At 36.9% G+C, this 288358-nt stretch overlaps 4 protein-coding genes across 5 annotated transcripts; 2 read left to right on the forward strand and 2 right to left on the reverse strand.

Moving 5' to 3' along the window:
- Positions 1-35137: 35137 nt before the first annotated feature.
- On the reverse strand, positions 35138-60813 carry C4H12orf50 (chromosome 4 C12orf50 homolog). Its single transcript, XM_068972116.1, has 11 exons — positions 60802-60813; positions 60341-60461; positions 48934-49092; positions 47676-47753; positions 47481-47594; positions 45190-45300; positions 43932-44039; positions 40788-40892; positions 40329-40532; positions 38786-38878; positions 35138-35163 (listed from the first exon to the last, which is right to left on the reverse strand). Exons 1-11 carry the CDS (start codon positions 60811-60813, stop codon positions 35138-35140), a joined length of 1131 nt encoding a protein of 376 aa, XP_068828217.1.
- A 6067-nt stretch (positions 60814-66880) lies between these two features.
- On the forward strand, positions 66881-79657 carry RLIG1 (RNA 5'-phosphate and 3'-OH ligase 1). Of its 2 annotated transcripts, XM_068969710.1 has the most exons (8): positions 66881-67101; positions 68138-68255; positions 71243-71338; positions 71965-72081; positions 73527-73724; positions 74713-74882; positions 76182-76276; positions 79352-79657. In XM_068969710.1, the coding sequence occupies exons 1-8, from the start codon at positions 67012-67014 to the stop codon at positions 79527-79529; spliced, it is 1062 nt and encodes a 353-aa protein (XP_068825811.1). In that variant the 5' UTR covers positions 66881-67011; the 3' UTR covers positions 79530-79657. The 2 variants fall into 2 exon arrangements, with proteins under 2 accessions (XP_068825811.1, XP_068825812.1); XM_068969711.1 differs by lacking the exon at positions 79352-79657 and having other exon boundaries at positions 76182-77955.
- CEP290 (centrosomal protein 290) lies at positions 76894-167113 on the reverse strand. The gene is made up of 53 exons (XM_068969709.1): positions 167012-167113; positions 166791-166868; positions 164581-164650; positions 164243-164289; positions 161519-161662; positions 156245-156298; positions 155629-155649; positions 155351-155503; positions 154782-154964; positions 153947-154036; positions 153092-153214; positions 151712-151835; positions 145827-145999; positions 144953-145115; positions 143090-143190; positions 142930-143017; positions 141749-141861; positions 140146-140230; positions 139441-139583; positions 137505-137669; positions 136753-136902; positions 134721-134836; positions 133411-133513; positions 133090-133320; positions 128828-129001; positions 125754-125865; positions 121205-121410; positions 120138-120289; positions 117980-118091; positions 116898-117353; positions 115970-116134; positions 114878-114985; positions 114027-114161; positions 111892-112158; positions 111215-111322; positions 110380-110579; positions 107171-107384; positions 105747-105884; positions 103971-104192; positions 103507-103629; positions 102728-102873; positions 102255-102410; positions 96429-96552; positions 92103-92237; positions 89661-89747; positions 88820-88984; positions 88185-88307; positions 86800-86972; positions 83381-83522; positions 82078-82151; positions 81411-81505; positions 78232-78311; positions 76894-77331 (listed from the first exon to the last, which is right to left on the reverse strand). Exons 1-53 carry the CDS (start codon positions 167111-167113, stop codon positions 77101-77103), a joined length of 7443 nt encoding a protein of 2480 aa, XP_068825810.1. The 3' UTR covers positions 76894-77100.
- A 1094-nt stretch (positions 167114-168207) lies between these two features.
- TMTC3 (transmembrane O-mannosyltransferase targeting cadherins 3) lies at positions 168208-213598 on the forward strand. Its single transcript, XM_068970341.1, has 14 exons — positions 168208-168313; positions 178567-178783; positions 181767-181985; positions 183281-183380; positions 183586-183701; positions 184154-184326; positions 190604-190856; positions 195957-196105; positions 198058-198178; positions 199698-199809; positions 207203-207306; positions 208515-208684; positions 210513-210739; positions 212490-213598. Exons 2-14 carry the CDS (start codon positions 178586-178588, stop codon positions 213302-213304), a joined length of 2757 nt encoding a protein of 918 aa, XP_068826442.1. The 5' UTR covers positions 168208-168313; positions 178567-178585; the 3' UTR covers positions 213305-213598.
- Positions 213599-288358: the final 74760 nt, after the last annotated feature.

Below are 288358 nucleotides of genomic sequence, written 5' to 3' on the forward strand. Positions count from 1 at the left end.
TAGTTGGCAAAGTAATGTCTCTGCTTTTGAATATACTATCTAGATTGGTCATAACTTTCCTTCCAAGGAGTAAGTGTCTTTTCATTTCATGGCTCCAATCACCATCTGCAGTGATTTTGGAGCCCCCAAAAATAAAGTCTGACACTGTTTCTACTGTTTCCCCATCTATTTCCCATGAAGTGATGGGACCAGATGCCATGATCTTCGTTTTCTGAATGTTGATCTTTAAGCCAACTTTTTCGCTCTCCTCTTTCACTTTCATCAAGAAGCTCTTTAGCTCCTCTTCACTTTCTGCCATAAGGGTGGTGTCATCTGCATATCTGTTAAGTATGTTTAATGGAGGTTTTCTGCTGTTGCCACAGAAGTATAGTGAGAAAAAGGCATCATAATGACTATAGTCAAATCTGTCGAAAATATTTTAATTTCTTCAAAATTTATTTAAAATGTGAGCCATGCTCTGTTAGGTCCAGAAAATGCAAGCGATGATAAATAAGACAAGCATGGTCATTACCCTCGCAGAATTTAGAACCCAGAGAAGTATTTGGAGAATAGGCAAGATAGCATGGAATGTGTCATGAGGAAGGAAGCATAGAGTACTACAGGAATAGTCAGAAGCCACAACATAGTGGACATTTGTATTTCTGAAGACCCTTGCTTTATCCTCTTTTCCTAAGCTCCTGTGAGTTTCTCGGGTGGGTCAGTGGTAAAGAATCCACCTACCAGATCAGGAGATGAAAGAGACACAGTTTCCATCCTTGGGTCAGGGAGATTCCCTGGAGGTAGAAATAGCAACCCACTTCAGTATTCTAGACTGGGAAATCCTATGGACAGAGAAGCCTGGCAGGCTACAGTCCAGGGGGTTGCAAAAAAGTCACATACGACTTAAGTGAATAAACACTAACAAAGCTCCTGTCTTTCCTCTTGGAGAATTACTTTTCCAGAATGGTAAATTCACCTGCCTGACATTCTACAGAAATAATATGTGCAAGTTCTTTGTTTTCACAGCCCAATTAATTCAGGGCATGAATGTATTAGCTTAAGGCAGTAATCATTTGCTTTTTTCCCCAGAGTTCACTCCTTGAGTATTAAAAATATAGAATAGATTATTGGAATTTGTCACCCATCCCTACTGAAGTAGCCAAAGCAAATGGTTCCTGTTATAAGATAGTTGCTGAACTTCCTGCTTCTATAGTTTCCAACAATTTCCCCCTACTTATCAGTTCTAAGAGCCTTAATAGTCATCCTAGAAATTCTGTTGTGCTTCTAGTAGCTGAACTTAGTTACTGTTGTTTGTAATCAAGCAACCCTAATCTGTACTTCATGTGTCATGGAAGACTCCTATTGGAAGTGTCAACTAGGTTGATATCTTTTTGTTGTGAGTCTGTAAATGCAGTTTATTAAGGGAGCAGTTTGTCTAAGGTTAGTTTGGGAGGAAGATAGGTAGCGAAATATGAAACTGTAACTTTGAGAGCTTAAGCAAAAAGAAGGGATTCAAAGAGAAACAAGGCGGTACATAGAATAAAGCTGTGCAGTATATACAGTAAGGAAAAACTGTAGGAAGAATACAATTGTTACGGCGTGGTCTTGAGATAAGAAACTGAGAAAATGCAAAGAAATTTAGAGAGTGCCAGAGTTCAACCAAAGAGAAGCAGCATATTCCAGAACAGGCAGAAGTAAATATGCAAAATAAAAGGGAAGGGTAAACGCTGTCATTGGCTCTAGCCATCCATGGTAAGAAGAGTTTTCTAATCCATTTGTAAAGGATCTGTGATTAATTAAGAGCACTCTTGTCAGTCAACTGACACAAGTAGCATATGTACATAGACATATCTTAGCTATGGTTAATTTATAATAAATGAACATTGATTAATATTTAAATAAATGTGCAAATAGTTAATTCATAGGTTCTTTGGCTGTCTTCTCAAGAAATGTATTCTCATGTTTCAGAGATAACAGTGGTATTAGGGCTTAATATATCTTAAATTTGGATCCAAAAGGCCATGGTTTGGTTCAGTATCAATTCAGTTCAGTTGCTCAGTCATGTCTGACTCTTTGTGACACCATGGACTAATGCCAGGCTTCCCTGTCCATCACTAACTCCTGAGCATGCTCAAACTCATGTCCATTGAGTCGGTGATGCCATCCAACCATCTCATCCTCTGCCATCCCCTTCTCCTCCTGCCTTCAATCTTTCCTAGCATCAGGGTCTTTTCCAATGAGTCAGTTCTTCGCATCAGGTGGCCTATGTATTGGCGCTTCAGCTTCAGCATCAGTCCTTCCAGTGAATATTCAGAACTGATTTCCTTTAGGATTATCTGGGTTGATCTCCTTGCAGTCCAAGGGACTCTCAAGAGTCTTCTCCAACACCACATCAAAAGCATCAATACATTAGCACTCAGCTTTCTTTATGATCCAACTCTCACAAATAATTATGTTTGACTGATTCCTCCAAGTCATTTGTCACAGTGACATTTGCAATACAACTAACATAAATGATCTAACAATAGTTCCACTCCTTGTCTCTCCAGTAAATTCTATAAAGTCAAGTCAAAGCTACCTGGCATTTATATTATAATAAATAGAACCATAATTGTTCATCTGAGGAATTAAAATTTCCCTGGCACTGAATTGTAGGAGCAATTTGTATTAAGCACTCTTATATAAGAGCAACGGCGTATGTCTTCAAACATAATTTTGTTATTAAAAAACCCTAGGAACAGAACCTTTTCCTTGGGGATACTTTTATGTCATATTTGAGTGAGGGGCTTTTTGGTGGTATTTTGTAATGTAAAGTCCTTTTGTATGTTCTTGTTTCTCTCATTCAAATCCCTAACCATTTACTGAGAATGTAATTGGTGTAAAGGCATTATGCCAGGTGTTAAATGACAGTAGTTCTTTAATGTGAATCATCAACTTGGTGAAAGCTAACTGCTTTTCAAAATCATCTTGGAAGCCTTTAGAAATACAGATTTCCAGGTTCCTGTGTAGTCACTGTGATTCAGAGGGTCTAAGATAGGCGGGGAATATCTTTTTTTTTTCAATTTCCAAAGTTATTTTATTGAAAAGTCAGTTTTAAAATAGTGCTAGAAGTAAATCAAAGATGTGGATGGTCACTTTTAAGCCACTCACAATCTAGCTGTGAAAATAAACCACATACTTTCATAATCAGATTATGAGAAAATTGTGGGAAATGATATAAGAGAACTACAACTGAATCCTCAAGCTTGCAGTCATTCATATTATATAGTTTATTAATTTCCTGAAACAATGTTCTATGACAAAGGTTCTTGATCTGGGGTCCATGAAATTCTAAGAGGTTCATGAATAGAAGGAACTTGATAGATTAAGGTGGAAGAAATAATTATATCTTTATTTTCATTAGCTTCTAAGTGACATTTGTAATTTTCTGCATCACTAATGTATTAGCAAATCACTAGTTTTACCATTTTTTTTAACATTTACACTAGTAAATATCTGAAAGAGATCTTAAGCTACTGTTTACTCTTACTACTTCAAAGTTACAGTAACTATTATTATATAATGTGCCACTAAAACCCACAAATATTACGGTCCCTAATAGTTTGGTGTTCTACCAACTACATGCCAAGATAGATGTTTTGTGTTGCAGTTATTCCAATTTGTTGAAAAATGGTAAGAACTTCTAACCTCTGCTCTCTGATCAAAAATCCATGATAGGAAGGATGTTACCAATTATTTAATCCATCTTCTTCATTTTATAATTGAAAAATAAAATGTAGTGAATTCTATAGTTCACTAATATTCTCCTCACAAAGAGTCAGACACAACTGAGCCACTGAACTAAACTGAATGAGAAGTAAAATTCATTTTTTACAACTGACCTCAAATCAAGGGTAGAATATGGTTAAAGGAAAATGGTCCTTCCTCTCGGTGATTCTTCTGGAGAGGGCTAGTATCCACTTCAGTGAAGAGGAGTGCTAGAATTTTCTGGGAAAAATCTACTTTATTCCTTAAATAAGAAAGCTTCCCCAGTCGCGCCTTATCTCCCCTGGGTTCAGTGAACCATGGGCGCAACAAGACAGCTTCTCTGGCTGAAGGTTTTATATGTTTACAAAGTATCATCCAGGGCTGTGTTCTCATCTGGGGACTAGGGAAGGATCTGCTTCCCCACTTTCATGGTTTTTGACAATCTTAAGATCCTTGTCGTTGTAAAATTAAGATCTTCAGTTTTTACTGACCTTTGCCAGGGGCCATCCTCTATTCTCAGAAGCTACTAGCAGTTCTTTGCCATGCGGATTTCCCCAACATGGCTTGAGTAGTGGAGGCATCTTAAGATCTGGTCACCACACGTGAGTTTTTAAAACCTCATTGGGGTTGGAAAGAAGTAAATAAATTTGAGTTATATTAGATTATTTTGAATAAGAAATTGCATTGTGTACATCAATTACAATTAAGCCACTCATGAACCTGCTTTATATTCATTAAATATAAAAGCAAATATCTGAACCTTCTCTTTTGGAGGGATAATTTATTCGATCCAAGTGCTGGGGTTATAGAATAGTTATCTTCACTAACATGCAATAATTATAAACTAGGTGTTTGCTCTAAGTTGAGAAATAGACTGGGGACGGAAATGCCCCCCTAAGGACAGTGAGTTTGAAGACTTTCTTTAATTACCAAGAAAGGATGCCCAAGAAGGACATCCTTTTCCAGGAACACTAACAGCAGGCATTAGTCACAATCTTGGCACAGGAGCAGATGCTAGAGTCCTGGAACTTCACTTGCAAGTGGTTAAAACCAAGCACATCATTTCGATGTGTCAGAGTTATTTGACATTTCAGGAACGAGATTACCAATTAGTTTAAGTAATCTAGCCAAAACCTTAGGAAAATTTTCCAAATTATTTCCACCTTGCAGCCTTGCCATATGTGTCTCCAAATTCTACTTCTCCTATATACATCCCAAGTGTGTTATTATTCAGAAAGATAAAAAGCCTGTTCAATTCACTGAAATCCCACAAGCTCTAGCAGTATCCTAGGCAGTTAACAGGACTAAATTAGGAATCTTTCATTTATCTTCCATGCTGAAAGTTCAAATTCTTGTGTGTTGATCTAATAAATTACAAAGTGTTCTTCAATGTTATACAGATCAAGTATTATTTTTAACTGATTTCTCATATCACTGTTAGCATATAGGAATAAAATAATTATTTCATTGGTATTGGCACTGATAGATGATACCAATTTGAATTTTAAATGCCTTCTTGATCACCAAGATGTTATATCAGACATGCAAACTGAATCTGCCCACAATGAGCATCCCTGCAGGTAAGTTCAAGCTGCAAACAGAATGTTGCCCATGGATGTGCTGGATTCTACAGAGCAGCTGCAGAATAGCCTTGTGCTCACTTCTCTTAATAGAGTTTTATTTTCTCCAGCTTGCTGCTCCTTCAGGCAAGACACATCGGCAAGGAAAGCAAGCAATGCTTTTAGTCTACAAGTATAAATTAGACTTTAGTGAAAGAAGAGATAACAAATAGGTAAATGACAAAATTACCACAACAATTCTTTACAGTAGTAATTATAACACTAATAGGGACAAATAATATTATAACTATATAATACATGCTTGTGCATGCTCCACTGCTGCTGCTGCTGCTGAGTCACTTCAGTCGTGTCTGACTCTGTGCGACCCCATAGATGGCAGCCCACCGGGCTCCCCCATCCCTGGGATTCTCCAGGCAAGAACACTGGAGTGGGTTGCCATTTCCTTCTCCAATGCAAGAAAGTGAAAAGTCAAAGTGAAGTCGCTCAGTCGTGTCCCATTCTTAGCGACCCCATGGACTGTAGCCTATCAGGCTCCTCCGTCCGTGAGATTTTCCAGGCAAGAGTACTGGAGTGGGGTGCCATTGCCTTCTCCATGTGCATGCTCAGTTGTGTCCAACTCTTTGCAACCCCATGGAGTGTAGCCCACCAGGCTCCTCTGTCCATGGGATTTTTCAGACAAGAATACTGGAATGGGTTGCAATTTCCTCCAGGGAATCTTCTTGGTCCAGGGATCGAACCCACATCTCCTGTGTCTCCTTCATTGGGAGGCAGATTGTATACTGCATGAGATTATAATAATGCTAGCTAATAATAACTAATATTTTGATGATATATATGGATAAGTCAAGATGTTGAAGTACTTAACCACCCTCAGCCTATTCCTTGTCCCCATTTTAGAAAAGAAACTGAACTTTGGACCTATTTGTATGTTTTAATCCAAGATATATCACTCATAAGTGCCAAAAGCAAGACTCACATTCAGCTGTATATTCCTTGAAGTTTTTGAAGTCCTTAAAGATATACAGTATGGCCACTGTCACTCCAAAGATGTGAAACATGAAGCACACAGCAATCTGAATAAACTGAAGGTTAAAATAAAAGAGAATTTTACAGCACACCACGTTTCTTCTTTATTATTTGTAGCAAGGAACACTTACCAGTAAACCATTACCTCCTAACTCACTGAAGTTTAAGGCTGTAGTGCTCTACTTATGACTTTCTTTCCTTTTCTTCTTAACTTGAATTCTGGACACATAATTATGCAATTATAAATAGAGCCTGTGGAAAATGAAGAAGTTGAGCCATTTGTGGACCACACGAACTGACACACCAGATGACAGCCAACCGCATGGCATTTAGTTAGTAAAACAAACAGATACGACTTTGAGGCGTCCACACATGGAGGAGAATTGCACGCATATTCTCACCATGCCCTTCTTACTCGAAGGCACTCAGCTTATTCCAGGTGTTTTCTGTATTGAGTTCTGCCCAGGGTGTTGCAGAGGGTGTGAGGGACAGGGTAAACAGTTTAGAGAAGCAGCATGATGTTCGGCAAGCGGAGACAACTTGCCTGTGAAATGACTGCCTCTCTTTCGACTTGCTTTTTCTCATTTTCTTCCATTCCCTACCTATTGAGAACATGTCTAACTAACCAATAATAGTTTCCAGTTGAGAGTGCAGTCCATTCCTGGGGCGTTATCTCCAACTCCCTCCTCAAAGTGGTTCTTCTTTTTTCCCTTTCTCTTCTTCACTCCCAGATGGTCTAGCTAATGGTTCACAGCACAGCTGAGAAATGTATTTCTTAGTACCCATCAGTGTTTCTATACGCTCAGTGAACGCGGAACACAACTTTGTGGGGAAAGGAATTATGCCACATATTAAGTCACCATGTCTCAGCTCCTAACCTCCCTTCTCTTACTCTTTTTGATGGGACTCTGCAAACCACTTTTCTTGTTCACAGGCTGCTGCCCGTTAAGCTTTGACAGTAAGAGAAGCTAGACGTCTCCTAGGTTGGAGGAGGAGAAGGATCTTCTTTTTCTTCTTCTCCTTCTCTTTCCTGTTCCTCTTGGTGTCGGTGGGCTTCCTGACTGCCACGGTGACTTTAAGTGTCATATCAGCAAGGCTGCTTCATCCTGGCTGTGGCAGTTTCTTCCCTTAGAGTGACAGAGGAAGACTGGGAAGCCAGACACTCAAGAAAAGGAAACACGATATTTCCGTGTGTTCCCTATATGCTTCCAGGATTTCTGTCTGCATTAGTTTGCTGAGATCACCAAGACAGCAACACATTTTCACCCCGAGAGAGGTAGTTCCTTTCCACAACAGCAGGCGAATCCAGTTTTCAGTCTCCCCAGCGACGGCAGAGCCAACTCTACCTCACTGGCACCCCTTCCTCAGAAGTCTGGCTTGCAGCCCTGCAGGGTCTCTCCTGTGGGATCAGAGATGGCCCACCTCTCTTCAGAGAATGTGGCATGCTGGATCCTGGCTTGGAGAAAGATGGCTGAATGACAAAGTATCAGACTCTGTCTAAAGAACTTCAAAATTTTGTGAGGTGTGCTAACAGAATAAATAGAGATAGAGATGACTTTAAAGCTGAAGAACTCATTTTTCAAATGCTCTTAGTGCAACAAGTTTTACTTTATTTTGCTATGCTAAGTCACTTCAGTCGTGTCCAACTCTGTGAGACCCCATAGATGGCAGCCCACCAGGCTCCCCCATCCCTGGGATTCTCCAGGCAAGAACACTGGAGTGGGTTGCCATTTCCTTCTCCAATACTTTATTTTTAGAGCTTGTTAATATCACTGCCCTCACTCATTTTCACTGCTCTGTTTGCCCCAAGAGCTTTCCTATCTCTGAAGGCCAATATTGTAAGCATGTAGAGGGTAGGCGCCTTCTGTTTGTATACTCAGTACATTGATAGTGCTCAATGTATCTGAAATGACAGCAACAAAGGAATTGCTTGGCTTCTGCTGTAGTCCCCGATTTGTGAACAGCAGGTTGCTGGCAAGGTTCTACCTACAATGTATGGAGATAGGGTTATCCCAAAGGAATGGAACGATAACTTAATAACAACCTTAATCCAAAGTGTCAGTAGAGGAGAAACTGTAAGTAGCAACAAGAAATAGCAAATTGTGGGCTTCTCAAGGGCAAAGGGAAAAGAGAGCCAAAGAAAATTTTAAAAATCCAAAGAGACTCAGGATAGTTATATTGATTGCTCCAGTAAAGCTTTCTTAAAACAGCAATCTCTGGGGCCTGCCTATTGGCATCATTAATATCATCGGTTCAGAATAGATGCTGTGAAACCCTATGAAACCTCCAAAGAGTGAAGAGAAACTGAACGGGTGAATAATACACTGAAAGCACAGTAGTGCTAGGCTTATAAGGCTGTTTATTCGGCAGCAATTTCAGCCAGAGCAAGCTGATCGCTTTCCTAATGCCTTAAACAGCAGGTATCCACAGCCCCAAGGTAAGAAGTATTAAGCATTAACCAACTTGCACACTTGAAACATTGCAGAGGTGGAGCTGGAAGACTTCTCAGGATGCTTTTTCTCCCAATTTTTCTCTTTTTTCTTTTTTTGCCTTCATATCTTAGAAACTTCTAGGAATAACATTCCAGTTCAATATCTTCTGTTGCAGAGTTCATCATCCTTCCTGTACAAAGATAAACATTTTTAATATGATTCATGGCCTAAGTTTCAGTCAAACTCATGTGTTTTGGAATTGTTTATACTCAAAACACTTCTGTTCCTTTTTTTTAAATAAAAACATATAAGGTGGAAATTAAAGATCAAGACAAAATGGGCTTCAGTCCTCTTACTTTCTTCTTATGAATAATAAATTTTAAGGGCTATTGGCATTAGTTCTGTAGATTTTTCCAGAGGAAAATGTGTTGAACTCAAGAATAATAGAGTCAAAATCTTGGTATTAGAAGAGAACCAAAAAGTCATCTAGATAAAGAAGCAGCAAACTTTTCCTGTGAAAGGCCAGATGCTGAATAGTGTAGGCTTCACGGGCCATAGAGTCTCTATAAGAATGATCAGGCCTGCCACTGTAGCATGAAAGCAGTGTTTACAGTACAGAAACAAATATGCATTACTATGTTCTAACAAATTGTTATCTACAAATACTGGAGGCCGTGGGCTGGATTTTGCCCATGGGTCAAAGTTTGTGATCTTCTAGACTATTGAGCCGTGAGATGGAAAAATAAAATAGAAACTCCTTTCAGTAGGAAGAAAACAAAGAACTCCTAAATATTTGATCTCTATTGATTATTCATCCTTTTACTGTTTTAAGGTATAATATTCCAACAGTTAAGGACATTTAATCTTAGATGTACTGCTTGACATATTTACTTAAAATATGCATATGTGTATATGAGTATATATATATATATCCATACATATATACATTATATATATATATATATATATCCCTGTAGAATCATACAGATCATGATATAGAACATTTCAACAGCCTCAGAAGTTTCTCTTATCTCCCTTCTGAATTAATTACCCACAGAAGTGACCCCCATTCTTACTTTATCAGTGTAAATTAATGCTGCCTATTCTTGAATGTCATATAAAGCAAGTCAGTTTATAATTTGTTGTATGAGGTTTCTGTTGCTCAGTATTGTGAGGACTTATTATTTCATAAAATCCTTGCTCTAAAATGTGAAATTTCAAACATGTTTATTACAGCATTATTTATATCAGTAAATATTCAAGGATAGAGCAATGGTTATATAAGTGTGGTAGATCTTTTTGTGCCCACTGTATTTATTTATAACTTAAATTATATTGGAACTGACTTGAGCCTCCATCTAACATATTGGCAAAAGGTTTCTTATCACAGTCTTGGAACACCTCCTCTTCCCATCGTCTCATATGCCTTCCCCATCATCCAGGAGACATAAGGGCTCATGCAGTACAAAAGAGGGGTAGGCCAGCCACCCTTTCCCTGGCTGGGGAGAGACCTACTGTCTATCAGTCTGCAGGCGCCATCACTGCAGTTGACACTCTCAACCTAACAGGTGTGTGTGCAGAAGGTTTTACCCCAGCCCTGCTGGCCCATGCTGCTGTGAGGTCTCTCCCCTGGTCTATCCAGGTCTTTCTTGCTAAGCTCCTTAACCCTGATCATTGGAAGAAAGCTGATGTACCAGCAACTCCACTCTCTCCAGTTTGGCCACAAGTGACTCTCATTTAAGGTCCCAAGGTTTGTAATGCTAAGTTTTTAAGGCATTCAGTATTTGCTTCCTCAGAATCCTAACCTAGAGGAGAGTTAGGACTCTGAGAGGCAGTTGATTGTAGTAGTGAAGAACATGAACTCTGGATCCAAACAGTTCAGATTGAATTTGCAGCCCTTTTATTTCCTAGCTGTGTGAACTTTGGTAAAATACTTAACTAATCTGTGCCTGTTTTCCTGTCCAAATAGTAATGATAACATTATTCACCTTACAGTTCGATGTGCATCCATGTGCTTAGTCAGTTAGCCGTGTCCAACTCTTTGTAACCCAGACTGTAGCCTGCCAGGCTCCTCTGTCCACAGGATTCGCTAGGGTTGATGTAGGATTAAATTAATTAATGCACATAAACTACTTGGAATGATAGAATAATGTCTAACACACAGTAAGCTACACTAGAGCAATAAAAATTAACTCTGAAATGCAAAGTCTTCCTGACTTGCCTCTTCTGTGAAATAATCAAGGTATTATTATTCTAGGCCCCATAGTAATAAAACTCAATTTCCCAGGTAGGTTTAGTCAAAGATTCCAAACTGAGCTGATACAGAAATAAAAAAACTAAATGCAAAACTGAGTCTGTTGTATGATCTTTAGCTTGAAAGTTGTATACATATACATAGAAAACATACCAGAAGGAAGCATATCTAGATGTTAGTAGTCATCTTGAAACTGTGAGATTACAGATAACTTTAATTCTCTTCTTTACATATTTTTATAATTTCCAATACAAAAAAAAAGTTTTTATTTTATTGATAGAGCTGTCTTCATATGTAGGTTATATAAAATAATATATAAATCATTGTATATGAATGCTAGAACTTTGTATAGTAGAGCATTAATCATGAGGCAACTTGCATATCTAAACCCTGGTTTGCTGGTGTCTGAAAGAAAAATAATATCCTTACTTCAGTTGTTTATAGAAATGAAAGGAGAAGTCACATTAGGAACCCTTTTATAATGTAATGCGCTATATAAATATAAGAAATTTCATTGATTGTACCATTAGATTCTAAAAGGCAGATAAGTTAGTATTTTCAGAAACTCAAAATGCTCACTTATATTCAGGCCATTAGGGGAAAAGTGAACAAAACTTCCAGCTAAGAAAGTGATTTAAGAGCTTATATTAAACCATTGTTGCTTCACTTCCTTTGTGAATGATCACAGGAGACTGTTGGCTGGCTTGTACCTGTTCGTATGAGAGAAAATCCACATGAATACACCAAGAGTGCTAAGAAGATTCCAGTACTACAAAAACTGATTGAAAATCTGATGTGAGCCAGGCATTTTGATAGTTATAAGGGTTATAAAAATGAATAAAACAGATCAGTATCTTAAAAAACTTCACAGTACAGAAAACTTGGAGGCAATCCCATGTATTTTTACTCCACTTTAATCTAACATTGTATCCACTTTTAATCTATGTAGAATGCATCTTGATTATCGTAGATCCAATATCTGTTTAAATAGCTGAGAAGTGTAAGCTGTCCTCCGTCCCCTGCCATCTTAGACAAAGAGAGGCACAGCAACAGAGCAACGGTCATATTCTGCTGACACAACCCAGCAGCTGCAACAAAAGAGAGAATGTGTTCCCAGTCTCACCGACATCCAGCTCGGTCTTTACAAACTGGGTGGTTAGTGGTGGTAAGACCAAAGAACAACCTCTCTTTTCATACTCAAGCCACTAAGAGACAGTGGCATTGTTTCTATTCTCTGTGGAACAATTAAAAACTAGCAAGTAGCAGGCACAAATTCTGAACAGAGATATTATACTGTTTAAAAACTTTGCTCGTTCCTATGTTCTCCCATTATTATGACATTTACAAATTATATATCTTCAGATGGAATGATCAGAACCTACAGTGCCTCACTCTAGGAACCCAGTGACCATTTTCCCACGTTGGTGAAAGAAAAGAGATGTCACAAGACAAAAATCCAAAATGTTTTTTAGAAGTCCACAAGCAGGATGTTCCAAGGGCCCCTTGGGATCCAGAGGAGGTCAAATTCCTATTATATGTTATAGCTCCATGTAGCTCTCTTCAGGACAACCACAAAAATATGATTCATTTATGTGGTTATTTGGTTTATGTCTTTCACATCTCCTCAACATTAAGCTTCATAAGAAGAGGGGCCTGTGCTTGTTGGTTATTTTGGCTTGCCATTTAATCTCTAGTGTCTAGCATAAAGCTTGGCATGTATTTATTTGGAGCCCGGTGATATCTGGTAAATAAATAGGGAAAAAAACATTATTGAAAACTTTCCATATACCAAACAGTGCTGAACAGCCCATATATAGCTGTCCTTTGAGATAGGCACCCTGATATTCTCCATACACAGGTAATGAAGGGGTGTTGAGACAGAGGCTTAGAAAAGTGGGATCATTTAGCCAAGGGCACATAACTGGAAATGCGCACAGCCAGGGAAGTCCAACAGTTAGCCTGGCTTATTCTGGACTCACATTTTACCCATTCTGTTCTTTGTTCTTATTTCCCTTTTAATCTTACTGAATGAATACCCTGTTTTCTACTGTAATAGTACATTAGAGAAAGAAATAATGCTAAAATTATATAAGCAGCTTTCACATTAAGAAGTGATTTCAAGCCGTAGGTTGCTCCTGAGCTAACTATTCTACCTGAACCTTTAATGGACTAAAGTGAGATTTTCAGCTATAAGGGGAGTCTATAATATGTGAAATTTCCTAAAATAATCTGACCACAAATTAGTCAATATAATAACTTTCTGAACTTTTGTTCCACTTTGGGAACAAAGTAAAACAGCAGTATGTAAAATCACTTGAAATTAGAATTTATAAAGATTAAGTATTTTCAGATGATAACTAAATTATATAAACATTTTAAAGCAGTTATCCTATAGCTGACTCACTCTGATGGGAAATCTAGTCCATTATAACCACAAATTTTAATCTTGTGTAAAATATCTTCTTATTACTGTCCCACTACCATTAACATGGTTTCCCTTCTCCATCATTATTATAATCAGTATAAACTGGTTCCAGGTTTCCAGTCTGGCACATACGGGGATTAGAAGTTACCACTCACTCCCGTCAAGAAGAACTGAACAAAGGGAAATTATTAACAACTATTCTTAGATCTGGCAGAAAAGTGAAGTCATAAGGCAAAACCACTGCCCCCAAAATTGGAAAGAGAAACAAACAGATATAGAGAATCATGACGTACCAGAATGAAACTCAGCAGCACAAACCTCCTTAGAAATCAGTGCTGGGATGGGAAAAACTGAACTGCAAATGATGAATTGCTCAAGGCTTGGTGTGGACAACTCAGAGAGTTAAAGCCTCCAGAGGGAGTTTTACCTCCAGGAGTCCTACTAAGTCCTCACAGTGAATATCAGAGAAAATGTTACTGGCTGGGAAGAAGAAAAGTAAACAAATACACCCAAGTATTCTGCTTTGTTTTTACTATTATTATTGGAGTATAATTGCTTCACAATATTGTGTTACTTTCTGTCGTACAAAGAAGTGAATCAGAGGGATATATATATATATATATATATATATGTGTGTGTATATATATATCCCTCTTGGGGCTCCTTCCCACCTCCCTCCCCAACATCCCACCCCTCTAGGTCATCACAGGGCACCGAGTTCTGTTTCTTGTGCTTCATAGCAGGCTCCCATCAGTTGTATGTGTTACATATGGTCACGTATATACGTCAGTCCTGATCTTCCTATTCCTCCCACCCTCTCCTTCCCCCTGTGCCCACACGTCTGTTCTCTATGTCTGCATCTCTATTCCTGCCCTGGAAATAGGTTCACAAAGCCTTTACTACAACCTAACATGCTGGGGTTTTATCAGAGCCTAACCAATCTGGAGAGAGAAAAATAGTCAACTCAAACTGCTTTTAGAAACTCCATCTCATCCAAGTGGAGATGAGACTAAAACTCATCTAGTCCAAAAAACTGAAACTCCTAGTCCAAGGACACAGGCTCACAAAAAGATCGAGACCTAATCAAGGGACCCCAGAAGGCTTACCCTTCCCCCATAGCTTCCTCTACATTAAAAAGGCTTTTTTCTCCTGCAGCTCCTCTTATGCTGTCTGCCATATCCATTTTTCAACAAAATTTACAAGATACACTAAGAGGCAGAAAATGTAATTTGAAAAGGCTGAACAAGCTTGAAAACTAGAGTCAGCTATAACAGGAATTATCAGACCAGGGATTTTAAAACTATGATGAGTATGCGAAAGGCTTTAATGGAAAAAGTAGACAACATTCAAGAAACAGATGGATAATGTAAGCAGAGATATGGAAATTGTAAGAAAGAATCAAAAAGAAATGCTGGAGATAAAAAACACTGTAACAGAAATAAAGCTCTTGATGGACTTGTTAGTAGACTTGAAATGACTGATAAAAGAATCTCTCCATGACAGAAAAAGATAAATGTTGCATGATCTCATTTATATGTGAGGTCTTTCTTTTAAAAAAATGAGCTTGTGGATATAGAAAACAAATTTGTGGATGCCTCAGGAGGGGTAAAGGAGATCATTTTGTCATTTCTATTTACAAAATAAATGTATTGAGAGGATTACAGCATGGTGACTATAGTTAATAATACTGTATTGATTATTTGAAAGTAGCTTGGATGTTGAAAGGGGAGTGGGTCTTGAAAGTTCATCACCAGAAAAAAACACTTGTAAATCTGTATGGTGATAGATGTTAACTGGACCTAACTGGATTTTAACTGAATGATCATTTTGTAATGCGAGTCATTATGTTGTACACCCAAAATTATGGGCTTCCTAGGTGGCTCAGTGGTAATCCTCCTGTCAATGCAGGTAACCCAGGAGACACAGGTTTGATCCCTGGGTCAGGAAGATCCCCTGGAGGAGTAAATGGCACTTTAGTATTCTTGCCTGAAAAATTCCATGGACAGAGGAGTCTGGCAGCTACAGTCCATGGGGTTACAAAGAATCAGACATGACTGAGCAACAGAGCACACACACATACACACCTAAAATTAATATAGAATGCTATGTCAATTATGCTTCTTAAAAGAATAAAAGAATCTCCACATTTAAGGATATGACAATGGAAACTTCCAAAACTGAAAAGAAAATGGAAAAAAGAGTGAAACAAAAAAACAGAACTGAATATCCTAGAAATGTAGGACAACTAAAAATGCGTAAAATGTGTATATTAGAATACCAAAAAGGAAGGAAAGGAAAGAAAGGAGGGAGGGAGGAAAAAGGAAGGGAAGCAGTCTTTGAAGCAGTAACTAAGAATTTTCCCCCAGTTAATGTCAGATGCCAAACCACTGATCCAGGAAGCTCAGAAAACATCAATCAGAGTAAATGCAAAAAAAAGAAAAAGAAAAGAAAAGAAATTATATTCCTACTCATGTCATATTCAAACTTTAGAAAATTAAAAATAAAGAAAAATCTTAAAAGAGATCAGAGGAGAAAAACACCTTACCTATAGAGGAGCAAAGATGAGGATTATAGCTAACTTTGCCAAAGCCTTTGACTGTGTGGATCACAATAAACTGTGGAAAATTCTGAAAGACATGGGAATACCAGACCACCTGACCTGCCTCTTGAGAAATCTGTATGCAGGTCAGGAAGTAACAGTTAGAACTGGACATGGAACAACAGACTGGTTCCAAATAGGAAAAGGAGTACGTCAAGGCTGTCTATTGTCACCCTGCTTATTTAACTTCTATGCAGAGTACATCATGAGAAACGCTGGACTGGAAGAAACACAAGCTGGAATCAAGATTGCCGGGAGAAATATCAATAACCTCAGATATGCAGATGACACCATCCTTATGGCAGAAAGTGAAGAGGAGCTAAAAAACCTCTTGATGAAAGTGAAAGAGGAGAGCGAAAAAGTTGGCTTAAAGCTCAACATTCAGAAAACGAAGATCATGGCATCCGGTCCCATCACTTCATGGGAAATAGATGGGGAAACAGTAGAAACAGTGTCAGACTTTATTTTTTGGGGCTCCAAAATCACTGCAGATGGTGACTGTAGCCATGAAATTAAAAGATGCTTACTCCTTGGAAGAAAAGGACCAACCTAGATAGTATATTCAAAAGCAGAGACATTACTTTGCTGACTAAGGTCTGTCTAGTCAAGGCTATGGTTTTTCCTGTGGTCATGTATGGATGTGAGAGTTGGACTGTGAAGAAGGCTGAGCACCGAAGAATTGATGCGTTTGAACTGTGGTGTTTGAGAAGACTCTTGAGTCCCTTGGACTGCAAGGAGATCCAACCAGTCCAGTCTGAAGGAGATCAACCCTGGGATTTCTTTGGAGGGAATGATGTTGAAGCTGAAGCTCCAGTACTTTGGCCACCTCATGTGAAGAGTTTACTCATTGGAAAAGACTCTGATGCTGGGAGGGATTGGGGACAGGAGGAGAAGGGGACGACAGAGGATGAGATGGCTGGATGGCATCACGGACTCGATGGACATGAGTCTGAGTGAACTCCGGGAGATGGTGATGCACAGGGAGGCCTGGCATGCTGCGATTCATGGGGTCACAAAGAGTTGGACACGACTGAGTGACTGAACTGAACTGAACTGAACTGAACTCTCCTCTGAAACCATTCAAGGAAGAAGAGAATGGGTGGAATGTTTAAAGTGTTGAGAAAAAAAAAAATCACCAACCTAGAATTCTGTATCCCCAAAAAAATTATCCTTCACAAATGAAGGAGAAATAAAGACTTTCTCAGACAAAGAAAAATTGAGAGAATTTGTTACCAGTAGACCTCCCTTATGGGCTCCCCTTGTGATTCAGATGGTAAAGAATCTGCCTGCAATGCAGGAGATCTGGGTTCAATCCCTGGGTCAGGAAGATTCCCTGGAAAAGGGAATGGCTATCCACTCCAGTATGCTTGCCTGGAGAATTCCATAGACAGAAGAGCCTGACAGAGTACAATCCATAGGATCACAAAGAGTTGGACACGATGGAATGACCTTCACTTACACACGCACACATAGGCCTGCCTTTTAAATGTTAAAAGAAATTCTTCAGAGAGAAGGAAAGTAATTTAGATCAGAAACTTATGTCTACATAAAGAAAGGAAAAGCAGAGGAGAATGATTAAATGAAAGTAAAATACAAACGTTCATTTTACTCATTCTTAATTTAAAATCAGTTTTTTTCTTAATAATAACAACAAATATATTGTGTATGCTGATGTATATACGTGTGTGTTTATGTAAGCTTATCCATAAGTAAAATGAATGACAGCAATGAAAACTGGGACAGAAAGAAGGAATTAGGATTATTTTGTTTTTATAAGGTACTTGTACTATCCATAAAGTAGCATAGTATTATTTGAAAGTAAATTTAGATTCATTGCAAATGTATATTGCAAACTCTAGGGCAACCACTAAAGATCTCATTTTATATATTTATATAATATTAGCGTGCTAAGAAAGGAAAGAACTTAACCAAACTTGGAAGCAACCAAAATGTCCTTTAGTTGGTGAGCAGATAAATAAACTGTTGTACATCCAGACAATGGAATATTATTCAACACAAAAAGGAAATGAACTCTATCCATCCATGAAAAGACAGGGAGGAACTTTAAATGCATATTATTAAATAAGGACCGTGCTCTACTCACCGTTAGCCCAATGGAGACTTTTCCATCACTCATTCCATATTCATATATGGAATGAATAGATTCCATAAATGCTTCCTTAAAGCATTCTATTTTTAATTTAGGTAAGAATGTTACTAAGCAGAGTCCATGTACCAATTTTATGACCCAGACTACAATGCTGTAAAAGTAAATCATGCTTAAATTAATAAATCTTTTCTCTCTGTAAAAAAAAAAGAAACCAACCTGAAAAGACTACATACTGTATGATTCCAACTATATGACACTCTGAAACATCAGAAAACTGTAGGGACAGTAAAAGGATCAAAGTTTTGAAGGAAGGGATGAACAGGCAGAGCACAGCAGTTTTTTTAGAGCAATGAAACGATTCCATATGACATTGCAGTAGTGGATACGTTTGTCAAAACTCAGGATGTACAATGCCAAGACTGAATCCTAATGTAAACTTTGGGTGATAGCAATGTTTCACTACAGGTCTGTCTGCTACAACAAATGAACCATGCTAGAGTGAGATATGTGTGGGTGGGTAGGAGTGGGCAGGGAATATATGGGAACTCTGTACCTTCTGTCAAATTTGTACTGAATCTGAAACTATCCTAAACATAAAATTTATCAATTAAAAAATTATTATAAACCTCATCCTTCAAAAGTTGGGATCTCCCTAGCTTTTTACGGGATGCAGACTAGTAAACTAATCTGTAACACTGAATTATCACTGTTAACAGTAACACTGTTCGCTATTGTATTAACAGTTGGAATATAGGCAGGAGAAAGACAGTCATGAAGTTCCCTGTTGCAAAAAGATTATTCAATATTAGCTACAGAGGTAGTTGAGAAAGAGAGCTATCAATGAAGGTGACAGAAAGGAACTGGAAGTAAAATAAGAGTCACCAAGAAAAAAAGTAATGCAAGTATTCTATAGAAACATGGAAAAAAAGATATCATGAAAGATGAGACTGAAGTGGCAGCATGGTGACTCTGGAAACAGCAACATAAATACTCCATGCATCCTACTCACTCTTTGATGATGGTGAATTTTGATGTGTGCCATTTGAGTTCTCTAATCCTTTCATCATATGTGTAAAACAAGAATAATGATAGATGTTCTACTTTCCTGGATTTATGAGCTTTACAACAGAAAAAAGGCTAATTCCTTTGACATAGTATTTATCGAGCAGCACTTAAGTTGTTTATGCTGATATCTGTCTCACTGAACCTGAGTTTCTCGGGAGCAGGGATTATATGTCCTCTTCACCTCTCTAATCATGCCATACAGCATGGTGTCTGCTGTATAGTGAGCTTAACACATACTCACTGGATACAAGAAGACAGAAGGAAGTGTGGGAGAGAGTGAGCACAGCAAAAAACAAGGAAAGCCACCAGGAACAGAGAGAACAAGGGGCATAGCAAGAAGGGAGGAAGGGAAGTAGGAACTGAGGAAGGATGGGATGGAGGAAGGAAGCCTGGCCTTAATGACCCAAGAAAGAAGGAGAAACAAAATGTATCAGTACCTAAAGCCCTAGTCAAAGTCCTAAGGGGCGTGTGATTGAAAGGCGCAAAGGTATGTATTTCATCTCACAGATGAATGAAGTAAGGATAGAACAAGAACTTCAAGTGAATGCAAATAATGAGTTATAGTTACATAACTTCATACTCATGTGTGCCTGATTGGCATTAATAGTTTTTTAGTCCATTTGTCCCTTCAGGGCTTGGGGGCAGCAAATTATAATGCATTTGCCCTTTATCCTATAAGAAAGGTATAAACCATTTATATATTTCCCTATTCCACAGAAAAAATGAGGCAGGAATTTTGACACATAACAAAGCCTTTCTGTGAGCATCATATTGTTAAATATTGTTGTCAAGAAATATATCCTGATTGAATGTCTTTTTAGATTTTGATAGCAGTTTGTGCTTGCTTGCTAGGTTGCTTCAGTCATGTCTGACTCTTTGCAACCCCATGGACTGTAGCCTGCCAGGCTCCTCTGTCCATGGATTTCTCAGGCAAGAATACTGGAGTGGGTTGTTATATCCTTCTCCAGGGTATCTTCCTGACCCAGGGATCAAACCTGCAGCTCCTGCATTGCAGGCGGATTCTTTACCGGTGAGCCAACAGGAACACTGGCCAACAGCAGTTTCACAGAAGGTAAGACAATCCCTGGAGAAACAGATACTCTCTCTGTGTCTCTGTCTCTGTGTTTCTTACACAGACACATACACACACACATACACCTTTTCAATTTGTTTATCAAAATAACTGAATTTCTCCAATAAATAATCACCCTCTCTCAAATTTAAATCTAGTATCAGCACCTACTCTATTTTCTAACACAAATAGATATACCACCTATTTTATGCAAGGCTGTGTGTTCCTTTCTAAATAAATAAATGTTTTTTTCTCATCCTTTTCAGCAAACACTAAAGTTTTATTAGTTTTCCTGTGACTGCGGTTTCTTCTTTGGGCACTATTCTTTTTGTGTTTTATTTCTTACATCCTCCTCTATTCCCCAGTGGAAGGAAGATTACCATCCCTGACTCAACCACTCATGACCTGCTGGGCCCAATAGCTACAGCTGATTTAAGTAGGGCCTCGGGCAGCAGCGTCACCTTTCTTAGGAGGCATATATACTAAAGTCTGCAGCCTGGCCCTTGAGAGAAATGCCAAATCTGAACTGGGACAAGCCGAGCTTCTGTCTTCCCTATCCTAATGCAATTCATTACTGCTAGCATGGTTTCAGCAAGGGCATCCAGAGAAAAATATGCCCCAGAGTGTCCTCCACTCCATCTGTCTTTATGCTTTTATTTTCAGATACCATAGAAGCCCTCCAGCTACATTATAGCTTCTCTGGATCCCTATAACCTGAAATAAACTATTTTTTTCTTTATCCAAGATGTCTTCGATGAAAAGGTTATGCTTTGTTTGTTTTCATTTCTGAAGACTCCTGCTGCTAGTATCAGTGAGTTAGAAATAAATGTTTCCAAACTGTCTTATTGTGATCGCTTCCTCCATTCATTTTCTGTTAGTGTGATACTGCTGACCTCTAGTGTACAGAACACCAATGTTTTCTTTAGCTTGATTTTTGTTTAGTATTTTTAAAACTCAGGTTTGGCTCTTCTATTAGTGGGAAGTGTGTGTGTGTGTGTGTGTGTGTGTGTGTGTGTGTGTGTGTGTGTGTTAGTTGCTTCAGTCATGTCAGACTCTTCGCAACCCCATGGACTATATTCCTCCAGGGTCCTCAGACTGTAGGATTCTCCAGGCAAGAATACTGGAGTGGGTTGCCAGGCCCTCCTCCAGTAGATCTTCCTGACCCCGGGATTGAATCTGGTTCTTCTGAATTGCAAGTGGATTCTTTACCATCTGAGCTACCAAGGAAGTCTATTAGTGGAAACATAAAAATTCTAAGTTCACTAATAAGTAAATAATTGCCTTCATAAGTACTGAATCTGAGAATTAAGGCTTGGGAAATTTTTAAAATAGGAATTATTAGAAGAGATGTGAACATTTTCAATTGTCATCATAGACATTCTCTTTGAAGCATCTCAAACTGAACATAACTTAAAACCAAACTTCTTCAGCCTCTAGCCTTCCAATTTATTCACACCAAAAATCTTGGCGTTAACCTGACCTCCTTTCTTTCTCTCGCCTTACAAGTCCATGATAAACCCAGTGAGCGCATCACAGTCCAGCACTTTCCACCCTCTCCACCACCTCCCTGTCCCGAGCCACAGGCTCCCTCACTGGTGTTATAACTGGTCTCTCGGAACCTGCGGCTCTCATCCTACATGGAGTCTGTTAGCTTTAGCAGCCACCGTGCTCCTTTAGGAATGGAAGGCAGCTTGTGGCATTCCACTGCCCAAAACCTCCAGATGGCCTCCTGGGCTCTCAGAGAAGAGACTAAAGTCTGGAGATAACCGCAAACCCCCATCTGACCTGTCTCCACAACCCACCTCTCTAACCCCATCATTCACAACACTCGCTCTTTCTCTTTCCAGTCCATCCAGTTGGTTTCTTGGCTATTTCACAAACAAAGGCACTAACCAAGAAGACCTGAAAATTCTCTTCAGCTTGACTAAAATTTCGACAAGGTTCTTCCTGCCTCTAAGCCACTGACATCCCTTTTCCTAAAGGTTTTTTGCACTTTGCAAGTCATCTAAATGAAACCATGAACTCTCCAGGACCAATTTGTAACAATCAAGAAGAAAGCGTTTACAAAACTGAATATAGAAGTTGAGACTATACATCCTAGAATCAGAAAGACTTAGGTACAAAATGGAGTGCTACACTTTTTGGCTGTTGACTTGAACAAGTTACTAAGAAATTTGGAATCACAGCATTCTCATTTTATAAGGTGGAAAGGTAAAATTAGTACATATTTGAAAGACTATTATGAGAATTAAATTTGATAATGCATGTAATTCACTTAGCATATGCCTACTATGAAGTAAGCAATCTATAAAATTTTGCTATTACTGTTGGTGTGATTGCTTTTTTTATTTTCAGTCACAACCAACACATAAAGCTTCAGTAAAATATAGATAGCTATGCTAGAGGTAAAATTTATTATTAATTATAATATTATGGATTTTATTATAATATAATATTCAACTTTAGAAAATACTGTCTTAATTATTACATGTTCTAATCTGTTTTTCTCCTTAAATAATTATTTTATTTCATTTTCTGATAGACTGTAATCTTGTTTAAAACAGAGATTGAGTCTACTTCCATTGATTCAGCAAGTTCTTATTTATTGCCTACTATGTGTGAGCCATCATTTGAGGCTCAGAGAAAACAATAATAAACTAAACAGTCCTTACCTTCATGATGATTTTATTCTTAAGGATAAAAACTGGAAATAAACAAACAAATATATGATACACAATATATGTAGTTAATGGGATATCACAAACCTCTTGAATTGGAACTGGTTCAGAACTGGATTAAATTTTATTATTTTAAATTATTTTATTATAACAAAGAGAACATGCAGAGATGTGCTGAAGTGAGTTCTTTCCAGCTCAGGAAAGTCTGTTCAGTTCAGTCACTCAGTCATGTCCGACTCTTTGTGACCCCATGAATTGCAGCACGCCAGGCCTCCCTGTCCATCACCAACTCCCAGAGTTTACTCAGACTCATGTCCATTGAGTCTGTGATGACATCCAACCATCTCATCCTCTGTCGTCCCCTTCTCCTCCCACCTTCAATCTTTCCCAGCATTAGAGTCTTTTCCAATGACTCAACTCTTTCATGAAGTGGCCAAAGTACTGGAGTTTCAGCTTCAACATCAGTTCTCAGGAGAGTCAGTCGTGTGAATTTCTTCCTAATTCTGTATTTGATGACTTTGATTTGGTAGCTTGAAATCAACCATGGTGAGAGCTTTTACACCACAAAAAGAGACCAACTGCAGCTATTTTTGCTAAGGATCAACTGTCAAACATTTATCACCACACCACTGGACAAAAGCTGACCAAGTGTGGGATCTGAATTTTATGCACTTCTGGAAATAAATAACCCTTAGTATACCACATTAATATATTAACATATATTACTATAATGCTGCTGCTACTGCTACTAAGTCGCTTCAGTCACGTCCAACTTTGTGCGACCCCATAGACGGCAGCCCACCAGGCTCCCCTGTACCTGGGATTCTCCAGGCAAGAACACTGGAGTGAGTTTCCATTTCCTTCTCCAATGCATGAAAGTGAAAAGTGAAAGTGAAGTCGTTCAGTCGTGTCTGACCCTTAGCAACACCATGGACTGCAGCCTACCAGGTTCCTTCGTCCATGGGATTTTCCAGGCAAGAATACTGGAGTAGGGTGCCATTGCCTTCTCTGATATTACTATAATAGCATGTTAATATATTGTTTCAGAGAGTCAGATTTACAAATTATACAACACAATGCTAGTCTGAAGATGATTCAAAAGTATATATACTTACATCAATAGAAATATTTTTTCCCAATAATAAATAACCATTCTTGATTGTTCAGGCCCATGCAAGAAGCATAATGTAGATAAACCATAAAATCAACCAACTAACAAATGTTCTGTCTAAAATTTTAAATAACCTTTTTAATAAAACAATTTTATTTTGAACAAGAATTCATGTAGTATGATTAAAGCAATTTCATATCCTTCAAAGATAACCCATATGGAGGGAAAAAAGAAGATTTTGTATGTCAGGAGGAGGCAAATGAAATCATTTCCCTGTGGAAAATATCGAGAAAATCACTTAATTGACTCTGGTGGCCCTACTGGTAAAAAACCTGCCTGCAAATGCAGGAGACTTAAGGGACATGGATTTGATCCCTGGGTCAGGAAGATCCCTTGGAGGAGGTGTGGCAATCTACTCCAGGATTCTTGCCCGGAAAATCCCATGGACAAGGAGCCTGGCAGGCTACAGTCCACAGGGTTGCACAAAGTCTGAAGCAACTTAGTACAGCACAGCACATGCAGTTACGGTGCCCTAGGCTAGAAACTTTCTAGCACTGCATGCCCGGAGGGTATAAATTATTAAATCATAATTATAAAAAGGAAAATAAAAAAGAATATTTTAAAATTCTTCTACAACTTATGACTTATTTAATTTTAATGGTATAATGTACAAACTTATTTCCTTCTTATTTTGTTTTATATATATGTGTATATATATATATATATATATAAATTGGACATTAATTTGTTTCTGAATAAAAAATATAAAAAAGGGAAACATTTGTTCATCTTTTAGTCACCAGGAGACTTCAGGAAAGGAGCTAGTGAGTCTGAGAATTATCAATCTGTTCTCAAAAACAACTTCAAACTGTATTTCTGCCTATTCTCCAGTAGAAATACACAGATTTTATTATATTTGGTCACTGTTCAGTTCAGTTCAGTCACTCAGTCGTGTCCGACTCTTTGTGACCCCATGAATTGCAGCATGCCAGGCCTTCCTGTCCATCACCAACTCCCAGAGTTCACTCAAACTCCTGTCCATCAAGTCGGTGATGCCATCCAGCCATCTCATCTCTGTCATCCCCTTCTTCTGCCCTCAATCCCTCCCAGCATCAGAGTCTTTTCCAATGAGTCAACTCTTCGCATGAGGTGGCCAAAGTACTGGAGTTTCAGCTTTAGCATCATTCCTTCCAAAGAAATCCCAGGGCTGATCTCTTTCAGAATGGACTGGTTGGATTTCCTTGCAGTCCAAGGGACTCTCAGGAGTCTTCTCCAACACCACAGTTCAAAAGCATCAGTTCTTCGGTGCTCAGCCTTCTTCACAGTCGAACTCTCACATCCATACATGACCACAGGAAAAACTATAGCCTTGACTAGATGGACCTTTGTTGGCAAAGTAATGTCTCTGCTTTTGAATATGCTATCTAGGTTGGTCATAACTTCCTTCAGAGGAGTAAGCATCTTTTCATTTCATGGCTGCAGTCACCATCTGCAGTGATTTTGTAGCCCAAAAAATAAAGTCAGCCACTGTTTCCACTGTTTCCCAATGTATTTCCCATGAAGTGATGGGACTGGATGCCATGATCTTCGTTTTCTGAATATTGAGCTTTAAGCCAACTTTTTCATTCTCCTCTTTCACTTTCATCAAGAGGCTTTTTAGCTCCTCTTCACTTTCTGCCATAAGGGTGGTGTCATCTGCATATCTGAGGTTATTGATATTTCCTCCGGCAATCTTGATTCCAGCTTGTGCTTCTTCCAGCCCAATGTTTCTCATGATGTGTTCTGCATAGAAGTTAAATAAGCAGGGTGACAATATACAGCCTTGATGTATTCCTTTTCCTATTTGGAACCAGTCTGTTTTTCCATGTACAGTTCTAACTGTTGCTTCCTGACCTGCATATAGGTTTCTCAAGAGGCAAGTCAGGTGGTCTGGTATTCCCATCTCTTTCAGAAATGATCAATGTTCAATATGAGGCAAAGAAGACATCAGGTTAAGTTCTGAAAGTATGGTCACATTATTTCTATTACATTGATCAACAAATAGTGATAACCTGTCAGATAACTTCCAATAATAATAAATGAGTATCCTTTGTTGAAAGCCTTCTCTGCCTGCATGATAAGCTGGTTCAGTTGCGTTTACCTCTTCGTGACTCTATGGACTGTAACCCACCAGGCTCCTTTGACTGTGAGATTCTCCAGGCAAGAATACTGGAGTAGATTGCCATACCCTCCTCCAGGGGATCTTCCTGACTCAAGGATCGAACCTGCATCTTATGTCTCCTGCTTTAGCAGGTGGGTTCTTCACCACTAGCACCACTTGGGAAGCCCTGAAAATCTCCTCTATCCCAGACACAACTCGTGGCATTTCATGTGTGATCTCTAATGCCCAAAACAACCCTATCAGGAAGGTGTTATTACTACAAGTGAGGGAATTTATGCACAAAGAGACTAAATATTTTCTCCCAGGTCAAACAACTAGCAAAAGGCAAAGCCAGGAGCCTAAAAATGTCCCCTGGTTCCAAAGCCCATGTGAATTTATTGAACTCCTTGGCAATTACCTACTCTCCTTGATAATCACCCTTAATTTGTTCTATTGCAGTCTTTCCCTGGGGGGAAGAACATAAATATCAAGTTGGCAATAGGAGCAATTATCTCCACAAACACTGCCTTCCAAAGCAAACCCAAAGCAGACTGAATTGAAATGAAAATTCTCCCAGCCTTATTGTGGATGATCGGTTTTGATTAGCTTTCAAAAGGTACAAATTGTTCTTTTGAGTTTTTCAGGAGGAAAGTAGAAGTTGTGGTTTTTATTTTTTCAGGCAGTTTAGTCTCCAGTTTGTGACATAATAATTATAAGTAAAAAAATTGATTTTCAGGCCAAATGGCAGCCTCTAGTAAAAGGGTACAGAAAGTATTTTCAAAAGAAAGCCTGTCTATAGAAAACTGTCTTTAAAGATAGAATAGATTTATACTAAGATTAGAATGGAAAACAAGCTATTTGGATCCCTCAAGTAAATCTAAGAGAATTTAGATTAAAATGTATAATAGTTTAGTTATAAGGTAAGAAGTTATCTACATCAAGGAAATGAAGAGTTTTAAATGAGAAGTAAAACATAGCCTCTTAGGTGATAAATGCAAGAGTACTGATGCCTAGTTTTTCTAAACGTGCCCTTGTTTATTTGGAAAGTATACCTAGCGTGTTCTTGCCGCTTTAAGAGTTGAACACGCTTGCCTGTTCCTCTTCCTGCCTTCCTTCCTTTACCCAAATATTGGCAAGCATAGCAATAAATAGAAGCTTAACAAACTTTTCATTCAGTGGTACATTCTAAATATTCTAAGATTCATGTATTCATTCAACAAGTAGTTTTTGCAGAGTTTAAATTTTGCCTGTGACATTGTATTTGAGTCATTTGAAATTTATTTTCTGTGTAAGATTAGGGATCCATTGTCTTTTTTTTTTTTTCTTTAGGGATACTCAATCTCCCAAAACATTTATTTAATAACCTCTTCTTCTTCAACTGATCTATAGAACCGTTTTTGCCATATATCAGATTGACATAGATATGTAGGTTGGTTTTCTAGGTTCTATCTTTAATTTTGCCTCAAATTTCATAATAATGTCAACACTATGCTGTTCCAGGTATAAAATAGAGTTTTATAATATTAGAAAGCTTTAGAGAAAATCTAAATATATGACAGGCAAAGCCCCAAACCTTATTTTTCTTAGTTGGTAGTATCTTGGTTATTCTTAAGGCTTTGGAATTTCATATTAATTTCAGAATAAGCCTGTGAAGTTTCATGAAAAAACCTGTTAGAATTTTGGTTCAGATGATATCATGACTAGATCAAATTTGTAGACAATTGACATTTTTTAATATATTGTGTTTGTTTATCCATGATCCCAGTCTAGAATGTTATTTATTTTCTTAGGTGTTATTAATAACTTTCATTAATGTTTTATAGATTTATGCACAAAAGTTTTGCCCATTCATGAATCAACTATTTAAACTAATCTCTTTCTCTTTTCTATATACACACCCCCCCCCCCCATTGGTTATGTTTCTCTAGAAAATCCTAATCAAAATTTTGGTACTAAGAGTGGCTATATGGGAACATAAGGATGAGTTTTCTGGATTGTTCTTTTGTTTTCTGCCCTTGGATCTCTAATCTGATTAGTTTTGAAGACACTGATTATTCTGTTTCTAGCAATAAAGCATTGCTAGCTCATGGTGTCATGTAGCAATAGAATATGCAAAAATATCACCACTGGATAGTCATTATCAAATACCTAGGTAGGGCAAGGATCCATGTGACTATGTATATGATACTTTCAAACATTTTTGTCAACCTAACAAATATGAGATTGGCTGATTGCTCCTAATGTCACTGAACAAAAGAAAAAAAAAAATGAGCTCAGGGATTTTGATATTTCAGCTCAGTTCAGTAGCTCAGTCGTGTCCAACTCTTTGTGACCCCATGAATTGCAGCACGCCAGACCTCCCTGTTGATCACCAACTCCCGAAGTTCACTCAAACTCACGTCCATCGAGCCGGTGTTGCGATCCAGCCATCTCATCCTCTGTCGTCCCCTTCTCCTCCTGCCTCCTAGGAACACGGAGTAGTCATATTAAGGGTTAAATCACAACCCACTGCATTTGTGCACTGACACAGCATGCCCTGAGAGGAATTCAGGATGGAGAAAACAGGATGAGACATGCTGAGCTTTGGAATAAACAGGGCACTGGATAGTTAAACATCTCAGGAAGAACTTCAATAATCCCAGATTTGTGCATCTTCCCATACACAGGAAAGCTCTAAAATCATTGTGAGATACCTGTTCTATGTGATCAGCAGTAATCTTTTACTAAGATTTGATATATATATGCTTGATTACATTTTTCCTAGCCAAAAAGTTCATATAAGTATATATTGGCTTCTCCACTACTTCTTCAGAGCCGGTTACTCAGAAGTACTGAGACGGTATCTCCCCAGCGATAATCCACAAATAAGACCCTGAATAAAGCAAACTCACAACTGTCATGTGCATTTTTCTTTACACTTACAAATGCAAATGTGTCATGCATTTATGTAAATTTTTAATCTCAGTTCAGTTTAGTCACTCAGTTGTGTCTGACTCTTTGCGACCCCATGAATTGCAGCACGCCAGGCCTCCCTGTCCATCACCAACTCCCGGAGTTCACTCAGACCACGTCCATCGAGTCGGTGATACCATCCAGCCATCTCATCCTCTGTCGACCCCTTCTGCTCTTGCCCCCAATCTCTCCCAGTATCAGAGTCTTTTCCAATGAGTCAACTCTTCACATGAGGTGGCCAAAGTACTGGAGTTTCAGCTTTAGTATCATTCTTTCCAAAGAACACCCAGGACTGATCTCCTTCAGAATGGACTGGTTGGGTCTCCTTGCAGTCCTAGGGACTCTCAAGAGTCTTTTCCAACACCACAGTTCAAAAGCATTAATTCTTCGGTGCTCAGCTTTCTTCACAGTCCAACTCTCACATCCATACATGACCACAGGAAAAACCATAGCCTTGACTAGACGGACCTTAGTTGGCAAAATAATGTCTTTGCTTTTCAATATGCTGTGTAGGTTGGTCATAACTTTCCTTCCAAGGAGTAAGCATCTTTTAATTTCATGGCTGCAGTCACCATCTGCAGTGATTTTGAAACCCCCCAAAATAAAGTCTGACACTGTTTCCACTGTTTCCCCATCTATTGCCCATGAAGTGATGGGACTGGATGCCATGATCTTCGTTTTCTAAATGTTGAGCTTTAAGCCAACTTTTTCACTCTCCTCTTTCACTTTCATCAAGAGGCTTTTTAGTTCCTCTTCACTTTCTGCCATAAGGGTGGTGTCATCTGCATATCTGAGGTGATTGATATTTCCTCCGGCAATCTTGATTCCAGCTTGTGCTTCTTCCAGCCCAGCGTTTCTCATGATGTACTCTGCATAGAAGTTAAATAAGCAGGGTGACAATATACAGCCTTGATGTACTCCTTTTCCTATTTGGAACCAGTCTGTTGTTCCATGTCCACTTGTAACTGTTGCTTCCTGACCTGCATACAGATTTCTCAAGAGGCAGGTCAGGTGGTTTGGTATTCCCATCTCTTTCAGAATTTTCCACAGTTTATTGTGATCCACACTGTCAAAGGCTTTGAAAGTCAATAAAGCAGAAATAGATGTTTTTCTGGAACTCTCTTGCTTTTTCCATGGTCCAGCAGATGTTGGCAATTTGATCTCTGGTTCCTCTGCCTTTTCTAAAACCAGCTTGAACATCAGGGAGTTCATGGTTCACGTATTGCTGAAGTCTGGCTTGGAGAATTTTGAGCATTACTTTACTAGCATGTGAGATGAGTACAATTGTGCAATAGTTTGAGCATTCTTTGGCATTGCCTTTCTTTGGGATTAGAATGAAAACTGACCTTTTCCAGTCCTGTGGCCACTGCTGAGTTTTCCAAATTTGCTGGCATATTGAGTGCAGCACTTTCACAGCATCATCTTTCAGGATTTGAAACAGCTCAACTGGAATTCCATCACCTCCACTAGCTTTGTTGGTACTGATGCTTTCTAAGGCCCACTTGACTTCACATTCCAAGATGTCTGGCTCTAGATTAGTGATCACATCTTCATGATTATCTGAGTCGTGAAGATCTTTTTTGTACAGTTCCTCCATGTATTCTTGCCACCTCTTCTTAATATCTTCTGCTTCTGTTAGGTCCATACCATTTCTGTCCTTTATCGAGCCCATCTTTGCATGAAATGTTCCCTTGGTATCTCTAATTTTCTTGAAGAGATCTCTAGTCTTTCCCAATCTGTTGTTTTCCTCTATTTCTTTGCATTGATCACTGAAGAAGCCTGTCTTATCTCTTCTTGCTATTCTTTGGAACTCTGCATTCAGATGCTTATATCTTTCCTTTTCTCCTTTGCTTTTCACCTCTCTTCTTTTCACAACTATTTGTAAGGCCTCCTCAGACAGCCATTTTGCTTTTTTGCATTTCTTTTCCATGGGGATGGTCTTGATCCCTGTCTCCTGGACAATGTCATGAACATCATTCCATAGTTCATCAGGCACTCTATCTATCAGATCTAGGCCCTTAAATCTATTTCTCACTTCCACTGTATAATCAGAAGGGATTTGATTTAGGTCATACCTGAATGGTCTAGTGGCTTTCCCTATTTTCTTCAATTTGAGTCTGAATTTGGTAATAAGGAGTTCATGATCTGAGCCACAGTCAGCTCCTGGTCTTGTTTTTGTTGACTGTATAGAGCTTCTCCATCTTTGGCTGCAAAGAATATAATCAATCTGATTTTGGTGTTGACCATCTGGTGATGTCCAGGTGTAGAGCCTTCTCTTGTGTTGTGGGAAGAGGGTGTTTGCTATGACCAGTGCATTTTCTTGGCAAAACTATCAGTTTTTGCCCTGCTTCATTCTGCATACCAAGGCCAAATGTGCCTGTTACTCCAGGTGTTTCTTGACTTCCTACTTTTGCATTCCAGTCCCCTATAATGAAAAGGACATCTTTTTTGGGTGTTAGTTCTAAAAGGTCTTGTAGGTCTTCATAAAACCATTCAGCTTCAGTTTCTTCAGCATTACTGGTTGGGGCATAGACTTGGATAACTGTGATATTGAATGGTTTGCCTTGGAGACGAACAGAGATCATTCTGTCATTTTTGAGATTGCATCCAAGTACTGCATTTCAGACTCTTTTGTTGACCATGATGGCTACTCCATTTCTTCTGAGGGATTCCTGCCCTCAGTAATAGATAAAATGGTCATCTGAGTTAAATTCACTCATTCCAGTCCATTTTAGTTTGCTGATTCTTAGAATGTCGACGTTCACCCTTGCCATCTCTTGTTTGACCACTTCCAATTTGCCTTGATTCATGGACCTGACATTCCAGGTTCCTATGCAATATTCCTTTTTACAGCATTGGCTCTTGCTTCTATTACTAGTCACATCCACAGCTGGGTTTTGTTTTTGCTTTGGCTCCATCCCTTCTTTCTTTCTGGAGTTAATTCTCTACTGATCTCCAGTAGCCTATTGGGCACATACTGACCTGGGGAGTTCCTCTTTTGGTATCCTATCATTTTGCCTTTTCATACTGTTCATGGGGTTCTCAAGGCAAGAATACTGAAGTGGCTTGCCATTCCCTTCTCCAGTGGACCACATTCTGTCAGACCTCTCCATCATGACCCACCCATCTTGTGTTGCCCCGTAGGCATGGCTTGGTTTCATTGAGTTAGACAAGGCTGTGGTCCTAGTGTGATTAGATTGACTAGTTTTCTGTGAGTATGGTTTCAGGGTGTCTGCCCTCTGAGGCCCTCTTGCAACACCTACCATCTTACTTAGGTTTCTCTTACCTTGGGCGTGGGGTATCTTTTCACGGCTGCTCCAGCAAAGCACAGCCGCTGCTCCTTACCTTGGACGAGGGGTATCTCCTTATCGCCACCATTCCTGACTTTCAACATGGGATAGCTCCTCTAGGCCCTCCTGTGCCTGCTCAGCCACCGCTCCTTGGGTGGCTCCTCCCAGCTGCCGCTCCTGGCCTTGGGCTCAGGGTGGCTCTTCAGGGTCACCACCCCTGGCCTCTCGTGCAAGGTGGCTTATCCCGGCCTCCCCCGACCTCGGACGTGGGGTGTCTCCTCCCTGCCGTCACTGGCCTCGGACTCTAGCTCCTCTCGGCCGCCGCCCCTGACCTCGGACGCGGGGTCGCTCCTCCCGGCCGTTCCTGCGCCGTTGCAGCCTGGCACTCTGGGCCGCTGTCCCTAACTTCGGATGTGGGGTAGCTCTCCACCGTGCCGGCCTGCTGCAGCCGCCTGCGCTTAGTGCGCCAGCCCGCCGCCACCGCCTGCGCTTAGTAGCCCCAGCAAACTAATATACTACATTTCCAATAAATGCTATTTTAATTATTATTGCATTTTGAAATGAATAGAATCATTGAACACCAGTAAATTCATCAAAGCTCTTTTATGTGCCAAAAAAGCAACTGCCCAACCAGGGGCATTATGGAATTTAAGCTTAAAAGCTCTACTTGTACACTTAAGAGTCTGTAAGCATTTCTTCCTCCATCGATTAATAGACAGCATTTCAACTCAGCTCTTTTCTTATCTCCCTCTCAAGTCTCTCTTACCAGGATGTTTTGCTGGCCCAGTTTTTATATCTATGTGTAAAACAAAAAAAGACTACATCCTCAAGTTTTTGAAAATGTGGAGACATAGCTCCATTAAAAGAAAGAAACTAGCACTTATTACTCCACAAGTTGGAATCACAGCATCAGTTCAGTTCAGTCACTCAGTCATGTCCAACTCTTTGCGACTCCATGAACCGCAGCACACCAGGCCTACTTGTCCATCACCAACTCCTGGAGTCCACCCAAACCCATGTCCATTGAGTCGGTGATGCCGTCCAACCATCTCATCCTCTGTCGTCCCCTTCTCCTCCTGCCCTCAATCTTTCCCAGCATCAGGGTCTTTTCAAGTGAGTCAGCTCTTCACATCAGGTGGACAAAGTCCTGGGGTTTTAGCTTCAACATTAGTCCTTCCAATGAACACCCAGGACTGATCTCCTTTAAGACGGACTGGTTGGATCTCCTTGCAATCCAAGGGACTCGCAAGAGTCTTCTCCAACACCACAGTTCAAAAGCATCAATTCTTCAGCTTTTTTATAGTCCAACTCTCACATCCGTACATGACCACTGGAAAAACCATAGCCTTGACTAGACTGACCTTTGTTGGCAAAGTAATGTCTTTGCTTTTTAATATGCTATCTAGGTTGGTCATAACATTCCTTCCAAGAAGTAAGTGCCTTTTAATTTCATGGCTGCAATCACCATCTGCAGTGATTTTAGAAAATGTTTTAAAAATAAAATATTTCTAAGAGTCCTGATTGCCTCTCTTCTCCAATAAATGTTGAACAAGAGGCTACCAGTAACCATAAGACACAAGCAAATACAAATACAGGGGGTTCCAAAGTCTTAGTGAAGTTCTGAACTTTCATTAACATGGGAGTACAAATGTTACAAATTTGCCAACATATCATTTGAAAGGTTAATTATTTATATTGCTCTCATATTTGTTTTTAAGTTTGAAGAATAAGTTTTTAATTTCAAGTTTTTGTTTCAGTCACTCTGCAGATGAAATTTTTTAAATAAAAAAATTTTGTTATTCAAGATTCACAATTATAAACGAGCACAAACAAAATGGAAATAAGTTTTCAAATGATGTCTCTCTCTTACATTCATAAGCATTTATACTTCTGGAGTTTCTGAAACCTTAAAAGCTCACTCAGACTTTTGGGATACCCTGTTATTAATTCACTTTTTTTCTTTTGTGAGTCCTTTTCTCCAGTATGATCATATAATTTTTGTTTTCATGGTTGGAAAATACTTGTTTTTCAGTTCTGAACGTAGCACATTCCAGCAGGTAGATTTTGTAGTTGCCAAATAAAAGACGTGGTTCAGCAACGGCCCTGAATGATAAGCCAGACTTTGTCTCTTTCTATAACACATCAAAGTGTATATCTATTAGAATTCCTCTCATACTCATCACCACACTGTAACCCTGGGACTTCACTGAATTTGTTTACATTTTATCTGTAACTATCACAGAGGGCCCAGTTAAAATCTAGGTAAAGAAAGAAAATGTGAGGTTTCTTCCTTAAAGAATATTGCAAAACAGAGATCAAAGGCACAATCTTACTCCTCAATCTGTGCAATCTAACTTAGTTTACAATTAAAGAGTGATCTTAATTGTCAAACTTTTAAATTTTATTAAATGTTTGTGGCAATGCATCGAATGAATCCCAGACCTATACAAATACACAGGCAGCTGTTTGTAATTTGCATTTTTATCAGTTTTGAAAGAGCACAATGTACTTCCTGCATCTTATTTTCAGAATTTGCATTTTATCATCTTTGGCTATCCAGTATATAGTATGGAGTACTTGAGTATCTCATTCTTTGAATTTTCATTTTTGATTGTAAATCAGATGATTCCTGGCACTTTTCTCTTTTCTCATTTTTCTCTTCTCTCAACCTCCAGGTTTACTTGCTCCCATTTCTTCTTGGCTCTAATAATAAAACACAAAACATATTTCAGTTATTTTCTTTTTCACCATTCTTCAGGGTACAAACATTTTGCGTTTCTTTTGTTAATTATGTCCCATATATCTTAGGACAAAACAAAAACTAAGCTTGTTTTAATTCATAAATTTTCAGAACACCATTCAAATTAATTCTGCTTCTTTCTAAAGCTTGCTATGATTTGAATTTAGATGAAGGGGAGGATAGAAAGGAATAGAAATACTACTATACAGAAGGCTGCACCATGGGGCACCCAGAATGAAGAGAATGAATGTTCCCTTCTGTGCAGACAGGCACCTCCAGTCAACCAGCTATATCCCTATCGGAAAGGACATGTGGCCTCAAGGGAAGGCTGACAATGACATCTCTAATTGCCTTCAGCTCCTTTCCTCAGTTCTCACAGACGCATTTCCCTCTCCTCTTGCATTATCCTCAGAGCATCCACAAACATTTTCCCAAAGGGCTCCTCTCACCCATTCACACTTCTCTGGCCTTGGCGCTCAGATATTCCTCAGAGGAACAGACTAGTGGCAGCTTGTATTTTCTGCCTCCTCTCTCCACAATCCATCTGTCCACTGGGAAATACTGCAATCTCTCCACTGTGCCCTAGCAGGAAGTGCAGGCGAGAAATCACAAGCTAACCTTTCTCTCCCTATTCCGGGGAAAACAACAACAACTGGAAAGGGGAGGTGTTTAGGGGTTACACATTACCCAGCCGAACCTTAGGCAAATAAGAAAACTAATTTTATTTTGTTAGAAGCCTTTTTAATTTCTTGACTCTAAATTCCCATTCAGCCTGATGTCGAAAATTTATCTAGTCCTGTGCCTATACACTTAGTCCAAATTCAATGGTTCCATAGTTATTTCACATGTATCTTTCAATCACATTCAAATTTGAAGTTCTTTCCCAGCATTGGTTTTGTTTTTGTTTTTCCCTCCCTTACCTTCCTGCTGTTTATCCTAATTTCTAGGGTTGGGACTGGGCTTCCCAGGTTATGCTAATGGTAAAGAATCTACCCAGTCAGTGCAGGAAACATAAGAGATTTGGGTTCGATCCCTGGGTGGGAAGACACCCGAGAGGAGGGCATGGCAATCCACTCCAGTATTCTTGCCTGGAGAATCCCATGGACAGAGGAGCCTGATCGGTTACAGTCCACGGGGTCAAAAAGAGACATGACTGAAGTGGCTTAGCACACATGCATGCAGGGTTGGGACTTGGGACAATGGCTGCTGCTGTGTGACCATTAGGAAAAGAATGGCATCTCAACAATCTTGGGTTTCAACAAGGTCTGGGTCCTATGCTGGGGAACAGTGCCCAGATAACATAGTCTAAGGTTTCTCAAACTTTAATGTGTACCCTAATCACCTGGGGAATCTTGTTAAAATGTAGCCGTACTGATTCAGTAAGTCTGAGATAGAGATTCCATATTTCTAACAAGCTCCCAAGTGATGTCATTGCTGGTGGCCCTCAGACCATCCTTCAAGTAACAAGGGTTTGATTAGTGAGTGATGGCCTGGTTTCTAATCAACTCCCTGGAAATCTGTTGTGATTCCATCTGAGTCCTCCCTTGGAAGAGAACCCAACCACAAAGGCATCTTTCTGATGCTATCCCTTCAGTCCCAGCCAGGAGACTCTGTGTACATCGACGAGTCCTGTCTCCCAGAAACTCACTCTCACTTGAAACTCACAGGAATATGTAATGCCCTCCCAAGCAACCCTGGAGCTTGGCAATCTCAAGAGGCTCTGTCTCCAACCCTCTAGCATTAGACAGATTTATCCTCCCTGCAACCACATCACCAGAGGGCATTGAGAAATTCTGTCCAAAGTTTTTCCCCCTATGTTGCATCTGAGAAGTACACTGCAGGTCCTCTCTGTGCTCTGATTCTTAACAATTCAAGGGAAATTCTGTCATTGACTTTTCTACCACTGGGCCCTGGTGGAGCTGGAGGTGGTGGAAGATGAGGAGAGACCAGTACGGAGTAAGTTGGCTCCACAAAGTTTCTGTTCTCTTGCGGTCTGTTTCGCATACCTTCCCCTCCATGCTCTCCAAAATTGAAAGAATTAAAGCAGTTTTGTTAGCTTGCATTCCCCTGTCACATACAGGGATGGTACGTGTTTCATATTCTGAAGTGACCCCTCTTCCCTCCAAAACCTTTGGTGATTCATGTTTAACTATGTATGTGGAGGCTATTGGAATACAGGAGCTGTCCCTGGGACAGGGGTGGAAACATCCCACCCACAAGGAAATCATGGGAGAAAAAGACATGGCTCAACAATTGGTAGTTTTATTTAGGATTTTCACTGACTTTTCACTTCTTTGCTCGCAAAATTAAGTGCAGCCCACATGAACTTAAGATGAAATATAAACATATAGCACTGCAGTAGCATTCTGTTATAGTAACATATGATGAAGAGATGGGAAAAAAAGAAAAGTGATTGACTCCAGTATAAATATATATGAAAGTGTTAGTTGCTCAGTCATGTCCAACTCTTTGTGACCCCATGGACTGCAGTCTGCCAGCCTCCTCCGTCCATGGAATTTTCCAGGCAAGAATACTGGAGTGGGTAGCCATTCCCTTCTTCAGGGGATCTTCCCAACCCAGGGATAGAACCCGGGTCTCCTGCATCACAGGCAGATTTTTTTTTTACTGTCTGAGCCACTAGGGAAGACCTATAAATATATATACAGGTCTTCATACTGCATCACAGTTGCAGTGAAGAGTTTATAGGGAAATACTGTTTTAGAAGTATTTATTTTGGGAAGTATACAGTTTCTAGTCTGGATGTATTCTGATTTTTCTGGGAATTTCTTGTATAATATTTTATGAATTTCAGATGATTCTGAAAGTTCTAGGCTACTGATTTAGGTAGGAACTCTCTACCTAGGAGTTTTTCTGAAAGTCTCATGTTTCTAAGAAGTAACTGAAACCAGCTTATCCTGTGTGATCTTCCAAAGCTACTGAGCCAGCCTCAGAATAAGCTGGGATAAGACACCAAGCGTTTTAGTAAAAGGACCACATCTGGAACCTGAGGTTGGAGCTGCTATAAACCTTTACCCTCAGGAGGTACCCAGAATCCCTACACCCTCCCAGGGCAAAGAGCACAAAATAGAGACCAGAGTCACTTTGAACCTCCCAGGCTGGAAACTACAACTTAGGTGCCCTGTCAGCCTGCATTAGCCATTATGTACTCACTAGCCAGGATATAGCAGGGCTTTAATATTTTGTGTCAAAATATGGTCTTATATATTGCTTTGTAATTCAACAAAGAATGCATCTTAACATTATATAATTGCTGAAACTACTACGCTTCTGGCTAAGGAGAGAAATATATCAAAAGGTTTCTGATAAAATAAAAATAAGCAAAGAAAAACCCAATTAAAAAAAGGTAAAATTAAACCAACACAGCATTGTAAAGCAATTATCCTCCAATTAAATACATAAATAAAAGGCAAAAAAAAAATTGCTAGTAGATGAGATCTCTTCTAAACTCCAAGTAATTATATTCATATATATCATGAAAATTTTCTAAGATATGTTCCTTGAGCTTAAAACTTGTCATTCATTTTAGAGTTATATGATACATTAAAACCACTAGTAAATATTTACCTGTATATATCTTTTCATTTTTTGAATATGTTTTTGAAAAAGGAATTCTTTTTCGCCACACTGAACCATTATATGACGTTGACATATATTTACCTGAGATAATAAGGAAACAGGAATTAAATATTTTATAATGTTAAAATCATATTCCAGGCATATTTCAAAGTTATTATTCTCAGAGGTGAAGCCATTTCAAGGGTAAGGAATCAGGGATACAAGTGAGCTTATTAAGACCATTTAAGTTATCAATGACCATGGTTATACATCTCTTAATTGGCTGTTCAGTTCCTCAAATAAGAATTGCTCCCATGAGGCTAAGCTAAAGTATGATATATGTATGTGATCAAAATATTTCATTGTCTGGCTTTACTGTGATTTTACATATAATTCTGCGAATATTTGCGGGACTAAAGAAAGGAAGGAGAGAAGGAAAGAAGGAAAGGAAGGTCTGAGGCCCCTTAAATACAAATCTAAACAATTGCATCTAACTGTCTGGTAGTCACTGTATTCTTCACAAAAATGCCCACTCACAGTAAAATAATAAAAAAATGGTAATAGAAGTAAAAGGCTTTATTCTTGCCTGGGAAATCCCATGGACAGAGGAGCTTGGCAGCCTACAGTCCATGGGGTCGCAAAAAGAGTTGGACATGACTTAGTGACTAAACAACAATAACAGTAGTAAATATAAATAATCATGCATATAAATTCATACATGATTCTATTCTAAAACAAAGAGAAGAAAAAATAATTTAAAAGCTAGCTTCTACGTAAATTGTAAAAGGAGGACCAAAGAGAGACACAGAGTTTTTCACTTGTGCTTCAAGAAGTATACAGCAATCAGAACCCCACTGACTAGAGGCAAAAATAGGCACATACAAACAAAATTACAGGGAGTTGAGTGACCTTTTGTTAAACTGAGAAAACCAAAACCCAGGTTTAAAAGAACTAAATTCATCTGAGACAAGGGATTAAAAAAGAAATCTGGTTCCCTCCTCCCTCAAGGCCTTGTACTTCCTGACACATACACTATGACTTGGCCTATTACATGATGGAATGATTTAAAAGCAATCTCGACATGGGTGGGAGAGATGAGCGGTTGTCAAAAATACTGCAGTTAACCCCCAAACTAACCTTTTCAGAAAGTAATCATGAAGGCCTAAAGGAAAACCAAAGCACTAGCCAGAAAGTGATAATAGAACAATGCAGTTGGTGGAATAAGCAAATGTCAACCATTCAAAACCAATCCTCAAGAGTGAAATAAAGCCATCCAGGGGGAACAACGTGCAGTGCTCTGAGACAAAACTCTAGAGAGGGTCAGTGACAAGCCATCTGCACCTAACACGTCCTCTCCAATATCCTTTAAATCATGTGTACTCCCGCACATGGACAAAAATCCTCTCACTAGTTTTCTAAGATGTTATGGTGGTGATGGCCTGGAAAGAGAAGGGGGTGGGGAGCAGCTAAGATTAGTTGGACCATCAGGACATCTCACAGGGATGCAAATCACAGACATGAATCAAGAGCCTATGTAAGTGTGGAATCTCACCTGAACAGAGGTTGAATTTGGGTTCCTTGTTAACATCAGCTTTATTGTAGGACCCATGTGTAGGCCTGCCATGGGGAGGTGCATTCAATGAGACAGTTCTGACAGCACCTCTCTGAACATGGATATAGGATGCATTCTCAGAATTTTTGTTTTTATTATTCCGATGGTAACTCATTTTATTTTTGGGATTTGAAGGCTGCACTGCTATAACAAAGGAAAGGGGAAAGGGAACAAGGGATAATGCAAGCTGGTTTCACACCTGTAATTAATGCACTGCACTTTAAATGTTTAATAGCACGATGGAAGATAATGTAAGCTAAAAGAACTAGATTTATAGGAAATGACATCTCAAATAACATGGTGCATGATAGTGACTTGTTTGTTGGCTAGAAAATATTATTTAATCTATTTTCAATTTCAAATTATAATTAAGGAATACCAAATATAGAGACACATTACCTCTCCACATCCCTGGGCCAGGAAAGTTCTTTGGTTCATCATAAATCCATTTTCTTTTTTTCACACCTTTAAAATGAGGCTTCATTACTGGGTGGACATCATTCACTTAAAGAAGATATAAGTTTTTACAGTTTTTAAGGAGATGCTTTCATCTGAAAATTACTGTGGGTCCTAATTACATATCTGTGCATTCACATGTCAAGCAAGGGGGGAAAAATGTACCACCCTAATATTTTACTTTCTAGAACAAACGGTGATTTATTTTTAAGTACCAAAAATATTCCATCTTGATTTTTCTCATCAAATTGATTGATGAGAAAACTTTCAATAAGTAACATTCCTTTGGAGGAAAAATGCTTTTCATCCAAAGAAATATGTGGATTCTTTTAAAAGAACATAAAATTACAATCCAAATATAATTATATACCTGATTATGTTATTTTTAGTAGTTTTAGAATTGTCATTGTGAACATAAATCTTTCTTTACTTTTTAAGCCAAAACTACTACTTCTTAAGAAGTTGGATTAGTGTAAAATACTTTTAGTGAATATTACCTTATTGTTCTAAGTTGGGGTCATGGATAGTTTGGTGAAACAAGACTCAATAATCAAAATTTGTTAGTGGTAATATTACTAAATTATTCACTTCTTGTTTGCTTGTTTTAACATGGAAAATTTTATATGCAGGCTCAATTTTCCAAGAATTTCTAAGGTACATTTCTCCAGAGTAAAAATGAACATCAAAATCACTATGTAGATTACATTAGCTCTCTATAGTGGGCTGATAAATCTCTCTTTGCCCTAGCTCCCATCTTCAGCCTAAGCAGGAAGCCTTCAGTAAAGCCCTGATTCGCTGCCTCCTCTCCAAACATCATGCTCCATTCCTTACTCGCATGCTCCCCTTCCTAGAATTTGGAAACTATATTTTTCACAAGTGTCACTGAACTAATCTCCTCTGAGGTAAACCATCATGGTTCTCTTTGTTGCCCAGCTGGGGTTGAAGAATATTACAGGGGTTCAATAAATGAAATAGGAAGGAAGGAGGGAGGGAAAGAAGATTCATGAGTCTTGATTGTATCAGGAGAAGAGGCTTAGAGTACTAAATGGCAAGGAGAAGCGAAATCAAGAAAAATAATCTGAAAGATAATTTAAAAAATCTGTCAATGAATCCCACCACAGGTTAAATTTAACATGTCATACTAACGAATCTTCTAAGAACGTAGTATTATATTATCAATTTTAATATCTAAATTAAACCAATGGGAAAGTATTTAATTTACTAGGACCCACATCACAATTCATTGTCAGAGTTAGTAGAAGACTATTGTGTCTTTAATTCTTAATCCTGAATAATTTTCAAACCATCCTTTTTTCTTTCTTTTTAAAAATTTTGTTTCAAATAAGCAAAACAAATCCATGATAAGACAAATATATCTAAGGCCAAAAAGTGATAGAGCTAATGTCTCACTTGAAGAGAGGTCCTCTCTGCACTTCATACTGATATTCTCAGTAGCATTTAATACATGCGTTGTAGGTACTAGTCGGGTAGTTAGGGAATGCTTTAGATGAGGGCTGTCCTTGTTATCTTTTAAAGCAAATTAAGAAAATAAAATGTCAGTATTAATTTAAAAAAAAAAGTATTTCTGTTGGTATGTCACTTTGCAAGCATTATATGATGGGCATATACATGCTCATCTATGCTCTTTAAAAAATATATAAGCATATTAATTTTTAGAACCCACCACTGAAATTCCCTAGTTAGCAAACTGAGTCCTCCAAATCTGTCAGTATCAAAACATTAAAAATTTGAAATACAGCCATTATCTTCAATAGGTAAATATGTATTTGTGGCAATATTTTTAACACCTCCATACAAAAAATTTTTTTTTAAAAAGGGGTTATCAATTTTATATAAAAGGTGCCAATTTAAAAAAATTACTGATTTCATTTATTTATTTGGCTGGCCTGGTCTTAGTAGTGGCACATGGGATCTTTGATGCAGCATAAAGGGATTGAACCCAAGGCCCCTGCATTGGGAGCACAGAGTCTTAGCCACTGGACCATTCGGGAAGTTCCAAGTATGCCAATTTAAACCCAGGATAAAGAAATATCTGTAAAACACTTCACTTGTTCTAAGCTTTGGAGCAGAACAATCCAATAGAGTTTTCTACAATGATGGAAACATTCTAAATCTGTGCCATCTGAAATGATAGCCACTGGTCACATGTGAATATTGAGCACATGCAATATGGCTAGTGCAACTGAAAAACTGAATTTTAAAATTGTATTTAATTTTGATTAACTTCAGTGTAAACAGCCACATGAGAATGATGGCTACCGTTATTTGTGTAGTTAGAGGTGTGTTTTTTGATGGACTGAACAAAAGAGAGGAGAAGAGATTTACATATCATTTTCCATAGGAAGAGTTTGATCACATGTGTCTTTTCCTGTCTTTGAGAATATTTATTTAATGATGGAGAAGACAGTAGATAAAATTGGTTAACACTTATATGGAGAATACATGAAGTCCTCTAATTACAGGACAGCTATCCTGTCTGTGGCTTAGAGAGCTGCCCAGCCAAGGTCCCAGCTGGGGGATTCTTAGTAAGGTAGAGGCAGCATAAACCTATAGAAAATGTACAATATTAACATATCTCTGGATTATTCTCAGGATACAGTTAGTAATAATCCAAAAGTGGGAAGTCAGCATGAGATTAGTGCTCTTCTCAGTATATATATCTTCACAAAAGCTTTCTAAGAAAATTCAATCATACTGAATATTAGAAGCTGGGGGAAAAAAACAAAAAACAAAAAAAACAAAGAGGGCTGGATCTTACCATTGAAGAGAACCAATAATTTTAGAGCTAGCAAGACTCTCAGAAATTGTGTAGCCCAACAGGCCAGTTTCTCCTATAAGGAAACTAAAGGTAAGAATGATAAAGCTCCACAGGCAAACAATTAGTGATAGAGCCAGGACTAGATACTGAGGGACCCTAACTCCTATCCAGTATATTTGGGTGTGTATTTTTATTTATTACCTTGCCTCTTGTCTTGGTTTCTACAACGATATAATACAATCAAATTTTACATTTTGAACTTATCTATACAAATCACAAATGGATCAAAATATAGACTGGCTCATTACCTTTAGCATTTGAACATTGTGATTTGGTGCTTTCTTTCTCTTCGGTTAAAGCTTCATTTTCATCTACTCCAAGAAATATGATTCTCTGTGGAACGTAGCAGTCACCTCCTAGGACAATAACTTACTGTCAGTGGCAACAATGGCAGACAATTGTACAAAGCTATCTTTCAATACAGCATACTCCTCCTCTAAAACACTATTTAAATACTTCTCAGTGATACTATTGCCATCTCTATACATATCATATATGTTTTGATTAATATATATGTATATGAATATTTAATATGTACACTTATAGGTAATTGTAAGAAAATTCACAGTCAACACAATTTTCCATCTAACAATCTTTACCACACTTTAGAGATACTCAATAAATATAATTGCTTTCCATATAATATCCTCAGGTATATGAAAGCAGTTTTCATGTTCCCTAAAGATCTATTTTCCAGGATAAATATCCACAGGTGCTTTAAAATGTACTTAAATACTTAATTTCAGATCTTCACCATACAAGTTTCTTTTTCTTAACATAACTTGTTAAGTTTTAACATACTTGTTTTCAAGTAACGTTGTTTAAAAATAATTCTCAAGTATGGACTACCCCGTACAGAAGTCAGTGGAACTAGTACAATAATAGATGACATACAGCATCTTTCTATATATGTCAGATAGTCTACTGAATATTTTTAATGACTTATTGCATTTAATTATTTTTCTATGGTACTCCTAATAATGCAGTGTAAGTTTACCTTAGCTATCTGGTAGCTGACACAAGTTACTTAATCATTTTGAAACTTTGTGGCCAACAAAAGCATTCATTTTTCCCTCACAATCTGTATCATATCAAGTCTTTCCCAACTTGAAGAAAACTTACCAGTTATGTCTTGGACTTCACTGCAAGAGGTTATGTTTATCACAGTTTGCCTTTACCTTGCTACACTTGACTCACTGTCCCAGCATATTAGCTTCCGGTCACCTGTGCATTTTATAAACAACGTCTCTATACATGTAATTGTTCAACTGTTTAAACATAAAGCCATTTGTTCCACAAATATTTACAAAGTGTACTGCATGTGCCAGGAATTCTACTGCAGAGCAACTGATTATACACAATTCCTGGCCTCAAGGAGCTTATCCAAAGTCAGTGATAAAATGTCAAAGAGACATTGATGAAACAAGTTGCTTATGAGAGAAAAAACTCAGAATTATGTCTTATATGGTGATATACTCAGAATCAATCAGTAATACATGAACTAACCTCCATTTTCAAATGCAGCAATGTCAGTCCTTGGTTTCTTGTCCAATGATGCTTTTATTTCACCTTGCCTTTCAAATCGGCTGAATTTTGTTGGAACTGTCAGACCATCCCCTAGAAATTAGAAAAAAAAAAAATCATTCAAGAAACCATTAGGTGCTTATCTAAGTTTCTGATAGAATCTATGATGATAGTAAAGAATCTAAAAGTTAATGGAAGTATTGTTTGTCCAGTGATTTGATGAACAACAAATTTATAATTATATACATTTTAAGCCAATTTATAATTATCAGGAAAGCAGAAGGGAAGTTTATTTTCTTGTGTGGATAATACAACAAGTGGCAGTTAAAAAATGTGAGCAATCTAATGCTATAGTGTATATATATATTTAATTTAGTTGTTGTGCTTGACATATAATGAATTTTATAATATTTCTTTTGTTTTTATCTACTCACCATGAATAAACTGAGTAAAATGTATTAGGATCTACTCCCTGGTGGCTCAGACGGTAAAGCATCTGTCTACAATGCGAAAGACCTGGGTTCATTCCCTGGGTTGGGAAGATTCCCTGGAGAAGGAAATGGCAACCCACTCCAGTACTCTTGCCTTGAAAATCCCATGGACGGAGGAGCTTGGTGCAGGCTACTGTCCATGGGGTAGCAAAGAGTCAGGCACAACTGAGCAACTTCACTCACTTTCACTGATTGAAAAATGCTAATTATACTGATAATTAAAGTCTCTCCATTTTCTTTATATATTTTTAGATAATTTTCTCTTAAAATAAAATATTAAAAGGAGAATAAAGGAGCTATGGTAATCTGATATAACTTGTGATTCTGAACTGGATTCTAAATCAGGGAGACTTCATTTTAGTATAAAGAACATTGATGGCACACTTGGTGAAACTTTTTTTTAGGTTTGTAAATAATATTATATCACTAGTAATCTTCTGATATTGGTATTTATACCACATTTGTGTGAGAGTTATGCAAGCCTGCAACTTACTCTCAAACAATTTGAAAAAAATAACAACAATGTGTATACTGAGAGAGAGAGAGAAAGGGAATGAAAAAATCAAATGTGTAAAGTGCTAACATTTGGGGAAATCTGGGTAAAGAGGGTTCATGAATTAACTGGAATTATTTAAAAATAAAAAGCTTTTTAAAACCATAATATAAAGTGAAAATGCATATAACTGTCTTTATATCTGACATTTTTAATACTCATTGCTAACATGTTTGTCCTTGTTTTGTTTTTCTTGTCTGTGTCATTTCCTTCTCCAGGGGATCTTCACTACCCAGGGATCAAACTCATGTCTCTTGTGTACCCTGTGTTGGCAGGCAGGTTCTTACCACTGGCACCACCTGGGAAGCCCTTGTCCGTGTAATTCGGACAATCTGTCCTTCACTAGCTGGCTCCCACCTATCAGCTTGGGTTTTTTTGACTGTTCTACTGTTTGACAGTATGTTGCTGCCACCTACTGCCATATATGTTTAAATGGAAATGCTTTGCCACACATACTTGCAACACAGACATTCTACTCTTTATCTTATATTCATCTTGATCCTGGGAATCTTTTCCAACTATCTTTTTGGTATCTAAGAGGAGGAAACAATTTTGATTTTGCTTAAAGCTTTTTTTTAAGCTCATCTCAGAGCCAGGAAAATTACTTAAACCCATGACATCCATGGATTTTTCTCTGAGTTCATTTTATATCCAGAAAATAATGTTCTTTTTATCTTGCCTTCAAAAGCAAAACATTCACCAACAGAAAAGTCAGATTCACCAGAACATAAGACCCATAAAAGGCACAGCCTTATAATTATTCACCTGTGTTGCCCTTGAAATCGGCTGGTACACAGGAAGCACTCATTCAATGAACAAATATACGCTTGTCCTGCCACTAACATTATTCCGTGATCTCCCTTTTGTCCTTCGAGGGCTAAGTTGTCCATTCTACTTATAAAAAAAAAAATCTACACTTGTTTTATAGGGAGATTTATTTTCATAGACAAATGAAGTGGTAAAACCGAGTTATTTCCAGAATTTCTGCATGGGGTATGTAGTGCCACCATGGTTTATGTGGTCTATTCATTCTTTGGTTCCTCTGGGAAAATATGATTACATTAATAGCAGCTTTTCATATTAAATTTAGGTTATGCAATAAAATCATTTCCTTCTCACTCTCAATTCTGATGTATTATTTATCATTTGACTCCAGTACATACTTAATAATTCACAGCCTATCACGCCAAGTATTCATCACCTTGAAAAGCTTCCTTTTCATTCCTTACCTTCTTGCAATTCACTGCCACTTTCCAAAGACTTTTCTATCTCTTTTTCCACTATAGAGGCTAGGCTTTTAGATGATGAAATATCTGAAGGAGTATGAACTCTGTAGTATTCACCTAATCTCCCACAAGAAAATGAATGGTTAGTGTACTCCTCACATCAAATATGAGAAAATATACAAATGTTTGATTTCTTACCAGATTTATAACACATCTCCTTTATTGCTCTTTTTTCTTCAATTTCTTCAGGAGTCTTTGTCCATAAACTAGAAGCATCTATAGGATATATTTTTTTTAAATTAAATTGTCCCAAAGCCAAATAATCTGAAAATTTACAAACCAGAATGAAAAATCCCACACATTGTCCTCATAAATGGATTAGTGTTTTAAAAACATTTAAAGTCAATAGTTAGTGTACTAACAAATGTTTCTTATTGCTATATTTTGTTTTAGAAAGAATCAGTCAAGAGAAAAATGACTATACATTATGTATCTTGAGATGAGAGGCTGGACATATAGGTTCACATTTGAGATCATGTTTGTCTGGAGAAGGAGGATGTTGGCATGGGAGACAGAGAGCTAAACAGCAGAAAGTGCCACACCTCCTTTTTCCTATTCTTCCTCAAAGTTAGTTTTAAAATTAAAGGATGATGAGTGGGTTGTAATATCTTCCTGAGGTTTCAGGGGTTTCTGACTCTAGATAAGAGGTGGAATTCCCTATTAACTATCTTTCTGTAGTAAGATGGCTACAGAAAAAAATGTAACGTTTCAGCCTTTTCAATGTGCCCACATTCTGAGTCTCCATACAAGGACAAATTCCAAGGCAGAGACAGACTTAGAGTTTGTTTTTCTGGATATTTATCTTGTTTGTATATACTTATTGGCACTGCAGGGCTGTGGATATGGGAGGAATAAGATGGACTACAATGTAAGACCTGGATTCTAGTCTTCTTTATGCTGGCAAGGATTACTGGGATAATGCAGATGATAATGCTTTACACATTACAAACTACTCTATTGATCTCTATAGCTTCAAGGATTAAATGTGACAGATAGATTGACACTTATGTATGTCAATGTTGTTACATATAAATAGATAATGTTGTTATATATAAATTTATATGATTATATAAATCATATTACCAGTGTTAAGTTATACACAAATAAAACATGTTATTAGTATACCTACAAGCAACTGTGCATATTTAAACATGAGATCTGTCTCCTAGACATCATACAACAAAAAACTTTCAATCCAAACAATCATAAACATATGTGTAGATGTTGAACAAATTAGAACATAATGAATTTAATATATTTAATAAAATTAAAGCTATTTTCTCACCAAAATCTGACTTATATATTAGTTATAAACTTCTAAAAGTTAAACAAGTATGCAGAAAATATCATGAGGTTTCCGAATGTGCGCTATAAATATGAGAAAAGGTTTACTCACCATTTTGTTCACCTTCTTCCTCCTCCTCTTCCTCAAAGTTAGTTTTTAAAACTAAGGGATTGTGAATGGGTCGTGATATATTCTCCTGAGGTTTTAGAGGTTCCTGACTTTGGGTTGGGGGTGGAATTCCTTCCTGAGTTTCTTTCTGTACTGTGATATCTATATAGAAAAGGCAACATTTTAGTCTTCAAGATATACCTTTTGGCACATGTTCAATGATTAACTATTGTCCTCTTGATTAACTGCATATTTTGTTAAAAGACGTTTCATTTCTAGAAAGATTTTTAAACTAACATAAAAATCAGCATTTTGCTGGTAAGATATGGAAAATGTGCTTATTCATAGACTTTAGATAGTAATTATAACCCCAATTTGGTATATATCATATTTTGGTATAAACACAAAGTGATCACAAGTATTACTGTATTCTTCAATTACATCTATGGGATAAGCATAACTTAGTTAATCACATTATGACAATTTAACAAAGGTAAACTCATACAAGACATAACTTATAATGTCAGAGTATACACGTTTAAGAGAGGAAAAAAATTCAGAGGTTCTAGTTTTCTGTGGTTGGGGGTTGATGACTTGGAAGTGAGAATAATACCTTCAGATTTCTCTATTGGCTCCACACTGGTCAGATTGAACAAAGCTCTAGGTCATACTTAAATGTTCTGTAACCTTCAAAACTAACCAGCAAATAACAGAAAAAGCTAGTGAACACATGTATCTTCGATCATTACTCATTCAAGTCCCTTTATTTTTTAAGCCAATAGTTATCAAATGTGGCTAAATATCAGAATCAACTGAAGAAATTATTCAAATCATCTTTTCTGTTTCTGTTTTCCAAACTTCTGATTCTGAAGGTCGAGATTAAAGCCTGGAAATCTGATGCTATTTTTCAAATGTCTCAGATAATTGCAAAATCAGTCAAGTTTGGAAACCACGCCCAAATCAAGGATCATCTATCTGGGGTCCAGGGTCATGGGAAGCCTTTTAGCGGGTTTGCCATCCAGGGGATCTTCTTGACCCAGGGATCGAACCCAGGTCTCCCACACTGCAGGCAAATTCTTACCATCTGAGCCACCAGGGAAGCCCTGAAAACAACCAATTGTATTCCAAATTCTTAATTTCCACATCTATTTCACCTAAAATTTCCTGAGAACAGGCCTCAGTCCATAATAGCCTTTTCTCTATTTTACAAAATAAAGGTGGACAGGAAAGCCTGGCATGATGCAGTGCATGGGGTCACAAAGAGTTGGACATGACTTAGCAACTGAACAACAACCCTTTACTCATGCCAAAATTTTCTATATAGCACATTGCCCCAAAGAGAAATCCTCTTTTACTGATTAATCAAACCACCAAGAACCCATAAGGCTTTTTCCATTACCTTGATTTATACAGATTCCTAGAAAATCATGTTGTAATAAGCAGAATAATGGCCTCCCAAAGATGTCCAAGTTTTAATTGCTGAAACCTGTGTATACACTAGGTTATACAGGAAGGAGGAATTAAGACAGCTAATCAGCTGACTTCAATATTAGCAAATTATCCTTGATTATTCAGGTGGTCCTTTGGAAGCAGAGGAGAGTTGCAGAGGAACAGGTGTGACAGTGGAAGCTAGGTCAGAGGAACGCAGTGTCAGAAGGACTTGACTACCCATTGCTGATTCTGAACTTGGAGGAAGGGGGACATGAACCAAGAAATAATGAACACCTCTAGAAACTGGAAAAGGTAAGTAAACAGGTTCTCCCTCAGAATCTCCAGAAGGAATGCAGCCCTGGAGACACCTTAATTTTAATTCAGAGAGATTTCATCGAATTCCTGAACTATAAGCTAATAAAATTGAGTTGTTGAAGCCACTTGGTTAGGGGTAATTTGTTACAGCAGTAACAGGAAACAAATACACATGGTATTAGAAAAAGTGCTACTGGGGTTTATATTGGAATGGTCTAATTCACATGCATGATAGAGTATGTCGGTAGTTAAGAATTTTTATTGAAAATTTTTGCTTCCTCCACTTCTAGACTTTTGTTAAAGAATATGTCATTCTTGAAAAAAAGTCTCCTGGCATCAGTGAAAAGAGAGCACTAGTAAGAAATTCTGAAGGAAAAAGATGGTTTTAAACAGAACTTTTCAGCTATTCTAAATACCTATTCCCAAGACTTGTCATTAGCTGCAAAGAAAAGCTTCACTGAACACTCAAAACAGTAAATGTTAGTCCCATTTTTTAAAAGCTTTCTTGAGATTCACATACTATACAGTTCACACATTGAAACATTTTTTTAGCATATTCATAGAGGTGTGCAAATATCGCCATGATCAATTTTAGGATATTTGATCCCCTCAAAAAAGAAACCCATACCTATTAGCAGTTACTGTTCATGTCTGCCCGATGTCACCAGTCGTACAAGCACTAGTATACTTTCTGTTTCTATGGATTTGCCTATTCTGGATATTTCATATAAATGAAATCATACAGTATGTAGTCTTTTGTACATGACTTCTTCAACTTACCATAGTGTTGTGCTTTTAAAATGTTTATTTGTTTGGCCACACTGGCTCTTTATTGCTGCATGAGGGATCTTTAGTTGCAGCATATGGGATCTAGTTCCCTGACCATGGATTAAACCTGGGTCCCCTGGATTGAGAGCACTGAGTCTTAGCCACTGGACCACCAGGGAAGTCCTATCACAGTGTTTTTTAATAGTCAAATATATTTCACTGTGTGCATATACCACAATTTTTCCATTCATTAAATGATGGACACTTGGTTTGTTTCCACTTTTTTAGTTGTTTTAAATAATGTTAGTATGAATATTTACTGTTGTACAAGTTTCATGAGGACATATGTTTTCACATTTCTTGGATATATACTTAGAAGTGAGTAAGTAGGACATATGGTGATTCTGGGGGCTTCCTAGGTGGCTCTAGCAGTAAAGAACCCACCTGCCAATTCAGGTGACATAAGAGACATGGGTTCGATCCCTGGGTTGGGAAGATCCTCTGGAGAAGGGCATGGAAACCCACTCCAGTATTCTTGCCTGGAGAATCTCATGAACAGAGGAACGTGGTGGGCTACAATACTTAGCATCAGGAAGAGCTGTAATGACTGAAGAAACCTGAATATGCACACACAGTGATTCTGTTTACTCTTTTGAGGAAATGCCAAACTGTTTTCCAAAATTGCATCATCTACATTCCTATCTTGGAGAAGGAAATGGCAATCCACCCATTACTCTTGCCTGGAAAATCCCATGGATGGAGGAACCTGGTAGGCTACAGTCCATTGGGTCACAAAGAATCAAACACAACTGAGCAACTGAACTGAATAAGCTCATGCAAAGATGCTCATTGTAACTAACCATTAGATCAATGCTTCTTGATGAAGCTCTTTAGTTCTTCTTCCCTTTCTGACATAAGGGTGATGTCACTGGCGTATCTTAAATTATTGATATTTCTCCTGGCAATCTTGATCCCAGCTTGTGCTTCATCTAGCCTGGCATTTTGTATGATATACTCTGCATATAAGTTAAATAAGCAAGGTGACAATATACAGCTTTGAGGTACTCCTTTACCAATTTGGAACCAGTCTGTTGTCCCATGTCCAGTTCTAACTGTTGCTTCTTGACCTGCATACAGATTTCTCAGAAGGCAGGTAAGGGGTTCTGGCATTCCCACCTCTTGAAGAATTTTCCAGTTTGTTGTGATCCACACAGTCATAGGCTTTAGTGTAGTCAATGAAGTAGAAGTAGGTGTTTTTCTGGAATTTTCTTGCTTTTTCTATGATTCAACAGATGTTGGCAATTTGATCTCTAGTTCCTCTGCCTTTTCTAAATACAGCTTGAACATCTGGAAGTTCTTGGTTCACATACTGTTGAAGCCTGACTTGGAAATTTTGAATATTACTTTGCTAGCATGTGAGATGAGTGCAATTGTGCAGTAGTATGAACATCCTTTGGCATTGCCTTTGTGATTGGAATGAAAATTGACCTTTTACAGTCCTGTGGCAACTGCTGAGTTTTCCAAATTTGCTGGCATATTGAGTGCAGCACTTTAACAGAATCATCTTTTAGGATTTGAAATAGCTCAACTGGAATTCAACCACCTCCACTAGCTTTGTTTGTAGTGATGCTTCCTAAGGCCCACTTGACTTTGCATTCCAGGATGTCTGGCTCTTGGTGAGTGATCATACCATTGTGGTGATCCAGGTTTAAGATCTTTTTCGTATTGTTCTTCATGTAGTTTTACCACCTCTTCTTAACATCTTCTGCTTCTGTTAAATCCATACAATTTCTGTCCTTTATTGTGCCCAACTTTGCATGAAATGTTCACTTGGTGTCTCTAATTTTCTTGAAGAGATCTCTAGTCTTTCCAAGTCTATTGTTTTCTTTATTTCTTTGCATTGATCACTGAGGAAGGCTTTCTTATCTCTCCTCACTATTCTTTGGAACTCTGCATTCAGAGGTATGTATCTTTTAGCCATTTTTATATCTTTGAGAAATGTATATTCAGATTCTTTCCCCATTTTGTAATGGAATTGTCTTTATACTACTGAGCTGCAAGAGTTCTTCATATATTCTGGATATAAAATGCTTATATAAAAGATGCAAATATTTTCTCTCGTTCTGTGGGTTGCATTTTTACTTTCTTGATTATATTCTTTGAAACACAAAAGTTTCTAATTTGATGAAATCCAACTAATTTCTTTACTGCTTGTTTTACTTTTGGTGTCATAACTAAGAATTGTTTGAGTAGTCTATAGTTTCTTATAAGAATTTTATAATTTTAGCTCATATTTAGGTCTTTGTGGTCTATTTTGATTTAATGTTCACAAGAGCAAGGTCTGTACTTACCAAAGGCTAAAAATAACATAAATAGATGATAAATACTAAAGTATTATTCAATAATAGTGGGATATGTAAATAAATTTTCTATATGTGATGGTTGTGTGTAGTGTGGTTAGGTATACATGTGCTTAGCTGCATCCAACTCTTTGCGGCCCCATGGACTATCACCCATCAGACTCCTCTGTCCATGGGATTTTCCAGCAAAAATAATGGAGCAGCTTGCCATTTCCTACTCCAGGGGGATCAAACCTGCATCTCTGCACTGGTAGGTGGGACTAGCACCACTTCAGAAGTCCATGGTTATATCTAAGAGTGTTGTTAAACATAGGAGATCTATGTCAATGCATTTAGAGATAAAGTGTCATGATATTTGTAACTAACATTCAAATGCTTCAAAAACAAGGATAGAAATATATGTTTGTACATTTTTTGTGTATATGTAAGTAAAATGGAGAAGAGAAAATAAATTGATAAATTGGTGAATCCCAGTGAAGAGTACACGGTTAGGTGTTCATTGAACTATTCTGCAACATTTTTGTCGGTTGAACATTTTTGAAATAAAAAGCTGGAGCTAGAAAAGTACACTAAAGGCTCAGCTCTAACACTCATGAATTTAACTGTTGGCTTAAGTGGTGATAGGAAATAGGAAAAGGAGTACATCAAGGCTGTATATCATCACCCTGCTTATTTAACTTCTACGCAGAATGCATCATGAGAAATGCTGGGCTGGAGGAAGCACAAGCTGGAATCAAGATTGCCAGGAGAAATATCAATAACCTCAGATATGCAGATGACACCACCCTTATGGCAGAAAGTGAAGAACAACTAAAGAGCCTCTTGATGAAAGTGAAAGAGGAGAGTGAAAAAGTTGGCTTAAAGCTCAACATTCAGAAAACGAAGATCATGGCATCTGGTCCCATCACTTCATGGCAAATAGATGGAGAAACAGTGGTAACAGTGTCAGACTTTATTTTTTGGGGCTCCAAAATCACTGCAGATGGTGATTGCAGCCATGAAATTAAAAGAGGCTTACTCCTTGGAGTGAAAGTTTTGGCCAACCTAGACAGCATATTAAAAAGCAGAGACATTACTTTGTCAACAAAGGTCTGTCTAGTCAAGGCTATGGTTTTTCCAGTGGTCATGTATGGATGTGAGTTGGACTATAAAGAAAGCTGAGTGCAGAAGAATTGATGCTTTTGAACTGTGGTGTTGGAGAAGACTCTTGAGAGTCCCTTGGATTCCAAGGAGATCCAACCAGTCCATCCTAAATGGGATCAGTCCTGGGTGTTCATTGGAAGGACTGATGTTGAAGGTGAAACTCCAATATTTTGGCCACCTGATGTGAAGAGCTGACTCATTTGAAAAGACCCTGATGCTGGGAAAGATTGAAAGATTGAAGGCAGGGGATGACAGAGGATGAGATGGTTGGATGGCATCACTGACTCAATGGACATGAGTTTGGGTAGACTCCGGGAGTTGGTGATGGACAGGGAGGCCTGGCCTGCTGCAGTTCATGGGGTCGCAAAGAGTTGGACAGGACTGAGCGACTGAACTGAACTAAGTTGTGATAGGAATGGTTTGGGGGGATGGGTTGGGTTGTTCTTTTTTTTTTTTTTAGTTACTGCTGTTGTTTCAAGCTCCCCAGATAATTCTAAAGGGGAGCCAGGTTTGAGAAATATGATTCTGGGTCTTCCTGGATTCAGATGGTTAAAGGGAACGAGCCCCACCTATGTGTGGCCAGAAGTAAACAGAAAAAGAGAAAGAAAGAAGAAAACTTATTTAATGGAAATACACATAAATCAGAAATGTTAGAAGTATTCTACTGTTTAATGTAAATCAAAGGGGAAAGGGCATCTTTTATTACATGTAAACCATCTTAATAGCGTTGAAAGAAAGACTGTGGGGTAGGGTGGAAGAGCATTTGCCGCTTAGAAGGAGGAAGCCAGATTAGGTGGTCTCGTGGGTGGATCCACTCAAATTACCAAAAGGACTGGTTATACTTGAAATGCCAAGGCTGGGGTTGTTAGGCAGTTTTAGAGTCAGAATTGTGTTTGAAGTCAGGTACCTCTAGTTATGAGATATATTATGTCACCTAAGATATTTAACCTGTCTAGACTTCATTTTCCTCATCTGTACAGTAAGAATACTACTTTTCAGATTTTTGTGAGGATTAAATAAAATTAGTCATGCAGAGCACTCAGCATAGGGGTGCCACACAGAAAACTCATATTATTTGAAAACTGTGGATATGAGATTTTCTCATTTCTCATAATCCTACTTCATTTAAAAAAAGAAATCGATTACATTTTTAGTTTATAAAGTCTTAAAAAGAAAGTCTGTGGACATCTCAGACATGACTAACAAATGTTAGGCCTGGGAACTAATACTTGAGTATGAAGCACGCGTGTGCTCAGTCGTGTCTGACACTTCGTGACCCCATGGACTGTAGCCTGCCAGGCTCCTCTGTCCATGGAATTTCCCAGGCAAGAATACTGGAGTGGGTTGCCATTTCCTCTCCAGGGGATCTTCCCGACCCAGGGATCAAATCCAGTCTCCTGCATCTCCTGCATTGGCAGATGGGTTCTTTACCAGCTGAGCCAGCAGGGAGTACCTACTCTTACTTCCAGAAGTACCGTGCTCATCGATGAGAGCAGACAGTGTCCAGTTAGGAGGAGGAGTCTCCCATCCAAGCCCAAATTGTTACAGAGGTAACCATCATTTGGTTTAAGACACTTGCTCAACCCCTCTCCCCTTTCCCCAAAGAAGAAAGAACTGATGTGAACAGTTTTTCCTCTTATAACTATTAACAGTTGTCTTACTATGTGTCTTATCCACACACACACACAAAACTAGTCTGTGTTTTACTGACTCAAATATTCAAGTCAAGGTGTTTGTTAAATTATTTTAAAAAACATGAGACAATGGTTTTTTAAGACATAATGAAAAGGTCATGTACACATATTCATTTAGGCAAGACCTTGTAAAGTGAGCCGACCCAAGCTCCATTTAATGTGGTCAAATAGTCAGTTGTCCAAGGCATCTCCAAGACAGTGACTCAGAATAAACAAAAATCAAATTTTCCTTTCAGGTATTCATTTTAGAATAACATGGCAAATAATCAAGGAGATGAGCATTTGCTTCAATGTTTGAGCTACTCTGTTTTGAATAAATTGTCCCTTAGCAAAATTTAAGGAGTTTCTTAAGAGGAACACTTTGGGTACACTAACATCTACTGCATACCATGGGAGAAAGAACAAGAACCGACCAAGCTCACAAAGAAAATGCAAAATGTACTCAGAAATGCCTAGCAAATTCTTATAATTAGAGCAAATATTAACTGAGCTATGTTTTTCTTAGCACTATCATTTGGTGTTAATAGCTATTTGCTTCTAAACTTAGAGATGATAACCAGAGGGATTAGGCCACCTTTGAAAATGTCTGGTTTAGCAACATTTAAGTGAAATCTTTTGCAAGAGAGTCCAAGACCTTTTTTTAAATTTGTTAGCAGATTAAAGTTTAAATTGTAAAAAGACTAACTGGCAGTTTTACACGTCCAGACAAAAAAATGTCAGACTCCTGATAATTGAACTTAGTCCTTAAAGATAACAGACAATGGCAAATTAACTAGTGGGAAATTGCTTTCGGCAAACACCTCATTCTGGAAGAGCACAGCTGGTAACTTAGATAGCATTGCTGCGGCTGCAACTTACCTACTTAATATGGACCACATGCTGCTGCTGCTGCTGCTGCTAAGTCACTTCAGTCGTGTCCGACTCTGTGCAGCCCCATAGACGGCAGCCCAGCAGGCTCCCCCGTCCCTGAGATTCTCCAGGCAAGAACACTGGAGTGGGTTGCCATTTCCTTCTCCAATGCATGAAAGTGAAAAGTGAAAGTGAAGTCACTTAGTCGAGTCCGACTCAGAGACCCCATGGACTGCAGCCCACCAGGCTCCTCAGTCCATGGGATTTTCCAGGCAAGAGTACTGGAATGGGGTGCCATTGCCTTCTCTGATGGACATAGTTTATGCATTTAAATACCTAGATTTTATCTTATTTTAACTGGACACAAACTCACACATGAATTACACAGTGCCATGTATTTTGCTACCAAAAAATCTCTGTCATAATCCTACCCTGAATTTGTTAACCACATGTACCCACTGAAACATAAAGGTAGATTTTAATAAAGTTATAACTTCGTAACTTAATTTTTATCTAAGGTGAGATGATTTATTTTCCTGGTTTCGGTTAATATGAACCTGGGTAGGTAGATGTTCCTGGAAATATTTTAGGAAATATTAGGTCTATAAAAGATCACATTATAACTTTTGAGGTATTGAAATATTCTTAGAATGAATAGATGATGCAGTAATTCAATACATAATTCAAGTGAGCTTAGTAGTTTTCTGTGGTGGTGGTGGTGGTGGTGGTATAGTCACTAAGTTGTGTCTGACCTTTGCAACCCCATGGACTGTAGCCTGCCAGGCTTCTGTCCATGGGATTCTCCAGGCAAGAATACTGCCATTTCCTCCTCCAGGGTAGTAGTTTCCTACAGCCTGGAAATTGAATCCTCTTTCCTAAAGCACAAAAATGTGCCTGGGCAGAAAACAAATAGTTACCTTACTTAACCTGAATAAATATTTTTCAGGACTTCCTGGAATAGAATTGGCCACTATGTGAAAGGTAATACTCTGTTTCTATGTTTGGTGGTTGGGATTTATCAGTAAACAAAGATTCCTGTTCTTACAGAATTTTCATTCTATAGGGAGGAGTCAGACAAACAATAGATGTAGTGAAGAAATATATCTGAGAAAATGATAGGGAAGTGGCAAAGAGAAAGCAGAGCTTATCTCCTCTCATGATGGGAATAGAACAGCTAGGAGAAGCATCTGGTCCTTCCAAAACCAGTGCATGGATCTGGTTTGACCCTATCAAGAGAGGGGAAAGCTTATTCCAAGAGTCAGGAGCAGTTTTGACATGTGTTGAAGAAATTGAGACTTCCAGAAGAGCCAGAATCTATTTTTGACTCCCAGATTCTATGCCTAATATGTGAGAATAATGAAATGTATCCATAGAGAACTTAGCTGAGGACATGTCTTACAGTGGGGAGCTCACTATTTGTTCCAGAGACATTCTACCTTTCCTTTGCCCTCAGAGATGCAGTCTTTCTTCTAGTACTGAAATAATTAGTTTGAAAGACAGCAACTTTACCCATAGACCACTAGGAAGTAGGCTAGCACACTATATGGAGAGAATTTAATACAATGTTCTTAATGAAATAAAATCACACTAGATGTTAACCAATGGGACCAAGTTAACCACTTAGTAGGTGTAATAACTTTCATCCCAGTCGGTTACCTTCAGTAGTCATCTATACATCTATCAGGTCAGTTTACTCAGTCATGTCCGACTCTGTGACCCCATGGACTGCAGTACACCAGGCTTCCCTGTCCATCACCAACTCCTGGAGCTTCCTCAAGCTCATGTCCATTAAGTCATTGATACCATCCAACCATCTCATCCTCTGTCATCCCCTTCTTCTCCTACCTTCTACCCATATGTCCTATCCATCTATCCAAGCATCCAATTTTACTGAGCATCTGGGTCCCGACATTGTGCTAAGCATTGGTAGGGAAACTAGCTATGAGCCCCATCCTTGTGATGTTTACAGTCTAGTGAAGAAAAACATTGATCCAGGTATTACATGTATGATGAATGCTCTGAGAGCAGCATTTTCCAGAAGACTATAACAAAGAGACATGGTTTTCAATCATTCATTTGCCAAGGATTATCTGAAGCCAAATTTTCAAATACAAAAGACTGATATTCTGTAAACTCATTTCTAGAATAATTCCATTATAAGAAATACGGTGCCCATAGCAGGAGAGTGAAGCGGCTATGGCATCTGTGAAACCTGACTCTCCCAACTTTTCAAAGTTCTTGCCATTTACTGTTATAGGACATGGTGTCTTCTGTACCCCTTTCCCATAACTTAGTTTAAGAATCACCACAAAGTAGAGTCTCAGTAGCGTTTAGTTGGTTTGAAGGGTGCCACTTATTTAGCAACAATGGGATTGCATTTTCCCCACAAATGAAGTCTTAGGAAGAACCACACATCCAGCTGCTCTTCTAGAAGCAGAAGCGTGCAAACCAGAGCATGCCCTTGCTCTCCCCATGTGTGAGAGGTTTCTGCACATTTACAGGGAGCAGTGGTGAGGCCAGAATCTCCTAGCTTTGCTCCAGTCATGTGATGAGTTGCTGAGATAGCTCCCCACTATCCAGTGAGGGCAGAAGTCATCTCACTTTTCACATGACTAAAATCCACTTTAGAAACATGGTCAGAGAAAATTTAACTAACTCTGGACATTCCATTTGGTTAGTTACTTGATGGCTCATTCTCGTAATTCTTAATATAACCACCCTAAATCATCCACTGGTGATTACACTGTATTACTCACCTTCCCATACTTTATTTAATGTGTCATTCTATGCTGCTATTCCAAAATCAGATTATAATATGGTATAACCATGTTATGCAAAGAATATACTCACTGCTACTTGGTGGCAAAAATAATCCATTGATATTTCGAGGTTTGCTGTGATAAAAGATACAACTGATCTTCACACAACCAAGAGGTTGAGTTTCCCAGAAGCATGAAATACTGCAGTTTTGCTAGATAAAGGAGGTGAGGCAAATGTAATGATGAGATGCCATAATCACAGTAAATACAATGTGCTGCAACACAACATTACAACAACTACTGTAATTGCTGATTGACGATTGTGTGTGTTTCTAGGCTTCATTTCTAAGCTCTGTTATTTAAAGATGCAATGGGTACTCCTCAAACACATTTGCCCATTTAAGAATTTAAGTTGAGCAAAGTGTAAAATGCCTAAAATTAAGTCATTGGAGCAAAGAACAATTTCTTTTCTATTGTGTTGTAAGAGTACAGAGTTCAATATTATCAGAAGGAGATGCTTATAACAAACATGATAATGTTGAATAATACTACCTGCATTTCCATGTGTCTAAATCTGCAAAGTGGATCTAAACATTTTCCCTCTCTCCATAATGAGCACACTGTATCACTGCCAAGGGCCTCTTCACAGTGTCGGAATCGGCACTGGGAACCCTAAAAGAAAAAAGTAAACAGTGTAGAAAACTCAATATATGAATGTCAGTATTTAACAATAGATTACTTATCAATTAAATAAAGTATGAGATCAAATTAAAATTAAAAAACACTACAAATCCAAGACCATCAAGTCTAAATTTTAGCAAAGTATCTAATTTTAGTGAGACTGATAAAATAATCTAATGATTAAATAGTACATTCCATAAGTCACGATAAAATTCTCATATTCTTGCCTGGAAGATCCCATGGATGGTGGAACCTGGTAGGCTACAGTCCATGGGGTTGCAAAGAGTCAGACACGACTGAGCAACTTCACAAGGATAAATATATTAAAAGGTCAGTGACACTCTTGATCACAATCTAATGACAGAGGGATCTAATTTTCCTTATGAAAGCCAGAATTATTTTTAAGAATCATCATCCATATTCTAATTGCAGAGATTATCTCTATTAATTATAACTTTTATTAGATAATTATTTTCTTACTCAGATTAGGGACATACTGTTCAGTGTGCTTATAGAGGGAAAGTGAACAGAGTTTAAACTTTTTTATTGTGGAATTTTAAATATTTAGCACATTGTGCTAAGTTATACACACATATATATTTATACATTTACATTGTTATATCTCAACAAAAGCAAATGTGGATTATTGGAATGGGCTGCTATTTTTTCTTATCTTTTATCTTTTACACATAGATCAACAGCTGGGAAAACTGCAGGTCATTGTCTTTTTCAGCAGAGGGGTGGGTGACATAGAATAAAAGTAAACATATCCTATTAAGCTCATCCCTTTTTTGACAGGTTTCAGGTTTGTTCCTTATTTTTTTTTTTCCCCACCTTCTTACTGTCTGTCTTCACTCTCTCCTTTTTAAGGTGGGTCTGTAGATCTCATAGACCTGGATAGCAGGCAGAAACCAGATAAACCAGTATTTGAATGCCTGACTCTATTTTGCCCATAGTCACAAAATCAATCCATTACTCACTCTCTGTGCCTCAGTTTCCTCATCTGTAAAAATGGAGTAAAATGCCCTTCTCACATACTGTTGTAAAAATTATGGGAGATAAGGTAATGTGATTGCTATTATTATTTTTTTCTTTTAATTATTTATTGATAACTTAGAATTTGAGGATATAGCAGTGAAACAGACAAAACTCTCTGCCCACACAGAACATAAATTCTATTATTTATCATCATCCCAGGGTTTAATCTTAAGGTAACAGGTAATGGAAGTGGATCTAATTCCTACAGTCTAAGAGGCTGACTCTATTCAGTTGTCCTAGCAGAGATGAAATGCTTCAAACCATACACAGCATGTCTTTCACTGGGTTCATTCTGACATGAACATGAAGCTCCAAACATTGCATTTCTACATTTATTTGGCTTCATTGAGATCCACTAATCCAAATCACTTAGACATTTTTTCCCATTTTAACTTTATAAACTTGAATTCTTATTTGGCCAATTCGTATTATTTTTTGCCTTTTCCATGATATTAATTATTTACTATTACTTTGACAGAGGAAAATTCAATAAATTCATTAATAAATTCCATTATAAGGAATCAATTAGATTTATTAAACTGAGTTTGATAGTGAAGCTGAATTTAACTATTTGAATATGTATGACTGGAATCACATTAACCAAAATATCATATGCTTTAATATTAGTAATTTGATGTTTCAAGGAGCCATAATATAGGCAAAAGTGCCACATGAGGATTAAAAAGCCATAGGCTTGTAACTGGCATATAGAAGGATAGTTTCAGATAATTTTAAATATTACCAGATTTCCTCAGAGAAACTCAACATATCAAAAATACATGATAAGGTTTTACTTCATATTTTAAGTATGTACAATATTTTGTGGGAAAATAGTAAATTTTGACTGAGCAATGCAAATAAACTGTTGCCATATTTTCCTTCATTCTACTAAAAAGCTTAAGCATGTGGAATACGTACCATAAGTTGTACAATATTTACCTTTATGCATGTGGAATTAAAAAAGAAATAGCAGTCATTCCCAACTTCTGCCATTTTCAACTCTCTTGCTGCTAATCCAATGTTTTTTAATATAAGAATTGCAGGAATGCAAATATAAGAACTATCAGTGTGTAAGGGGAAAAAGAATTTCTTTTCCACAGTCTTTCAGGCTATCAGTAGTATTCCTTTAAAACTGACCTCCTGTTGACAGTATATTACACAATAGATAATTCTTAAAGAAATTTAAATTAGAAGATACCTTCTCTAGCTTTGCAGAAATGTTGAAAGTGGTTGCTAGTAAGCACACAAACTCAAACTTCCAGAATTTTCCTCATTGTTACCTAATTCATTATTTGCTCATCATAAATGACCTCACATCTAACTGTAGGCTAGTTTACCTTAGTGAATACTGTACAGTATTTCTGTTACTCAATTAAGTTATTGACTGGAAAAAGCTAATACAAATAAAACAGTATATTTTATCTTTCAATGTTCTGATTAAATATGGAAAATAAACTAGCTCATACTTTCATAATTAAGAAGTATTAAATATTTTACAAGTTAATTATTTTCTAGACTCATTTCTATATATGATTTGAAAACAAAACTAAAATTTTTATATAAGTAAATATGCGATATTTATTTTAAGATGAAAACAAAATTATGTACTCACCACTATCCACTGATTTGGGAAAAAAAGCATTCAGATTGGGATATTTAATAGTACCTGAAAATAAGTTGGACTACTTATTCATCTTATAGCTATAGTCCATCCATTCTTCATCCATCATTAAAAGGGAAATAGCTTCTTCCTATAGCAGTAAGTTTCCAGATGCTTGCAAATTTTGAGAATTTGTTGAAAGCAAAGTGAAGTACTCCGATTCCCAGAATGAGACATTTCAATCAGCAGTTATTCAGATCTTTCTTCATCTTAATATCTTTACTAAAAACTAGAACCTAGAAGAAATTAATAAAAACATTCATAGTAGGTAATTTAGGAGATGCCATAGAGATGAGAAATTACAACAGATCAACATGTATTTTTATTTTTATTTATTTATTTTTTTTCAACATGTATTTTTAAATACCTTTGTACTTTTAATCAGAAATTTATAAGATCAAGACATATATTCACTTTGGTTAAGTGAAACAGACTAAGTTGGTATGAACTTGAGTACACTGCTTTAGAATAAAAATCTAGAAAATATGCTAAAATTTATAAAAGAATTATAATTGTAAATAAGGGAAACTAATAAAGTCAAAAATAAAAAGAAGAGCCATGCAGCACTGAAAGTAAATGAAGTAGAAAATAAAGACAACTTAAATCCTTGAAAGTATTAGCAATGATATATAGAAAAACCTAATATCTCAACTTTTGTTTTGCCCTACCTTCTAATTCTAGAATAACAATGCACCCATCTCAAGCACATAGCTTACTGGGAGAAACACCCCTAAGAAATAGCTTTAAGTGGTCTTTGCCTCCAGATAAACTTTCTCTCCACATAGGAACTTACAGCTAGCTGCATTGCACTATTATCAAATACTGTTACCAAACACTATTATTGCATGATTACATTAACATCACGATTAAAGCCGTTGTGAAAATCCATGTTTTACATAGGAGAAAGGCTGAAAAAATGTTTTATCTCTTGAAATTAGTTTTGAACAACTATGTTCCATTAGAAACAGCAAAAACACAAACCCACAAGGGGATTTTTTTTTTTTTTTTTTTGGTCATTGTGAATAGATCTGTGAATTTTGGTAGTCTTTAGCATGCCTGGAGCCCTAATTTCGTCTTCTTTTTTTCCAACTCTCTTTTCCTTTCCTTTCTTTCTTTCTATCCTCGTTTCCCCACCTTTTCCTTATTCTCTTCATTTCTTTCCTGTTGTGAAATTCCTTCTAGTTTTTCAGGGAAAGCTATGACCATACCTAGGATGACTTTTCTCTCTGTAATGAGTAAAGCAGAGTTATGAGAAATTTGCCTGCACAGCTCAGGGTAGGCCTGCAAATTTTGTTTTTTGAGTGTGTTGGCCAAGATATACTCTGCACTGTATATTTCATTTTGGTTCATGTCAGAACACTAACACATTAGAGAAAAAAGTCTTTCTTCCAGTTTGTGTAATCCTGTAACACCACTTTTAAGTACTGGGGCTGGTAGTCAGTCCTTGCTGGCTCTTCAGACTTATGAGAATCAAAGGGGCGGGCTGCTCATTGTCAGAGTGGGAGTCCAGACTGCGAGTGTGAACTGGGCTAGTGGCTCCCCCTAGTGTTGGACTACCTCGTTTCTGCTGGAGGCTTTACTCCAGGCACTGATGAAATCAAAGCATTAGAAATAGAGTGCTTCTTAAAACATGGTTTAGCTTTGCTGCTACTTACAAACAGCAAGTGGAATATTTTGGAAGGTGATCTTCAGAAACGATAGAAGGTTGGACCTAAAAGATTCTCTGGCAGTTTGGGAAATGACAGTTGCAAGTTTTAAGTTATTTCATTTGTCGTCCCTTGAGTCCCATGAAACAAGCTCTTAGTTTAGGACTCCTGTGGAGGAACAAAAAGTCACTGGTTTTTGACTATGCAATGTTATGGCCTTTCTGGTCTCAAGATCTCCCATTAGGTGTTTTCAGCCACTGCACCCCCGCCCGCCCCCCACCCCCACCCCGCCCATCCCCGAGGCCCTTTTATATTTTATTTATTTTTCCTATGAGAAAGCCAAAGATAGTAAAAGAAAAAGTAAATACTTTTGTATGGCAGATCTCTTCTTCCCTCCCTCCCCTCTGAATCCAGCAATCAAAAAACAGTGACTTTTTTTGAGGGATATTTTATTCTTTGGGAATTCCCTTATACATAGATACTTCCAAGTGAAATATAGTAGTTTAATTTTCTGAGGGCTAAATCAGGAAAATGCTGGGCACTTTGATGCCTGCAGATAAAACAATTATAGAAATGAGACTTGGGCTTTGTCAAAGCACCTAAAAGATGGCATTAATCAAAAGTCCCTATTCCGGACTACTTGCTTCAGTGAGAAAGGCTACTATTACTAAAAGTTTATTTATTTTTTCAGCCGTTGATTGTTATTACTTACCCTCCGAAATTCTTTTGAGGAGTAAGTCAGAGCTGTTTTTAGCTCTGCAGTTGATTGCTGACAAGTACTCAAGCCATTCGGACTCTGTTGGAGCTCATACTTAACTAAGGTAAGTGAGACCCCTATGAAAAAATTGAGACTGAAATCTGGTTGTTCCTGTGGTTTGGAACTGCTCTAATGCTAAACGTTGCACTCACTCGGGGAGGGGGGGGGGGGCGGGGAACACACCAGAACCAATTTCGACCATATTATGCCTTACAATGAGTTTGAGTAAACTCTGGGAGTCGGTGATGGACAGGGAAGCCTGAGGTGCTGCAGTCCGTGGGGTCGCAGGGTCAGACACGACTGAGCGAGTGAACTAAACTGAACTGATGCCTTACAATGAGGCGTAATCCAAATGGTAATTTTCTTTCTTTTTTTGGCACCAGGTATTTTAATTGTAGCGTTTTCTAACATTTTTTCCTGGGAAATTACTTTTCATTTCGTTCTGAGATGTCTCCGGATATTTCTAAGCTTTTTCAGTGCTTTCCCCAGGAACACATTAAAGAGAACACGCAAATCTGTTTCATCAAAATGATGTTAAATAGCCACATGAAATAATTCATTACTTATCGATTGATAACATTTAATTTTCAAAAATATCATCGGCTACTAATACACACACACCAGAAACGGATGAAACCAGAAACGGATGAAACCAGAAACGGATCTTTGTATTTTCACAGTCATCAGAACCCTGAGGGACGCTCTCGAGAGCGCACACGAAGGTACCTCAGCTTGGGAACACGAAGTTACCTCGGGTTCCGCACTACAACTCCCAGAAGGCTCCGCGGCCAGGAGCCCGTTTCCGGGCGGGCGTCCCCGTCATACGCTCGGAACCGGGGAAATGGGGAGCGCGGCTACCTGGCCAGCTCGCGGCGTGTTCGCGACTTGAGTACACGGCTGACCCCTCTGAACGCTCTCCTGGTCAGGACCCGGCGCTGCTCGGAAGGGCCTTCTCCACTAGCACCGCTTGAGGACCCAACATGAGGCGCTTGGGGTCGGTGCAGCGGAAAATGCCGTGTGTGTTTGTGACGGAGGTGAAAGAGGAGCCTTCCACCAAAAGGGAGCATCAGGTACCGAGGAGCTCGGGGCCCGCTGGGCGGCCGCGGGTGGGCTCCTCCCCGCGGCGCAGGCTGCATTTGAACCCGCGAGCGCTTCCAGGTGCGGTAGAGCCGCCCTGCAGCGCGGAGGTCTCTCTGCAGGGTTCGCCCCGGCGGCCTAGGGTGCAGGTCTTCCTTTAGATAAAAGTGTCATAGACTGTAAAGAAAACGGTGGCATAGTCTTTCTCAGAAGTAAAAATCACGAAGTTCGTTGGAACTTTTTTTTCCCCTCCATTCTTGATGCTCTTTTGGCTTCCTGAGAATAAGCAAATCGTAAATTAAAAACGCAGTTTATTACTGATAAAACTGAAAGGGTGCCCATTTTTTTCCTTAGTACTTAACATACTTAACATTATATTATGCATTTTATGACTGTTGTCTCCTTCCTTAAACGTTCCACCGAAGGCAGGTGCCATTTGACCTCTATCCTAGTGTTGAGGACAGTGCTTACCCCTTAGGAGGCTTTTAGCAAATGATTATCAAGTAAGTGAACACACGTAACACCTGAGCTAGGCATACAGCTCTGCATAGAATATGATTCCTGGTGTCAAGCTCATTATGGTGGATAAAGAAACATGTGAATACAGTTGGCCTGTGAACAATGCCAGGATTCGGGGTCCGATCCCCTGAAATCCGAGTATAACTTGTGGTTGGCCCTCATATTCAAGTTTCCTCCGTAACAAGGCTTCTGCATTCAGGATTCAACCAACTGTGTGTAGTACTGCAGTATTTACTATGGAAAAAAAATTTTGCGTGTGTGGTCCCGTGCAGTTCAAACCCGTGTTGGTCGAGTCAACTGTATTTAACAAATCTGGGTAGACAAACATGTATTGCTGTGATAGCATAGAGGAGGAGGAGGTGATTTGTAAGAAGTTTACAGGAGAAATATTTTGAAGGATAAACTGGTGATCATACCTTGGAACTAGGGAAATTAAAAACTTCCAGGTGAGAGCATGTAGAAGGCATAGAGGCTGTTTATCTTAAACCAGTTTTCTTTTTCTCTTTTAAGCCATTTAAAGTTTTGGCAACTGAAACTGTAAGTCACAAGGCATTAGATGCAGATATATACAATGCAATTCCAACAGAAAAAGTGGATGGAACATGTTGTTATGTTACTAACTACAAAGGTAAAATAAAACTGTGCTACAAATATTTATTTTTCTTAATCACTTAAACTGTATATATCTGAAGTGCTCTTCATAAACCCTTGGAAAAAAGTCACAATTGATATATTATACTTACTCTACCATTGTATCTTTCTCTTGGGGGAAGAAAGGAAGATAACTTAGTATTTAATTAATACTGATTAAGGGCCAGACAGTATGATAAATGCTTTATGTGTTATCTTTATCTATCTGCACAATAAGCCTCTCCTGTTTCACTGAAACAGAAACCAAAGCTCAGAGAACATAATTTGTTCAAGACCATTTAATTAATGAAGGCTCAACTGGTAATAGGACCTAGGTTTATGTGACCCTAAAGCTTGTTCTTATTCTGCTGATCCCAGTGCTAATTCAGTTGTTTTATTACTGTTGTCAGTGTCTCTAATTTGTTTCATTTTAATGTACTTTAAAAGAGAAACTCAAATCGAAATTGTCAACTATGTTATGGAAAAAAATGCATTGAAAAGAGAGAAATAATCTGTGTGATTTCTTTTTTCTAGATATTGAAATTACTTCTCACTTCCAGCAAGAGAAATAAAAGTTAAATGCATATTGGATACGTTCTTCATAATAGGAAATCTCTTGTGAAGTGCATCTTTTTTCATTTTGTCGTGATGAAATTCACATACCGTTAACCATGTTGGTCCTTTTTAAGCGTACAGTTCAGTGTGGTGTGCACAGTTCTCATTGTTGCGCTGCTGTCACCACCACCCATCTCCAAAACTCTCTTCATCTTGCAAAACTAAGACTTTACACCTTTTAAATAACTCAGCCTCCCACCTTGTTTCACACACTGCTTTGTTTCTAGGATTTTGACTAGGTAACTCATGAAAGTGGAGTCTTACAGTATTTGTCATTTGGTGACTGGCTTATTTCACTTAGCATATTGTCCTTAAGATTCATTCGTGTTGTGGTGCATGTCAGAATTGCCTTCCTTTATAAAAGGATGAACACCACACATTGGTGTATACCACATAATTGTGTGTGTATACCGTTTATCCATCAGTGTGTACTAGGTGAACCGTGCTGTGAACATGGTACACAAATCTTAGAATCCCTCCTTTCGGTTTTTAGGGTATATATCCCAAAGTGGAATTGCTGGATCCTGTAGTAATTCTTTTTCATTTTTTTGAGGCACTGTTATACTGTTTTCTGTAGCAAGTGCACTGTTGTATTCCTACCAGGAGTATAGAAGAGTTCCAGCTTTTCCATACCCTCACCAACACTTGTTATTTTCTATTTTTTTGATAGTAGCCATCTTAATGGGTATACAGTACATTTTTTATGTTTATTTTTAAAAAGAACAAAAGGTTCATTCAACAGAAATGACAGTGTAGTTTTAATATGGTTCTTCATATTATTTATTGGTATAGCTAATAAGTAATGTAGAATGCCTTACCCAAACTGTAATCAATAATTTTTCAAATAGCTGATTTATATATTTGAAGAAATAAAGTTTTCTTTAGGGTTTTATATTTATATTGTGGGCTTCCCAGGCAGCACTAGTGGTAAAGAACCCTCCTATGTAGGAGACATAAGCGAAGTGGGTTCCATCCCTGGGTCAGGAAGATTTCCCTGGAGGAGGGCCAGGCAATCCACTCCAGTATTCTTGCCTGAAGAGTCCCATGGACAGGGAAGCCTGGGAGGCTACAGTCCATAGGGTTACAAAGAGTGAGACATGACTAAAGTGACTTACTTAGCACACAGGCACATACTTATACTAAGAAACTTAAGTATGCGTCACATTGTGTAATTACTATCAATATAATGGTGGCAGTTAAAGAAAATTGGGTTGCTAAAGAAAACTTCGAGAACCCAGAGTGACAGTGCTTATAAATCCACAGTTAATTACAGGTACAGGATAGGCAATACAGTAAGGGCATTAAAAGGATGTACATCACAACCAAAGACTCTGTCACAGTGAAGGGTCTGATGTTGCTGCTGCTAAGTCATGTCAGTTGTGTCTGACTCTGCGATCCCATAGATGGCAGCCCACCAGACTCCTGTCCCTGGGATTCTCTAGGCAAGAACACTGGAGTGGGTTGCCATTTCCTTCTCCAGTGCATGAAAGTGAAAAGTGAAAGTAAAGTCACTCAGTCGTGTCTGACTCTTTGCGAAATGGTGTCTGACTCTTCAAGACCCCATGGACTGTAGCCTCCCAGGCTCCTGCGTCCATGGGATTTCCCAGGCTAAAGTACTGGAGTGGGTTGCCATTGCCTTCTCTGAAGGGTCTGATGAGACCTGGTGAAAGCATCTATGGTCCTCCACTGATGCCTCCCCTACCTTCCTGACAAATCTAGGAAAGACAAACTTTTAAAATTAGGGACCACCACTGATGTAGGCAGGGAACACTTCAGAAACAGGGAATCTGAAATGCAGTCTCAGCTGGGGACTTTTATATTTTGCTGGTCATGAAGGCATCTTCCTGCTAAGTAACCAGCAGCAGCCCCCCAGGAGGCTCACTGAGACCAAGTGCAACTCCTTAGTCTCACTGTTGTCGAGGAAAAATGCTAGTATGTACCCTGGAACTTCTCAGAACCCTGACTGCAAACCATCACTATTCATCAGTGTTCCATGTCTTGACCCCAGGGGTCAGAGCCATGTAAAACACTAGCTTCACTCCACGTTTTTGGAGGTTAACCCTCATAGCATAATTTAACATAGTTACATTTTAGAGAAGGTGTGAATACAATTTCTGGTTATGTTTCTGTTAGCAGAGAGAGCTTCCGTTTCTCACGATTACTAGTTTCTCACATGTCTGTGGGATGATGTCCTTACTGAAATGGTCAAATTTGTTTTGTTATCCTGCATATTTCTCTTTGTCTTTCGGGTTGTTTCCCTTAGAGGAAATGACCCTGCATTTATTGAAAAAGGTTATATTGAAATGTCTTTCAAGCTAAATTTTATTGTTTGCCTCTTAAACTTTTTTTTTTTTCTCTATTATTTTTTAGGTCAGCCATACCTCTGGGCTCGGCTAGATAGGAAACCTAACAAATTAGCTGAGAAAAGATTTAAAAATTTTCTACATTCAAAACAAAACTCAAAAGGTTCGTGGGTCCTTTTTTTTTTTTTTAAAGCTATTCATGATTTAAGTTGAAATTTTTGTCTTATTTCTTGCTGTGGTGGTCTATACATTATATCCTTTACAGTTTAAGCACTTTGGGAAAAGAAAAAAATTACAAGTGAGTATCTTTTTATGTAAAAGCATATTCTTGAAAAAGATTTTAAAATATTTCCTAACATTTCTGTGACTCTTCATTGTAGTTTATTAAAACATACACGTTACTATGAATGACACATTTGGTTATTAATAGTTTTACATTAACTTTCTCTAAGTATAAGTAGATATATACATGTATCATTATATATCCACTCATATATAATCTTTATACATTTGTATTCATAGTGCATTAAAAATTCACCATGAATATACATACTGTAACACTGGCTGCTTTATAGACTGTTAACCTACTGTTAAAGATGGTGGGTTCAAAATTGGAAATTTGAAGTGTTAGTACCTTCACCCTGAGAATTGTGGTGGTGGTAATGAATGGAAACTAATTAATATGGTACCTGATTTGATGGGGCTCATTAGTGGTTCCCACTTTGAATTTGTTCAGTGTTTTATATTGCTTAAAGTATCACCACACATAAGATTATTTAATTCTTTTAGAATTTTTTTGGAATGTTGAGGAGGACTTCAAACCTGTTCCAGAGTGCTGGATACCAGCGAAGGAAATAGAACAGCTAAATGGGAATCCAGTGCCTGATGAAAATGGACACATTCCTGGTATTACTAGATCTCTTCTAAGATAGTTTTCTGTTTACTAGTAAAAAGAATGAGATACATGCAATTGGAAATTAGAATATAATTTTAATATGGTGGTTCATGGTATTTATACCAAAGATGTTTCATATCAAGACTGTCCTTTCAGTTTTAGAATATTTTCTCAGATGGACAGTTTACTACCTATAGTCTATAAAAATTAATAAAGCATTGAGTTTGGGAATAGCCTTGAAGTATTGTCAGGATAGATGGTATGATCGATTAAATCATATAAGCCTTTACTTTTTAGACTGAGGGTAACAATATGCATATGTTTTTAAGTACCTATAATGTGCGAAAGTATTCTTAGATTTTAGTAATATAAAAATGAATATCAGAACCCTTATCCTTGATGATCTTGTAGACAGTAGGAAAACAAGTCTACCAATAATAGTATGATTCGAGAACTAGAAGGAAATAATGCACAAGGTACAGCTGGAGAAAAGAAGAAGAATTCCTAGTTCAATCTTGGTGGCTAGTAGAGTCATCTAAGAAGAATGGACATTTATCCTGAAGCTGAAGAACCAGGAAGTTAGTTGGCAAGGGAAGAGAGGTTAGCTTAGGCAAGCTTCCACAAAGGGCAGAGGTCATGGCATCTTTTGGAAATTTTAAATAACACCTCAGTGTGGCTGGAATGTTTATAACTTGGGTTATAAAAGCAGAGGCTGGAGATGTGTAATGGGGTCACATCTTACACAGCTTTTGATTCTATCTGAAGAACTTTGTGAAGTTTCTCCTAAAGATGACTATTAAGCAGCAATACAACAGAACTAAATATAAATTCCTGAAATAGAACTGTGATAAAAGTAGGGTAGGGAGTTGGAGATAGTAGACTAGTGAAGAGGTTATTATGAATACCAAAGGTGTGATGGTCATAATAGTGTTTATGCCATAGTTTGGGGTTTTTTTTTTGGTAAGGAATTCTCCACAACAAAGAAGCCTAATCTGGCAACAGAAGTTAGGAAGGGAATAGCATTTGATAAATGTAGAATCAATACATTGTTCAATAAATACTGGAACAATACAATAAATTGCAGAACAATTGCATCTGTCTGTTGTCCCTGAAACTGGAAAGGAGGTAGAGAGAAACTGAAAAAAGGTTTTAGTGCTGTGTCTTAGAATGGCGCTCAGTTCTTATTGAAAATATGAATTTTCTTTTAAAAGAATTCTGGGTACTCTGTACTAAATAATCAAACAGGTTAATTCCTTTGCAGAATCAAGAGACCTTATGATTAGAAAAAGGATGATTTACAAAGTAGTAGAACTGTTAACATCTCCACTGATGTTGAATGATAACCTTATGTGACAGAACATCCAGAAAATTGGCGACAAAAATTAAAATTACCTTAGTCATAATCCAGAGAAAAACAATGCAAAAAGAAAACCTCACTTGTTTCTTTAAATGATAGGTTGGGTACCAGTGGAGAAAAACAACAAACAGTACTGCTGGCATTTGTCTGTAGTCAATTACGAGTTTGAGATCGCCCTGGTCCTGAGGCATCATCCTGATGATCCTGGCCTTTTGGAAATTTGTGCAGTGCCGCTCTCAGATCTTCTAGAACAAACACTGGAGCTCATAGGAACCAATATTAATGGAAATCCTTATGGTGAGTAAACCCTTTTTCTTGTTTAGTTACAGTAGTCATTTATAAAGAAAACTTCCTAGGTTCCACTGAAAGAAATACACACTACAGGAGTGACTAATAAACTTGGAATTTTTTTTTTTTAGATTCCCTTTTTAAGTGAAATCATATAGTGTTTGTCTGTTATTTCACTTAGCATAATATCCTTTAGGTTTATACATGTTGTTATTACTGACAAGATTTCATTCTTTTTTTATGCCTAATGTTCCATTTTCTGTATGTGTACCCTATATCTTTATCCATTCATGGTGAGGTAATTAGTTTAATTATAACAGCTAAGAGTAAAATAAATAAAAGAATTAGCAATGAATATCATAAGCAGCATCAGAATATATGCCATGATTTGAGTACAAGTCCTCAGGGCACTATGGAGTATTGTTGACAGGCAGATGAAGATAGAGCCAAGGTCATTAAAGCTGTAATAACAAAATCCAATATAGCGATCAGAAGCAGATTGATTGGCAGGTGAAAAGAAGCTAAGACAGTGACTGTGCAAGTTAGCAGATACAGCGGGGCCATTTGGCAAACACTGAATGATTGTGGCCACTGGTGTACAGCAGTGGTTGGTGGACTTTTCTGTAAAAGGCTGCATAGTAAATATTTAGTTTTGGGGGGCCATATCTCTGAAAGACCATAGACAGTACTTAAATGAATGGGTTGGCTGTGTTCCATTGAAACAATTTACAAAAACAGGCATTTGGCTGGATTTGGTCTGAAGGTTAAAGTTTGCCAACTCCTGGTATAGAGCACTTGAAGGTAGAATTTAGACTTAGTGGGATAAAGTGCCAACTTGTGAGTGAAGGCAGTTGTAATATATTTCTCTTCAAGGAATCAGACTTTTTGGTAAATTTATCCCTCAGTGTTTTAAGAAGGTTTTTTTACTTGGAGGGAGAAATTTTCCGATTCTTTTTGAAACGTCTGAATGGCTAATGGCAAATTTTTATGATTTTAGGGTTAGGAAGCAAAAAGCATCCATTACATCTTCTTATACCACATGGAGCATTTCAAATAAGAAATCTACCTACCTTGAAGCACAGTGATCTGTTGTCCTGGTTCGATGGTTGCAGAGAGGGTAAAATTGAAGGAATAGTATGGCATTGCAATGATGGTTGTTTAATCAAGGTAATGGCAGAAAATAATTTGTAAGGTTATGTCATTTTATGTTCCTGAAACAAAGTAGAAGTGGCACTGCAGTACTCTACAAATTGCAGTAATTCTGATACGCAATAATGTCTTCATCAAATTGCAGCAATTCTGATATGCAGTAATGTCTTCATCTCGCGTGCCACCATCTTTATACGATAACATTGTTTCCCAGTATGCATTCTGTGGGGCTTTGGTTCTTCTAGATGTGCTTCAGAATGAAAGTGATGAAAATGTCTGGAAGACCCTACATACTACATATTCCTTCTTGGAAATTCATGTTGAACATATGTATTCTCTGAATCATCTGTACTATAATGACCTCATGTGAAAGCATTTCTCAAACTTGCTTGATTATAGAATTTGTTGAGGTGACAGTTAATATGTACAGAATGAATTACTTTACACTTTTTGCCCTTTCTGTGTCCTGAACTTGTCTATTTAATTTCATATAGGTTCACATTGTAATGTTCAAAACTGGAACTAATCCAGTTTGGACCAATCCAGACTCCAAATAATTAACTGAAGCCAAAAACTTAGAAATAATTTTTAACACCTCTGTCCATCACTTCATACATCTAATTATCAGTTCTGAAAGATTCTCATCTGTTGTATCTGTGTACTTCTCACCAACCAACTGGCTGCTAATTTTAATTTAAACCAAGATTCATGCTTGAATTATTTTATCACCATCCCAAGCATTATCTTTCAGTCTTATCCCTGTCCTGTCTTCACAAATGAATGAGAATATTGTTCACTTGCGTAGTGACATTTAAGATTTTTCATGATCTAGCACCTGCTAAAATTTCTAGAACTCTCCACTTCCATCTCTCAAACATACACACATTGTGTATGTTCTTAACTAAATGCAACCAGAGCAAAAAGCACTATTCTATCACATATTATTCCCTTTGGTTAGAATGACTTCTACCCATATTTTTCAATTGGCTACCTTCTGTATTTAGCAACAGACTCTATTATTCATTACCATTTTTATGGAGCCCCTGATTATGTTCCTGGAATGTTTCCAGGTGCTGAAAGTACAGAGTTAACAAAACAGTGTCTGCCTTCATGAAGCTTACATTCTAATGGGGAAGACAGACAATAAGCAAGTAAATATGTACCATGTCAGGAGGAAAACATCTATTAAAAAAAAAAGGGTTAGATGAAGTGCAGCCTTAAATAACTCCCAGTGGCTGGGAAACAGTAGGCACTCAGAAGATGTGTAAGTGAGTAAAGATAATATAGGCTAAAGCTAACTTTTTTCTTTCTTTTCAGGTCCATCGCCACCATCTTGGTTTATGTTGGCCGATCCCAGATACTTATATGAATTCAAAACCAGTTATTATCAACATGAATCTGAACAAATATGAGTATGCCTTTGATGCTAAGTGTTTGTTTAATCATTTTTCAAAAATAGACAATCAGAAATTTGGTAGGCTCAAAGATATAATACTTAATGTATAAACTGGAAGTGCAATTAAAAACTAGCTTCATTGTTGTTCTGTTTCAATGTTGAATACTCTGCCATGTTTATAAGGTAAAAATATCTCAGATTCAGTTTATTATTCAGTGTCTTAATATAGCAACATCTCTTTTAGCATTTAAAGCAATCAATTTTCCAGCTGCAAATATCTATTCAAATTTTTATTTAGAAACAGCAAATGAATGTTAACCTCTGGAATTAAAAATATAATAATAAGCTCTCCACCTTGTACAAAGGTTGGATTCAGTCCATTGTACATGGGTAGTTTAAAAGACAAACCAACAATTTTGGACTATTACTTTAAAAATTAAATAGTTTAAACTGAATTTAAAATTGCTAGACATTTAACAAAACATATGGCTCAACTTAATAACATATATATAGACATAATTTCAGAATCTTAACACATATATAAATATGTAAGTATATATAAAATCCCAGTTTTAGAAACTTGGTACAACATTATAAATGTATAAAAATTTACCATAGCTCATTGCCTATTTGACAGACATACTAACAGTCTTCAAAAATATACTTTCCTAAGATGTTGAAATTTTTATATAATTTTATTTACTAAAAATTCCAATTTAAGTAAAGCTATGAGGTATTGAAAAGGAAATCATGTAGGTCAGACTTGCTTGATTTCCAGATGGAATTTTAACTTACAAAGTTAGTAAATAGTTAAATAAAACTATAGTTAGAGATGGCCTTTTAGTATATGGGGAAATTAACAGGATTTTCCTCCTCATCTTCAAACTGTTCAGAAGCAGCAAGAGGACTAGTTAATTCAACTCCAAATTGTTCAGAAAGTTTTTTTAACTTCTCTTCTAAGAGAATACTTTTTTTCACTTCTTCTTTGTAGTTATACTTCAGATCTTCTATTTCTTCAAAAAATGATGGATCAAAATTTTCCAGTTCTTTTTTCAGCTTTTTTATTTCCTCCTAATAAGAATATATTATCTTGTAAAGGTATACACAGGAGAAAAATACATTCTTTAGGTCTGAACTAAAGAGAATGATTTACAAACATGAAAGCCAAAGAAACTTGAATAGTCAAATACAAGGCAGAAGTCAAATTATTCTCTAAATTATGTCCTATTCTGGCACTACAATTTATCAATTATTAAATCAGAGGGGATTTAATCTTTCCCCAAAAGAATATTATGTTCTCAGTGTGAGGCAGTCAAAAAACTTGGTTATTCACAACACTGAAGTTATTCTGGTTACAATTCTTTGGTTTAGGCATCATTTGTATTTTCTTTACAAGTATCTAATTTTAATGAATAGTGGTCACCTGTTATAAATATATTTATGATCACGGAAACTGTATGGCTTCTGCCTGGCCAAAAGTTAGCATCTAATAAAGAAACAATTTGAGCTTTAATGACTAGGTAGAATAGCCAGAGAGCACTAGTTAATTTTCATATTTATGTTCCTTCATTCTGTTTATAGAGTCTTAAAGAGATAAAGCATATCAAATATCTTTATGTGAACCATTTCTGAAAATAATTGAAAAAGACACTAATCCCAATGTGACCCAAAACTTAGGAAAATATTAAAATAATGAGCTATATTTGTGACAATAAAAAATAATTAACTCTCTAAAGAATCCCATTTGTTCTGTCTTAATTTTTGGGGAGTTCTCTATAGTATTTTTAATACAGTCAGATGAATATAAAAACCTTAATATCAAGGTTTAAATGTAAGTATAAAATGTGATTCCAGGAATATTTAGGATACATAGTTAAAACTCAGAGATGGTGATCATGAAAACAGTTTTCAACAGCTGTTTTCACAAAACATTTATAATATATTTATAATTAGATATAATTAAATACTTACCTTCAAATGCTGCTTTTCCATGTCTGAGGTTCTGAGCTGTGTCTCTAGATCTTTGACCTTTTCCTTTAGTTGATCAGGATCTGCCCCCACAAAGTGAAAATTAGACTAAGCTTTTTCCCACTCTGAGTTCAAGATAATGGACTTATTTTAGAAGAGAAAGAAGAAACTTATGCAACTAGAGCCTGGAAAATGTGGCCTTTTATAGCTGAAACAGTTCAGGCTGTGAATTCTGTATGCTAACCTCTATATCAATTCCATAGCAAACAAAGAAAAGAGACATATGCTAGGTGTTAGAAGTATAGAGTCAGGTTAATTTTTACATGGAAGAAATCATTATTTGCAGAGGAAAATTCTAGAACCAAGAAAATTTTTTAGGTCTAAATGTACAACGATAGAATAAGTATATGATTAGGGAAGGGGCTATAGCCATAAGGTGGCCAAGTGCTCCGGTTACCAGCAGCTCTGGCTGTTCCCTGTGCATCAGGATGTATTTACTGTGTAGTTACTATGTGAAGAATGTGCTAGGCAGGATACACAAAGATGAATACATCCTGACGTTTTGGTAGGAAAACAGAAAGCAAAAGGGCATTAGTTTAATTTATTGATTTCCTCCAGAGTTAAACATATCTCTAATTTTATAGGGAATCGATCTGCAGTAGGAATTTTTCTTTAATTAACCATCTTTGCTAGAAACATTTTCTTTAAACTGCATATAATGTGTCATATACCCATCAAAAGGTAAACTTTTTTAAAATGCTAAAGTTTGAGAAAATAATGGTCAGCAAACACATTTTCATTAATGGGACAGGAAGCATATTCTATTAAGGTGACCTTGGAATGCTCCTCTAATTTAAGTAGGAGACAAGTATTTTCCTCATACTTTTCAAAGCTTTCCTCACCTTTGCATAAAGTGCTCATGATTTTGTTTACAGAGTTGATTCTTGATCACTGAAATGCTGTGCGAGTTGTCTTAATCAGTGGGATGCTATATATTACACACACTGGTAATGAAATAGTGCAGTAAAATTGATTATGTATGTGTGTGTGCTCAGTTGTGTCTAACTTTTTGTCACCCACGGACTGTAGCTCACCAGGCTCTTCTGTCCATAGAATTTTGCAGGCAAGAAGACTGGAGTGGATTGCCATTTTCTACACCCTGGGACCTTCGCGACTCAGGGATCAAACCCACATCTCTTGTGTCTCCAGCATTGGCAGGTGGATTCCTGACACTGTGCCACCTGGGAAGCCCAGTTATGATGTATAAGCATTTTCCAAAAGTTAGCTTAATAAGCACTTAAATAGTGCTTTAAAATTTCCAAAACCATTTGATTTTTGAGCCTTAACAATCTTTTACTGATATCCTCATTTTTAAATAGGAGATAAAGAATATGAGGGTTCAGAAATCCCCTCTTGGGATGCTGGAGTTTAGAGAGAACTTGCCAAATGTCAGCAGCATTAACAGCTCTTTAGTACTGTGTCTGGTGTAGTATACCAAACTGGCTGCTGTTGTCAGACGAGGTTTATGCATGTACGTCTAGTCACCAAAAGTATAGTGGTCAATAGCAGAGAATGGCAAGGAACTTTGGAGTTTCATAGCTTTAGGCTTCAATCTGCCTCAGCTGCTTCCTAGCTGTTGTAGCCTTGCGGACAGGTTAACCTCTTTGAATGGAGGTAAAATGGAGACAGAAGTACTCAAAATTCAGGGTCATAAGAATTATAAAATGCTTGTAAAGAATTTAGCATAGTGTTTGATACAACTCATACGTGATAGTCTTGTTGCTATTTTGTATAAAAGCTGCTTGGTAGGATACTGAAAAGCTATGTGAAATAGTAAAAAACTGCTCAGATATAAGTTACTATAATCCTTTGGAACAGAATTTGGCATTTCCATCAAGCTGTCTGGTACAATATGCAAACAAACAATAGATTCTGCTTATAGTTAAGTTCTATAACATGAAAAATCAATTAGTGAATTTTGAACCACTGTCCTTAGGGAAAATATACACATATATCTCACATAGATTTTATATCTGAAATCCTGGAAACAACTCATCTTAGAACAACTTGTTCTATTTTGTTTTACAAGAGAGAAAACAAGGTTCAGAAGTGTCAAGAGACCCCTGAGTCTGCCCCAATAACAGGTATCAGAACTGAGCTTTAAATCCAGTCCAGCTGGTCCCAGAACCAGCGGTTCCTGCCCTGCGCTGCACTCCCCCGTACTGCCTCCATCCTCTGGTCATCCCTGTACGACAGCTGAAACAAACGCAGAGCGTCACCTTGTTGAATCTCATCTGGAAAACTGTGCATCATAAAACTTAAATTTCTCACTCCTCTGTTTATGTCTGCAGAAGTACCACACAGAACTGATGTTAGATTACAAGTAAATTGTAGTAAGTGAACGTGCAAATACAGAATCTGCAAATAATGAGGATCAGCTGTTCACTATATGTGTACCCATGTATATACATTACGTGTGTGTGTGTGTTAGTTGCTCAGTCATGTCCGACTCTTTGCAACCCCATGAACTGTAGCCCGCCAGGCTCTTCTGTCCATGGAATTCTCCAGACAAGAATACTGGAGTGGGTTGCCATTCCCTTCTCCAGGGGATCTTCCCAACCTAGGGACTGAACCAAGGTCTTCTGAATTGCAGGGGGATTCTTTACCTGTGAGCTACCAATTGCTTATTAATACATTACCTAAGCACACTGGAATAGTGAAATGATTAGTAACCACTTCTGAATGCAAATAGAGGCTAGGTTAGACTTTACTTTGTAAAAGGAAAAAAGAAAGGATATAGGCAATGTTTGCTTATATACATGGTTTTTAAATTAATAACAAGATGAAAATAACATTTAGAAGAATATGTTAAATGGGCTTCAAAGGGCCTATACTGAGAAACTGGAAGCAAGAGACTTAGTATTCATTACTTAGCATTATATGATGATAAATCTGTAACATCCAGAAGCGACACAAGGAGAAAGGTTTGAATACTTGCTACTCAGTATTACAAATAAAGGGCTCAATGGGAATACTGCTGTGTGGAGGAAAGAGACAGCTCTAAAAACTTACATCAAGGATTTGATTTTTTAGGAAGACAGTTAAATCTGTAAACAAGGCATATCCTAATTCAAAAACTTGGGTTAGCTAACATGCTATGAGTATGTTAAAAAATACATTACCAGATATGGTACTTTCAAGTCCATTTTGGTCTTTGTTAATTTCTATCCGATGGATTAATTCTTCTTTTTCTTTTTCCAGCTGACTGTTAGCTAATCTAGAACACAATGATAATGTGTTAAAAAAAAAAAAAAAAAAAAGACACTGCACCACAAAATAGGTCTGAGCATTTCTTTAACTGTGTGATACACAGTGCTTAGAACTTGCTAATGTTTATAAAGGTAAACATTTGTCCATCTCCTTCAATTACTGCAGTGCTCCCATTCTCAAACAGAAATCACAGATTAAAAATCCACATTTTTCTTAAAATTTTATGTCATTTTCAAGAGTAGTTTTGGAGGGAGAAGCCTCACAGGAGTGTGCTACACAGAGCCTTGGAAGTAAAGAATTTTTTTTCTCATTCCATTAATACTTGCCTTTGGAAGCTAAGGTTTAATATATTCTATGCTATTAAGAAAGTTTAAATTACAGACGACACCTATATTAGGACCTGGTTTATCCTTTTTATACCATCTATTATATAAAAGAGCGACTGGCATTAGAAGGGTGAAAGAAGGCTGATAAACGAATTAGGCAGCAAGGGTGAAAAATCTTAACTCTAGATACAGCAAACCTGGTTGTATTAAAAAATGATTTTTGAAAAAGTAGTCATACAAACAAATAATATACCTAAGAACTCGAAGCTCCCGTTGAAGGCCTTGCTCTGTCTCATCACCTTCAGGAACATGTTTGAGAATCTCAATCTTTGTGCACAATGAAAAGTTAGAAGACAAAGTTTGACATGGACATATGGGGTTTTATAAAGATCCATAGTTTCAATAAAGCATAATTTTAGAATGTGAGCTTTCAAAAGTACATATGATTACACATCTATGGTGAATCTATCCACTATTCACTCAACAATTATTTACTGAAGAACTACTGACTGCATGCCAGGCACTGTCCTAGGCACACTGGATACAGCAGTGGAAAAAACAGGCAAAATCCCTTCCTGCATGTTCCTGTGGTTCTCTCAGTGTCAGTGGGGGAAGACAATGAGCATGTGATGTGATGTAATCGGTTTACATTTCAAGATGGAGGAGCCTCTGAAGAAAAATAAGAGAGTAAGAGGACAGAAAGTGAATGGAACGCAGTGCGGGGATTGGGAGGGTCTGAGGAGCCTGCATTTAAGGAGAGACGTGCAAGTGGGGAGTGAGGTATGGGAATATTTGGACACAGTATTCTAAACAAGGGAAACAAAAGCAGGGCCCTGAATAAACCAAGTGAGTTTGGTCTGTTCCAAGGACTGAAAGGAGTTACTGTGGCTAGAATACTGAATACCAGAGAAAGTAAAGATGAGGCTAGAGAGGAAACCAGATGCCAGATCATGTAGGTCCTTGCCGGCTATGAAAGGACTTCAGGATTTTATGCTAGGGTATGGGAGCCACTGGAAGATTCTAAGGGTGGACTGCTATGATGTGCTTTATACTTTAAAAGGACTACTTGGTAAATACATGGAAAGTATGTCAGGGATAGGGCTTCCCAGGGCTTCCCTGTTATCTCAGTTGGTAAAGAATCCGCCTGCAATGCAGGAGACCCTGGTTGAATTCCTGGGTTGGGAAGAGCTGCTGGAAAAGGGATAGGCTACCCACTCCAGTATCCTGGCCTGGAGAATTCAATGGACTGGTGGGACTGCAAAGTGTCGGACACGACTGAGCGACTTTCACTTAGGGCTTCCCAGGTGGCGCTAGTGGTAAAGAATCTGCCTACAATGTAGGAGACGAGATGCAGGTCCGATCCTTGGGCTGGGAAGATCCCCTGAACTAGGAAATGGCAACCCACTCTGGTATTCTTGCCTGGGAAATCCCATAGACAGAGGAGCCTGGAGTGCTACAGTCCATGGGACCATAAAGAGTTGGACACAAGTGAGCAACTAACACACACACACATACACATACACACACACAGAAGGTGAAACAAGGACATTACTTGCCTGTTGCTCAAGGTCTGCCGTATATTTCTTAACTCTCTGTTCCCTCTCTGTTGCTTGTCTTACAAGCTGTTTAAGATCAGTAAGGCTTTTAGTTTTTTTGGCAATATCAGTTTCTAATTCTTTCAACTTGGTTTCATACATTCTAAAAGTATAAAGGGAAAAATGGTATAGACATGGAAAATAATTTCTCTTACTGATTTAAAAGCCACTGAAAATTTCTGCATTAAAAATAAAGAATATCTTATACTGGTTCTTCTGGTCAAATCTTCTTCTACATATTTATTTAGCATTATATGACAGCAAGGGAGAAGTACCCCTTAATTAACAGGCCAGTTAAATTGAGGATTTAGGTGTTTCCAAAGATTATAAACAAGGATGGAGCCTGATAAATCTGACCACGTAAAAGATTAACACCTTTTTCAGTCACAAAACTAAGAAATAGAAATTAAATTCATAAGAATATAAAATTGTATATTACTGGATATTCTTAGGAATATACTTAAAGATAACTAAAGCATTTCTCTCTCTCACTCACACACAAACACACTTGAGTTAATCCAGTTAGAACAAAACCAGTACAACACTCCTGGGAGAGGGAACAGAATGTGTAAAAGTAGGGATAAGAAAAATGGCATATCTGAATAGATTTGTTACCTTTCAGGAAATGATCAATAGTTCAAAAAAAAAAAAAAAGACCCCAAAAGAAATTTCTAAAACATTGAGCCAAAACGGTTTCCACAAGCATATTCCATCTTAGAAGAGACAACGTTCATAACATTCAGATTTCTCCAGAGAAAAGAAAAAGAAGAAGCACTTTGGCAAAATCAGGTTAAGGACAGGACAAGGAAGAAAAATTATTATTTCAATATTACATCAAAGAGTATTTGATAAACCTTAGGAACTTAGAAGGCAACACTGTTAACCTAACAAAAACTGTCAAAAAAAGTGCTGAAATACCTGAAATGCACTCCTGCACTCCATTTAATTCCTAGCTCTAATGCCAGCCAGTCAGAGAGGCCTTCTCTGACCACCTGTCTAAAACAGCTCCTGCATCACCCTGGACTGTCTCAGCAGTTGGTATTATAAAGCCAGACACAGAATAGATGTCATTAGTTTATTGAGTAAATAATAGAACAACTATAAAGATTTCAGTATAAGCATAATGTGTCATGGATACCAAAAGATAAATCACTTTACTGACCTGGGTGTCTAATCCCAGCTGCAGATCTGAGCCATTTTTAAGGTGGATTTAGGGATATATGAGGCTACAGACCAGAATTAGCCTTCTGTCAAGTTATGTTTTTTTGAAAGGTGTTTATTGGAGGCCTACTCTATGCTCAGTTACCTACACAGTTTTCAGATTAAAAACACAGAAATGATCTAAAAGGTCTCTCATTACCCTGCTCAAATTTATAAATCCTTTTCACATTCGTAATTTGTGTGTGTGTGTGTACCTTCACAGAGCCTTTTTTAGAAAAGAAAGGACGGGATTTATCATTTCCACAGATTAAAAAAAAAAACAACTTTAACTCACAGAAGAACTGTAATTTACTTGAGGTCAGAGTGAGAAATGTGTGTGTCAGTTGCTCAGTCATGTCCAACTCTGTGATCCCATGGACTGTAGCCCACCAGGCTCCCTGCCAATGCAGGAGACACAGGTTTGAACTTGGGATCAGGAAAATCCCCTGGAGAAGGAAGCAGCTATCCACTCCAGTATTCCACCTGGGCAATTCTTGCCTGGTGGGCTACAGTCTATGGAGTCACAAAAGAATCAGACACAACTCAGTGATTACACAACAAGCCCCAGAAGCTACCTGGCTTTCTGAAGAAACCTAGTTAAAGTAGGCCTTTTAGAAATATACCTAACATAAAGCAGAGTCCAGCATGTAGCAGGTACTGAGAAAATACCTGCTAGATAAATACATCTTGAAGCGACTTAGAATTCTTTTGGTCCCTACATGATTATAGCAGGAAATAAAGGACCAACCAAGAAGCCAATTGATAGGCCTGCTGGTTGAGAGCCTCTGCTGGAGTCTAAGCAGACAAAAGGAGAGACTCCTTCTCCCCTTTATACCATCACATACAGTATTTCAGTCAGCCCTTACATTAGCCCTCTGACAGAATCAAGAAACAGCTGTGGGGTGGGAGGAAGAGCACATTCTGAGTACTCTCATTAGGATGTTAGAAAGGGACCCTTCTTCAGGACTGTCTGGCCACCTGGACCCTCTAATCTACCTGTAAAACCTTCCTTCTGGGAGTTGTCTGACAGGGGCAAGTGCAGTGCAGCAGGCCCCCTCTGAGACCTGCTGTAGCCTCACAGTGCTAAGATTTCCATCCCAGCTGTAGTGACGGTGACCACAAACCCACATCCAGTCCATTCTAAACAGCAGCTAGACATCCAAGGGGGTACTTAGATGCACAGACAGAAGGAACTCTAAGAATATGGTAAGATAAAGACGACTCTGCCTTCTGAAATGGGGTCAGCAGATGTAAAGAACACAACTTCCTTCCGGATGATGTTACAAGGGAAGGACGTGGGCAGGATCTCATTGGTCTCCACTTCTATGCATACTCCTTGAAGTAGCTGCTTAAGGTTGAAATGAGAATGACACCAAAGCCTTTTAGCGACTCATCAGTCACAATGAACCACCCCTGGTGGTAGTGACAATGAACATACGAATATTTGCTAGTGAATTCCTGTTGCCCTCATTCCCAGAATTAAGAAGCAATGAAGCTAAAACTTGATCCCGGCTACGTGGCTGCTACATTATGTGTGTATGTGTGCTCGGCCATGTCCGACTCTCCTGCCACCCCCTGGATTACAGCCTGCCAGTGAATTATAGCCTGAACCTCTTTCATAGCCACAAAGTTTATTTGATAGGCAGGAATCACACATACCTGTAGAAAAGGCTCAAGGGGTGGGAGAACATCAAGTGCCAGAAAGTAGAGGCTGAAAGACACTAAAACTGTCTGCTGAATTCATCTGTTGAAGGTATTTGAAGACCAAGCTGCCCAGGACATAACTCCAAAACTGCAGCACAGCCTACTCTGGTATGCCACAGCTTGTGACAAGACGGCTCCATTGTGCCTGGCTTATACTTGCGGTAGAAAACGAACGCAGCACGGAGAAAAGCAGGACTAGTTGGGCACCGTCAGTCTGGGCTCATGGTTGACAGCAGCTTCAGGAAACTTGTTGGGCTCCAACACCCTCAGCCCAGCCCCAGCTCTGATCTGATCCATGCCCTGACACCCCAATTAGTTAAATCTCTTAAGGAAGAAAGAGTAAGGATCATGTTAAACCACCCAGTGGTTCTTCATGAAAGAACTAAGTGAATTAGAATAATGTCATATTCTTTAAAGACAATAATGGCAGAATTAGAACTGATAAAACTGGCAAATGTTAAGCTGCTTGTTCCTACCTTGTAACAACAATTGATTTCCAGCTCTTGCTGTCCGCACCTTCAAGCTGTGGACCTCTACTCTCTGCCAGCTGTAATCTCTTACCACTCTCTTCTAGTTGAACTGTCATCCTCTCATTTAATATCTCCAAATTATTCTTAGCTATCCGTAATTTCTCTGCAGCTTCAGTTTCCTATCATTAAAAGCTAATTAGTATGTTATGCCAAAAGGTAATACTGTTCTCATGAATGTAATATATTCAAAATTATCACTACAAACTAAAAAGAAAAATAACCTGAAGTTCTAAATGCTGATTAAAAGTCCAAAAAAAATCCAGTATTTTTTAAACTCTAAAACTGCAATATGGTCATCATAATTACAACAGTGCATGTAAATGAGGTTATAAAAATACATTTAAAATATTTTACTCCATAGTTACTTTGTCATATTTGTTATAATAGTTACCGAAAATGGAATAGTTTATGTCTTTAGATTTTTTAAAAAGATGTTTTGACTCTTTAATACCTGAGACATAACTATAAGTATAAACTGTGTGTAAGTACCACAGATTATTTCCATTATTAAACATCTACATTCAAAGAGCAGTATCACTCTGGCCTCAAAATGTGTTCAGATTCCATTGTAACTAGTTAAAAAATATTAATTGCAATTAATTCACTGGATCATCCATATAAATAATGACACATTTGTCTGGGGCAAGGAATATATTCTGTGTCTTAAACAGAAAGGAATCCTACTGTTTAACAAAATAGTTTCATATACTGTCTTGTACATCAAGTGTAATTCTAAGACATGTGCATAAATATTAATTCATTTAAACCCTGTAGCAGCTCTGTGAAATAGATACACTTAATAGTCCCAGTTTTACAGATGAGGAAACTGAGAGAAGGAGAAGGAATAGTAGATTGCCCTCATTCCCAGAATTAAGAAGTAATGAAGCTAAAGCTTGATCCTGGCTGTGTGGCTTCTACATTATGTGTGCACGTGTGCTCGGCCATGTCCGACTCTTCTGCCACCCCCGGACTACAGCCTGCCAGGCCCTCTGGCCGTGGGATTTCCCAGGGAATAATACTGGGGTGGGTTGCCACTTCCTCCTGCAGGGGATCTTCCCAACCTAGGGATCGAACCCTGTCTCCTGCATTGGCCGGTGAGTTCTTTATCCCTGTACCACCTGGGAAACCCAGCTGCTACATTATACTGCCTGTTAATTTATTATTTTTTTATTTTCAATGTTCCTCACTATGAAAGGATGGTGGGCATAAAGCACAATTCCTAAGTCTCTTAATATCTATTCTGAATAGACACTCATCAACTATTTCATTCAGTTTTCCCAAAATGTATTAATTAATGTAAAAATAAGTGTAGTCAATAATGAAAGTCATACTTTTTTAAGTTCTTTACGAAGTCTGTCATTTTCAGCAACAATTTTCTCTGTGCCTTTGGCTTTGGATTCATAGTGCATGCTCAACTGACGTCCAAGATGAACTTTGAGTTTTTCTAATTCAGCCTAGAAATTTAAAAAACTCTACATTATCAAAATGAGGAAATAAATGATGGTCCCATAAACTCTTAGTTCAACATAGTTTTATAGCTGGTATTTGATACAATTAGAATTAAATTCTTCCCTTTAATACTGGTCATCTAGAGCAGAGGTTTCTAATCTTGGCTTAGAATGAGCTGAGGACTTAAAAAACAAAACAACAATACCAATGGTGGGACCAATCCCCAAATAACTGATCAATCTCAAAATTAGAGTCTTAAGCAACTGTATTTTTGAAAGTAGACACAGTTGATTATTTTATGTTGCCAGAGTGAGAACCAATGGTCTGGAAATAGTAAGATGACCACATGATGCTACTGTAACACTTTAATCATTGTCTCCAATATTTTTTTCCACATGTGTAAAATATCTATTCATCCATTAAAGCCACTTTATATACTATATTTAAAACTGTCCTTAAAAATTAATACAAATTGTATCAGTATAACATTCTGTACAAATGGCATTAAGAATATTACCTTCAACTTTTCATTTTCCATCTCAATATTAGCCATTTTTTCACTGGTCAATATTCCTGATGCTTTTTTCAGCTGTTCATTTTCCCTTTGGACTTTTTCGACTACTTTTTTCATTAAACCAATGGTTTTTTCTAGTTCTGGGATTGTCTTTCCACTTCTACCAGACTAGGAAAAAAATGTTAACTTTTTATTTCATCAAATATTTTAGAAAGTACAGTATAAAGTACCAAGAATACAAGAGGTTTATTATTAAACTCATTGTTGATTCCTAACATTTGAAGCCAAAGTTTGTATTACTTCAACTCATTATAATAACTTTATGAAAGAGGAATTACAATCTTCACTTTACATACAAGAAAATCAACACTCAGAGAATTTGATATTCCTAAAGTCATGCAGCTAATAAGTAACAGCTTAAACCCAACATTAGTATATTAGCATTATAACTAAGAAGCTGCCATGAATATCATAAAAAGTAGTTACAAAATGTTAGAATCAGACCAAGAAGCAGTTAGTAATTACCTCAATGAATAGAAGGAAGATTCCTGGAAGTTAAATGTTTTCAAGATGTGGAGGGAGATGCAAAGAAAAAAGAGATGGTATAGAGTCCAAGTGGAATAAAAAGCATGTAAGATGTGACAGATGATGAAATTTATTAACTTCAAACAAAGAGAAAGCTTAGTGATGTTTTACACTGTACATGCAGCAGAATATAACTGAAACTAGAAGCACTAGTAAAGGCATATCAATACTGCTATGACATATCCAACCTTTCATTCTCACTTTCAGCATATCCCTTCTGAAGCTAAAACAAACATATGGCATACTCTCACATACTCACCCCTCTAACGTGGCCAAGTTTCCGCTCTACTTCTGCTTTTTCTTTCTTCAGAAATTCACACATTTCCTTCAAGTCTCTTACCTGATTCTAGAATATTAAAGAAAACATGTAACAGTTTAACACAGCTGTAGTCACTGATAAGGAAAGGCAAATCACCAGAACTACCAGCCTCTTCCAACGTATAGCTTAAGTAAACAAGTGGATCTTCCTAGTAATGAGAAGATTTTGAACTGTGACTTATGTTGAAGTAAAGTGTACTAATACAAGAGATTTTATATATGGATTTAAATATATATTTCCTACATTATTGCTTCAGTTCAGTTCAGTCGCTCAGTCATGACCAACTCTGTGACCCGATGGACTGGCAGTACACCAGGCCTCCCTGTCCATCATTACTGCCTTAGTATACAATAATAAATTTGAGTTCAGAACTCCTGATTTTAACTGTCCCATAAATTACATATGTAGAACCATATCCACATGGTACAAAAAAAATAAACAATTGCTCTGACACTGGTTCTAACAGTGTAAAAACCAGAATAAGAAGTAGGACATAGATTAATTATACTATTACCAGTGGAATTAACATGTTGCTAATATTCTAAGTTAAAAAAACAGAAATGAAACAGTCGAGAAAAAGACTCCAACAAATAGGATAAGATTTCGAAAACCAAAAATAAATTTATAACAAATATCAAAACAAAATTTCTAACAGAGATAATCATCCTAAACATTTTTAAAGGAAAAGGAGTGTGTCAAGGCTGTATATTGTCACCCTGCTTATTTAACTTATATGCAGAGCACATCATGAGAAACGCTGGACTGGAAAAAACACAAGCTGGAATCAAGATTGCCGGGAGAAATATCAATAATCTCAGATATGCAGATGACACCACCCTTATGGCAGAAAGTGAAGAGGAGCTAAAAAGCCTCTTGATGAAAGTGAAAGAGGAGAGTGAAAAAGTTGGCCTAAAGCTCAACATTCAGAAAACGAAGATCATGGCATCTGGTCCCATCACTTCATGGGAAACAGATGGGGAAACAGTGTCAGACTTTTTTTTTTTTTGGCTCCAAAATCACTGCAGATGGTGACTGCAGCCATGAAATTAAAAGACGCTTACTCCTTGGAAGGAAAGTTATGACCAAACTATTCAAAAGCAGAGACATTACTTTGCCGACTAAGATCCGTCTAGTCAAGGCTATGGTTTTTCCTGTGGTCATGTATGGATGTGAGAGTTGGACTGTGAAGAAGGCTGAGCACCAAAGAATTGATGCTTTTGAACTGTGGTGTTGGAGAAGACTCTTGAGAGTCCCTTGGACTGCAAGGAGATCCAACCAGTTCATTCTGAAGGAGATCAGCCCTGGGATTTCTTTGGAAGGAATGATGCTAAAGCTGAAATTCCAGTACTTGGGCCACCTCATAAGAAGAGTTGACTCACTGGAAAAAACTGATGCTGGGAGGGATTGGGGGCAGGAAAAGAAGGGGACGATTGAGGATGAGATGGCTGGATGGCATCACGGACTTGATGCACGTGAGTCTGAGTGAACTCCGGGAGATGGTGACGAACAGGGAGGCCTGGCGTGCTGCGATTCATGGGGTCGCAAAGAGTCGGACACCACTAAACGACTGAACTGAACTAAATTGAACGATATTTTAAGAGCTACCCTAATATTTTACTACTTTTCCAAATATTTTGAAATGTGGTACTGTTAATTAAACACACCAACTATCTTCTTGCCACACACACAGCATTTGAACTTGCCACTTCTGTTGTCTGGAATTCTTTTTCTAGTATCTTATGACCTACTTCCTTACCTGTCCCCTAGTTCTCTGCTAAAACATCATTTTATTAATAAGGCCTCCCCTTACTACTCTATTTTAAAGAGCAATCCCATATACTGTTGACTGCTGAACAATGTGGAGGTATAACTTATAGTCGTCCTCTATATCTGCAATTTCTCTGCATTCGTGGATTCAACCAACCATGGATCAGGTAAAACAGCAGTATTTACTATTGAAAAATATCCCCATATAAATGGACTCTCGTAGGTCAAGGGTCAACTATACCCCTATCCAACACCACACACGCACACACACACGAACCGTGCTTTTTCTTCTTAGCATTTAACATCAGCTGACATACAATATACTGATTTGCTTACCTATTATGAGCCTTCCTGCTGGAATATAAGCTCTACAAGTGCAAGAATTTTTCTGATGGCTGTTTCCCAGCACATGTATCTTTGTACCTGATACAAAGAAGGCCCTCAACAAATAACTGTTACATGAGTGAATGTAGAAAGTATAAACGCTACCATATTTTATGAATATGAGTTTCTGGCTTCTTCATAAGCTAACATAGTAAACATAACAATTAAGTAGGGAGAAAAAGGTTTTCAGGCATTAGACTTTCTAACTATAATAAAGAATATTAAATTTACCTTTAATCTTGGCAAATCTTTATTTGCTTGTTCAAGCTGAAATTTGAGTTCAATATTTTCGGATGACAACTTCAAGTTTTCCCTCTGGAGCTCCTGTTCTCTTTGATAATGATCATCTGAATCTATTCCTGAAGTCTTCAGGAAAATGAAGTTAGGAGTATTTTTAAGGTATATCAAATAGAAGCTGCATAAGACACGCTGGGTAAGAAAACACTATGCTAAAAGGGAACAGTGTTCCTCAAAAGAATGAGAAAACTGGAGAGCTCTAGATAAAACAACCATAAACAAACTCACAAAAGGTAATCAGTCTCTTGAAATTAATACAGAAAACAAAGTCAATATGATTTAATGATGTCCACACATATAATTAGTGGTTCTTTCAGTCCAAAATAAAATGTTATTGTTATCTGACTGTTATAGATTGCATTGTGCCCCAACCCCCATCAAACCCCCAAATTCGTATGTTTAAGTTCTAATTCCCAGTACCTCAAATGGCCTTATTTGGAGATAGGGCCTTTTCAGGCTATAAGATAATTAAGATAAAACAGGGTCACTAGGGTGGGCCTTAATCCAATGTCTGATGTACTTACACAAAAACAAAATTTGACACACAGATATATACAGAAAGGAGTAACTATAGAGACAAGGAGAAGCTAGCCATCTATGAGCCAGAAGAAAGGCCTGAAAGGATCCTTTCCCCAAAGCCTAAAGAAGAAATCAACTCTGCTGATACCTTGATTTTGGACTTCTGGTTTTCAGAACTGTGAGAATAAATTTCTGTTGCTTAAGCCATCAACTCCGCGGTGTTCTGTTATGGTTGCCATAGCAGACGAATACACAAGCCTACAAAAAGTGCCTCAATTCCTTCCTCCTTTAGAAAGCTATTCCTCATTCCTGGAGCTAAAATAATCACTCCCTCCTCTGAAATCCAGTAACACTTTATTTGCACTTGTTTTGGCATGAGTCTACCTTGGGGAGTTATTATCCATGTTCATATTTATTTCTCATCTAAACTGTACATTATTTGAAAGAGAAATCTGTGCTTATTTACTTTTTACTACAAAGTAGTAAAGATACCACTTATAAGATTGTTAAAGAGCATTATATGAGATAATGTTGTGAAAGCACTCAGAACAGTTTTAGTTTTTTCTCTCCCATTCTATTCTCTTGGCTTGATTAACTATCAAGTCAATAATTCCAGAGACATTATTATGATCATCATCATATTATATACTGATAATTATACATCATTATTAAAGTACAATATTCTGTAACTACATTTATTATACCTGGCTCTGTAACATCATTTGAATTAGCAGTAGGTTAAATACATTCTGACACTTTCGCTCTTTGGTTAAAAAAAAAAAGTAAAAACAAGAGTAAGTTTTCTTACATAAAACAGAGTTAAAGTAAAGAAATTAGAGATTAGGATGTAGAAAAGTAAAGGGATCCTGAGCTGAGAGCATATAACACAACACTGGCAGAAACACTGCATGTATCCACCTGATTTCTAACTGTCTGAGAGAATGTGTGCACATACGAACATACATAGCGGCAAGGAAAGAAGACAGACATGTTTCGTGGTCAGTAAACTATAGCAATGTGTTCCTACACTGTCAGATAATCCAAGTCTACATTCTGGTTCTACTACTATTAAGGTTAGAGTGAAGAAAGTGAAGTCGCTCAGTCGTGTCTGACTCTGTGCCACCCCATGAACCGCAGCCTACCAGGCTCCTCTGTCCACGGGATTTTCTGGGCAAGAGTACTGGAGTGGGTTGCCCCTGCCTTCTCCAACTGTAACCATTAAGGTTAACACTAAGCAAAACCAACCCCTTGTAAGGCCTTCTGTTTCTGCACCTTACAAGTGAAGGCACTGATACTTTGGCAAGCTGTAGTTTCCTATGCCTGAGCTCTTCCGTCTCCCTTACTTCATCTCTTCAGTCTACAAGAGCAATTTAATAAATGATAATCAGTACCCCTCACTGATAGTTAATAAAAGACTAATTCTATCTGATCACAGGAAAGACTAATTCTATCTGATCTTACATGGAGATATTTTTTTCAACAGTTCTCCTCACTAAAATACAGATGCAATTATTCAAGAAAGTGAATGTGGATCATTTTTTTCTTCCTATTCTCAGAAAACAAAAGTGCTAGCTGAGATTGTTTAAATTTTTGGAAAAAAAATTCTAGTAAAACTCATCTACAAAAGTAAAATAAATAAAAATTCTTGTATAATCAATTTCAGGGAGACTTACAAATTGTTCTGTAGAAGGAGAATCTTATTAAAAGGTATACACTGCTAAAAGTCAAGTTCTTAGGGGATAAGAGTTAGAGATAATACACAGATAATACTCAAATTCTCAATTACTTATTATCAAGTGAAAAAAAAGAAGCATTATGTGCCTGAAAAAGGAAATGAAATAAGAATTAAGTCATTTTTGCCCATTTTCTCTCAATTTAAATGTCTAACTTAATGAGGACTTAGGTGACTAGAATATCCAAGGTGGAAAGGAATGAACAAATGAATGAATGCTATTTGATTTCAACTCAGAACGAACTTCTCACTCTGGACTGCCATATAAATTGACCAGAAGTAGAGCATATGTAGAAAGTTCATTAACTGTAGAATCAGACCTCCAGATAAATCCTAGTTCTGCATCTTCTTGATCACAAGAGATGTTTCTCCAAGGTTCCCAAGTAAAACAGAAATAGTTCTCTGCAGAGTATTGTGAGAACTATACCTAGGCAATACATATAAACTCCCTTTTGTCATTATATAAAAAAGTATCTGTTATAATACAAGGCAAAAAGATCATCAAAGGAACTTGCTATGTATATTAGAATGTTACAGAGCATCATAACAGATTTTTATCAATATTTTCCCTGTAGTGAAATTTGACTTGCAGTGAGATTTTACAACATGCTGCATTAGGAATTTCTAAGGCAAAACAAACACTTCTAAAGGGCCTTATTTTTGTTATTCTGTTATCTAATCTAATACTTTTTAGTGAATACCAGTAGTAAAACAGAGAATACTAAAATGAATTAAAGAAATGCACGACCACTAAGTTTTAGTAGGAACTAGTCAAATACTGGGGTTTAAGAAGTTTATTAACAGTTAATATTTTTTACAAATCTGACACAATTTGTTTCCATTTGTACCGTACGTATATGCTACTTGCTATAAGGAAACTCAGCCAACAGAGAAATAAAGGACTGCCATGTACTCAAACTTGGGCCACTTCACTTCTTGGCTGGACTGGCGCACTGGTTTCAGAGTGTGCCTCTGAACCCTCCTCAGCACACTGATTCAGGGCAGCCACCCCTGTGGCCCAGCCACGGTCCTCTCCAGAAGATTCTGCTGGATCCACGTGCTTGCCGTGACTCACTTCTTCAGTTATGTGTCCCTTTTCTTTCTGATCTTGCTTAGCTTTCTCTTCCCTATTTTTATCTTCCTGCTCATCATTTTCACAGCAGTCTTGATTAATCTGCTGAACTTCAGGATTTGGATCATTTTCAAAATTGGGGTTAAAATCGGTCAAGGTACCTTCAGTTGACCTAAATGGACTTGATGTATTGTTTGTTCTTGACTCAGATTTATTTAACTCCATAGGACCTACAGTATCTTCTGCTTTGTGTTTTTCTTCATTACTGTAATACTGTAGATTATGTCTAGGTACCTGATGATGTAAGTTGGCACTAACACCTATTTCTTTCTTATTTTTAATTCTCAGTACTGTTACGCGATTGTTTTGGTTCCTGTGTAAACTGTTCTTTTTGTGAAAAATATTATGCCTGTATTTATTAACACTGGTAGCAAGAGGAGAAAGCGTAGTTGTGTCACATAACAGATTCTGCTTGAAGCAGACAGAAGAAAAGAAACAGGAAAAGAAAAGGAAAAAAATAATAAAAATAATAAAAATATACACACAAGTGTTTTAAAATAAGACACAACAAATAATTCTACATTAATCAGACTATAAAGACACACTAGAAATGTATCACACACATAAATGGATACAACGTTATAACGTATCTTCCTAATTTATCTAACTATGTGTTCTTGTTACAACAGAACTCATAACTACATTTAAAATCTACTGAAATCATTTGTAATGAAGCTTTATGCAAAGCATAAGAACCACAAATTTATATTATGTAAAAGGAATTAAAGAAAACATATATCTTTACCAAGTAAAAACAAAAGCTGGATTTATTATATTAATATTAATGAGAAGGATCTACTATTTCTAGCTAGATAAAGGCAGAAATTATTTCACTTTTAAACTTTAGAATTAAAACAATGAAAAGATATGCACTTACTGAAGGCCGAGAATATGCATCCTTTGAAAACTGCTTTTCTAAAGCATGAAGCTTTTCTTGGAGGTATTTATTTTGCAAACGTAAGTCTTCTATAACAGAATCTCGAGGAAGAGCTTGATGAGTCCTATGAACAATAATCAGACTCTTTATTATTCAAACTGCCAACTCTTTACTGTTTTATTACATTAGAATACAGAAAAATATATTTTTAACACTGTATTTTAAATTCTACAAAACTTCAAAACTGTACAGAAATTAAATTAGGATATGACTATTCTATAAAATGATCCTCTACAGAGGATTTCATGGCTAGCCTCCTTTAAAGTAAGAGTTAAAAAGCGTATTTTGATTTAAAGAAATGCATTAACATTTGTAAAGAACATACATCTATTTTGGGATTGTGTAAGATAACTGAATAAAAATACCTACTATTTTTAAAACATTACATAATAGTTTCATAATATTCATGTGCTTTTCAAAAAGTTCAAGGATTTTAATAGGTTCTTAGTGGGGCCAGATAACCTGTTTTTTTCAGTTTACACTCATCTGCATGATGTACAAGGCCCTCCACTATCTGGCACAATCCCATCTGTTCAGCACAGTTGTCCAGGAGTTTTCCCTTACTGAGGAATATACATCCACTCTTACCCACACAAGAAAGATCACTTCTCCCCCTATGTCTCTGCTAGGGTTCTCTTTTCTCAGAATGTCCTTTCTCCCTTTAATAGCTACATGTGATTCATAAAATTCACAAATTCACATTTGAACTGAGAGAGAAGACAAGTTGAAGTTCTCTTTTATAAAGTCTTCTCAATTATTTCAGCCTACATAGAGTCATACTGTTCATACTAGAAAAGAAGCTATTAAATATCTAGAAGTATTAGAAGGTTTCAACAGTAAAATATTTTGATCCTTCTGAAAACTGCAAAAAAGAATAAAAGACTTGGTTTTATTCTGAATATATGCTTAGACTAAGAAAAACAAGGAAGCTAGGTCCAGACAGTGGCTATAAACAGGTGTCAAAAGGAAGAGAAAATTTTCAATCACTTTTTTCTTCACCACCAAGGAAAATTCTGAAGAATTTAAGAAACAGTCATTTAGAAGGGAAGGAAATGGAATGTAGGTAGCTCATGGAGACTTTGAAAAGTAAATATTGTACAGACTGGGATAAAGTTCTGGAATTTGAAATATCAGCACACAGGTGATAAATTTACCTCTTTCTTTCCTCTATTATTTCCTAGCCTCAATAAAACACAGCTTGAAACATGAAGATGAGCATCAGCAAGGCTTCAAGTTCTAGCTTGAGCAGGAGCAAGGGCACTTAAGAACACTTAATACTCTTAGGCACTGCAAAAATCCCTCCTTATTTTTCTCTCCTATCGCAACCCTCAGGCAATCCCAAGGGAGTGGTGGCAAAGGCTGCAAAGGAAATTCAAAGGAGCCGAAATTTTTAGGGAGACGAATCTTCCCCAATTGGTAGAGCTGTGATTAGTAAATGGGGAAGGCAAAGTAGGGACCCCACCACCACATGTCCCCTTTTTTGCTCTCTTGCTGCTGGCTTAGATGCAGACAAGAGCACAACAGCTGAAGTGCACAGTATAACCGGGCAACTAAAGCCTCAGAATGTGCCTTAAAGTACCAAAAAGGGGGGCTTCCCTGGTGGCTCAGCATTAAAGAATCTGCCTGTGATGCAAGAGACACAAGTTCAATCCCTGGGTCAGGAAGATCCCCTGGAAGAAGAAATGGCAACCCATTCCAGTATTCTTGCCTAGGAAATCCCATGGAAAGAGGATCCTGTTGAGCTACAGTTCATGAGGTTGCAAAGAACTGGACACAACTTTGTGACGAAACAATAACAAGCAAAAAGAGGAGCCTGAAAGAAACCAAATGTATCAGTGAGATGACAGAAGAAAAGAGCTCTAGAAAGGAATCTTATAAAGTAGTTAATGAAGTACTGAGCTCACCCCTGAGCATGCATAAATGCATCTGATCCTAATCTGAACATTAAAGAATCTGAGAACTGACCTAACAGAAGACAGCCAACATACCAGACTGTCAATAGGGAAGTGCTCAGGCAGAACAAAGCAAAAGAGCACTGTAAAAGTTTTGAAAATGGTACTGGAACCACAGCCCACAGAAAGCAGGTTAAAAAATGGGGCTGAGCCTATCTAGACCTGCTAAAACAAAAATACTGCCTTTTCCACAGAATTCAATCAAGATCCAGAGTCGCAGAATATAACATTCAGAAGCTCAATAATATAATCTGTATTATGTGATGTAAAAAGAACCAGAAACATCTCTACTCACATGCGAAAAGAATAACCAGAACTCAAGCTTAAGATAAAACACAATTATTTTCAGTTCAGTTTAGTCACTCAGCCGTGTCTGACTCTTTGAGATCCCATTGACTGCAGCATGTAAGTCTTCCCTGTCCATCACCAACTCCTAAAGCTTTCTCAAACTCGTCCATCGAGTTGGTGACGTCATCCAACAATCTCATCCTCTGTTGTCCTCTTCTCCTCCCGCCTTCAATCTTTCTCAGCATCAGGGTCTTTTCTGATGAGTCAGTTCTTCGCATCAGGTGGCCAAAGAATTGGAGTTTCAGCTTCAACATCATTCCTTCCAATGAATATTCAGGACTGATTTCCTTTAGGATGGACTGGTTGGATCTCCTTGCAGTCCAAGGGACTCTCAAGAGTCTTCTCCAACACCACAGTTCAAAACCATCAATTCTTCAGCGCTCGGTTTTCTTATTGGTCCAACTCTCACATCCATACATGACTACTGGAAAAAACAAAGCTTTGACTACATAGACCTTTGTGGGCAAAGTAATGTCTCAGCTTTTTAATATGCTATCTAGGTTGGCCATAGCTTTTCTTCCAAGGAGTAAGCGTCTTTTCATTTCATGGCTGCAGTGACCATATGCAGTGATTTTGGAGCCCCCCAGAATAAAGCCTCTCCCTGTTTCCATTGTTTCCTCACCTATTTACCATGACGTTATGGGACTGGATGCCATGATCTTAGTTTTCTGAATGTTGAGTTTTCAGTCAACTTTTTTCACTCTCTTTCACTTTCATCAAGAGGCTCTTTAGTTTTTCTTCACTTTCTGCCATAGGGTGGTGTCATCTGCATATCTGAGGTTATTGATATTTATCCTGGCAATCTTGATTCCAGCTTGTGCTTCATTCAGCCTGGCATTTCACGATATACTCTGCATATAAGTTAAATAAGCAGAATGACAATATCAACCTTGATGTATCCCTTTCCCTATTTGGAACCAGTCTGTTGTTCCATGCCCAGGTCTAACTGTGGCTTCTTGATCTACAAACACATTTCTCAGGAGGCAGGTAAGGAGGTTTGGTATTCCCATCATTTTAAGAATTTTCCACAGTTTGTTGTGATCTATGCAGTCAAAGACTTTGGCATAGTTAATAAATCAGAAGTAGATGTTTTCTGGAATCTCTGGCTTTATCTATGATCCAACAGATGTTAGCAATTTGATCTCTGGTTCCTCTGCTTTTTCTGAATCCAGCTTGAACATCTGGAAGTTCATGGTTCATGTGCTGTTGAAGCCTCACTTGCAGAATTTTGAGCATTACTTTGCTAGCATGTGAGATGAGTGCAATTGTGCAGGAGTTTCAACATTCTTTGGCATTGCCTTTCTTTGGGATTGGAATGAAAACTGACCTTTTCCAGTCCTGTGGCCACTGCTGAGTTTCTCAAATTTGCTGGCATATTGAGTGCAGCACTTTAATAGCATCATATTTTACGATATGAAATAGCTCAACTTGAATTCCATCACCTCCACTAGCTTTGTTTGTAGTGATGCTTCCTAAGGCCCACTTGACTTTGCATTCCAGGATGTCTGGCTCTAGGTGAGTGATCACACCATCATGGTTACCTGGGTCATGAAGATCTTTTCTGTATAGTTCTTCTGTGTATTATTGACACCTCTTCTTAATATCTTCTGCTTCTGTTAGGTTCATACCATATCTGTCCTTTATTGTGCCCATCTTTGCAAGAAATGTTCCCTTGGTATCTCTAATTTTCTTGAAGAGATCTCTAGTCTTTCCCATTCTGTTGTTTTCCTCTATTTCTTTGCACTGATCACTGAGGAAGGCTTTCTTATCCTTCCATGCTATTGTTTGGAACTCTGCATTCAAATGGGTATATCTTTACTTTTCTCCTTTGCCTTTCGTTTCTCTTCTTTTCTCAGCTATTTGTAAGGCCTTCTCAGACAACCATTTTGCCTTTTTGCATTTTTCTTGGGGACATTCTTGATCACTGCCTCCTGAACAATGTCATAAACCTCCGTCCATAGTTCTTCAGGCACTCTGTCTATCAGATCTATTCCCTTGAATCTATTTATCACTTCCACTGTATAATCATAAGGGATTTGATTTAGGTCATACCTGAATGGTCTAGTGGTTTTCCCTACTTTCTAAAATTTAAGTCTGAATTTGGAAATAAGGAGGTCATGATCTGAGCCACAGTCAGCTCCCGGTCTTGTTTTTGCTGACTGTATAGAGCTTCTTCATCTTTGGCTGCAAAGAATATAATCAATCTGATTTCAATACTGACCATCTAGTGATGTCCATGTGTAAAGTCTTCTCTAGTGTTGTTGGAAGAGGGTGTTTGCTATGACCAGTGTGTTCCCTTGGCCAAACTCTGTTAGCCTTTGTCCTGCTTCATTCTGTACTCCAAGGCAAAACTTGCCTGTCACTCCAGGTGTCTCTTGACTTCCTACTTTTGCATTCCAGTCCCCTACATTGAAAAGGACATCTTTTTTGGGTGTTAGTTCTAGAAGGTCTTGTAGGTATTCATAGAAACGATCAACTTCAACTTCTTCAACATTACTGGTTAGGGCACACACTTGGATTACTGTGATATTGAATGGTTTGCCTTGGAAATGAACAGAGATCATTCTGTCGTTTTTGAGACTGCAGCCAAGTATTGCATTTTGGACTCTTGTTGACTATGATGGCTACTCTATTTCTTCTAAGGGATTCTTGCCCGCAGTAGTAGATATAATGGTCATCTGAGTTAAATTCACCCATTCCAGTCCATTTTAGTTCACTGATTCCTAGAATGTCGATGTTGACCTTTTGTATCTCCTGCTTGACCACTTCTAATTTACCTTGATTCGTGGACCTAACATTCCAGGTTCCTATGCAATAGTGTTTCTTACATCATCAGACTTTTACTTCCATCACCAGTCACATCCACAACTGGGTGCTGTTTTCCGCTTTGGCTCTGTCTCTTCATTCTTTCTGCTGTTATTTCTCTACTCTTCTCCAGCAGCATATGGGCACCTATCAATCTGGGCAGTTCCTCTTTCAGTGTCCTGTCGTTTTGCCTTTCATACTGTGCATAGGGTTCTCAAGGCAAGAATACTGAAGTGGTTTGCCACTGCCTTCTCCAGTGGAGCATGTTTTGTCAGAGCTCTCCACCTTGACCTGTCTGTCTTGAGTGGTGCTACATGGCATGGCTCATAGTTTCATTGCGTTAAACAAGTTTGTGGTCCATGTAATCAGTTTGATTAGTTTTCTGTGATTGTGGTTTTCATTCTGTCTGCCCTCTGAGGGATAAGGATAAGGGGCTTCTTAAAGCTTCCTGATGCGAGAGACTGACTGTGGGGGAAACTGGGTCTAGTTCTGATGTGTGGGGCCATGCTTAGTAATTTCTGACTAAGAGTTACTGCTGTCTCTTCAAGTAGACTAGTAAATTCCTAAAGGAATTGTCTTGAACTTCTCTATGTTACCCAGTGCCACTTATGGTATATGTATGGTTTATTATATGCTTCTGCATTTTAATGTATTAGCTTACCTCATATATGATATGTCATTTTCTAAGTCAAGATTTCTCTTTTTTAATTCTTCTAACTCTTTTTCTGACTCCAACACTCGCACTGCCATAACCTGATCAACAGTCAGGCCAGTTGTTTTTAGTTTCCTTTGCAGGGTAAGTTTCTCTTTATCAGCTCTGTGGGATTTAATACAGAATCATGAAAATGTACCATTCACTGGCTTGTTCAATTTATTAAATTGTAGCTTCCTTATTATAAGATGTATGTTTGTACAAAAACGAGATCATTCTCTATTTGCTATGAGCTAAATTAACAAAATTCCACTTAGAAATTGTTAAAATATATTTAACACATATTTTTAAAAAAATAAAAAGTGAAATATAGATAATAAATGATAAAGCTGGAGAATTTCTCATTTTAGCAAGTACACAAAAACTATATAACTTTCAGGTAAATGAAAAAGTATACATAATTAGTTTTACATCAAACTCACTTGGCAAAAAGATCCTTCAAAGTAGTCAATTGCTTTGTTAGGATATAGACTTCCCCCTCTTTCTCTTTTAACTTGTTTCGAATTCCCTCTATTTTGGTTTGCCATTTTTTACCTTCTTCCCACCGAATTACTTCTTCTCTGGCACTCTGTAAGTAATAACAAATTATTTACAAGTTTAATTACATGGATTTTAGCCAATTTGAGTTCTTCTTTGGATTATTTCTATCAATAAGTTTTTTACTACAAAACAGTTTACTAGTTAACTTGTAAGAAAATTTCAAGCTATTTTTCACACTACAGAATCAATTTATGAGTGGGTTGGTTTATTGATTGTTACTGCAAACACTGAATATATCCAAGTCCCTCTGTTTACTCTGAAATAATAATCCACTCCACTGAAAGATTAAATAGGACACATCTGGGTCAAGAATGAAGGATAAAAATGCCCAGATTTCTTTCCCAAAGGTCTGTATAAACCAATCTATATAAACAATTACACTGGGAAAAGTGATAAATACAGCTGAATATATATGGTATAAAGGGATTTTGGATGTACTGTAATGTCAGAAAGAAGAGTAATTTCTGAGGAAGACGTACTGATGTCTCTTCAAGTAGACTAGTAAATTCCTAAAGGACAGACACTTGTCTTGAATGCCTCTATGTTACCTAGTACCACTTATGGTATATGTATCAGGTCTACAGATCAACAAATTACCTAGTCTTCAACTACACATTTAACTATCACTACCTTAAACATATCAGTACATCTCTTCACATACCTTTTCTTTCATAGGTTTCATTTCTGCTTCATCCACTTTTCTTTCCAGTTGGCTTTCTAGCTTTTTAATTTTCTTTTGGAGTTCTTCAATTAAACTTTGTTTGTTATCTATCAAAGGTTTGCCCTAAAAAACAAGATGTAGTTTTACATTAAACAAGCATAAAAGTATCAAACAAAATACACAATAAATATTCCAACTGTAGAAACTTTGAGACTACAGCTAACCATACTTTCTAAATGACACTGTTGATACTTAAGCATAACATGGTAACTACTTCTATATTTTAATAAGATATGCTACTTTAAAACTACAAATACAATAGAGGTCACTGAAGGAATTAGCGGCTACATTAATCAAAGTGATTTGAAAGCTAGTTTCAGCAAATATTATAGAAAAAATGAAAAAGTGGAAATAAACTACTACCTGTTTATTATAAATCAAAACATTATCACAAATAAGACTACCTGTAATCCACTGGTTAATCTTTTAATTTGCCTCTTCAGTTCATTATTCTCTTGATCAACTCCATCTTTCTCTCTAAGTACTTTACCATAGGCTTTTTGTTTATTTTGAAGTTCATTGGTTAAGTCATTTAAATTATCAGTTAGTGAGTTTTCTCTGTTTTTACTTGTTTTAAGAGCTTCTTTAAGTTTTAAAATATTTTCACTTAAATCTTCAATTTGTGACTAATACAAGACAAAGAAAGGTGTAAATCGTGAATCTTCAGCAAATATCAATAATAAAAGCAATAATAATAAAGTACACCACTAATACTTACTAATAAGAAAGTTTCAATCTAAATTCTTAAGTACACACATGCAAAAAAACCCACCACAAACTATATAAATTCTTCTATCCTCATTTCAAATGAACTAAGTCTACCTTCAGGGAAAAAACAAAACATAAAAAAACAGTCTAAAGCAATTCATCTTCAGCAAACACCTAGAACCAAAATTTCATCAACTAAGCAAATGTTTCATTTTGGCTGATTTAATTTATTAGAAAAACAAGTAAATATCACTGTATAAAGCATTTAAAAAAAATACTGTGAAGCCTAAGAACAGCATAAAACAAAAATCTTTTAGTAGTTTGTATTCTATTTTGTAAAGACAAGACATAAAAGGGCAGCTCACAATACTAGACAGTATACATAAGCCACTAGAAAGGAGTTCCAAGCTGTCCTAGATGGCAACATAGATGGGATTATTCGTCCTTAATATATGTTTTGTTGAATAAATTATTACAGGCCCAAAGGGATTATCAATAGCCCTAATAGGAAATTAGTAGTAGTATAGCAGTTACACAAAATACAAACTCCCTTGGAAAAGTCAAAAATTGTTTCAAGAAAAATGACTGGAAGTTTTTGAGGAATTCAGAGCAGAAATTTCGACAAAGAGAAAGGGACTGATCATCACAGGGCTATACCTATTTACATATTTATGACTTATTGGATTTTTATTATCAAATATGCTAATAATCTCAATAGGTCCAATAGGAGATTTAAAAAATCTGAGTAAAATCCAGTCCTTCCATGGTTTAATGGTGATAAAGGGTATATATAAAAACCAAAAGTAAATAAAAATTACAAACAAAATAAAACATATAAAAACTATATGTTTTTATGTTTTAAAAAAACTATATATTTTATGTTTTACAAAATAAAACATAAAATTTTTCATTTTATTTAAACTGTATGAAACTCTATGTAAAGAAATTTAAAAATCACAATTAAATGTACACATTTTAGAGAAAAAACATTTTCATACAGTAACAAACCTAATAACTAGGTAAGAAAATAATACACTGTCAAAAATTAATAAATAATTTAAAAAAGAAAAGGCGTTAATGTTGGACAGCCCTATAGATTAAATGTGGACCACATAATTTCCATAAACTATTTCAGGGGCTAAAAGAGGAAAGTCAATTAAGTCATATTATGAACTTAGCAAAAACTAATCTCACTTATCAATACAGAATTTAAAAAGCCTAAGAAAAATGTTTCTTAAATTTAATTCTATTGAGGACTGTCTTATAAAGGACTACTCTATACTAACCTTCAAGACAATATTCAGTGAATATGGTAAAGATATTTAGTGTTCAAAATGTGCACATCTATGCACTAATTATTTATTAGAATAAATTTCTTATTCATTATCAAAATTATTATATATCTAAGTGAATTTTCTTCCAACAGGAATTAGTGGGAATTCTGTTATATGAATGCACACGTTCATGTTCACCTTTAGCTCTTTAGTATGTCGATCCACAATTTGTTGAACATTGAGATTTGCCTCTTTCTGAGAAGTCACGGAAATAATACGTTCTTCAGCTGCTGCTGTCATTTCTGCCCGAAGTTCCAAAAGTGCCCGACTAAGTGCCTAAAAATTCCAAAACATACATAATTTTTAAAAAATGACACTTTATATGAGAAACGTGTAATATAAAATATACATAAGATTCATTACTTTGAACTATTCTCTTATAATACCATGTGTTTAATCAGTGTTCATAAACAATCCAGCTGTTTCAAACGGATTTCCATTAGTAAGTTCTTCCCAAATTGAGTGTAAGAATCCAAAATCTTAATAATGATAATTGTGAAAATCTAGCATTAAATCAAACAATCTGCATTACCCAACCCAGGCATGTTCTGTTCTCAAAATTCTAAGCTGAAATATTTATTTAAATGACTCACTTAATATATGCTTCCATGTGAAATTAACTGAATTTAAGAAGACAAAGTTACAAGATTAGAAAAGACTTAAAATTTGCCAATAAATTTCATGAGCTAACACAGAAAAACAGTAGCATCTTCTAAAACAGTTAATTATATACAAAATCTGAGATAAGTGGAAAACAAACTAATCAACCTGTTAATCCACTGACCAACCCCTTTTCACAGCACTGTCTCTGAGATCTCCTTCTTTAATTTTCCTCCTCTTATCCTATCTCCCTCTTAATCCCCAGAACTGTTTAAAATTTTTCAATTATTTAAATTGTTTAAAATGGCCTCAGTAACAGAGCATCTTAACAGAAAAGGAGAGAAAATATTTTCAAGAAGATTTTTCTTTATTGAGATGGCTAGATGACATCACTGACTCGATGGACGTGAATCTGAGTGAACTCTGGGAGATGGTGATGGACAGGGAGGCCTGGAGTGCTGCGATTCATGGGGTCACAAAGAGTCGGACACGACTGAGCGACTGAACTGAACTGAACCCACAAATCAGACTGATAACATAGAAAGATAAGCTAGACAATGCATAGATGTGTTAGTTGCTCAGTCGTGTCCAACTCTTTATGACCCTATGGACTGCAGCCCACCAGGCTCCTCTGTCCATGAAATCCTCCATGGAGTGAGTAGCCATTTCCTTCTTCAGGGATCTTCCCAATCCAGTGATCGAACCCAGGTCTCCTGCATTGGAGACATATTCTTTACTGTCTAAGCCACCAGGAGAGCCCAAGTTGGACTATATTTGAACTTAAAAACACCACCAATTTATAGGGCTTTCTAAAAGAGTTATCTTCAAAGACCCAACCTTGCTTAACAGCTTAAGATAACGCTTATACTTTTTATTACAACAGAGAGATGCATGCTATCATCTTTTACAAATCTTCACTAACAGCATTCTACCACATGTTTTAACTTTCTATTGTTACTTACTTTTTGTTGTTTCTCTTTCAAGGCTAATTGGCTCTTTAGCCTTTCTACTAGATTTCTCATTGTAGTTGTTGGAGCTCTTGAATTTGCTTCTTTTTGAGTCTGAAGTTCAGATTTTAAACTTTGTGACTCCTTTTGTGATTGCACCAGAAGACACCTCAAATTCTCTACTTCTGCTTTTATTTTTTTCACTTCATCTGCATGATTTTCTTGGAGCCTAATATACAGCAAACATATGTATTTAGTAGAGTGGTTGCAGCAATTCGGAGAAGGCAATGGCACCCCACTCCAGTACTCTTGCCTGGAAAATCCCATGGATGGAGGAGCCTGGTGGGCTGCAGTCCATGGGGTCGCTAAGAGTCGGACACAACTGAGCGACTTCACTTTCACTTTTCACTTTCATGCACTGGAGAAGGCAATGGCAACCCACTTCAGTGTTCTTGCCTGGGGAATCCCAGGGACGGCGGAGCCAGGTGGGCTGCCATCTACGGGGTCGCACAGAGTTGGACACGACTAAAGTGACTTAGCAGTAGCAGTAGCAGTTGCTGCACTTAACAGTTTGATTGATACAACTTTTACAAAGAACAAATGTTTGGTCCTCAGTATCCTTAAAAATCTAAGTCTCGATCCAAATCCTGAAAGAGGAACAATTCTTTACTCTACTTAACTACTATTTAACTTAACATAAAATAGACTTTCTTCCAGTTTCTGCCTACTATGTTTTTCCAACAACTGCATCAGTAATTTATGGCTCTAGATGGAATAATATAGAGAATGAACAAAATAACACTTTAAATATTACGGTTCCTGCAAGACGCAACTGCTTCCTTTATATAAGGGTTTCTCCACCATGGCCATGACTGAAGCAACTTAGCAGCAGCAGCAGCAACCATGGCACTATTGACATTTTTGCTGGATAATTCTTCATTGGGGGTGGGGGTTACTGTCTATGCATTTTAAAACATTTAGCGGTATTCCTTGCTTCTACCCACAAGATGCCAGTAGTACCTCCTAGTCATTCATCAAAAATGTCTACATCAAATGTCCCTGAGGGGAGAGGAGAGCAAAATCACTTCTGCTTGAAAATCACTGCCCTATAGTGACATTTACAAAGACAAAACATAAAACTTTCACAGAAACCATCCATGTGTGCTCTTAATTTGTATATGGTTTTAAAGTCACCAGTACTGTTTCTATAACTCTGTAGCTGTATATGGAAATAGATATTATAGTAGAAACTAAAGACTTTTTACAACTGAAGTGACTAAATGCATGCATGCATGCACAAAGACTTAGTAAATTCAATTAATCCTACTGCTCATTCAATATTAGTCTTATAAATGGAATTATATCATTACATCCAGTTCACTGTATTTACATAGGTACTACATTAATAAGGCCATCAATATCGAGATTCAAATTATTAAACTTTGTTCAGTGACAGAAAGGTATGTTAAACTATCAGCAGGTACAGTATTAAATAATCTGAGACTTGTTTCTTCTAGCAAATCTTAGGCACTTTAAATAATCATCAAACTGTAAAAATATAAGGTTTCACTAAAGAAATCACACAGAACTATAATTTCCTAAGACGCATTAAAATATGCATACCATTGTGCACATAGAGAATAAAAGTGTTAACTTTAGGCTAAAATGACAGAAGTACAAAACAATAACTTCAAGTGTTTCAGGTGGCGAAATAGTAAATATACAAGGAGATATCAAAAGTTGATTATTTTCAACATCCAAGAATCAGATTCAGAAATGAGAGAAATGTTATGCTCTAAAATATGACAGAAACTTAATATATCAAAAATAGCATCTCATGTTAACAGAAAGAGGAAATACAGATTGAAAATATACCACATGCTACTTTAATTCTCTTTTCTCTTAGAGAATAATTCATTTAAAGTGGCAGCTTCTTAATAAAGCAAAAATAGTGTTAGCTTTTTCAGAAGCATCTTGGATAAATGAATAAAGAATCAAAGGTTCTAATAAGGACCTCAGAGATGGAATAGAATTATAAGTCAAGTAGTTTACTTTCTCATTTTTTTTTTTTTTTGAGATAAGAAACTGAGCACCAGAGATAGTTCTACAGTGATTACAAAATACCTAAATATAAGCCTGTTTTATTTAATGATTGATTTATGGCTGTTCTGGGTCCTTGCTGCTACATGCGGGCTTTCGGTGAGTGCCGGGGGCTACTCGCTAGTTGCTGTGTGTGGGCATCTCATTGAGGTGGTTTTTCTTGTGGTGGAACATAGGCTCAAGAGCACGCAAGGTTCAGCAGTTGCAGCACTTGGGCTCAACAGTTGAGGCTTGCAGCCTCCAGTGCACAGGCTCAGCAGGTGGGGAGCATGGGCGCTGCTGCCTTGCTGCATGTGCAGTATTCCCGGACCAGGGATTGAATCCTGGTCCCCTGCACTGGCAGCTGGATTCTTTACCACTGGATCACCAGGGAACTCCTGTACCTATTTTAGTTTCGAAATTTATACTCTGATAAATGATTGAACAATGTTTAGAATTTCTAATATAGAGAATGCTTTGAGCCCTCCACTGTTGATGTGGTTAATAAAAAAGATTAATATTTCATTCAACAAATATTTGAGCCTTAAATGTATGCCAAAAACTGTTGCTGCTGCTGCTGCTGCTGCTGCTAAGTCGCTTCAGTCGTGTCCGACTCTGTCCGACTCTATGGAGAGCAGCCCACCAGGCTCCTCTGTCCACGGGATTCTCTAGGCAAGAATACTAGAGTGGGGCCACAAACTATTACAGGTATATAAATAAAAGTTTTGTATTTATGTTACTTTACAATTTTCAAACTACTTCCATATATAGCATCATTTGGCCTTCATATAACCACCTTGAAAGAGCCAGAGTAAGTATTGTCATTTTCCTTTACAGATAATAAAAAGGAAAATTTCAAAGGTTAAAGATGAGATTCTACACAAGAATCTTTTGAGTCAGACTGACTAGATTCAAATCATGGCTTTCTCATCTTCTCCTAGGCATGTTACTAACGCGTTCTGTAGCTTAGCTTCCTATCTGCAAAATGGAGTGACTATCCCATATCATCAGTGGTACTGAGGATAAAATGAGATAATATAGGCAATATTTTTAGACCAGTGCATGATATAACAAATGCTTACATTTATATTTATTATATCATTATTCCCATTTTCCTATATTTACAATATATTTCTAAGACTTACCGTAATTTCATATTTTCAAATTCTTTGATTTTTAATTCAGTGATTTCTTTTTGTCTCTCTAAATCTTGAGATACTTGTTTTAGTTTGATTACAAGTGAGGAGAGAGAGTCATCTTGTTCTGCTACTGTCTGTTCCATTTCAGCCAAACGAATAAAATGCTTGTTGGTAGGAACTGGAGTGGGAGACTGTTTTATTAAATCCTATGAAATATCATTATATTAGCCATGAGCAGGTACAATGCAATGCCATACTTATCTCATAATTTTAACTTGGTTTCTTAAATGATCAAAACAATTTCAAATCTAAAATGTAATGAAGGCAATGAAGGCTTAGAGAAGACAGGAAATAGAGATCTTATTCTTTGTATTCCCAGCATCTGGCAAAGTACCTACATGTAGGGAAGGATCAATAAATAAATGTTGATTGAATTAATGAGTTAAAGTTTGAGGAAGGTAAGGTTTGCATGTTAGGAGAAGAAAGACAGGTCATTTTGCACATACAGAATACAATGACCAAGAGGCAAGAATTATCAGAACATAGAAAGCAGTTAGATACAGGTAAATTAATAATGTATAGATTTGAAAAGACAGACAGAGGTCAGAGGAAGAAATATACACATGATTTTCTAGGCAGCAGTAAGCTATAACAAATCTAGGTCTAGGGAAAAAAATGATCAGAGCTGTGTTTTCAGATTATTCTGGCAAAAAAAAAAAAAGTAGGATGGCTTCCAATCCCCTCTCCCCGAAAACAGAGCTAAATTTTCAACTGTATGGTCTGAAAAATCAATAAAGAATAGAACAAAGTTCCTAGACTCTTACCCAAACTGTAATCTTACCCAAGCTGTTTCTTTGAATTTACTGAGTGAATTATCAGCCTGCAGTTCTAATTTACGATGAAGAATATGAAGTTCTTCTTCATGTTTCTTAACAATTTCTCTTTGTTCCTGTTTTGTAACAAATGAAAACTATAGCTTACATTGTGACTCATATAAATTTACATTCTAAAAGTCTTAAATATTTTATCTTTAATATACTAAAATCCTTATGAGAGGGAAGGAACAACATGTGCATACACTTCCCTAGCACATGTTCAAATTGACAAGCCTAGCCTTAGAGTATAACTTATTCGTAATATTAGAATACTATGGATTTATTATCTTTTAACTTGTTTCTAGCAATTTTTAAATTTTAGATTTTTTTTACCCCTTAAAGTTCTGGCAAATTTCATTTTCACTGATACCAGTGTGATGGATTTCATTCTAACTTACTGCCTCAATCTTTACCTATTAACTTGAAATCAGTTTCACCATGAACGCCATTACTGGTTTACTCAGTCAATAACACAAACTGCCAGTTTTACTGACAGATCTGTAATCCAATCACGTGAAAGTAACAATACCTGAATAGAATCATTTGAAAACAAGAAATGAAACACCACTTAAGGGCAGAATAGTATTTGGCATTTGTCTAAAAAACACCATAATAAATAAGACAGCATAACATAATCAAATACCTCTCTGGCTTTTTCTAGCAGATGTTGATACTTCTTCAACACTTCTTCCTTTTGATTTAACCTTGCTTGCATATTTGCAATGGTCTGGTGAGCAAGTTTCAACGTGTGATGAGATTTTGGTTCCACCTCTTTTCTGCTGAACTCAGCTATAAGCTTTTCTTGTTCTGCAGTGGCAGGCAATCGAAGCCTCAGTTCATTGATCACTTTGTCTCTTGACAGAATATTCTCCTCTGCTAACCGTAAAGCAGATTCTTTTTCTCTTAGTTTCTGTAATGATAAATCATTAAAAAAAATACTTTTTTTTTCTTTTAAATGCTTCATCTGAATTTTAGTCAGACTGGTGGTGGTGGTTTAGTGACTAACTCGCGTCCAATTTTTGCTACCCCATGGACTGTAGCCTGCTGGGCTCCTCTGTCCATGAGATTCTCCAGGCAGGAATACTGGAGTGGGTTGCCATCTCCTTCCTTCTCCAGGGGATCTTCCCAATGCTGGAATCGAACCCGGGTCTCCTGCACTGCAGGTAGATTCTTTACCAACTGAGCTACAAGGGAAGCGCACTAATAGCCAAATGCTACTTTCAGTTCAGTTCAGTCACTCAGTCATGTCCAACTCTGCGACCCAATGGACTGCAGCACACCAGATCTCCCTGTCCAACTCTCAGAATTTACTCAAACTCATGTCCATTGAGTCGGTGATGCCATCCAACTATCTTATCCTCTGTCATCCCCTTCTCCTCCTGCCTTCAATCTTTCCCAGCATCAAATGAGTCAGCTGTTCGCATCAGGTGGCCAAAGTGTTGGAGTTTCAGCTTCAACATCAGTTCTTCCAAAGAACACCAGGACTGATCTCCTTTAGGATGGACTGGATGGACTCCTTGCAGTCCAAGGGACTCTCAAGAGTCTTAATAAGGTTAAACTGTATTTCTATGTGACAGCAGTTATCTACATGCATATTTTATTTATAAGATTATTATATATGTTAGAAACTTCATTGTTAATGATGAAAATGAAATTTAGTTACAATACTTTATTTAGATCTTATAGTTTTAGAAATAGAAATGTGGGTGGTGATAGATCTATAAAGAAAATGTAATGAATCATTTCTTTTATTTTGATTCATTGACTCATTAGAGCATCAGAAGAGTAACCCATAGAAGTCAACAAAGTATAAAAGCTGGAATTTTAGTGGTCTGAGTCAATGGATCTCCATTATAAAATGTGCAGCTTCTCAAAACAAAACAGAAAATAGTATATATTCCTCAACAGAATTAAGCAAATACTCAAAAATCAAATAGCTCAGTGGCAATTCACATAAATGACAAATTTACAATATAGAAGACAATTTAAGTTTCTTTGGTTGATTTAAAAATGCATAATTTAAAAAATTATTTTAAATGTATTTATAGTAATATGATTTTCATTTTAGTTGACATCTAAATATATTCAGTTTATACTATTTTCTGTATAATTTAATAAAGAGAGATCTGACCATCTATTAACCAAATTTAAGACCTAGATTAAACTAAGAAACAACTCCTAGTTTACCTTCAAGCCCTTTAACCACCCACGAAAAGAAGTAAACTAAAAATTGATCCAGAGTTTAGAACATATGCTTCAAAATAAAATATAAAAATAAACAAGGATGAAAACAATTCTTGATCATTGAAGGGAGGGAAACACATTGCTCATAAAGCTACAGTCAAATGCTCTTTTGGTTTCCTTTCATGCTAGCAACTGATGAGTGTGCCCAAAAGTGATAAGTAATGACTAAAAGAAGAGTGATTTCAAATTAGCCATACCTACTGTTCTTTATTGGCAAAGAATGACTAAAGAAAAGTAGAGTAGAATAAGCAACAAATTCATCATTTTATGCTTCATCCTCATTTAAAAATATTACTTATAAAATTCCAGAAGTATACCCAATAATATACTTATCAAAATGCAAGGAGAAGAGGGCAACAGAGGATAAGATGGTTGGATGACATCACCAATGAAATGGACATGAACTTGAGCAAACTCTAGGAGATGGTGAGGGGCCAGGAAGCCTGGCATGCTACAGTCCATGGGGTCACAAAGAGTCAGACGGGGTCAGACTTGCCAACTGAACAACAACAATATGCAAATTCTTCTAATTACCTCTTCCAGTGATCTGCAAGTTGCTTGGGTTTCTAGGATTATTCTGATATTTTCCTTAATTTTTCTTAGAGCAATCTCAAGTTGATTTGGAATGGGCAAACTAGGGTCTGGCATTGATCCTGTAGCCTCTTCAAACTATTGAGAAATAGATTTTTTTTTTAAGAAGAGCAGTTGCAAAATTGGAAATAACAATATTAATTTTTACAACTATATGACAAGACATGGTTAAATTTCACTTATAGTTGACACATAAAAAGATATCATCAATTAAAATTCCAACTCAGCCATAAAAAAGAAGAAAATTGGGTCATTTGTAGTCATGTGGATGACCCCTACAGTCTGTCATACAATGAAGTAAGCCAGAAAGAGAAAAACAAATATCGTATATTAACATATATACATGGAAGCTAGAAAAATGGTACTGATGAACCTATTTGCATGTCAGGAATAGAGACACAGAGGTAGAGGATGAACCTGTAGACACAGCAGGGGAAGGAGTGGGTGGAACTAACTGAAAGAGGATAAATACTACCGCATGTAAAATAGATAGATACTGGTAAACTACTGTATGGCACAGGGAGCTGACCTCAGTACTCTGTGACAACCTAGAGGGGTAGGATGTGGCGACTGGGAGGGAGGCTTAGGAGGGAGGGGATGTATGTATACAGATAGCTGACTCAGACTGTCGTGTACCAGAGACTAATGCAACACTGTAAAGCAATTATCCTCCAATTAAAAAAAAAAAAAACAGAAAAATAAAAATAAAATTCCATCCAACCTTAGAAAATATTTCTATTGGTTAGCATTATAGGTCCTGCTATAGAGTAGCAAATAGGATTAATCATTTATACCTTTTGTGCTTCACTTAGTATTTCATTTTGCTGACGGTCAAAAACATCTAGTTGACGTTCCAGCTCAACTTCTCTCTGATCCCAGGCCATTTGTCTTTCTTCATGAAACTAAAGAAGGATAGTTGGGTCATACACACACAGAGACACTCACCAGGCCTATGAGAAGAACTTTTACATACATTTTTCTCCTTTAATCCTCACAACAACCATTTGAGGTCACTGTTATTATTTTCATTTTAAGGAAAAAGGAAGAAAATTCAGAGATTAAGTAATTTTTGCCTAAGATCATAAGGACAGGCAGGTGTGGAGTCAGGATTTCAACCCATCCATGTACCCATCCATTTATCCATCCATCCATTCATCCAAAGCATGTTTAATGACACAGTCTATGTGGCAAGTACTATTTGAGACAATGAGAACACAGCAATAAACAAAACCAAGTCCCCTTCACCACAGGATTTATATACTACTGAGGGGGAGATAGTAAACAAATAAGTATGTCATATGTCCGAGGGCGATGAGTGCTGTGGAGTAAAATGAAACTAGGTAATCCGTATTTAAGGAATCTTGATGATAAAATTTACTGTTGTATGTTGGGTAACTAGTGAAGGTCTCATTGATAAGGTAATACATTAGAGGTAAGATCAGAAGCGAGTGAAAGCATAAGTAATACTGGTATCTTAGGTAAGAACAATTTAAGCAGAAGGAACAACAAAATTTCTAAGGCAAGTAAGCATCTGCTTAGTGAACTGCATCCGTCTCCAAAGCTTCTGTTCTTTATTCTATACCAAGCTGCCTTATTCCTTCAGTGACAGCAGTAGAAACTTGTAAAGGTGAATTCAAATAACCAATAGTGAAACAAAAATTAACTTAACAAATAAACTTGTTTATAAATTCTTCCTTTTAAGACAAGTAATGCAACTAAATAAATGAATAATGTATTTTTAGAATAGTTTAAAAAATATGAAACAATATTTTATAAGAATAATAATAGAAGCTATACTTGATTAGGAAAATAAGGCAGTCATCAATGCAATGTTGTTATATTAAAAATCTTAGCAACAAAACACCAAAATAAATATAAAATGAAACCTTATTCTGCTGCACAATTTCTTCCTCCAGACTACGGATTGTGTTCTCATATTCAGAAATTATATTATTCAAATATTTTATTTCTTCTTTATCTTTGACTAATTCTCGATTGAGTTTAAGCTCTTGAAGACGGAGTTCTTCTATTTTTGTGTGCCAACTGATTACCTAAATATTTATAAATTACATATACAAATGTTAATAGTATATTAATAAATAATGAATTTCTCTACTGATTTTAATGATTTCAATTCAAATTAATGGACATTCTAAAACAAAATAAGATATAAAATTATTCTTGGTTGTACCAAGAAGAAAAGTTTATTTAGAATTTCTATAGACTTTTTTAATATGTAGACTCTTAACATAAAACATTTTTCAAAAGATGCTAAAATGGATATCACTAACAATCACATTTATTTATTCATTTACTTTCATGTATTTGTTGGGTCCTTAGTGTTTGTGTGTAATTGCAACATTGGTTTTACTTTCATAAATAAAAATCCCAAATGTTTCTAGCCTAGAGAATAAAATTTAATTTCAAAATAATTATTTTTCATTAATTCCTTCCAAATAAGAGTAAAAAAAAAATTACATTAAAAAGTAAATGTAGGCCTACTACTTGTTTAATCACTATAATGTTTAAGAATAATTACAGTTAGTATTTAAGTAATATATACTTTCCTAGAGTGTTTAAAATTCTTTGATACTACAATCTAAGCATTTCTACTGAAACTATGGCTTAGAGGAGTCTCATTTTATTTATAAACAGATATTCCAATAGCTCAAACTCCTAATTTATAAAATCTAAATTAATAAATTATATCTGGAATTTTGCTCATATATTAAGCATTTTCCACATAGGCACATATTAACTCAAAATTATTATGTAACTCTTCTGAAAATACTGAACTTAAAATCAGTGTTTTACCTTTTGGGCTCCCCTGGCATCCTTTAAAGTGCTTATTAAATCTTCCAGTCCCTTTAACTTTAATTCCATCTCCAGTGTTTTGTTCTTCAGACTTCTATGTTCTTGTTGAGAATTTTTCATTTCTTCCATTATCCTAAGTTTGTCATTTTGTAACTGAATCATTGTTTTAGAGAACTTTTCCTGTTGTGCCAAAGGTAAAGCTCCACTGAACTGTCGTCGTAGAGACTGAATTGTTTGGCGCAGATGTTTTGCTCTGTTTCTACCCTCCAAACGGGCATAAAAGAGAGCTTGTTCTTTTTCATCAAGTTTCTGCTCTAAGCGCAAATTATGGGCCTCCATCTTCTGCAGTTTAGATGTAACTGACTCCAACTTACCAAAAACAGTAGCCTCACTAGCTTGAAGAGAGACTATGTGTTGGTGCAGCTTGGCAATTAGTGCCTTTTCATCAGACTGTGCCTAATATAAAAAATAAATATTTGTAGTAAGTTTCAAGTTTTCCCAGTGAAACTTATTATGGACTTAAAAATCAGAATTTACTAATTTAAAACATATGCTACATGAGATCCTACAAAAATCTAACCTTGCTTTAACATAAATTGCAAAAGTCTGCAGAAGAAAAAGAACTAGAATGAAACTTATTTAAAATCTAAATCTGGCACCTAACAACATACCAGTTGGAATATTACTAAATTTTTTTTTAAACTTCCATATGTAAATAACAATACTGATAATAATACTAATGTAGACAACGGGTAGTTTTTTAATCCTAAAAAAACTATAATGTGAGAATATGTGGAAACATATACATAAATATAAGAAACAATACTGTTATGAAAGACAGTTTCTCCCCATTGTCTGAACTGTGATCTGCAGTTGGCACAATGCATCTGTAAGCATATAAATGCTTTCCTGTGTTATCAATGGCATTTCAAATTAAAGTTTTTCTAATCAAGTTACAATTAACGAAAACAGGAGCCTCTATTTGATATATCCTGATTAAGACTACAAAAATGATCCCAAATATCTAATGTAAATTTTGGAAAAGAAAAGCCTCTGTGTGTAAGAGTTAATACTGCACATACCTGGTAGTCTAACAGCTGTGTTCTGATGGACTCTGCTTCCCTCTCCCTGGACTGCTGCTGTGCATTCAAAATTTCAACTTGCCTTTTGGCAATATCAGAAATCTCTTTTAGTCTAGGAAGTAATAAGATACTTCAGACATGATTAGGTACATACGCTAAGTAAATACTAGATTTTCCAATTTCTAGACCCTAAGCTGTTAGCTTGCAGCATCTCTTCTTTTTACGAAATACTAAAGTTTCCTGAAGTATTTCATGAAACATAATTCATGAGAGGTTAACAGGTTTCAACCGCTCCATTCCCAACATTCTTCTCCCTTGAAAATTCACATACACAGTATCATATCAAATGCTCTGAGAAGTTCTAAAGTAAAAAAGGATCTCAATCTGTACATATACATTTTCTAAACATAAATGGCCAACAAACTCCTCTCACAAATTTTTTCATGAGACATTTGTTACCATGGTTTGGTATAGCTGGAATAAGGTATTAGGTAGGCTTACCTGACAAACTGTACAGTTAAGATTACAGAAATTTAAATTTTCAAGGTCAATCAATGAATGCTTTGATTGGCTTTATTTTAATTTATAAGTTAGCAGAAATGTAAAAAAGATTATACATTGATTACAATTACCAAAAATGGAGGGGAGCTTGATGATAATTATTAAATGTCCTATATGACTACTGTGATAAGATTAAATAGGTAAAGTAAAATGCATTTTACTTTGGACTGGAGTAATTTTAGTTCAGTGTAACTGATAAATCTGTTTTCCTCATATTGATTAGAAATTCTCATTGCCAGTTATATGAGTCTTAATCAATTAAAATATAACAAAATGATTAATTATAACTTAGTTTACTAAAAAAGGTGAGGTCCATGACATAAGAAGAATAAAGGAGTCCTTCATAGTGAAAGGGCTGGAAATGAGTGATATTACCAAAACGAGGTTCCAAAACAATGGCTATAACTTTATGGGTAAGCTGTAACTCTTTTTACTAATTATTTGAGCTTGATGAATCAACTCAAGGATCCTCATACTACTCTAAAGCAGTTAAGACATGATCACAAACAAATGAACACAAGCATCTACCTGGTGTACAGTACTTCCTCCTACATATATTTTGAATTCTAAGAGAATAAACTGTTTCTTTATGTAAAATGAAAACAACAAATGTTATTTGGATTATTAAGTGGATTGGGATGATTCAATAAATATTTAATACATAGCACAGTACACAGTGTGTAGCTTCCCAGATGCTCGTCCACCTACCAGTGTAGGAGATGCAGGTTAGAGCCCTGGGTTGGGAAGATTCCCTGGAGAAGGAAATGGCAACCCACTCCAGTATTCTTGACTGGAGAATTCCATGGACAGAGGAGCCTGTAGGCTATAGCTCATGGGGTCACAAAGAGTCAGACATGACTTAGCGAATGGGCCCACACACAGTACACAGTAGATACCCAAGATATGCAAACTGAATCAAAATCTGAATTGTTCTTTATATTTTTACAGCAACCATATTATAAGTAGATATACTATTACTCTCTTACAAAGTTAAGCTTAAATAAATGCCACAACCCTTCCTTCCAAAAAAATACTAGTATGTGAAAAAAAATAGATCTCATAGGGTCCTGATGCCAAGTTCTGTGTTTTCTGTAATACTGGACTCTGATAAATGTAAATCTTGAGAAGTTATTTCCTCTCCAATATTCTTATTTATGTCAGTAAAATATCAATCTTGTTAATATTACTTAGTGAAAGTGAAGTTGTTTGGTCATGTCTGACTCTTTGCGGCCCCATGGACTGTAGCCTACCAGGTTCCACCATCCATGGGATTTTCCAGGCAAGAATACTGGAGTGTGTTGCCATTTCCTTCTCCAGATCTTCCCGACCCAGGGATTGAACCCGGGTCTCCCGTATTGTAGGCAGACGCTTTACCATCTGAGCCACCAGGAAAGTCAATATTACTTAACAGAGCTCTATATAAAAAGAAACCAGCATCAACTGCTACTAAGGATATTACCCTTGATCACTGTAATGAGGTTTCATAATACAAAGTACAGTGAAGACAGCTAACCAAGTGACTAACATGGACACAGCTAACCAAGTGACTAACATGGACACAGCTAACCAAATGACTAAAACCTGCACATGCACTTACTTTGATACTTCAACTTTTAGTTCCATTTCACTCTTCTCTAATTCTAGAATGTGTTGCCTGTCAGCATCACTTACTGTCTTGCTCACACTATCAGCTAATTCATCTCTTAACATCTGTTCCACTTTCTGTGCCTCCAAATTGATTCTGGTAAGCTGGGAAAATAACAAAAGACATTCAGAAACATTAGCTTTTGGTGAAGTTTTCCTTTTAATATACCTTTAAAGCATCCTGCAGTCCTCTTTATTTTAGTTCAGATACACTAATTTGGGTGTCAAGTATTAAGAATAGATTGAAGATGATAAGAAGAGAAAAAGCCAGGAACAAATTAGGAAAACTCTAGTTATATGTCAACCCACCAAGTCATTTATATTGGTCAACTCACAATCTAGTAAGATATGAATCTATGATACTCTTAATTTACTTAAAATGCTTGTTATATTTTACTTCAATTATATCATCTATAAATAAATACAGTTAATATTAATAAAATCTTAATATATTATTTAATAACTTGGTTAAAACAAAATAACATGAATGACCTGAGAAATTTACTAATTCTCAAGGAAGACTGCTACTTCATCGTAAATTGTTGAATATTTGCAGACTATATTATTGCCAACCAATTTAATAATTTTGACCATATCAAAAAAGTCTAAAACTTTCTATCAGAATGAAGTCCCTGAGAGGAGAGATTACTGTCTTTCTTATTTTGTGCTATAACTCCAGTTTCCACACAGCATCTGGCATGTTACAGGCACTCAGGAATAATAAGTGTTAAATGAATGGATGACAATGGAAGGAAATTCCATCAAGCAAATAACATCGTTTTGCACATTAAATCTAAATTTTGTAATGCTGGTAAGAAATAAGAACTCAATCACAGAAATACATGGTTTCTTTTTAAACATTTCAGATATAAAGCTACATTATTTATCCATTACATGAAACACAAGCACTGTATTAATATGCTACTTCAGAGTTACAAACAAACCTCTTCCAATAATACAATGGCTACCATGAATAATTATTTACTATCTAACTGCATGATAAAAATAATAATATCAAACCTCAGCAAATTTGGTTTCCAATTCAAAATTGCGTTCTTCCATTTGCTGTAGTGAAGTCTTCACATGTTCGTACATTTTTTGAGAATGTTCAGCCCGCTGCCTTTCATTCAATTCCTTCATCTCCAGCATAGTGATTTTTTTTGAAATAGAAACAATCTCACTGTTGGTTACAGATTTCTTTGCCTTATCCATGTTAGATTCATTTCCTAAATACAACAATATGTTGGTAAATCTCATGCTCTTCTTATCAAAATGTTATCCCCAACATTTTAGACATCATATAAGGAAGCAATATGGTTCTGTGGAAAATACATGAGCCTTTTGAATTATGACAGACCCGGGCACTAGTCGTAGTTCTGTTACGTCTTGTCTGTATGCTGCCCACCCCATTTAATCTCTCTGGAACTTCCACGTTTCATCAATCAAATAATCATAAAAATTATTCTTCATAGGATGAAAGGCGTGGTTTCCTTTATTAAGCTTGGCAGATAACTGCATTTTTTTCTTTTTGTTTTTAAATTGAAGGTATGTGGCGACAGGCCTGAGCCGAGTAAGTCTACTGGTGCCATTTTCCAGTACCATTTGCTCTCTTTGTGTTTCTGTGTCACAATGGTAATTCTCACAACATCTCACCCTTTTCCATTACTAGTATATTGGTTATGTGATCTGTGATCAGTGATCTTTGATGCTACTACTATGACAAACTGAAGGTTCAGATGATAGCTAGCATTTTTTAGAACTAAAGTATTTTAGCATTAAGTGTGGAGGAGCTGGAAGGCTTTGAGCAAATACTGAAAATGTATTTGCTCCACTCTTAATGAAGGTTGGAAGCTGGAATGAGCATAACAAAGGGTTATGAGCGTTCACTGAGTGCCTGAGGCTGGGAACGGATAACAAGGGTTATACGCCCAGCCTTGAGGCATTCAAAGGCTTCCTTCTGACCACCTGTTTCTGAGAGCAAGGACTGTTGTTTCCTGATAAGACTCCCTTTAGAGTTTCGTCAAAGCTATTCTATGGCTTGGGTGGTGGGTTGTGTGTTTTATGCTTAAATTGCTTTGATGTTTATCTGAAATGGCTACGTGCAAGTCTGTCTTATGCTCTATTCCCTGAAAATTATAAAACTACACAATTGGATAATAAACTTTGTCAGTGCACTAGAGGCTGTCCCTGAGTGTCCTTTTCAGAGTGCGGTTCTCCAAGCCTTACAATTAAGGTACGCACGTTATTTGTTTACATATAATACGACTGCACACCTAATACATTATAGTATAATGTAAACATAACTTTTATAGGCACTGGGAAACCAAAAACTTTCTGTGACTCATTTACTGCAATATTTGTTTTGTTGTGCTGGTCTAGACCTGAACTTGCAGTATGTCCAAGGTATGCCTGTATAGAAGTAACAACGTAAAAGACGTAGTGTGGGAGGTGTCACAAGTAGGAAGTCAAAAAAGGGCAAATAAATACATTTTGTTAACTGAGAAATACAAGGTATAAGAAGAAATACAGTGAAGTAACATTACTCTGTGAATGCAAGTTCAATGACTTTGAAGTCTTAAAGAGTAAAAAAGTAAAACCTGAAGCCATGATTTAATGATTTCACCAAATATCTTCTTTAACCCTGAATATTATTTGGCCCTTGTATATATCTAATGTTTTTGAACTGTGGTGTTGGAGAAGACTCTTCTAAAGGAGATCAGTCCTGGGTGTTCACTGGAAGGACTGATGCTAAAGCTGAAATTCCAATACTTTGGCCACCTCATACGAAGAGTTGACTCATTGGAAAAGACTCTGATGCTGGGAGGGATTGGGGGCAGGAGGAGAAGGGGATGACAGAGGATGAGATGGATGGATGGCATCACTGACTCCATGCACATAAGTTTGAGTAAACTCCAGAGCTGTTGATGGACAGGGAGGCCTGGCGTGCTGCGATTCATGGGGTCGCAAAGAGTCAGACATGACTGAGCGACTGAACTGAACTGAATGGGCTTCCCAGTTGGCGCTAGTGGCAAAGACACTTTTTGCCAATGCAGAAGATGAAAGAGATGTGGGTTTGATCCCTGGGTTAGGAAGATCCCTTGGTGGAGGAAATGACAACCTACTCCAGTATTCTTGCCTGGAGAATCCCATTATTTTACAATCTTTAAATACTTATTTATTTGTTTGGCTGTACCAGGTCTCAGTTGCCACACACAGGTCTTCAATCTTTGTTGCAGAATGTGTGGTCTTTTAGTTGTGGCATAAGAACTCTTAGTTGTAGCACATGGGATCTAGTTCCCTGACCAGGGATTGAACCCGGACTCCTTGTGGTAGGAGTGCAGAATCTTGATCACTGGACCATCCTCAAACTATGTATTTTATTTAATTTTATTAGTTATTATACCCTCATCTCATATATGCAGTTGTATAGCCACTATACAATAGTGGCAATAGTTTGTGGTTAAATGAAAAGAAAAAAACTACCCCAATTTAGAATGAAAAGGTATCATGTAGGAATGTCATTAGTCATTTTTTAAGAAGAGAAAATGAGTATTTCTGTTACGCATAATAGACGTGCTCCAGGAAAAAGACAAAATTTGGTAGAGTTTTATTTTTTAGAGTGTCAATTAATCATTATGTTCAGGGAAGTCAATTATTTTAAGGAACTGTGCAGTGATTCATTTTGTCTTTTACAATAATGCCCTTCTCCTATCTTTCTAGCTTTACAAGCTTGAGTTCTATAACTGAGTTTGCTCAAAAGTACATAAATTTTTTTGAAACCAGGCAAGTTGTTTTGGTGTCTACATTAGTTTTAAGAAGTACTTCATTTTGTCCTGTATGTTTCTTTAAAATAGTATATGATTTTAGAATAGTTGCTCAGGCAGTGATCAAATAAATTATAGTAACATTACTGAAAAGCTAAATGTGTTAGGAAAACATTATGGAACCATTTAGGCAACTAACCACCATGAAGGACAGAAAAAAAGTTGCAGTAAATATAAATATACAAAGAACATAAAACCCCTTTCCATTTTCTTTTGTGTTAAACTCTGATAGTGAAAAGAGACACTCCTGTATTTGGAGTGTCCTAGGGAGAGTAACAGCCAACTCCAATCAATTCCTGCAGGAAAAAAAGTAATAAAGTGACACTTATAAACAAAGAGATAAGGAAAGGCAACAGGAAATAAAAGCTTTTAAAACTTCAGTGATATAAAGCCATGTATCAGAGAAATTAAAGTATTTGAAATAAGGAATTTCTATAAGGAATTCAGCACTTATTAAAGAGACACAGGAAGGATGAACAAAGAGCTTACTTAAACTGTATATAATATTCTTTTCTCTATCTTAGTTAAAATTGCATCTTGTTTCATTTAAGAGTTAGACGAAAGTCAATTCACTTTTAATCTCTTGATGGTGATGGTGAAGTCGCTCAGTCGTGTCTGACTCTTTGTGACCCCGTGGACTGTAGCCTACCAGGCTCCTCCGTCCATGGGATTCTCCAGGCAAGAATACTGGAGTGGGTTGCCATTTCCTTCTCCAGGGGATCTTCCCGATCCAGGGATCGAACCCAGGTCTCCCGCATTGGAGGCAGACGCTTTAACCTCTGAGCACAAATTAAAAATCACATTTCTAAAAGTAGCTTATTTTAGACTTCCCAATGTCAAGCCTCTAAACTATGTCTGTTAACAATTTAACAGTAACAGAAACCTTGAAAAACATTAGAGCTCCAAGGTATAGAAAACAAAAGAAACACCTTACCCAAAGGAGCAAATTTATTTGGAAAGCATAAAGCATAATGCTAGTAAGATAAAATAACTTAAATCTCATGAACTAGGAAAACCATTTGAAAAATGAATACGGAAAATCTTAGCAGAAGCCACATAGAATTTAATATCCTCTGAGACAATAATATCTGTTAGATACACATGAAAATGTTGACGGCAGCAATAAAAAAGCAATAGCAAAACTTAGAAAAGCGGGTGATTTAATCCCTCAAACACAGTACTTTATGGCATGAATATTTATAAGTATATAATGAATATTTTGTATCTACTAAATAAATATAGCATACAATGTTTATTATAATTTTAAGTATACAAAATATATAAACATGTATAAGGTAATACAAAATTGATATAGTAGTGAAACTATGAGCAATGTGCTCAAGGTCATCCTTTAATTTAAAAATATCAAATGATATATTGCTACTATAACTTTACACACAGTGAAAAAGCTCATTATACTATCATTAAAATACAGATATTTCAAAATTATCATCTGCATTAATTCTTAAATGATTCAATATACCTAATGTTAACTCACAAATTTTAGCACATATGATTTCCTTAGAAAAAAATCCAATTTAATAACTAAAAACCAAATCTTGGTAGAGATTAGTACAACATAGTATTCATCAACTGCCTGCTAAATTAAACAGTTAGGCAGAGAGTTCATTTTTTATGAAACAACTTCCTTTTTATCTATCTGGTATAGAAAGAGAAGTTTAAATGAAAAAAATATTCACTATTAGATCTTAATTATTTTATATTATCAGAGTCATAATACTTACCTAATTTAGTTTCTTGTTCCCAGGCTTGTTCAATAGTGTGAAGCTTTTCTTTGGTAATCTCCAGTTCTTTACTGATAGATTCCATTTGTTCTTTCAAGGATACATTTTCACACTAAATAAAATAGCAACATCATTGAGAAAGGACCTTGTAATTCAGACTAATACCACTAAAGTGACATTGTCTTAACTTCACATAATAATCTCCTAAAGCTCACCATCTATTTTTTTTAACAAAAGTTTCCTTGTATGTAATACAAATATAGACATACACATGTATATATGTTATATAAACAAACACACATATAAAATATTATTTTAAAATAATCATCAAAATCTTGTATATCCAGTATATGAAATGATATGCTTGTATGTCTTGTATATCCTAAACTTCTGAGTACTAGCTTATGCCATGTTCACTTTTGGCCAACATGGATACTCAACAGTTTCATAACCTTCCCTTTAAGGAAGGGAAGGGCATCGTCAGAGTCCTGTTTAGAATGACCATTCTGGTGGCAGCAAGTAGGATGTAACATGGAAGTATGGACATGGAACAACAGACAGGTTCCATACTGGGAAAGGAGTATGTCAAGGCTGTATATTGTCACCCTGCTTATTTAACTTATATGCAGAGCATGTCATGATAAATGACTGGATGAAGCACAAGCTGGAATCAAGATTGCTGGGAGAAATATCAATAACCTCAGACATGCAGATGACACCACCCTTATGGCAGAAAGCAAAGAGGAACTAAAGAGCCTCTTGATGAAAGTGAAAGAGGAGAGTGAAAAACTTGGCTTAAAACTCAACATTCAGAAAACTAAGATCATGGCATCTGGTCCCATCAGTTCATGGCAAATAGATGGGGAAACAATGGAAATGTGAGAGACTTTATTTTTTGGGGCTCCAAAATCACTGTAGATGGTGATTGCAGCCATGAAATTAAAAGATGCTTGCTCCTTGGAAGAAAAGTTATGATCAACATAGACAGCGTATTAAAAAGCAGAGACATTACTTTGCCAACAAAAGTCTGTACCAACCTAGATGGCATATTAAAAAGCAGAGACATTACTTTGTCAACAAGTCTGTCTAGTCAAAGCTTTGGTTTCTCCAGTAGTCATCTATGGATGTGAGAGCTGGACTATAAAGAAAGCTGAGTGCTGAAGAATTGATGCTTTTGAACTGTGGTGTTGGAGGATAATCTTGAGAGTCCCTTGGACTGCAAGGAGATCCAACCAGTCCATCCTAAAGGAAATTGGTCCTGAATATTCATTGGAAGGACTGATGCTGAAGCTGAAACTCCAATACTTTGGTCATCTGACACGAAGAACTGACTCATTGGAAAATACCTTGATGCTGGGAATGACTCAAGGTGGGAGGAGAAGGGGATGACAGAGGATGAGATGGTTGGATGGCATCACCAACTCGATGGACATGAGTTTGAGTAAGGTCCGGGAGTTCATGATACAGGGAAGTCTGACATACTGCAGTCCATGGGGTTGCAAAGAGTTGGAGACGACTGAGTGACTGAACTGAACTGAACTGAATCGTTATCACAATAATAATGGTAAAGAATAAAACTAAGACATTCCCAGTAGAGAGGTACATATGTTCAGAATTATAACTGAGATACAGGAAGTAAAGAAGAGAAAGGGATATAATACAAATAGAAAAAATTTTAAGGTTTGAGTAGAAATAAAAAATGTTATCTGGGAAAATAAACTTTAAAAGTTAAAAATTATTCCTCTGATATGTTATCTGCAGGAGATTTCGTATCTATAACTTTTTAATGTTAGAGAAGAGAGGACAACAGACATAAAAGATGGGGAAAGGTGAGATTATTATCACACCTAAATATGCAGAATTTTCTACAAAATTAATAAAATCATCTCTCTTCAACAAAAATAATAATAAAAAGTAAACTGATCATGATTGTTTCTAGTTAATACTAATAAATAATGACTCAGATAATTGTGTCATTATAAAAGACTGAAAGCAGGAGAAAAAATAAAAGATTGAGGGCAGGAGGAGAAGAGGACAACAAAGGTCAAGGTCACCCATCACTGACTCAAGGGACATGAGTTTGAGCAATCTCTGGGAGATGGGGAAGGGCAGGAAAGGCTGGCATGCTGCAGTCCATGGGGTCGCAAAGAGTTCGGCATGACTGAACAACTGAACAACAAAAACAGATAATTGTGTAGGAGCCACTGAAAGCTATTCAGAATATTTTCTTGAATATGTCCCCCTAAGCAAGTGAGAGCTTTCAACCCAAAAGATTTAGATCTCATTCTACTTCAATGAGACTATCATAAAAGAAAATGAACCAAAAGACATAGTTTCTTATTTTTGATGAAGAAGAGAAACAAAAACAGGAGCTTGTTTTGCTTAATGTACAACATAGGAAGATCAAGTGGCTAGAAGAGAATTATAAAGGGTCTTGGGTCCTATTCATGAAAGTGTTAGTCACTCAGTCCTGTCCAACTCTATTCGACCCCATGGACTGTAGTCCACCAGGCTCCTCTATCCATGGAATTCTCCAAGAATCCTGGGAGTGGGTAGCCATTCCCTTCTCTAGGAGATCTTCTCAACCCAGGGATCAAACCCAGATGTCTTGCAATGCAGGCAGACTTTTTACCACCTGAACCACCAGGGTTATTTCATAGACTCCTTGAATTAAACCAAGATATTCCAGGCCACTTTGCTCTTTCCGGACAGTAAGAAAGGCTACGGATCTGCAGAGGTCATCCATGGTCCAGGAAGAGTGATTTATGTCTCATCTACTCTCTGCTACATTCATCCCCCGAAACTATGGGCTATGAGGGAATCAGAGATCAGGATAAGAGAAAGTGGTGGATGCTTAATAACGCTTTCTCTTTTGATTACATTATCCTATATGTTCCATGTTCTTTTTTCAAGTGCCCGGTTTAAGGGGTCTCATTCAGCTAAATTATGCAAATAAGCTAAGGAAGATGACCTGGAAGAAGCTGTCCAGAAATTATTCTGTACCTAGAAATATCACCCCCCTCACAGACAAAAAGAGGCTAATATCACAAGGTTTAAGGATCACATCAACTTACCTCTAGGTGTTCCAAGTTATTTGTTCTTTGAACAAGCATATTATCTTTTTGCAGGATGTCTCTGTACTTAGCAGTCAGTTCATTGTATTGTCTATTGGCCAATTCTAGTTCCGACAGAGACACACTATTATCTACAACTTTTTGTAGTGCTGCAATCTTGAAAATGGCCATTTCCTATGTAAATAAAGATACATTGAATTGAAGTGTTGTATTTTTTTTCTGGTAAAGCACTAGCCCCTTTTGAGATAATACAGCTAAAAGCAAAACAGATTTCAGAATCTTTAAAAAATTTAGATGTATCCTGTATAAAAACATACTGCAATAATGATTAATTACTTTCATATAAGAAATGATATTTGGACATTGAAAATCTGAGTTATAATCTTAAATTATAACTCCTGTCATAATTAAATGAAATTCAGTTAATTTGAGAAAAGTGTATATACAGCAGCAAGAAAGCATATCACTTAGAATATATCTTTGGATGGCTTTTTAAAATTATGTAAGATTTTAAAAAACTTGTCTTTTGAAAACTGAAAGGCAAAATTTGCATCCCTGCAGGTAATATTTACAGTTTAGCTATTTCTGCTTTTCTCTTTTTTTAAAAAATTTTTGGCTGTGCTGGGTCTTTGTTGCTGCACAGGACTTTTCTTTAGTGTGTCAAGCAGGCACTACTCTCTAGTTGTGCGCTCCTCACTATGGCGGCTTCTCTCGTTGAAGAGCACGGGCGCCAAGACCTGCGGGCTTCAGTAGTTGTGGCTCCCAGGCTCCAGATCACAGGCTCCATAGCTGTGGCACACAGGTTTAGCTGCTCCACAGTATGTGGGATCTTCCCAGATCAGGGATCAAAACCATGCCTCCTGCACTGTCAGGCAGATTCTCTATCTCTGAGCTACCAGGGAAGTTGCTATTTCTGATTATTTATAATTAAACAAACTCGCTATAAAAGTAAAGAAAATCTTTTGTTCACAGAAAAGAAACATATAGGGAAAAAAAACTTCTTTGAATCATAGCTATCTAGAATAAATAATATCAAAGTCTAAATTACTTGCTTTATCTTCAACTCTTTAGTTACAGAGCTATAAAAGTCACTACTTAAAGACATTGTATTAACACCAAAAAGAAATGTCTGAACACAAAACCAAATTTATGACAAGAGAAAGATAAAGAATTTATGAGTTTCCTGGTGGTCCAATGTTAGGACTTAGCACTTTCACTGTGGTGGCCTGGGTTCAATTCCTGGTCAGGGAACTAAGATCTGGCAAGATAACTGGCAGAGCCAAAAAGTAAAAAAAAAAAAAATTAAAACCAAAACAAAACAAAAATTATTTATGGTTATAATTCATTCTGAATTAGAATAATGAGGGGAAAATATTTGTAATAGTTCTTCAGATTTAGTTTTGAAAACTTCTCTACAGAAATAAGTATCCCCTATTCTACCTTCAGTTCAGTTCAGTTGCTCAGTCGTGTCCGACTCTTTGCAACCCCATAAATCGCAGAACGCCAGACCTCCCTGTCCATCACCAACTCCCGGAGTTCACTCAGACTCACGTCCATCGAGTCAGTGATGCCATCCAGCCATCTCATCCTCGGTCGTCCCCTTCTCCTCCTGCCCCCAATCCCTCCCAGCATCCAAGTCTTTTCTAATGAGTCAACTCTTTGCATGAGGTGGCCAAAGTACTGGAGTTTCAGCTTTACCATCATTCCTTCCAAAGAAATCCCAGGGTTCTGTTTCACTTTTGCTGTGTGGTGAGGAAGATCATGTTTCCCATCTTTAAAAACAAATCTCCCCCTTTTCTTTTTGGCTTTCAAAGTGTTGCAAAAACAAACAAAAATTTAGGCTGAAGAGGAAGAAAATTCCAGTACTTTCTTCCTTCTATCTCAAATACTAGCCATAGTTGTAATACTCCAAGAAAAACATTCTACAAACTATAACACAAAAATAAGAACATTTCATATTGTAGATAGGTTTATTTGCATGACAATTTCACTCACTATTATGTTTAAAAGGAGATGGCAAGGAACTCAAACAACATTTTAATTTTACTTTGAATTCTTTGGTTTACATTGTTGTTGTTTAGTCACTAAGTCGTGTCCAAGTCTTTTGCTACTCCATGGACTAGAGCCCACCAGGCTCCTCTGTCTGTGAGATTTCCCATTAAGAATATTGGGGTGGGATGCCATTTCTTTCTCCAGGGGCTCTTCCCGACCCAGGGCTTGAACCCATGTTTTTTGCACTACAGGTGGATTCTTTACTACTGAGCAACCAGGGAAGATGTACATGCTCCTATATAAATTCCGACATGTCAAATGAATATCTGCATACTTAAATAAGCTATAAGATCAGATGTAAAGCAACATGCAGAATAATACATATGGCATGCCACTTTTTGTGTCTTTGCTAACACTTGCAAAAGGAAACAGAAAGATTTTTCGTTACCTAAAGGGAGAAGGCAATGGCAACCCACTCCAGTACTCTTGGCTGGAAAAATCCCATGGACGGAGGAGCCTGGTAGGCTGCAGTCCACGGAGTCACTAGGAGTCGGACATGACTGAGCGATTTTACTTTCACTTTTCACTTTCATGCACTGGAGAAGGAAATGGCACCCCAATCCCGTGTTCTTGCCTGGAGAATCCCAGAGACGGGGGAGCCTGGTAGGCTGCTGTCTACGGGGTCGCACAGAGTCAGACACAACTGAAGCGACTTAGCAGCAGCAGCAAAGAGGGTGAAGGGCTTCCCAGGTGGCTCAGTGGTAGAGAACCCACGTGCCAATGCAGGAAACACAGGTTCAATCCCTGGGTTGGGAAGATTTCCTTGGAGTAGAAAATGGCAACTCATTCCAGTATTCTTGCCTGGGAAATCCCATGCAAGATTTCAGAGGAGCCTGGCAGGCTACAGTCCATGGGGTCACAAAAGAGTTGGAGACGACTTAGCCACTAAACAACAACAAAAGAGGCGAATGGGTGGAATATAATGAAGCAAAAGGTACAAGGACAGCAGTAAGATTTCTCTGATGACATCTTTTGTGTAAATACTTTATGTATTCAAATTTAATTTTTTAAAAGTTATCCCTGAAGTTGAAAACAAATGTAAAATAAATGAGCCTAAACACAGCAAATGTATATCATAACCCACAAAGGAGAATTACTTCACATCACTATAGAATATGCTATTTTGATGACACATCCTTAGTGAGAGATATTATAAAGACAATAAGAACTGTAAAGAAACTTTAAACTACGTCTGACAGCAGGAACCATACTTCAAGATAACCAAAGAGGTTCGGCTTATGATGAAAAGCTGTTTATTTTATAAAAGAATATCTGCTAATAAATGAAAAGCACATAATAAACTAGAAAAATCATGATTTTTGCAACTCCTGATGAAATAATTGGGTCAGGCAACAATTACCAATGAATGGTAAACCCATTAGAGAACTGATAAAGAACTGATTATTTGCATGGTATCAACACATTACCAAAGAGTTAATTAACTAAAGCACTTAAAAACAGAGATATATGGCTGTCTCCCCCTTAACACAGTTATCAACCATGAAAATGGGACTACCAGACATTCCACCTCTTGAATGATACCATATAAAGTGTTACTTACAAAGTACAAAGTAGTCTTGCCAAAAATGTTTCCTTGAATATAACCACAGCTTCAAAGATAACTTTTAGTAAGTATAATGGTTAGAGGAACAAATAAAATTATGACAGAATATAATTAAACATTCAATATTTTTCAGAGAGGGGGAGAAGAAAAGGGGGAGAGTCTGTATTAAAAAGATTTAGGATATGAAACATCCCAGGACAATGCAGAGTCCTTGACTGGACCCACGGACAGCTAAGAAAATGCGGATGTGGTCTGGACATTCGACAATATATAAAGGACTGTTGTCAATTTTGTTAAGGATGATAAAGTTACTGTGGTCATGTAAACAGAAAAAGACTTTTTTCAAAGAGATGCATACTAAAATACTAAGAGGAGAAATGTCTGCAATTAAAATACTCTTACAAAAAACAGATGGAGCTATTATGGTCAAATGTTAAAAACTGTTTCCTATTAATCCAGGTGATAGTTATTGATCATACTATGGCAACCCACTCCAGCGTTCTTGCCTGGAGAATCCCAGGGACCGGGGAGCCTGGTGGGCTGCCGTCTATGGGGTCACACAGAGTTGGACACGACTGAAGCAACTTAGCAGCAGCAGCATCCATCTTGTCTGAAAACTTTCAGAGTTGGAAAAAATCAGACATACCTTAAAACGTTGCAAACGTCCAATTTTTTCACCAACTTCAGCCTCCATTGACATCAATTCATTCTTCTGTTTCCCATTTTCTTTTCTAAGCTGTCTCTCCATTTCTACCAAAGTTGTATATTGCCTGATGAGTGACTTTTCATTCACCTGTAAGACTGTGATCTTTCTACTATTTTCTGCAAGTGTTTTTTTCATTTCATCTGAATCCATCTGAAGAGCACTCAGCAAATTCTGCACAAAGTCACAATTATATTACTTGTTGAATCTAGCTATCTTAGTCTGAATAATATTGCATATTGACTTTAAAAGTGCTTTACTTACATTATATTCTTTCACTTTTATAGCATCTTGTTGGATTTGATCCTCAAGTCTTTTCTTTTCCTCTTTCATTGTTTCAGATTCTGTTTTCCAGTTCTCCTTTTCACTTAAAAGGATTTAAAAAAAAAAGCAATACAGTAAATCTATAGGAAGAGATAACTTTAGATAATGGAAATTTAGTTACCATAAAACAAGAGAAATTATAACTAATCCACACATGATAACACAAGTTAAAATCCCACTTGAAAGGGTTAATCCTGGAAGTTATTATTATTATTTAATAAATTGAAAGTAAAGAAATTATTTTATCAAATTATTTAAACTACAAATTACTACTCTATAACTATTACAATATAATGATAATGGATCTTGTAAACATTTTATTAAAAACAGAAGATAATTAAGAAAATAATCAATATTCCAAACTTACTTTGGAAATCAAGTCTCGGTATTCTGACCCTATTCTTAAATTGAGTGTTAAATAATTGTGAAATATTTAGAATCCATGCAAAGTGAGCAATCATTAGACTTAAAGAAGGTGCATAAGATATTGTTGCCTACCCAGACCTCCAATCTGGTTGGCATAAACCACTTAAGGTGTCAGCACTGAATGGTTCAAACCTGGACATATGACTTGGACAGCTCATTTACTATCCTGGTTAATGAGATCTAAGTCTGCTGGAGTCCTCTAGAAAAAAATTTATAAATAAAAACAAAGAATTGTGTGAAAAGAAAACACCCCTCTTCTTCAATGGACATGGTTCCATCTTCCTTGAACTCCTAACTCCTGCACCATCATAGGAGATAACATGACATACACTAGAAGATTCCCAAACATGACCTACCCTATAATTAGCTTTGGCTTTCTTGTTGGATTAAATCATAATCATTCTTAGTGTTTAAACAACCTTTGATCAGATATTCTAATTATTACTAAAGCTGTTCATTAGTACAGATGAGATGGCAGAGATAAGAAGAAACAGGCTAGTTCTCTACGAAAACACATGAATAATGATGCTGGTGATGAAAAAGAATTACTGACTGCTGACACGAACTGTTCATATGTGCCATAATATTCACAAAATACTCAGATCTGGGCATTTTCACATAATTATGTCACATAATTAAGTTATTAATAATTCTATGAAAAAGTATTACTATCACAGAATTTTTATCACAAGGAACTAAAACACAAAGCAAAGGTGAAGAGGCAGGAGGAAAAAGGAAAAGAAAATATCTAAATATATTTTGTTACTTAACTTTATTAAGAATATGCTACATTTATATTTATAAAGTTTTGCTAACACCTATACCTTAGGTATTCTTTATATAATAAGCTTTGTTGATGACGAATTACTGCAAATTTTCTGTTATAGTCTTCAAGAGAATCTTCTAAATTCTTTAACTTATTTTCTTTATATTCTAGTTCCTAAAAATTGGTTTAGAAATGAGAATGAAAAAAGCATCAGGATATATTTCAAATCTGAAAGTATAAATTCATATTTTGACAAGATTATAGAAAAATATATAAAAGATAATTCACAACAAATCCGTAAGCAGCCCAGATCATTCCTATGATTATTTTGAACATCTTATGGCATATGGAATGAGATAATATATGTAAAAGAGAAGTGCTATGAAACAGGTAAGATTATTTGTATCACCATATATTTGTAATAGTTACAGTAACCATACAAATGATCAGATGCAGTGGTTACAAACTTGCCTCTAGCTACTCAGCCCCACATACCCTTTAGTGAACATACACATTCATACCCTCACTCAAATTGTCCTCTCCAATTATTAAATTTTGAAGATGAAGAAACTTGAGACTCAGAAAGATCAAGTAACTTTAACATTAAAAAACTCATTAGTACTAGGCCTGGTAACCATTTTCTGAGATGTACACCAAGCTTGGTGCCAGATGCCTTACCTATTTGCAGATCTAACACTTGCAGTCAGGTCTGGCTGACTCCAGAGACCTTGCTACTTCCAGCACGCTATGCTACCTTAGGATTGGGAGTTCAAGTATTGTTTTGCCACTTTAAACAGGTTTTCAGATTTTCAATCTGTGTTTGATAATCTACGACAATGCTTTCTATGTGTTTTTTTTTATGTGTGTGTTTTTACACAAAGATGAAAAAATAATGAATCATCACAAGTAACATGACAAGGCTATACTGTTATCGACAACACTACTTATTGACAGTGTTCCTGAAGTAAAGAAGAATAAATTCAGGAAGAGTGTTAAAATCAGAAATTTAAGAATAATGACACAACATGAATTATGAAGTAATGATCCAATAAACAGTTCAATTCTAATACTCAAGGATTACTACTGCTGCTGCTACTGCTAAGTCGCTTCAGTCGTGTCCAACTCTGTGCGACCCCATAGACGGCAGCCCACCAGGCTCCCCCGTCCCTGGGATTCTCCAGGCAAGAACACTGGAGTGGGTTGCCATTTCTTTCTCCAATGAGTGAAAGTAAAAAGTGAAAGGGAAGTCGCTCAGTCGTGTCTGACTCTTAGCGACCTCATGGACTGCAGCCTACCAGGCTCCTCCATCCATGGGATTTTCCAGGCAAGAGTACTGGAGTAGGGTGCCATTGCCTTCTCCGACTCAAGGATTAAGTAATGTAACTTACAAATACAAGCATTTGATAAGCATAACTCAAGTATATTCACAAGTGGATTACTTAGGAAAGGGAAACAGCAGTGCTTACAATGAAAAACTTATTTTCATTGATTCTGAACACATTTTTGTAATTATATTTGCAAAGTAAGAGATTTTATGGTTATTCACACACACTTCAAATGGAAAAATGAAAAGTGACTCTCATTAGGCCATTCTATGACTATAACATAGACAGCAAAGCTGACAAACCAATACAGGGCAAGCAGTATCCTCTCTGATCTGCTAACGGAGTAACTAACCTTACAGGGCAAAGGGAAAAAAGAAATAAAAGACAATTTTAAGACAATTTTTCTTAAAAGTTTTTCTTGTAGTTAACACACAAAAAAGGAACAATACTAATCATTACACAAAAAGCTGTGTCAGATTTTATTCATCTGAATTGCTTTTCCAAGCAGGAATAGATAAAAGAGCTCACTTTACTTATACATTACTACCTTATAGTAGCTGCATGTTATTCTATCTGTCAATCATATATTTCATACGAATGGCATGCCTGCTTTTCATTCAGATGAATAGAACGAACTGCTTTTATTCATAACATTCCATCTAACATCAACATTCAATAAAAATACATCTCACTGTTAACAGTCTAAGAACTCAAAGAAACAGCGGATGATGTTATTTTGCTATTCACATATAAAGTTTTCAGTACCTGTAAGATATGTATTAAATATTCATTCTGAGAATTGATAATATTGGCACTAGATGGTGCTATCCCATCAGGTAAGTCTATTCCTTTAAACACAACATTTGATCCTTCTGTTTGTCGTAAAAGACGGGTTTCTTTTTCAAGATGATCTATCTGGAAACAAACAATTCAGAAATGAGAGTCTCATCTCTTATACAAAAAGAAAGACAAATTAAAAAGCAGTAACTTACATTTCCTAAAGAGTAACTTTAACAAGTAGATATATGAATGCTCTGCCAGGTATTAATTAAATTATAATGTAATTTCTGCTTAGAGATGCCTAAGAATACATTTAAAATCTCTGTATCCTTTTATATTTTCCTAGTGGCTCAAACGGTAAAGAATCTGCCTTCAATGCAGGAGACCGGGGTTTGATCCCTGAGTCAGGGAACATCCCCTGGAGAAGGAAATGGAAACCCATTCCAGTACTCTTGCCTGGAAAATCCCATTAACAGAAAGAGCCTGGCAGGCTACAGTCCACAGGGTTGCAAAGAGTCAGACACGACTGAGCAACTAACACACAAACATTTTTACGTTATAAGGTACTCATTTTTCCACTAATTCTATTTTAAAAATCCAAACAGAAGCTTTTCTAATATAGAAAGAATTAATTCAAGGGGCATTTTCTCATAAAATAGTCATTAAAAAAATAAATGTTTCACATTAAACCTTTGTTCATAAGTTTAGCATTTTCTTTTATTTAAAAAAATTCTCACCTTTAAATGTGCTTTTGTCAACTGCTGAGAATAATTTATAGCCTCTTTCCGAGATTCTCTGAGCTCCTGTCTTAATTCTTCATTTCTTCCAGTAAGTTGATCAACTTGGGCTTTTAAATGCAGATTAGCATCAAATATTCCTTCTGGATTCTTTGATTCTATAGCCTAATATATTTAAATTATATTGAAGAAATGTAAAGAAAAACACTAAAATCACAGTATAATAATCGATGTTTAAATAACACTTACATTTAATCATTATACTACTCCCATGTGTAATAATGTATACCAACTCTATCTCTTACAAATTTATAAAATACCAGTTAACCTACATCAGTATTACCAAGCATACTGATCACCTCATTCTAACAATTAACAAATATTGAACTAACCCAAGTAGACTGGTAGACCAGAAAAACAACTAAACAGGAACAAGATGACTAGGGTTCAAATATAAACCAATCTCTTGCTAGCTGGACAACTGACTTAAAATTCCTTAAATATTAGCTTCTTTATCTCTAAAGAAGGGAAAGTAATGTCAGCTCTGTCTGCTTCACAAAGCTTTCATACAGTCAAAATGAGATAATTTATATGTAAATACTTTGAAACCATGAAGCATCTTAAAGCAAAATATAAGCAATGGAATGAAATAGCTACTACATTCAATCAGATAAAATTTTCACTGCTTCCTTTCCATACAGTTGAAGCATACAAGATAACAAAAGCAAAATATGATAAAAGTCTTATCCAAGAGTTCTGGATAAAAAAAAAAAATATGTCAAATATTGAAGTCATCAACCTACTTCGAATACTATGTCTCAGATCAAACTCTGCTCTACAAGGGGAACTCTATTTAGTGACCAAATAAACAGCCCAGTAAAATTCAAACTTTTTCTATTTTAATTGACAGCCTTTAGCATTCCTGATACTACTGCTTCCATAGACTTCATCTGCTTCTCTTCTGGGTCATTATTTTTCTTTTTTTCTGATTGATATGCCCCATTCAATGACATAACAGTATCTCGTCTAAGAGATCATCAGAATAGCACTTTAGATCAGATAATTGTTATGCACCTAAGTTTACTTTTTATTACTATAGGATATTTTTCAGGGTCCCTAATCACTAATTTAATCTCATTTTCCGAAAGTCCTTATAGACAACATGATGCTATTTATCAACAAAATAACTAACTAGACTACTTTGTCATCTGTCAGAGTACCTCCTTCTGCCTATTTCTTCCTGCTATCCCTTTTGAATTAGTATAAATTATTAACTTCATGTAGACTGTTCTGATCTCCTTAGGGTAAAGGCTTAGTCTTAGAAATCTACTGCCTTGAGTTAAATCCCAGATCACACTCTCTATGAGATTACATATGATTTTACTCATCTTGCTGCCTTTGTCTCAGCATAACCCTTAACAAAAAGTGGAGATGACAGACAAAGTATCAGTGAACCTGAAGATAATAGCAACTATCCAACTTGGAGAAAAAAGATAAAATTTTAGGAAAAAACTATGAACAGAGCCTCAGGGATTTGTGGGACAATGTCAAAAAGTCTAACGTGTATCACTGGAGTCCTAGAGACAAAGGGGCAGAAAAAATAAATGAAGAAATTAATGGCAGAAAATTTCTCAATTGTGGTGAATAACATAAGTGAACAAGCTCAGGAAACCCCAAACAAGGTGCACGCACACACACACACACACACACACACACACACACACACACACACACACACACACACACACCCTTGGCACATTACAGTCACAATGTGAATACAAAATAAAAAGAGAAAGTTTTGAACTAGTTTGAGAACTATACATGACTCAAATGACAGTAATGTTTCATTAGAAGCTGTGGAGACCAATGAAAGTGGAACAACATTTTTAAAGAGATGAAACAACAAAATAAAACTATTAATATAAAAATAACTTACATTAACTAGTCTTTCAAGACTGGGAATAATTAGAGATGTTTCCCCTCCTTTAATATCAGGATCTTTCTGCATTTCCTTAATAGCTTGCAATATTTCTTTCATACCTTCTTCAAGTTGTTTATTTTCTTCAACTAATTCTTTTACTAAAAATGACATATTTATTGAATGAATGAGATTTATAACTTATAATTTATACTAGGTATAAATTTACAATTATACTATGCTATAAAGATGACAAGTATTTCACATATAGCAAAAATAACCCATTTATAAAATGTGAATACAAATAAATGTACAAAAAATTCAAGTATAAATCCAATGGGTAAATAGTTAAATAAAACTGGACACCTATTTAAATAATACACATATACATATATAGCTCATGGATGAAATAAATAAATCATAAGCATACTTTGCTTTCACTTTATATTAAAACTTTTACATTTATTTCTAACTTCACTTTCATTAGAGGACAAAAGAGAAAAAATAGACTCATTTATCATTACAATAAATTCAGATTAATAACATTCTCTGAAAAAGAAATAAAGCAAGGCAAACCAAATAAATCAAAGATTGACATTGATACATTATAGACATTGTTAAGGCTAAAACAGACTAGAGAACAGAATGTATTAGTCCTTTACACCCATAATTTTCAGTACAGGTAAAGTAAGTAAAGAAAAATAAGAGAGAACAGTGACTTACATTTATTTTGAAATTTCACTATTACTGTTCTACTTCTTTCTAAATCTCTTTCCTTTTCAATTAGTTCTCTTGAAAGAAATTCATTCTAAACAAAACAAAGAGAAAAAAAATTTTTTTAAAATATTACAACAGTTTACAGTTTTGAAGTTTAAAGAAAAGCTTGATCAACTTAGGTTTAAAATACCTAAAACAAGCTACAGAAACAGCAACAGTCATAAAAATAAAATTTAAAAGGTGAAACAGGTAATGATCATCCCTCCCACCTTCTCCCTCCCTGCAACACCATGGCAAAAGGGAAACAGATAATGAAAGTTTTTGTCTTTAGCACCACAATCATCTCTTTTAATGATCTGCCTTTACACTACCTGTTCTGCCTGGCTTCTACGACGTTCAAGCTCTATTTCTGCATTTCTATTCTGTGCTTCTTTGATCAATAAATCCTGTGCTATGACTTCATTCTAAAGAAACAAGTTATAAATTAGGCAAGTTAATGAGTTCACCTCAAACGTACTGCATTTTTAGATTTTCAAAAGATAGAATGTGTATAAATTAGTGTTAATGTGCAAACAGAAAAATTATTACAACTGCTACTTATAGAATTTTGTTAGAAAGTCATAAAAATGAATTTTTAAAAAAATCCTAGGAATGTTATTTGGAGGATAGCTCACCTGAGATCTAAGAAATACTAGTTCTGTCCGTAGCTGTTCTATAAGATTTTCAAGTGGATCTATCTGAGGTAATTTTGATTGTGCAGTAATTGGCACAGGGTCCGGAACATTAACTTCAAGTTTATCTTTCCAGATCTCTGTCTGTAAGGGTATTTCACTTTTTCCTATATTTTCTTTCAAATTGGTATCAGCAAAGTTGACTGGGGTATGAACCTGTTCATCTTCTGATGTTGCTACTTGTGATTTATCCATGCCAGCACTATTATCATGAATTTGTTGACAAAATATTGCTGATTTTTGCCTAAGTGATAACTTCTGCATTAAATCTGAAGCTGTTGATAAGGCTTGTAAAGATGAATCACTTTTTTGTGTGAAATTAGTCTTTTCAAGTGCCTGATGGCTCCTTGTCATTTTCTTCATAGACTCATCAGAAAGAGAGCATAAATATTCGTTTATTTCTTCATGACTCTCTCTACTAAAGGTATTGATTAATGACTCTAGATTTCTTAAAGATTGTAGACAGGGTGCTTTAAAAATCTCCCTTATTGTAATAGTTTCTGGAGGTGAAATATCATCTTTCACTTGTACAGATGAAGAATGTGTAGTTAAAGAGACAAAAGGATTCACTTCACTTTCTACACTCTGGTGAATTTCAGATAACATTCTCGATAATGATCCCATGGTCATATTCTCTTCTGGCTCATTCTGACATAACTGTGGAATATTGAATGATGGTCTCCTGTGTGGCAGCTCTACTTTATCTGAACTCCTAATCTGTATTCAGAGTAAACAACGTTTCATTAATCTTGGGATCTATCTGAGACTTTTTAACAAGTATAAAAAGAAGCAATTTCCAAAATGAGATAACAGGGGAAGAAATGAAAGCCTGATAATAATATTCATTCTTTTCACCATAGTAATATTTTACTATTTACCTTTGACTGTCCTTCACTCATATTTTTAAGGCTCATGAAATCAGATTTTCTTTCTCCCATTCTATTCTCTTGAGAAAAGTATTCAGTTAGGTTCAGGTCCTCAGCAATTAATCCTACAAATAAATTAACAAATGAGAAACAAAAATAACTCTTTTATTATTCCAATATTTTAGTGCTCTTTTTTTTTTGGCTATGCCTCACAGCACATGGGATCTTAGTTTCCAGACCAGGGATCAAACCTGCACCACTTGCAGTGGAAACACAGACTCTTAACCACTGGTAAGCCCCCAATACTTTAATTCTTAAAAACTAAATCACGTTTTAACTCAAACAAAAGGTAAAATAATTATTTCCAAGATCCTGGATCCACATGTAGCCTCTTCTACAACTGCCTGCTTTATGCCACTTTTAATAAGATATTAATGAGAAACAATACAAATTCTATCTTCTCTATCATTCTTTTTGACATATTAATAAGTGCCAAAATAGTTAACAGATATATATTTAAAGAATCATGAATGATTACTAAATTGCTTAATATATATTAATAAATTACAAAGTTTTGCCCTTCAAGAAATGTTTGATGTACTATTGAGAGCATAATGCTAAAAAAAAAAATCTATACTATTCATAGATACTTGTGAGCTTGGGCCAAGTTAGAAAAAAAATTCTGTCTCTATGGTCTTCTTACAAAAAAGCAATAGCTATTAAAGAACTAATCCAACTGTTCTCTTTATATCATGTAAGATAAATCAAAACAAAAAAAGATGTTAGTTTTTATTCAATAAAACATTACTTTCATTTAGCAAAGAATAATGTACAAATAAAGCTTTAAGTGCATAGCTTTTAAGGAAGGAAAAAATATTAACATAATATATTAACAAATTACTAATCACAACATATTGTGATTGACTAGAAATTAGTAAGATTATACTATAAAGTTTTCTAAAGTCCATGATTCTGAAGTTTGTATTTTGTTCACTTATTATTCTTTTCAACTGTTTCAGATTTAGGACTGAACTCAATGACACGCATACACTCTCATCAGGCCATTATTTTCATTTATTAAACTTGTAGCAAAACCACAGGAATATAACAATATTTCCAACTTACAGGAAATTCTATAGCCACACAATTCATTTTCCAGTAATTCTTTAAAGGTTTGGAGTAACAGAGTATACCTGAAGTGACAGTTCTTTTTCCTTTTTCTTGAGCCATTTGACGAATTTTTTTCTTCAGATCAAGTCGTTCTTCCTCTAGACTTTCAATCTACAAGGTATAAACTATTAGTATTTCTCTTTGCTTCAACCAGGAAAATAACCAGTTGACTATTGCACTTGCCTCTTTCAAAAGAATCTGGTTTTCAGCTCTGTATTGCTGCTGTTTTAAACTTTTGCTATTTCTAAATTCAGTTAAATCGATCATTGTCATTGGTTCAAGGCCTAAAATAAAAAGCAATATGATTAAAATCATATTAATATTCAAATGAGCTACAAAAACACTGCATATAACAACTGGTTATCATCAAACAACTGGTTATAATCTATTTAGCCAGCATCACTGAAGAACGGGGTACTTTTTGTGTAAGAATTCTTCAGGTATTTGAACTGTATAAGCTACAATTTTATCACAATTTTTAATGGAAATCCTGACAAAAACATATTATGATCTGTCTTCTCCATGTTGGACTATCATAGTGGTACTATCATGTATTAAGAACAGAAGCTTTGGAATAAAACAGTTGGGTTCAATTCCCACTTTTAATTATTAACTAGTTGTAGGGATAATATTGTATATATGTATGTATGTATGTATATATGTATTTCTTCTTGGCTTACTGTCAGGGGGTATAATAAAATTAACCCAAATGAAGAATTTATAGCAGTGCTTAGCACAGAGTAGTCATTATTAATATCAATTATATTATCAAGACTAGACTGACGTTCTCAGTGTGCCTCTTTCCTATTTTCCTATTACTAAGATGCCACCATGCTCTGAAAACCAGATATCAAGATTGTCTCAATAATTATGAAGCAACACTTGGGGCCTTTAAAATACAGAAAGTCTGATGTTTGTGACTACTATCTATATAGTTCAGTCATCTTTACAAACATCCCGATTGAAGTTGGCCATAATCTGATAGGTCAAATTGATTAGACTAAGTCTACTTTGAGGTCCTGGCATGACTCTGGGTCCTACTTAGAAACTTTTACAAATAAATAGTATGTATAAAATATTTACTTTTTTTCCCTCTGGAGAATAGTTTTTACAGGTGATCACTTTGACCCTAGAAGAGCATTAATTGGTATCTACCAAGTATAATTAAGGAGAAAGCAATGGCACCCTACTCTAGTATTCTTGCCTGGAAAATCCCATGGATGGAGGAGCCTGGTAGGCTGCAGACCATGGGGTCACTAAGAGTCAGTCACAACTGAGCAACTTCACTTTCATGCATTGGAGAAGGGAATGGCAACCCACTCCAGTGTTCTTGCCTGGAGAATCCCAGGGATGGCGGAGCCTGGTGGGCTGCCGTCTATGGGGTCGCACAGAGTCGGACACGACTAAAGCGACTTAGTAGCAAGTATAATTAAATCATTATTTACAACATTATTTTCATTTTCAAGTAGAAATTTACTGTCATAACATTCAAACTAGTGAACTATTCACTAGTGAACTATTTACTGATATCAACATACAAACTTTCAAGCTATATTTACTACTTCTTATAATCAGTAATAACCTTAAATACTCAACCTAAGTAAAACTTAATCTAAACTATAAAATTCAAGTATTTATCAAGTAAAGTCTTAAAAAGGATTAAACTATTTCTAAATGTTTCCGACATTCATCTGAAATTAGAGCACTTTGCAAACTAACAAATTACTTTTGTTGAAAATAAAGGTAACCTGTAATATATGGTATTAAGTTAGTAGACTTGCATTTTTTAAACAAGCAATTATTATTGAGGAGATCTTGGACTGAATATACCAACGCTCCAAATCTGGCCAACTATCATCCTAATTCCATCAAGTCCATAATCCCACTTCAACTGGAACAGTTCCACTTTTACTAATTTTAAATATTTTTATAGGAAAAATTATTTGGGGAAAAAAGAGTATCCAATTATTAAAAATAAAAATAAACAACAAAAAATGACTTGACAATTAGGGTTGAGCAAACTCCCTATCTTAAAAGATGCCTTACCCATGCGCTCTCTAAGTGCCTCATTTTCATCAAGAAAATCATTGATCTTCAACTCAAGCTTATTGATTTCCTTTGTCAATACTTCAATCTCTCGATCTCTTATTTTAATTTGGTTTTTACAATTCTTTATTTCAATAACAGCATCTTCTAAACCATAAACTCCCTGAAAAATACCAAATGTGATTTAAATATAACATTGTTTATTTGAATAAATTCTCAAGTTCATAAATTTGTTTTCTTATTAAGTTGAGGGGAAGTGCACAAATAACTAAAATTTACATCTTTAAACTGTGTTTTTTTAATGCTACTTTTAAAAAACAAATCCAGGAGTAATAACAACAGGAAATGGAACAATTGACCTTTCCGAGTACAGCATCCTAATGGTAAAGCAACTCAGAATATTACATATTAAACACTTAACAACATATGGAAAAAGAACAGTAAGGGAGAATCAGCAACACCATTAGAATAAGCAGGTTATCGGTTGTGTGATATAGCAGTAACCAGATTTAAAAATATAAAAAGTACAAAGTAAAGCTGTGTTGGCACAGAATGTAGCAAACCCACCCCAATTACAACTTTTATACAATCAGTAGTGTCACATGGTGGTACAATGGCATAGATTACAAAGAATCGAATCCAGGTGCCTCAGCAAAGCTGATTACCTGGACAAAAGCCTTTAGCCAAATGGTTTGAAAACAACTTTCCTGCCAAAAAGTTAATGCTACACAGAAGGTTGAAAACTTCAGTGTAACTCAGTTAGCATAACCTTTATCATAAGATACTTCTGGAATGTTTTTAAATGCACACAGCGAATGGCACAGAACAGTCTCACTTGAAGTGGCTCCATGATTGACAAGATAAAAATACATACGGATTCATAATCTTTTAATCGCTTCAAAGTCTCAACCAGCTCTTTATCCTTTTCCCTAGCATCAGCCTCAGCCAGTTCAGCTGTTCTCTCAGCCTCTTTAGTTCTCTCTTCTAAAATTTGAACCTTAGACTGAATTTTCATATAATGAGTCCGCTGTGAAAGTGTTGAAGCTCCTACAGGGTAAAAATTAAAATCATCAATGAACTGAAGTGATTACTTACTCCTATAAATGACTGATTCCAATATGGGAAGCAGGAAGAGTGGTATGTTATTTAAAAAAGACCATTTAATATTACAAATTTATATTTATAAAATAAACTACCACACAACTGCACTCATCTCACACCCTAGTAAAGTAATGCTCAAAATTCTCCAAGCCAGGCTTCAGCAGTATGTGAACCTTGAACTTCCAGATGTTCAAGCTGTATTTAGAAAAGGCAGAGGAACCAGATATCAAATTGCCAACATCTAATGGATTATCGAAAAAGCAAGAAAATTCCATAAAACATCTATTTCTGCTTTATTGACTATGCCAAAACCTTTGACTGTGTGGATCACAATAAACTGAGGAAAACTCTGAAAGAGATGGGAACACCAGACCACTTGACCTGCCTCTTGAGAAACCTGTATGCAGGTCAGGAAGCAACAGTTAGAACTAGACATGGAACAACAGATTGGTTCCAAATAGGAAAAGGAGTATGTCAAGGCTGTATATTGTCATCCTGCTTATTTAACTTATATGCAGAGTACATCATGAGAAACACTGGGCTGGAAGAGGCACAAGCTGGAAACAAGCTTGCTGGGAGATATCACCTCAGATATGCATATGACACCACCCTTATGGCAGAAAGTGAAGAGGAGCTAAAAAGCCTCTTGATGAAAGTGAAAGAGGAGAGTGAAAAAGTCGGCTTAAAGCTCAACATTCAAAAAACGAAGATCATGGCATCTGGTCCCATCACTTCATGGCAAATAATTGGGGAAACAGTGGAAACAGTGGCTGACTACTGTTCTGGCCTCCAAAATCACTGTAGATGGTGATGGCAGCCATGGAATTAAAAGACACTTACTCTTTGGAAAGAAAGTTATGGCCAACCTAGACAGCGTATTAAAAAGCAGAGACATTACTTTGCCAACAAAGGTCCGTCTAGTCAAGGCTATGATTTTTCCAGTGGTCATGTATGGATGTGGGAGTTGGACTATAAGGAAAGCTGAGCACCAAAGAATTGATGCTTTTGAACTGTGGTGTTGGAGAAGACTCTTGAGAGTCCCTTAGACTGCAAGGAGTTCCAACCAGTCCATCCTAAGGGAGATCAATCCTGGGTGTTCATTGGTAGGACTGATATTGAAGCTGAAACTCCAATACTTTGGTCACCTGATGTGAAGAGCTGACTCATCTGAAAAGACCGCAAGGCTGGGAAAGATTGAGCGCAGGAGGAGAAGGGGATGACAGAGGATGAGACAGTTGGATGGCATCACCGACTCAATGGACGTGGGTTTAGGTGGACTCCGGCAGTTGCTGACGGACAGGGAGGCCTGTCATGGTGCAGTTCATGGGGTCGCAAAGAGTCGGACACAACTGAGTGACTGAACTGAACTGAATTCAGTTTTATTAATAAAACTAAAAAGGATTCTAAGAAAATCTTCTTAGCTGAAAGGGTATGGATTATAAAAGATTGGAAAGCACTGCTTTACAAGGAATGATCATTGTGGCCCATTGTGTCCACTGTAATAGAATTACGGTCTTTTAGTTGGACACATGGCCACTTCAAATAAAGACTAAATTTCCACTTATATTTCAGTAGCCAAGGGTGGCCATGTGACTAAAGGGTATAAACAGAAAGACCATGTGCACATTTTCAGGAAATGTTTTTTAAAGGAGAGAAGTGAAACTTTCTTTTCTCCTTCCTTCTGCCTGTCAGCTGGAATATGTACATTAGGGCTCCAGCCAGACTCACACAGTCTTCTTATAACATGAGATGGAAACCACATGTTGAGATAGGCACAGCAACAAGATAACAGGGACTTGATATCTGGTATTTGTACAACTAGCACACCAACCCTATACAAGTTGTCTCAACTTTGATTATATTATGGAAAAGTGCATTTCCATCCTGTTTAAAGCACTGTTACATCTGAAATTTTTTTTCTATCACTTGCAATTAAACCTAACTGTAACTAGTTGCTAAAAATTCCTACTTGTACATCTTACCAAATTGTTGCTAAGACCAAAATAAGCATTCCCATCATTTTAAAATTTACTGCCAATAATCACTCTTATATAGTAAACATCTACCGAATTATATGGTTTATACTTATATAAGGCATTGGTCTAGTGTGGGAAATCACACGTGTTTGTAAGAAGTGAGCCCTGCTCTCTGGAGAATGTAGAAGAGGCTGCTGTCCCCAAAATCTATTCTCCCTTTCTTCTGCATTGTTGTTCAGTTGCTAAGTAGTGTCTGACTCTTTGTGACCCCATGGACTGCAGCACGCCAGGCTCCTCCATCCTTTACTACCTCTTGGAGTTTGCTCAAATTCATGTCCATTGAGTTGGTGATGCTATCTAATCATCTCATCCTCTGCCACCCATTTCTCCTTTGGCCTTCAATCTTTCCCAGCATCAAGGTCTTTCCCAATGACTTGGCTCTTTGATTAGGTGACCAAAATACTGGAGCTTCAGCCTCAGCCATCAGTCCTTCCCTTGAATATTCAGGGTTGATTTCCTTCAGTACTGACTGGTTTGATCTCCTTGCAGTCTGTAAGGACTTCTGCTGCATGACCCTTCCACAGTAAATTACTGCCTATCCTTCAGTACATGCTCTTTGCTTCTTGCCTCCTCTTGTTCTCTCTCGCTGTTTGGGACTGGATGTGAGGGTAAGGTCCTGTTTTACATGAGGAAAATGAAGGCAGTACCCTAGACCACCTAATTCTAGATCAGTACACAAGTGAGAAATAAACTTCCATCATGATTTTTGCCACCATTTTTCAGATGCTCCTGAGAGCTAAAACTAATCCAAATCAATGAAGGGGGAACACCGTTGACAAATACATGTTAAAGTCAAGACAAAGAGACTATGTAGTATATACCCCTCTGTAGGCTTTAGGGGTCATATGACTACAGACCAACATAGTGTCATTAAATAAGACCTCTTCCTTATTTGACAGCAGAGATCAACTGTCAGCTTTCCTCCTCTTGACCAGAATATGCAAACCCCACAATACCTATCATCCTTTTAAAGTAATTTAAGCTACTGGCAAAATATAACTCTCATACATACATAATACAGACACACATATAAATAAGTATATCCAGTGGACCTTGATGGTGCTCAATGATCACAGTACATTTCCCGAGTCTGTTCATTCTTCAGATGACCAGTTCATACCTTCTCTTTACTTCTTTCACCTCAAACTTCTAATACATCTGCCTCTCTCCTCAGTTTCATCTGAGAACTCTGCTTGTTTACTGAGAAAATAGAAGTTTTTACTGTCAGGACATCTACCCAACCACATTCAACTCCATGTATACACTCTAGCTTTCTTCCTGCTACTATGGGTAACGCTCTGTGTTCCTAAGCTTGCTACTCTAGTGAACACTAGGTCCCATCCCATTGCCTCCTCAAGGCTATTAGTCCAGAAGTCCTTCTCTCATTCCCCTGCTTCATCAGTTCATGAATTGCTTCTTCTTTAATGGATCTTTCCTATTAACTTAGAAACATGATTATTTCATCCATTTAAAAAACACTTTTTACCCTTCTTCCCCCAAGATACCACTCTATTTCTCTCTTTTCCTTTGCAGAAATAGCCCTCAGAAGTCTTTTATTTGCCCTATTTCATCTCTGTATTTTCTCTTGACCTAAAAACCACCACTGATAAATCCAGTGGTCAATTTTCAGCGCTCCTCTTGACTTAGCAGCAGCAATGAACACAGCGCTGAACACAGCTGCCTATGCTCTTCCTTAATGACATTCCTCATGAGTTTCGGAGCTCCTTACACTGCTGGTTTTCCTCCCATCTCCCTGGTCTTTTCTCTTCAGTCTCTTTGGTTGTGCCTTGTCATCTCCCCAGGCTCTAAGGTAGAAGCATCCCAGAGCTTGGTCTTAAGATTTTTCTTCTTAACCAACAATCTCTATCTTCCCTCTTGATCATCTCAGCCAGCTTCATGACTTCCACTACCGTTTTTATGCATACAGTTCCCAAATTGGTATGTTTAGCCTAGACTATCCCCCTGAAGCTGAGACTTTTATATACAAGTACCTACTTAATGGGCTTCCCTGGTGGCTCGGTCAGTAAAGAAACTGCCTGCAATGCAGGAGACCGCCTGCACGAGAACTGGGTTCGATCTCTGGGTCAGGAAGATCCCCTGGAGGAGGAAATGGCAACCCACTCTAGTATTCTTGCCTGGGAAATCCCACAGATAGAGGAGACTGAGGGCAACAGTCCATGGAGTCACCAATGTCAGACATGACTTAGTGACTACACCACCACCACCACCACCACCTACTTAACACTTTCACTCAGATGTCTAATAAGCATCTCTCACTTAACAAGTCTTATTTAAAGTATCCGATCATCTCTAAACCTTCTCTTTCCACAGTCCTCCCCAGCATTCAGACCAAAAACCTTGATAACTTTCTTACCTCTTACATCTTATCTGTCAGCAAATTTCATTTCCATCACCTTCAAAATGCATCCAGAACTGACTATATATAACTTCACTGCTACCTCCATGCTTTTGGCTACCATCACCTTTCCCCAGGTTGCTGCAATAGATTTACTGCAAGCAGGCTTCCCTGCTTCTGTCCTTACCACTCCTCAAGTCTATGGCAAACACAGTCCAAGTCAAACTACATCACTCCTTTCTTCAGAAACTTACCTTGATATCCATTCTCACTTAAAAGAAAAGCCAAAGTCCTTGCAATGAATTGTAAGGAAGGCCCCATGTGATACAGCCTTACCTCTCTGATTGCATACCAATGACTGCCCACCTGCTCACTCTACTCCAGGCAAAATGGCTTCTTTGCTGTCCCTCAAACATGCACCATGCACTCCTGCTTCAGTGCCCTGAGCTTATTTGCCCCCCCTCAGGAACGTATGTATGGTTCCCTCCCTCAGTTCCTTTAAGTCTTTGTTTAAATATCTCCTCAGTGAGGCTTTTGCTTCACTATCTAAATTACCACCACACCTTCACCAACACCACCAACACTGTTACTTCACTTACACAAAAACACACACACAGACTCACTCATTATTTCCCATGTCTTATTTTTTTATCTTGGCCATCATAATAAATGGACTTACTATGTCATAGAATTATGAACAGTTTGCATTCATGTGCTCTAGTATAACTATAGCATGTAGTGTTACGGAAATACAGGATCAATGATGTTGTAAGGACTTACATTCAAAAGATTTGATGAGTTACGTAAGCCTGCATGACCCAGGGTAGGGAGAAAATGACATTACCAAGTTGGATAAGATTAATTCAAATGTTGACAAGTCAATTACTTTTGAAAAATCTCTGCAACATTGTTACACTTATCAAAAGTTTATTTTCTTTCATTCTCTGTTGATTACAAAAAGGAGGATAAATACTATCACCATTTTTCATTTCTTTCATACACCCAATCTGACAAGAGGTTAATGTAATTTTCATCAGAGAAAATCTATAGAAAATACTGCCACCATTTACAAGTTTAAACACTAGCATCACATGTAAAGTAGTTAATAATATCAGGTAAAATTTTTTAAAAATATGATAAAATTCAAATAGAGAAAAATCAACAATATATCTATTGCTATAACATAATTCCATTATAATAAAAATAAAACTTTTTAAAAGTTAATGATATCTAAAATAACTACATACTTATAAAACATTGAATTACCTTTATTTCTTTGGAGCTCATTTTTCATATCTTCAATTATAAACGTATTTTTTTCCATTTCTTTTGTATATTGTTCAACTTGCTCACTGAGCATTTTAATTTGACTATCTCGCTCTTGTATACCCTATAAAATATTTTGAATATCACATATTTTTACTTTCTGAATATTAATACACAATTTAGAAGTAAGAGGGCTTCCCTTGTGGCTCAGCTGGTAAAGAATCCACCTGCAATGTGGGAAACCTGGGTTCGATTCCTGGGTTGGGAAGATCCCCTGGAGAAGGGAAAGGCTACTCGCTCCAGTATTCTAGCCTGGAGAATTCCATGGATGGTATAGTCCATGGAGTTGCAAAGAGTCAGACACAACTGAGCAACTTTCACTAGAAGTAAGAAAAAGGTAGGTCTTGTTTTATTCAACAGAATTTTAAAATATATTTTTTTATAAGTCAAAACTCTTTTACTATTTTGTATACCTCAACTACACTAATCACTGTAGGTATACTGCTGTCTCTCTAGTACTTAAAGATAATACAAGGGCTAGCACTCTGGCAAACAGAAATTCTAGAACTCTCTAACGTTTGTGACTTATGACTTCTTTTGTGATATTTTCCCTCATATCCAACTATCTTTTTATCATTTTATGTTTCCGTTTTGCCTTGTGCTTTTTTCCCTTACCAACTTCACTTTCACCCTTATAGTACACTTCATATGAAAATCTTGTCCTTTGCAACTGTCCTTATTCTCCAAATACTTCCAAAATTTCCTTTCTTCTTTTACACTATGACTAGAGAAAACAGTTTATGCAAGTGTAACTTCTTTCCTTTTTGTCCTTTCCTTCTTTTATTTTTGGTCATGCCACACAGCTTGCAAGATCTTAGTTCCCAGACCAGGGATCGAACTCATGTCCCCTGAAGTGGACGCATTGAGTCCTAACCACTGGACTACCAGGCATATATGAATACATTGGTACTAAATATAAAAATTTAATGCAGTACAAATTATAGCCATATTTTAGTTTATTTTGCATTGTATAGCATATTTCAGCACTAAAACCCAGTATATAATAAAGTTTAGTAAGAGTATTAGGGTATTTAAATTTCTAAAAGTTTCCAATAGTTCCTTATAAATAATTCCCAAACAATAAATGTATTATCTGCATCAACAGAGAAAAATACACAAAATAATTCTATTCCTAACTCTAAACCTAATTATAATTTTTGCTTAGGAGTGGATGGTATAAGAAACTTCTAAAGACTTTATTATCTACCCAAAGGTGCCAGTGACTAGATTAGGCACAGGAGATAAATGAAAGACAGTTCAGAGTTTCACTTCCAACTTCAATAAAACTCAATGACAAATCAAATTTTGAGAGAGTTTTACCTGTTGTAGAGCCATAACATTACTTTTATCAGCATCAAGCTGGGCATTTTTCAGTTTGTCCCGCAGACTATGTAACATTTGCTGATACTCAATAATTTCATCATCTTTAGAAGACAAAATTAACTAGAAATAAACAAAATATGGTTTGTTACATAACAGCAAAATTAATAAACCATTTCTCATTTATGATCAATACTTCAATATATACCATTAGCAGATCAAGAAAATACAGGCAAAAAAATCTTGGAAGTGAGAAAATAGCAACAATTGGAATACCATTGTCCCTTTTGTGCATACAGCCTGAAGTTCAAATAAGAAGTGATTCAAAGATATACACTGTGCTTTTTTCTTTTTAAGGAATTCAATCTTTTCATTTAAACAACGTCAAGTTTTCAAAACCCAAACCTCAAACAAGAAGATATAACTACTTCCCTGCAATTACAAAGTGTATACAACTAATCTTTAAAAAGAAAACATTAAAATGACATGAAGAAGCATAAATACCCTGAATGAATGAAAGAGGCATATCTACAAAGAAAAATTACAGTCATACAGTCATTAAAAAGAACAAAGCAATACTATATGTATTATGTAAACTAAAACTTAAAAGATACTAAGTAAAAACAAAGTGAAGAATACATTTACTAACGTCTCTCCCCAAAAATTAAATGATTAAAAACAACTCTAGAGGTCTACACATGACAGTTCTTAAGACTTTTCTATCTAAGATATTTTATACACCTTTGGAAATGCCTAATAAAAATGCCACTAACCAGTACAAAGCCTTTAAAGAAAATTAAGACTAAAAATTGAAATCCAAAATTAAAAGCTATTACAGCAATTGAAAAAAAGTACCTTCCACTCTTCTACTTTTGCATTGACAGCTGCCATGATTGGATCATCTTCTTCATTTTTTGCTTTCAGAAGATCTGTAAGCTCCTGCACCTAAAAGGCAACAATTATTTCATAAACGTTCTAAAACAGTATAACACAAATATATTAATTACAACTGAACATTTATACATGCATTATACACAGTGATAAGCATACACATGCACATATATACATATATACTTAAAGGCATATTCATTCTTGGAGCAGTAGCTAGGGTGACATTAAATGGTTTGTGCATCTTTACAGTTGTAAAAAATTACTTTTTGCTCCAGGAGTTGGTGATGGACAGGGAGGCCCAGTGTGCTGCATTCATGGGGTCGCAAAGAGTCAGACACGACTGAGCGACTGAACTAAACTGACTGAATTATATTTTTAAGCATTACTCTATTTTTTAACAAGTTTAATCTTGTGTAAGTAGTGAACAATATACTGGTTTCTATGACATGCAGAGTACATTTATTCTAAGGTGTAAAATTAAACTTTATGATTCACAGGACCTCAAAGAGTCTTTAGTAGAAAATTCCCCAAATTAATAGCTTTGCAGGACTGCTGTCTATATACTTATTCAGATATCACCCATACATGGCAAGAAGTATAAGGTATGTGTAAGGAAACTAGAAAACCATATAGAGGCAAATATATCAGCATGGTAACATATTACAGTGTAAGATGGTATATTAGACCATAAGACAAAATCTCATATCCTAGAAAGTTAAAGTACTTTCCAATTTCAAATAAACAGTAATGAGGCAATATGAAGTCTGTCCAAATAAGTTAATCTAACAAGAATCCTTACTTGAAGCCGGTAATGATCATTTTCTTTTTTTAACTGGTCCATCATACTATCTGTCTGATGCACAACAGCTTTCATCCTATTATATTCATCAGTCATCTTCTCCATTTCCTGGACAGACTCCTCTAAATTTTTTCTCATTTCTTGATTCTGAAGTTCAATTTTCTCATTAGCTTCTGTTAAAGTCTAGGAAAGATAAAGGCATTATAGTTAAAAACAATGTAATAAAACAAATTAAAATTAAAATTAAATGGAATCATAAGTGTTTGCTGGAGAAAATGGAACTTTATAGATACTTAGTATCAACTAAATCAAATTTACCAACTAAATCAAGTATCAAGAAAACTGTAACTAAGAATCTTAGTTCTTAAGAAATGCACAAGATAGACATATAACAAGAATTAATTTGCAAGATTTGGAACTCCAAAGATGCAATTTATTTCATGTTTTACAAATACACATTTGCAGATTTACACTAAATATATTTAAATGTAGGTCTAAATACTAGATTTACATTATAATGAAAGTTTTATAAAAAATTATGGCTTTGAACTGACTTCCATTCATTTTACCTGAATTTCATCCAGATATTGGACAAGTTCATAGTTTTTTTTAGACAACTGTGATCGGTAGTCACTGTCTTCTCCTCTTCTTGATAAAAGTGTTTCTTTTTGTGAATCTATTTGTTTTTGATAGTCAATAATATCCTGACGAAGCTGTTCATTCTGAAGGTAGATCAAACACAATATTCTATTTAAAAAAACTATCCAAAGAAACAAAATTTCACCCTCTAAATAATCTCAAAACAGACCTTTAAAATCCCAAGGTTTCACAACACTTAAAGCCTCACCTTTTTCTTTAGACGTTTGTTCTCCAGAAAAGGACAAGAAGAAGGTAATTAGAAATGAGAAAGATAATATATAATTAAGTATAATAATAAGAAATTAAAGGAAAAAAAAGAAATTTTAGGAGAATAAGATATTATTTTGGATAATCAAAGAAAGCAAGAATATTAATTACCAACCAAAGCAAAAAAACATTTTCATTATATTAAAAAATAAAATTTACTATAAACAATGTACATTATTTGGCTCAGAAGAACCAAATAATTAACAGAATTTGTAAGATTTCATAAGAAACAAAAGTTTTAAAAGAACGCCAGATAAAATAAGAGGAAGTAAGGCAGAAATCCACTCACATACTGAGTTAGCAAATTAGCAGAGAACAGCTTAAAAAAGAAAGTAAGATTTACCCACAGAGATCTAACCAATGAATGCAGTACTTAAGGACCTTACCTTTCTATTTATTTTCTATTTCCCTAAGAAAAAGTCACATCATAAAAATCACAGTTCAAAAACATCAATTACTTAGACAATTCCAGTTCTGGTTACAGAATTAATTTATGGAAGCTTTTTTAATAAGTATCTTTGTTGAACCACCACAACTACTGAATTTTTTTTACCAACCTCTCTCCTTAATTTGCTGTTTTCATTTTCTGCCTCCTCATTTCGAAGAGCCAACTAAAATAGCAAAAAACAAATAAAAAAGATAAAATTCAGCAGTAATTCAATGTAATGCCAGGTTTTCAGTTTCTCATCAATAAAGCAGAGAATGTTTAATTACTGAGGACTTCATGTTGACCCAAGACATGAACAGTTAGCCAAAATTTTGAAAACTACGGCTAGGAAGGATTAAGCAGGTTGAGTTTAAAAAACAAAAAACTCTAACCAAAGGATACAGAAAACAAAACCATTACTCTTATTCCTCAGCCTAAAACCTATTAATGAGCAGTCTTCTATCCAAGGTCTCTATCGTTTGCAGTTCTATCATCAGAGCTAAGAGACTTCGCTCTCAGGGAGCATTAAATTACTTAGAAATACAAAGCAGTACAACATAATGCTTAAAAAGAACCATGGATGCTTGGATTTTGGCTGGGGAAACTAAAAAGATATCACTGGGTCAACAGAGGAAATCTGATTATGGACTATCTATTAGAAAACAGCACTGAACTGATACTACATTTCCTGAGTAGGCTAATTATGTAAGTAGTTATATTGAAAAATACCTCTCCTTTCAGTGGAAATATACTGAAATATTTAAGAATAAAATATCATAATATGTGTAATATTTAAATAAGAAGTACCACGCTATCTCATATTAACTCTAATGGCTCACCAAAAAAGAAAGGAGAAGAAAGGGAAGCAAGAGGAGGAGGGGAAGGGAGGGAAGTAAGTCTGTGTGCAAAGACACTGACAGATAAAGCATGTGTAACACGGTGTTATCTGGTGAGCCTATATAAAGAGTATGTGAGTGTTTACTGCTTTTCCTAAAATCTTCATGAAGGTAAAGTTTTCAAAATAAAAAGTTTAAAGAAAGTTCATAATAAAATGCAATGTGCTATACAAATTTGGGGGCTTCCCTGGTGAAAAACCTGCCTGCAGTACAGGAGCCATAGGAGACAGGGGTTCAATCCCTGGGTTGGGAAGATCCTTTGGAGGAGAGCATGGCAACCCACTCCAGTATTCTTGCCTGGAGAATCCCATGAACAGAGGAGCCCAAAGGGCTACAGTCCCTACGGTCGCAAAGAGTTGGACACAACTGAAGTGATGCACGCTTACAAATTTTACAAGTTTACCATTATCATTAGTATCATCTGGGAATTAAGAAACAGTCCTATCCTGTTTTGAACTGGGAAATTTAACAAGAAAACACGTCAAGAACTTTACACTACTAATGCTCATTTTCCTTGGTTTTTGAAACATCATACTCCTGATACTTTTCTTGGGCTGTTCCTTGAAGCACTCTTTCTATTTCATTAGACATTTCTATGCCACTAGACATTTCTATGCCTCAGAATTCAGCCTTCCAATCACTTCTATTGCTTCAATATCTATGACCCACAAACTCTTATCATCTACCCAGTGTCTCTCATGATTTCCTATCCACAGATATCCTTTTGGAATATGCATGTTCCACAACAAGAAAAGCCGCTGCAATGAGAGGCCCACAGAATGCTACTAAAGAGTAGACCATACTCACTGCAGCTAGAGAAAGCCCACGCAGTAATGAAGATCCAGTGTAGCCAAAAATAAATTAATTTTAAACCTGTTTTTAAAAAATTCAAACTCAAAAAAAAAAAAGACTGACTTATATATACCTTTCCATAGTATCCCACAGCATTCTTATATCCGAATGTATCCCCAGAGTATCCTACTATCTTATATTATCTTTGTAATTGACAGTGAATATGGCTAAGAAACAGAAGAGTATGCCCACTGTATCCTTAGTATTTCGCATGCTATAAACACTCAGTAAAACTGAATGACTGGCGAGGGGCAAAAACAAATTGCCAAAGCAACTCATATCCATATTCTATTTCAAGGAACCTAGTGGCTGGACAGGTATATTAACTATGTATTCAAGTTGTCCCTGAATATTCATTAGAAAAACTGATGCTGAAGCCCTAGTACTTTGGCCACATGATGCAAAGAGCTGACTCACTGGAAAAGACCCTGATCCTGTGAAAGATTTGAGGGCAGAGAAGGGGGAAACAGAGGCTGAGATAATTGGATGGCATCATTGACTCAATGGACATGAGCTTGAGCAAACTCTGAGAGATAGTGAACGACAGAAAAGCCTGATATGCTGCATTCCTTGGTGTTGCAAAGAGTCAGACACGACTTAGCGACTGAACAAGTTGTCTGTGTGTGTGTCTAAGAGTAAAGATAGTAGTCTAGGATATGAATCGACAAGATAGTTTTGATTAGCTAACAGTGAGTGGTATCAGTGATGGGAAGTTGATGAATACACAGGCTAGACAAAGAACAACAGCCTAGAAAAAGACACACACAGAAATCTCCCTAAGCAATTCTATTACTGTACAGCATAAGTAGGATCCTGCATGATAAGATATCTATAGTTATGTTTCACTGAGTCAACTAAACAGATAATTCGCTAAGAGCTTATTCTTCACTTTTGTTGTTGTTATTTAGTCACTAAGTCATGTCCAACTCTTCAGTGACCTCACGGACTGTAGTGCATGACGGTCCACTGTCCATGGGATTTTCTAGGCAAGAATATTGGAATAGGTTGCCATTTCCTTCTTGAGTTCAGTTCAGTTGCTCAGTCTTGTCCAGCTCTTTGCAATCCCATGGACTGCAGCACGCCAGGCCTCCCTGTCCATCACCAACTCCTGGAGTTTACTCAAACTCATGTCCATTGAGTTGGTGATGCCATCAAACCATCTCATCCTGTCGTCCCCTTCTCCTCCTGCCCCAATCCCTCCCAGCATCAGAGTCTTTTCCAATGAGTCAGCTGTTTCGCATCAGGTGGCCAAAGTATTGGAGTTTCAGCTTCAACATCAGTCCTTCCAATGTACACCCAGGACTAATCTCCTTTAAGATGGACTGGTTGGATCTCCTTGCTTGTCCAAGGGACTCTCAAGACTCTTCTCCAACACCACAATTCAAAAGCATCAATTCTCCAGTGCTTAGCTTTCCTTATAGTCCAACTCTCACATCCATACATGACCACTGGAAAAACCATAGCCTTGACTAGATGGACCTTCACTGGCAAAGTATTGTCTCTGTTGTTTAATACACTGTCTAAGTTGGTCATAACTTTCTTTCCAAGGAGTAAGCGTCTTTTCATTTCATGGCTGCAATCACTATCTGCAGTGATTCTAGAGCCCAGAAAAATAAAGTCTGACACTGTTTCCACTGTTTCCCCATCTATTTGCCATGAAGTGATGGGACCAGATGCCATGATCTTAGTTTTCTGAACGAGCTTTAAGTCAACTTTTTCACTCTCCTCTTTCATGTTCATCAAGAGGCTTTTTAGTTCCTCTTCACTTTCCGCCATAAGGGTGGTGTCATCCTCATCTGAGGTTATTGATATTTCTCCTGGCAATCTTGATTCCAGCTTGTGCTTCTTCCAGCCCAGCGTTTCTCATGATGTATTCTGCATATAAGTTAAATAAGCAGGGTGACAACAGACAGCCTTAACAAACTCCTTTTCCTATTTGGAACCAGTCTGTTGTTCCATGTCCAGTTCTAACTGTTGCTTTTTGACCTGCATACAGATTTCTCAAGAGACAGGTCAGGTGGTCTGGTATTCCCATCTCTTTCAGAATTTTCCACAGCTTATTGTGATCCACACAGTCCAAGGTTTTGGCATAGTCAATAAAGCAGAAATAGATGTTTTTCTGGAACTCTCTTGCTCTTTTGATGATCCAGAGGATGTTGACAATTTGTTCTCTGGTTCCTCTGTCTTTTCTAAACCAGCTTGAACATCTGGAAGTTCACAGTTCACCTATTGCTGAAGCCTGGCTTGGAGAATTTTGAGCATTACTTTACTAGTGTGTGAGATGAGTGCAACTGTGCGGTAGTTTGAGCATTCTTTGGCATTGCCTTTCTTTGGGATTGGAATGGAAACTGATCTTTTTCTGTGGCCACTGCTGACTTTTCCAAATTTGCTGACATATTGAGGATCCTCCAAACCCACATGTTCTGCGATGGCAGGTGGATTGTTTACCACTAAGCCACTATTCGTCACCTTTAGGTGGCATCAATCTACACTTTTTTCACTGCAAAAACTATACAGATATAAATAGTTTACTTTTACATTACTTCCAAACTACCTAATAAAACAGATACATCAAGAATGGGAATTCAGGACTTCCCTGGAGACCCAGAGGTTAAGACTGCATGCTTCCAATGCAGGGGTCGTGTGTTTGATCCCTGGTAGGGGAACCAAAATCCCACATGTCCCGTGGCACAGCCAAAAAAAAAAAAGAATAGGAATGTTTTTCCTTATATATCAGTCTATGATGAATTCTTTTTAAATATCAACATTACCTCATAATCAATGTCATACTTGTATTTATGACAATCTATTTCCAAGAGAACAATGGACAAAATAAGATTATCAGGACATGATACAACATTGACCTTATAAAGGACACAAAAAGCTTCTGGGCATCAGGGATGGGACAACTAATACATATATACACCAAATTTTTTACTAAGTCAGTGACAGTGGAGGCATAAAAAGGAAACATACTATTTTCTAAAAGGAAATATAAATTTATCTGCAAAAATGTAATTTTTTTCTCAAACTAAACGTAAGTGAACATTGAATTGTTTTATAAGTAACAAGTATAACATAAGAGGTAATAATAAACCATGCTTGTATAAAAGATGACACATTATGATTTAATATATGAACTGATTTACAAAATGGTGACATCAGCACTCTTTAAGAACCTCTATATTACATAAAATGAGGTATGACTGAAAATAAAAAATTTGATTATTATTGAATATATCATTAAAGATTAATTTCCAAGTCTACCACTAATATAAATACAAATTTCTTTTTTCCCAAATTATGACAAATAAGAAAATCAGTTGATTTTGAATGCCTAATTTTTTCCTATCAGTATTCCAGGCCAAATCATCAACTTTATGTAAAGAATTCTTAACATCTGCAGAAAAAGATACCTCCATACATAAAAAATTAATGTCTAGGTCATATTCATTCACTAGAAATACCTGATCCATTTAAAGACATGATGACAACAACAGCTATGATATAAAACCTTAGAAATACATATAGATCAATTTCTACAAATACATAAAACATAAAACTTGCTATCATTACTAAAAATAATAAAAAGTATAAACAAGTAGTGTTTTTTGGTAACTTGAACAGTTAAGAGTCAATGGAAAAATGTGCCTCACTTGTTCATTAACTTTCTTTTCTTTCTCCAACTCTTTTTCCATGTCCTCCAATTCTCTATCTTTTTGTTCCAATTGCTTTTCAAGCTGGCGAATTTCATCACGTAAAAATCGAGTGTCACGTCCACCTGCAGAGTGCTGTGCCATCTGAGCAAGAAACCAAAAGTATAAATTAATTCCATTACATTTGGAGATTCAAATGAATCAACAGCAAACAAATAATTATTTTGACTTTTAAATTTTATTATAATCAGCACCAAGTGTTTAAAATCAAGCTGCTGAAGAACCATTTTTATTGAGCTTATTTAGGCTTTAGTTCACAGACAACCCTTTAAGCTCTTCCTAAGCCACCCAGAGCTACAAAGAATTGAGTGTCAATCACTTAGATCCTGTTATAGCCGAGCCACAAGCATCAGGGTAAACTACAAAGGCATATAATGGTCTATGCAATGAACTATTTAGGCTTTCCCTGAGTATCAGAGCTCTGAAACAACACCAGAATCCACCTGAGCCTCCACGCTAGTCACTGACCCATGGAGCTTTTAAGCAGCCCTTCCCCTCATATCACTGACTCATATTTACACCAGTGCTAAGAGAACTTCCTAGGATAATGGAAATGTTCTCTGCACTGCCACTATATACATGTTTCTACTGAGCACTTGGAATGCAACTAGTGCAGCTAAAGAAATGAATCCTTAATTTAAGTTGTAATTAATTAACACAGTAATTAATTTAAATGCTAACAGCCACACATGGCTAGTGCTATCATATTAGACATCCAGACTTTGATTACCTTTAAAATCTTGCAGCAGACTAAATACATTTTCTTCATATTCCAGTTCCTTTGGGTCATGGTCGAAAACCAAAAATCCTCTGGTCCTCTAATCTGTCTCTAAGTCATCTCCCTGCCATTCAGTTCTGTTATTCTTCTATGTTAACCAAATTTTTCATACTCTTTACCTCCCTCAAAAAGCTTCCCATTATGCTCTCAAAGAAAATCTTCTTCCAAGATAAACTAGTATTTTATTTCCCCAGCCTTTCCACTGACTTATCCTTTCTACCTCCTTGCTTTAGCTATAGTTTGGCTCTTATCTTTTAGTACACTACTTTTTTTGGAACTTTTTCAGATTGGAAATGCTTATTCTTTCACATCTCATATACCTAGGGGTTAAGAAAAGGTGTTGATTTACGCCAAACTATAATTTCTAGGCTATCATTCCTCCGCCATCCTGTAAAAACTCCTCCTGCTGCTTTGATTCTCACATGATAGCCAGCTTTCTTATCACTACCTATTCATGGTAGTAGCAAACTACCAACTTCTCAGTCATTCCTTCACAAAATTCACTGAGAAATTTTGGCACATGGCTCACAGTCTTCCATCAAAAGTCCCCAAGCAATTGCTACACATATGTAACTCTCATTCTGGACTTTCTTTTTTAAAACTCTCTTCTTGTCTGCATTATAGTCTCACACTCCCATCCCCACACCAGGACCTTGTCCAAGCAGAAACATTCTTCAATTATTCACAAAACATCTGCCCTTTTACCTCACAAGACCCTTTAATGCCTGACTCCTCTTCTCCTTAATCTCCCCCTAACATGCCAATTTTGATTTCCTTGCCTATTTAGCTTTTTATTACCGCTTCAACCAATATCTCCACCTGCCCTATTCTATTCTGTAGCAGTTGCCCTGCTAAACACTAGCACAGACTTGATCTGACTCCGTTAACTCACTTGTGCTTGTGCTTAGTTGCGTCTGACTCTTCCTGACCCTTTGGACTATAGCCCACCAGCCTCCTCAGTTCATGGGATTTTCCTGGCAAGAATACCAGAGTGGGCTGTAGCCCACTTTTTCTGGCCGGGAAAATACCACGAACTGAGGATCAAACCCGCATCTCCTACATCTCTTGCATTGCAGGCAGATTCCTTACCCACTGAGCCACTGGGGAAGCTCTCATAATTCAATTAACAAGTACTTATTGAGAATGACTGGTAATTCCCTAGAAGCTGGATATACAATAAGTAAAAAATAAAACCATCTGAATCCATAGAGATAATATGTGAAAGAACCAAGATCTGAACATTCCAGATCCTGAAATCTCCAGTTCTTTCTCCATATATTTTAGGTTTTATCCAACTTCCTTAAAGTTTGACTACACATCTCCCACTCTTAGCAGATGACCTCTTCATCCTCTCAAATTCCAGGCACTAAACCTACCAACATGAAAATCTTCTGTAAACATCCATTCTTCCTTCCTTCCAAGTACAAAGGAAAAAGGGCCCTTCCTCCTTATAAAGACTAATCCATTTGTATCACATTCTTTCCAATAATCTCCATAATTTCAATGTATTCATTTATGTTCACATTTTGGCTCTTGGCTTTTTCAAAAAGCTTCTCTTCTCCTATATCTTTCTGTCACTCAAATTTCCTCAAATTCCAACATGCCTCACTACACCTCAGTAATAGTAATCTCTCTGTATATTTCTCTAGACTGTAAGCTCCATGAGGTTACTCAACATTTTTATTTTGTTCACAATTGGATGTGCAATCCTTAATAGAATTTAAGGTACATAAACAGGCATGTAAAATATATACTGAACAAATAATAATAAACACAGTATTATTTCAGTGATTTTCCAGCCAAATATAATGAAAAAATCTGAGAATAATAATTGAAAATGATAATATTTATGATAATTATACCCTAAGGAATACAAAAGAACATACCTCTAATTCATTTTCCAGTTTCATTACTTTAGTTTTTAATTGATTTTCTATTAAAAAAGATAAATGTTTGAATTGGTTAGATCTCAAAACAAACTTTTAAATAAATTTCAACAAAATAATAAAATTAATTTTTAAAGTCTATCATATTTAAAATAAGGTAACACAAGAGAAAGTAACTATTTCATACATTTTCCATGAAACAGGAGTTCTAAAAAAACCTTTCAAAATAACTATACACATTTTATAGACTCTATATTAAAGTTGATTCTCTATTGCTTAGTGAATAAATGGAAGCCACTCTTTTAACACCACAGTAATCCTTTCTCCAAGGCACTTACCAAATTTTGCTTGTTCTTCACCAGCTTTTTCAACTTCTTCCAAAGCTAGCTCTACTTCTTGAGCTTTCATCTAAACATTAAAAAAAGTTATTTCAGTATGCCTTTACATCAGAATATAAGCACTAAAAATAAGAATTTAGTTTTATTTACTGTCCTACTACTTAGGGCCTGCAGCGCCTGGCACAAGGAGACATTCTGCAAATATCTGCTGAATGAACAGGTGAATTTCTTACTTAAGGCTATAATTTCTAGATTCCTAGAAGTTTGAGACATCTTTGATTCCTCTTTTTCCTTCAAGTCTGAAACCAAGCTTTGCAACTTTCCCTTTGTAATGTTTTCAGCTATCTCTTTTTTCTGTTTTAATTTTCATTACTCTAGCCCATAATTTTATGCCTAACTTCTTACATAATGTTATGTCTAAACTGCTTCAATTCTCTTTAATGTGTTGTTTAATATAACTAATTTAACCTTCTGAAGGCAACTGTATAGCTCAAAAAACCTTTAACGGCTTCTAACTGTTGAGCGTAAGACATGCCTTTAGGGCCCTGGACAGCTTATTCCAAACTATATCCAACATCTGTTTCTTCTGCAACCTGCTGTAAACTTTCTGCACTTGTCTCCTCAAATGTAAAGAATATGCATATTTCCTATCCCCAGTTTTTATTTACGGTAACTTTCAGCTCTAGAGGGCTTCCCTTGTGGCTCAGCTGGTAAAGAATCCACCTGCAATGCAGGAGACCTGGGTTCAATCCCTGGGTTGGGAAGATTCCCTGGAGAAGGGAAAGGCGACCCACTCCAGTATTCTGGCCTGGAGAATCCCATGAACTGTATAGTCCATGGGGTTGCAAAGATTCAGACAGGACCGAGTGACTTTCACCTTCACTTTTCACTTTCAGCTCTAGAGGGCTTCCCAGATGGCACTAACCTGCCTGCCAATGTAGGAGGCATGAAAGATATGAGTTGGGAAGATCCCTTGGAGGAGATCAGGGCAACCCACTCCAGTATTCTTGCCTGGAGAATCCCATGCACAGAGGAGCCTCGCAGGCTACAGTCCATAGGATTACAAAAGGAGCCTGGCAGACTACAGTCCTCAGGGTTACAAAGAGTCGGACATGACTTAAGTGACTTAGCACATATGCATACCAGCGCCAGAAGCTCGTTAACACTTTACCACTGCCTCCACTTACCTAAAACTACTCAACAGTCTTTGACCTTTATAAGGTATGAAAGTGAGTGATCATCGATCAGTCGTGTCTGACTCTTTGCGACTCCATGGACTATATAGCCCACGGGATTCTCCACGCCAGAATACTGGAGTGGGTAGCCGTTCCCTTTTCCAGGGGATCTTCCCAACCCAGGGATTGAACCCAGGTCTTCTGCATTACAGGCAGATTCTTTACCTGCTGAGCCACAGCAAAGCTCTTAAAACGTATCATTTCAGTTCAGTGGGTCAGTTGTGTCCGACTCTTTGCAACCCCATGAATCACAGCATGCCAGGCCTCCCTGTCCATCACCAACTCCCAGAGTTTACCCAAATTCATGTCCATTGAGTCGGTGATGCCATCCAGCCATCTCATCTCCTGTCGTCCCATTCTCCTCCTGCCCCCAATTCCTCCCAGCATGTAAAAGGTATTCTCACATCTAAATCTCTTCCTCTCCTAACAAATCCCTGCAGTGGTTGGCTACTCTAACAAATTATAACATAATTAACATAAAACAGGCTTCCCTGATAGCTCAGTTGATAAAGAATCTGCCTGCAATGCAGGAAACCCTGGTTCGATTCCTGGGTTGGGAAGATCCACTGGAAAAGGGATAGGCTACCCACTCCAGTATTCTAGGGCTTCCCTTGTGGCTCAGCCGGTAAAGAACTGCCTACCATGAGGGAGACCTGGGTTCAATCCCTGGGTTGGGAAGATTCCCTGGAGAAGGGAAAGGCTACTCATTCTAGTATTCTGGCCTGGAGAATTCCATAGACTATATAGTCCATGGGGTCACAAAGAGTCAGACACAACTGAGCAACTTTCACTCACTAATGTAAGACATCCCTATGCTTTTTAAAACATAACTGTTCTGTTTCCCCTACACATTCTTTTAGGAACTTTAGCTGTCATTTAGATTTTACAAACTGCTTTAGAGATTAACTTATCTAAGAAGAGATTCTTAAGCTTTCTCTAATAGTCAAAGCTACTATTAAAGTACTGCATACAAACCTTCATTAATGATTGAGTAATTCTAAAAAGGTGTATCATATTTTCTTGACTTTCACTTTTTAGCTCATTTACCTCCACCTAAGTAAGAGAAAAGCAACAATTTCATATTTTATAATCCTTAAACAAAATATAAGAATTCTTTCAGTTGTTACCATTCCGTGATTTCAGGGACAATTTAATCATAGTTGTATATATGTATCTATGCTTTATCAATTAAGTACCTTGGATAAGGAAATTAATAAATTATCTGCCAATTCTTCTTGACGAGGCAGCTCATCTGGGTCAACCTTTCTTATTTCTTTCCAGTTTATATTAGGTGGCATCTTGAATTCTTTCACTGTGCTTTACCTTCTGTAACAAAACAAGTGGGTATTAGCATTTACGGTAAGTAGTATTACTGTCTTTACAGTAATTTAAAGTTGTTACAGATCACATTGTTACAACTCTCTACGGAGTTTGCAAAAAGTTATTGCTTCTCAATTGTGTAACAGATGTCGATTAAATAGCCTGTATGAAAAGTACAGCAGTTGCAAAAAATCATCAGATATTTTATAGGTCAAATAATTACGAAAGCTTCCATGCTTAAACTAATCTCAGTCAGAACTAAGATTCCGAGTCCCGCTCCTCCACGACTCCTTACCACCTCGAACACCTAATGGTGCCAAGCGCGGGGGTGCTTGAAAGGCTGAAATTGAGCCCGGATTCGGAGAAACAAAAACTAGGATTTAAGAAAAAAAAAAAAAAGTGAGGAAATACACGACTGAAATGAGTGCAGTTGGGCCTGGGAAATCAGGGCTGCAGCGAAAGGCAAGCAAACCGATTGCGGACAGGAGGCTAAGGAACGGGGAAACTGAGCTGTTGTCTACCTGGGCCCCGAAGGTTAAAGAACCTGTGTGGGAAGAGACGGTTTGCGCTCACCAGGATCCACCTACCTACACCAAACCTGGCAACCAGCGGCGGCCGCTCAGCTACCGTACCCACTCAGCCCGGCCCAGCCGCCAAACCTGACCGCTCTCCAGCGCCCTTCCTATCGGACACTGGATCCCGCCAACTGGTCCGGAGCGAGCAATAGCGACAGCGGCTGCTAGGCGACACCATTCCCCCACCCCGCCGAGGCCGCAACAAGAGCCCGGATGCTAGCGATGCCTACATTTCACGACCGTGGGTGATGCTTTACGTTCAGATTCCCGCGCGAGTCCCCTGCACTGTGTGTTATGGACGAAGTGAAGGCGTGAGGTGAGGACTCCAAATCCCAAAATGCAGTTCTGCCTGGAGGCCGGGACTTTTAGGACGATGAAGTCTCTGAGAAGTGGAGGTAGGCCGTTCCCGGCGTGCAGTGCGGGAGGCTGCGGCGGTACCGGGGTGCGGGGGGACCGCCCGGAGGCGGGAGGCGCTGCGGCCGAGGCGTGTCTGCGCTGGTGACCTGAAAGAGGCCGAACATGACTGTGCCTTCGGTGGCGTCGCTCGCCGGACCGCTCTTCCCGAGGTTTCTCTAAGTCAACCCCGGGTGGAACTGCTCCCAGGTGAGGTCGGGCTATTGGTTAGTGGCGGGGAGGAGTTAACGGGAGCGGTCCCGGGTGAGAGAAGCTCCTGCCTTTGGGGCCGAGGGGCCCGGCCAGAGTCTGAAGAGGTGGGAAGACGCCGCCCTCTCCTTGGGCGTTCGCTGGCGACGCCCTGGGTGGTGCCCTCTGTAAAAAGGCAGAAATCTTAGCTTCTTCGATTTCATAGTCTGTCTCTGTACAGTGGAGTGGGGGCCGCGAGCTTGGCAGGGGGCGAGTGAGAATTTGGGAAGAGGACACTGCATCCTCCGACCTCGGCCGCCTTACCTGTAGCCCCATTATCTTCGCGGGTTGACGGACTAGAAGATTGAGCGAAGGTTCCAGAGAGGAGAGGTTAGAACTTGCCCAGGCCACTGCTAGGAGGTAGAAAGGGAAGGCTGCTCTGTACTCACCAGCCCTGTTGCTGTCACTTGCTTGGTGACCAAGGGTGGTTTTCCCTGACAACTGCCTTCTTAAACGCTTGCAGCTTTTCTTTGTACAAGTTTTGCCCATCGGGCTGCTCTCAGCCATTCTGGAATGTAGTACACCGCTAGGAAAACTTTCTTAAGCTGTAGACTTGAAAGCTAAATGTATTTTCAACTGTTTGGACCAGTGCATCCATCTTTTTAAAATTTGAAGCACTTTCTTTCATTTGCTAACTATAATTGATACCGAAGTTTACTTTTGAAAATAATTTCTTTCCAAACCGTTCAGTAGAAAATAAAAAACATAATTTTGTGATCCATTTAGAGACATTCATCGGATTTGTAGAATAGTGATCATTTTGTCTGGTCCTTTACTGGAAGATGGTATGCCAAACACTGTTCATTAACCCTTTTTTGACTATACCGTATGTCCCCATAAATTATCTTATAAATGAAAGTTTGTACCTGTTGACTGATCTGTTCTTTGTTTCTGTCAGTTTGCTTTTTTTAGATCCCACATATAAAGGAGATCACAGTTGTTTTTCTTTCTCTCTCTGACGTTTCACTTAGCATAATGCCATCATGTTCCATCCATGTTGTCATGAGGTCAGAAATGGAAAGATTTCTTTTTGCGTGTGTCTGAGTCATATTGCCTTGTGTGTCCATACTATTCATACATGTTCTTTATCTTTTCATCCATGCATTTATGCTTAGGTTGTTTGCATGGGTTGGCTATTATAAGTAACGCTGAATGAATATCTCTTCAAAAGAGTGATTTAGTTTTCTTCAAATATATGCCCAGAAGTGGAACTGCTGGATAGTATGGTAGTTCTGTTTTTAAGTTTTTGAGAAACCTGTATCATTGTTTTCTATGATGGTTTCATCAGTTCGCACTCCCACCAGCCATACACAAGTGTTCCCTTTTCTCTACATTTTTGCCACCAATACTTATCTCTTGTCTTTTTGATGATACTCATTCTTACCAGGTGTGAAGTAATTGATAACTCTGATTGTAGTTTTGATTTGCATTTCCCTGACTTTGCGTGATTATGAGCACTTTTTCATATACCTGTTGGCCATTATATGTCTTTGTCTGTTTACATATCTATTTTTGCAAATATATTCTCCCATTCCATGGATTTCCTTTGTTATCTGAAAATGTTTTAATTTGACATAGGACCATTTATTTGTTTTTGTTTTGTTTTTGTTGTGCTTTGGTTCCAAATCCAAAAAGTCATTTCCAGGACAAATGTCAAGGAGCTTATCCCCTATTTCTACTGGAAGGATTACGGTTGTTGGTTGTATGTTGAATTCTTTAATCCATTTTGAGTTGATTTTTGTGAGTCAAGTAAAACAGGGGTTAGTTTCGTTCTTTTGCTTGTGGTTCTATTTTCTCAAAACCATTTATTAAAGAGACTATTCCTTCCCCATTGTATATTCTTGATTCTTTTGTTTATTTCTGGCTTCCTGAGTCTGTTCTATTAATCTGTGTCTTTGTTTTTATGCTAGTTGCAAACTGTTTTGATTACCATAGCTTATTCACTATTTCATTTAATCTTCATAATAACTCAGTGAAATAGTTGCTTATATTGTTCTCATTTTCCAACTAAGTTACTAAGTTAAGAAACCAAAGCTTGGAGAGTTTAAGAACTCTGCTCAGACTTGAATAGTATGATTGCACACAAATCTTTCTGGTTAAAGGATATGTTTGTAACTGATACATGGCTTTCTCTTGCATGCTGGAGACCAATACTTGTAATGTGCTTATTTCTCTGTCTTGCTGTCTATATTAAAATATGTATTCTGATTACATAACCTTGTTTACTCAAGAATTTGAATTAAATATTCTTCATGTTCAGTGTTTTCAATTCATAATTTAGCAGGGGGAGGCAGAGAGGAAAGCTAGTGTTTCTGGAGCACGTATGTCATTTACTGTGCTTAAAACTATATACTTGCTTTTATAGTAGTAATCTTTATTTTTGCTGCAGCACCTTATTTTTGTTCTTGTTTTTTCATTCATTACGACTGTTATTTTCTATTTATTATTTTTGTTCTGTCTGTTTTAGTCTTTTCTGCCTTTACCTTTCCTCACTTTCTTATTCACATTTAAGGTACCTGGCCTAATAGTAAGTTTTATTCTCATTTTTCAAAACTGAATGAGTACAGGTTCAGAGAACCTAAGTAATTTTGTAATAATTAATGAAACTAAAGTTGCAACCCACATCTCAATTGCAGTACTGATTAAATGCAAAATCTCGCTTTAGTTTTATAACTTTGTTATTGTTTTTTAGTCTCTTAAGTAATGTCTGACTCTTTGTGACCCCATGAACTACAGCATGCCTGGCTTCTCTGTCCTTCACTATTTCCCAGAGTTTACGCAGACTCATGTCCATTGAGTTGATGATGCCATCCAACCATCCTATCTGTCACTTCCTTCTCCTCCCGCCCTCAGTCTTTCCCAGCATCAGGGTCTTTTCCAGCAAGTCAGCTCTTCATATCAGGTGGCCAAAGTATTGGAGCTTCACCTTTAGCATCAATCTTGCCGTGAATAATCAGGGTTGGTTTCCTTTAGGATTGACTGATTTGATCTTCTTGCTCTCGAAGGGACTCTCAAAGAGTCTTCTTCAGCACCACAGTTAGAAAGCATCAAATCTTCGATCCTCAGCCTTCTTTATGGTCCACCTTTCACATCTGTACATGACTACTGGAAAGATCATAGCTTTGACTCTTCGGACCTTTCTAGGCAAAGTGATGTCTCTACTTTTTAATACACTTTACTCATTCTAACAGTATTTTAGGGCTTATTCACTCTGCTAGACACTGGGGATGCAGTAGGAAATGAGTTAACTAAGGTCTAGGCTCTAATGCACTGTAGTATGTTTGTACCTAACTGTGAACAAAGAAATTTAACTCAGGTTCTAGTTCAGTCACTCCCTATGTATAATTTTGAGGAAAACCCTAAAACCCACTATTTTTCTTCTTATAGTTTTCTAAATCACTCAATTTTCACCAAGAGAAGGAAATTATCTGACAGTTTAATAAATGGTTTTACTATAGGAGCACTTGCCTAAATCTGCCTTCTTTCATCTCTTTGGTTTTATGAGCAGTTTTATCTTCCCAGAATCACTTCACAAGAAAGACTTGCCTTTTATAATTGCTACTTCTGTTCTTTGTACCAACCAACCTACATTCTAGATGTAATTTCCATCCCTTTTATGCTGCCTTATCAAGAAAAGGAATAGTAACTTACTGTTCCAGTTTCTAACATAAAGCATGGTGTTGAAAAATTTAGTCTCTACTGTGTACAGAAAATGTTTTGTTTTGCCTTGCATTCATGGAGAGGACTCAGTGTGCAGCAAGCAAACACTTGTCTTCTCTCAACATGAAGAGACTGGAAAGATTAGTAGGAGTCAGTGTGAATACAGACCATGCAAGCCAAAGGTTTACTTTTGAAGAAGATATAATCATGAAATTACTGAGCTGAGAAGATGTTCCTCTCCAGACTAAATTCTCCCAGATTTCATATAATATAAATATGTCATAAAATAGTCCTGTAGATTTCTTTTTTCCATGATTGTGTTGTCGGGGTATGGAAGAGTGAGCACTCAGTACAATTTTAAAGGAATTACATTGTCTTCTATGTTCATACTGTGCTTATGAGGGGTCTGTTGCATTTGTATACTTTAGATATAGTGACACCGCATTTGGTAAGCCAATCAGTCTTTCCATCCACTCACACTGTGTATCCGTGTGAATATGCTTTTGTGCCTAGGAAAAGAACTGGAAGTTCCTTTTGGTCTGTTTGTGCTGCCAACAGAATACCGTAGATTCGGCGGTTTATAAGCAATAGGAATTTCTCACAATTCTGAAGACTGAGAAGTCCAGAATCAAGGCATAGCAGATTCAGTATCTAGTGAGAATCTGTTTGATAGCAGGCATCTTTTCATAGTGTCCTCACATGGCAGAAGGGGCACTGGATCTCTCAAATCCATTAGTAGGATTAATGCCCTTATAATAATATGAAGCTCCACCCTCATAACCTGGCCACCTTCCCAAGGCCCCCTCCTCCAAATAACATCAGGCATTAGGATTTAACATGAATTTGTGGGTGGGGGAGATACACATCCAGTCTGTAGCACTCCTACAACTAACATGCAACAGGGATGTGTTAAATTGTTACAGTAAAGTGAATCTTGCTGCCCTCTCTCTATGTCCTTATGTAGCCCTCCCACTTTGCCCTAACCTCTTTTCTTGCAGATGGCTCCAGAACTGAACTCAGGACATATATGAGAAATAGCTCTCCTCCCTTGGTCTCATAATATGCTTCCTTAGAGAATCTTCAAAAATTCTGTTGTCTTGACCCTTTATAACCTCTCCCACATTGTTTCTGGGTTTACCTTGCTTGATTGATAGTAAAAAAAAAATGCAGTATGCAAGAACTTGAAAAGTGCATGTGCTTTGGGACCCTACCATCTGGCTTTCCTGACAGTACCATTTAAAGTTCAGGTTAACCTATTGAAGAATATGACCACAAGAGGTAGAAAGGACTAAATGCTCTTAGCTACATTTAAAGCTTGATTTACCTAATATAAAGCTGCATTTGTAATTTTAGTGTTTTCATTTTTATTCAGGGACTTCAGATGCCTGACCTAACAAGCAAAACTTTCTCAAAATTTAAACAACTTCTATAAAGCCAGAAAACTATACTTAAAACTATGGCAACTCCCTTGGTCTTATAAAAATTTCAATATTTGTAAACTTGGCTATAAATTCTTATACTTTTCAACTAAAAGTCTTAAATCCAGAAATTGCATGGTCAGTAATTTAATATTATGGAAAGGGAGGCGACCTGAGAGGTTTCTGACCCATACACAAGACTTGATTTTCACTACCTGATGGTGAATGTCTTGAGTTGTTTTGTTTTTCTGAATTAGAGACGCACATGATTTTAAAGTAAAATCATTCTTCACTCTGTGTTTAAACTCATCAGGTGTTCTGTAAATTATTTCTTGAGACTGTCATTCAATAGCCTGCTGACCGATTCTATTGTTGCCTGGGTATTACTGGTTGAATGGCTGTAGTTTGGGTATTTCCTTTGTCACTCTCTTGTGCTTGATTTCCTGTCTCCTGATTTCCCTGTCTTTGTGTTTCTTACTTCCTCATGTTATTGGAGTAAGTCTTCTGTTAGTTTCCTGAGAGGAGAATTGTTGGAGGTACATTTTTGAGATCTTGAATGTTTTACAGTATTTTTATTCTGCTTTCCTACTTGGGAAATTAGACTTTATTAAAATAAAATTTCCATTGTTTACCCATCATCGCCATGAAGTGATGGGAGCAGATGCCATGATCTTAGTTTTCTGTACGTTGAGTTATAAGCTGACTTTTTCACTCTCCTCTTTCACTTTTATCAAGAGGCTCTTTAGTTCTTCGGTTTCTGCCCTAAGTGTGGTATCATCTGCATATCTGCTACTGCTGCTAAGTCGCTACAGTCGTGTCCGACTCTGCAACCCCACAGACAGCAGCCTACCAGGCTCCCCTGTCCCTGGGATTCTCCAGGCAAGAACACTGGAGTGGGTTGCCATTTCCTTCTCCAGTGCATGCAAGTGAAAAGTTTAAGTGAAGTCGTTCAGTCGTGTCCGACTCCTAGTGACCCAATGGACTGCAGCCTTGCAGGCTCCTCCGTCCATGGGATTTGCCAGGCAAGAGTACTGGATATCTGAAGTTACTGTTATTTCTCCCGGCAATCTTGATTCCAGCTTGTGCTTCTTCCAGCCCAGCGTTTCTCATGATGTACTCTGCATATAAGTTAAATAAGCAGGGTGACAATATACAGCCTTAATGTACTCCTTTCCTGATTTGGAACCAGTCTGTTGTTCCATGTCCAGTTCTAACTGTTGCTTCGTGACCTGCATACAGATTTCTCAAGAGGCAGGTCAGGTGGTCTGGTATTCCCATCTCTTGAAGAATTTTTCACAGTTGTGGTCCATACAGTCAAAGGCTTTGGCATAGTCAATAAGCAGAAGTAGATGTTTTTCTGGATCTCTCTTGCTTATTTGATGATCCAGAGGATGTTGGCAATTTGATCTCTGGTTCCTCTGCCTTTTCTAAATACAGCTTGAACATCTGGAAGTTCAAGGTTCACATACTGCTGAAGCCTGGCTTGGAGAATTTTGAGCATTACTTTACTAGTGTGTGAGATGAGTGCAATTGTGCGGTAGTTTGAGCATTCTTTGGCATTGCCTTTCTTTGGGATTGGAATGAAAACTGACCTTTTCCAGTCTTGTGGCCACTGCTGAGTTTTCCAAATTTGCTGACATATTGCGTTTAAAGTTTAATGTTTTCTAAATTTTTCTTAATTCTAAAATAATTTAATACCTTCTCATAGGCTCTTGTGTATGCCTTTTTATACCAATCTTACACCTGATTTGATGTCTCTTGTTGTTCTTCTCTGATCTGACCAGAACTCCTACAGATTTATCTCAGGTTCCAGATCTTTTGGCTCTGTGAATGATACATTAATTTCCTGTTCCTACTGTAACACATGCCACAAATGTGGTAGCTTAAAATAACAGATTTATTATTTTACAGTTCTGGAAGTCGGAAATCCTCAACAAGCTGTAGTCCTTTGAGGAACTCTAATGAATAATGTGTTTGTTTGCCTGTTCCAGCTTCTGCCATTGTACTTGTGGCCCCCAGCTAACCATCATATCACTCTGACCTCTGCTTTTTTTTTTTTTTGACTCTCCTGTGTCCCTCATTCATTTGTGAGGTTTCTTTTCATTGAATTGGCCCACCTAAATGGTCCAGGATAATATCCTCATCTCAAAATCCTAAATTTAGTTGCACCTGTGAAGTCTATTTTGGTATAAGTTAACATATTCACAGGTTAAGATGGTTTACATATGTGGAGAAGGTTCTCTCCACAAGTGATAAACTCAAGTTATGCTAATGACACTACTCAAACTAGAAAAGTAAATCATCAGCATCCTTATTTTTATAATAGGGTTGTTTCTTCAGTAACCTCCAGTTCATATAGTTCTTTCTCCTCTATAAGCATTGTTTTACTGGATTCTTTTTAAAGCATTGACTTAAATTATACATTGTCATGTATGAATGAAGGCCAGTCTGTAGATTGAAGGCTTTTGTTACATTGGGAAAAAGAAAAACAGTGGTTTATATCTGGATCATAAACTGCTTCTATACCCCAGGGGCCAAGCAGATAACGTAAATCCATCGAATAACTCAACCTCAGTGAAAGATAATGGAACTGTAGTAAACTGGCTAGTATACAGTGAGCTTAAAGGCATTCAGACAGACATTTCAGACTTGATCAATCTGAGCAAGGCTTCAGGCTACAATTTTGGACTCTAGATTTAAGTAATAGTTCATCTTCAGATTCATAAGGTACTGAAATTTATCTACATTTTATCAAGATTTTATCTAAGATTTATATACATTTTAGAAAACTCATGATCATTGTCTTTTTAAGTATGTATTTGTTTTCCCACAAGGATTCATTTAGATCCTGCTGGGACATATCATACCAGGTTTTCTTTAGTTATCTTCGTTTCCCAGGTAACTGACCTGTGACAGCTGAAGAAGTTAGCTATCTAGTTAGCTAAAGAATGTGAACATGAAGGTGAAGTCTCTCAGTCCTGTCTGACTCTTTGTGACCCCATGGAGTGTAGCTTACCAGGCTCCTCCCTCCATGGGATTCTCCAGGCAAGAGTACTGGAGTGGTTTGCCATTCCCGCATTCCAGGCAGAGTCTTTAACCTCTGAGCCACCAGGGAAGGTTCAGTTCAGTTCAGTCACTCAGTCGTGCCCGACTCTTTACAACCCCATGAATCGCAGCACGCCAGGCCTCCCTGTCCATCACCAACTCCCGGAGTTCACTCAGATTCACGTCCGTTGAGTCACTGATGCCATCCAGCCATCTCATCCTCTGTCGTCCCCTTCTCCTCCTGCCCCCAATCCCTCCCAGCATCAGGGTCTTTTCCAATGAGTCAACTCTTCGCATGAGATGGCCAAAGTACTAGAGTTTCAGCTTTAGCATCATTCCTTCCAAAAAAATCCCAGGGCTGATCTTCTTCAGAATGGACTGGTTGGATCTCCTTGCAGTCCAAGGGACTCTCAAGAGTCTTCTCCAACACCACAGTTCAAAAGCATCAATTCTTCGGTGCTCAGCCTTCTTCACAGTCCAACTCTCACATCCATACATGACCCCAGGAAAAGCCATAGCCTTGACTAGACGGACCTTAGTCGGCAAAGTAATGTCTCTGCTTATTGATGTGATAAAGAACTGTAATAGAGGTATGAAAACACACATGAAAGAGAGTGAGTGAGTGAGTGAAGTTTCTCAGTCCTGTCTGACTCTTTGCAGCTCCATGGATTGTAGCCTACCAGGCTCCTCTATCCATGGAATTTTCCAGCCGAGAGTACTGGAGTGGGCTGCCATTTCCTTCTACCTCTGGAATATGGAGAGGTGGTCTACTAATGCTTATTCAGTTCAGTTCAGTCGCTCAGTCGTGTCCGACTCTTTGCGACCCCATGAATCGCAGCACGCCAGGCCTCCCTGTCCATCACCAACTCCCAGAGTTCACTCAGATTCACGTTCATCGAGTCAGTGATGCCATCCAGCCATCTCATCCTCTGTCGTCCCCTTCTCCTCCTGCCCCCAATCCCTCCCAGCATCAAAGTCTTTTCCAATGAGTCAACTCTTCGCATGAGGTGGCCAAAGTACTGGAGTTTCAGCTTTAGCATCATTCCTTCCAAAGAAATCCCAGGGCTGATCTCCTTCAGAATGGACAAGTTGGATCTCCTTGCAGTCCAAGGGACTCTCAAGACTCTTCTCCAACACCACAATTCAAAAGCATCAATTCTTCAGCACTCAGCTTTCTTTACAGTCCAACTCTCACATCCATACATGACCCCAGGAAAAACCATAGACTTGACTAGACGGACCTTAGTTGGCAAAGTAATGTCTCTGCTTTTGAATATGCTATCTAGGTTGGTCATAACTTTTCTTCCAATGAGTAAGCATCTTTTAATTTCATGACTGCAGTCACCATCTGCAGTGATTTTGGAGCCCAAGAAAATAAAAGTCTGACACTGTTTCCACTGTTTCCCCATCTATTTCCCATGAAGTGATGGGACCAGATGCCATGATCTTCGTTTTCTGAATGTTGAGCTTTAAGCCAACTTTTTGACTCTCCTCTTTCACTTTCATCAAGAGGCTTTTTAGTTCCTCTTAAGTTTCTGCCATAAGGGTGGTGTCATCTGCATATCTGAGGTGATTGATATTTCTCCCAGCAATCTTGATTCCAGCTTGTGCTTCTTCCAGCCCAGCGTTTCTCATGATGTGCTCTGCATATAAGTTAAATAAGCAGGGTGACAATATACAGCCTTGACGTACTCCTTAGGTGGATGGTTTTTGAACTGAGTTTTAAAGAATTAATTCTCTGTGAGAATTCACATTCTGTCTTTATTTTACTTATTATCCTTCTATTAAAACTGTACTTATTTCAAAAAAAAAAAATGTTGTTTATTTCATTTTGGGCTTCCCTTGTGCCTCAGAGGACTTCCCTGGTGGCTCAGATGGTAAAGCATGTGTCTACAATGCAGGAGACCTGGGTTCGATCCCTGAGTTGGGAAGATCCCCTGGAGAAGGAAATGGCAATCCACTCCAGTACTCTTGCCTGGAAAATCCCATGGATGGGGGAGACTGGTAGGCTACACTCCATCAGATCGCAGAGAGTCACACACGACTGAGCAACTTCACTATTTCATTGTATCTTCATGTTCTTTTCCCCAGATCCTGTCCACAGGTGCTTATGGAAAAGATGGCTGATATTAACCTCAAAGAAGTAACCTTAATAGTTGGTGTGGTTGCTGTTTGCTATTGGAACAGCCTGTTCTGTGGTTTTGTTTTTGACGATGTTTCAGCAATACTGGATAATAAAGACCTGCATCCATCTACACCTTTAAAAACTTTATTTCAGAATGATTTCTGGGGGACCCCTATGTCTGAAGTAAGTATGAATTACTTATATGTATCTCAGATTTTAAAATGTTTCAGTACTTTAGTTTTTCCTCAGAAATTCCATATAAGACATGAATATTTGTAATACATTAGATAGGAAGTGGAAAACGTGATTGTCTTTTTTAAAGGAGTACCTGATACTTTCCTTGATTGTGTACCTTGGCTTAAATGTTTTAAAATTAATACATGTGTGTAAAAAACAAATATATTAGGAGGACAGTAAGGGCTGCTGCTGCTGCTCAGTCCCTTCAGGCGTGTCCGACTCTGTGTGACCCCATAGACGGCAGCCCATCAGGCTCTACCTTCCCTGGGATTCTCCAGGCAAGAACACTGGAGTGGGTTGCCATTTCCTTCTCCAGTGAATGAAAGTGAAAAGTGAAAGTGAAGTTGCTCAGTCATGTCCAATTCTTCGGGACCCCATGGACTGCAGCCCACCAGGCTCCTCTGTGCATGGGATTTTCCAGGCAAGAGTACTGGAGTGGGTTGCCATTGCCTTCTCTGACAATAAGGGCAATACATAACTATTTCTTGCTAATTGAATTCATTTCTTTTTTCTTTCTTATGAGTCAAGCAAAGGATATAACTGTTTGTGGTATATTTAACCATTTAAAAGGACTTCCCTAGTGGCTCAGTTGGTAAAGAATCCGCCTGCAATGTGGGAGACCTGGGATCGATCCTTCAGTTGGGAGGATCCTCTGGAGGAGGGCATGGTTCTTGTGCTTCCCAGTGTTCCCACTCCAGTATTCTTGCCTGGAGAATCCCCATGGACAGAGGAGCCTGGCAGGCTACAGTCCATGGGGTTGCAAAGAGTCGGACACAACTGAGCAACTAAGCATTAACCAGTTAAATATTATATAGCTTCATTACAGATTGAATAAAAATGGAAAGTACACATATTAACTTTTTCTGCAGAAAAAAATATTTATTAAAAATTTTAATTTGTGCCATATCTCATATCTAATAATTATTTTGATTTTATACTGAGAACCCAAAAGTTTAGGTTGTTTTTATGAAGGTATTTTTCCTTTGCTAGTAACGTTATTTTGAAGGTCAGTGTTAAACTGTTAAGAATCAAACACCTGTCAGCTTAGGATCGTATAGATTGGATTCTAATTTTAGTTGTATGATATAAAAGCTGTGTGAAGTAGGTGGGGACACAGCTTTTAGGTAATGAGGTATTTTCCTGATCTATAAAAGAATAAACTTTGAGGATTCATTAATTAATTTGTCTGTAATATGTAGCGCATAGTTGTTGAAACATAGCATGTAACACTCTTTTTGTTATTTGTCATTCATGGCCCCTTTCCAAATTCTCCAAACTTGGAAACTTCTCAAGAAGGGATATGGAATCCTTCATTCTTTTACTCACAAGCAAGTATTTTTTTTCGTAATAAAGAGGCAGGTTATTTATTTTCCTGCAGCCTTTCTGTTCTCACCCAGTTCTAGCTTTTAGAAGAAATGTCTTTTGATAACAAAGGGAAAATATGGTCCTGTCATGATATTATTTTCTTGATAATTACTACATTATTTTCTAGATAATTCATTCCTCTGTACCCATACCCTCTGGCCCCAAATTATGCTAGTATCTACTGTGGTTTTAATCATGACATTAGATTTTGACCTTAAAGTTGCTTTCTGGTATAAATGATTTCAGTTCAGTACATTGGCTTAAAAACATTTCTGTATGTTTGAGGTGAAATCTGAAGGATGTACAGGAATTAGGCAAGAAAGAGAAAAACATTTGAGGTAGGTAGCACTCATGTTGTATGTAGTCAGTACAGACGGAGATATTTAAATGTTCATAATTTCAAAACGGGAAATGTTTGGTTCTTGTGCTTCCCAGTGTTCCCTATTGGGGATGAGCAGGCTTAAGTCTGTAGCTATAAAACAGGGTTATAGTGAAATACGGTAGAGGTAGGAGAGCAAGGAATGTGAGTGTGGATGCCTTTATATAAAATTATGAAAAAATGACTAGCATAATATTTTGTATCTTTTTAACTTGTGTGTTTTATTCTTAATCTGCTTGACTTTGTCTTGGAGTAAAAATATTTCTTGTTAAATGTAACTTTCAGTTTATAAAGAAATTCAGTACCTAACATAAAATTTTTATCTGCTACAAGTAGAGACCACAATAGCAAAGGTGTCTATTCTTTAAGAAAGTTTTTCTCTTATATCATTCCCTGTGTAGTACTTAGGAATTTTTGGTTTAATATATTCAGGTTTATACATTATGGAGGTGTTTTTTCATAAAACAACTAGGCAACCTTTTTGAGCCATTGTTATTTAAATGGCACTGGGTGATCATTCTATTCTTATGTTTCCTTTTGAAAATCTAGCCAGCAGTTACATCAATGTTTTTTGGTAATAGTTTGGGAAACAGGCTTTGGAGGGAAATCCTGTACTACAGTTTGATTAATGCCACTATTATCCTATTTTCTTAATCTGTGTATTGAATTAGTAGTCAAATGTTTTTCTTCTATTCTTTGATTACTATATATCAGTGTGTGTATGTATATGTGTGTGTGTGTATATATATATATATACTGATACACATATACACACACACACACACACACACACACATATATATATATATATGGCATCACCAACTCAATGGACATGAGTTTGAGCAAGCTCCAGGAGTAGGTGATGGGCAGGGATGCCTGGCATGCTGCAGTCCGTGGAGTTGCAGAGTCAGACACAACTGAGCAACTGAACTGAACTCAATTATATATCAAAGAGGAAATTACCTTGTGTTTGGACAAAGAAAATAGGAAAATACACACAAACACACACACGAAAAAACCCACATAAAGCTATCTTTTATGTTTATGTTATTCTTGAGACTTTTATTAGTTTATTGCTATTTCTCAGCCAAATGTAGATTCTTTAGTAGTAAAAGCAGTAATTAGTTTATGTATCCAGAAGAACCAGGATACTTTAGTAATCAATGATTGTTTTTTTCCTTATAGGAGAGAAGCCACAAGTCTTACCGTCCTTTAACAGTATTGACATTTCGCTTAAATTATCTGTTCAGTGAACTAACACCAATGTCATATCATCTCCTAAATATGATTTTTCATGCTGTGGTTAGTGTAATATTTCTTAAAGTCTGCAGACTTTTTCTGAATAACCAGAGTAGTATGATTGCCTCTTTACTTTTTGCAGTGCACCCAATACACACAGAAGCAGTAAGTAAAATTTATTTTTTGCATTATTCCTACACATGACTATGATGGTATATGTTTTTAAGGAAAAAAAATTAACCATGACTTCAAGTATTTAAAGACTCCTTAATTTGGTACAGTGTCTTACCTTCCTAGTGCACAGGATGTAGCTTTCCTATTGTGTAAAATTTTTCAATTTAAAACAATTTTTGAAACATAAACATATAACGTGTAATTATTCAACTTTAGCAATGTAAAATATAAATAAATACAGTTCTTTTCTTTGCTAATTTTTTTTTATGAATGAAGATTTTAAGTGTTTGTCAACTTGGCTTTGTTTGTGTTTCAAAGGACAGAAAATAATGAGAAACTTATGTAAGGCATGCAAATGTATCAAAATACATGCACATATAAGCAGACATCCTAACAGATGATGCTCAGTAATTTCATATTATTTATTACCATGTGTTTAAAAATTGTGCACTGTCTCTACTATTGCCAGTATGCTTATGATCAGCACATATTCAAATTATAACCTTACTTAATTCGGTAATCTTGAGACTCCAGAATTGCCTCTCAACAGAGCAAGGAGGACTCTATTCAGTTGTTTTATTACAAGCTTTTAGTTTGAAACAATAGTCTGTGTGTTTAAACTTTGCAGAGTTGTGTTTGTGTGTTGCAGGGGTGTTGTGTGTCTCTCCCAATATCCTGAACCTTTTGGTATCTAACTGAACATTTTTCTATACATCTACAAAAATGATAGGTTGTTTTAAGTTTTATAGTGAGTTCAGAACACTTTAAAGGGAGTTTGGGGGGATTTTATATTGAAATTTTTTTGAGTTTAAAAGGATATTTTAAATGTATTGTCTTTTTAAACTTTTCAGGTTTTATTTGTGAGATATGATGCATTGTATTGAGTTTATTATACATTTATATTTTAGAACACTTTTGTATTTAAAAAAAAATTTAGAACTAAGTCTAGATGGTATACTATATAATTTTGTAAGATGTTACTATTGAAGGAAGCTGGGTAAAGGGTAAACAGGACCTCTCTGTACTATTTCTGCAACTTCCTCGGAGTCTATAAGTATTGATAGTTAAAATAATAAAAGCTGTTATAGTTACTGATGAATACATTTTTATGTAAGATACACAAATTCACCACATGAGGGCACTCAAGGAATACCTATAAAACAGAAATATGCACTTGATAAGTTACAGCAGCTTAATTTCTAATTAAACTGCTGTTGCAATTATATATAGTTAAAATTTCAAAATGCTTTTCATTAATATGGACCCCCCTGCCTTTCCCTTTGTAGGTAACAGGTGTTGTAGGAAGAGCAGAACTTCTGTCATCTATCTTTTTTCTAGCTGCATTTTTGTCATATACTAAATCAAAAGGACCAGATAATTCCATAGGTAAATGTCTGATATTCAATACTTTTCCGTTAGCTGTAAAACTCAATCAAGTTATATATATTAATGTATTTTTTTGAATATATAAAGCAGAAATTGCTTACAACATTTGAAGTTTTTCAGTAATATCTAATTGTTGTCTTATTCTTTTATGATATTATAGAATTGTTTCTGTGTGTTTTTATATTTTTCTGTTCCTGAATTGTAGTGTGGACTCCAATTGCATTGACAGTTTTTTTAGTGGCTGTTGCAACACTGTGTAAAGAACAAGGAATAACAGTTGTGGGAATTTGCTGTGTATATGAAGTATTTATTGCCCAAGGGGTAAGGAGAAATATAAATTTCCTTGTTGCTGTCTTTTGTACTATTTGAATCAGATTCTGATGAATTTATTTTCTAAATGTAGCATCATATAAATTGCTTTATCAATAATATTTAGCAAAAATTTGCAAAAAGTAAGCATGTTTTACCTTCATACCCACTGAATATTACTTAACATTTCATATTACACCTTCAGTTTTTTAAGGACAGATTTTTAAGTTTCAGTAAAGGAACTATTGGGCAGTTTGGGAAAGCACCCAGTAATACTGTATAGTATAATTCATTATTGGAGAAGACTGTTCAGCTCAGTTTTATTCATTATCAGTTCCACCAGTTCCATGTTGATTTTATAATTATAGTCAGTTTTTATTTAGTCTTGCAGTTAGAAAGTACAGTTGTTGAAAACATTACAGTAAATTGCTATTTTTTACTTATTTTTTTTTTTCTTTTTCTAGTATACTTTGCCATTGTTATGTACTACTGCTGGACAGTTTCTTCGTGGAAAGGGTAGTATTCCATTGTCTATGCTGCAGACACTAATAAAACTCATTGTCTTGATGTTCAGTACACTGTTACTTGTTGTGATTAGAGTCCAGGTTATTCAGTCGCAACTTCCAGTGTTCACCAGGTATGAAATTCTGGTTCTTTTTGTTTTTTTCCTTTTTAACTTTGAGTTTTAAGTGATTGCAAATGTTGCAGAAAGTTTTTGATTTGCATTAAGGTTTTTTAACAGCTTTATTGAGTTATAATTTATACTTTTTAAGAATCCTCTTGTATTTAAACTGTTCAGATTAATAGGTTTTGACATACATGTACACTCTTGGAAGCATCAGTCAAGATAATGATCCCCCAGTTGGTTAAGTGTTAAGTCTTGAACAATATTTTGTCTACTTGTTCTATTAAGTATTGAGAAAAGGATGTTGAAATCTCTGACTGTAACTGATCAGCATTACAAACTGACTGATCTATTTCTCCTCAGTTCTGTCAATTTTTGCTTCCTGTATTTGTTGTAAAACTCTACAATAAAGTATTATCAATATTTAGGATTTTGATGTCCTCTTGATGAATTAATCCTTGTATCATTATTAAATGAGCTTCTTTATCCCTGGTAATAGTCTTTACTAAGAAATTCACTTTTCCTTATGTTAATATAACTACTCCAGCTGTCTTTTGTTAGTGATAAATGGTTTATCTTTTTTCATCTCTTTACCTCTTAACTCTGTCTGTATCTTTATACTTAAAGTAGATTTTTTATAGGCTACATATAGTTGGGTCTTCCTTTTTTGTTTGGTCAGATAATCTGTCTTTTACATGGTAGGTTCAGTTGTCTGATACAGTTGGTTGTAAATCTACCATCTTGCTAATTGTTTTCTCTTTGTCTCATCTGTTCTTTGTTCCATTTTTTCTCTGCTTTGAATTGAATATTTTGTATTACTCCATTCTTATCTCCTTGTTGGCTTATTAGCTATAAATCTTGGCTGTGTATTTTTAGTGATTGCTTTAGGGGTTTTTTTGGTTTACATCATTTGTTTATCACAATTTATCATTAAGGAATATTATAATTGTATGTGTATAAATGATAAATGTCAGTATATATAGTACAAATACATATACAGTGAATAAGTTTATATATAAATATTTTAAATAATAACATAGCCTTTGTGCTATTTGCATATGTTTTTATTGAGTATACATTATAAATGCCACAATACATTGTTAATTTTTACTTTAAACAGTTATCTTTGGAAGAGATTAAATTTTTAAAAAATTTTGTTTTACCCCGTAGAGTTACCATTTCTAGTGTTCTTCCTTTGTTAGATCAAGATTTTCATCTGGTACCATTTTTCCTTGTGACTGAAGGACTTTCTTTGACATTTCTTGACCATGTAGAACCGTGCTGGTGATGAATTCTTTAAGCTTTGGTATATATAATACCTTTATTTTACCTTTGTTTTTGAACGATATTTTCCTTATAGAATTCTACAATGCTGATTTTCATTCATTAATCTAAAAATATTACTCAATATTCTGTGGCTTGTGTTATGTTAAACGGAAAATCTTTTCATCCTTATCTTTATGTTTCTGTGTGTAGTATGTCTTTTTTTTTCAGTCCTTGCTTTTAATAGTTTCTCTTTATCATTGTTTCTCTTCTCTGTATTTTTTAATTGAGACATAATTGATATATAGCATTGTATTAGTGTACAACATAATTAATTGTATACATACACACACAAATGATTACCATAATAAATTTAGTCAACATCTGTCACCACACATAATTACCAAAGTTTTTTTTTTCTTTTGATGAGGACTTTTAAGATCTATACTCTTAGCAACTTTCAAATATATGATGCAGTATTATTAACTACAGTCATGATGCTGCATGTTGCAACTTCAGGACTTATCTTAACACCACAGTTTGGGTGAAAATGGCCAAAAGTTGTAAGCTTTCAGTTGCTATTTGTTTTATCTTCATGTTTCTTGTGCTTAGGTTAATTTAGCTTTTTAGAATATGTAAGTCTTAATTCATATACATTTTAGAATTGTTTCAGTTATAAACTTCTTGAAATATTTTTTCTTTCCTCTCCCTTCTTCCTCTGGGACACCAATTACATGTATTTTAGGCTTCTTGAAGTAATACTGTTACTCTGTATTTATTCCTCTTCCCTCCAAAGCTATTTTTCCAGTTTTCATTTTGGATAATTTCTTCCATTGTAGCTTCAAGCTTACTAATTTTTTTCTGCATGTGTGATCTGTCCTTAATTTCTTTTATTTTTCATCTCAGACATTTTCATCTCTATTTGAGTTCTGTTTGAGCTTTGTGTGTGTGTGTATGTGTATGTATCCCATGTTTCTAACTGTTTTAGGACTTTAATATCCTTTTCCACTGGTCTTATCATCTGTGTAATTTCTTGGTCAGTTTAGATTGAATTAATTTTTCTCCTCACGGATTGTATTTTTCTACCTCTTCACATGCTTGGTAATTTTTCTAATAGGTACTGTATCTGATTTTACCTAATGTAGTCCTGTAAATATTGTAGAGCATTGTTCTCAGATGCATGTAAGTTATTTGAAAGATGTTTCATCTTCAAGTCTTGTTTTTAAGCTTTGTTTTAGGAGACCATAGCAGTGTTTATTGTTGTTTAATAGCTAAGTCGTGTCTGGCTCTTTTTGCAACCCCATGAACTGTAGCCTGCCAGGCTTCTCTGTCCATGGGATTTTCAGGCCAGAATCCTGTAGTGAGTTAGCACTTCCTTCTCCAGGGTATCTTCCCTACCCAAGGATAGAACCCACTTCTGCATTGGTAGGAAGATTCTTACCACTGAGCCACCTGGGAAGCATAGCAACATTTAGGATAGGGCTAATTTTGCTCCCTTGCTGACACAAGGCCCTTCTGACCTCTCCACTTGATAGACTTTGCATTATGAGGATTTCCACTCCAGCTGCTGAAGAACTATTCCTAGTTGTGAGCTTATATCTGATCCTTTCAGAAGGTACTTTCCAAACTGTATTTTCCTAGACCTGCTGTAATAATTTACCAGAAACTGAGTGGCTTAAAGAGCAGGGATTTATTCTGTCACGGTGCTGGAGGCCAGAGTCCAACAATCAAGGTATCAAGCACAGCTGGTTCCTTCTGAAGGCTCTGGGAAAGAATCTGTTCTATGCCTCTTTTCCTAACTTCTGGCGGTTGCTGGCAATCTTCGACATTCCTTGGCATGTTGCTATATCACTGTAATCTGCTCCATCTTTACCTAGCCTTTTTCCCTGTCTGTTTCTCTCTATTTTCTCCTCTTTGTATAAGAACATCAGTCATTAGATGGTGCTGTGCTGTGCTTTGTCGTGCAGTCATGTCCCACTCTTTGTGACCCAGTAGACTGCAGCCTGCCAGGCTCCTCTGTCCATGGGGATTCTTCAGGGAAGAGTACTAGATGGGTTACTATGCCCTCATTGGATAGTGGGCCCACTCTTAATCCAGCATGACCTCATCTTTACTATAACTGCATTGACAATGACTTTCTTGCTAATAAAGTCACATTCTGGGGTTTTGGGTAGACATAAGGAAATCAACCCACTATACTGTCTTTAGGTATTTCTTTGTGTATATATATGCTGATCAGTTCTCATTAGTACTGAAAACTGGAGAGAGAACCTTTACAGATATGAGTTATCTTTCTCAACAGTTTTCTGCTTGCTAATTCTAACCCCCCTGGATTTCTAGGGTTCCCAGCTCCATCTTCTCAATTTAGGGATGCAAATGGCCTCCACTCAGATTCTCTCTTGCTGCTGCACAGACTAAAAATCTATCCAAGTTCTAAACTCTTTAGATAGGGCTCCCCTCATCTGTTTTTTGTTTTTGTTTTATTATCAATCAAGTGTCATTGTCCTTCTTTGCTTGATGCTTAGAAAGTTAAAGGAAGTTTTAATTTTCCATTTTTTAAATTTGTTTAAGGCTAGAAGCAAAAGTTATACTGAATTTTAACATTCTTCTTATCTTTTTTTTCCTGCTCTCATAGCATTTTTCCATTTCACCTCACTCATCCAAAGTTTAAAAGAAAATTTATAAAGTTGCCTATTCATAGTTGTATTCAAGTGACTGACATTACATGCAAAAACTTTTTTAAAAACAAAATCCCAATATTTTTCCACTATAGGTTATTACAAGATATTGAATATAGTTCCCTTTGCTATGCAATAGGACGTTGTTTATCTCTTTTATATATAGTAAGGTATATCTGTTAAATCCAAGCTCCTAATTTATCCCTCCTTCACCTTTTCCCCTTTGGTAGTCATATATTTGTTTTCTATGTCTGTGAGTCTTTCTTTTTAGTAAATAAGTTCATTTGTATCATCTTTTAGATTTCATGTATAAGTGATATCATATGATATTTGTTTTTCCTCTACCTAATTTACTTCACCAAGTATGCTAATCTCTAGGTCTATCCATGTTGGTGTAAATGGCATTATTTCATTGTTCTTTTATGTCTGAGTAATATTCCATTGTATAATAATTATCCTTAATAGCATTTTTTTCTATAAAGAATATTTACTTTTTACTTCCAGAATTTTTACTTCTGAGTCTAGCCATGCTAAACTAAAAACTCATTTAAGCATAATAGTGTGGAAAATATATTGAATTGTAGATAGATATTTTGTATTTCCTTCTTCACTCCTTAGTCTTAATGTTTCCTGTTTATCATTTGTTTTAGGGAATTTGAATCAACTGTTTTGCATCTCTAGTTCTATAATATGAAAATATGCCTTATAGGTGTGAATGTATTTATTGTTTATATATATGTGGATGGATATATGGAGTATGTTATGTTTAACATTGTATTTTCCAAATATAAGCATTCTAAAATGTGTGTATATGTACTTGTGTTACATAAATTTTATTCTGTTATTCTGTGTGGTTGATTGTAATATGATTAGACTTGCTTTGACATGTATTCTTTTAAAGTTCAATTAGCAAATAATTTATCCTAAATAAACAGCTAATTTTTCTAAATGAACTCTGAGAAGTAGATGACAGGAAAAGGTTTTGTGTTCAGTTTTGTTGGTCATGTTGAGAATTCAAATCCTGACTTTCAAGAATTAGTATTTTTCATACATGCATATATTGAAGTATGAAAGTTTTGCAGAAGGGATTGGCTACCCATTCCAGTATTCTTGCCTGGAGAATCCCAAGGACAGAGGAGCCTGGAGGGCTACAGTCCACAGGGTTGCAAAGAGTAGGACACGACTGAACTGACTTAGCACAGCATGACAATTTAGAAAATATTACTTGTTCAAATAATAATTCATTTTTCTCACCAGTTGATATTTTTAAGCAGACCAAGTCAAATTAGTGATATTGATTTTTCCTTGACTTACTCATTTTAAAATAAGAATTGGGTTTTTAAGCAACTATGTTAGAGGAAGGAAATACTCAGGCGTGTCCAACTCTTTGTGACCCCATGGGCTATAGCTCACAGGCTCCTTCTGTCCATGGAATTCAGGCAAGAATTCGGGAGTGGGTGGTCAGTCCCTTCTCCAGGGGATCTTCCTGACCCAGGGATTGGACCTACCTTGCAGGCGGATTCTTTACCAGCTGAGCCACCAGGGAAGATTTAAACAACTGTATGTTAACACAATTTAGATATCTTAATACAATTTAAAACATAGTGTAAAGAATTAAAAATCTGAAATGATTAATTTAAATGTACTTTTAAAAAATGATATGACTTAGTTTGCGGTAAACAGACTAATAATACATCACGGCCTATATAAACTAGGATATAAGTTTGTATTAAGTAGAGCACAAATAAAATGTTCCATAGGGCTGTGCAGTTACTGCTCTGTACCAGAATTTGGTTTTGAGCTCTGTAGAAGTCAAAAAGAAAAAGCTCATAGGTGATTTAGTTTTCTCTGTTTGTGACAAGAGAAAACATAGTAATTCTTTCTAGAAAACAATTTTCATTAGCATTTGGTGATGAAAGAAACACCTTTTAAAGGAAAACATTAATTAGTGTTCTCAGAAGCATTCATACAACACATACAACAATGAATCATACAAAACATTTCTTATGATGTTGAAGCAGAAAGCCATAATTTAATAAAAGCATTTCTGCAGCATGTCATAATATTATAGAATACCTGTCTGAATCATTCTCATAATAAACTAGAAATAGGTAACCTGCCTGCCCCTCAAATAGTTCTTCATAAATATCATACCTCTTAATTAGACATTTCATAAAGAAATTTGAACTCAGGCAAGAATCTAAGGTATCCATAAAAAGTTTATGTCTTTAACAAGATTGCATGTAAAATGCTGTTTTTATTATTGTTCAGTATTTGTATCTTTTATATATTAACTTTGTGTTTAAAGTGTTTTAATTTCAGTAATTTTTTTTTCATTCTCTATACAGGTTTGATAACCCAGCTGCTGTAAGCCCAACTCCTACAAGGCAGCTAACTTTTAACTACCTGCTTCCTGTGAATGCTTGGCTTCTATTAAATCCTTCAGAGCTCTGCTGTGATTGGACCATGGGAACAATACCACTGATAGAGTCATTTCTAGATGTTCGAAATCTTGCCACATTTATTTTTTTCTGCTTTTTGGGAGCTTTGGGAGTATTTAGTCTCAGATATCCTAGTAATTCCTCCAAGACTGTTTTAATGGTAAGAAAGTTTCTTAAATTTTCAGATAATACTAAATACAGGATTAGTTTATTAATTGAGTGCCTTTGGTTTTTCAGAAGCATCTTTGAAAAACTGCTATCTGTCTTTATTCATGTCATCCTAATTTATGAACTTATTTTAGGCTATCCTATAATTTTATGTCAGAATTTAATTAATGCTGCACATTCAGCATGTGACACAAAGAGTGATTATGAATTTCCCTAATTTGATGGGGACTCTGAAATCATGGAGCATCCTTTTTAGCATTATTTTTTTATATTTCTTTCCTTTACCCCACTAGGTTATACACCCTTTTAAAGAAATGAATTATTCAGTATAATGTATACTTCTTTGTTTTCTTGGCACAGGAAAGAGGATCATGTAAGATAAGCCCCTAGAAATGCATAGCTCTTTATTTTTCATTTGCAAAACTTTCATTGCTCCCTAAGGTATTTCTTACTGTGTCCAGAGAATTCTGATTATTAAGTCTTTTTTGTTTTTATGGGATCTGTTTCCAGTTCTCTTAGCTCTGCCCTCACTTCTTACTCATAATAATTGTGTTGCCTCTTTAAATTATGGAAGAAAATAATCATCTTGAACATTTTCTTAAGATTCTACTGTATGCCAGAAAGTGCCTTTAATACTTGGCAAGTGTATTCTGGCTGCAGCCACTAGATTCATTTATTCATTCAATAAAGATTTTGGTTTGTAGCCTATGTATCAGGTAGCATTTTAGCCACTGAGTATATGATAGTAAAAAGAAATACAGGGCCCTCATTACCAAAGAACTCACATTCTAGAGAAATTTAAAAGAATATAGGGTTTGAAGAAAGATCATATTTACTAGTATCTGGACCTGTTGAGTTTGAGGTGTCTTTGAAATTTTCTAACGGAGATTTTGAATGGCGCTTTGTGCCTGGAGTTCTGTGGCAAAGCGTGAGATACACATAAAAATTTGATAAATTGCCACAGAGTAATTTGACAGTTGCCATAGAGATAGTAATTGAAAGCAAGATGTAAAGAAGACAGCCTTTGGAGAGGTTATAGAGCAGCCTTTCTCAACTGGGATTTTGTTACATCTCTTAGAGGTGGTAACTAGCTATCACCATTCTAGATGCATAGAAGTTAATTCATACACATAATGCATGCCTTAGACTATTTGTTCTTAATTTTCCTTCAATATATAGTTGAAGAGGCTGAATAGAGAAGAAGGCTATATCTCAGTCACTCTTGAAAAGCTTCCATATTTAGGTATTGTGTAAAGGAAAATAAACCAAATAGCTGCTGCTGCTCGTGTCTGACTCTGCAACCCCATAGACGGCAGCCCACCAGGCTCCCCCGTCCCTGGGATTCTCCAGGCAAGAACACTGGAGTGGGTTGCCATTTCCTTCTCCAATGCATGAAGGTGAAAAGGGAAAGTGAAGTCACGCAGTCATGTCCAACTCTTGGCGACACCATGGACTGCAGCCTAGCAGGCTCCTCCATCCATGGGATTTTCCAGGCAAGAGTACCAAATAGGAAATAGACCAAATGGACAGAAAGGTAGGAAAACATTTCTGGAAAGAATGGTTAACACCAACAGTTGCTGTCAAGTAGTGAATGAGATCAGTTGAATTTGATTTCTTTTATGTAGTTACTTAAATTTTTATCTGTAGAGTGATTTGATTAGAAGATGAGGAAGGGAAGATTGCTAATGTAGGTAACCTTTAGGAATGATTTAACTGAATATTTCAAAGAAGGAGACAAGGTCTAATTTAGAGAAGATAGCCAGTCAGGCAATGGCTTCAAGTATAACAAAGCAACTGAGCTTTTATTGGGGGATCAGGGCTTGAGGGAAGCATAGAGACCTGGAATTGATGGACCTTTTGAGGCTAAAGTGGGTTGATATTGGGGGGAAGACTTGCTTGGTTGGCATTTAGAATCACGTTTATTGGAGTACTCAGTTGGCTGACCTTTATACACAGAGATATCACTAATGGGTTTGCATACAAAAACATGCTTTTTGAGTTGAAACGTTAAGTGAGGTTACAACCGACTGCTTGTAATCCATGTCCACAAAAATCTTTCCCTAAGAATATGGGAACTTGTTTTATACCTAAGGGTCATAATGAATGGTTAAGATAATTTAAAGATAATATTTTCAAAGGAGAAGATTTTTAAGGTTGGAAAGGCAAGAACATTTTTAGCATAGAAAGTTGATATAAGAAAGTGATTAGGTAAATGAAAGAAAAGCTGATTGATAGTAAGATTAGAGGTATAGAGCTCAGGTTTGGCCTCAGATAGATGGAAACACTGCTTAGGTTATAGGAAGGATGGAAATGGTCATGAATGTAGATGTTAATAGGTTTAGTAGCAGAGAATTAAAGAAATTCTTGTTTTATCGCTTTTGTTTTTTCTGAAAGTTTGGTAGTGTAGTCACCTCCTAAAAGTGACATAGGTCAGAAATTTGAGAAAAATAGTCAAGATTGAAAATAGTAAAAGAGAGTGAGAGTGAGCCTACCAAAGAAACCGAGAATCTTGAGCAGTGTTAAGGATTTAATTTGAAGTTGATCATGAATTTATGATGATACAGATTTATTTTTGCTTTGGGACTTTGTCTAATAGTGCTTTGCAGCTCACAAAAATAAAAATGAAGCACATACATGGTAGAATACATCCAAAAGTGAGTTTCTACTAAAAAGCAAAATGAAGAGTAGTTAAATATAAAATTTTGGCAAATAAAATAATTTGTATGGTGCAAACTGAATAAAAAATAGAAAGGATCTTGCCAATGAAGTTAACATAGATTTACATTAATTAATAACATTATATTGTATATGTATAAAAAAGGAACCCTTATGACTTTAGGTATAACTGCTTTAAATATAGTCCTAAACATACTCTTAAATTTTTTGAAATTAAAATAGAGTCAATTTATAATACTGTGTTAGTTTTGTAGAAAACAAACTTAGCTACCAGAGGAGAAGGGTCTTCCTTGATGTCTTAGTGGTAAAGAATCTCTCTGCCAGTGCAACACCCAGGAGACGCATATTTGAGCCCTGGGTCAGGAAGATCCCCTGGAGTAGGAAATGGTAACCCACTCCAGTATTCTTGCCTGGGAAATCCAGTAGACAGAGCCTGGCAGGCTACAGTCCATGGGGTCACGAAAGAGTTGGACAGGACTCTTAGCAATTTAGCAATGTAAAAAAGGGAAAGGGAAAGAAGTGAGATAAATTAGGAGTATAGGGTTAACAGATACAAACTATTGATACTATACATAAAAAATAGAAAACTATATTCAGTAGCTTGTAATAATCTATAATAGACAATAGTCTGAAAATGAATTAATATGTATGTATAAAACTAAACATACTGTTTTTAATGGTAATATTATTTGAAGATATCTGAAAGAGGTAAGTAGACCAAAGGAATATCTACCAAGCACCAGGTATGTTAAGCACTTAATAAATAAGATGTCATGTTTATCTCAATAGTGTAAGTAGTTAATAATCCTGTTTATTTATTTTAAAAAATGGAGTCACAAGGTGACTGGAGTAGTTTACCTTATTATAAAAAGTGAAACAGATTTGCCTCCAGAACTCTTCACTTTCCACTCTCTGAGAAGATGTTGCATTATAGTTAACTTGGTTGGCATACATTAACAGTGTATTAGAACATCTGAGTAGGTTAATCATTGAGACATTTCTTATTGAAGAATCAATAGTTTTTTTTTGAGAGATGGCTTTTCTTTTTTTGTGTAACTTATCCATCAATCCATGATGCCTCTTTGGATAAATTTAACACTTTTTATTCTTTCAAATGAAATTGCCTTAGGGCATCCATCAATTAACAGGGAATTTTTTTTAAAGAGGATCGTGTATTTAGGAACAACCTCTGTTTCACAGCTACCTGGTTGTTTTTGTCAAACATTTCTGGGAAGTGGAAAGTGAATTATGCACGCTTAATGTTTTACCTTTTTGACTAAAAAGAAAGCATTAAAATTTCAGACTTATAAATTGATAATAGTGAGCAGTTTGATGGTAGTGCTTTTCTTCAGATTCAGTGTTGGATCATTACAAATTATTAATTTGTGATTCATAAAGTATTCTTTTCACTATTTACAGCTCTACATCGATTTTCAGTAGTAAAGTATAATAAAAAGCATTGCTTCCTCTCAAACTGTTAGAAGGCTCTCAGACTTCTGAAATTGAAAAAACAATGTGTTTATTGCACAAGGTACTATAAAACAAATCAGAGTAACAGAATATGGAAGCAGATGTCCATGGAAACAGATATCCTACTGACAACCAGCTTATTTCTTTCCATAAGTTATTTGTGTGCTAGTTAGTTTGTCTTATCTTTTGTAATGACTGTAATCTGGAAACCATATGCCATCCCATTTTCAAAATTGCAGAAACGTCTAAGCATTTTGTGATGTTTATTTCTAACACAGTACACAGTGTTGGAAATTTAGAAATTCTTAAGGAATAAATGACTTTATTTAAAGGGGCCAGTTTTATTTTTATACGTATACTGTCTGTTAAATGTATGTGACCCATCAGAATACTATGCAGAGCAACACTGAAGTAACATGTAGAAGTAGTCTACTGTCTTGTCTGAAATATAGCTTATCAATTTCCAGTATACCTTACACATAGTAGTAGTACTAATATCTTTTCCTGTCAGTTTATTTTTACCACGGGCACATAAGTTACATAAAATGTTAATTGCTCAGTCACATGTGTATGACTCTGTGCACATTAGTTAGATATGTAAAAATTACTAATTTTTTTTAGATTTTTTTGTTTTGTTTTTAATTTTTATTTTTACTTTATTTTGCTTCACAATACTGTATTGGTTTTGCCATACTTTTTTTATCTGATGAGGCTGAGGTGTAAGCTCTAGTATTTGGGAAGACTTCATCTCACCTTGCTGACATACATCCTCATGTTTATTGTTACCATCCTTACGTTTCCTTTATGTTTAAATCAGTATTCTTTATAGTGTTATTAAAATTGATCCGCCAGTACATTATCCAGATTAAATGATTAAATATTTGGATTTGACTGTTGATGTGTGTATATTATTTAATTTAATAAATTATCTTTTTTCTCTTTGTAGGCGCTTTGTTTAATGGCATTACCATTTATTCCTGCATCAAATCTTTTTTTCCCAGTTGGATTTGTTGTTGCTGAGCGAGTACTATATGTTCCTAGCATGGGGTTCTGTATTTTGGTAGCCCATGGATGGCAGAAAATATCAAACAAAAGGTGAATTAAAATGTTAGTGCATTTAATGCTTACTAACTGTAGAATTTAGTATGATACATTTAAGTGTTTAAAATGTTTATTCTATTTTTATGTTATCTTTTTATACCTTTTTGTTTTTCACATTGAGAGTCGTCTTAGCTCACTAACTCCTACCTTATCTATGTTTTTCCTCATATTTCTATAATTTTATTTTACAGTCTAACACATAAGAGATTTTCATTCAGATGCAGATGCTACAAAGAACATTATTAAGACTAAAGTTTCAAATGATCATTGCTGCTTTCATATGTAATGAACTAAGATACAGTCTTCTTAAATGAGTCATATTGGATTAATACATGTAAAGTGCATATAGAAAGCAATATGCAATTTCTTGCTTCATAGAAACCACCATGTTCTAGTTGCCTTAAACTCACTGCTAAGGAACAGAATAATCACTGACTGTATATAGAAAAAATAGTCACTGTTTCTTTTTCCTTACTTTCCCGTCCCCTTTTAACCCACAGAATTGACTTCTGTCGTCATCACTTTACTGTCGTGTAACACATTGAGTCTGGTGGGTAAATCTGATCAGTGCTTGGTTTAAAGTGTATTTCCTGGCAGCTGTAAAAGTCTCTGTCCTGACTCTCCACCACCTGTGCTCATTTCTCCTCAACCTCTTTTCAGATTGTTCCTGTTGTACCAGCTCTTTAAATGTTTTTTATTTCTCAGAGTTTTACAAATAGCTGTTTTTCTCACATTGCATGTTCTCCCTAACGATCTCATCCATTACTACAGTTTTCACTCTAAACTTTCTCATAGATGTATCCAGTTATAATCACTGCCAATCTTGTAGTGCCTCCCGTGTGCCAGCTCTGTAATACACTATGTAGATGTGTTTTCTCGTTTAATCTAGACATCCCTTAACTTCATTTGGCACATTTGAAAATTGAAGCTCATATTAGTTACCTGAATTACACAAGACCACACAGCTAGTAAACAGCAGAGTCTTGATTTAAATTTATATCTGACTATCTCTCATGTCCATGGTCCTTCTGATCCATGCACTCTTATCCTGGTTAAGTGGATCTATCAAAATGAAAGAAACAGAACTCTGTAACTGAGGCAAAAAGCAAAAGCTCAAAGAACATTAATACTACTAATACCAAATAAGATCATAGTGATTATTGAAGTATAACAATCATTTTATAAGTGACAAATTGTGTCCCAAGTGATTAACCTAAAGCTATGTAAGTAATTTGCCTCTATTTTATAAAGGGTTAACTCTACTATGACTTTTAATGAATAGTTCTAGCTTTTTAAAATGTAAAATTCTGGGACTTCCCTGGTGGTCTACTGGTTAAGAATCCCTCAGCCAATGCAGGGGACACATTCAGTCTCTGGTTCAGAAACTAAGATCCCACATGCATAGGGCAGCTAAGCCCGTGCACCACAACTTTTGAGCCCACATGCCCTAGAGTCCATGCTCTGCAGCAAGAATAGCCACCGCATTGAGAAGCCTGCACACCACAACTAAAGAAAGCTGTACGCAGCAACGAAGACCCAGCACAGCCACACACACACAGAAGAGTAAGATTCCTCGAAGAATATCATGATAACCTGTGGTGTATATTGTAAGCAGTAATGTTTTTAAATATAGCCAGGGATGAGATTGACCCTTTATAAACACAACTAAGAGTATTCAGGTTATAGGTAATGATACAAAAGAACTCTTAAGAAGTCACAATTAAAAATCTGGTTTATCAGTTTTTTGTCATTGAACTTTATACAGTAGTGTTTATAATATTTAATTTTTTTGGTGTTATTCTCTCTCAAGCTGGATGATTATTAGAACAGTCCCTAGTCTTTAGAGTAAATTCAAACACAACATTTAGAGATATTTAACATATTTCTTACCTCTTTTTGGTGATGAAGACAATGTTTTTTCGTTCTGTTTTTTCTTCCTTAAACAGTGTGTTTAAAAAGTTATCCTGGGTTTGTCTATCTTTGGTGATATTCACTCATGCCTTAAAAACACTGCACAGGAATTGGGATTGGGAGTCTGAATATACGCTGTTTATGTCAGCCTTGAAGGTAAAATGTTATTCAAAATATATCACCAATTATTTCTTATTGCCATTTCTGCTACAGTGTTCTAACTTTACTTTTAACTTGACAATTAATTCTCAATGTTAAATACTTCACCAAAAAATTAGTAAAAATAATTTGTTCCTTGTATAATTATACCATAACCAGTGCTCTGAATAGTATTTAGTTGTATGTCTGGAGCATATATGAATAATTCCCCAAATGCTATACAGTTGTTAGACACTGAAATGATAAAATGTTTAAATGTGAATACTTTGTTTCATTTGTTCTTAAGGTGTACTTTTTTTTTTAACCTTTTAACATGTCTGAAATCAGAATAAATCTTACAGTGAAAGGCATCTTACAATTAGTGACCTTTTTTGTTTCTTAATGATATATAAGATAACTATGAGCCTTGTAACTGGTGGCATCTTAGATTCAATGAAATAAAATACATGGCAGAAAATGGCACCCTGTCATACTGAGGATAGCCAATGGTTATAAAACTATAGGAAAGATAGGAACTGGCAGAAAGGAGGGATGGTGCATCTCTATGGAATGGACAATATAAGTGAGAAAAGTTCTTTTTAAAAATCATATGATTTGTTTTCTGTAAAATTTATAAGCAAAGATTTTTTTCAGTTGCTCCTTTTCTTCAAATCTTTAAAACTCTTAACTTCCTTTTTGGCTGTTTCTGTACTCTGCACAGTTCCCATTACTCTAATAGATTGCATAAATAGCTTTATGTCAAGCCTCAAAATAAGTCATCAGTACAGTGTTTAAACATATTCTCTCATGCAAATTCCTTCTTTCCCAAAAGACTATAAATAATAGAGCTGGAATTTTCAAACAACTCTATGCTTTGATGAAGTAAAATTTTAATATATAAAATAGATGAACTGAAGTTTTAGCATGTTGATGTTGAAAGGGAGGAGAGGTTAAATTTCATGAAGCAGATTTCATTTTCACCCCTTCTTCATCTCCATAGGACACTCTATTCCTAATAATATATCAGACAGTTATCTGTGTTAATTGGAGTTATATATATGGAGTTATACATATGCATATACACACACACGTACCTGCACTCTTTTTTTTTCTGAAAGAAATCTGAATGACTCCCAGTTTTTTGGGGATATAATTGACATATAACTTCATCTTAACTTTAAAGTGTATAATATAGTTATTTTTAGATATATATGTATATAACATTTACCAGAATAAATTAACATCCATCACTTCATTGAGTTACCTTTTTTTCCTGTGATGAGAACTTTTAAAATCTACTTTCTTATCAATTTTCAAACATGCAATATAGTACTGTTAACTGTATTCCCTGTTCTATATATTTGCATCCTTAGACCTTACTTATAACTCAGAAGTTTGTACTTTTGAACTACCTTCATCCATTCATAGACATTTCTGTGGAGTACTCCTTTCCTAATAGTATACCAAACAAAACCTGTGTTAATTAGACTCATTTTTTAAAATTTAACTAATTTCTATCTGTACTTCTGTATTTAAGGTAAATAAAAATAATGCCAAATTATGGAATAATGTGGGTCATGCTCTGGAAAATGAAAAAAACTTTGAGAGAGCTTTGAAATATTTCTTACAGGCTACGCATGTTCAGCCAGGTAAGCATTATTGATTAATAAAGCTGTTGTTAATAGTTTGTTTTCTTTTTGAAAATTTGATTATATTTGTAGAAAGTAGGTGGAGTTTATTTTCAAGCTTTATTCCAACTGACTTGAATACTATAATGTTTGGTGCTGGCTTATTTTTTGAACTGGGTTATATGTTAGAGCTATTTATATCAGACATTTAGGGATGTTTTAAAAACAGATTTGTTGGATGGCACTGATGAGCAATTTTGGTGGAGTGATAGATACAAAGGCCTATTAGAGTAGAAGAAGAACTGGAGACAGTTGATGTTAAAAACTGATAAGAAATGTTGGTATTGAGTATGGGGTCAAGAGAGGGTAGTAGGATGCTGGGGTTTTTTGTTTTTTTGGGTTTTTTTTTGGTTTTGGTTTTAAAGATGAAAGAAACAAGGCATGTATGTGACTAGTGCATTGAAGCTCGGCAAAGTAGTAATTCAAGGTTGGGGAACGGAGTAAAGGATCAGTGTTCTTGAATAGATGAGAATAGATAATTAGGATCTGGTACTCAGGATGAGGATTTCAGTCAGCTGAACCAGTAGTTACCATATAGTAAAAGGGAAAGCAGAGTACAGAAACACGGATACAGATAGGCAGGTGAATAATAGACAAATAACTTCTGAAAGTTATTCTTTGTTTGCTTGTTTTCTCAGTGACATAGAAAGCAGAATCAACAGTAGAGTGTGGGGAAGGGAGAGGACGTTCTGGAGATCTAAGACCAGGAGAGAGTCTGAAGTAGTCATCTAGGACATGGCTTCAGAAACTTTATTGTGTGTGTGAGTCACCTGGAGATCTAATGGTGCATGTTCTCGTGTATAGCGATTTAGAGTAGGGCCTGAGGTTCTCCATTTCTAATAAGTTCCTAGGTGATACTTAGCCCACGAATCACATGTTGAGAAACAAAGATCTAGGAAAATATATAGACTAGGCAAATGCAGTGTGATTGCCAAGCAGCTGTAACACCCTTCTTGAGGTTCAGTTCAGTTGCTCAGTCGTGTCCGACTCTTTGCGACCCCATGAATCGCAGCACGCCAGCCCTCCCTGTCCATCACCAACTCCCAGAGTTCACTCAGACTCACGTCCATCGAGTCAGTGATGCCATCCAGCCATCTCATCCTCTGTCGTCCCCTTCTCCTCCTGCCTCCAATCCCTCCCAGCATCAAGGGATTGGCTTTTCAAGTATGCAGAACTGTCTGTATTGCAGAGTCTTTTCCAGTGAGTCAACTCTTCACATGAGGTGGCCAAAGTACTGGAGTTTCAGCTTCAGCATCATTCCTTCCAAAGAAATCCCAGGGTTGATCTCCTTCAGAATGGACTGGTTGGATCTCCTTGCAGTCCAAGGAACGCTCAAGAGTCTTCTCCAACACCACAGTTTAACAGCATCAATTCTTCAGCACTCAGCCTTCTTCACAGTCCAACTCTCACATCCATACATGACCACAGGAAAAACCATAGCCTTGACTAGATGGACCTTAGTCGGCAAAGTAATGTCTCTGCTTTTGAATATGCTATCTAGGTTGGTCATATCTTTTCTTCCAAGGAGTAAGCGTCTTTTAATTTCATGGCTGCAGTCACCATCTGCAGTGATTTTGGAGCCCCCCAAAATAAAGTCTGACACTGTTTCCACTGTTTCCCCATCTATTTCCCATGAAGTGATGGGACCAGATGCCATGATCTTCGTTTTCTGAATGTTGAGCTTTAAGCCAACTTTTTCACTCTCCACTTTAACCAGTTGATGTGGTTATGTTTTTCTCCCACTACTTTATATATAGTATAGGCAGGCACAGAGAATTTGGTTAAACAGGATTAGGATTTTGTCAGATGTGTTACTAAACAAAGAGTTAAGGGAATATTGAGACATAGTCTAAGCTGGTTATGAAGAGATGTGAGAGAGGGTGAAACATGAGGAGAAGATGATCAGATCAGTGGTTTATAGATCTGAAATTGTTGGTTTCTGAGGAGGATCTAGCTGGAGCATTGCTTGTTTTCAGTAGAAATGCTGTTGGCTTTTCAAGCATGCAGAACTGTCTGTATTGCAGGGTATGTACCAAATATGGCCCCCACCTACCCAATAAACTCATTACTTTCCATTCAGCATGATAACCAAAGAGTACTTCCACACACACACAGTTCTCAATATACTTGGCGTGGTGGGGAGTGCTGTGCATGGCCCCCTTTGCTTCTGCTGGACAAGACTATGACCATTGAACTGACTAGTTAAAGGAGAATGGGGGTGAAAATCATTGGAAAAAAGGATATCAAAGCAAGTATTAGAAGATACACCTTACATAGATTTGAAACCACGAAAGAGTTTTGACAACTGTATGATGTTGGAGAGAAGGCGAGAATAACAAGGAACCAGAAGCTTGCAATTGGTCACTGCAATAAGGAGGGATAGTGGTTAACAGAGTTTAATGACCTGAAATTCAGAAAGGAGTGGTTTTAAAGAGTGGCAGTGGTCTGCAAGTGGTATGGATCTAGGAGGACACTTAACTCCAGGCCCAGTGTTGCAAAAGATAAAAAGATCACAGTCATCACTTGGAAAAACTACCAGTTTCCCCAAGGCAAAGCTGAATTCTAGTTAGAGAATGTTGTAGAAATATATAACTGATGGTCTGGCCGTCTTTCCAATTTTATCTCCCCTGGCTTTTCATGCAGTTTAGTTTTTTCTTGAAATACAGGGCATGTGTGGTGGGCTTCCTCACCTCTTTGCATTTGTTCATGTTGAACCTAGAACATGTTTGAACTTAGAATTCCTCTGTTCTCCCTTTCCATCCGATCTACCATCCACCATATCCTATGCATCTCTTGTAACCCATCTCACATGGCTTCTCCTCTTCAGTTCAGTTCAGTTCAGTCGCTCAGTTGTGCCCGACTCTTTGCGACCCCATGAATCACAGCACGCCAGGTCTCCCTGTCCATCACCAACTCCCGGAGTTCACTCAGACTCACGTCCATCGAGTCAGTGATCTTATTAGAGGGGAAAAAAAAAACCCTTCTGTCTTTCCAATTAGAGCAAATGTTTCTCATCTTCAAGACTCCTTACAACTTTCATATCTTTCCTGTGATATCTGGTATTTAAATGTTTATTTAAAATATTTATTCATTTAAAATATGTGTGTTACATTTGAACTGTGGAGCTCCCTAGGGATCGCGTGAACATTTGGCTCATCTTCACACCTACTGCATCATCTAGCGCAGTTGTATACACAGCCAGCAGTCACTAACTCTGGCAGTTTTAATTCATTGCTTTCTAAAGCCTTTTAGGTTCATTCTGGGAGTTTTTAGAAAAGCAAAGTCATCTTTATGTCAGGCATGCAGGGACTTCGAGACTAAGGATGGTATTTAGGCCCCTTCAGACTTATCCTAAATTGCATAGTAATTTCTATCTCATTGTATTGTTGAAACTGAATGAAATTGTGTTTAGAGCTGCATGCTGTTGCTAAGTTGGAGAAGGCAATGGAAACCCACTCCAGTACTCTTGCCTGAAAACTTCCATAGATGGAGGAGCCTGGTAGGCTGCAGTCCATGTGGTTGCTAAGAGTCGGACACGACTGAGCAACTTCAGTTTCACTTTTCACTTTCATGCATTGGAGAAGGAAATGGCAACTCACTCCAGTGTTCTTGCCTGGAGATTCCCAGGGAGGAGGAGCCTGGTGGGCTGCCGTCCTTGGGGTCGCACAGAGTCAGACACGACTGAAGCGACGCAGCAGCAGCAGCTAGAGTGCTAGTTAGCTTCATTCATATCCAACTCTTTGTGACCCCATGGACTGTAGCCCTCCAGGCTCCGCTGTCCATAGAGTTCTCTGGGCAAGAATACTGGAGTGGGTTGCCATACCTTCCTCCAGGGAGTCTTCCCAACCCAGGGATCAAACCCACGTCTTTGGTGTCTCCTGCATTGACAGGTGAGTTCTTTATCAGTGGATGTAATTATGGATGTTTAGTTTAAAATCATTTTTCCTCTCATTTTCAGTTGTCACTTCTGGCTGTTTTTGAGATACTTACTAAACCTATCTCCTTTAGTATGACTTACCTACCATCCTCTCAAAGTTGCTATTTCTATTAATAATAAGCAATGAGCTAGAAAAATAGGCAAATCATTTATTACAGTGATTTATTGTATTTCATTTGTAATGTATTTTCATTGTATTTATTTCATTTATTACAATGAAAAAGTGCATAATCTTAGAAACATTGAATTTGGCATTCAAAGACTTCTGGCTCATTCTGTGTTTTTCAGCTATGTTCTTCATAGATAGATTTGACAGGTGAAACAACATGGAGAGGAGGAAATCAAGTCTTTTTGTCCCTATTAGATGTACAGATGGAGACAGATCTGTAAGTTTGGAGATAAGGGGAATGAATGGTCAGGATTAAAGATAAAGATTTGAAGTAACAAGCATGTAGGTAGTATTTAAAACCCTAGAGAAGTGTAGGATCACAGTGAGTAGAGATTCTTAACATTTAAAGTAGCTGAAAAAAAAAAAAAGACATTCAATCTGAAGGCTTTTCTTGCTTAGCCAGAAAAAGAATATAAACTACAGAGTGGTTTTTGACCAGGCGACGTGCATGTTAGACAATTGATTATGGGTTTTTGTTTGTTTTGATGGTTACAGGTGTTTTTAAAAAATCAATTCACAAGCTAAAATTTTTGCAAATAGAATTAAAGTTTCCATAAATACGTTATGAGAATAGATTTTTCTCAGGAAACACCAGATTTCCCCTATGGTTTATTTTTGCCTTGAAATCAGTAATTTCATTTTTGTCTAACTCCAGCAAATCTTTGACACTGTTTATTATCAGAAAACAATCATGGGCCTGTAGTTCAGATTTGATGCCATCAAGAAGGGAATGTTTTTTTAAGTTTTCAGAAGTTTCTAGATGTTTATAATTTATCTTTTTAAATAAATTGACAAATCTGTGCGTAGGAGATAATGGGAAAGCAACACAGATGCCTAGGCTATCAGTGCAAGAATACGTAGCTCTACTGTTGATGGCTGAAAAGTTATTCGGCACAGAGTTGCCTGATATTTGCCAGTCCTCCTTTACCTTGAATTAAAGACAGACTGCTAGATTCATGCTGCTGTTGGTTTGGATAGTGCACTCACAATAGCAAGGTTGTTTTTTGAAACTCTGTAGCTTCTTAGTCATTCAAATGTAACTGATTTTTATATTTTGTCTGCTTGCTTACTTTTTTTTTTTTCCAAATTTAAATTTACTTTAATAGTAATACTGTTTCCTCCTGGAATCTTAAAACTTTGTAACTTACAAAGAAATTTGCTTTAAAAATTGTGCTTTTTCATTTTTTCCTTTTAGATGTGTCATATAGTTCTTTTGATGCTAAAAGCTATCTAATTGCTATCTTTGTTCCTTGAGAAAGTAAGGATGCCTTACTGAGTGTCTGAAGTCTCCATCGATATCTCCTTGCCATAATTCTAAGAACCTGACCAGTGTGTAGTAATTTACCTTGTCTTTCATCCTAATGGATAAATTCTTTCTTTTCTAAGATTAATTGGAGCTCCTTTCAGTAATATATTAAATACTTAGTTGACCTAATTGCACTTTTATTTACTTAAACTTTCAGTTTATTCTTTTCTTAGATTAAATTTTCACTTATACTTAATTTTTTCAGGTTCTGTACACTCTTTAGTTTTTTCTGGGTAGCTTTCTGATCTCTAGGGTAATTGGTATAGATTTATCTGATGTTTAAAAAAAATAAAGAGCTTGGATAAACAAGATCCTACTGTATAGCATAGGAAACTATATTCAATATCCTGTGATAAACCACAATGGAAAAGAATATGAAAAAGAAAGCTTATATATATGTAACTGAGTCACTTTGCTGTACAGCAGTAATTAACACAACATTGTAATACAATTATACTTCAATAAAAAGTAAATTTTTTTAAAAGAGCTTTTTAAGAGCAAAACTCTGTATACTCTTGGTAATGCGGTGCATTTCAACCTTCGCTCTACATCAGAATTGCCTCTGAAACTTAAAAAACATTTTTGCAGTCCTGTTTTTGAAGATTCTGTTCTGATAGAACTGAGTGGGATAAGATATCTGAATTTTTCAAAGCTACACAAGTATTCTGAATGCAGCCAGTATTGGGAAGCATTTTTTTCTTTTTTTTTTTTTTTTTTGACTTGACCCCCTACTGAAGCCCCATGAGATTCAGTAATGTATCTAAAAACAAAAAAAATCAACCTTTTTTCCCCTAATCATGTCCCTTAGTTCTCTAACTGAAGCTGTATGGCATCTAACAGCTTTTGTGCAGTGCACACAATTGCCAACCTGAAACATAATATAGCAAGATCTTAGGACTGTTACTCTCCTCCTAGGGGAATGCCTAAGATATATATGCTTGGCCCCTATGTGTCCTGGGAGTTGCAGGCAGAGAACTATTCCACAAATGCAAAATCATCATCGGTGTCACAGGCAAGTAGTAATCATAATTTGAAACCTTGTCATGTCTGTTAGAGATTCATGTTAAGTAAAATTTGTCTAAATTAAGATCTCCCTTCTTTCTATCTTTATTCCAAACCTTTGAAATATTTACTGGAAAGTATATCTTGAAACCAGTGTACAATGAACCCTCATATCTTTGTAATTTGAATTGCATATTTTTCTGTCTCTGAACAAATTTGCTGAGGGCTCAGTTTTCTGTATCACAAAATGAGACAAAAGTTCCTGACATTCTGATATTAACACAACCTTTTTAAAAGATTTAATTAAATTATATGGTAATATATCATCATTTAAGGGAGCTGGGCTGCTGCATCTTAAATAATACTATAGAATCCTGATAACTTACACTCCAACCATATTCACAAAAATTTTTAAAAAGTTTCAGTTTTTCAGTCTGTTTGCCCCTTTCCCACCATGGATGCATATTTGCAATTTATAATACTTGAGATTATTGTGGGAATCATGGTGATCCTTTTCACTTTTAGAGTTGAGCCGTACTTTCTGAGTGAATTCCAAAGCCATGTGATTAAGGAAATAGAAGTAAGCCTTAGATTAGGACAGTAAAATATAGTGAAGAGGAAAAAAAAAAACGTAAATTCCTTCATTACGTTTATTTCTCCTGTCTCGTCTCTTAACCCTTCCAGAAACCATTCAGATAGTTTTTTTCATGTCATATGTGTATTTTCTGTTCTTCCAGTACTTTATAATAGTCTTCTAGCGTAGCCTTGCTCATAATTAATAGTAAGTTGTGTTAGAAGAGCTTTAAGGAGAAAGCGGGACCTATTGCCTGCTTTTGCATTTTTTTGCCTAGTTGTTTGTTGCTCAAAACACGTCTTCTAAGTAATTTACACTGGACACTAGTTAGTGTATCTGCCAACAAATGATTTTTTTTTATTTTAGATGATATTGGTGCCCACATGAATGTAGGAAGAACTTACAAAAATTTAAATAGAACCAAAGAAGCTGAAGAATCTTATATGACAGCTAAGTCGCTGATGCCTCAAGTAAGTTGTCAAAAATTATTCCTATTGTGTCATGTCTGCTGGATGTTTGTATTGAATAGAATTTCCAGATGGAAAATCTTTATCTTTAATTTGGATTAAAATTAAGATGTCCAGTGAACCATCTATTACTGTTTTATAAAAAATTGCATTTACCTATCTAGCTCACTTAATTTAAAAAGTTCATAGTCATGAAAACTAAATCTATGAAATTATGAGTTTTTTATTATGTTATCTATGACTTTAAATGACTTTAAATGAAAAGAATTTTATTTATGTACATTAAGCAGTAAACATTAACTCCTATCAAAAAATAAATGAACAAAGCAAAGTGATAAAATGAGTGGATATATATCTTTGCCTGTCAGTTGCTATAATGTCACAAGTACAAGATTTCTTGGATGTCACAAGACAAAGTTACAAAATCTGACACTGCCCTTTATTAGCTGTGTGTAATCAGAAAAGATAGTTTACATTGGGCTCTAATTTTCTCAGTAGTAGTTTGTATTAATACTGTAGCAATATTGAAATGAGTTGATAGTTTTGAGTTTGATAGTTTGATAAATGTTTTAAAAAACACTTAGACCACATGATACATTAAGAATTCTTTCAGTCCTAAGATTCTAAAGTTAAATTGTGTTCAGTGGATTTTTATCAGATATAATTTATTGTATTCATTGAGAATTGGGGTGCACATATATTATACCTAATGACTTTTAGAGTTAATTGATAATTTTATGTCTTAACTCCAGCAAACAAGTGAGGAATTAGTAAAGCTCTGAAGTAAAGTTAACTACCCCACTGTCACAACCAGGAAACATTTTGCTGACAACTTGAAAGCTGACATGGTATAACAAATATACTAGACTGAGGAAAAAGACCTGAGTTCTGTTCCTGGTCTGACTCCAGCATACTAAGGGACTCTAGCCTTTGGAAGTTCTGACTTATATGACTTATAAAATAACACATATACAAAAATCTAATGATAATCTACTGAGATTAGCATGAATGAAAAAATGCATCCATCATTGCGTCAAAGCATTATTTTACTTATTTTTTGTGAATACTGCAGGTTATTTCATATTTTTATGTTTTAATATAGCAGTTAGCTTTTTATCCTCTGTGTAAATTTTAAATAAGACATTAGGACTTCAGATTTTATCTGGTACTGAAATATCAACTTATAAAAATGTTTGTTTTTTTATTAATAGATTATTCCTGGTAAAAAATACGCAGCCAGAATTGCACCTAACCATTTAAATGTTTATATTAATCTGGCCAACCTGATCCGAGCAAATGAGTCCCGACTGGAAGAAGCAGATCAGCTGTACCGACAAGCAATAAGCATGAGGCCAGACTTCAAGCAGGCTTACATTAGCAGGTATAGTTCGCTTTAGGCTTTCACTATAAAAGATGGAAGCTTCATCTGCATATACATTTAGGCTATCTTCAGTAATTTGGCTTTTTTTTCTTCTAGTAAATCTTAGTTGGCAACCAAGAACATAGAAACATAGCTTGTTTTAGACTAGCAAATTTAATTTATTTTAAGTTGACAAGAGGGATGACCCAGAGGGATGATATGCGGAGGGAGGTGGTGGGGGGGAGGTTCAGGATGGGGAACACGTGTACACCCGTGGCGGATTCATGTTGATGTATGGCAAAACCAATACAATATTGTAAAGTAATTAGCCTCCAATTAAAATAAATAAATTTATATTTTAAAAGAGAGAGAGAATCCATAACTTAAAGCAGCAAACTTAGGTTTATTTATACAAAAGGAAGGGTAGAAAAAGCTCATTGGTTTCTTTTGCTTCTCAACACCAAATTCGTTTTTACCTAAAACAGCCAAAATTTACCTTTTATAAGTGCTTCTTAATTGTAACAAAATAATTGTTATTTTTGCAAGAAGTTATTACTTCTTAATTATATAGATTAAGAAAATCATTGTATAATTATGGAATCATTATACATAAAATAATTAAGAAATAATTATATAATATCCAACTATCAAAATAATTGACTGGTTATTTATGCTTTTATTACAAAGAAACTTCAGTTAGTAAAAAACAAAAAATTTGGCAATGTGTCAGAATCTAAGATATTTTGTCATGTAAATGTTATCATTTGTGTTATACTTGAGAAAAAATTGTTTTAAACTTTGTTTTGAAGCCTGCTCCAGAAACCTAATTGTAATTTATCACATTGTTTATATAGAAAATGCATTCAGAATTTAAGTTTTTGAAATAAAATCTGTTCATAAGCTGAAAGCTGTCTTTCTTCAACATTATCTAGTACTTGCTGAAATTCACTCATTTTACTGGGGTTGTATCAATAGATAAAACCTGTCTTAAGTTAACTTATAAAGGATTGCTTAATAATCTCTGCATTTATTTTAAAAATAATATTTTGAACACTTATTCTAGGAAGTTTGAATATTAATAGTTCATTTGACTTCGTGCCTATGCTAATATTTTAGGAAATAGTAGTATTAAAATTGATTCTTATATCAGTACTTAAATTGATTTGCACATATGTGAAAATGACTTTTTAAGTTCTGTAACAGAAGATATAACCTTATTAGAATGATTTTCAGACTGATTATCATTTCCAGATGTGTTCCTCAAAAGTAACTACAGGTGGCAGTATTGCCCTTCCATGCTACCAGATCAGCTTTTTAATACCTTTCTTTTAAGAATTCATTGAAGAAAACTAAATAATTATAAGGGGTAAACAATTTTAAATGTTCTGCTTTTTGTATAGTTAGACATTGCTAACAAAGATCTGAATACTGGAATTTCCCCATCACTGCTATGTTTATTTTCCTTCTCCAGATGCTACTCATCTTCTGACAAATTGATCTCCCACTCTAGTTGCTATCATTTTTCTTATGCAGACTAGTCTGCTGTTTTTCAAGATATAGTCAAAGGATATATTTTCTGTTCCCCTTTCTTGGATACCTCCCGATATCTTTCCCTCTAAAGTCAGGCATGTTTTTTCCTTCTTGAATAATATTTGAAAACATAGCAAACAAATGTGCAAAATTAATCTGAATAGGTTTAAGGACAGTTTCAGATAGTTATTTTTGAAAAAAAAATTTAAGAACCTAAATTAAAACGAAAGCTGTGAATATGTGGAAAAGCTTAAAACTTGTGAAAATAGTATCTACAGACTGACATGATAGTATAAGTAAAACTTGTGTTTTTCCACAGAGGAGAATTGCTTCTAAAAATGAATAAACCTATCAAAGCAAAAGAAGCATATCTTAAAGCCCTAGAGCTGGACAGAAATAATGCAGATCTTTGGTACAACTTAGCAATTGTTCATATTGAACTTAAGGAACCAAATGAGGCGCTGAAAAACTTCAATCATGCTTTAGAACTAAATCCAAAGCATAAACTAGCGTTATTCAATTCTGCTATATTAATGCAAGAATCAGGTATGTTTTCTCAAAGTTTCTCTATATTTAAACATACTCTAGTTTGAAATATAATAAAATCATATATTATGTTACACCAGCAAACATTTTATGAATGGATGGTTTTTATCAAAACTGCATAAATAGTTATAAGAAGAATATTTTAAATACTTGACGTAAACCTTTCAGGTAATATACCCTAGCATGTGTGTCATTCTAAATGTTAATTTCTCTGGTATATGCTAAAAATGACTTCTCAGACAGTCTATTAAGCAATACTTTATTCATCTATTTTGTCACTTTATACCTGGAAGTATATTTCTTATGCATAAATATCATACTATTCAAATAATCTGAATTTGTAAAAAAAAAAAAAGTTTTAAGTAATTATTTCTAGGGTGTCAAGAGCATTATATGTTTTAAACAAAATAGTATTCTGTTTTCCCTTGATCTATAAGTCCAAATATTTTCAATGTCATGTTATACCCAGTGTTACTATTTTCTCAGATATTATAATATCCTATATTTTATATAAATTACCAAAACCAAATTTTTCATCACAATAAATGAGGATCTTTGATATATCAGAATTTTAGTTCTGCTCCAGAAGGCAGTATATATAATTTATGGTTTTTTTAATTTTTATGTTTGGAGAAATCTTTATATTAATTATTAAATACTTTCATAAAACTTTTGCAAAAAATGTAAGAATCATATTTTATAGTTAAAGAGAGTCTTTGAGTTTATTTTTACCAGTTATCTATTTTATAGATTAGAGAGTGAGGACCAAATAAATGTAATAACTACCCTAACGTCATATGTCTAGGTTAGTAAGTAATCCAAGACAAGAACGTAAGCCTACTGATTTATTTCAGATTTCTTTAATCATCATGTTATCAAATAAAAGGATAAAGATCTTTATGCCTGGCATTCATAAAAGCTTAATTTAGAAAACTAATGTTTTTGTAAAGGTAGCTATAATTTAACACAAAATTAAACCCTGGGGTGTGTCATTATAGAAGCTGAAATTTTTTTGGTACTTATTTGCAGTAGAAATCATCTCAATAAATATTTGCTTCCTGAATCTTAATTTATATTTATAGGCTTTAGATATAATGATATTCTTTTTATATTTGAAATTTCCTAAAAAATTTTAAGTAACATACAAAATATATCTAATTTAGTAAGAATGAAACATCTTGTTTATCCAATATAGTTACTATTTGCTGAGCAGTTTGTATGTATCTCATGTAATTCTTAGAAGACTCAATAGGTTAACCCAGACAAGTAATTATTTTAGTGAGTAAAGTCATAATATTAACAGAATCATGATTGAATATATGTCTCTATTTTCAAATTCCATGCACCTTCCTCTTAATTCTCTATTCTTCTTCAACTCCCAGTTAGAATCTAAACTTATCAGGAAATATTTCACCCTTTTTTAGTTTTTGAGGAACTCTTACTACTTGTAATGTGCTATCAGTCCAGTACATCAAACACACTTTCTTATGAAAACTTTGAGGGTTTTGCTTTCTGCTTTTTAATTTAGATACATCAATTAGTTGTTTTGATGCTCAGTTCAGTCACTCAGTCGTGTCTGACCCTTTGTGACCCACCCCATGGACTGCTGCACACCAGGCATCCCTGTCCATTACCTGTTTTGATGCTATGTTTTTATAATCTAGATAAATATTTGCACCTCCATTTTTTACCTCAGACTTACTCATTTGCTAATGATATAATTTTTTTTTCTTTTTAAAAAAATTCTTAGGAGAAGTTAGACTCAGACCTGAAGCGAGAAAACGACTTTTAAGCTATATAAATGAAGAGCCACAAGATGCTAATGGTTATTTCAATTTGGGAATGCTTGCCATGGATGACAAAAAGGACTCTGAAGCAGAGATATGGATGAAGAAAGCCATAAAATTACAAGCTGACTTCAGAAGTGCTTTGTTTAATCTGGCTCTCCTGTATTCTCAGACTGCAAAGGAATTAATGGCTTTGCCAGTCTTGGAAGAATTACTCAAATACTATCCTGATCATATCAAGGGTCTCATTTTAAAGGGAGACATCCTGATGAATCAAAAGAAAGATATACGTGGAGCAAAAAAGTGTTTTGAAAAGATTTTGGAGATGGATCCAAGCAATGTGCAAGGAAAACACAATCTCTGTGTTGTTTATTTTGAAGAGAAGGACTTATTAAAAGCTGAAAGATGCCTGGTTGAAACATTGGCATTAGCACCACATGAAGAATATATTCAACGCCACTTGAATATAGTCAGGGATAAAATTTCTTCATCTAGTTTTGTAGAACAACCTATATTCCCAGCTGGTAAGACTTCAGGTGTCGAAGGAGATAAAATTCCAACTGAAAATGTAAAAGAAATAAAAAGCGAGCCCAGACCTACCCAAATAATAAAAACAAATGACAATAAGAGTCAATCTAAAGCTAGCAAACAATTAGGAAAAAGTACAGACAAAGAAATTCCCCACAAAACAACAAAAGAAATCAAAGAAATTGAAAAGAAAAGAGTTGCTGCTTTAAAAAGACTAGAAGAGATTGAACGTATTTTAAATGGTGAATAGCATTACTCTTTATCATGTGACAGGGTTTCAAAGAACTTCAGTCTATATCATGTGATTACTTGTACTGAGAGCTTTGAAGAATAGTGAGCATACTAAGTCTCTCATGAACTGCCTCTATGTAGTATCAAAATAAGATTTTCATTAAAGACCCTTTCATTACCCCAGAATATGTTTTATATTTGACAGTAGTTTTTTGAGTTTGGGGGACTGTAGCAGAAATAGTAATCACAGGTGGCAAATCTGTATCTTTTCTTATCAAAGGTAGATTCTTTCAGCAGAATAATATTGACTACTCTAAGTTAAAAATAATCTGAGGTCAGAATGATAATCCCATGGTGGCAAATCTAACATGTGCTGGTTTATTCTGTGAATTCACATTGATTAGCTAACCACATTCTCCTTTTAACTATTGGAGTCTGACTGTGAGTTGAAAACACTATTGAACACATACTTTTTTCCTTTGTAACCTTCTATTTAACTAAGGGACTTTGCACTACAAAAGAATACTGGCTGGCTTTCTTTACTTTGTATTCTTTTTTGATTTTTAGAGGGAAAGCCAGATGAAACATTTTAAAATAAGTCATATGACATGTTAGCTTTAGAATGTATTAATATTTTCATAACTGTGTGCTTGTCCTTTACTTCCCTATCTATATGGCAATTTTTAATCAGGAGAAGTTTTAAATAAGTACATATACACACATTTCTGATGGTGCTCATTTATACTGGACTTTGATTTCTTCTGTGTACTGAGTTTCACAGCATGAACCACACAATCACCACATAATCATTGACTCTGACTTTTATTTCCCAAACTATTCCTGTTTCTTAGGGTCATAGTCATATTGAGAAATCCCAGTAAGTATAACTTTATTAAACTTTTGAGTTAAAAATGTAGTAAGATTGTCTTTCATGTTAGTGTTATCTTTCTAGAGTTACTTGAATTTTAATTTTGTTTCCAAAACACATCTTAATTAGATACCTAAATTGAGTTTTGTTTAACTGAAGGCAAAACAATGTGACAAAGTTTATTTTTAAACACTAAGTTCTTGATAGCTTGTTATGATGTATATTTTTATTAAATATTTATTTTGACTACTGAGCTTTAATAAAATTTTTAACACTGTTTTAATTCCATCAAGTATGGAAAATAAATTGCTATTGCATTTTTTTCTCTGCATACATATATTATTTGTTATCGTTCAGTTGCCCAGTTGTGTCCAACTCTTTGAGACCCAGTCGACTGCAACATGCCAGGCTTCCAGGGCATTTAGTAGAGTTTAACCAAAATTTCATCATTTTTGGCCTGCTGTCCAGCTAGAAAAAAAGGTAATTAGCCTAATATAGGATTAGGAAATTAGTCTGCTGGTCTTGGCACATTTAAAGCTGAAAATTGTTTGAAGAATAGATATAAATCCAATTTATTAATTTAAATCTGATTGTTTTTCATGAGTTAAAATGCATTTTATAATACTCATATAGTTGGTTTTAGATAAAAATGTTAAAGCTCAAGCTATCATCCTAGAATAGTAACTAACTTCTAATGTAGCATTTCAAAAACTGTTTCTGTTCCTTTGAGATAATTTCTAATGTTTCAAAAACCATATTCTCCTAACTTTTTTCTTAAATGTTTTATAAATAGATCATAAGAAACATGGTCTGCATTAAAGACCCACTCTGACTAGGTTTTCTGAGGCTCTGTCATAGTTTATTTTTTAGGCAATATAAACCGAGCACTGACAACAGTGGTAGCTCATCTTTGATTCATTAAAGCATTAAAGCAATACCTAATTTCAGTGTTTAAATTACGGCTTTGTTACTCTGGATATATGATGGAGAATACCTCATATACTATGACTTGAAAAATGAAATTGTTATTACATTCTCTGCACATATCTTGAAAAGTTTGAGTTTAATGTCTTCTTTTATAATGTCAAGTGAGGATAGTTGTGAAAAGTAGAAGGCAATCTTTTGCGACAGCAGACCAGAATAAAAACTTAGAATAATATTTTAATAAAATTATGAACTATTTCAAAATATATATTAATATTATCTGATTTTTACAGAAAAGAATTGATCTCCATATTAGAACTTAAAACAATGTCTATCATGTTGAAAATGTTCATATTTTGAAGTTTATTTAAATCAAATTCATTGTAATTAATAATTTTTTCAAATCATTGTTTCTAAACCTTCATTTCATATTAGAATCATCTAGATCCCACCCTACAACAGTGCAATCTGAATTTCTTATTGTCAGGCTGGGCTTCAGTTTTTCCAAAGGCTCTCAGAGTGATTCTAATTCATAGTGAAGGTTAAGGACCACTAGTCTAACTTAGTTCAAGAAAATCCTCTTCTCTCTCCCATGTTAACATTTAAACTAGTGATATAATCCAATTAAGTTCTGATGCTTTAACTTCATTAAGGAATATGTTCTTCTGATACCTAGAAGTTCCATCAAGCTCGCTTATGTATAAGATTATTTCTTCTCTTTAAATTCATAATACAAATTTTATTCAAGCTGTTCAGGTGAAAAAGGGAATGAATACTTTTTTCCTTTGGAGCTGCCATTTTGGGGAAATGGAGTGTAGGGATATTTTAGCCCAGTTCACTAAGTTGTCTCAGAGTTGTAAGCATCTATAAGTTTGTAAAAGGAAGCTTATCATAGGGTTATGTATTAGTAAGGGGTGTAGTTTTAGTTCTTGCTGTTTTACAAAAGAACCTGCTCTGTTGGAGTTCTAGAAAAGCTTTGACAATTCCCAAGGGGTAATTATGCTACACTTCCCTTCACTGCTTCTTAGAAGGAAGAATTAATTCATTATTGTTCCTTGTGTGCTTCTATATATGCTTCTCAGAAGGAAGAATTAATTTTCATATTATTCTATATGTGTTTCCTTACTAACATTCAGAATTGGGAATTTTGTCTTAAAAATTCCAGTAAGTAATTTTTATAAAGTTGAAAATTTGGAGGATAAAACAAATATGTTTGAATTTTCTCTTTATGTAGATATCTGGTATGTGAATTACTAAAGTCTGTAAAACCTCTTGCCTTTCATCTAATTTGAGCTCTCAATTTCATGTTCCAGAATGCTTCTTTAAAGATGCTTTAATGAAAAATATTATGAAAATATATAGATTTGTATGTCAATTTATACTTCAGAATCCATATATTTGTCATATTTATTTTTTTAAAAACCTCCTAATTGTCTGCATGACTAAATGGTATTTAAAATGAAACCTCAAATATATCTGGTACCTTTGTCTGTAGTTTAATTTGTTGGAAAATGTCACCATCCATGTTAAAGTTTCATAAAATAGTTGCTAGTTGTATGCATTTTATATTTCTATGGCATCTGTGTATACTGTATTTCTAAGTATTCAGTATTAAATTGATACCTTTTAAAACATTAACCTGAATTGCCTTTTAGTCTTAAAATGAAAAAATATAATAGCAATTCAAAACATTTCAGCCCCCACAAAGAAGAGCTGGTGGGTAGTTTTATTAGCAATGATATGAGAAATGAAAGAAAGAAAGTGAAGTTACTCAGTCATGTCTGACTCTTTGCGACCCTATGAATTGTTGCCTGCCAGGTTCCTCCATCCATGGGATTTTCCAGGCAAGAATACTGTTCCTTCTCCAGGGGATCTTCCTGACCCAGGGATCAAACCTGGATCTTCTGCACTACAGGCAGGCTCTTTACCATCTGAACCACCAGGGAAGCCCAGTGTGTTAACTTAGTTCCTAAGAGTGATACATTTACAACCCAAAGTGACAGAAACTCAGTGAAGAAAATGAGACAATTAAATTCACGTGTGAAATTTTATACATATGCGCAGTTGGAAGTCAGTGTAGTGAAATAATTAGTCTGAATTATGAATCTACCTGGATTCAAATACTGGTACCAACCTTGCTAAAAAAGTACAGCTTAGGAGGAGTTTAACCCGTATGTCAGTTTCCCTATCTGCAAGTTGGGGAAAATACTTTTCCTCATGAAGTTATTAAGAGGAGGTATATATATGTAGTGTATGTTGTATATATGTTTATGTATGTATTGCAATAGATATATATCTCCTTTTGTAATAAGTTGGCAAGTATCTATAAATATTGCATGCCCAGCCATCACACTGTAAATAACCTTTACAAAAGTTTTGACCACAACCATAATTAATGTCACTCAGTGTATTTTGTGATTTTCTTTTTCAGCCATGAAAATTATTGGATGTGATTGGCTAAATTATTTTTATGTGTCTCAAAGAATGAAACAGTTTTAACAGCCATGTAACCAGTGATACAGATCTATTCACTGTTGTCTTTATTATATTTGATTATAGTTCGATGGTCTTCCCTGATGGCTCAGCAGGTAAAGAATCCGCCTGCCAAGGCAGGAGATGTAGGTTTGATCCCTGGATCAGAAAGATCCCCTGGAGAAGGGAAAAGTTAACCCACTCCAGTTTTCTTGCCTAGAAGAATTCCATGAACAGAGGAGCCTGGTGGGCTACAGTCCATGGGGTCACAAAGAGATATGACTGAGTGACTAGCACTTTTTCACTTTCATAGTTTGATCATGTTGCATTGTCAGACTAGAAAAGCTGAAGAATCAATATATTTTTAGTTTTGATAAAGATGAAACTTACTTATGGACAGCTTTCCAACAAGCAATTTTTAATTTTTATCAGATACCAACATCTGTTTCAGGAATGTGACACAATGTTTACATGTCAGAGGTTTTGTTCTATGATGTTTCTAAATTGGTTTGTTTAGTAAGTTCAGCAAATATAAATAGACTGTATATTTATATTAAACATTTAAATTACTTGGGACAATAGTAAATAATAGATACTAGTTATTGTAATTGCAAGATTCAGACTTGCAGTTGTATGTGATTTATATATGTATTAGCATATGTAATTGGAGAAGGAAATGGCAACCCACCCCAGTGTTCTTGCCTGGAGAATCCCAGGGATGGGGAAGCCTGGTGGGCTGCCGTCTATGGGGTCACAGAGTCGGACATGACTGAAATGACTTAGCAGCAGCAGCAGCATGTGTAATATCAATGATTACAAACAAATTACTAGAAATTTAATATTAGATTAGATGTTCCATAGGCACCTAAGCCATAAGGTATATAAATAATCTAAAATAAAATATATTCATTAAATATGAGGTATATAAATTTATTTAATAAATTATTAAAATGCACAAATAAGAACTCTAAAACTAAGACACCTTAATAGCATACTACCTCATTCTTGCTCTTCACTGCCATTAGGAAGCAGTATAAGACGAAATATACCTAAAAGTCTCTGAAGACAACTTCAGGCAAATTCATGTGCTTTAGAATCTACTTTCTTGGTGAATTCTGTGACTGTAGTAATAGAAGCATATTTCCCATCAAGTAGCATTTATATTCTGTAAGAACCTGTTACCTTCATGTTTTTGCATTGAACAGAATATCCCCTACCAAACCATTTTAGTTTGCCCTTTCTTAAAGACTTCCATGATTAAAACTCAGTCGCCTTTATTCCTTCCTCTCCTGTGGCTTCCGTTTCTGATATTAGGTGCATAGTCTGATTAACGGGTGGCCATCTTGACAGGTAAGTCAAGTGAGCCTCTTATTTTGTAAAGTTGCAGGCAGTGTAGTATGAGCTATTTGAGAGCTATGGAATTTCTCAGTGCCTAAAAATTGAGGTAGAATTCTGCATAGGTTTGAAAGGCCAAAGAAAGATTTGTAACCACAAAGCCATTCTTGACCAGAGCCCTGTTTTTGGTGGGCCCTAGCAAGCCAAGTGACTGCCCTTTGGAAGTGGAATCAGCAGTACTGGGTTGTCAACAAAACTATACCTTAGCCTAATAGCAGTATCTGTAAAATGCATTCCTGGAAGTAGATGTAGTGTGTACATTTTAAATGGTCTCTCTGTATGACACCATTACCTTTGGTGACTCTATAATTTGCAGGCTTTTTCTCTGCCTGTACCTTAAATTTTAGTGTTCACTCTTCTACCCTTCCTTCCCCACTTCTTGGAGCAATGGTTTTATCTTTGTGCTTAGCTGCTCAGTCGTGCCTGACTCTGCGACCCCATGGATGGTAGCCTGCCAGGCACCTCTGTCCATGGAGATTCTCCAGGCAAGAATTCTGGAGTGGGTTGCCATCCCTCCTCCAGGGGATCTTACCAACCCAGATATCGAACCCAGGTGTCCCACGTTGCAGGCAGATTCTTTATCGTCTAAGTCACAGGGAAGTCCAAGAATATTGGAGTGGGTAGCCTATCCATACTCCAAGGGATCTTCCTGACACACGAACTGAGGTCTCCTGCATTGCAGTTGAATTCACTACCAGCTGAGCTACAAGGGAAGCCCGGGTTTTGGCTATATGTGATTCCGAATCTCTAGCCCAGGTTTTCTCTAACCACCTGACCTATGAGTCCAGTGGTCTGCTGAACACCAGATCCACATTCATTCCCCCATCCTCTTTCCCAGATTTTGTGCCTACTAAATGTTACTCAGTCATGTCCAATTCTTTGCAACCCTGGGGACTATAGCACACCAGGCTTCTCTATCCATGAAACTGTCCAGGCAAGAATACTGGAGTGGGTTGCCATTCCCTTCAGGGGATCTTCCTGAGCCAGGGATCGAACCCAGGTCTCTTGTGTTGCAGGCAGACTTTTTATCATCTGAACCACCAGGGAAGCTGTACCTACTGTAAGGTTTACTCCAATAAAGAAAACATATTTCCAACTTAAAGCAGTAAAGGGAAGTAGGATCCAAAGGGACATGAAGTCTTGCTAATGGTTTAGTATCTACTCAAATACTCAAAACATCAGTTTAAGACATCAGTAGGGTAAATAAGGCTTCTCTCATAGGTCAGTTGGTAAAGAATCCGCCTGCAATGCAGGAGACCCCAGTTCAATTCCTGGGTTGGGAAGATCCCCTGGAGAAGGGATTACCTACCCACTCCAATATTCTCGGGCTTCCCTTGTGGCTCAGCTGGTAAAGAATCCGCCGCAATACGGGAGACCTGGGTTCAATCCCTGAGCTGGGAAGACCCCCTAGAAAAGGGAAAAGGCTGCCCACTCCAGTATTCTGGCCTCGAGAGTTCCATGAGTTCCATGGACTGTATCATCCATGGGATTGCAAAGAGACACAACTGAGTGACTTTCATTTTTAGGGTAAATAAACATAATTATGGGACTTATGTTAAAAATAAATACACAAAAAATTTGACCTGTCATCAGAATAAAGCTCATGCCAGTGAAATGTAATGGAGACAGGGCAAATAAACAGTGTGGTACGAAAGAACTAGACTATCAGGCCTCAAAGGGCCTTAGTAAATTCTAAAAGATGATGTTCTTTGACCATAATGCAAATGTTCATAGGAGTTTTATTCATAGTAGCACAAAACTGGAAGTACACTAAATGTTTACTTCCAGCAGAATGGATAAATAGGTTGTAATATTCAAACAGTGAAATAAGTTTCAGCAATTACAAAAAAAAAAATCACATATTCAACTACATAGATGAATCTGAACAGATGAAGTCATACACAAAAGTACATTATGTGCAGTTTCATTTATGTGAAATCTCAGATGGAAGTAATTTATAGAGGATGCCTAGAAGTACAGGGTTAAGGCAGGAGCAAAGGAGCCCAAGGGAACTTTTTGTGCTGTGTTCAGTTGGTCAGTCATGTCCAACTCTGCTCCCCCATGGACTGAAGCCCACCAGTTTTATCTGTCCATGGAATTTTCCAGGCAAGAGTATTAAAATAGGTTGCCATTTCCTCCTCCAAGGGATCTTCCTGATCCGGGGACTGCACCCGATCTCTTCTGTTTCCTGCATTGGCAGGTGCATTCTTTACCCCAGTGCCACCTGAGAAGCCTTAGGGAACTTTTCAGGGTTATGTAAATATCCATACCTAGTAATCCCACTCCAGGTTTTATAGACAAATACATATAATGCACACTAAAAGACAGCTACCAGAGGGTTCTTAGGAAGATTATTAGGGCCCCAACAAATAACCAAAATATTCATGAAAAGTAGAATATTTAAATTGGATAATTTAAGTTCTGACAATATAACATGCCTGTGAAAGAATCGCCACAGTTAGTGAACCTATTTGTCACCCCCTCAAAATTTCCTCATGTCCTTTTCCCCTTTCCAGTTTCATCCCTCCCTTCTAGCCCTGTCCCTAACTACTAACCTGCTCTCTGTCTCTATAGATTAGTTTACCTTTTTAAAAATTTATATATATTTGTCTGACTTATTTTACTCTGAAGTGAACTGAATATGTTTACACCAAAATCATATGTTGTAGCCCTAACTCCAATGTGATGGTATTTAGAGGTGGAGCCTTTGGGAGTTAATTAGGTTTAGATGAACAGTATGATAAGGCAAAAAGATATGACACTGATAGATGAACTTGCCAGGTCAGTAGGTGCCCAATATGCTGCTGGAGAAGAGTAGAGTAATAGCTCCAGAAAGAATGAAGAGGCTGAGCCAAAGCAAAAACAATGCCCAGTTGTGAATATGACTGGTGATGGAAGTAAAGTCTGATGCTATAAAGAACAAGGTTGCATAGGAACCTGGAATGTTAGGTCCATGAATCAAGGCAAATTGGAAGTGGTCAAACAGGAGATGGCAAGAGTGAACATCAACATTTTAGGAATCAGTGAACTAAAATGGACCGGATGGGCAGATTTAATTCAGATGACCACTATATCTACTACTGGGAGCAAGAATCCCTTAGAAGAAATGGAGTAGACCTCATAGTTAACAAGAGTCCAAGATGCAGTGCTTGAGTGCAATCTCAACACAGCAGAATTATCTCTGCTCATTTCCAAGGCAAATTATTCAATATCACAGTAACCTAAGTCTGTACACCAACCACTACTGCCGAACAAGCTGAAGTTGAATGGTTTTGTGATGACCTACAAGACCTTCTAGAACTAATACCAAAAACATATGTCCTTTTTATCATAGGGGACTGGAATACAGAAGTAGGAAGTCAAGCGATATACGGAGTAACAGGCAAATTTGGCCTTGGAGTACGAAATGAAGCAGGGCAAAGTTTAATAACAGTTTTGCCAAGAGAACGCACTAGTCATAGCAAACACCCACTTCCAACAATGCAACAGACAACTTGAGACATGGACATCACCAGATGATCAAACCAAAATCAGATAGATTATATTATTTGTAGCTGAAGATGGAGAAGCTTTATACAGTTGGCAAAAACAAGACCTGGAGCTGACTATGGCTCAGAACAAACTCATTGCCAAATTCAGACTTAAATTGGAGAACATAGGGAAAACCACAAGGCCATTCAGGTATGACCTAAATCAAATCCCTATGATTATACAGTGGAAGTGACAAATAGATTCAAAGAATTATATCTGACAGAGTGTCTGAAGAATTATTGATGAGGTTTTGTAAGATTGTACAGGAGGCAGTGATCAAAACCCCCAAGAAAAAGAAATCCAAAAAGGCAAAATGGTTGTCTCAGAAGGCCTTATGAATAGCTGAGAAAAGAAGAGAAGCAAAAGGCAAAGGAGAAAAGGAAAGATATCCACCTGAATGCAAAATTCCAAAGAACAGCAAGGAGAGATAAGAAAGCCTTCCTAAGTGATCAATGCAAAGAAATAGAGAAAAACAATAGAATGGGAAAGACTAGAGATCTCTTCAAGAAAATTAGAGATACCAAGGGAACATTTCATGTAGAGATGGGCACAATAAAGGACAGAAACAGTATGAACCTAATAGAAGCAGAAGATATTAAGAAGAGGTGACAAGAATACACAGAAGAACTGTACAAAAAAGATCTTAATGACCCAGATAACCACAATGATGTGATCACTAACCTAGAGCCAGACATCCTGAAGTACGAAGCTAGTGGACATGATGGAATTCCAGATGAACTATTTCAGATCCTAAAAGATGATGCTGTGAAAGTGCTGCACTCAATATGCCAGCAAATTTGGAAAACTAACAGTGGCCACAGGACTGGAAAAGGTCAGTTTTCATCCCAGTCCCAAAGAAAGGCAATGCTAAAGAATGTTCAAACTATAGAACAATTGCACTCATCACACGCTAGCAAAGTAATGCTCAAAATTCTCCAACTGAGGCTTTTATTGACTTAAAATGAGAGAGAATCTAAGTTTATATTTGTAGCAGCCACCTTCCCACCATAACAAGAGGTCCTATTGAGAATGGAGTCAGGACAGAGTAGGCAGATCACAGAGACAGGAAACTGGGTCAGAGATCTTGTGGGAGACCTGGTCAAAATGCATCTGAAAAAACAATAAAGTGGAAACAACTTAGGCTATATCTGAGTCGTTGTGCCAACTTTGGAACAGGGACTAGACCTGTGTAGTCTGGCCAAACTCATGAAGTCACCTAAAGGGCAGCATGAGTCTCTCCATCCAAATCTTAAAGCAGTTTTAAGTGTAAGACAACTGGCTAAACTGAGTGTCTTGTGCTGAACAAGGCAACAGGTAAGAGAATTTTTGTTTTGAAAAGTTAACATGATAAGAGTCTTTGTTTTGAAAAATCAACTAGAACAAGAAGGTCTTAAGGTGTATCCATTCTTTCTGCAACCAGATCAGAGAATTATTTCAGTAAAAGGACCTTGTCTACATGCAGTCTGAAGCCTGAGATAGCTACTACTACAGTAGGAGGATTGGCAAGGGTTAGCACTCCAGGTTCTCTGGCCCAAACTAAAATTGACTCAAGCAAAATCAGAGCTGGGAGACTTACCAAGAATGGTAGATGAAATTGTAATCTAATATCTCAGGCCCCTTTCACATTCTTCCATTTAACCAAACATTGCCTGAGGTAGGAACAAATTACTCCTATTGAGAAGATGCAATCCAGAGGCACAGATACTAAGAAAAGGGACATTCAGCTCAAGGCCAAAGGGATTGGCAGTGCACTGTGGCTGTATTAGGTTCCTGGGGCTTCTGTAACAAGATGCACAAACTTGGCCAACAGAATGGATTGTCTCTCAGTTCGAGAGACTAGAAATTTGAAATCACAGTGTTGACAGAGTTGATTCTTACGGAAGCACTGAAGGAAAATCTGTTTCATAACTTCCTCCTAGCTCCTGGCAGTTGTTAGCAGTCCTTTTTTATGTGCTTTGGCTGTGGATGTATCATTTTAATCTCTGCCAGCATTCATACGGCATGGCATTCTCTCTCTCCCCTCTCTCTCTTCTCTTGTGACTGTGTGTCTGTGTGTCTTTGTCTCCTTTCCTCTTAATCTATAGTATTGGATTAAGGACCCACTTTAGTGTGACCTCATCCTAACTAATTATGTTGCAACAAACATATTTGAAAATAAGGTCACATTCTTAGGTACAGAGATTTCTAATTTCAGTGTATTTTTAGAGGGACAAAATTCAAGCCACAAAGGTGGCCATGGTCAATTTCTAAAAGACAGGAAATCCAAGGGTGATTTCCTGTTTGAAAGAATGATTCTTCTTGATATCTCTTTGTTTACTACCCCATCATATAGAGTGAATGGAAATAGTTAAAAGTATACCAAGAGTTTAAATAAATTTTATTATTAGAGAAATTTCAGGCCCTACAAACAAGAGGTTGAGATTGCTCAAACCTTAAAATAATCCTCAGACTCCAGAACCTGAAGTTAAAGTACATTGATAAAGAATTACAAGAGGCATCTCAGATGTGGTCATGGAAGACAGTTGTGTTTACTCAATAGATTGAATTGTCAAAGCAGAGACATACAAATCATAAATGTTACTTTATTCTCAACAATTTTATATCAAAAAATATAAGTAAATACCAGATATAGGTTAAAGTCTACAAGTTTCAGATTTGTGTACAATAAGAAAAACGGATCAGAAATATCCTACTAAAACATTATATAGGTAGGGAATTGCTGTGTGTAAGGAGATCTGGTGAAAATCATTTTTTTCCTGTTATCTCCACTGGGAGAGAAGTGGTTTATTGACCTGTGATTAACCATTTTCTCCTCAACAATGGAACAAAGATAATTCTAGAGAGCAGGTCTAGAACAGCCAGACTCATTGACCAAGAAACTGCATTTCATTTCTAGGCTGAGGGGTCCTTACCTTATCCTTCACATAAGATGCAATGTAAGTTATGTACCAGAAACTGCTTTTTGTAGTTCCCTTTCTCCAATGACAACCTATGGGAAAAAGTGTGTTTTATTATTTTTTTCTTTTTTTTATGATACATGTATTTATTTATTTATTTATTTATTTATTTTACTTTACAATATTGTATTGGTTTTACCATACATCAACATGAATCTGCCACGGGTGTACACGTGTTCCCCATCCTGAACCCCCCTCCCACCTCCCTCCCCGTACCATTAAATGTACTATTTAGCATTAGTTCTCTGGGCACAAAGGAATCAGAGAGCGGCCTGATTGAGAAGACTGTGCACTAAACATATTTTTGACTTCCAGCTGTAGCTGTAAATGAATGAGACTTTAAGTGGTATTATTAATACTTTGGGAAGGTAGAGGAGAGTGGACGGAGGAGCCTGGTAGGCTGCAGTCCATGGGGTCGCTAAAAGTCGGACATGACTGAAGTGACTTAGCAGCAGTAGCAGCAGCAGCAGCACAGGTTTATTATGTAGGCAGGGCTTTTTTTAATATGATCGAATGGGAATATGGACTACTCAAAAGAATGGACATTTCCTTGGTTGTGTCTGCTGTTCAACATCAATTCACCCTACTTCTGGTACTGCCATTTGGAGATTCATTCAAGGATGCTCTGCTGGAGGGGAGAAATTGAGCCACCCTGAAAGAAATAAGTACATGTCATCCCCTGTACCATTGCTATTTGTAGCCATAAGTTCAGGAATTATATGTGTCAAAATTAGTAAGATACTGGAACTTCCTAAAATCTCTTGCTCTTTTCCATTGGTTTTGATTGAAAGACCATCTAAGTCTGGAGTTAGAGCATGAAGGGCATGAGATCTGACAGGAAAGGAGCACAATGAATGAACAGAAGCAAACAGAATCTGGGTCCAGGTGACATCATTTGGTCCCCAGTCAAGATGAAGTAATTATTTTCCTTTTGTTCTTAAACCCATTGCATTGGATTTCCTGTTACATGAAATTAAATAAAATTCACTGATAGTTTTTTTTAATATTTAAACACATTTTCAGTGCTTTGTAATCAAGAAAAACCTTTTTGAAACCAACATGTTGTTTTCCCAAAGTCAGTCTGACATTAATCAAAGACAAATTGGAACTGGTAAACCTGCTCAACAGGTGGGGATAAAGGAATTGTTCTTCACATTTTCTGAGTTTTGTATCCTCTCTCAAAAATCTGCCAAAAAAAAAGTCTGATTAATGTGCTTTTAAAAGTCCTACATGACCCTCCTCCTGGCTTAATCTCCTGTCTCTCTCCACTTCACCCATTTCATTCCATCTCAGCCAGCTTTCTTGCTGAACTCCCACCCCAGGGCCTTTCCACTTCCCGTTCTCTCTGCCTAAAAACTCTTCTTTCATGAATCTACATGAGTTCCAAAAATTCTTTGCATTTATTTTCAAACAAAACAACACCAGACAAAGTGAAAATTTGAAGAGTGCATAAATATAAAGATCTGTAAAAGAGGAAATACTTGATTATAGGCCAGAGAATTATTAAAAATGAAAAAAGTAAATTAATTACCATGCAGGCTAAGTCTTCAGAGCCCACAGCTTAGGACACTGCCTTCCTAGAATATATGTCCCTAGGATCAGAATATCCAAGGGTAACTGTGGGAGGTTGTGAAAATTTTAGGGACTCAGGTAACCATATTATGATCCTGTAAAGTATATTTGTTTAATAATTCTCTCCTCTGCACAGTGCTCACTTCTTTTTGGTGTGTTTCTTTTGGCATTTATTCCTTTGTCCTCAGTTATCCTCCTTCCAGGTTAGTTTATATGTGGGGTCCCATGTAGGAACACTCCTGAGAAGCAAATCTTTGAAAATCTAAAGGAGCCAAAGCTGAATGAGGTGTAGGCCAAAGGATAGGGCCTGTGAGGGAGACATTTTACTTGCTACTTTAAGGCATAGCTGGAATGATGAGATATAGAAATGTAGGCCCAAGATTCCATGCAACAGCAAGTGGGAAAGGAGCATGCAGTTCCTACTGATGCCTTGAGGCTTACAGACGGTTTAGGGATTGGACATTGACATTATTTCATTCTATTTTTATGGCTGAGTAGTATTCCATTGTATACCACATTTTCTTTACCCATTCATGTGTCAATGGACATTTAGGTTGCTTCCATGTCTTGGCTGTTGTGAATCAGAGATAATTTTAAGGTGATTCAGTAAGAGGAAACCCAAGCAGCTATGTGGTGGCTTGAGTAGTTTCCAAATTAAATGTTTTGTGAAAATAGAGAAGTTGAGTCAATCAAGCCACAGTAATTGAAGAGAGGAACACCAAATGCCTTATTGGTAGAGCCAATTGCATATCACTTCATGGGAAATAGATGGGGAAACAGTGGAAACAGTGTCAGACTTTATTTTTTTGGGCTCCAAAATCACTGCAGATGGTGACTGCAGCCATGAAATTAAAAGACGCTTACTCCTTGGAAAAAAAGTTATGACCAACCTAGATAGCATATTCAAAAACAGAGACATTACTTTGCCGACTAAGGTCCGTCTAGTCAAGGCTATGGTTTTTCCAGTGGTCATGTATGGATGTGAGAGTTGGACTGTGAAGAAGGCTGAGCGCCAAAGAATTGATGCTTTTGAACTGTGTTGGAGAAGACTCTTGAGAGTCCCTTGGACTGCAAGGAGATCCAACAAGTCCATTCTGAAGGAGATCAGCCCTGGGATTTTTTTGGAAGGAATGATGCTGAAGCTGAAACTCCAGTACTTTGGCCACGTCATGACTCATTGGAAAAGACTCTGATGCTGGGAGGGATTGGGGGCAGGAGCAGAAGGGGACGACAGAGGATGAGATGGCTGGATGGCATCACTGACTCAATGGACGTGAGTCTGAGTGAACTCCGGGAGTTGGTGATGGACAGGGAGGCCTGGCGTGCTGCAGTTCATGGGGTCGCAAAGAGTCGGACATGACTGAGCAACTGAACTGAACTGATTGCATCTCCCAGTCTCAGAAGATCTAGAATGTGGGTTGACTGTGCTGTTGCTAACATTAAGAACTGTGCTACTAGTATTTGTTTGTATTCTTGTAAACCCCTTCACTGAAGGTACATTAGTGATTGTGCATGTGACCTTAAATAGCCTCACCAGTACAAGTACTCAAAATCCACTTAGTAATAAACTATTAATGGGCCATAGATCCTTTAAACTCATATACTTTAGAAATCTAGGTGATTAGATGGAATTTAAATAATTCTGTTTTTTCCATCTATGATAGCTATATTTATTATTCAGAAAGTTGTTTGCTAAATATATTTAAGAAAATATTTATTTAGGCTATAATAATTATCATTTACTGACAGAAACTATTCTAGGTGTCTAAGTATAGTCCTTATTTGATCCTCACATCTAAAAGAGATTAGATTACAATTTCTTTTTAAAATGATAGGACTGAGGTTTAAAGAGGTTAAGTAAAATATACAAAGAAATAGCTAGTGGAAAATTTAGGATTTGAACTCAGATGTATCCAACTTTGAAATTTGTTCTTTCCACTAGTCTATTCTCTCTCCTTACATGTTGCCAGTTTATTGGTGAGCACTTTTTTTTAAACAAGTATTTATTTGCATAATAATAATACTTGTCATACATTGAACACTGACTACATTAAGTATTGTGTTAAACTTCAAATTTACTTAGTGTAAAAACAAACATTTAATGAATAACTGCAGTAATATCTGAAAGAGTACATATATTTAAACAGTTGATCCCAAGAGACTCATGCTATGGAAGACATGAGAAAATAGAACCTAAGTAAGAGCAGAATCAAGTAGCCTATAGTCACTCTTTCATGTACCCATTGGGTAGAATGGCATATATTATTTACTTTATTTATCTTTCTCTCTTCAAGCACACAAGTTAATTCAAGTAATTTCAGGGTGACTGGAATAAAATTTCAGTGTGCTGCAAATATGCAGCAAAAGCACCAAGTTTATCCCTTTTGCCCACAAGAGTTACCTTTTAGCACAATACCCACATACTCTTACATGATAGAATGGAAATAGCTCTTTGTACACTATGTCCTTTAGTTCTCAGGACATCTCTGAGTAAGTAGGCATTAGTTCTATTTTATCAGTGAAGGACACATAAGGTTCAAGGAACTTGTACTTGCCCAAATGTGTATCCATACAATGAACTGTTTTTTATGAAAGCAGCAGGTTAAAGATGAGTAAATAAGCGTGTGGATTAGCTGCGTGTCTTCTCCAATTAGTTAGAATTCCCTAGTATAGTGATTGTGGTAGGCTGAGTAATGGCACCCCAAAGATTCCCGTAACCTAATCCCTGGAATGTATAAAGATGTCACTTTATATGGTCAAGAGGGATTTTATAGATGTGATTAAATTAAGCATCTTTAGGTGGAAGTTTAGCCTAGTTTATCTGGATGGATCCAATATAATCAGTGTCCTTATGAGAGGGAGGCAAGAATGTCAGCAGCAGAAATGAGACTAACAATGCATGAGGTTGTTGTGGTATGCTTTGAGTGGAGGAAGGGACCGTGAGCAGGCAGCCTTTGGAAACTGGAATGCGCAAGGAAGGAGGTTCTCCCCAGAAACATCCAGATGTTTATGTAGCCTTAGAATACCTTTCTTTCAGATTTTTGACCTCCAGAACTTTGAAAGAATACATTTGTTTTAAACCATGAAGTTTTTGTGGTAATTTGTTATAACAACAGTAAGAAATTTGCAGCAATTTTATCTTAAACACCTTGGGAATGAATAGAAAAGGGGTTCAAAATCAAGATCTGTTTCTTTCAGAGTCCCTTCCTTTTCAAACATGATGCATTTTCTCTGCTTATATTTGTCTCTCCTGGACAATACAGTGTAAATATTAACAAATACAAATGTTCAATTCATCTTTTCAAAAATCTACCAGCAAGCACATCTGCTTTATGTAGTATGTCAGGTGAAATAAGTGTTTTTTGTTAATATATAACATGATTTACTCAAGAAAAGGACAGTATTCCAATCTTGTAAGATATATTCAAGAGTATTGTCATAAGGTTATAAAAATTATTCTTTGATATGGCAATTAATAAATTCAATGTTAAAATGGATGAAACCATCAGTAGATATAAACTAGCTTGAATGATATGTTGCTTAAGTTATGTTGCTATTGAACAAAGATGTCTTCAGAACCAAATGAAAAGTACAGGGTATTTTAAAAACTTTTATCGTGATAAATTGGTCAAATACTCAGAAAGAAGTGATTGAGGCTAATTGATCAGGGACCAGGGATCATTTGCTAAACCATATACCTTCATATCCTAGTTTTTAGAGACAAATAGAAGGCATTCAACAAATAGTTTTGAGTGGTTGAATAAGATTGCTCTTCAGTTAAGTTCAGTCGCTCAGTTGTGTCCGACTCTTTGCGACCCCATGAATTGCAGTGCGCCAGGCCTCCCTGTTCATCACCGACTCCCGGAGTTTACCCAAACTCATATCCATTGAGTTGGTGATGCCATCCAGCCATCTCATCCTCGGTCGTCGCCTTCTCCTCCTGCCCCCAATCCCTCCCAGCATCAGAATCTTTCCCAATGAGTCAACTCTTTGCATGAGGTGGCCAAACTATTGGACTTTCAGCTTCAGCATCAGTCCTTCCAATGACTATTCAGGACTGTTTACCTTGAGAATGGACTGGTTGGATCTCTGTGCTGTCCAAGGGACTCTCAAGAGTCTTCTCCAACACCACAGTTCAAAAGCATCAATAAATACTTCAGCGCTCAGCCTTCTTCACAGTCCAACTCTCACATACATTCATGACTACTGGAAAAACCATAGCCTTGACTAGACAGACCTTTGTTGGAAAAGTAATGTCTCTGGTCATAACTTTCCTTCCAAGGAGTAAGCGTCTTTTAATTTCATAGCTGCAGTCACCATCTGCAGTGATTTTCAAGCCCCAAAAAATAAAGTCAGGCACTGTTTCCACTGTTTCCCCATCTATCTGCCATGAAGTGATGGGACCAGATGCCATGATCTTTGTTTTCTGAATGTTGAGCTTTAAGCCAACTTTTTCACTCTCCTCTTTCACTTTCATCAAGAGGCTTTTTAGTTCCTCTTCATTTTCTGCCATAAGGGTGGTGTCATCTGCATATCTGAGGTGATTGATATTTCTCCCGGCAATCTTGATTCCAGCTTGTGCTTCTTCCAGCCCAGCGTTTCTCATGATGTACTCTGCATAGAAGTTAAATAAGCAGGGTGACAATATACAGCCTTGACGTACTCCTTTTCCTAGTTGGAACCAGTCTGTTGTTCCATGTCCAGTTCTAACTGTTGCTTCCTGACCTGCATATAGGTTTCTCAAGAGGCAGGTCAGGTGGTCTGGTACTCCCATCTCTTTCAGAATTTTCCACAGTTTATTGTGATCCACACAGTCAAAGGCTTTGGTATAGTCAATAAAGCAAAAAATTCACTAATTAAAGAATATAAATACAGAGAACCACCATTTCAGTATTGGTTATGGTATTGAAAAATTGAAAATAATGTTATTTTAGTGGTAAGATGTTTACAGTATAGTATTAGGTGGACAAAAGTAGACTAAAAAAAGCTATGTATAATATTCATTAAAAGGCATAATTATATTTAGATATAAATATGATTATATTTAAAAGATATAATTATATTTTATAATATTATAATTACTATTAAATATATCACATGGATATTTATATTTATCCTAATTCATGGGGAAAAGTACTTTATATTAGCTGACAAAATTTTAACAGAGATTCATCTCTGAGTGGATGGGATTGTAGCTGATTTTTATTTTCTGTGATTTTATTATACTTATCTATATTTATAATTTTAAACATAAGTATTCTTTTCTGATAATAATAAAAGAAGAAAAAACAAATTTGATAAAATGAATAAGGTTACTCCACTCCAAATCTGATTATGTGTTTACTACCCAGTTTAACAAATCTCTACTGACTCATTTACTGCATAAAAATCCAAACACTTTATCTTGGGACCTAAAGTTATTTCACATCTGTTCTTACATATGAGATTCATTTCATTATTCACCTCTGTATCCCATGGGTCCTCTGAATACTTTTGACAGCAACTATCAAGCCCCTCCTTTTTTCCACCTTCCGCTGAAGGACCTCTAACCTTATTTTTCTGGAAAACATCACCTCTTCTATCAAGGCTTTCTTTCTCCCCTAAGAAGAGTAAGTGATCGCTTAGCTTTGCTCTCATGGCATATTTTTAAGTGACTTGCCTGTTGTCTTCCTGGCTCCTGTTACTGCAAATCACATGTTTGCAACATTCCAGGTAAATACAAGTGCATACATGGCAGCTGTGCTTTTCTTATGTCTTAGGAATTGAAAGAGTTGGCTCTAGAGGATGCTGCAGATTAGATGAAATAAAGCAGAGATTTCTCTAAAAAAAAAAAAAATCACAATAAGGCCAATATAAGACCATCACAAGTGTAATTAGGAATTCTTCACATCTAAATAGAGTTCATGCAATATAATTAATAATTTGAGTGAAACTCAAAATGACAATTTTAAGCTCTTCTAAACCAATAATTCACAGGAGCCTCTGCTAAGGGGATGTGAACAAAAAGGCTGATTGATTGAAGGATGGGTGAATGACTAGATGATAGATAGCTAGGAGAGATAATAGTGAGCCCTTCTTCTTGATTAAAGATTCATGAAACTATGATCATATACTATCCCCAAAATGCATTAAAAGAATCCCCCTTGATGAAAGTGAAAGAGAGTAAAAAAGTTGGCTTAAAAAGTAGCATTCAGAAAACTAAGATCATGGTATCTGGTCCCATCACTTCATGGCAAATAGATGGGGAAACAATCGAAACAGTGACAGACTTTATTTGGGGGGGGGCTCCAAAATCACTGCAGATGGTGACTGCAGCCATGAAATTAAAAGAGGCCTACTCCTTGGAAGAAAAGTTATGACCCAGCTAGACAGCATATTAAAAAGCAGAGATGTTACTTTGCCAACAAAGTCCGTCTAGTCAAAGCTATGGTTTTTCCAATAGTAGTGTATGGATATGAGAGTTGGACTATAAAGAAAGATGAGTGCTGAAGAATTGATGCTTTTGAACTGTGGTGTTGGAGAAGACTCTTGAGAGTCCCTTAAACTTCAAGGAGATCCAACCAGCCCATCCTAAAGGAAATCAGTCCTAAATATTCATTGGAAGGACTGACGTTGAAGCTGAAACTCCAATACTTTGGCCGCCTGATGCAAAGAGCTGACTCATTTGCCAAGACCCTGATGCTGGGAAAGATTAAGGCGGGAGGAAAAGGGGATGACAGAGGATGAGATGGTTGGATGGCATCACTGACTCATTGGACATGAGTTTGAATAAACTCCAGAAGTTGGTGATGGACAGGGAGGCCTGGCATGCTGCAGTCCATGGGGTTGCAAAAAGTCGGACACGACTGAGCAACTTAACTGAACTGAATCACTTTCAGTCTTTTCCTGGATAACTTTTGAATGCTGTGAGCATGGCAATTTGTTTTCAAGTAGTATGCTAGCTCAGATCAGTTGATAGTGGCTACCTAGATTTCTATGCCGGTTCATCCCTGTTCAGCAGAAAGGAGGAGAGTGATCAATGACGATGAGCATGGACAAGAGGGTGGCAGTATATGCCTTCTGTGGGCATTCCAACCTCTGAAACACTTTGATAATGGCAAATTAAGAACTGAAGGACTATGTAAACTTTCTTCTTTTGCTTTTTCATTCCTTGATTCCTGTCTTTTCTTGCAGGGTTTATGGAAAACATCACAAAATGATTGTTTTGTTTGTTTTTTGCAGTCAATTCTATGTATAGTCATGAGGCTAAAACACCTTTAGCCTTTAGCTACTTCATTGTAAATAAAAAGATTGGATTATCATGGTTCATTTTAATGAGTCAGTAGGTAAAATCACTTAAAGCAACTCTGTGGCTGAATAAGCAATGTTTCAGTGCTATTGCTGTATATTGGCTACCAGCTCACACTAATGAGCCATTTTAAGAATAAGAAATTTGGGAAGTTATCTGGCTGAGTTATGCCAAAATAAGATGTCATGCTAAGGCTTGTTAAAAGTTCCTCCATGACAAATTCAAAGATATACAATATTATTAACTGTATCTTGGCAGCTCATTTTCTTCTTTTATAAACAGTCCAAAAAGCTGCTCTGGTTTATTTAATTCTCAGAAAAGAAGAATTGGAACCATTTAGCCTGCTTAATATCAAAACCTACCTGATCCAAAGGAGAATCAGAAAGAATTTCACAGAACACTTTATTTTAGTTACAACATCCCATACATAAACTCTGACTGCAAATAAAATAGAATTTTTTAAAGCCCTACTGCAAAATAATAGCATTCATTTCTTCTATCATTTTTTCCTTGAATACTCTTTCTCTGATTCCTTTTTTCCCCTACAATCCTTTAGAAATTCCCAGAAATTAATGTCATAGTTTTTCCTCCTTTCCCTTAACATTTATTATTTTCAGAAACTCCTCCTTTCTCATGATGAACTATCAGCTTTGTATGGATTAATGGCTAAATGTTTACCCTAAGTTCCAAACTCTCAATAATTTTCTGTAGATCAGTCATGCTAATATCAAATACAACTCTTATCTTTCTTTACCAAAATTGATACCTTTAAAAATATGTTCATCCACTCATTATCCTTTATGTTATTACCTGTTATCTCTTTTACCAGAATCATAAAAGTGATCGAGTGCTAGTCATTTCCTGAATTCTTCCCCAGCACTGTCTAAACTTTTCTTAGTTTCACTTCAGCTATTAGGGCCTTTTTCAGGCCTGAATACTTTAGGGCCTGGTCACTTAATAGTAAATATGAGAATATGATGATAGTTATGATTTCAGACTATATCTAGCAATAACATAGAGAATGGATAGTTGGAACATACCTACAAGCTGATTTTAATTCTTCAGTGAAGTTAGGGATGAGGAAGGGAAGGGACTTACAAGTAATAATTTTGTGTTAGCATCTGTTGATGACTTTCTATGTTACTCTTCCAGGAAACAGTCATCTTTAAAATGACCCAAAACTGAAAAAATGAGGAAGAAAAGGAAATACTTGCACTGGCACCCATGCAACTTGGTGTGTGGTATTCAATAAGTATATTCTGGGTCAGATTAATGGTAAAAGCTTAAGTCACCTTAGAGGGCTGGGAGGGCTTCTTAGGTGGTGCTATAGGTAAAGAACCCGCTTACAAATGCAGGAGACCTAAGAGACGTGGGTTCAATCCCTGGGTCGAGAAGATCCCTTGGAGGAGGGCATGACAGCCCACTCCAGTATTCTTGCCTGGAGAATCCCCCATGGACAAAGAAGCCTGGCATTCCACGGTCCATAGGGTTGCAAAGATTTGGACATGACTGAAGCGAATTAGCACACACACATGTATGTAGAGTGCTGGCAGGGAAAATAGTTTTTTCTCTAACAGTGGCTTTCTCAGCACATAGCCATTTGCATCATGCACCTGGCAACCCAATTTACTTCTGGGTATGGCTGCATATCTCATTTTCCCTATCTCTTGTTTTACTCTTATCAGTCTTCTACATCATTTTAATATCATATACTTCTTAATAATAGCCATGTAGTAATTCTCTGTCATTTTGCTTGCTCTTATCTTGACTCCTTCCTTAACGTCAGAGACTAGATTTTCTAGATCAACCACAATACCTAGCAGTGTACACTGTATGTGTACACTGGAGATCTAAAAATGCTTGGTGCCTTATTCTGGAATTCTAATATGCTAACAAGTGTAATATTATGATAAAAATATCATTTATTAAGTTTACAGGTGTTTCATTTTGGTTATGTTAGGTTGTTTTGTTCTATGCTGTTTTTGTATTTAATTCAAAACATTTCTCACTTTGGAGGAAAATTGCCTTTGGTTTCCAGAAAGCAAACATTCCCAGCAGATTAATTCTTCATTCCTTTGTTGTCATTATACTATCTCTTCCCATGATTTTAATTTCCAGATGTTTATGGGTTTCTTCAATATCTGTGAATCTTGATATTTCATTTTATTCATACACAAAAGTCCTGGAATTCAGAGGTATCTACTACATGTCACAAACAGCTTTAATTTAATCATTTATTTAAGCCTTGATAAAAATATTCCATCACTTGGGACTTAGCCATGACTAGTATAGAATCTTAGAATTAGTAAAGGAAATTAATCTGGTAGTTCGTTTGTGACAAGAGATATTGCATATTGTTTTATAAGTTATATAAGATTAAATCTTTTACATTATGAAAACACTTTTTCTTTTGAATTTTTATATTTTTCCAGGTTTATTGAGATATAATGGATTTATAACATTGTATTAGTTTAAGGTATACAATTAAAATATACTTGCTCATTGGAAGAAAAGCTGTGACAAACCTAGACAGTATACTAAAAAGCAGAGACATCTCTTTGCCAACAAAGGTCCATGTAATCAACACTATGGTTTTTCCAGTAGTCATATATGGATATGAGAGCAAGAATGTAAAGAAGGTTGAGCACTGAAAAACTGATGCTTTTGAATGGTGGTGCTGGAGAAGACCCTTGACAGTCCCTTGGAAAACAAATAGATCAAACCGGTCAATCCTAAAGGAAACCAACCCTAAATTTCACTGGAAGGACTGATGCTGAAGCTAAAGCTCCAGTACTTTGGCCACCTGATGCAAAGAGCTGACTCATTGGAAAAGACCCTGATGCTGGGAGAGATTGAGGGCAGGAGAGTGAGGGTGGGACCGAGGATGGACATTTTAATTGGATGACATCACTGACTGAATGGACATGAGTTTGAGCAAACTCTGGTAGATAGTGAAAGACAGAGAAGCATGATGTGCTGCAGTTCATGCGGTCTCAAAGTGTTGGGCACAAGTTGGCAACTGAACAACAGCAACAACAAAGATGTACAATATAATGATTTGATATCTGAATATGTTGTGAAATGATTACCACAATAAATTTAATTAACATCCATCAGTTCACATAGTTACAAATTTTTCTTGTCATGAGAACCTTTAAAATCAATTTTCTTAGCAACTTTCCAGTATGCAATATAATACTTTTAACTATAGTCTTCAAACTGTACATTAACTCCCCAGAACTTAGTTACTTTTGAGTTTTAGAACTTACTTGTCATGAATATAACTGTATGCCTTCTTGTGAGCAAAGACTTTGTGTATAAAGCTATTGACTCCTAGACCTGTCATATTTTGAAAATGTTTAATTACTTACTCTTTCTTGTATTAAAAATCTTTTTACCAAGACAATTTCTATTTCAACACAGTTGGAACACTAAAGAAGTGCATAGATTATAAAATGTATTAAAGATTGTTTGTTAGTTTTCTATTGCTGCCATAACATATTACCACCAACATAATAACGTAAAACTACACAAATTTATTGTCTTGCAGTTCTGCGGATCAGAAATCAAACAGAAGCCTGTGTCTCAATGGGCTAAAATCAAGGTGTTGGCAGAGCTATGTTCCTGTCTGGAGATTCTAGAGGAGAATTAATTTCTTTGTTTTTCCAGATTTTAGAGGTCACTTAATTCCTTGACTTGTGCTCCCCTTCCTCCATCCTCAAAGCCAGTAATGTTGCTATTAAGTCCTCCCCATGTTTCATTTCACTGATCCTCCTGCCTGTTGCATCTCTCTCATCACAGCCAAGAAAATTCTCCATTTTTGAAAAATTCATGTGATTATACTGGGCCCCCATATCTATAAGATGCCAACTTAGTTTTCACCTATGAAATTTTAAAAATTATAGTTTAATGTGCTAGAAAAAAAAATCTTCAGTCTATTTCTGGCCTTAAAAGATACTAAACTCAGTCTCAAACCTGATCCCTTTCCTTGAAGTCTTTAAAGACTCTCTTATAAGTAACTGCCTTGTAATCATTTTCTTCCTGCAAATAACTGAGAAGACAAACTATATAATTAAAGATAATGAGGTGGAAAATCTATTACCCTGTCTTCAAATAGACAAAAGAAGGTTTCTCTATGCCCAGAAGAAATTTTCAGGCTATAAATCTGGATATTAATTGAAGGTGTCAAAATAAGTACAGATGAATCAAACTATTGAAAGTTGTTAAAATAGGACAAAAAGTGCTTGTGTTTGCATGCAATATTATTAATTTAGGTAGCATTTCATGCATGTGCAGAGCTCCTCTCTCTTCCTCTCACTGAAATTTTCAGTATAATTTATTTGAAAAAAATTATTTTAACCTTTTAATCCTGTCATCATGCTAAACCTAGAGTTTTTTTTTTTTTTTTTTTTTTTTTTAAGGTTTTGAGGGTGTCTCCCTCGTGGCTCAGTGGTAAATAATCTGTGTACTAATCCAGGAGACACAGGTTTGCTCCCTCGTCCTGAAATATCCTAGGCTATGGAGCAACTAAGCTCGTGTGCCACAGCTATTAGTATTGAACCAGCATTTTAGAGTCCAGGAACTGCAACTGCTGAGCCCACACACCACAACTACTGAAGCCTGGGCACCCTAGATTTCAGGGTGAAGCCCTGAAACAAGGCTTCACCCTCGAAACGTGAAATACGAGAAGCCACCGCAATGAGAAGCCTGCACTGGAATGTAGTATAGCTACAAAGTAGACAGGACTCACTTCAACTAGAGAAAAGCCCATGCAGCCACAAAGACCGAGCACAGCCCAAAATCAATTGGTTTATTTAATTTAATTAAAAAAGAAAAAGAGAAACCTATTTTTAAAACAGGGTTTTGCATAAGAGAATTATTTTAGTACCTCCATGATGATATAGATAGATGTCAGGCATAGATACTACAGTTCTATTCCCTGGATTAAAGGGAATTTAACTAGTTTGGATAATGATGAAAAGTGGTTTTAATATTTATAATTTTTCTTTTGGTGTTCAAGTTTTAGATTTAGAACTTCAGCATAGTTGATTTTAATGAAGGGCCAGCAGGTTTCTTGTTCCGGGGTTTCTTTGCTAGATTTGACACCCAGAGGGACCTCAAGAAAATACCTGAACATGATACTACACATGTTATTCCTGGTCAAGGATTCTTGCAGAAGTTTGCCTGTAGTTATGAAGATACCCTTAGGCTAAAAGCCCAGAGAAGATCACAGAGAGGAAGAGAATACAGTCAATGGAAAAGCCAGGTGAAGTGTCTGTTTATAACATCAGCACTTCATAGCACTCAAAAGTTTATCTCAACTATGAATTTTATTGTGTTTTGTCTTTTGGCATAGATCAGCTGGCACTATAGAAATATCTTTACAATGTGGTTGGCACGTAGAAGAGGATCAGAAAAGGTGGCTTCAAAGATGAAACTTTAGATTCCAGTCCTTCTTTATGTTTCTTGTTGCTAGTGCCTCTTCAAATTGGTCACCTGTACTGTATACTACATTATATACTCACACTATAGTGTGTATATACTGTATGTACCATATATATCCTCTATAAAACAATGAGAATAATGGTACTATAAAATGTGAAACTCTTCAGGAGTACAAAATATTATGATGGGTAGCCAAATTTAATAACTACCATAGAGCACTGTGTTTGAGTGCGGTATTCAGTTAAGCATTTGATATTATTTTTTAAAAAAATCAAGAAGGCATTAGTTATCCTCACTTAATAAAGGAGGAAACCAAGGCAACTTTCTCTAGGTCCCACAGCTAATAAATGGCAGAGCCTAAATTGAATGCAGGATACCCAGGTACAGTTCTTGGGTTGGGGAGACCCCCTGGAGAAGAGAATGGCTACCCACTCCAGTATTCTGGCCTGAAGAATTCCATGGACAGTGGAGCCTGGTGGGCTACAGTCCATAGGGTTGCAATGAGTCAGACATGATTGAGCAACTTTCACCTTTTTTTTTACGTATTTGCATCTGAAGTTTTTCCTTCTGTATGTTAATCAGTGTGGTAGCATTTACTAATAATGGAACTCCTAATAACATGTTATCCCAAATTTCACTTTCTGGTCAACTAGAACACTTCATAGGTCCTAATTTTTTGTCACTTTAGTCCATCACAGTTACTCTTCGGTCTCTACTGGAATTTTAACTCAAAGTCATTTGATATGAGCAAATTTTTACCGAGTCTGCGAAAAAGAGTGAGAAGGAAATTTCTTCTTAAAGATTACAGATGAATTCATGTTTGCCCTCTCTGTTTCCAAAACTACTGTAAAGTAACAACAACGTGTGAATTAGAACGGGAAAAAGGAATGGGAGATAATGGAACATAAAATATTATACATCAACAAATTTTTGAAGATGGAAATCTGATGGATGAATTGGTAACTGATTTAATCAAAGAAGAAAAAACAGAAATCTTTTTTTTTTTTTAAGAGAGATGTCACATGACACAAAAGAGTGTCATAGCATCATAAAGATTCAGGAATCATAGACATTAGTTACCCAGGAAAATAAAGGCTGAAAGTCTCTTTAAGAGGTAGTTAGGCATCTTGATCCCATCCTTACCTTTTGCTAGTGTCTACTTTCCTGCATCCTGGTATTTGAAAAGAAATTTGCTTTCTGGAGAAATTGAATCCAACTGGCACTATACTTAGAGACATATACTAAAGACTTGATGATTAATTGAAAGCATACAGAGTGAACTATGACACCCCAACCCTCTTCCTATATTTAACTCAAATAATACTGACAGCTAAACCTATGCCATTTATCATATGCTTTCCTTAGTCAAAGACTGGAGGAGTACTTTCTGAGGAAATAAACCAGTCTAAAAGTGCCACAGATTCTATAGTTTGAGGATCCTAAAACAAACAAACATCTACAATTACCACATGACCATAATCCCCCAATCAACACATCTCACCCCTGTCAGCATTTTAGGGCTTCATTCTTAAATATAAATAAGCAACCAAGAAGGACAAAAAGGAGATTTTCTATGACCCTTCAGAGCATGTATATTATGTTATATTATGTTTAAGTATTTCAAAGTGCTCTTATACATAGCTTTATTTTACCAAAGTCTTGAAGAATTACTTCCTTGTACTTTCTTCCACCAGCCACCAACCACTGTCAAATCTATTTTCATGTCTTGGTGAGTACAATAAATGTTTATTATACATTTTGCATTTATTCACTTTCAAGTTATTATATTTAGTTATATAAACATTGTAATATTTTATATAAACATTTTAATATTTTTATATAAACATTTTATATTGTCACCCTGCATATTTAACTTATACACAGAGTACATCATGAGAAATGCTGGACTGGAAGAAGCACAATCTGGAATCAAGATTGCTGGGAGAAATATCAATAACCTTAGATATGCAGATGACACCAACCTCATGGCATAAAGTGAAGAAGAACTAAAGAGCCACTTGAAGAAAGTGAAAGAGGAAAGTGAAAAAGTGGGCTTAAAGCTCAATATTCATAAAACTAAGATCATGGCATCTGGTCCCAATACTTCATGGCAAATAGATGGGGAAACAGTGTCAGACTTTATTTTTTTGGGCTCCAAAATCACTGCAGATGGTGATTGCAGCCATGAAATTAAAAGACACTTACTCCTTGAAAGGAAAGTTATGACTAACCTAGACAGCATATTAAAAAGCAGAGACATTACTTTGCCAACAAACATCTGTCTAGTCAAAGCTATGGTTTTTCCAGCAGTCATGTATGGATGTGAGGGTTGAACTATAAAGAAAGCTGAGCACCAAAGAATTGGTGCTTTTGAACTGTGGTGTTGGAGAAGACTCTTGAGAGTCCCTTGGACTGCAAGGAAATCCAACCAGCCCATCCTAAAGGAGATCAGTCCTGAGTGTTCATTGGAAAGACTGATGTTGAAGCTGAAATTCCAATACTTTGGCCACCTGATGTGAAGAACTGACTCATTGGAAAAGACCCTGATGCTGGGAAAGATTGAAGGTGGGAGGACAAGGGGATGACAGAGGATGAGTTGGTTGGATGGCATCACCAACTCAATGGATATGAGTTTGGGTAAACTCTCGGAGTTGGTGATAGACAGGGAGGCCTGGCATGCTGCAGTCCATAGGGTCGCAGAGTCGAACATGACTGAGCGACAGAACTGAGCTGAATTGAAACATTCTTATTGCTCAACTGATACATTTTTCTATATGTGAAAAAAATATGTGCATTTTGTATTGGGAAGGAATGTATCATTGCTTTCCCCATTAAATTAATGGGACTAGTTTTTCATTTAATAACTGTTTACTTAGCAACAGGGTCTTCAGAAATAAACGAAAACTGTTAATTGAGGGATAAGTATATAATAAAGACATTTTCTGATGGCCAATTTCTCAGAAACTTTTCCTCCCAAACATACTTCTTCTGGAAACCACTAGGCTCCAGAAAATTTTGAGAATGAAAACAAGTGGGATTCAGGAAACAAGTATTCTAACCAAGGAAAAGTGTAAGGAATTCCCAAGATTGTGTAGAAAAAGAAGACTTAGAATAACTGTGGGGCATGCCTGGCTACCTTTGGTCTCAGAGCAGTCTCCAATTCTGGTCTGTAACTAATATATTATAACTTGTAAACTGGCACCTTTTGTCTTGGCTGGATTTTGAATGGCATTGTCTAGAGACTTCATATCCTTCTGGCTGCAGAATTAAGAGGTGCTTCCATGTCCTCTCTCTCAACCCTAAGCCTCTGCCAGGAATTACTGTGCTCCTTCCAACTGGCTCAGTGGCAAGCCCTCTGTCAATGCTCACCCATGTCACCCAAGGTGGAAAGGTTTGAGAAAGTTGATTTCTAAGACCCCTATCTCACCTATCTCATAGAACATCAGGTAAGTATGGCCCAGCCCCAGAGTAGTACAAGAGGACTGGGCTAAGTCTCTTCATGTCTGACACTTTGCGACCCTCTGAACTGTAGCTTTATGGTTTCTCTACGGGATTTTCCAGGCAAGAATACTGAAATGGGTTGCCGTGCCTTCCTCCAGATGATTTTCCCAACCCAGGGATCGAATTTGCATCTCCTGAGTCTCCTGCATTGCAGGCGGATTCTTTACCACTGAGCCCCCAGAGAAGCTGATAAAAGTGTTAGTTGCTCAGTCGTGTCTGACACTTTGCAACCCCATGGACTGTAGCCCACCATCCTCTGTCCATGGAATTTTCTAGGCAAGAACACCAGAGTGGGTTGCCATTTCCCACAAGAGCATTCAGTTCAGTTCAGTTCAGTCGCTCAGTCGTGTCTGACTCTTTGTGACCCCATGAACTGCAGCACGCCAGGCGTCCCTGTCCATCACCAACTCCCAGAGTAAACCCAAACTCATGTCCAAGTCAGTGATGCCATCCAACCATCTCATCCTCTGTCATCCCCTTCTCCTTCTTCCCCCAATCCCTCCCAGCATCAGGATTTTTCCAATGAGTCAACTCTTCGCACACGGTGGCCAAAGGATTGGAGTTTCAGATTTAGCATCAGTCCTTCCAAAGAACACCCAGGACTGATCTCCTTTAGGATGGGCTGGTTGGATTTCCTTGCAGTCCAAGGGACTCTAAAGAGTCTTCTCCAACACCACACTACAAAAGCATCAATTCTTTGGCTCCCAGCTTTCTTTATAGTCCAACTCTCACATCCATACATGACCACAGTTAAAACCATAGCCTTGACTAGATGGACCATTGTTGGCAACGTAATGTCTCTGCTTTTCAATATGCTATCTAGGTTGGTCATAACTTTCCTTCCAAGGAGTAAGTGTCTTTTAATTTCATGGCTGCAATCACTATCTGCAGTGATTTTAGAGCCCCCCAAAATAAAGTCTGCTACTGTTTCCACTGTTTCCCCATCTATTTCCCATGAAGTGATGGGACCGGATGCCATGATCTTCGTTTTCTGAATGTTGAGCTTTAAGCCAACTTTTTCACTCTCCTCTTTCACTTTCATCAAGAGGCTTTTGAGTTCCTCTTCACTTTCTGCCATAAGGGTGGTGTCATCTGCATATCTGAGGTGATTGATATTTCTCCCAGCAATCTTGATTTCAGCTTGTGCTTCTTCCAGCCCAGCGTTTCTCATGATGTACTCTGCATAGAAGTTAAATAAGCTGGGTGACAATATACAGCCTTGATGTACTCCTTTTCCTATGTGGAACCAGTCTGTTGTTCCATGTCCAGTTCTAACTGTTGCTTCCTGACCTGCATATAGGTTTCTCACGAGGCAGGTCAGGTGGTCTGGTATTCCCATCTCTTTCAGAATTTTCCACAGTTTCTTGTGATCCACACAGTCAAAGGCTTTGGCATAGTCAACAAAGTAGAAATAGATGTTTTTCTGGAACTCTCTTGCTTTTTCCATGATCCAGCAGATGTTGGCGATTTGATCTCTGGTTCCTCTGCCTTTGCTAAAACCAGCTTGAACATCTGGAAGTTCATGGTTCATGTATTGCTGAAGCCTGGCTTGCAGAATTTTGAGCATTACTTTACTAGCATGTGAGATGAGTGCAATTGTGTGGTAGTTTGAGCATTCTTTGGCATTGCCTTTCTTTGGGATTGGAATGAAAACTGACTTTTTCCAGTCCTGAGGCTGCTGCCGAGTTTTCCAAATTTGCTGGCATATTGAGTGTAGCAGTTTCACAGCATCATATTCCAGGATTTGAAATAGCTCAACTGGAATTCCATCACCTCCAGTAGCTTTGTTTGTAGTGATGCTTTCTAAGGCCCACTTGACTTCACATTCCAGGATGTCTGGCTCTAGGTGAGTGATCACACCATGATCACGTAATCATATCGTGATTATCTGACTCATGAAGATCTTTTTTGTACAGTTCTTCTGTGTATTCTTGCCACCGCTTCTTAATATCTTCTGCTTCTGTTAGGTCCATACCATTTCTGTCCTTTATCAAGCCCATCTTGGCATGAAATGTTCCTTTTATATCTCTAGTTTTCTTGAAGAGATCTTTAGTTTCCCATTCTGTTGTTTTCCTCTATTTCTTTGCATTGATCTCTGAAGAAGGCTTTCTTATCTCTCCTTGTTATTCTTTGGAACTCTGCATTCAGATGCTTATATCTTTCCTTTTCTCCTTTGCTTTTCACCTCTCTTCTTTTCACAGCTATTTGTAAGACCTCCTCAGACAGCCATTTTGCTTTTTTGTATTTCTTTTCCATGGGGATGGTCTTGATCCTTGTCTCTTGTTCAATGTCACGAACCTCATTCCATAGTTCATCAGGCACTCTATCTATGAGATCTAGGCCCTTAAATCTATTTCTCACTTCCTCTGTATAATCATAAGGGATTTGACTTATGTCATACATGAATGGTCTAGTGGTTTTCCCACTTTCTTCAATTTGAGTCTGAATTTGGCAATAAGGAGTTCATGATCTGAACCACAATCAGCTCCTGGTCTTGTTTTTGCTGACTGTATCGAGCTTCTCCATCTTTGGCATACACAAGGTAAAGTCTTTCTATAACTTAAGAGATTAAAGAATAGCCTCACTGTCCTTTCCCTACCCCCCATGTTGCCTCCACTTTTCTAAATCACCTAGTCTTCTTTCTTAAACTAAGTCAGATGATGAGGACCAGAGGATGTTGTCATACGCTCCGTTCATGCTTAACTTTCTTTCTTTTTGTCTCCTCCTTTTCTCCCCTGGGAGCAGAAAAAAATGACTTTTTTTTTGTTTTCCTTTCCCTATGTCGTTTCTCCCTTCTGCCTTTGAAGAGCAGCAGGCTTGGCTGCTTTTATGTTATTGGGTAGGGATGTTTCTGAACTATAGGAGGGCTCTGTGAGACAAGTGCTTCAAGCTCTTGATATTCTAATGGAGGAAATGAAGCAATCTAAACAGTTCAGTCTCTTGACTTGCTCTCTCCACTGAAGTCTTGCTTCTTGGCTAGATGCCTGTTTCCCCAACCACCTCAGTGGTTCCTCAGTGAACTCAGAGAAAAAGTGGCCATGGTGACAAGAATAGAGGCTATGCATGGGCTCAACCACCTGGACTTCCTTGGACCAAGGGTGGCCTGGCTACCGTTTCTCATTAAATTCCTATCAACTAACTGCAAAGAAAACCACCACATTCTTGATATGGTTATAAAAGGATACCCATTCATTAGGAGACGTAAGTTTTACAAATACTTTTTCACATTCTGCGTCTTGTCTATTTTCTTCATGATATGTTTTTATGAGTAGAAATTATTGTCTTGATTAGTTATAAGCTGTCATTTTTTGTTTTATGGTTATTATTGCCTTTTCTGAGAAATCTTTGTCTACCCCCAGGTCACAAATGTATTTTGTTATATTTCCTTATAAAATTTTTATAATGTTTTCTTTTACATTTTAGGTCTATGATCCATCTCAAATTAATTTTTGCAAACAGTGTGAGTTAAAGTTTTGCATATTCTTTTCATATGGATATCTATTTTTTCTAACACCATTTGCTGAAAAGATTTTCATTTCTTACAGATTGCTTTGGAGCCTTTGTCAAAAACCAAAAAACTGACTGAAAGTTTAAGTCAGTTTCTGCAGTCTCTGTTTTGCCATTTATCTTTCTGTTGATCCATACGCCAGTACAAAACTATTCAAATGACTGTTATTGCTGTTTAGTCTCTAGGTTGTATCCAACTCTTTTTCAGTGCCATGAACTGTGGCCCACCAGGTTCCTCTATCCACGGGATTTCCCAGGCAATAATACTGGAGTGGGTTGCCATTCCCTTCTCCAGAAGATCTTCCTGACCAAAGGATAGAACCTGAGTCTCCTGCATTGGCAGGCTGATTCTTTGCCACTGAGCCTCCAGAGAAGTCCTCAAATAATTGTAGCTTTATATTTTGTTTTGAGATCAGGTAATATAAGCTTTCCAACTTTAGTCTCCTTTCTCATGACTGTGTTGGATATGCTGAGTTCTTACATTTCTGTATACATTTTAAAATCTGCTTCTCAATTGTTACAAAAAAAGGAAAAAGCCTTCTGGTATTGATTGATATTGATGCTATCCTTAATGTCTTGCTGGTGAATGAGGGATGCCCTTGTTTTCCTAGTAGGAATAATTGTTTAATTACCAACATGACAGGATATTTAAACTTAGACTTCAGTATTAAGCCAGTACCTCCTCTACACTGTAATCCTTTCACTAGCTGAGGATATCTGTGATAGTGTTCCCTCTTGTGTGTGGGCTAGACTGAAAAGATCAGTGAAATTACAAAGTAATTCTTTATCTTTTGTACCTAACCAAAATGTTCATAGTCTCCATCTAAACAAACACCAATAAAAATACTACATTAATAGTGCTATAAACAAATGGTTACAAACACACGCACAAAAAGGAAAACTTTATTTCTAATGAGTCTAATGATCACCATGTGTTCATCATTATTGGAACTTTACCACAAGTGAGCTAGGTTTTTGTAAGCAACTTTAGTTAGGGCACTTCAAAATAAAGTCAGTAGAAGACTTCAAGACTCCCTGTTGTCAGCTGGCCACTATTTAACAGCAATATATTCTTTTAGTCTTACAAGGGTAATAAAGATGAACTCCTTTAGTCATCAGTCAGCAGCCCTTTAAAACCCTTTATCAGGTATCTGAAGGACATGACCCATCATATACGGTGCTTCAGTAGCTGCTCACATTTTTTTTTCCATTTGTTTGTTTCTTAGTGGTTGATCTGTTTCCTGATGAATCATAGCACTTTTAAATAAAATACAATGTAAAAGCTTGATCCAGACATACCATCCATTTAATATTACATTTTATAATTTATTTCCATAGCTGTATAAAGGCATCAAATTCTGCGACTTGCTTAAAGAGCCCTTAACAGAAGAGAAGTCTGTTTATTTTAAGTCAGTAGGCATTTTGTCTTTTGGCTGAATATAATCCACAGAGAATTTTGAAGATACAGATGCACATGGAGAATGATGCACGTGTAGAATTTTTATGGCTAACAAATGTTATCTATGGCAGCTGCTAGTGTTATCCATGGTCACTTTTTAGTGTAACTGGCTGCAGATCCACCATTCCACCAAACTTCATATTTAATTAGTGACCACTCAGTTTTAGACACTGTATTAAGCACTGAGATAAACATACTAATAAAATGCTGTCCATGCCTTAGATAATTTCACAGCTAGTGGGAAAGGAATATGTAACAACAACTCACTCTAACAATAAATTATGACAGAGCTATGTACAAAGTGTTCTAAGTGTCCATGTAGAGAACAGTGAGTACAGCTGGAACAAGGGCATGTATTTGCAGAGAGAGGACAAAGACAGCTTCAGCAAAGAGATGATATTTGAAGTGGGTCTTAAGGAGTTGAGTAAGAGTGGCTCATACATCTGAAATCAGGAGAAAACAAATACACCTTAAGTCTAGAATAACTTTTAGGATGCATTAAGTTCCCAGTTCCACTATTGATTTAGTTAATATTTTAACTAAGGCACTTTTAAAATCTGTGTTCTGAATCTATTTCTTTTAGAATTATATTAAGTGGTGCTAATTTTTATTGCTACTTATAATTCCTGTCCTACAGTTTTGTTTAGAGAACCAGAAATCTTCTCGGTGACAATGGAGTTACATAAACATTTTAGCTCACAACCCAAATTACTGTACAAAATTTACTCCTATTGGCCAACTGATAGCAGGGTCCATGAAAGCTTGCGGCACAACTCAGCAAGAATCAGTTGTATTAAAATACTGTTCTTAGAGGGCTCTGCTTCTCCAGATATTCAGGACTTGTGAATGTTAGTCATTCTTTTGTTTTTATCAGATTACCTAATTGCCTTTAGTGCAGACTTATTTTGCTTGGGATTTTATTTTAAAAAGTAAGAATATCTTGAAACTAAACAAATATACACTAAGACTTGAAAAAGTATGTAAGTTACTATGCTGTTGTTCAGTCACCAAGTCATGTCCAACTCTTTGAGATCCCATGGACTGCAACATACCAGGCTTCCTTGTCCCTCACCATCTGGCAGAATTTGCCCAAATTCATGTCCATTGAATTGGTGATACCATCCAACCATCTCATCCTCTGGAATAACTATAAATACAACCTGCTCTAAACAATGAAGTCCTTTGGAACCTCCATTCTTAATTCTCTGGTAAAATCCTTAGGCATATGTGGCCAAAGAAGATCTCTAAAGAGATTAAAACAGATTAAAGAGATCAAATCTCTTTTAAAATTACTCAATTATTCCATTCATTTCTCCATCTTTCATATCTGTGTTGAATCTTGTCTGAATTGGAATAGCCACTTCCTTTATATCAGGGCTTTAAATAAAATTTCCCAGTACTCTCAATGTCCCTGTTTATCATTCAGACTTTATAACAGAGAGTTAGCATCATTTGCTGCTCAGCAATATTTATCTCAGAGATATAGACAAAGATAAAATTAAGATTGTCTCCTTTCTGTAAAAGTTTGACAGCAGCTTTTTATTACCCAAGTTGGGTACTCTGCATCTGTCTTTTCCTCTGTTTGGTTCAACAAGGCAATGGCTAAGATTTTCTCAAATACTGGATTTCCTATAATCTTGTTATTTTCAGTAAAGATTACTTCCCACACTCTCATCACTTTAGCTTCAGCGAGAGGCTATGTAATGGTTTCTTAATGGATACACAATGTGATCCCTATACTAGGGTGGAGATTTTGAGGGGAAGAAAAGAATGTTATGATTGGATTGGCAAATTCTCTGGGAAAGATTCTGTGATAAGAGACTAATACCTCCCTATAGGACTATAAAACAGTCTGGGAGATCCTCAACTCTGGATGGCCTTTTGGAGCCAGCATAGGATCAAAGGAAAAGGATCAAGGGGAAATGGACTACCTGGGAACTAAACTTTAAGGAAGAGATTTTAAAACGTGGGGGTAGGGATCTTTGATGTCTATGACTTATCCAACCAAACGCTATGGCAGGGATTTGGGGAAGGAGCCCTGTCAAGGAATAATGGACACACACTTTGCTGAGGTGTAGCTGGGGTCATAAAGCTTAGCCATCTTTCGCAATCAAGTCACGTAACAAAGTACAGATGCAGTGAAGGAACTGGAGACCTCAGTAATAAAGGCAGTTAGTTCAATAGAGAAACTGAAATTTAATACAGAATTTTGCAAAGAAACGGTCCTTTGTCAGCTTGTCTACATAAACTCTCTCCTTTCACCTCTACCCCTCCAAAGATCATTTTTACAGACAATGAATCCATTGTCTGTATTCATTGACAATACTCTAAATATAGAAAATACCTCCTCAGGACAAGCTAAATGGCTCTCATCTCTACCGTTTTTCACTAACATCCTTTTAAAATGGCTTTGTAAATCTATTAGCACATTTTGGAGATGTTTTCATTATAGAAACAGACAAGTTGCTAATTGATCTTTTCTGAAGATGCTCCCCTTCTATAAATGAAGAAGTTTTAAGCTTCACATATGTAATGAGGATGTCTTACTTCCATATTCTAGTACTTAATATAAATTCTAGTACTTAATACAGTGAATGTTGAATGTGTGAATGAATAAAAAGAGTTTAGAGATTTGAATTTTACCAACATGAACTAAAAGACACAATAGTACTTAAAAAAAAAATAACATTTTAATCTTATAGTTCCTATCATTTCTCCAAAAGACTGTTCTCTTGGTTCTCAGAAGTTCCTACCAGTTTCTGATTTTAAAATGAGTAATTTCTCTTTTAAATGCCTGTAGTTGCCTTTCCTGAGTATTTGGAAGTCCTCTGACCAAAATCAAAAGGATAGAAGCCCATATTTCATTGGAGATTTAAAATTACTGATTATTGGGATTAAAGAAATATTTTAGTAAATTCAAAGTTCTCAATTAACCACTGACTGAACTAATTTATCACTTAAATAAAAAAATTTGTTTAGCTTAATGCTGCTGCTGCTGCTAAGTCGCTTCAGTCGTGTCTGACTCTGTGCGACCCCATAGACTGCAGCCCACCAGGCTTCCCCATCCCTGGGATTCTCCAGGCAAGAACACTGGAGTGGGTTGCCATTTCCTTCTCCAATGCATGAAAGTGAAAAGTGAAAGTGAAGTTGCTCAGTCGTGTCCGACTCTTAGCGACCCCATGGACTGCAGCCTACCAGGCTCCTCCATCCATGGGATTTTCCAGGCAAGAGTACTGGAGTAGGGTGCCATTGCCTTCTCTGGTTTAGCTTACTAGAAATTAACAAAGGATACTGAATTGAATTTTGTATGGGGTACTGAGAGAGGATGTGAGCAGAGTGAAGAGTAAGAACCAAGACCTGTTAGGAAGTCACAGCTACTGTCACTTTCTCATATCTGGAGTAAAATCATTTCAAAGTTAGAAAACATCCAAGGATGTAATTCATTATTTTACAGCTGAGAAAGCTGAAAGATGGAGTAATTTAAGAAGCCTTACAATTGTACTAATTTCACATGCTAGCAAGGTTATACTAAAAATCTTTAGAGCTAGACTTCAGCAGTATGTGAACCAAAAACTTCCAGATGTACAAGCTGGGTTTCAAAGAGGCAGAGGAAACAGATCAAACTGCCAACATTCCCTGGATCATGGAGAAGGCAAGGGGGTTCCAGAAAAATATCTACACTTCTGCTTCATTGACTATGCTAAAACCTTTGACTGCGGATCACAACAAACTATGGGAAATTCTTAAAGAGATGGGGGTACCAGACCACCTTCCCTGACTCTCAAGAAACCTGTAGGTGGGTCAAAAAGCAACAGATAGAACCTTACATGGAAACACTGTTTCACAACTGGGAAAATAGTACGACAATGCTATATATTGTCACTCTGCTTATTTAACTTATATGAGGAGTACATCATGGGAAATGCTGGACTAGATGAATCATAAGCTGGAATCAAGATTGCCAGAAGAAATATCAATAACCTCAGATATGCAGATGAAACTACTCTAATGGAAGAAATCAAAAGAGAACTTAAAGAGCCTCATGAGAAGGTGAAAGAGGAGAGTGAAAAGACTGGCTTAAAACTCAACCTTCAAAAAACTAAAATCATGGCATCTGGTCCCATCACTTCATGGCAAATAGAAGGGGAAAAAGTGGAAGCATTGCCAGATTTTTCTTTTCTTGGACTCCAAAATCACTATGTTCAGTGACTACAGCCATGAGATTAAAAAGCACTTGCTTCTTGGAAGAAAAGCTATGACAAACCTATACTGCATATAAAAATCAGAAACATCACTTTGCTGACAAAGGCCTGTATAGTCAAAGCTGTGCTTTTTCCAGTAGTCATGTACAGATGTGAGAGTTGGACCATAAAAAAGGCTGCTGCTGCTGCTGCTAAGTCACTTTAGTTGTGTCCGACTCTGTGAGACCCCATAGACAGCAGCCCACCAGGCTCCACCATCCCTGGGATTCTCCAGGCTAGAACACACGAGTGGGTTGGCATTTCCTTCTCCAATGCAGGAAAGTGAAAAGTGAAAGTGAAGTCGATCAGTCGTGTCCGACTCTTCGTGACCCCATGGACTGCAGCCTACCAGGCTCCTCCATCCATGATATTTTCCAGGCAAGAATACTGGAGTGGGTTGCCATTGCCTTCTCTGAAAAAAGGCTTAGCACCAAAGAATTGGTGCTTCTGAACTGTGGGTCTGGAGAAGACTCTTGAGAGTCCCTTGGACTGCAAGGAGACCCAACCAGTTCATTCTGAAGGAGATCAGCCCTGGGATTTCTTTGGATGGACTGAGGCTGAAGCTGAAGTTTCAATACTTTAGCCACCTGATGCGAAGAGCTGACTCATTAGAAAAGACCCTGATGCTGGGAAATATTGATGGCAAAAGGAGAAGAGGGCAACAGAGGATGAGACGGGTAGATAGCATCACTGACTCAATGGACATGACTTTAAGCAAACTCCAGGAACTCGTGGAGGACAGAAAAGCCTCATGTGCTGCAGTCCATGGGGTCACAAATAGTTGGTCTTGACTTAGTGATGAAAAACAATCAGTTCAGTTCAGTTGCTCAGTCATGTCTGACTCTTGGTGACCCCATTGACAGCAGCATGCCAGGCTCACCTGTCCATCACCAACTCCCAGAGCTTGCTCAAATTCATGTCCATCAAATCAGTGATGCCATCCAACCATCTGATCCTCTGTCATCCCTTTTTCCTCCTGCCTTCAATCTTTCCCAGCATCAGGGTCTTTTCCAATGAGTCAGCTCTTTACATCAGGTAGCCAACGTATTGGAGCTTTAGCTTCAGCCTCAGTCCTTCCAATGAATATTTAGGACTGATTTCCTGCAAGATTGACTGGTTTGATCTCTTTGCAGTCCAAGGGACTTTCAAGAGTCTTCTCCAACACCACATTTCAAAAGCATCAATTCTTTGGCACTCAGCTTTCTTTATAGTCCAACTCTCACAGCCATACATGACTACTGGGAAAACCATAGCTTTAACTAGATGGACCTTTGTAGGCAAAGCAATGTCTCTGCTTTTTAATATGCTGTTTAGGTTGGTAGTAGCTTTCCTTCCAAGGTATAACCATCTTTTAATTTCATGGCTGCAGTCACCATCTGCAGTGATTTTGGAGCCCAAAGAAGTAGTCTGTCACTGTTTCCATTGTTTCCCCATCTATTTGACATGAAGTGATGTGACCAGATGCCATGATCTTCGTTTTCTGAATGTTGAACTTTAAGCCGACATTTTCACTCTCCTCTTTCACTTTCATCAAGAGGCTCTTTAGTTCTTCACTTTCTCTCATAAGAGTGGTGTCATCTGCATATCTGAGGTCATGTATATTTCTCCCTGCAATCTTGATTCCAGCTTGTGCTTCATCCAGCCCAGGATTTCACATGATGTACTCTACATATAAGTTAAATAAGCAGGGTGACAACATACAGCTTTGATGTACTTCTTTCCTGATTTGGAAACAGTCTGTTGTTCTATGTGCAGTTCTAACTGTTGCTTCTTGACCTGCATAAATATTTTGCAGGAGGTGGGCAAGGTGGCCTGGTATTCCCATCTCTTGAAGAATTTTCCACAGATTGTTGTGATCCACACAGTCAAAGGCTTTGGCATAGTCAACAAAGCAGAAGTAGATGTTTTTCTGGAACTCTCTTGCTTTTTCCATGATCCAGCAGATGTTGGCAACTTGATCTCTGGCTCCTCTGCCTTTTCTAAAGCCAGCTTGAACATCTGGAAGTTCATGGTTCACATACTGTTGAAGCATGGCTTGGAGAATTTTGAGCATTACTTTACTAGCATGTGAGATGAGTGCAATTGTGTGGTAGTTAGAACATTTTTTGGCATTGCCTTTCTTTGGGATTGGAATGAAAACTGACCTTTTCCAGTCCTGTGGCCACTGCTGAGTTTTCCAAATTTGCTGGCATATTGAGTGCAGCACTTTCACAGCATCATCTTTTAGAATTTGAATAGGTCAACTGGAATTCCATCACCTCCACTAGCTTTGTTTGTAGTGTTGCTTCCTAAGGCCCACTTGACTTCACATTCCAGGCTATAGAGAAAATGAAAGATATACTCATTTTAATACAGACTTCCAAAGAATAGCAAGAAGAGATAAGAAAGCCTTCCTAAGTGATCTGTGCAAAGAAATGGAGGAAAACAATAGAATGGGAAAGACTAGAGGTCTCTTCAAGAAAATTAGAGATACTAAGGGAACATTTCATGCAAAGATGAGCACAATAAAGGACGGAAATGTTATGGACCTATGACCCAGCAATCCCACTGCTGGGCATACACACCGAGGAAACCAGAATTGAAAGAGACACATGTACCCCAATGTTCATCGCAGCACTGTTTATAATAGCCAGGACATGGAAACAACCTAGATGTCCATCAGCAGATGGACGGATAAGAAAGCTGTGGTACATATACACAATGGAGTATTACTCAGCCATTAAAAAGAATACATTTGAATCAGTTCTGATGAGATGGATGAAACTGGAGCCGATTATACAGAGTGAAGTAAGCCAGAAAGAAAAACACCAATACAGTATACTAACACATATATATGGAATTTAGAAAGATGGCAATGACGACCGTGTATGCAAGACAACAAAAAAGACACAGATGTGTATAGCAGACTTTTGGACTCTGAGGGAGAGGGAGAGGGTGGGATGATTTGGGAGAATGGCATTGAAACATGTATACTATCATGTAAGAATCAAATCACCAGTCTATGTCCGATGCAGGATACAGCATGCTTGGGGCTGGTGAACGGTGATGACCTAGAGAGATGTTATGGGGAGGGAGGTGGGAGGGGGGTTCATGTTTGGGAACTCCTGTACACCCGTGGTGGATTCATGTCAATGTATGGCAAAACCAATACAGTACTGTAAAGTAAAATAAAGTAAAAATAAAAATTAAAAATAAAAAAAGAAATGTTATGGACCTAACAGAAGGAAGCAGCAGGCTTCCCTGGTGGCTCATATGGTAAAGCCTCTGCCTGCAATGCGGGAGGCCCGGTTTGATCGCTGGGTTGGGAAGATCCCCTGGAGAAGGAAATGGCAACCCACTCCAGTACCTTGCCTGGAGTAAATTTACTCTTGCCTAAATCCCATGGACAGAAGAGCCTGGTAGGTTATAGTCCATGGGGTCGCAAAGAGTCGGACAAGACTAAGTGACTTCACTCAACAGATGCAGAAGATATTAAGAAGAGATGGCAAGAATACACAGAAGAACTATACAAAAAAGATCTTCATGACCCAGATAACCACAATGGTGTGATCACTCAGCTAGAGCCAGACATCCTGGAATGCAAAGTCAAGTGGGCCTTAGGAAGCATCACTACGAACAAAGCTAGTGAACAATAGCAACAACAATTTTGAAAGCACTGAGGAAAAGAGAGTAACAGCCTAGTGGGAGTGGGGTTGGTTTTTGTTTTTGGAAAAAAATTTCTTTGTTCGACTATGCCAGGTCATAGTTGCCCTGGCAGGATCTTTTAGTTGTGGCTTGTGAACACTTAGTTGCAGCATGTGGGGATCTAGCTGAAACCCAGGCCCCTTGCATTGGGAGAGTGCAGTCTTAGCCACTGAACCACCAGGGAACTCCTCTGGTGGGTTTTTAAAGACTAGACTACTAAGAGAGAGATCAAATTATTCATGTAAGTCTCTAGTTTAACTAATTCAAATGAAATAAATAGGGAAAATATTAACTGATTTCATACTGTTATTTCACCACACTCTTCAGCTCTGAGGAAGGGGGCATAAAAACCTTGAATTTTATTCCTGTTGCTCAGTGACAATGTTCAGAGAAATGTGGCATTTTTGCCATCATTTTGGCAAACTTGGTTATTTTTGTATGGCCATCTGTCCCTAAACCTGATTATTAAGGATATTCTTAACTTTGTTCTTTTCAATGTAAAAATTAGCAGAAAAATTTAAAAAGCACTGAAATGTTTTCCTACTCTATACTTAGGTGGGTGGAAGGGAAAGAGAAGGAGAAGGAAGAAAAAAAAGATATGCTTTAAATATTATTTAATTATAAGATAGGAATTAACATTTTAACTCTTACAGAGTTCATGCCACTTAAAGGACAGAGCACTCTTTAAAAACTTCTGTTAAATCTTCTAAACTATATATAAAGTTCCTGTGATTTACCTCTTTAAATACTGTACTATTTACTTTTTGCTGGTATATACAATGCTAATCTGATTTAGAAAGATACTTTTTACTATTATGAATAATAATTACTGAGTAATGTCCTGCCACAAAAGCAATATATGTGCACAAGGTAATTAGACATTACAGATAAGGGGAAAGAATAGAAAATAAAAATCACATGCAATTCCACCATCTAGAGATTTTTCTCTTATAGTGGAGTATTAATCTTCACTGTTAAAAATGATGTTTCTGATAACCTGGATCAATTGTCAGCCATGTGAGTGAGCCTCCTGGAATATTCCAGCCCAAGTGAGCCCCCAGATTGAAATAGGAGAAAAGGGGACAGGGGACAACCTTAAAAGAATGACATAGCCATAGGGCATGACAAGAACTGGTTAGAACTAACTAGACCCAAGATGGTGGAAGAGTCAACTTCCAGTAGAACTTGAGCCTCATTATACCCTCATTGTAACGCATTAGTATCCTAAGTGACACACCAGTGCCATGACAGTTCTTAAGCCAACCATCAGTTCAGTTCAGTCACTCAGTCGTGTCCGACTCTTTGCGATCCCATGAATCGCAGCACGCCAGGCCTCCCTGTCCATCACCAACTCCCGGTTTACTCAGACTCACGTCCATCGAGTCAGTGATGCCATCCAGCCATCTCATCCTCTGTCGTCCCCTTCTCCTCCTGCCCCCAATCCCTCCCAGCATCAGAGTCTTTTCCAATGAGTCAGCTCTTCACATGAGGTGGCAAAAGTATTGGAGTTTCAGCTTCAGCATCATTCCTTCCAAAGAAATCCCAGGGCTGATCTCCTTCAGAATGGACTGGTTGGATCTCCTTGCAGTCCAAGGGACTCTCAAGAGTCGTCTCCAACACCACAGTTCAAAAGCATCAATTCTTTGGTGCTCAGCCTTCTTCACAGTCCATAAAAAGCCCCAAACTGGCAGTGGCCCAGTTCCTAGAAATCTCCTCCCTTTCCCCAATACAGTTGGAATAATCCTCCAAGTCATTAGCCTATGAAATTATCCAGCCCATAAAAACTAATATATTTGGGGGCCTTTTGTCTTTTGAGATGGCCCACACGGTGTTTGTGGAGTGTGTTTCTCTCTAAATAAATGCTCTACTCATCTGTCACTTTGCCTCTCACTGAATTCATTCTTCAATGAGACATAAAAGAAAGTGAAAATGAAAGTCCCTCAGTTGTATCCAACTCTTTGTGACCCGATGGTCTATACAGTCCATGGAATTCTCCAGGCCAGAATACTGGAGTGGGCAGCCTTTTCCTTCTCCAGGGGATCTTCCCAACTCAGGGATCGAACCCAGGTCTCTCACATTGCAGGCATATTCTTTACCAGCTGAGCCATAAGGGAAGCCCAAGACATAAAGAACATCTTTAGACATAAAGAACATTTATTATGTTCTGAGACCAGGTGTGTGATCTCAAATAAAAGACAATGGTTGTGGCTGGTTTGAGTCCCAGCTCATAGGTTCAAGTCTTAGACTGAGTTTTGCCTGGATTTGAGTCCTGGTACCTGTGTTCTAGTCCAATATGAGATGTGCAGTTTCAGCATGACTGTGGCCCCAGTCAACATGATGTAGTACATTAGAACTTCTCAGCTGAGCCCAGTCAACCTACAGAATTTTGAGATACAATAAAGCAGTTGGTGCTTTAAGCCACAAGATTTAAGTTTTTCTGGTATGCAGTGGTAGATAACTGGAAAAACTGTTGGAAAATTAAAGCTATTAGAAAAATAGACTGTAATGATGTGAGAAAGTGTTGATTTTAGTGTTAAAACAGATGCAAAAAGAGACAAGGTGTGGTTGATATTGTTTAAAAATATAAAGATAACATAATTTAGTACTTCACTTATATATAGGATCTGTTTTTCACAGTTGTGTAACTAAGAGGAAAATAAAAGATGTTGCCAGTGTTTGAATAATTTATTTCCCTGAATCTCTGTTTTCTTATTTTTTTTTCACTTGGCAGGTAATACTAGTTTCAACACATTAACAACAGATAATAAACCTAGTAGTATGAAAAAAGTAGTGTATATGATAGTAAATAGGTCTCTGCTTGAAAGAAAAATTTAGATTACTAGAACATGTGATGCTGTAATATAATTTAGACAAATAAAAATTATTAGAAGAGTAATCCAATTGTTGTTTAGTTGCTAAATTGAGTCCAACTCTTTTGCAACCCTATGGACTATAACCACAAGGCTCCTCTGTCCAAGGGATTTTCCAAGCAAGAATATTGGAGTAGGCTGTGATTTTTCCTCCAGGGAATCTTCCCGACCTGGGGATCGCATCCGAGTCTCCTGTGTTGGCAGGTGGATTCTTTACCACTGAACCACTAGGGAAGCCCAACCCAACTGTAAGTAAAATCAATTCTAATTTAGCTTTGCTATAATAACCAAGTAATTATTTAATTTAGAAAGTGGTTATGTGTAAATAAACATTGGCTCTTAATGAGCAGATCATGTTCTGAGTTTAATCTATGATCAAATGACTTCTGTTTTAAAGTTAAAATTATTTTTAGAAACATATATTTTAAATAAAAGTAATTTGAATGTATTATCCCCAATTATCTAATTATGCTAGTTAGAATTTGAAGAGATAATATATCATACAAAATATAAGAAGTAAGACATGAAAGGGAACTTCATGTCTATCTATTAATAGTTAATAAGTTAATATTGATGCCTATTAATATAGTTAATATTAACCTGTAAGTTTAGAGAGAGAGAGAAAGGTAAGCTAAGGAATTGATCAGATCCGTAATATAAAATGGAAACTTAAAAGAGGGTTGCACAGAGATTAAAATTTGATAATCCAAGTTAGATCATGAAATGTTATTCAGCCTTCCCGAGCTCTTGAAGTAGTGGTGTTGTTGAGGAGTGGATAGAGACCAGAGGCAGATAGTTCCACTGAAAAGGAATTTCAATAAGAGGCAAAGTCAAGCACTGAGAAATATCAATATGTATAGTTTTGCTCATGTAGTTCATCATTTGGAAAATGAATTTATCTGACCTCATAGGAGAAATCTGAACATTACATTAGGTTATACGACATGCCTATATTAGATAAGTGACATCTTAGGCAATGAGAACTCTAAATATTTCCCACATAATGCCATATTATCTTTCTCCTCTAAGGATTTTTATAGCATTAAAATAAAATTCATTAGTTATCTATTATAAGCCAGCTATTTACAAGGCAAAATATTTTGCTGGAGAATGTGAGTATCCTGGCTCTCAACAACAACCTTTACTAGGGAAGACAGTTTTTCATTCATTTAGTCAAATATATTTTTACTGATCACGTTTGTATTCCAGTCACTTTACTAGATTCTGGGATACACTAGTAAATAAAGTCCCTGTGCCTGCATGCTAAGATGATTCAGTTGCCTCTGACTCTTTGCTACCTTATGGACTGTAGCCCATCAGGCTCCTCAGTCCATGGGATCCTCCAGGCAAGAATACTGGAGTGGGTTGCCATGCCCTCCTCCAGGGGATCTTTCTTACCCAGCAACAGAAACTTCATCTCCAGCGGCTCCTGCATCGCAGGCAGATTCTTTACAGCTGAGCCACCAGAGAAGCCCAAAACAAAGTCCCTACTAACATGGAACTTATATTGTTGAGAGGGGGAAAAAATAAGTGTATTTGTGTGCTAGTTGCTCAGTCGTGTCCGACTCTTTGCGAATCCATGGGCTGTAGCCTCCAGGGTTCTCCATCCATGGAATTCCCAGGCAAGAATACTGGAGTGTGTTGCCATTTCCTTCTCCAAAATAAGTGTATAAATAAATATAAAATATATATTTATATAAAATAAATATATATTTATATAAATATAAAATATTAATATTAGATAGCCATAAAGTGCTACAAACAAAAGTAATGTAAAGTAATGGGACTTTTTAAAATAAAATGATTTGGGTAAATCTTTTCAAGATGCTCATTTCTGAGCAAAAGCTTAAATGAAGTGAGAAACATATGAATAATAAATAAGTAAATGTTTATTTATCTATATTGACATATATGCAAAGTGAAGAATATGCACATTACATCATTGTCTATTTGACATATAAATATTTCCAAAGATTTATAATCTCTAGCCAACCTCAGTAATTTATTCTAATGCCAGCCTTCTCTCAACAAGAAAATTTTCCTGTGTAACTTAGAAAATTTTTCATGTAAGATGAATTACTTTTTTTCATCCACAATTTGGTGTATATCTCACTTAATGAAATAATTATGTTATTCCTTAGTTATTTACACATAAATTTTAATTAAAAATAATATAGTCTCACTGACATAAAAATCAGAAAATTAGAAGTGTTAACAGAAACATTCACCCAACTCTGTAAAATAATACTTACAGGTATAGAATAATTTTTAAAATGATACAAAAAGGAAGTGTTTTATGATGAGAATGATTACTTTCTACTTTTCAGTTTTCTTTTACTTTGACTCTAGTAGTACCAGAGTAATTTAAAATTTCCCAAATAAAAATAAACTCACACTGCTTTCCCATGGAAGGTAATTCAAACTTGAAGGGGAAATACCATAAGATTTGCATGTTTCTTTAAATATTTTCCTAAGAAATTAGATGATCTTTTGCCTATGTATCTTATTCTATATCCTCAGCTGGGCCTACCTTGTAGCTCAGTTGGTAAAGAATCTGCCTGCAGTGCAGGAAATCTGGGTTTGATTCCTGGGTCAAGAAGATCCCCTGGAGAAGAAAATGACAACCCACTCCAGTATTCCTGCCTGGATAATCCCATGGACAGAGGAGCCTGGCAGGCTACAGTCCATGGGGTCACAAGAGTTGGACACAACTTGGCAACTAAACCACCACCACCATCTCCAACTAAATGTACATTTTAAAAATCTCAAACCAAAAACTGTGGTATGTCTTCCATTTATTGTCTATTAACTTTCAATCTTCTCAGGTAGCCCTAGTAGTAAAGAAAAAGTGAAAGTCTTAGTTGCTCAATCTAATCTGACTTTTTGCAACCCCATGGGCTGACCTGCCAGGTTCCTCTGGTCCATAGAATTCTCCAGGCAAGAACACCAGAGTGGGTAGCCATCCCCTTCTGGAGGAGATCTTCCTGACCCAGGGATTGAACTCAGGTCTCCTGCGTTGCTGGCAGATCCTTTACTGTCTGAGTCACCAGGGAAGTGGTAAAGAATCCATCTGCCAATGCAGGAGATGCAAGAGACATGGGTTTGTTCCCTGAGTCAGAAAGAGCCCCTGGAGCAAATGGCAATCTGCTGCTGTATTCTTGCCTGGAGAGTTCCATGGACAGAGGAACCTGGAGGGCTACAGTCCATGAGGCTGCAGAGAGTTGGACACAGCTGAGCATACACATATACACAACTTGCAAAATTAATTTAATTTGTATTAAAAAATTTTTTTCTCTAGGATTGTTTGAGATAACTTTCTACATTTTGTTCATTTTCTTGAGTCCCTTTCTCAGTTGAATTTTTCCTCAATTAATGTATGATTAAAGTCAATATTTTCAAGTGTTTCTGGAAGCAAGTGTGCCTGTTCAAGTAAGTTGGTGAAAACTAAACAATCAGGGAGGTACAGTGTTTTCATTAGGATAAAAAAGGGCAAGGTTTCAAGAGGCAGGTCTTTAAAACGATTGTTTCCTATCAGATTTTATGAGGAATTACTCTAAAAATTCTCAAACAGTAGGCCAATAAAATGTCAAAACAGATTTTAACTTCTACCATACATGTAAACTGTTCAAATCTGTATGACTCAATCAACCTAAGGGTGGCAAGTAATGTTCAAATACTTGAAAAATGATATTTTTTTTCTTAATAGTTTACCGGTGTTTTTTTTTTTCAACTAAACTTTTTCTGTTACTTATGGGGAAAAGTGAGATTGTTGTCACGTGGCATGTATTTTGCTTTCCAGAGATAACTGACTATTCATTAATTTTATACTACATAAAGAGGCGCAGTATATCTGAACATTGAGGGATTAAAAACGTACTAAAATGAGAAAATTCAGTCCAAATGACTTCACTGATGCAACTCTGCTAGTTAAAAAATGATACAAACTTGAGAGCTCTTAACTCCTAGATTCCCTGCCCTTCACTGCATTGTATTGGACGAATTATGAAACTGGACTGAAGAAATGAATCATTATCATTATCAACCTTTTGTTGAGAACTTAATCCAATCCTCAGTCTTAGATCTCAGAGCATAATTTTTATTACATCATTTAGTCCTCACAAGCACTCCATAAGGTAGGTTACTAACATTATTCCAGCCTTGTGAAGGATATATCTGAGGTTTGAAGAGTTTAAATTCCCTGTTCCTAAGGGGCAGAGCTAACTGAAATCTATTGTCTAGATTCTTTGGTATAAGAGCCCTAATTAGAATAATTAATAACAAATGTTTCCTTCTCCCTCTTATTCCTTTTTTAATAGTAGTTGGGTGTCTTTGAAATATATATATATGTATATATATACACACACATATATAGATATTTCTTCTTAAATCCTACATGGTTGATTTTATCATGTCAACCATACTTAGTATTTGCTGATTTATTTTCTTAGATTTCAAAAGTGTCAGGACTCAGGATTCAAGTTTCTTTGTGTTTGATTGCTTAACTTGATCTTTATTTTGGTATGAAAATTGGCTCATCCAGTAAACTCTCATCTTAACATACTAAAACATTTTGTGTTTAGTATTTCAGTCCCTGAGGAGGACTAGTGAGCCAATTCTAAGTTTTGACATCTCTGAAAATCTTTTTCTTTTACCCTATCTGACTCCAGAAATTCCAGAGTATGCTACTAACCAAATGTAATTTTATGTAATTTTATTTTTCACTTTTATTGAGAAATAGACATATATCACTGTATAATTTTAAGGTGTTGGGCATGGTGGTTTGACTTACATATATTGTGAAATGATTACAATAGGTTCAGCTAACATTTAACTTCTTATATACATAGAATCAAAAGAAAAGAGGATAACATTTTCCTTTTGTGATGAGAAAATTTCCTTCTTAGGATTTTCTCACTTAAAAACTTTTGTATCATACAGAAGTGCTAGCTAACTTTAAGAAAAAACAGGATATTTGCATAGACTGAAATGATTAGGGAATGTTACAGAAATTTTCAGTGACTTCTGTATTGATTCCCTAAGGATGTTTTCCAAGATTCAAGTATAGAATTTGTATTATTTTTAGTACATTTAGATTTATACCTTTAGTCCCTTGATTGTGACTTGCACTACATAGCCCACTGGATAGCAGTGTTTCTCATTAAAAAAAAAACAAAAACATAAATGCCTAATATTAGAGTTTCATCTTGTTATCATTTTATGTTGAAATATACAGCCATGGAAAAACATTTTTTTGAGTTAAAACTATCTAATAATACTGGGAAATGATCATGATAAAATGGTAAGTATGTAAAGGCAAGCATACAAACTGTATATGTGTTATGAAACAAATTTAGTTTTAAAAATATGTATATAAACATATAGAAAAAGTACTAGAAAGAAATAGATCAACAGGTTAATAGTGTTTATCTTGAATAGTAGAACTGCAGCTGATTTTTCTCTTCTTTTTTTATACTTTCCTCCAATGAACATATGTTTTTTATGTTACCAGAAAAAAAATAACAATGAGACAAAAGTCACTTCCATGTGACAGTTGACACTATCCAAATCCTTCACGTGGATTTGTGTTAAGCTACTCTGGCTACCAACCAATCTTAGCACTGAGAGTGGATCCCATGGCTACCAACCAATCTTGGCCCTGGGAGTGGATCCCAAAACAAAGGTGAACCATCCTACCTGAGACAGTCTAGAGTGGAAGTGTAACAGGGTTGCTACTGCTGTGAAGTCGCTTCAGTCATGTCCGACTCTTTGTGACCCTATGGACTGCATCCTGCCAGGCTCCTCTGTCCTTGGGGTTCTCCAGGCAAGAATACTGGAGTGGGTTGCCGTGCCCTCCTCCAGAGGATCTTCCTGATCCAGGGATTGAACCCATGTTTCTTACATCTCTTGCATTGGCAGGCAGGTTCTTTACCATTGGCGTAGATGTCAAAATATGTACATGGGTTTGAGCAAGCTCTGGGAGTTGGTGATGGACAGGGAAGCCTGGTGTGCTCCAGTCTATGAGTTCACAGGAGTCGGACATGACTGAGTGACTGAACTGAACTGAACTGAAATGTCAAAAACCGATTAAAGAGAATCAATAACTAAAGTCAGGGAGATTGAATATAGATTCTCAGATCCAATAGGTGAAACATGTAGCTTCATATTAAGAACCAGGGCTGAGTCAGAACCATATTGAAAATAAGGATGAGAAGAGAAGCATGATACAGAGGAACTGATGGGGCCCTTGATTGCCATGAATTCCCCAGATGGGTCTGGGGCTGATTTTCATTTGGGTTACTGATTCCAAAGAGTTCAGGCTGCTTTAAATGCCTTGTGTTAAGGTAGCAAGAAAAGAGAAATAACTAATTTCAAAATATCAATTTTGCATTACAGTGTTTAATGTACTTTGAGAAACATGTATATTTCCAATCCCCTTCTTTCTGCCACAGACTCATCTGTCAGAATTCTTGATGGTCTAGTTCAAGTTCCAACTCCTCTCTAAAATCTTCTTTGGTCCCCCAATTGGATGTGATTTCTCATTCCCTCCTTTAAAACCCTGCAGATTTTCTTTATAGTATTTGTAAAGAACACAAGTTTGTCAGCACAATGAAATAGCAAACTGGCCTTTAAGGTTTGAAAACTTACAGAAGCCTGGGTTGACATATAACTGTTTTATGTGACACACTGTGTGTAGCTTTTACTGAACTAGCTACATGACAAAGTGCTACGAACATATACATATTTATTAAGATAAAAATGATAAGGAAGGTTGTTACCCACTGCAAATACACTTCTCTTGGAAGATATATTTTATCTTAGTAGCTAATACTTTCACATACTTGTTTGTTACTTTCCTGCTTGCTTTTGACTCATAAATTATCCTTTAAAAGTTGGCATGCTTCCCACTGTCAGAGTTAACAGATTAAATTATAATCTGGAACATTTCCTTTACCTCGCCTGGTAATATTTTATGTAGGCTTCCAAGTCACTGACATTTTCAGTACTGCTGTGGAGATTAGGGCAGAGGAGGGAAATGGGACTGAATATCAGTCTCATTTTAAAGAAACAGATATCAGCAAATATTGTCACTGCTGGTTTTCCTCACATCACACAGATTTTCAAATTAATGAAATGCTTTAAATATTTCTAATTCCTAAATTTTTCTTCTAGGATATGGCGGTCTTTTTATGAGACTATGGCTATTTCTTACTACACTGTGTTGCCTTTAGTACTCTGTAAATCAACTTTCTTAACTTGTGAAATGTGTATTCTGGAATGATTTTTTGGCACCTTGCATAACAAGGCTGTAACTCTTCTTTTAACTTCTTACTTGATGTCTCCAGTTGAAGTCCCACAGATGCCTTAAGCTCAGAGAACAGAATTATGATATTCACTGCTTTCTGCCACTTCTCCTGCAAAGGTTCTCTTAGCATCTAGTTCTCTCTCACCTTCCATATCTAACCAACCACCAATTCTCATGGCACACAGAAAATAATTACAAATGGGATACAAATTACTGGGATTTCAGATAGTCAATAACACAGTACCCCCTTGTGTTTGTCCACTTCAGAAGCAATTGAGAAGAGTGTTAGAAAGTGGAGATCATAATGCTGGCTTTTTAAAAAATATCTAGTAGTCTGTACCTCTTAATCCCATACCCCTATCTTGCCCCTCATATCTTCCTTCTCCCCACTAGTTTATTCTCTGTATCTGTAAGTCTGTTTCTGTTTTATCTTTATTAGTTTTATTTTTTAGATTCCACACATAAATTATAACATACAGAATTTATCTTTTTCTGTGACTTGTTTCACTAAACATAATCCCCTCCAGGTCCATCATGTTGTCACAAATGGCAAAATTTTATTCTTTTTTTTTACAGCTAAGCTATATATATACACCACATCTTCTTTATCCATTTGTCTGGTTCATGGACACTGAGGTTGCTTCCATATCTTGGCTATTGTAAGTAACATGGCTACAAACATTGAGGTGCATGTATCTTTTCAAATTAGTGATTCTGTTTTCCTCAGATATATTCCAAACAGTGGGATTGCTTCATATGGTAGTTCGATTTTCAGTTATTTGAGGAATCTCCACACTGTTTTCCATAATGGCTGTACCACATTAAATACTATCTGGATTGTTCTTGAACTCTTGAAGTCAGATGAGAGCTAAGTGGACTGACTAGGAAGTCCTGGTATCCCCTAGCTCCTCTCCTACCTCCCATCTATGTCTTCGGAAAGTTCTTCTGGGAGTTAATTTTGGTATTGAAAAAGTAACTTAAGCTTCTCTGCCTCCTACTAGTCTGGTAAAGAAAAGAAAAGACATTCAAATCCTCAGTGATAGCAGATGATTGACATAAAATGTGGACCAGTGACTTTTAACCATAACACAATCTGCAGTCTTCACAAGGAGGAGTGGTTAAGGTATGGGGCAAGGGGCCAGGAGTTTATGTTAGTGAAGTCCATCCACTGGAAGCAAGAGAAATGGATAATACATATATTCCTCCTCCAACAAGAGACAGGAGGAAAAGAGGAAGAAGTTTGAGTCATGGAAATCAAGAGAGGAGAATGTTTGAGGAAGAAAACAGTTAATCACTGTTCAAATGCCATGCTTGCACCTTTCTTAATTAAGCTCATGGTGTCTCTGCGTGTGCGTGCTAACTCGCTTCAGTCATGCCAGAGTCTGTGCGACCCCATGGACTATAGCACACCCACAGCCAGGCTCCTCTGTCCATGGAGATTCTCCAGTCAATAATACTGGAGTGGGTTGCTGAGCCCTCCTCCAGGGGATCTTCCCAACCTAGGGATCAAATCCACATCTCTTATGTCTCCTGCTAACAAGCTCATATTTCTCCTTGAAGACTCAAGCAAGTGAGAGCTCTGTGAGACCTTGACAGGTAGGCAGAAGGCAGGTAGTTCTGTATCACCTATGCTTGCATTGAAATTTATATTTATACTTTACCTTTATCACATCAAAACAGTTATTTATACTGCTTTTTGTTCTCACTAAAGAAAGAATTCTAAAAGCACAGATTGTGTGTGTCATTGTAAATGACCAGCACATTTTTGCTTTAGATATTTACCAGTACATGAATGTCAAAAATAGACAAAATAAATATTTAGGGTGGAAATAGCTTAATATCTATTATATGAGGAGATTTAATGAATTATATTGTTATGTAAATTAAGAATATAATATATAATTAAATTACATTACTATATTAAATTTTTTTAATGATATAATTAAATCAACTAATTAATTTGTTACAATGACAAATAGAATACTAAATATATTCTAAAAGTCTTTAGAATAAAGACTGAAAGGATGTTTTTATAAGGATAAAATTGTAGTAACATAAGAAAAAAAACCATGACATCATAGGTGGGAAAAAAGAAAGGTGAAAAGTAATTTTTAAAAATTATATACCAATATTTAAAATTTACATACACATATTCATATATAAAAACACATAAATTTTAATAGAAAACATACCAAAATGTTAACTATGTTTTTGTGATTTTATATTTTCTTGTTTATACCCTTCAACTTTTTTCCAAATAATAACTAGAAAAATATTATTGTAAAACAAAATAATTATGCAAACTCTGGTTCACTGGCTGCCTGTGGTGCACAGTGTTCTTCCCACTGTCGACCTTCTATAAACTGTGATGAAATGCTAGGTATATTGGGGCCACTGGTTTGTTGACATTTAAAAAAATCTTTTATTTATTTATTTATTTTTTGCCATACATTGACATGAATCCACCACAGGTGTACATGAGTTCCCAATCCTAAACCTCCCTCCCACCACCCTCCCCATATCATCTCTCTGGGTCATCCCAGTGCACCAGCCCCAAGCATCCTGTATCCTGCATCAAACCTAGACTGGAGATTCATTTCTTACATGATAGTATACATGTTTCAATGCCATTCTCCCAAATCATCCCACCCTCTCCCTCTCCCACAGAATCCAAAAGTCTGTTCTTTACATCTGTGTCTCTTTTGCTGTCTCACATATAGTGTTATCATTACCATCTTTCTAAATTCCATATATATGTGTTAGTATACTGTATTGGTGTTTTTCTTTCTGGCTTACTTCGCTGTGTATAATCGGCTCCAGTTTCATCCACCTCACTAGAACTGATTCAAATGTATTCTTTTTAATGGCTGAGTAATACTCCATTGTGTATATGTACCACAGCTTCCTTATCCATTCATCTGCTGATGGACATCTAGGTTGCTTCCATGTCCTGGCTATTATAAACAGTGCTGCAATGAATATTGGGGTACATGTGTCTCTTTCAATTCTGGTTTCCTCAGTGTGTATGCCCAGCAGTGGGATTACTGGGTCATAAGGCAGTTCTATTTGCAATTTTTTAAGGAATCTCCATACTGTTCTCCAAAGTGGCTGTACTAGTTTGCATTCCCACCAACAGTGTAAGAGTGTTCCCTTTTCTCCATACCCTCTCCAGCATTTATTGCTTGTAGACTTTTGGATCACAGCAATTCTGACTGGTGTGAAATGGTACCTTATTGTGGTCTTGATTTGCATTTCTCTGATAATGAGAGATGTTGAGCATCTTTTCATGTGTTTGTTAGCCATCCGTATGTCTTCTTTGGAGAAATGTCTATTTAGTTCTTTGGCCCATTTTTTGATTGGGTCATTTATTTTTCTGGAATTGAGCTGCATAAGTTGCTTGTATATTTTTGAGATTAGTTTGTCAGTTGCATCATTTGCTCTTATTTTCTCCCATTCTGAAGGCTGTCTTTTAATCTTGCTTATAGTATCCTTTGTTGTGCAGAAGCTTTTAATTTTAATTAGATCCCATTTGTTTGTTTTTGCTTTTATTTCCAGTATTTGGGAGGTAGCTCATAGAGGATCCTGCTTTGATTTATGTCAGAGAGTGTTTTGCCTATGTTCTCCTCTAGGATTTTATAGTCTCTGGTCTTACATTTAGACCTTTAATCCATTTTGAGTTTATTTTTGTGTATGGTGTTAGAAAGTGTTCTAGTTTCATTCTTTTACAAGTGGTTGACCAGTTTTCCCAGCACCATTTGTTAAAAAGATTGTCTTTAATCCATTGTATATTCTTGCCTCCTTTGTCAAAGATAAGGTGTCCATAGGTATGTGGATTTATCTCTGGGCTTTCTATTTTGTTCCACTGATCTATATTTCTGTCTTTGTGCCAGTACCATACTGTCTTGATGACTGTGGCTTTGTAGTAGAGCCTGAATTCAGGCAGGTTGATTCCTCCAGTTCCATTCTTCTTTCTCAAGATTGCTTTGGCTATTCGAGGTTTTTTTGTATTTCCATGCAAATTGTGAAATTATTTGTTCTAGCTCTGTGAAAAATACCGTTGGTAGCTTGATAGGGATTGCACTGAATCTGTAGATTGCTTTGGGTAATTTACTCCTTTTCACTATATTGATTCTTCCAATCCATGAACATGGTATATTTCTCCATCTATTAGTGTCCTCTTTGATTTCTCTCATCAGTGTTTTATAGTTTTCTATATATAGGTCTTTAGTTTCTTTAGGTAGGTATATTCCCAAGTATTTTATTCTTTTCATTGCAATGGTGAATGGAATTGTTTCCTTAATTTCTTTTTCTGCTTTCTCATTATTAGTGTATAGGAATGCAAGGGATTTCTGTGTGTATTTTATATCCTGCAATGTTACTATATTCATTGATTAGCTCTAGTAATTTTCTGGTGGAGTCTTTAGGGTTTTCTATGTAGAGGATGATGTCATCTGCAAACAGTGAAAGATTTACCATCTTCTTTTCCAATTTGGATTCCTTTTATTTCTTTTTCGGCTCTGATTGCTGTGGCCAAAACTTCCAGAACTATGTTGAATAGTAGCAGTGAGAGTGGGCATAAAATCTTTTAATCATTATGTTCCTATAAACTTTCTGATAAATTAATTTGAAAGGGTTTATTTAAAATTTGTTTCCCACATTTCCAAATAGGGTATCAATGTATTACTTCATAGCCATTCTTCCCCTTGAAATAAAACATTTAAGAGAATTTCCTGCCATCTGGGTGCAGGGGCGTGAACCTTCAGAGTAGCTAGTGGTAAAGAGTATCTGCTAATTCTTAAATAGAATGTGTTGATTTCAACATCTCCAAATTGGATGTATTAAGTTGTTCTACCAATGTCTGTTAATTTTCTTTCCCTATTTACTTTTCAGCTACTCTCCCACCCAAAATAGCTTTCATTCTGAGTATGTATATCAGAGTATTTAATTAAGAAGATTCAGTTCAGTTCAGTTCAGTCGCTCAGTCGTGTCCGACTCTTTGCGACCCCATGAATCGCAGCACGCCAGGCCTCCCTGTCCATCACCAACTCCCGGAGGTCACTCAGACTCACGTCCATTGAGTCAGTGATGCCATCCAGCCATCTCATCCTCTGTCGTCCCCTTCTCCTCCTGCCCCCAATCCCTCCCAGCATCAGAGTCTTTTCCAATGAGTCAACTCTTCGCATGACGTGGCCGAAGTACTATTTTCAGCTTTAGCATCATTCCTTTCAAAGAAATCCCAGGGCGGATCTCCTTCAGAATGGGCTGGTTGGATCTCATTGCAGTCCAAGGGACTCTCAAGAGTCTTCTCCAATACCACAGTTGAAAAGCATCAATTCTTCAGTGCTCAGCTTTCTTCACAGTCCAACTCTCACATCCATACATAACCACTGGGAAAACCATAGCCTTGACTAGACGGACTTTAGTTGGCAAAGTAATGTCTCTGCTTTTGAATATGCTATCTAGGTTGGTCATAACTTTTCTTCCAAGGAGTAAGCATCTTTTAATTTCATGGCTGCAGTCACCATCTACAGTGATTTTGGAGCCCAAGAACATAAAGTCTGACACTGTTTCCTCTTTTTCCCCACCTATTGCCCATGAAGTGATGGGACAAGATGCCATGATCTTAATTTTCTGAATGTTGAGCTTTAAGCCAACTTTTTCACTCTCCTCTTTCACTTTCAGCAAGAGGCTTTTTAGTTCCTCTTCACTTTCTGCCATAAGGGTGGTGTCATCTGCATATCTGAGGTTACTGATATTTCTCCCGGCAATCTTGATTCCAGCTTGTGTTTCTTCCAGTCCAGCGTTTCCCATGATGTACTCTGCATAGAAGTTAAATAAGCTGGGTGACAATATGCAGCCTTGACATACTCCTTTTCCTATTTGGAACCAGTCTGTTGTTCCATGTCCAGTTCTAACTGTTAATTCCTGACCTGCATACAGATTTCTCAAGAGGCAGGTCAGGTGGTCTGGTATTCCCATGTCTTTCAGAATTTTCCACAGTTGATTGTGATCCACACAGTCAAACGGTTTGGCATAGTCAATAAAGCAGAAATAGATGTTTTTCTGGAACTCTCTCGTTTTTTGATGATCCAGTGGATGTTGGCAATTTGATCTCTGGTTCCTCTGCCTTTGCTAAATCCAGCTTGAACATCATGAAGTTCACGGTTCACATATTACTGAAGCCTGGCTTGGAGAATTTTGAGCATTACTTCACTAGCATATGAGATGAGTGCAATTGTGTGGTAGTTTGAGCATTCTTTGGCATTGCCTTTCTTTGGGACTGGAATGAAATCTGACCTTTTCCAGTCCTGTGGCCACTGCCGAGCTGTCCAAATTTGCTGGCATATTGAGTGCAACACTTTCACAGCATCATCTTTCATGATTGGAAATAGCTCTACTGGAATTCCATCACCTCCACTAGCTTTGTTCGTAGTGATGCTTTCTAAGGCCCACTTGACTTCACATTCCAGGATGTCTGGCTCTAGATGAGTGATCACACCATCATGATTATCTGGGTCATGAAGATCTTTTTTGTACAGTTCTTCTGTGTATTCTTGCCACCTCTTCTTAATATCTTCTGCTTCCGTTAGGTGCATACCATTTCTGTCCTCTATCAAGCCCATCTTTGCATGAAATGTTCCCTTGGTATCTCTAATTTTCTTGAAGAGATCTCTAGTCTTTCCCATTCTGCTGTTTTCCTCTATTTCTTTGCATTGATCGCTGAAGAAGGCTTTCTTATCTCTTCTTGCTATTCTCTGCAACTCTGCATTCAGATGCTTGTATCTTTCCTTTTCTCCTTTGCTTTTCACCTCTCTTCTTTTCACAGCTATTTGTAAGGCCTCCCCAGACAGCCATTTTGCTTTTTTGCATTTCTTTTCCATGGGGATGGTCTTGATCCCTGTCTCCTGTACAATGTCACGAACCTCATTCCATAGTTCATCAGGCACTCTATCTATCAGATGTAGGCCCTTAAATCTATTCCTCACTTCCACTGTATAATCATAAGGGATTTGGTTTAGGTCATACCTGAATGGTCTTGTGGTTTTCCCTACTTTCTTCAATTTGAGTCTGAATTTGTAATAAGGAGTTCATGATCTGAGCCACAGTCAACTCCTGGCCTTGTTTTTGTTGTCGGTATAGAGCTTCTCCATCTTTGGCTGCAAAGAATATAATCAGTCTGATTTCGGTGTTGACCATCTGGTGATGTCCATGTGTAGAGTCTACTCTTGTGTTGTTGGAAGAGGGTGTTTGCTATGACCAGTGCGTTCTCTTGGCAAAACGCTATTAGTCTTTGCCCTGCTTCATTCTGCATTCCAAGGCCAAGTTTGCCTGTTACTCCAGGTGTTTCTTGACTTCCTACTTTTGCATTCCAGTCCCCTATAATGAAAAGGACATCTTTTTTGGGTGTTAGTTCTAAAAGGTCTTGTAGGTCTTCATAGAACCATTCAACTTCAGCTTCTTCAGCATTACTGGTTGGGGCATAGACTTGGATTACTGTGATATTGAATGGTTTGCCTTGGAGACGAACAGAGATCATTCTGTCGTTTTTGAGATTGCATCCAAGTACTGCATTTCGGACTCTTTTGGTGACCATGATGGCTACTCCATTTCCTCTGAGGGATTCCTGCCCGCAGTAGTAGATGTAATGGTCATCTGAGTTAAATTCACCCATTCCAGTCCATTTTAGTTCGCTGATTCCTAGAATGTCGACGTTCACCCTTGCCATCTCTTCTTTGAGCACTTCCAATTTGCCTTGATTCATGGACCTGACATTCCAGGTTCCTATGCAATATTGCTCTTTACAGGATTGGAACTTGCTTCTATCAGCAGTCACATCCACATCTGGGTATTGTTTTTGCTTTGGCTCCATCTCTTCATTCTTTCTGGAGTTATTTCTCCACTGATCTCCGGTAGCCTATTGGGCACCTAATGACCTGGGGAGTTCCTCTTTCAGTATCCTATCATTTTGCCTTTTCATACTGTTCTTGGGGTTCTCAAGGCAAGAGTGCTGAAGTGGTTTGCCATTCCCTTCTCCAGTGGGCCACATTCTATCAGACCTCTCCACCATGACCCACCCGTCTTGGGTTGCCCCGCAGACATGGCTTGGTTTCATTGAGTTAGACAAGGCTGTGGTCCTAGTGTGATTAGATTGACTAGTTTTCTGTGAGTATGGTTTCAGTGTTTCTGCCCTCTGATGCCCTCTTGCAACACTAGCATCTTACTTGGGTTTCTCTTACCTTGGGCGTGGGGTATCTCTTCACGGCCGTTCCAGCAAAGCACAGCCACTGCTCCTTACCTTGGACAAGGGGTATCTCCTTACCGCTGCCCTTCCTGACCTTCAATGTCAGATAGCTCCTCTAGGCTCTCCTGTGCCCACGCAGCCACCGCTCCTCAGGTTGCTCCTCCCAGCCGCTGCCCCTGGCCTTGGGCGTGGGGTGGCTCCTCCTGCCCGTTGCCCCTGGCCTTGGGCATGAGGTGGCTTCTCCCAGCCGCCCTGGCCTCGGATGCAGGGTGTCTCCTCCCGGCTGCCACTGACCTCGGACGCGGGGCAGCTCCTCTCAGCTGCCGCCCCTGGCCTTGGACACGGGGTAGCACCTCCTGGCCACCGCCCCTGACCTCAGACTTGGGTAGCTCCTCTCAGCTCTTCCTGTGCTGTCGCAGCCTGGCACTCTTGGCCACCACCCCTGACCTCGAACGTAGGGTAACTCCTCTCGGCCACACTTAGTGCACCTGGTTGCAGCCGCCCGCGCTAATTAAGAAGATTAGTATATCTAAATATAACATTCTTAATTGTTAAGGAATTTGGTTATCCTCCTTGTTTTTCATTATGAAGAGGTATAATTGGCTAGTCTCTTTTAGAGCCATAGGTCTTAAACTCCTTTGCCTAAAAAATATTTTGCTTTGGTGTTATTGTAAGTTTTTAAAATTATTGCACTTTCTTATGAGCTTTTCTTTGTTAAAATTATTTAATACTTTTTCACATTTTTTCCTGTGTTGACCAAGGTCATTTCTGAATTGTCAATATCTTTACTTAACTATTTGTATTAGTAACCACAAGTCATGATGCGCAGTTATTCTTGTAGAGGGTGAGTGAGTGAAGTCACTCAGTCATGTCCGACTCTTAGTGACCCCATGGATGGTAGCCTACCAGGCTCCTCTGTCCATAAGATTTTCCAGGCAAGAGTACTGGAGTGGGTTGCCATTTCCTTCTCCAGGAGATTTTCCCAACCCAGGGATCGAACCCAGGTCTCCCACATTGTAGGCAGACACTTTACCATCTGAGCCACCAGGGAAGAGCCCTTGTAGAGGATAACTAGGCACATTCTTAACACTTGTACAGAAATCTGTGGCCTAGTGAATGTTTGGTGTAAAATTTCTCATGCTTGTGACTGAAAATATGTCTCAGAAATCAAACCCCTTTCTCTCCTGGTTTGTAAAACCATATTAGTAAATGCTTTTCATTTTTATCCAAAGTCTCTCCTTAGTTTTAATGTTACTTTGTTGTGCACTATTTTCTGATTTTCCTTCTGTTTGCTAAATGTCAGAATGTACCTGTAATTCAAATTTCAAGAATCACAGGTCTGGTTTTCCCTGGTGTCATAAGCAGACTCTAAGATAGCTCCCAATGATTCTTGCTCCTGGGAAACTTCCCTAGTGGTCCTGTGGTTAACACTTCACCTTCCAATGCCAATGATTCTTGCTTCTTGGGATCTGCAAACTTATATAAATATTTCCTCTTAAATTTAGATTGGATCTAAGTGATTCTCATAAAGATGATGAGATGTCACTTATAAGATAAGGTTGCAAAGAAATTATGGTTCCTATCTTGGCGATCTTTCTTACACTCTTGCTTGCTGACAGAAGCCAAATGGCATGTTTGGGCTGCTCTATGGAGAGTCTCATATGGCAAGAGAAAGAGGGAGGCCTCTACCCATCTGCTAGTAAAAAAAACTGAGGCCATTAGTTCAGTAGCCCATGAAAGTTAAATTCGGTCAGTAATCATACTGAGGCAGGTTTGAAGCAGATCCTCTCCAAGTGGAGCCAGCAAGTAGAATCACAGTCTCATCTGCCACCCTAACTATGACATTATGAAAATCCTTGATCCAGAGGCACCCAACTAAGCTGCGCTTGAATTCTTAAGCCACAGAGAGAGTGAGATAATGTTTGTTTTTTATGCTGCTAACTTTTGGAGTAATATGCTATGAACTAACAGATAACTAAAACATCTGGCCATATATCTTTTCTGATTTTCCTATTTAATAGAAGTTAAAAAATTAAGAATTATGAGTTGTTAGGCTGTGTTCAAGTTTAAAATATACCATTTCGGGTTAAAAGAGATAGATACAATCATGCATTGTTTAGGAAATGTTTGCCACAATATGGGCTAATAATTGCTAGCATGAGCAATGAGCCAACAAGATGTAGTCCTTTCACATCTACTGAGCTAAACACAGGACTGCGTGAGTCAATAAGGAGACAGCTCTCCATGAAGTAACCTTGAGAAAAATGAAACAAAGAAAATGTGGCCACTGTTTCTATAACAGAAACTGGAGCAAGCGCGAAGAGAAGGGAATGGTATTTTAAATCTGAGTCATAGGTCAGGGCTGTAGGATTTAGCAAACTATATTCTGTTTATTCAAATCAATTTAAGAGATGTAAATTCACCTGATTTAGTCTTAAAGCAAACCCAACTGTGGTCAAGCCATATTCTGAGAAGACTCTTCAAGTATCACCATCCACTTCTACTCCAAGAGAACATGCTCTGACCAGAAGGATAAGCCATTGCAGTGATACAGATTGGGCCAATGGCTCAGATTTTACCTCATGGTTGTGTCATTGTCACCACCCTGTGCCATGAAACACTTACTTGGCCGATTTACCAAAGACAGGAATGTCTGATCTACGTTAGGCAAATTCAGTTCTTTTTCTTGAAGTATGACACTTGAAGAGAGCCACATAGAGACTGAGGGTTATGAGTGCTTGCTGTGGCTAAAATCAATAGGCAAGAGAATATTTCTAGTTTTTGATGCTGAAGACCCAAAACAGCCTTCACTCCCAGACTTTGTGAAGGCAGGATGATGGTTTAATATGTTTTGCACATCTTTGTGTTAACTTAATAAATTTAATTTTCTTGCTTGTGTTAGTCATAATAATTTTCAGTTATTTGATAGTTATGCCTTGACCTATTGTATTTATCCACTACATCACCTGTAATAAATAAACTTCTGCTTTAAGACTGTGATTATTAAAATCTGTGAATTAGTCTTCCACACAGGTGAGTTATAAAAAAACAAATGAACTGCTTTTATGACTAAATTATTTATGATTTTTTGAGTAAGTAAATAAGTATACATTTATTATAGTCATAGATTGACTAGAGCAGGGATTTATGGGATATGAAGTGAAGTGAAGTGAAAGTCACTCAGTCGTGTCCAACTCTTTGCTACCCCATGGCAATACAGTCCATGGAATTCTCCAGGCCAGAATACTGGAGTGGGTAGCCATCTCCTTCTCCAGGGGATCTTCCCAACCCAGGTTTCTCACATTTCAGGCATATTCTTTACCAGCTGAGCCACAAGGGAAGCCCAACATATGTGGAAAAAAATGAAAAAGATCCATACACCTAGCCATCATCAGTAGCCCATTAACAATTGTATCTTATAAAACCAGAGCCAGGTTAAGATCCTTCAGGCCTTTGCACTAACATAGCCCAGTGTATGGACTACATTTAACTTCATTAGCAGGACATGTGACCCTTTCGTGTACAGGGAGAGGCGTGTAGGTATACTTCTGCAGTCCTGTCTTCTAGGAAGAGACACAGGCCCTGTTGCTCATGGCTTGGCCTACACCTGCTGGGTTTGTTGGTTCTTCCTTTAGTCCAACTTACTTCTGACTTGAGATATGATGTCCAAAATTATAAGTGCACCCTTGAAGTTTCTGGACTAGAAAATGGAGAAGACTCCCAACAATTATTTTCTTTCTCAAAGGAATCTTCTTCTTGGAATGCAAATTTCTGCTTAAGTGCATAGGATATTAGAGACACTAGATCCCATGGTGAGTCTTCTCTCTTCCTTTTATGAATGGTTCTGCCTCCAGGGGACCTTTCAATGGTACATAGTTTAACCTTATTCATATCCTTTAGAATATCCAACTTGTTTGGAACATCTTCATTTTTCTGGTTTTTTGAATGATGACTATAATTGGCTTTCCTAGCATCTGGGTCCTGTTTTTTCACTTCAGTTGCTCTATGGGATAGACAGATGAGTAATTAAGGCATTCCTACTTGGTATCTTGTTGGTTAGCTTTTCTACAGTCCCAGCTAACACTTTTATCCCACTTTTCTCATTTATTTTGATTTGAATTCTGCTGGGAGCCAGCGTGAAGAACTCCACCCATGGCAAAGACCATGAGGAAGGAGGCTTCAGTATACGAAAAGGCGGGATCAAGCCTCAGGAAACCCCCTGTTCCCGAGCATCTACCCCCAAAACCAGAGTCTACCTACTTTACTGTTTCATGCTCTCACCTACACCTCTGACTTTATGGGCTGCTGTTCCCCACCGGTTCTCTCAGAAAAGGAGTAAACTTGCAGCTCCAGTCAATAAAAATTCCTGGGGTGACAAGGGTGTCTCAGGTCAAACCTGTCTGCTGGCAGACTAGCTTGTGTGACAGGATTATCCACACTCCTGCCACTACACACATGATTGTTTACTACCTCTCAACCATAAACAGCACAGAGAGTTTGGAGTATTTTGAAAATCTTAATTAGCATAGGGTTTTTCTCATTGTTGAGTCAATGATTGCAGCCAGGCCTCCATATCCTTAGGCACCTGGGAATATATTAATGTATTTGGAATATAGAAAAGGAAATATAGTAGTTTTTGATGTTAGCAATACTAGACCTTTTGAGTTAATGAATTTTCTCTTTTGTTATAGATCACTGTACTTTGTTATAAATGACTGTGTCCTTGCTATGCAAAAATGTAACTTTATGACTTTCTTAAGACTCAATAGATCTTAAGGGGAACATTAGTGAAGGGTTTTCATTTGTTGAGCTGATGTTTGCTGCTAAATCTCCATATTCCCTGCTCTTATAATGAATATAACTAGCATATAGGAGAAATAAGTATTAATCTTTAAGATTAATCATGTTAACCTTAGGTTAAATAAATTCCTTTCTTAATTGTAACTCACTACACCCTCACCCTATAGGAATGCAACTTTATCTGGTACCTTTAGAGGGTGGTACCTGGTTTAAGAAAAATCACCCCTGGAAAATAAGTTTTTTGGTTATTAGAAAGAAAGCTTCATAAAATGTCAGCAGGCCTCATGGCCATAAGATGATGTAAAACCCTTAAGACCTTTTTTTATACATTTATGTGAAGCACCTGATTTTGATAAATATCAGGACTGCTGACCCCCGTGTGACTTAAAATTTCCATTTGTCTCTATGTGTAACAAAGGGTATACAAGCAAACCTAAAAAATAAAGAAATCGGATCAGTTTCTGGAAAGACTGATCCCCCCGTGTCGTTCTTTCTTGCTCCCCGTTTTTCTGGCTGAATTCTCATCTGGAGTGTGGGTGCTCGCCACATCTACTTACTTGCCCTGGCTTTTAAGTTCCACGTGAGAAGGAGCCCAAGGAGGGGCACCTTCTGATATTCAAGTGGCACCAGTGGCCCAACGTAAATGGTGCAAATTCCTTGTCTTGGAATTTTATTGGTATCCCACATAAACCAAATTACTCAGCCTCTTTTTCTCCACTAATATTTCCTACTACACTATCCATTTCTAATCTCTCTCTATATCTGTAATTAAATAAGTTTTTTCCTAGGATGCCTACTCCGTCTCCCCTTTGAATTACCCTGGATCCACCAGGGCTGGACCCCGGCAGAATTCTGGTATAATTTTACATATACACATCATTACAGATGTGGTATAAATTATACACACATGTTTCATGGTTCCACTTACATGAATTATCTAAAGTACTCAAACTCATAGAAGCAGGAAGTAGAATGTGGCTGTCAGGAGCTGAGGGAAGAAGAAATGGAAGTTGCTGTTGAGTAGGTATAAAATTTCAGTCCTGCAAGATGAAAAAGTCCTAGAGATCCTCTGTACACCATGGTGTTCATTGTTAACAGTACTGTATTATATACTTAAAAATCTGTTAAAAGACTAGCTTGTATATTTTTTACCACAAAGGTGCAGTTATGACTTTTGATGAGTTTGTACCTTTACAACATATATAGAATAAAATATAGAAAATATTCTTGGAAGGCAAGACCATAAAATCTCAAGTCCATTCTAAACCCAGCAGGACTCTATGACCTCTTGATGCCATAGGACACAGCTTGAGACCAGATCCTGGTTAGGTTGCATGCTAACTTCCTGTGAGTCTCACAGAGCTTTTGTGCAGTCTATCAAGAGGTGGTCTGGATCATCAAGTCTTTGATTAAAAGTGCATCAGAGAAGTTCTCTTATTACTCTAATTAATTTAGGGCCATCTAGAAGAGCAACATGGAGCCTGGTGGGTTACAGTCCATGGGATCCCAAGGACACAACTTAGTGACTTAAACAGAAAAAAAAAGAAGAAGAAGAAGAAGAAGAACAGAAGAGCAAGGTAGTGTTTTAGTCCAATGTTATCTTACCACATTTGTTATTATAATTTAGTTGTTGGGAAGATTACTTACATTCTCCTCAGAAAAAGAAGCAATACAATGCAATGATCAAAAGCATGATATTTTGAGGTATTTCAAATCTTAAGTCTCCTGGATTTCAGCTATTCCTCCATTTTAGAGAGTCTGGTTTGGGTTAGCCTAAGATTTCCATATTAGAGTAATGCATTGTGTATCAGCATAATGCTATAAGACTCACAGAATTTTTACTTGATTAATAAATATTTTTAAATATCTGTCTGGTTAACTTTGCTCTGTGACTGAACCTCTGTTTACTCCTGGTTATGAAACTAGGCTGGGTTAAATTGAATGACATTGTCATTTTGTTTCTCTTTCTAGCACTGTCATTATGTGGGCAGAAAAACCATGCCAGGTATTTATCCAACAAATATTTATTCATCCCTTATTATACTCCAGAAACTGGTGATAAGACTGTTAACTTTTAGTTACTGACTTCGCAGCGCTTGTGATCTAGGGTACCCAAAGCGGTGACCTATGTTTCTACAACGCACCCAAATTACAAAGGACCCTATCTCCAAAGAAATGATTTTTTATTTTCTTCCACAAAAGCATCCCACTTTTGACTGTGGAAAATATGTGTCAAAACTGAGCCTCTTCCTCTTATTTAGATCAAATATCTTTGTAAATAGCAAATATATCTTCAACAGTACAGGATTTTGGTAATTAACTAACTTCCTTATAAATGGAGATTCTTTTATTTTCTGTTGTGCTTGTTATTTTGGTTAGTGTGCTATGCAAAAATGTTCTCATATTCTCATTATTCTTGAAAATCTAATTTGATTCAAGTTTGCACATTAAAATAGCAAACTTATTCCCCAAGATTTGCCATCTCTTTTGGTCACTATTTCAACTGCTCTTCAAAAATGATTTATATGAATGAAGAATCAGATTTTAAAATATATGAGTAAGCTTAACTTTTTCAACCAAACTACTTTAAAAATGGAAATTGCCTTCTAGCCTTTTCTCTTTAAACTCATAATAAATATATATTTATGTTATCTTAATCATTCAGTCTTGTCTGACTCTCTACAACACCATGGTCTGTAGCCCATCAGGCTCCTCTGTTCCATGGGGTTTTCCAGGCAAGAATACTGAAGTGGGTTACCATTCCCTTCTCTAGGGTATCTTCCCAACCCAGAGATCGAACCCAGGTCTCCTACACTGCAGAAAGCTTAGAGTGGAATGAAAGTAATTTTTCAGGCTCTTGATAAATTATTCATGGCAAACCAAGGACAAGATCATTACCCTGAACTCAACAGTTTTCCCACTGTTTTCAGGCACTTTCAAAAGGAAGTTTTTAGCCAGTCAAACCTGACTGTTCTAACTATTATTTTTTATGGTATTATATTTAAATTATTCCATTGAGCTTGATGGTTTTGCCAAGCATTCAAATATATGTTTACACAACTTTGGTAATAATGACAAATAATTTCAAAGAGAAATATTATTGTTTATCCTGTCATCCAAAGATGAACAGTATTAACATTTTTTATATATTTCTTTCCAAAATGTTTAGTAGACATACACATAGAATTACAGGGAGACACAAAATCTTGCCCTATCCTTTAAATTTAAATATTTAAAATTGTTTAATGTTATAAAGCCATTAGCTTTAATCACAGAATATATATCATGGACATATTTAGATTTCAAAAATATTGAGCTATAGCATATTTTAGTGGTTGCATTATAGTCATTTCATGCTGTAAGTTACTTACCAAGCCCTCACATTTAGTTTTCATTGAATTCTTTTTGTTTTTAGGAAATCAAATTATCTCATTCAGGTACCTTGTGATTCTTTATAAGATTTGATCTCTGTTAATAAAATTTTCATTTGCGTGTACTCTCTTAATAATTAATAGAGACTCATCTAGCCCATGAGTATTTGATTAAGTATGCATAAAATTAGAAATAATTACACATCAGTATTATATTATGAAGTAGCATTGATTTCAGACTTCCTGTTTTCCCTATGTAATAAGTACTGGTAATTTTAATTCTGCATTTTGCTCTTGCCACTTTCCATTAGTTTCAAACTGCCTTCCTTCCAAATTTAGTAATGTTTATTCCAGAATAAATGTATTCAATCTGAACTGTTTCATTAAAGCAGCAACTCTGAAAGTCAGAACAAAGGGAAAGGCAAACATACCACTCACCCAGGAGCTAGGGCATTACCAAGGTAATTCTATCATCTATCTTTTTCTTCTACAATGCAAAATACGGCATTCTTATCTACTCGTTTCCCAGGCCACAGCCAGGAGAAGGAAAGAACAGAGGTATCTCTCTTACCCCCACATACACTCAAACAAGCCCACACAAAGGCAAAAGTATTGAGAATTTATCACTGAATCACATATGGTCCTGTCTCCCATTCCTTAGTACTTTTATTAGGGTCTTAGTTTAAGGGGGACAGGGTCAGAAAGGAAGGCCTTATAAACTCTCCTTGATAAGGCATGTAATAATAATTACCAGTATTTATTTAATTTTTACTTAGTACCAGGAATTGGTTTAAGTCTTTTATAGGTGTTAATCATTCTACCAATCCCATGAAGACATTATCACTATTGTTTGCAGGATATAGATAAGGAAGTTGAGGCACAGAGAAATTTAGCAAGTAAAGTCAAACAGCTAATGAATGGCAGAATAAGATCCAAACCCAGTCTGATTTTAGAGCCTCTTCTCCCAACCAATCTGGTGTGCTTTGTCGATAGCTTTATCTACTTAACTATGTGAAATGCGTGCTTAGCAGCCCAGGAATCTAAACTTGTGATGGAACTTGTCTGTTTAAGTTGGATTAAGAGTTTATTTACAATAACCAGGACATGATGTCCATCAACTGATGAATGGATAAAGATGTGGTACAATGGAATAGTACTCAGCCATAAAAAGGAATGCAACTGAGTCAATTGTAGCGATGTGGATGAATCCAGAGTCCATCATACAGAGTGAAGTAAATAATGCAAACTAGTATAGCCACTATGGAGAACAATGTGGCGATTCCTTAAAAAACTACAAATAGAACTGCCTTATGACCCAGCAATCCCACTGCTGGGCATACACACTGAGGAAACCAGAATTGAAAGAGACACGTGTACCCCAATGTTCATCACAGCACTGTTTATAATAGCCAGGACATGGAAGCAACCTAGATGTCCATCAGCAGATGAATGGATAAGAAAACTGTGGTACATTTACACAATGGAGTATTACTCAGCCATTAAAAAGAATACACTTGAATCCGTTCTAATGAGGTGGATGAAAATGGAGCCGATTATACAGAGTGAAGTAAACCAGAAAGAAAAACACCAATACAGTATACTAACACATATATATGGAATTTAGAGAGATGGTAATGATAACCCTGTATGCGAGACAGCAAAAGAGACAGATGTATAGAACAGACTTTTGGACTCTGTGGGAGAGGGAGAGGGTGGGATGATTTGGGAGAATGGCATTGAAACATGTATACTATCATGTAAGAAATGAATTGCCAGTCTAGGTTCGATGCAGGATACAGGATGCTTGGGGCTGGTGCACTGGGATGACCCAGAGAGATGATATGGGGAGAGAGGTGGGAAGGAGGTTCAGAATTGGGAACTCATGTACACCCATGGTGGATTCATGTCAGTGTATGGCAGAACCAATACAGTATTGTAAAGTAAAATAGAAAATAAATAAATAAAAATTAAAAAAAAGAAAACAAACAAATATCATATATTAACTCATATAGATGGAATCTAAAAAAATGGTACTGACAAACTTATTTTCAGGGCAGGAATAGAGACACAGATGTAGAGAGGAAACTTACAGGTATGGAGGGCAAGGAGAAGTGGGATGAATTGAGAGAATATCATTTACATATATACACTACCATGTATAAAATAGATAACCAGTGGGGAGCTGCTGTATAACACAGGGAACTCAGCTCCATGCTCTGTGATGACATAGAGGGGTGGGATGTAGGTGGTGGGATGGAGGCTCAAGAGGGTGGGGAGATATATATATATACGTATATACATATTTTTTCGTTGTACAGCAGAAACCAACACAACATTGTAAAGCAGCTATACTCCAATTAAAAAAAATTTTTAAAGACTTTATCTACTTACTTTAGATTAAGATTAATCATCAGAATCAAGCAACATTTAGAGAATTGATCATTGTTGGTCTTCATAAACACTGTTACAGCCCTGTGATCGTAAATTAAGTTGTCAGTGCTACTACGCATTGTGGGGGGCCAGGGGCACTTTTCCAGACTCCAGTGTTCTTTATCTTTCAAAACTATTGGCTGGTGGTCCTGCCACTGGTAATTCTATCACGTGCCACTGGAAATCCTCCACAGCTACCAACTGTCCCACTGATTAAAAAAAATGTTGTCATTACCATCACCATCTCGTGCCACAGATTCCAGGTGCCAGGCCCAGGGAGGCCTGAGTCTCACTTGCATATTTCCTGGAGGCAATGCTTTATCTTCCTTTGGAGTTGGGGTTCCATGCTGGAGAGACCTCTCTAATTTTCCATTGATGCTCCCTCTGCTTGGAGAGAGTTTCAACCAGAGAAGCTCCATCTTCATTCTTTGACCTTAATTCCTAAGAGTTAACCTCATTTCCTGTCTCAACTCCCACCATTAGCCTGTCATCCCCTACTTTGGTTTCATTATGTTTTTAATAAAGAGGAGGAGAATTTTCTTTACAAGTTTTATGTTCACATGGACCTAAGCTATATGATGAGTCCTTTTCCAAGCCTGTGTGCTTGGCTTCCAGATATTCTTTTAACATATTTAACTTGTAAACTTCACTTAATGATGTTTAAGATGTCCTTTTATCCTTTAAGGAGCTAATCATCTTTAAAAACAAAACAAAATATAATTTTCAGGATACAAGGAGACTCCAGTGCTTGAGCATGCATATTTTGCCTAAATATCTCAAGCAATTCCCTTTGTGCCATTCAGAAAAGGTCACACAAGATAAGCCCATGCATATCAAGCAGTGAATGCTTGTGCTCTGCTATATTTCTGTTGGCACTTTTCTCAGCTTAAAGGGTCAAGGGACAAAGGAATAAAATAATGTCTGTGTGTTCCACTATTTGTTACAGATTCTCAACTGTATTTACTATTAATTGGAGCTGAGTCAGCAAAAGGCCAGTCACCAGTCAGTATGCATCATGTTGTGTAAACTCAGGATATTGGTCAAGGACCAAGAGGAACAAAAGAAAGTTTCGGCTACACTCACTCAGGAATACTAATTGAATTTTTTTTTTTAAAGAATGGCTGAAAATAGAACACTCTTTAAGGATACCATGCAGTTTAAGAGGCAAAACTAGTTAAACATAATAAATTAATTAGATAATTAGCTGTTTTGTAGAACTCCAAGAACAGTATGAAAAGGCAAAAAGATATGATACTGAGAGATGAACTCCCCAGGTCTATTGGTGCCCAATATGCTCCTGGAGAAGAGTGGAGAAATAACTCCAGAAAGAATAAAGAGATGGAGCTAAAGCAAAACAATGCCAGTTATGGATATCCCTGGTGATAGAAATAAAGTCTGATGCTGTAAAGAACAATATTGCATAGGAAGCTGGAATGTTAGATCCATGAATCAGGGTAAATCGGAAGTGCTCAAACAGGATATGGCAAGAGTGAACATCAATATTTTAGGAATTAGTGGACTAAAATGGACCAGATGGGGTGAATTTATTTCAGATGACCATTATATCTACTCCTGTGTGCAAGAATCCCTTAGAAGAAATGCAGTAGCCTTCATAGTCAACAAAAAAGTCCAAAATTCAATATTTAAGTGAAATCTAGGAGAAAGCAATGGCAACCCACTCCAGTACTCTTGCCTGGAAAATCCCATGGATGGAGCCTGGTAGGCTGCAGTCCATGGGGTCTCAAAGAGTCGGTCACGACTGAGCGACTTCACTTTCACTTTTCACTTTCATTCATTGGAGAAGGAAATGGCAATCCACTCCATTGTTCTTGCCTGGAGAATCCCAGCGATGGGGGAGCCTGGTGGGCTGCTGTCTATGGGGTCGCACAGAGTCAGACACGACTGAAGTGACTTAGCTGCAGCAGCAGCAGGTGAAATCTCAAAAATGACAGAATGATCTGTGTTCATTTCCAAGACAAACCATTCAGTATCACAGTAGTCCAGGTCTATGCCCTGACCAGTAAGGCTGAAGAAGCTGAAGTTGAACAGTTCTATGAAGATCTACATGACTTACAAGAACTAACACCAAGAAAAGATATCCTTTCATCATAGGGGGCTGGAATGCAAAAGTAGGAAGTCAACAGATACCTGGAGTAATAGGCAAATTTGGCCTTGGCATGAAAAATGAAGCAGGACAAAGGGTAAGAGAGTTTTGCCAAGAGAATACATTGGTCATAGCAAACACCCTCTTCCAACAACAAAAGAAATAACTCTACACATGGACATCACCAGATGGTCAATACTAAAATCAGATTGATCATATTCTTTGCAGCTGAAGATGGAGACGCTCTAATATAGTCTGCAAAAACAAGACTGGGAACTGATTGTGGCTCAGATCATAAACTCATCACCAAATTCAGACTTAAATTGAAGAAAGTAGGGAAAACCACTAGACCATTCAGGTATGACCTAAATCAAATCTGTTATGATTATACGGTTGAATCTATTTTAGTCAATAGATTCAAGGGATTAGATCTGATAGACAGAGTGCCTGAAGAACTATGGATGGAGGTTTGTGACATTGCACAGGAGTCTGTGATCAAAAACGTCCCCAAGAAAAAGAAACACAAAAAGGCAAAATGGTTGAGGAGGCCTTACAAATAGCCAACAAAAGAAGAGAAGCAATAGGCAAAGAAGAAAAGGAACTATACCCATCTGAATGCAGAGTTCCAAAGAAGAGCAAGAGGCACAAGAAAGTCTTCTTAAGTGATCAATGCAAAGAAATAAAGGAAAGCAATAAAATGGGAAAGACTAGAATTTCTTCAAGAAAATTAGAGATACCAAGGGAACATTTCATGCAAAGAAGGATACAATAAAGGACAGAAACAGTATGGACCTAACAGAAGCAGAAGATGTTAAGACAAGGTGGCAAGAATACACAGAAGAACTATACAAAAAAGATCTTCAAGACCCAGATAACCACAATGGTGTGATCATTCACCTAGAGGCAGACATCTTGGAATGTGAAGTGAAGTTAGTGCAGATGATGGAATTCCAGCTGATCTTTTTCAAATCCTGAAGGGTGATGCTATGAAAGTGCTGCACTCAATATACTAGCAAATTTGGAAAACTCAGCAGTGGACACAGGACTGGAAAAGGTCGGTTTTCATTCCAATTCCAAAGAAAGGCAATGCTAAAGAATGTTCAAACCAT

The sequence above is a fragment of the Capricornis sumatraensis genome, chromosome 4 (genome assembly GCF_032405125.1).
Source record: "Capricornis sumatraensis isolate serow.1 chromosome 4, serow.2, whole genome shotgun sequence".
Taxonomy (NCBI): Eukaryota; Metazoa; Chordata; class Mammalia; order Artiodactyla; family Bovidae; genus Capricornis; species Capricornis sumatraensis.

Coding starts and splice junctions, on each gene's coding strand:
- CEP290 (XM_068969709.1), bottom strand. CDS start 167,113: ATGCCACCTAATATAAACTGGAAAGAAATAAGAAAGGTTGACCCAGAT. Junction 133,514..134,720: donor TTATATAAAGAATACCTAAG/GTATAGGTGTTA, acceptor AATCCTTTTAAG/TGAAAAGGAGAACTGGAAAA. Junction 88,308..88,819: donor TGGAAAATGAAAAGTTGAAG/GTAATATTCTTA, acceptor TTAAATTTCTAG/GCTGAATTAGAAAAACTCAA.
- C4H12orf50 (XM_068972116.1), bottom strand. Junction 49,093..60,340: donor ATTTTTGCCACCAAGTAGCA/GTGAGTATATTC, acceptor TTTTCTATATAG/ATATCACAGTACAGAAAGAA. Junction 40,893..43,931: donor ACAATGTTCAAATGCTAAAG/GTAATGAGCCAG, acceptor ATCTTCTTTAAG/TGAATGATGTCCACCCAGTA.
- TMTC3 (XM_068970341.1), top strand. CDS start 178,586: ATGGAAAAGATGGCTGATATTAACCTCAAAGAAGTAACCTTAATAGTT. Junction 183,702..184,153: donor AAGTATTTATTGCCCAAGGG/GTAAGGAGAAAT, acceptor TTCTTTTTCTAG/TATACTTTGCCATTGTTATG. Junction 184,327..190,603: donor CAACTTCCAGTGTTCACCAG/GTATGAAATTCT, acceptor TTCTCTATACAG/GTTTGATAACCCAGCTGCTG.
- RLIG1 (XM_068969710.1), top strand. CDS start 67,012: ATGAGGCGCTTGGGGTCGGTGCAGCGGAAAATGCCGTGTGTGTTTGTG. Junction 67,102..68,137: donor CCACCAAAAGGGAGCATCAG/GTACCGAGGAGC, acceptor TTCTCTTTTAAG/CCATTTAAAGTTTTGGCAAC. Junction 68,256..71,242: donor TTATGTTACTAACTACAAAG/GTAAAATAAAAC, acceptor ATTATTTTTTAG/GTCAGCCATACCTCTGGGCT.